This window comes from Kogia breviceps, chromosome 18, assembly GCF_026419965.1.
Source record: "Kogia breviceps isolate mKogBre1 chromosome 18, mKogBre1 haplotype 1, whole genome shotgun sequence".
NCBI lineage: Eukaryota > Metazoa > Chordata > Mammalia > Artiodactyla > Physeteridae > Kogia > Kogia breviceps.
In genome coordinates this window covers 2,081,122-2,326,805 of record NC_081327.1, presented here as the reverse complement: position 1 = coordinate 2,326,805, position 245,684 = coordinate 2,081,122, and the positions used below count along the sequence as shown (strand labels likewise).

The 245,684-nt window shown below is 42.7% G+C and overlaps 6 protein-coding genes, 1 long non-coding RNA gene, 2 other non-coding genes and 1 pseudogene across 47 annotated transcripts; 5 read left to right on the top strand and 5 right to left on the bottom strand.

Annotated features, from left to right (window-relative positions):
• Positions 1 to 14,006: 14,006 nt before the first annotated feature.
• Positions 14,007 to 14,113, bottom strand: LOC131745677 (U6 spliceosomal RNA). The gene has a single exon (XR_009332410.1). It is a non-coding gene; the product is annotated as a U6 spliceosomal RNA (small nuclear RNA).
• Positions 14,114 to 17,440: 3,327 nt separating this feature from the next.
• On the top strand, positions 17,441 to 20,442 carry ZSCAN5B (zinc finger and SCAN domain containing 5B). Its single transcript, XM_059045597.1, has 4 exons — positions 17,441 to 17,824; positions 18,131 to 18,337; positions 19,269 to 19,419; positions 19,796 to 20,442. Exons 1-4 carry the CDS (start codon positions 17,441 to 17,443, stop codon positions 20,440 to 20,442), a joined length of 1,389 nt encoding a protein of 462 aa, XP_058901580.1.
• A 10,420-nt stretch (positions 20,443 to 30,862) lies between these two features.
• On the top strand, positions 30,863 to 82,823 carry ZNF667 (zinc finger protein 667). Of its 20 annotated transcripts, none has more exons than XM_067020036.1 (7): positions 47,448 to 47,700; positions 53,950 to 54,113; positions 55,108 to 55,164; positions 59,099 to 59,190; positions 60,707 to 60,833; positions 62,115 to 62,207; positions 78,141 to 81,018. In XM_067020036.1, the coding sequence occupies exons 4-7, from the start codon at positions 59,158 to 59,160 to the stop codon at positions 79,718 to 79,720; spliced, it is 1,833 nt and encodes a 610-aa protein (XP_066876137.1). In that variant the 5' UTR covers positions 47,448 to 47,700; positions 53,950 to 54,113; positions 55,108 to 55,164; positions 59,099 to 59,157; the 3' UTR covers positions 79,721 to 81,018. The 20 variants fall into 20 exon arrangements, with proteins under 20 accessions (XP_066876129.1, XP_066876128.1, XP_066876137.1 ...); XM_067020039.1 differs by having other exon boundaries at positions 47,450 to 47,692; XM_067020035.1 differs by having other exon boundaries at positions 47,451 to 47,692; positions 53,953 to 54,113.
• On the bottom strand, positions 57,312 to 238,674 carry LOC131744802 (endothelial zinc finger protein induced by tumor necrosis factor alpha-like). Of its 10 annotated transcripts, none has more exons than XM_067020049.1 (8): positions 238,654 to 238,671; positions 232,739 to 232,807; positions 218,367 to 219,831; positions 203,031 to 203,113; positions 133,533 to 133,674; positions 131,331 to 132,100; positions 129,357 to 129,449; positions 57,312 to 57,534 (listed from the first exon to the last, which is right to left on the bottom strand). In XM_067020049.1, the coding sequence occupies exon 3, from the start codon at positions 219,821 to 219,823 to the stop codon at positions 218,396 to 218,398; it is 1,428 nt and encodes a 475-aa protein (XP_066876150.1). In that variant the 5' UTR covers positions 219,824 to 219,831; positions 232,739 to 232,807; positions 238,654 to 238,671; the 3' UTR covers positions 57,312 to 57,534; positions 129,357 to 129,449; positions 131,331 to 132,100; positions 133,533 to 133,674; positions 203,031 to 203,113; positions 218,367 to 218,395. The 10 variants fall into 10 exon arrangements, with proteins under 10 accessions (XP_066876150.1, XP_066876145.1, XP_066876149.1 ...); XM_067020044.1 differs by lacking the exon at positions 238,654 to 238,671 and adding an exon at positions 226,904 to 227,030 and having other exon boundaries at positions 232,739 to 232,805; XM_067020048.1 differs by lacking the exon at positions 238,654 to 238,671 and adding an exon at positions 226,904 to 227,027 and having other exon boundaries at positions 232,739 to 232,802.
• On the bottom strand, positions 74,920 to 75,026 carry LOC131745662 (U6 spliceosomal RNA). Its single transcript, XR_009332396.1, has one exon. It is a non-coding gene; the product is annotated as a U6 spliceosomal RNA (small nuclear RNA).
• Positions 90,170 to 102,127, top strand: LOC131744843 (uncharacterized). Its single transcript, XR_010837895.1, has 5 exons — positions 90,170 to 90,425; positions 93,319 to 93,465; positions 96,565 to 96,660; positions 97,966 to 98,052; positions 101,623 to 102,127. It is a non-coding gene; the product is annotated as an uncharacterized lncRNA (long non-coding RNA).
• ZNF583 (zinc finger protein 583) lies at positions 98,445 to 129,446 on the bottom strand. Of its 5 annotated transcripts, none has more exons than XM_067020053.1 (4): positions 129,357 to 129,446; positions 107,080 to 107,206; positions 106,691 to 106,789; positions 98,445 to 100,522 (listed from the first exon to the last, which is right to left on the bottom strand). In XM_067020053.1, the coding sequence occupies exons 1-4, from the start codon at positions 129,363 to 129,365 to the stop codon at positions 99,045 to 99,047; spliced, it is 1,713 nt and encodes a 570-aa protein (XP_066876154.1). In that variant the 5' UTR covers positions 129,366 to 129,446; the 3' UTR covers positions 98,445 to 99,044. The 5 variants fall into 5 exon arrangements, with proteins under 5 accessions (XP_066876154.1, XP_058900679.1, XP_058900677.2 ...); XM_059044696.2 differs by having other exon boundaries at positions 106,691 to 106,786; XM_059044694.2 differs by lacking the exon at positions 129,357 to 129,446 and having other exon boundaries at positions 106,691 to 106,786; positions 107,080 to 107,224.
• On the top strand, positions 143,626 to 171,436 carry ZNF582 (zinc finger protein 582). Of its 4 annotated transcripts, none has more exons than XM_067020058.1 (6): positions 143,647 to 143,981; positions 145,273 to 145,361; positions 147,464 to 147,590; positions 147,845 to 147,940; positions 167,546 to 168,343; positions 171,096 to 171,436. In XM_067020058.1, the coding sequence occupies exons 2-6, from the start codon at positions 145,353 to 145,355 to the stop codon at positions 171,263 to 171,265; spliced, it is 1,200 nt and encodes a 399-aa protein (XP_066876159.1). In that variant the 5' UTR covers positions 143,647 to 143,981; positions 145,273 to 145,352; the 3' UTR covers positions 171,266 to 171,436. The 4 variants fall into 4 exon arrangements, with proteins under 4 accessions (XP_058900704.1, XP_066876159.1, XP_066876158.1 ...); XM_067020057.1 differs by lacking the exon at positions 171,096 to 171,436 and adding an exon at positions 156,127 to 157,088 and having other exon boundaries at positions 167,546 to 170,251; XM_059044721.2 differs by lacking the exons at positions 167,546 to 168,343; positions 171,096 to 171,436 and adding an exon at positions 156,127 to 159,238 and having other exon boundaries at positions 143,626 to 143,981.
• LOC131744828 (solute carrier family 25 member 36 pseudogene) lies at positions 154,586 to 155,939 on the bottom strand (annotated as a pseudogene).
• Positions 174,377 to 189,980, top strand: ZNF471 (zinc finger protein 471). 4 transcript variants are annotated; one of them, XM_067020023.1, is made up of 5 exons: positions 174,377 to 174,406; positions 176,354 to 176,445; positions 180,519 to 180,645; positions 182,946 to 183,041; positions 185,958 to 189,980. In XM_067020023.1, the coding sequence occupies exons 2-5, from the start codon at positions 176,413 to 176,415 to the stop codon at positions 187,976 to 187,978; spliced, it is 2,277 nt and encodes a 758-aa protein (XP_066876124.1). In that variant the 5' UTR covers positions 174,377 to 174,406; positions 176,354 to 176,412; the 3' UTR covers positions 187,979 to 189,980. The 4 variants fall into 4 exon arrangements, with proteins under 4 accessions (XP_066876124.1, XP_058900606.1, XP_066876126.1 ...); XM_059044623.2 differs by lacking the exon at positions 174,377 to 174,406 and adding an exon at positions 175,244 to 175,707; XM_059044624.2 differs by lacking the exons at positions 174,377 to 174,406; positions 176,354 to 176,445 and adding an exon at positions 180,759 to 180,832 and having other exon boundaries at positions 180,570 to 180,645; positions 185,958 to 189,974.
• Positions 238,675 to 245,684: the final 7,010 nt, after the last annotated feature.

Sequence of the window (245,684 nt, the reverse complement as noted above, 5' to 3'; positions counted from 1 at the left end):
TCCAGGTTCTGGGGCGTGTCAGCATCACCCGTGGTGGACTCACGCCCCGGCCCCCACCCCACCCCGATCAACTCCCGCGCTCGGCCACACACAGGAGCGCGTGTGTAGCCCTGTGCGTCGCGAGGCTGTGCGGACGTCCACCCTGGGGGAGGGGGAGGTGCACGCACACGTCACGAAAAGCTGTCCAAAACCCGGAAATAGGGCGAGCATTCAGCTGTGCAACCTTATAAAATCACGCCAGAGGCTTAAAACGACAACAACAAAACCCCAGTCTCCTGTAACGCCTTGCGAATGAGACCGTGTCGGGCTAACAGTTGTTTGGAGGGGGGCCGGTTCACCACTCCTGCCAAGTCAGGGGTCCACCCGAACACAGCGATGCGGGTGCGGGGACCAGGTTTGCTCTGTCTGGCAGACACAGCAGCCGGGCGTGGAGGGTGACCGTCTGGTGCGCACGAGCCAGTTTTAAGCAGCAGCCCTGCCTCGGCATCCCTCCCCACCAACCGCCCAGGCCCGGTTCCTCCAGTCCTAATCCGACAAGCTCCGCTTCCTGCTGGTCTGTCGTAAAGAAGCCCGATGAATCATCAACCCAGCCCTGGTATCTATGTGTAGGAGATTTTTTTGATCAATAATTATGACTGTACTGAATGCTCCCCGAAGCTGGAGGCAATGAACTCGCAGTATTCACAGCAGCGTGACCTTCTCTCCTCGAAACGCTCCGGGCGGCGACAGCAGGGAGAGGGAAAGAAAGAAAGAAAGAAAATCAGATCTATAGCACCACCCCCACCCCACTCACAAAATGACACAACAGATTTTAAGAGAGTCCGTAAACGTTGGAAAAAATCCAAGATACAATCGGTTCCCCAGGTCCCCAGTGAGGAGATGCAGGTCCACAGACCCGCAGAGAATCTACCACAATCCCACGGTCGGCCGGTGGGATGCAGGGATGCCTCCTCACGGCCCCTCTCTTGAGTCAGGGCAACGACTGAAGCTTGACTCCCCAAATCCCTTCTTTGGGGGGCGTGAAGTGGTGAAAACAGGAGTGGGGAAGTGGGGGGCTTTGGCACGACACTGACCTCTGAGTTAGTTACGGGCAGGAGAGGGAGAGGGGTCTTAATCCTGATCCAGGTCCCCAACCCCAACAATAACACACCCGTGTGCTTTAGAGGGTTAATTGTAATCCCTCGAGTTTGGTCCAAGATGAGGAGGAACCGATTGAGGGAGATGCAGGAATATTCAGCACAATGGACAGAGGTGCTTGCGCGAAGCTGAGCCATGGGAAAGAAGGATTGCCTGTCTCCCGACGCCAAGGAAATCTCTCTTTACCTCCTTTCTCAGGCAGGAAAGAGAAATAAAGCTTTCATGCGATGGTTTTCAAACTGCACAAGGACTTCCTGTTTGTTGCTTCGTTGTGTGTATGTGAGGGGAATTCTCCGATAAGACTGAAAAGACAAATATGGCTCTCCAACTTTAAATCTGAGCAGAGTTTTACAAATGCCAAGTGGCTGGACCACACATCACGTGGGCAGGGGTTTTTAGAACCTGCCTAACTCAAAAGAGGTAAAATTCGAAATCATTCACGTGTCTGTTTGGAGAGAAACCCCCTTTCGCATCAAAACGTTTAACAGCCCTCCTCAAACCATCATGGTAACCGGAGTTGTTAACAGGAAGTACACAGCCTGCCATGGTCATGACAATGTCTGGCTCCATCCTTTTATTATGATCTTTTAGCTCATTTTATTTTACTATTAAAGACAATTTTTTTTTTCACTGTACAGTTTTGCAGACTCTGAAGGCACAGAGTCACTTGTGCCATATCTGGCAGGAGCATTTCCGGCAGAGCCAGTAGCAGAATGCTCTCTCCTTTCCCACGCTTCTCAAGATTCTACCCCCTTTTCCATTCCACAAATAGTATCTGTGCACCTACAAGGGAGGCCAAAGCTGGAGAGGTGCAGCCACCCCCACAAAGGAGCCATCTCCCACACAAGCATCTCTGTACCATGTCCCATTCTCCCTCTGACTCAACATTGAGAGGTTGCCTTGTGTTCTTCTTTCTTTTAAAACTTTTCACAACTTAACGACAAAAAACCAAACCACCCAATCAAAAAATGGTCAGAAGACCTAAATAAACATTTCTCCGAAGAAGGGATACAGATGGTAAATAGGCACATAAAAGAGCTCAACATCGCTAATTATTAGAGTGACGCAAAACAAAACTGCAACGAGGTATCACCTCGCATGAGTCAGAATGGCCATTATCAAAAAGTCTACAAATAATAAATGCTGGAAATGGTGTGAAGAAAAGGGAACCCTCCTACACTGTTGGTGGGAATGTATGTAGGTGCAGCTGCTGTGGAAAACAGTGTGGAGGTTCCTCAGAATACTAAAAATAGAACTACCATATGATCCAGAAATCCTACTCCTGGGCATATATCCAGACAAAGCTATAATTCAAAAAGATACATGCACCCTTATGTTCATAGCAGCAGTATTCACTATAGCCAAGCCATGAAAACAACCTAAATGTCCATCGACAGATGAATGGATGAAGAAGCTGTGTATACACACACACACACACACACACACACACACACACACACAAACTGGAATATTACTCAGCAATAAAAAAGAATGAAATTATGCCACTTGCAGCAACATGGATGCAACTAGACATTACCAAACTAAGTGAAGTAAGTCAGAAAGAGAAAGACAAATACCACATGATATCACTTATATGTGGAATCTAAAATATGACACAGATGAATCTATGTATGAAATAGAAACAGAATCATGGACACAGAGAACAGCCTGGTGGTTGCCAAGGGGGAGGGGGTTGGGGGAGGGACGGAGTGGGAGTTTGGGGTCAGCAGATGTAGCTTTTATATATAGAATGGATAAACAACAAGGTCCTACTGTATAGCACAGGGAACTATATTCAAAATCCTGTGATAGGAGAACTTCCCTGGTGGCGCAGTGGATAAGACTCCGTGCCCCAGTACAGGGGGCCCAGGTTCTATCCTGCTCAGGGAACTAGATCCCACATGCATGCCGCAACTAAGAGTTCGCGTGCCACAACTAAGGAGCCTGCCTGCCACAACTAAGACCCGGCACAACCAAATAAATAAATAAATACCCCCCCCAAAAAAAAGAAATCCTGTGATAAAGCATAAAGAATAGTCAGAAGAATCGATACATATATATATATATATATATATATATATATATCTGAATCACTTTGCTATACAGGAGAAATCAACACATTGTAAATCAACTATACTTTCATTAAAAAACTAAAATAAAAAATGTCCACATCTGGCTGCCCACTCTCCTTTTAAAGGCTAAGCCATACTATTCCATTGACTTCCCATCATGGATGTCGTCATCTTCCGAACTCCAGGAAGCTCTCCCACCTTTGCGAGCTCCAGCATGAATCGGCGCGCTCCTCGCCGCATCACTCCACTTGAGTCCCCGGCGGGAACGCACCATCAGCACCAGCGATGCTCTCCACACGCTGTCCTCAATATTCTTACGCCTCCTTGGCTCCACTCCAAGCTGGTTCGCCAGCTTCACACAGAAATGTTCTTCCGAGGGTCAACCCTGAAATTTCTCTTCCTGACCACGGGCTCCTATCCTGTCACCTCTTGGATATCTTGACCCTTCTGATATCAAGATTTGCAGCCTCACCCACCCATCCCTCTTTAAAAAATCTAAGAATTCTCTCCCTTCTGGTTCAGTAATTCAATTAGCTCTTTCTTCTGCACCAACAATGCTTGAGTCCTTCCCAATGCCTCTCTCTAACCTTCCCTCAAAATTGTAACCTTCCCAGGTGCAATGGGGATCCGTCTGTAGTGCTGGTGGAACTGCAAACTGGCACCCTATTGTTGAAAGACATTTTGTAAATATATATGAAGAACCTCTGGGCTTCCCTGGTGGCGTGGTGGTTAAGAATCCGCCTGCCAATGCAGGGGACACAGGTTCGAACCCTGGTCCGGGAAGATCCCACATGCCGCGGAGCAACTGAGCCCGTGCGCCACAAGTACTGAGCCTGCGCTCTAGAGCCTGTGAGCCACAACTACTGAGCCCTCGTGCCTCAACTACTGAAGCCCACGTGCCTAGAGCCCGTGCTCCGCAACGAGAGAAGCCACCGCAACGAGAAGCCCGTGCACCGCAACGAAGAGTAGCCCCCGCTCGCCGCAACTAGAGAAAGCCCACACGTAACGGCGAAGACCCAACGCAGCCAACAATAAATAAATAAAATAAATAAATTAAAAACAAAAAGAACCTCAGAATATGTATAACTTTTGACCGAGTTACCTTTCTTCTAGGATTTGCGAGTAAAGAATTCATCAGAAATTCATAGGGATGTTGATGTACTGAGATGCTCATTGCCTCATGTGACTGACAGTGTAACCCAAGACGCAGCTCAATGTACTGGCTGGGAGTGCTGGCCAAAGAGCAACTGAGCTGTGGCTGAATCTCGTCTCTGACCCCTGGGAGAGTGACATTATTCCAACTCTAGAACCTGCACTTCCCCTCTGTAAAATGAGATTATAATAGTACCCATTTTGTGGGGCTATTTTCAGATTAAACGAGATAGCCTAAATAAAGACGTTAGCACAGTGCGTGGCATAGAGTAGAAGTCAAACACAGAAGCTCTCCTTTTACCATTCACTTAGCGTTGCTCTGGAAATATTTGTTCTGTTCCCTTGACTCTGAAGCAGCATGAATCTTAGGTGCAGATATTCTCTCGGACTCTCTGTGTCCTTTTCTCTCTCTTTTTGTCTGTTTTTTCCTTCCATCCATCCATGCAGATGTCCAGCTGTGTAGCTACCTAGCCATATCTCCTATTTTTGAGTACTCCCTAAGTAGCAGGCACTGTTCTAAATGCTTTAAACGTTAAGTCATTCAATCTTCACAAAAGTCTGTGAAGCGGTTTGAATTAAGGTCTCGTATTATTGTTTAGCTGTGTAGCTTTCGATTATCTTTCATTTATACCTATCTATCATTTATCGTCTCTCTCAGGTACATATCATCTATCAATATCTATCAATCTATTATCTATCCATCATCTCTCTCTATATCTTTCAAGTGTATAGCAACTATCAATTATCTGTCTATAATCTATCAATCATCCACCTACCTACCTACCTATCTCTATCCACCCCATCTCTACTTCCCTATTTTTTTCTCAGGATTCTATAGGAGGAGACAGCGGGCAGAAAACCCAGTTTCTTCTGCTTCCTGCTCCAAGTTTCTGCTCTTTCAATTTACAACCTTCATCCTAAGGTAGACGCTTAAATGTAGTATTTGTTGGGAGGAGGCTAAAGCCTCCCACCTCCTTTCTTCAAGTACTAGATAGTAAATAAATGCAGTGGATAATCAGTCCCTTTGCATGTTAATGAGCGTTCCCAGCAGAAGTAGAACGTGTTTGTGGAGAGAGGGGGGTGGGTGAGGAAGTCTCTCCTTGCATTTGCTGTTCGTGTCAGGTGCTCGCTGCCCAGAGATATCAGATGCGAATACGGCAGATTTTGAGACGGTATATTCTTCCACCCTTCGGATGAGTGCACTGAGGGCCAGTCGCTGTTGATACCTTGGCCTTAAAAGCCCTCCGGCCCGCCCCATGAAAATGTAGGTGCAACAGTGGGGGTGGGAGGTGTAATCTCTCAGGAAGCCTTCAGGGCAAGTTACAAAAATCTGTCACCTAGCCGAACTCAGGGTATTTCCCGACTTTCCTCTCCATCTCTTCTTTGATCCCTTGGTTCTTAGGAATGTGCTGTTTAATTTCCACGTGTTTGTGAACTTTCCAACTTTACTGTGTTGCTGATTTCTCGTTTCACTCTGTTGTGGCCAGGAAGGGTACTCAGTTATGCTAGACGAACATGTTCCAGAGAGCTGCATGACCACGGACTGGACACCTCAAGATTCTTCCAGAGGAAAGATCTCATGAGAAGTGGTTTTTTAAATTAATAAAAATTAATTGATTATAGTTGATAGTTTCTGCTGTTCGGCAAAGTGAATCAGTTATACATTGACATATATCCACTCTTTTTTTCTGCGGTACACGGGCCTCTCACTGTTGTGGCCTCTCCCGTTGCGGAGCACAGGCTCCGGACGCGCAGGCTCAGCGGCCACGGCTGACGGGCCCAGCCGCTCCGCGGCACGTGGGATCTTCCCGGACCGGGGCGCGAACCCGCGTCCCCTGCATCGGCAGGCGGACTCTCAACCACTGCGCCACCAGGGAAGCCCTATATCCACTCTTTTTTAGATTCTTTTCCCATACAGGGCATTACAGAGTATTGAGTAGAGTTCCCTGTGCTCTACAGTAGGTCCTTATTAGTTATCTATTTTATATATAGTAGTGTTTATATGTCAATCCCAATCTCCCAATTTATCCTCACCCTCTTCCGCCACCCCCATAACCATTAGTTTGTTTTCTACATCTATGTCTCTATTTCTGTTTTGTAAATAGATTCATTTGTAACATTAAAAAAATTCCACATATAATGCCAGTGTTCTTAACACACACACACACACACACAATAACAAAGGAACACAAGGAAACTCTGGGTGTTGGATCGTCCTAGGTTTGGCTCCCCCTCATGGTGACAGGGTGATATAACAACTCCTAGGGCGTTGGGCTTTTTAAGGAAGAGAGATATATGTATATGCATAGCCATACATGTAGAGAGAGATGCTTCCAAAAACTCTCTCAAAAGAGCAAGGAGGGGCTTCCCTGGTGGCGCAGTGGTTGGGAGTCCGCCTGCCGATGCAGGGGACGCGGGTTCGTGCCCCGGTCCGGGAGGATCCCACGTGCCGTGGAGCGGCTGGGCCCGTGAGCCATGGCCGCTGGGCCTGCGCGTCCGGAGCCTGTGCTCCGCAAAGGGAGAGGCCACAGCAGTGAGAGGCCCGCGTACCGCAAAAAAAAAAAAAAAAAAAAAAAGAGCAAGGAACTTTGTGATAATCTATATGAGAAAAGAATCTGAAAAAGAATGAATACATGTATACATATAACTGTTTCACTTTGCTGTACACCCGAAACTAACACAACATTGTAGATTAACAATGCTCCAATAAAATTTTTTTTTAAATAGAGAGAGAGAGGGAGAGCAAGGAAGCACACTCACATACTCACCAACTATCTTCCCACAAGGCACTTAATAATCACAAAGGGACAAAAGGCACTTTGCAGTGGAGACACCTGATGGGCACCATCGTAGCTAGGCAATTAAAGTTAGCATCACCTGGAGCGGGTGAATTGACCTCCCAGGCTCCCACGATAGGATGTGCCCAGAAGGAGATAATTCCTACAACAACACAACAGTAATTTCTGTGGGTTTCCTGCCAAACGTGCGTACCCAGAATCTAATCACGAGATGCCAGACACACCCACATTGAAAATCGTCCCACAAAACAAGTCACTGGTGCACCCCAAAATGTCAAGGACCATGTCAAGGTCAAGAAAGACAAGGAAGGTAGAGGAAGGCTTCCAGTTTAGGGGACTAGAGAGGTATGGTGTGGAGGTGGGGTTTGTTTGCTTTTGCTATAAATGGAGTTACTACGACAACTGGTGAAATTTTAGTAAGGTCTGTAGCTTTGATATCAGCACGGTATCAATGTTAATTTTGCAATTTTGACAATTTTACTGTGGTTATAAGAGACCGTCCGTGTTTTTAGGAAAAAATGGAAGAATTTAGAGGTGAAGGGGCATCATGTTTGCGCCTTACTCTCACAGTTCAGAATATCTCTATGCACCTATATGGAGAGGAGAGAGGCAGAGGGGTGGGTGTCCAGGAAAATCAAATGTGGTAAAACGGAAACATGTAGAGATTCTGACTATCTGGAAATTATTTGGACAACTTTTCTGTACATCTAAAATTACTTCAGGGACTTCCCCGGTGGTGCAGTGGTTAAGAATCCAACTGCCAATGCAGGGGACACAGGTTCGAGCCCTGGTCCGGGAAGATGCCACATGCCGCGGAGCAACTAAGCCCGTGCGCCGCAACTACTGAGCCTGCGCTCTAGAGTCCGCGAGGCACAACTCCTGAGCCCTCGTGCCACAACCACTGAAGCCTGCGCGCCTAGAGCCCGTGCTCAGCCACTAGAGAAGCCACCGCAATGAGAAGCCCGCGCACCACACGAAGAGTAGCCCCTGCTCGCCGCAACTAGAGAAAGCCCGCGTGCACAGCAACGAAGACCCAACGCAGACAAAAAAAAAAAAAAAAAAAAAGAAGTAGGATAACACCCCGATAAGATGGTTATTTGGAGACTTCAGTCTGCCAGCTTTCTGAATAAAGTCGTATTCCCCGCCTCAACACCTTGTCTCCGATTTATTGGCCTGTCGTGCGGCCAGCAGAGCGAGCTTGGACTCCAGCAGGGCTGGGGTGAGGAGCTGGAACGGAGGCCCACATAATACAGGCAAGGCTCTCAGAGGCTGAGCTGCGACCCTTCATCACAGAGATGAGGAAAACCATGTCCCGCGAGGACCAGGACGTCAGGAAGCACGGGGCAAAGCCAGGAGTACATGCCTCTGGAACATGGATGCTGTCCAGAGCCAAGAGGCAGAGAAACAGATAAACCAAGAAACAGAAACGGAGAGGGAGGGAGGCAAACATGCACACACACACATGCACTTCATTTGTTCATCCAGCAAGTATGTATTGAGTTCTGGGTACCGTTTAGAGGCTGCTGCAGGGTTTCCCATCCTTGGTACTATTGACGTTTGGGCCTGGATCGTTCTTTGCTGGGGGGCTGTCCTCCGCCCTGGAGGAGGTCACGCAGCACCCCTGGCCTCTGCCCACTAGATGCCAGAAGCACCCTCCCGAGTCGCTACAAGCCAAAGAGCCAGCTACAGGTCAAGAGAAATCAAGGCCATGGATAGAGCTAAGAATACCAAGCTCCGCACGCACCCACCCCTGCTGCCCCCTGCCCACAAATACAGACACAGCACAGGGGAGCTCCTTGGGCACATGCAGAGCGAACACCTCGGGCTGGAGGGCCTGTGGGGGAAACTGAGGCAGAGGAACGTTTCCTACTGAGAAACATCCTTGTAGTGACCTCACAGAGCAGCTAGGAGAAGCCTCCCCTGCGGGTGAGCGCTCAGCTCTCTCCACTCCGTCCTCCACACTCTCTCTCCCTCTTGCCTTCTAGTTCGCTGAGCGCCACCTCCCCTGCTTTCCCTCCTCAGGCATAAAAGCTGGAGTCTCGGGAGCTGGGCCCCAAGGCCAGACCGGAGAGAGCTGGGGAGAGCTGCCAACGCCAGTGAGGTGAGAGCAGGGAGGTGGTGACAGTCCTGGGAGGATGCGGGGAGGTAGGAAAGGACGAGGAGAAGGGGAGAAATGGGGGCAGAGGGGACGGGGCACAGGTGAGGGCAGGTACAAGGACAGGAGGTCTGGGAAGGGGGTGGAGGAAGGAGTGAGGATGAGGCATTTCGGGGCTTGGTGATGGGCCAAAGGGAATGGGTAGGGGGTGGGTGGTGAGGTCTCTGTGGTTCTTAAACTTGGGTCACTCACGCATGGTGGGGTTTGGTGGGGCATGTTTAATGTATCGAATACCCTCTTCCTTCCTTCCTTTGGCATTCTCCCTTGTTTTACTTACATAAAACTTAAGTCAAACAACTCTCTTGTTTTACTTAAATAAATGTGCTCCACAAAAACTTCACAAAATTCGGAAATGTTCGTTTTAACTTTCTATTATATATTTAAGACAAAAAGACGTAGGGATGAAACTTCGGTTACCAATAGGGTATTCTGCACTTTATAATATGTTAAAAGTCAGACAGAGAAAGACAAATACTGTATGATCTCACTTTTTTTTTTTTTTTTTTTTTGGCTGCATTGGGTCTTCGTTGCTGCGCACGGGCTTTCTCTAGCTGCGGCGAGCGGGGTCCACTCTTCGTCGCGGTGCGAAGACTTCTCATTGCGGTGGCTTCTCTTGTTGCGGAGCACGGGCTCTAGGCACGCGGGCTTCCGTAGTTGTGGCTCACGGGCTCTAGCACGCAGGTTCAGTAGTTGTGGCGCACGGGCTTAGTTGCTCCGCGGCATGTGGGATCTTCCTGGGCCGGGGCTCGAACCCAGCTCCCCTGCATTGGCAGGCGGATTCTCAACCACTGCGCCACCAGGGAAGTTCCTGTATGATGTCACTTTTATGTGGCATCTTAAAAAAACACAAAACAAACCCATAAACCCCATAGAAAAATACATTGGATTGGTGGTTACCAAAGGCCGGGGTTGGCCTTTGGTATTTAGAGTATTTTTTTGTATTTTTTGGTATTTAGAGTATTTTGGTACTTAGAGTATTTCCATTACTCTAGGAGGAATTGGATGAAGGTGGTCAAAAGGTGCAAACGTTCAGTTAGTTACAAGATAAATAAATACTGGGGATGTAAAGTAGACCAAGGTGACAATCATTACCAATACCACCGTATTATATGTTTGAAAGTTGCTGAAAGAATAAATCCTAAAAGTTCTCATCACAGGGAAAAATTTTTTTTTGCAATCACATGAGGTGATGGATGTTCACTAAACTTATTGTAATAACTTCACAATATATACCTAAGTCAAGCCCCACTATACACCTTAATCTGTGCGTGTGTGTGTAACAGTAGTATTACATTTGTATAAAGTTCAAAAACAAGCTAAGCTAATTTACAAGGTTCAAAATCAGTTTAACCCTGAAAGGAATAGTAATAGTGATTGCAAGGGAAATTCTGTGGTGGGGTTAATGTTCTACTTCTTTTTCCTTTTTTCTTTTTAAAATTTTATTGGAGTATAGTTGATTTGCAGTGTTCTGTTCGTTTCAGGTTGTACACCTGAATCTGTTTTTTAAAAAACTGATTTTTAACTTTTTATCAAAGTAATCACTCCGAAAAATTATACAAAGTTTTACAAGTCCAATATACTGCAAGGTTTATAACAAAAGCAGCCCTCCTCTGCCTACTCCATCCCATCTGAGTCCCATACCTGAAAAGTGTGCCTTTGAGCTGTTCCTCTTCCCCTTCCCCTTGTATTCTACTTTTTTTTTAAATTTTTATTTAATTTATTTTTTTATACAGCAGGTCCTTATTAGTCATCAATTTTACACACATCAGTGTATACATGTCAGTCCCAATCGCCCAATTCAGCACACCACCCTCCCCACCCCCCTGCCACTTTCCCCCCTTGGTGTCCATACGTTTGTTCTCTACATCTGTCTCAATTTCTGCCCTGCAAACCGGTTCATCTGTACCATTTTTCTAGGTTCCACATATATGCGTTAATATACGATATTTGTTTTTCTCTCTCTGACTTACTTCACTCTGTATGACACTCTCTAGATCCATCCACATCTCAACAAATGACCTAATTTCGTTCCTTTTTATGGCTGCGTAATATTCCATTGTATATATGTACCACATCTTCTTTATCCATTCGTCTGTCGATGGGCATTTAGGTTGCTTCCATGAGCTGGCTATTGTAAATAGTTCTGCAGTGAACATTGGGGTGCATGTGTCTTTTTTTTTTTTGTGGTAGGCGGGCCTCTCACTGTTGTGGCCTCTCCCTTTGCGGAGCACAGGCTCCGGACGCGCAGGCTCAGCAGCCGTGGCTCACGGGCCCAGCCGCTCCGCGGCATGTGGGATCTTCCCGGACCGGGGCACGAACCCGTGTCCCCTGCATCGGCAGGCGGATTCTCAACCACTGCGCCACCAGGGAAGCCCAACATGTGTCTTTTTGAATTATGGTTTTCTCTGGGTATATGCCCAGTAGTGGGATTGCTGGATCACATGGTAATTCTATTTTTAGCTTTTTAAGGAACCTCCATACTGTTCTCCATAGTGGCTGTATCAATTTACATTCCCACCAATAGTGCAGGAGGGTTCCCTTTTCTCCACACCCTCTCCAGCATTTGTTGTTTGTAGATTTTCTGATGATGCCCATTCTAACTGGTGTGAGGTGATACCTCATTGTAGTTTTGATTTGCATTTCTCTAATAATTAGTGATGTTGAGCAGCTTTTCATGTGCTTCTTGGCCATCTGTATGTCTTCTTTGGAGAAATGTCTATTTAGGTCTTCTGCCCATTTTTGGATTGGGTTGTTTGTTTTTTTAATATTGAGCTGCATGAGCTGTTTATATATTTTGGAGATTAATCCTTTGTCTGTTGATTCCTTTGCAAATATTTTCTCCCATTCTGAGGGTTGTCTTTTTGTCTTGTTTATGGTTTCGTTTGCTGTGCAAAAGCTTTGAAGTTTCATTAGGTGCCATTTGTTTATTTTTGTTTTTATTTCCATTACTCTAGGAGGTGGATCAAAAAGGATCTTGCTGTGATTTATGTCAAAGAGTGTTCTTCCTATGTTTTCCTCTAAGAGCTTTATAGTGTTCGGTCTTATATTTAGGTCTCTAATCCATTTTGAGTTTATTTTTGTGTATGGTGTTAAGGAGTGTTCAAATTTCATTCTTTTACATGTAGCTGTCTAGTTTTCCCAGCACCACTTATTGAAGAGGCTGTCTTTTCTCCATTGTATATCCTTTCCTCCTTTGTCATAGATTAGTTGTCTATATGTGCATGGGTTTATCTGTGGGCTTTCTATCTTGTTCCATTGATCTATGTTTCTGTTTTTGTGCCAGTACCATATTGTCTTGATTACTGTAGGTTTGTAGTATAGTCTGAAGTCAGGGAGTTTTATTCCTCCAGCTCCATTTTTTCCCCTAAAGACTGCTCTGGCTATTCGGGGTCTTTTGTGTCTCCATACAAATTTTAAGATTTTTTGTTCTAGTTCCGTAAAAAATGTCATTGGTAATTTGATAGGGATTGCATTGAATCTCTAGATTGCTTTGGGTAGGATAGTCATTTTCACAGTATTGATTCTTCCAATCCAAGAACATGGTATATCTCTCCATCTGTTGGTATCATCTTTAATTTCTTTCATCAGTGTCTTATAGTTTTCTGCATACAGTTCTTTTGTCTTCCTAGGTAGGTTTATTCCTAGGTATTTTATTCTTTTTATTGCAGTGGTAAATGGGAGTGTTTCCTTAATTTCTCTTCCAGGTTTTTCATCATTAGTGTATAAGAATGCAAGAGATTTCTGTGCATTAATTTTGTATCCTGCAATTTTACCAAATTCATTGATTAGTTCTAGTAATTTTCTGGTGGCATCTTTAGGATTCTCTATGTATAGTATCATGTCATCTGCAAACAGTGACAGTTTACACCTTAATCTAATACAGTGTTGCATGTCAATTACTTCTCAGTTAAACCGGAAGGAAAAAAAATACATTAAGGGGATAGATCTTACGTGACAAAATAAACAAAAAAACTAAAAAAAAAAAAAAAACAACCCACGGAAATTTTTGAAGGTGGTGTATGTGTCTATTGCCTTGATGGCATCACAGGTGAACGCATATGTCCAAACTTACAAAGAGGTACACTTTAAATGTCTGTAATTTTTTGCTTATCAATGATACCTCAGCAAAGGTACAGAATAACTAAACAAACTCACTACCCTTTCTCTGCAGCTCTCTGCAGCCCTAAGCGCCCATCCCTCCGGCCCTCAGATGGCTCTGTCTGCTCCGACGAGCAGTGCTCTGGGTCTGCTGGATTCTGTGTGTTCTCCTTAACGACCACCCGGTCGTGCCCCCGCCCCCAATCCCCGGCCAGGACTGATGGAGGCCAGAAGGAGAAGTTAGCCCTCGGGATCCTAGACCTGCGGAAGGCCACTGGTGAGTGAACGGGCAATTAGACTGCCCTGCCCTCCACCCCCAGCTCTCTACTCCGCCTCCCTGTTGCTGGTTTTGGAAACTGTTTTGTTTTGTTTTTCCAACCGTAAAATAAATTTACTGCTGATAACTTTATAGAATTTACTCCCTGTTTGTTTGTTTTTTTTTAACATCTTTATTGGAGTATAATTGCTTTACAATGGTGTGTTAGTTTCTGCTGTACAACAAAGTGAATCAGCTCTACATATACATATATCCCCATATCTCTTCCCTCTTGCGTCTCCCTCCCTCCCACCCTCCCTATCCCACCGCTCTAGGTGAAAAATATGGAACGCTTCACGAATTTGCGTATCATCCGTGAGCAGGGGCCATGCGAATCTTCTCTGTATCGTTCCAATTTTAGTACATGTGCAGCCGAAGCGAGCACATACTCCCAGTTTTTGATGTTACAAACTTTAGGGTCCTTGAGATATGCAGGATCCTTGTATGTAACTGGTGTAAACCCCATTATTTGAGCTCTCTCTCTCTTTTTCTTTTTTTCCTTTTGGCTGCGTTGGGTCTTTGTTGCTGCGCGCCGGATTTCTCTAGCTGGCGAGCGGGGGCTACTCTTCGTTGCGGTGCGCGGGCTTCTCTTTGCGGTGGCTTCTCTTGTTGCGGAGCACGGGCTCTAAGTGCACGGGTTTCAGTAGTTGTGGCACTCGAGCTCTAGAGTGCAGGCTCAGTAGTTGTGGCGCAAGGGCTTAGTTGCTCCGCGGCCTGTGGGATCTTCCTGGACCAGGGCTCGAACCCATGTCCGCTGCACTGGCAGGCGGATTCTTAACCACTGCACCACCAGGGAAGCCCAAGCGTATGTTTTTTAAAACAAAGTTTTTGCTTCGTGTTCTTCTTTCAACAATGCATGTCTTGGGCTTCCCTGGTGGCACGGTGGTTGAGAGTCCGCCTGCCGATGCAGGGGACACGGGTTCGAGCCCCGGTCCGGGAAGATCCCACATGCCGTGGAGCAACTAGGCCCGTGAGCCACAACTACTGAGCCTGCGTGTCTGGAGCCTGTGCTCTGCAACACGAGAGCCCGCGATAGTGAGAGGCCCACGCATCACGATGAAGAGTGGCCCCCCGCTCGCTGCAACTAGAGAAAGCCCTCGCACAGAAACGAAGACCCAACACGGCCAAAAATAAATAAATTTTTAAAAATGCATGTCTTATTGGTTTTCAGTTCTTCAGCGTGAAACTGAAGCTGCTGCTGATTTTCTTCCTGTTAGGCGTGATTTCATTGTAAGATAGGATGCTCCTGGCACAGCAGCCAGGTAAAATATAGGAAAACCAGTGAAATTTAAACTTCACATAAACAAACACATTTTTGTCAAAGAGTGTTCTGTGTGTTTCCTCTTCTAAGTCTTGTTTTACATTGAGTAGATGATAGCTGTGGTTTTGCCTACCTGGCCTTTATTATGTTGAGATATGTTCCCTCTATACTTGTTGAGATGAAGGCTTCCTATTTGGATAGGATGTCATTCTTTTTCCCCATTGGTGTACACCCTCTGGCTTTCTAAATGCCTAGTCAGAAATAGGTTCTTCTCCTTGGATGGATCTAGAGAGTGTCATACGGAGTGAAGTAAGTCAGAAAGTGAAAAACAAAAGTCGTATATTAACGCATATATGTGGAACCTAGAAAAATGGTACAGATGAACCAGTTTGCAGGGCAGAAATAGAGACACAGATGTAGAGGACGAACCAAGGGGGGAAAGTGGCGGGAGGTTGGTGGTGCGATGAACTGAGAGATTGGGATTGACATGTATACACTAATATGTATAAAATAGGTAAAAAATAAGAACCTGCTGTATAAAAAAATAAATAAAATAGGGCTTCCCTAGTGGCGCAGTGGTTAAGAATCTGCCTGCCAATGCAGGGGACACGGGTTTGAGCCCTGGTCCGGGAAGAGCCCACATTCCGCGGAGCAACTAAGCCCGTGGGCCACAACTACTGGGCCTGCGCTCTAGAGCCCACGAGCCACAACTACTGAAGCCCGCGTGCCTAGAGCCCGTGCTCTGCAACAAGAGAAGCCACCGCAATGAGAAGCCCGCGCACGGCAACAAAGATTAGCCCCCGCTCGCACCAACTAGAGAAAGCCTGCATGCAGCAACAAAGACCCAACATAGCCCAAAATAAATAAATAAAAATAACTTCTAAAAAATAATAAATAAAAAAAATAAAATTTAAAAAAATAGGTTCTTCGCACACTTCAGCTCATTGGCTGCTTTTTTTTTTTTTTTTTTTTTTTTTTTTTTGCGGTATGTGGGCCTCTCACTGTTGCGGCCTCTCCCGTTGCGGAGCACAGGCTCCGGACGCGCAGGCGCAGCGGCCACGGCTCACGGGCCCAGCCGCTCCGCGGCACGTGGGATCCTCCCGGACCGGGGCACGAACCCGCGTCCCCTGCATCGGCAGGCGGACTCTCAACCACTGCGCCACCAGGGAAGCCCTGCCTGTGAGTTGTTTTTGCGGTACGCGGGCCTCTCACCGCCGTGGCCTCTCCTGTTGCGGAGCACAGGCTCCGGACGCGCAGGCTCAGCGGCCATGGCTCACGGGCCCAGCCGCTCCGCGGCACGTGGGATCCTCCCGGACCGGGGCACGAACCCGTACCCCCGCATCGGCAGAAGGACTCTCAGCCACTGCGCCACCAGGGAAGCCCTCATTGGCTGCTTTTAAACAAAAGGCTTTTACAACTTATTTCATGAGAAAGAAAAAAGATTAGGTAAACCTATTTGGTTACAACCATCAGATCTCAATTCTCTAACTCCCTCGAACTCTCCAGGCAGTGAGAGTAAATTCACTAGATCAGGAAAACCAATCTGTTTCTCCCCAAAATGCAAACCATAAAGTCTAACATAAATAAAATACGATAAAGAAAATCGACCAAAAAACCAACATGGAGTCCTCTTTAACAAATCATGGTTTCTCCTGGTGGAGTTTCCATGGGACATTGAATCTACCCAGATTATCTAAAATGGTTCCGTCCAAGACCTTTATCCAATCACTGGGATGATGAGGTTATAGGAAGGGAGCCCTGGAATTTCCCCTGGCTCTTCTATAAATAGAGACACTTCAGCTCCAGACACACTTTGAGAGCCAGTCCCGGACCTGAGGAGGCTGAAGGCAAGAGGGCTCCAAGAGGTAAGTGACATGTGGGAATGTCTAAAGAGAATGCTTAGAAATCAGGAGGGATGGAGGTGGGTTTCAGAAATGTTTGGCTTCCTATTCACCTTGCATTAGCTCGGAGACCTTGGGAAAGCAGCAGATCTCCCTCAGACCCCACATTAACTATAGTTGATTGTTGAGCTCTCCTGAGATGAGAAGAATGTTTCCACACTCCGTGGTGTGGTGTGCTGTGGTTCATTTTTTCAACTAGGGTTTCTGAACCGTGGCGTTATGGATATTTTGACCAGACATGTTTTTGTTTTCCTCTAAAGGTGGATGTCAGAATTATAATAGAATGGATTATTGTCTGCGGTATGAAATATTGAACCAGTGGGGTAGTGGTGGCCAGTATTTGGATGTGGGATGTATGGGAGAGGGAAGGGTGGAATAAAATGAAACTCATCTCGTTCATTCTTTTCCTTTTCTTTTTTTTACCCCCAGCCTTCTGAACAGTGACTCTATTGCTGAGAAGAAGCCGAGGGAATCCCTTTCCACGGAGTTCACTTGGCACCAGCTCTACAAGTGTTTGCCCAGTGTCCTATTGGAAAATTCCTCCGTCAACATGGCCGAGGACCAGATATTTTTCTGGGGTCGAGGAAAGCTCCCCGGCGGCCCTGGATCAGAGTCACCAGTGTCTGTGCCACACCAAGATACACTTGTGGCAAAGCCAGACTGTGACGAGGAAACGTGGCATGTTCACTTCAGAACATTTATCAGCTCAGAGGAATCCGACCCCGTCCAGGATCTGAGGAGACTCCGTGAGCTCTGCCATCTGTGGCTGAGGCCAGATCTTCACACCAAGGAACAGATCATGGACAAGCTAGTGCTGGAGCAGTTTATGATCTGCATGTCGCTGGAGTGCCAGGTCTTAGTCAAGGAAACGGGGGTGCAGAGTTGCAAAGCCTTGGAGGACATGCTAAGAAATAAGCAGAAACCCAAGAAGTGTGTGAGTAGGAACCTTGGGATTGGTATGGGAAAGGGAGAGATGGGACAGGACCTGCAAACTGGGGGTTGAACAAGATATAGGACCTGAGTGGTTGACTCTATCTAAATCGCTGATTTTCAAATGGGTGAGAGGTTTCTTTGGGCATCGTTGAGAGTTATTTTTGGCTGTCCCAACTTGAGGGATGTAGATCATTTAAACAAACAAACAAAAAAGTGTGCTTGTATGGTACAATGCCATTGGATGCCTTGAGAACTGCTTTCCAGGTCATATAGGAGACTGATTTTGATTGAGTTTTTTTCTTCACAGACCGTAGTCCGCATACAAGGACAGGAATTTCTTGTGCGAAACTCAGAAGTTGAGATGGTTGGATCTGAGGCCGGTGACGTGAACGATGAGAGAGACCAATGCAGGGAGCCCCGATCCCCTGTGAGTGAGATACCTCCAGAGAACGGCCCGCAGAAAAGACGAGAGCTGCATATTCTGGCAGGAGCCAAGGACCTGTCAAGGAGGCAGGTGAGTGTGTGATGCCCTGGTCTCTGGAGAGAGTCCAGGAGAACTTAGAAGAGGTTCAGGTGGACATTGCTGCTAGAGTAATTGGGAGTTTTGGCAAAGGACAGGGATGGACCCATTGGCTTCAGGGATTTTCATGGATGCCTTCAGTTCCTAGACATTTTCCAGCTTGTGTGAGAATGAAGACTCATCCATCTTTCTCCCTTTGCCATGAGTACGTGTAGTTTTAAGAGTGGGGAGAAAGGAATCCTGCCTCAGTGGAATGGTGCTAGGTCAGTTTGCCGCGGGTAAATGCACTGACAGTTGATTTCCACATGGTTGCTTTCCTCAGAGGCACTTCATAGTTCAGAATATGGTCAACCCTTGGAGTTGAAGGAGTGGTTCCCACTTCGACTCATTTTTCCTCCTAGAGGACACTGGAGAATGTCTGGAGACAGCTGATTTGTCCAAATTGGGTTGGGTGTTGGGGAGGGGATGCTATTGATTTCTAGTGAGTAGAGACCAGGGATGCTGCTCATCATCTTACCACGCACTGCATAACCACCATCAGAAGGACAAATTCAAACAAAGTAGGAAAAGGTGATGAACTTGGGAGAATGTACCCAGGGTCCTTTGCTTCCAGAGTCAGGGGCAGGGAGTACTGAGATGACACAGAGAGATGTATGCATGGAGAATTCAGAGTGCCAACTGTGGTATCCAGACTTGACTGCAAGATGTGGCCAGTAGAGATCAGGGACAGACTTAGGAATCAGGAGATGATTATCAATTGGGGTGATGGGGTGGCCCAGAAGAAGTTAGGGCATATCCCCCAAACTGATATTCAGAAAGTTGGAGTCTTAGATCATGATATGACAGGGATGGGGAAAGATGCAACAGAGCTTTCCATGGACTAAGATAGATGGGTTATTGACTCTGCTTGGTTGCTCATTGTCAGGACCAGAAAGGTCTCCTGCCAGAGACCTTTTCTGAAACAGGTGGAATGGAGGGTCTGACACCCAAGGAGAGCTTGGAGAAAGGCCTGGTGGAAGACCCAGAAGAGACAAGAACCCATCAATCTCAAGAGCCTGAACATCTGAAAGGTCCTGGTGAGTCTGGAAACTTGGAATTCAGAGGAGTTAGTGACTCCCTCCCTACGGTGACTTGGGGCTGGGTACCCAGCATTACCATCTCTTGGGCGGGGATGGGAGGTGAGTTGGTTCTCCAAACCAACCTTCTCCATCATCCCCTTTCCAGAGTGTGTCATAATGTAGACTCTTAGGTAGTTTAGTTGATGGGAAGTTCTCTGCCACGTCAGCGCTGGGTTTCGATGAGGCTGCCGTCACGGAAAATGCTCCTTGTTAAGTGCTGTGTGCTGAATCTCTTTTTTCAGAGCATTCTGAGAGGGCAGAGGGTGGGAAGAATCCCCAAGAAGGAATTCATATTTCAAATGTGGATGCTGAACGTTTTCCTCTTGTGTTCCAGAGGGAGAAGTTTCTACTAACTGTGGATACAGAAAAGGTTCTCTGAGGGGTCTAGGAGGTTTCAAAAGGAAACAGGCCCACAGTCCCAGTTTCCAAGAAGTACATCAAGAAGAAGCCACATCTTTGGACAAAGGAGAATTCTCAGGACAACTTGAGTCCCCTTCCGTTGGTTCACCTAGCACGGTGGGACCCAACATTCTTCCCGAGGGGAAAGAAGCCCGGGCATGGGCACCCTATGTGTGTAGGGAATGCAACAAGAGGTTTCCTTATCCATCTCAGCTTACCCTCCACCAGAGGACACACACAGGAGAGAGACCTTTTCGATGCACCACGTGTGCCAAAGGGTTCATGCAGCCTTCGGACCTGCGAGCTCACGAGCGGATCCACACAGGCAAGAAGCCATACTGCTGTGATCTCTGCCCCAAGAAGTTCACCCACGACTCCACGCTACGTGTTCACAAGAGGACCCACACCAAGGAGAAGCCTTTCCGATGTGAGCACTGCGACAAAGCCTTCAGCCACAGAGGGAACCTCAATGTTCACCGACGCACCCACTCTGGGCTCAAACCCTACGTGTGTCCCGAGTGTCACAGCGCCTTCTGCCAGCTGGGGACTTTCAAACGCCACCAGAAAAGACATTCCAAATGACTCGCCCCAGTCCCTGCCCTCAGATGCCAGTGCATTCTGATCCAAGAAGGAAATTCAGGATAATTTGTTACTTAGGTAATATCAAGAAAGGATGACATTTGAAGAATTTAGGATTATACTGGAACCTAATGGGGTTCCATTCACGTGAATTTGGAGGATCCTTGAGTGATAACTTATAGTTCCCTTTGGATTTTGTTTTCTACTTTAGTGTAGTCTATGCTTTTCTGATAAGCCTTTGCTTTGTGTCCTTCTTCCAAAGAAGTCATGTTTCATTGGTTTTCAGTACTTCATCATGAAACTGAGGCTGCTGTTGATTGCCTTCCTGTTGGGCGTGATTTCATTGTAAATAGGATGCTCCATGTAGGTGGCCAGATTAAATACAGGATAACCAGTGAAATTTAAATTTCAGATAAACAAACACGTTTCTTTCAAAGAGTGTTCTGTGTATTTCCTCCTCCAAGGCTTCTACGTGGAGTAGATAATAGCTGTGTTCTTGTCTATGTGGCCTTTATTATGTTGAAATATGTTCCCTCTATACTTGTTCAGATATTGCTTCCTTAGGTGTTTAGAAAATGGAAGGCTCCCTAAATTGATAGACATCATTCTTTTTCCCTACTGGTGTTCAATCTCTGGTTTTCTAAATGCCTACTCAGAAATAGGTTATTATAGTTGAGCTCATCAGCTGATATTACAAAAAAAGTCTTTAAAGTTTTTTAAAAAAACTTTTTATTAATTGTATTTATTTTGGCTGTATTGGGCCTTTGTTGCTGCATGTGGGCTTCTTCTCATTGTGGTGGGCGGGGGCTACTCTTCATTGTGGTGCGAGGGCTTCTCATGGCGGTGGCTTCTCGTGTTGTGGAGCACAGTCTCTAGGCACGCGGGCTTCAGTAGTGGTGGCTTCCTGGCTCTAGAGCGCAGGCTCTGTCATTGTGGCTCATGGGCTTAGTTGCTCCGCAACATGTGGGATCTCCCTGGACTAGGGATCGAACCCCTGTGCCCTGCCTTGGCAGGAGGATTCTTAACCTTTGTGCCACAAGGGAAGTCCTAGAAAAAAGTCTTCTAAGCCTTATATACATGAGAAAAAATAGGTAACCCACCAACTATCAGATCTCTATTCTCTTTCTCCCTGGAACACTTCAGGCAAATTAGAAAAAAAATTCACTAAACCAGGAACACCAATCCATTTCCCACCCCACCCCCCAAAAAAGCAATCCATAAAAGTCTAGAATAAATAAAGTACAGTAAAGAAGTCTACCACAAAACCAATATGGAAGCCTCTTGAATAAATCATGGTTTCTCCTGGTGAAGTTTCCATGGAAAATTGAATCCACCTGGATTATCCAAAATGGTTCGATCCACAACATTAACCCAATCACTCTGCTTACTGGGTAACAGTCAGGGACCCCTGGAATTTCCGCCAGCTCCATATAAATAGAGACATTTCATCTCCTGGCACAGTTTGAGAGCAAGTCCGTGACTTGAGGACACTGAGGTCAAGAGGGCTCTGTGGGGTAAGTCCCAAGTGGGAATGTCTAAAGAGAATACTTAGAAGTCAGGACAGATAGAAGTGGATTTCAGAAAGGTTTGGCTTTCTATTCAACTTTCTATTCCCGAGCTAACTCGGAGTACGTGGGAAAACAACTGACCTCCCTGGATCCTCATATGAACTATGGTTGATTGTTGAAGTCTTCTGTGAGATGAGAAGAACTTGTCACCCAAGTGAACCCCAAAACCCCCAAACACTAATTCAGAAATATACATGCACCCTAATGCTCATAGCAACATTATTTACAATAGCCAAGACATGGATGCAACCCATGTCCATCAACAGACGAATGGATAAAGAAGATGTGGTATGTATATACAATGGAATATTACTCAGCCATAAAAAGGATGAAATAATGCCATTTGTAGCAACATGGATGGACCTAGAGATTGTCATACTGAGTGAAGTAAGTCAGACGGAGAAAGACAAATATCATATGATGTCACTTATATGTGGAATCTAAAAAATACAACAAAGCAGTATAACAAAAAGGAAGCAGGCTCACAGATATAGAGAACAAACTAGTGGTGACCAGTCGGGAGAGGGCAGGGATGGCAATATATGGGTGGGGGAGTAGGAGGTACAAACTTTTGGGTGGAAATTAGGCTGCAAGGATGTAGTGTACAACACTGGGACTATAGCATATATATATATTTATTTATTTGTTATTTTTTTAAAGATAGGGAATATTTAGCCATTGTCATTAATGTAACAATGAATAAGTGACAATTAACTCTTCTTAGCAAGTTTGGACATTTCTCTGATTTCGATAATTGTAAATTGTTGGGTCAAGACACATGCACATTCATACAACATTTAGTATATGTTACCAGATGACAATACCTGCCGGGAAACTAACACTTCCCAGTCCAGCCAGCAGAGAGCGGGGTCATCATTTTCGTACATTCTTGCCAAACTGGATGTTGTGGTTTTTGCCTCCAGAGGCACAAATAGAAGGCCATCATTTTGAAGTGTACCTCTTTGCTGGTTAGAATCTTTTAACTATCTATCTATATCTATATCTATATCTATCTATCTATCTATCTATCTATATCTCTCACATCTTCTTTATCTGTTCATCTGTTGATGGGCACTTAAGTTGCTTCCGTGTCTTGCCGATTCTAAGTAGTGCTGCTATGAATACTGAGGTGCCTGTATCTTTTTTTTTTTTTTTCTTTTTAGGTACCTGCATCTTTTTGAATTAGTGTTTTCATTGTCTATGTATACGGACCCAGGAGTGGGATTGCTGGATCATACGGTAGTTCTATTTTTAGCTTTTAAAGGAACTTCCATACTGTTTTCCACAGTGGCTGCACCAACTTACAATCCCACCAACAGTGTAGGAGGGTTTCCTTTTCACCAACATTTGTCATTTGTAGACTTTTTCTTTTTTAATAAATAAATAAATTTATTTATTTATTTGGCTGCGTTGGGTCTTCGTTGCTGCGCGTGGGCCCTCTCCAGTTGCCGCGAGCGAGGGCTACTCCTCATTGCGGGGCGCGGGCTTCTCATTGCGGTGGCTTCTCTTGCTGCGAAGCGTGGGCTCTAGGTACATAGGCTTCAGTAGTTGTGGCACGCGGGCTCGGTAGTCGTGGTTCGCAGGCTCTAGAGCACAGGGGCAGTAGTTGGGCGCATGGGCTTAGTTGCTTCACAGACTGTGGGATCCTCCCAGACCAGGGCTCGAACCTGTGTCCCCTGCAATGGCAGGCGGACTCTTAACCACTGCGCCACCAGGGAAGCCCTATTTGTAGACTTTTTGATGATGGTCATTCTGACTGGTGTAACCAATGATGTCTCATTGGTTTTGATTTGCATTTCTCTAATGATTAGCTATGCTGAGCATATTTTCATTTGCCTGTTGGCCATCTCTAAGTCTTCTTTGGAAAAAATGTGTATTCAGGTCTTCTGCTCATTTTTATATTGGGTAGTTGGGTTGTTTCCACCTTTTCTATATTGTGAATAATGCGGATATGAACATGGGTATACAAATATCTGTTTGAGTCCCTGCTTTCAATTCTTTGGGGTATATACCAGATGTGGAATTGCTGTATTATAGGGTAATTCTGTTTCCATACTGTTTTCTGCTCTTTCACATCATTTTGTGCTGGGAGTGCCCAAGGGTTCCAACTGTTTTATCCTAGGACCCCATTGTTGTGTTGATTTGCATTTCCCTAATGATTAACGCTGTTGAGTATCTTCTCATGCACTTGTTGTCCATTTGCATATCTTCTTTGGAGAAATGTCTAGTCAAGGCCTTTGCCCAGTTTTTAATTGGGTCATTAGTTTCTTATTGTTGTTGTTGAGTGCTGAGTTCTTCATATATTCTGGATATTAACTCCCTTATCGGATATATGACTTGCAAATATATTTTCCCATTCCATAGGTTGTCTTTTCACACTGTTGATTGTGTCTCTTTCATGCAAAAAAAGGTGACTTTAAAACTATTTTTTACAATTTCATTTAGGTATAATTGAATTACAATAAACTGCACATATTATCAATTTATGATTTCTTGCAGTTTGATGTCTGTGTAGACCTGTGACACCATGATCACAATCAAGATCATTTCTATCCTCTCCAAAATTTTCCACATGAGCCTATGTGGCCTGTTTCTCCTGCCTGCCCAGGTGACCACTGACTGGTATGCTTTCCATCATCATAGATGAGTGTGCATTTTTTAGAATTTTCAGTAAAGAGTATCATACAGTCGGCATGTACTCCTTGGGTGTGGTTTCTTTCACTGGGAATTTGGATTTAGAGATTCACCTTATTTACCCCCTGTTTCAATCATTCATTCATTTTGTTGTTGACTATTATTCTGTTGTATAGACATAACATTCTTCACTTATCTGTCAATGAACATTTGTGTTGTAAAACTTGACTTTTTCTCATGCACAAAAGTCTCCTGTATACAGGGGTGTGTTTTTAGAGTCTCCATTCTCTACTATTGATCTATTTATTTATGTAGCCCTGCTCGAATAATGCACTTTAAAAAATTATTTATTTATTTTTGGCAACATTGGGTCTTCGTTGCTGCGCTTGGGCTTTCTCTAGTTGCAGCGAGTGGGGGCTACTCTTCGTTGTGGTGCGCGGGCTTCTCATTGTGGTGGCTTCTCTTGTTGTGGAGCTTGGGCTCTAGGGCCGCCGGCTTCAGTAGTTGTGGCTTGCGAGCTCTAGAGCGCAGGCTCAGTAGTTGTGGCGCACGGGCTTAGCTGCTCTACGGCATGTGGGATCCTCCCAGACCAGGGCTCGAGCCCGTGTCCTCTGAATTGGCAGGCGGATTCTTAACCACTGCGCCACCAGGGAAACCTCCAAGCAGTCTTTTTAAAAAAATTTACATTATTGACGTATAGTTGATCTAGAATGTTGTGTTAATTTCTGTTGTACAGCACAGTGATTCAGTTATATATATATATATATATATACACATTCTTTTTCATATTCTTTTCCATTATGGTTTATCACAGGATATTGAATATAGTTCCCCATGGTATACAGTAGGACCTTGTTGTTTATCCATCCTATATGTAATAATAGTTTGCATCTGCCAACTCCAAATTCCCAATCCATCCATCCCCGACCCTCCCTCCCCACTTGGAAGCCATAAATCCATTCTCTATGTCTGTGAATCTGTTTCTGTTTTGTAAATAAGTTCATTTATATCATTTTTTACGTTCCACACATAAGTGATATATGATATTTGTCTTTCTCTGTCTGACTTACTTCACTTAGTGTGATAATCTCTAGGTCCATCCATGTTGCTGAAAATGGCATTATTTCATTCTTTGTATGGCTGAATAGTATTCCATTGTGTGTGTGTGTGTGTATATATATAATCACATCTTCTTTATCCATTCATTGAGACAAGCAGTCTTAATATTAAGTGTGTCTTTCTGATATTTTTCCTGTATGTGTATATATATATTACATAAATATGCTTATATACATAGTATATACATTATATATGTATGTATATACAAATACATATATACTCAGACACACACATTACACACATATATTTAAAATGCAGAACAACTGGGGGGGTAGTGAAGAAAAACACAGGAGTGACATGATCAGAATTTCCTTTAAAAAAAAAATCAGTCTAGAGTTTCTCTGGTGGCACAGTGGTTGAGAATCTGCCTGCTAATGCAGGGGACATGGGTTCGTGCCCGTGCCATAATTAGTAAAAGCAAGCCATTGACATTTTGTCTTATATTGATGCTTGCAGCCCAAAGAGCTGCCCTCATTCATCCTTTTGTCTGGGGAAGAGAGGCTCAGTGGGTGAATAGAGAGCTCATCATATGGTAACATGGTGTTTAACCGTGTTATCAGGAAGAAAGAATGGTTGGAATATTTTCACTAGAGCTATATTCTGACCTGACCCACACTCAGTCTAGCTGCTGCTTCTCAAACGTTATGGTCTCAGGCCCCTGAACGCTCTTTAAAATTATTGAGGACCCCAAAGAACTTTTTGTAAAAATGTGGGTTATCTCCATTGATATTTACCTTATTAGAAATTTAAATTTTTTTAAATATAAAAATATTTATTTATACAACTGGTCGATGCATACATAAAAAGATGCTCAACATTACTAGCCATCAGAGAAATAAGAATCAAAACCACAATGAGATACCAGTTCACACCCACTAGGATGGCTATAAACAAAAAGAAATATGATGAAAAGTGTTGGCCATAATGTGGAGAATTAGAACCCCCATATAATGTTCAGCTGCTTTGGAAACAGTCTGGTAGTTCCTCAAAATGTTAAACACCGTGTTACCATATGATGCAGCAATTCCACTTGCATCCAAGAGAATTGAAAACATATGTCCACACAAAAACTTGTATACGAGTGCTCATAGCAACATTATTCATACTAGTCAAAAAGTGGAAACAACCCAAATGTCCATCAACTGACAAATGGATAAACAAAATGTGGTCTATCCACACAATGGAATATTATTCAGCCATAAAAAGAAATGAAGTCCTGGTACACGGTACAACATGGATAAACCTTGAGAACATTATGCTAAGTGAACGATGCCAGTGACAAAGAACCACATGTCATCTTGTTCCATTTATATGAAACATCCAGAATAGCAAATCCATAGAGACAGAATATAGATTAGTGGTTGCCAGGGGATGTGGGATGGGGGTGGGGGATAGGGGGATGATGGCTAAGGAGTCTAGCATTTCTTTTGGAGGATGATGAAATGTCCTAAAATTAATGTGGTGATGGTTGCCCAACTCTGTGACATATTAAAAACTATTGAAATGGCTGAATTATATGGTATATGAATTATATCTCCATAAAGCTGTTTTTAAAATATTTATTCCTTCATTTTAAAAATAATTAAAATATCACATTACACATTTGCATAAATAAAATATTTTATGAAACAACTACTTTTTTCCAAACCAAAAAAGTTTAGTGAGGAAAGACGTATTATTTTTCATTTTTGCAAACCTCTCCAATGTCTGCTTAATAGAAAACAGCTGGATTCTCATTTCTGCTCCTGCGTTCAATTTGTTGTGATATGTCGTTTTGTTGAAGCAAATGATGAAAATCCAATCTCATAGAGAAAGGGATTTGCAAAAATGGAGGAGCGCACAGATCCCCTGCTAGGGTCTCAGGGACACCCAGCAGTCCTTGGACGATGCTTTGAGAGCTGTCATACGGAAGGAGAAAGAATCTCTCTCTCTCTCTCTCTCTCTCTCTTTCTCCGCCTAACAATACATCTTGATCACTCCATGTCAGTCTATAAAGAGGACCCTGCATATGATTTTCAATGGCTGCATAATATTTCTTATATAGACGTCTATAATTTATTCAACCAGATACTCGTTGATAGGCATTCAAATTGTTTCCAGTAGTTGGCTCTTTTAAACAATGCTTCATAAAACCCCCAGTCTTACATAATAGCACACATGATATATATAACAGTATATATATATATATATATATATATATATATATATAGTTTTAGAAATGAATTCTACAGATCTATATTACATAGGTACAATTATTATATCAATATATAATTAATAATAATTATATAATGTGTAATTAATATATCATACAAATTCACTATATCAATAAAATTATATATAATTTTACATGTGTGTTATATATATCATATATATCATTGATCTGTAGGATTCATTTATAAAACTGTAATGTTAAAGAAGGGTTCTCAACATCCTTGCCAATAGTGTTGCTATCAAGCTGTTTGATCTTTGTCTAATTATATGTGACAAACTACATAAAAATGGTCTCTCATGAAACCCCTCCCCACGTAACAACAGGCAAGTAAATGAAGGAATAAAGAAATGCATGTGGAAATTATCACATGCATGATAGGTAGAGAAGTTACTGGTAGCCCAACTTTCTTTCTTGCTTTTATCTTCCATGTTGATTCCCTGACTCCTGGTTCTGTTGTCCTTTCCAGTCAAATGTAAGTCCCATTTCCTTCTCCCTATATAACTAGAGAGCCCTTCAACCAGAAAAGGAAGGGGCAAAGAGGAGAGGGGAAAGGGCTGTCCGTCATCTTCAACCTGGGCAGCTTGGAGGATTCTCTGAGTCTCAGCACGGCTCAAACCCAGAATCTGCTAGTCCCTAGGGGTAACCGGATGGACTTTGGGAAGGTCAGCCAACCTCTATAACCTTGTGTAAAGCTGGGTGTGAGAGAGAGAATCTGTGTGGTTTTCTGGGACTATGGACTTCATAGCACTGATCAGTAGGACCTTGTTCTCTAAAATGTACAACTGGATTGGATTGAATTGTGTGTATTCATTAGTGGTTTTTAGTGGGTTTCAGATGAGAAAAATAGGATGCAGAGTGGACAGCCTCCCTTTTTCTGAGTATTAACTATCCTGGTCTCTGACAATTTGTTGTTACGGAGACCCTCCTCTGCCAACCTCCAGAGACTCAGGTGTAGTGGGGAGGATTTGGATGCCCCAGACATTGGTATCCCTGGGGTTTCTTGACTTCCGGGATAAACATGTGTCTAAAGAAGGCTATGGCTCTTAGAATGAGTCACAGCTTCTCATTCTGGTGCCCCTTCCTGTCTTGGGACCCAGAAGATGCAAAGGGTTATAAAGGATGACTTAATTCATTTCACATTCTCTCTGAAACTTTATGGGAAAATCATCCCCACAGGCCACCATTGGTCCTCTCCTTCCTGCAGTTTCCATGTCAACAGCGCTGAAAGGTAATACTCTTGTTCCATCTCTCTCCTTCTTGATTCTGATTGCCATTGGCTGACAGGGACAATTTCTGCTAACCTTTAATGGGTCTTTCTTCTTCTGACTGTCCACACCCCAGCTTCTGGTCTAGAGACATAAAAAGTCAAGACTGGGATATCTTGATGAAAACAAAATACTGCACCCCACCTTCCCCCCGTAAAAACCAGTTGCTCAGAAATTGAGCACATTGTCGTAGTTCACCTGTGACTAAAGGAAAACCATTCAGTAAGAGCTAATGGTTCTTAGCTAAGATTCAGGTCTACCTGAGATCTGATATTTGGAGAGACACATTGATTTCCATCTCTGCTTTCTGAGGTCAGGTAGAAAAAGTTACCATCAACACTACCTATTCAGTAATTCCTATAGATGGTGCCTTAGTCAGTTTGGGCTGCTATAACAAAATATATAGACTGGATAGCTTAAACAACAGGCATTTATTTCTCACAGTTTTGGAGGCTGGAAGTCTAAGATCAAGGTGCCAGCAATTCAGTTTGTGGTGAGGACCCAGGTTTGTAGACAGCGACCTTCTCACTGGGTCCTTGCATGGTGGAGAGAGAGAGCTCTGGTCTTTCCTTCTTTTTATATGGACACTAATCCCATCATGTTGGGGGGGTGGGGGTCCCATCCTCATGACCTCAACTAAGCCTAATTACCTTCCAAAGGCCCCCCACCTCAAACACCATCACACTAAGGCTTCAACATGTGAATTTGGGGTGGACACGGTCAATCCATAACAGATTTCCGGAAATGGAAAGTCTGGGTTTCCAACCAAATTGGGAGAAAAAACCAATAAATAAACAAAAACAAGCGAGTGAATCCAGCGAAGTCTCTTAGCACTTACTAGAAAGCAGGCACGATCGTTTATTAGTGATTATTTCAATAATAAAGCTTCCCCGACCCCAGGTGGACAGCTCACAAGCGGCCCCGCCCCCACCGGGCTCCTCCCAGGACCCGCCCCATCACCGCCCTCCCCAGGCGCACGAGCTCCATGCCTCATCACAGGGCCCGGCGCGTGGCGTCACCGCGCAAGGGGCGGGGAGCGAGCATGCGGTGTTACCATGGTTACCGCAATAGGCTCAGAAACTTCCACAAGTGATGGTCGAGCCCCTCGGACATCTGACCCCGAGGCCAGCGAACGGGACAGGCCACCTGGCAGGAAGGACCTGGCAAGCAGGGCCAGGGATAGAAAACGGGAACGCTGGGTGAGGGACATTTCTCACTCCCATCGGCGGCCCGACTGCTCGGCGGCCACTTCCGGATCCCGGTGCTATTTTTCCCCAGAAAATAACAGTTTGAGAACCGTTTACAAGCGTTCTCTATCCACGAAGTCATCCTTGAATACAGCCATTGTTATCACAGTCTCCTTTTTACGAACAAGTGCGCCTCCCGTTTCTCTGCCCCTTTGAGACTACAATATCCAGAAGTCTCCGGGCCGCTCTTCCCCAAGCCCTCAGTCGGAAGGTTGCCTTGGAGACAGCGAGACGCCGAAAGCCAGAAGAATGAGGCGGGGCCAGGTTGGATAAAGGATTCTGATTGGCGGAGCGGCCACGTCACCGGCTTTGAAGGACAGGTCAGGGGTGCGCGTGCGCACTGCGTTGACCCCCACGGGCATTCTCGGTTCTTGGAGTCCGGGGGTCCGCAAACCTCCGGCTACTGGGTGGGGTCGCAGGTCGCGTTGGGGCATGGCCAAATTTGCGCACGCGAGGCACTCCGGGCTGCGTTCCCGGGACCAGAACTGCGGGCTCCATAGCAGTGACCGGGGAGGTGAGTGAGATCCCCGGATACCCTACCCGGGTTTCCCACTGGGATTCCCAGTCTCCGTGGTAACAGCCCCTCCTAGTTCGCTTGTGACGTCCTAGCTCCCCCTGGGAGGAGAAGGAGCAAATTTGAAGGGGGTGCGGGTTCTGAGCCTCGCCCGCTCCCTCCTCTGGGCTGATATAAGGCCTCCTGGTTAGGAGTTTGCACTCTGCATCCTGACCTGGGTCTGAATCTTGGCTCTGTAGCTACCCAGCAATGGGGCTGGTGGCCAGGGTTTCATGTTCTCATGTTAAAATGGTGGACGGCATCTTCTCCTGAGAGACGTGTTACGAGAGTTAAACACTAGGCTACCACACCCACAGCTCTTAAGAATGCTTTCTTACAAGAGTTCCGTAATCATTTATGATTGTTTTAGAGTTATTTTTTAATGATGATAAATGCAAAATGGCTGGCACAAAATCGCTTTCGAAAAATGATAGACATTACAGGTTTAATAGAATTCGTATCAGCTCATGCCAGCTGCCACCTATCAAATACTCATCGTGTGCCAAAGCGTTATAAAATGTTTCTATTACTCAACCTTCACTGCAATCCCATCACTTGAACAGGGACACAGAGCAAGTAACTAGACCCAGCACATCTGCTTCATGTCAAAAGATCTGCCCTTAGCCACAAGTTTTGCCACCTCTGATATTATAGCGATTTCATAGCAATATCCAAGGGTGGCTTATAATAAGAAACATATATTTGGTCTTTGTTCCCATTGTTTAGGGCATAGAGCTCCTAAAATCCTTGGAATTTCATCAGTAATGAGAGTTGATAAAGGTGCTTTTGATACGTTAGTGAGATGGCTTTTGGCAAGCACGTAGGGACTCTGGGCCGGTCGCCAGGGGCACCAGCCTGGCGACTGGCGATTGTCAGTGGTCAGGGATTTAATCAAGCGTGCTTTATAAAAGCCCAGGAGGATGGGGTTCTGAGAGCTTCCAGGTGGGTGGACACATGGAGATTTGCGAGAGCGGAGCACCGCAGAGGGCATGGAAACTCCAAGCCCTTTCTTCACACCTTCCCCTATGCATCTGGTCCATCTGGCTGTTCCTGAGTTACATTCTTTTATCATAAACTGGTCATGTGGGAATTCCCTGGTGGTCAAGTGGTTAGAACTCCACGCTTCCACTGCAGGGGACCCAGGTTCAATCCCCGGTCGGGGAACTAAGATCCTGTATGCCATGCGGTGCATCCAAAAATAAATAAATAAAATAAAATAAAAAACTGGTCATCTAATAAGGAAGATGTTTCTCTGAGTTCTGTGAGCCACTCTCACCAGTTAATTGAAACCCCCCCCCAAGGAGGGGGTCGTTGGAGCCTCAAATCCATAGCCAGTGGGTCAGGAGCACAGGTGACAACCTGGATGTGTTTTTGGTGCCTGACATGGAGGGGACAGGGCAGTCTTGTGGGACGGAGCCCTTAACCTGTAGGATCTGATGCTGTCTCTGGGTAGATATTGTCAGAATTGAGTTGAATTGTTGGACCCCCGGCTGGTGTCAGAGAATTGCTTGGTGGTGTGTGAAAAAAACACACGTTGTAACTGGTGTCAGAACTGGAACGTGTAACCCTTTTCTGGATTCCTCGGTCCTCTGTGCCCCTAGGAAAGGCCCCCCCCCCTTTCTTTTTGACTCTGAGCAGGACAGCCCTTGCACCTCCGAGGGATCCTCCGAGCCTTAGAGGAGTCTGGTGGTGATACAGGGCCTGCCTCACCCGCCTTTTCAATGCCTTTCCACGCCTCCATCGTGGTGCCCACGGGGCACCCACAGGGCAGGGGAAGTGTCGGATGCAACTACCTCCCATGGATGAGAGCCAGCCTGAGTACGAGCTGATTACTCTTTCATGAAAATTAAAATCTAAAAAGTCCTCAGGCTGGGACTTCCCTGGTGGTCCAGTGGTTAGGACTCAGCGCTTTCAATGCCGAGGGCGAGGGTACCATCCCTGGTCCGGGATCTAAGATCCTGCAAGCCGTGTAGCACGGCCAAAAAAAAAAAAAAAAAAGAAGTACTCAGGTTAATGGTTCTCAAATTGCGGGTCCCTTGACCAGCAACACTTGCACCTTCTGGGAGATTGTTAGAAATGCAAATTCCTTGGGGCCCGCTCCAGACCCACGGAACCAGAAACACAGGGAGTGTGGCCAGCACTCTGTGGTTTTGTTTTTTGTTTTTTTTTTTTTGCTGTACGCGGGCCTCTCACTGCTGTGGCTTCTCCCGTTGCGGAGCACAGGCTCCGGACGCGCAGGCGCAGCGGCCACGGCTCACGGGCCCAGCCGCTCCGCGGCACGTGGGATCCTCCCGGACCGGGGCACGAACCCGCGTCCCCTGCATCGGCAGGCGGATTCTCAACCACTGCGCCACCAGGGAAACCCAGCACTCCGTGTTTTAACTGGCCTTCAGGTGGTTCAGATGTGCTCGAGTTTGAAACTGATGTGGAGAAGGGATAAAATGAGGATGATTAGGAGACCCCGCTGATACACGGTCATCCTGTTTTGGGGGTGATTGGAAGAGGGAAGCACTCCAAGGCTCGTCTTTGTGGCTTCTTGTTATCGAATCACTCGTGCTGCTTTGCCGCTTACCGAATCAATACTCGCGAATGTTGGCGGAATGGAAAGCTGCCTTTTATCAGGAGGCCAGCAGTCTGGGGAGATGGTGGACTCAGCGTCCCCCGAAAACCACCTCTGAAGATTCTGCTCCGTCATGAAAGCTTTTAAAGGGAAACAGGGAAGTCATCCCGGTTAATAACTGAGATGGCGGGTCAGAGTCGTCACCATCCCCCACTGTGTGCAGTCTTGTTGACGTCTTGTGATTTTCCTCTAGATGCTATCTGTTCACACAATTTGTTTGAGAGATTACTGAAGGGGAAGCTAGGGAAGAGATCTGGTCATTAGTTAATTACTTATTCTTCATTTCTACGTCTTCCATCTACGGAAAAACCAAGAGGTTAGGCAAAGTGTTGTGTGATCAAAAGATTGGAAAGGTGTGTTAGGGCTGGAGATATGTAGAGCATGGGGGCACCTAGTTTAAGATTAGTGACAAGACAAAGGGATGCCTTCTGAAGAGAGCTCTTTCCTGCAAAGAGCTTTTTCCTGCCCAAAGCTGCTTATATTCTGACCACTTGAAGGGTCAGTTAAGGAGCGCTAGGCTCCTTACAGACACGCGAGAAAGTTAAGATTCTTACTCAGTGCTTTAAGGGTCATAGAAACCTGGTAACCGCTAAATTATGGCAAGGTCTGGTCCTTTGTAGTTGCAAAGCTTCACAGCAACCTATAGCATTTACTTAATAATCTCTTGGCCCTTGGAATCACCATGGCGGGGCCTCATCGCAGACACTGGGCTTCAGTTGGCTCCAGGTGGTGCTGGGATGGTTTTTTTAAAGAAATGGTAATTATGTCATAGGATGGACGCGTTAGCTAATGCTATGGTGGTAATCATATTGCAGTACATAAATGTATCAAATCAATACATTTTATATCTTAAGCGTACACAGTGTTATATGTCTGTTATAGCTCAATGAAGCTGGGGCAAAAAAAAAAAAAAAAAAGCTCCACAGGAGGCGCAGCCCAGGTTGAGAGCCTGGCATTTTAGTCCAGAAGTATGTCCTCATTCGTTCCTGACGCTCAGAGCGCCTGCCCTGCCACGAGGCTGTCAGCTGCACCTTGCAGACACTTTTGGGATGGGGTGGTGTTGGCAGGGGTCGGGAAGACAAATGAATAGGTAACCAAAAGAACGTGAAAAGTGCTACGAGGAGGAAAAGTACAGGCTCCCAGGGAGCTCACGAGCAAGTAAGTACTTCGTTCACCCAAGCTGGGGGAGGGGTGGCGGGACAGGGGGTACCCCAGGGACGATTTCTGGGAAGAAGCTCAGGGAAATGTAAAGGAGAGATGAGGTGAAGGCGGGTGAGGAGGGTACACCACGTATGCCACGTCCCATGGCCCAGAACACCGGCTGCAAGGGAGGCCGAGAAGTGTAGCCTCGATCAGGCTGCCCTCGGACCAGCTGAAAGTCAGGGTTCCACCCCGGAGCTGGAGAGACCCTGACTGCGCAGCAGAAATTCTGCCAACAACTTGACACACCATCTCATGGAAGACTTGCTGCAATGCCTGTCTTATAAATGGAGACACTGAGTCACAGCCACTGTCTCCGAGCCTCCGCTGCCACGTAGGAAGCATGACTCCCTCTGTGCACGTGTGAGGATTGATTTAAGAAACACGTGAGGCTGCCGGTACATAGTAGGGCCTCTGGTAGGTGTGAGATGCTCTTCTGAGAGCCTCTGGCCCGTGGGAATGACTCGCGCGCCCCCTGGTGGTTAAACAGCACGCAGCCGTGGTGCCACCTGGTGGCCGCATCCCGCAATTGCTCCGCGGAACCCGGGGTGCTATTTCTACCGGGGATCTCAATCTCGGCTCCCTAGGGGGAGCCAGGCCAACGGGGCAAGTGAGGGAAGCTGTCTGGGTGTGAGACGCAGGGGGCGATGGGGATTGTTGCATACTGCTAAGCCATCCCAAATCTCCAGCAAAGCGTCGCCACGTGGAATGCAGACCTAGAATTAATTCTCTTAAATTGTGATTCCCACCCCTCCCGCAAGAAATTCCAATGCGTGTGGAAAGCATCTCCATTTGCAGAGATGGGAACTAATCAAACTTTTTTTGCAAACACTGTATTGGCCAAACACACGTGGAGGCTGGCTATAGCCCGTGGCTCACCACTTTGTGATGTCTTATAGTATGGTCTTATGGTATTTTCAAAATAAATCTTCCCTCACCTTCTTTTTTGGGGACTGTGATGGTTAATTTTATGTGCCAAGCTGACTGGCTCACAGGGCGCCCAGATGTTTATTTCTGGGTGTGTCTGTGAGGGTGTTTCTGGAAGAGTTAGTGTCTGAGCTGCTAGACTGAGTGAAGCAGATGGTCCTCTCCAGTGTGGGTGGGGGTCACCCAAGCCAGAACAGAAGGGTGGAAGGGAGGGCGAATTTCTCTCTCTGCCTGACTGTTGAGCTGGGACATTGGTCTTCTCTTGTCCTTGGACTGGAACCACTGGTGTTCCTGGTTCTCCCCGATTGTGGGACTTCTCTGCCAATGATGAACCAATTATTAGAAGACAATTTTTCATAATAAATATACAGTATATATCTGTATCGATATATCTCCTACTGGTTCTGTTTCTCTGGAGAACCTTGACTAATACAGTGACTTTTTATTAAATGTCTCTTACATGCTCATGCTTTACCTGCATTATTCTCATGTCATTGTCCCTGAAACTTAAAGGGTAGTTTCTTATTATTCAATTTTAAAATCATTAATAATAGTACTGGCTAACTTTTGTCAAGCTCTAGTCTCCTGCTAGATGTTTTGCTAAATGCAGTATGCAAATGACTTCATTGGGTTTCTACACCAAGCCTTTGAAGTGGATTCTGCTGTCCTCCTCATTTTGCATATGAGGAGACAGGCACAGAGAAGCTGAGCGCCCTCCCCAAAGTCACACAGCTTTTTCTTTTCTAATTTTTTGAAGTAAAGTTGATTTATAATGTTGTGTTAATTTCTGCTGTATACAAAGTGACTCAGTTATATACATATATATATTCTTTTTCAAATTCTTTTCCATTATGGTTTTTCAAAGGATATTGACTATAGTTCCCTGTGCTATATAGTAGGACCTTGTTGTTTATCCATCCTATATAAACTAGTTTGGTTCTGCTAATCCCAAATTCCCAATGCTTACCCCCCCCACCTCCCTCCCCTTGGCAACCACCAGTCTGTTCTCTCCAAGTCTGTTTCTTTTTTGTAGGTATGTTTATTTGTGTTGTATATTATATTCCACATGTAAGTGATATCATGTGATATTTGTCTTTCTCTGTCTGAATTACTTCACTTAGTATGACCATCTCCAGGTCCATCCATGTTGCTGCAAGTGGCACTATTTCATCCCTTTTTATGGCTGAGTAGTATTCCATTGTATATATGTACAACATCTTCTTTATCCATTCATCTGTTGATGGACATTTAGGTTGCTTCCATGTCTTGGCTATTGTAAATAGTGCTGCAATTGAACACTGGAGTGCAAGTATCCTTTCGGATTATGGTTTTCTCTGGATATATGCCCAGGAATGGGATTGCTGGATCAGATGGTAGTTCTATTTTTACTTTTGTGAGGAACCTCCATACTGTTTTCCATAGTGGCTGCACCAATTTACATTCCCACCAACAGCGTAAGAGGGTTCCCTTAAAAAAAAAAAAAAAGAGGGCTCCCTTTTCTCCACACCCTCTTCAGCATTTATTGTTTGTAGATTTTTTGATGATGGCCTTTCTGACTGATGTGAGATGATACCTCATTGTAGTTTTGATTTGCATTTCTGTAATAATTAGTGATCTTTTCATGTGCCTGTTGGCCATCTGTATGTCTTCTTTGGAGAAATGTCTATTTAGGTCTCTGCTCGTTTTTTTATTGGGTTGTTTGGGGGTTTTTTTTGTTATTGAGTTGTATGAGCTGTTTGTATATTGTGGAGTTTAAGCCCTTGTCAGTCGCATCGTTTGCAAATATTTTCTCCCAAGTGGTAGGTTGTCTTGGTCACACAGCTTTGGACGGTCTTTTTTTTTTTGCAGTACGCGGGCCTCTCCCGTTGCGGAGCACAGGCTCCGGACGCACAGGCTCAGCGGCCACGGCTCACGGGCCCAGCCGCTCCGCGGCACGTGGGATCTTCCCGGACCGGGGCACGAACCCACGTCCCCTGCATCGGCAGGCGGACTCCCAACCAGTGCGCCACCAGGGAAGCCCTTGTTAACATCTTTATTGGAGTATAATTGCTTTACATTGTTGTGTTAGTTGTTGCTTTATAACAAAGTGAATCAGCTGTATGTATACATATATCCCCATATCCCATCCCTCTTGTGTCTCCCTGCCACCCTCCCTATCCCACCCCTGTGCTATGTGGCTGCTTCCCGCTGGCTATCTGTTTTACATTTGGTAGCGTATATATGTCCCTGCCACTCTCTCACTTTGTCCCACCTTACCCTGCCCCCTCCCCGTGTCCTCAAGTCCATTCTCTACGTCTGCGTCTTTATTCCTTGGACCGCGTCTTAGCTGCGGCATGTAGGATCTTCTCTGTGGCATGCATGTGGGATCTAGTTCTCTGACCAGGGATCGAACCTGGGCCCCCTGTATCGGGAGCGTGGAGTCTTAGCCACTGGACCACCCAGGAAGTCCCTATGCTGATAACACTGAATTCCTCCAGTGATGTGACAACACCTGTGATGAAATCCAATTCATATTTTATGTCAAGACAAGAAGATTTAAATGAATTTTCTCTGCCTGTTTGGGCCTCCTCCCGACCCTTTAATGTGCATTGTGCACCTGCCTTAACCAGACCTCCTCAGGAGATAAACTTCTTTCTTAATCTCGTCAGGGGCGACAGTGACCCATGACCCACTGTCACCCAAAAACTGGATGCCCCTCTTGGTGGGCATTGAACCAAAAGACACGACCAAGCCAAAGATCGGGATTAAGACGGGTGTATTACTTGCAGCAAGGAAGGAGAACACCAGGGATTTTCCCCAAACAGCAAAACTGGGCAAGTTCTAAGCTAAGGGAGGAGAAGTCAGCATAGAATTGGGGCCAAGGTTGAGTCCAAGTGTTAGTTGATTGAAGTCAAGAGGGTCAGAAAAGGTCAACATTGGGCTTCGCTGGTGGCGCAGTGGTTGAAAGCCCTCCTGCCGATGCAGGGGACGCGGGTTCGCGCCCCGGTCCGGGAGGATCCCACATACTGCAGAGTGGCTGGGCCCGTGAGCCGTGGCCGCTGAGCCTGCGCGTCCGGAGCCTGCGCTCCGCAACGGGAGAGGCCACAGCAGTGAGAGGCCCGCGTACCGCAAAAAAAACAACAAAAAGAGAAGGTCAACATCATCCAGTTCCTCTGGCGGTTGGGCCCTTGAGGAGCGTTTAAATTCCGCAAAACGGCTCAAGGATGTGCTTCAGGCTAATGTGAAACAGAACTGGGAGTCTTTACAACTGATTTATTATCTTTGCTGTTGTCACTTCTCTAGCCTGGTAACAGTCCCTTGTTCCAGCAGTCTTCTGTCCCCTCTAGATCACTCATTAGTGAGACCTGTTCAAGGATAAGCGCTGCATGCAGGCTCAGATCACAGAGTGGCTCAGGTCCAAAATGGCTTCTCTGTGTCAAGAAAGCCATGCCTGGTTCCCTTTCCCTTTCTAAGCGGTGATATTCAAGGGTGGAGAGTTAAAAATAAAAGGAAAGGGACTTCCTTGTCGGTCCAGTGGGTGAGACTTTGCCTTCCAATGCAGGGGGTGTGGGTTCGATCCCTGGCTGGGGATCTAAGATCCCACATGCCTCGTGGCCAGAAAAGCGAAACATAAAACAGAAGCAATATTGTAACAAATTCAATAAAGACTTTAAAACAAATGGTCCACATCTAAAAATAAAATAAATAAAATCAAAAGAAAGGAAAGAGAAGGCATGATTTGGGAGTAGCAATCGATCACAAGTACACCATATCTACCTGCATGACCCAGGGTAAGAGCAGCATTGGAGAAAAGAACCTCCACTGTCTGAAAGAAATGTGTTGCTGGTTAAATGAGGTATACGTGAAATATCCTAACACAAAGCCTGGCATATGAGAAATTACTTCATGTAGGTTAGCTGTTATATTACTGTTGTGGTTGCCTTCTGTGATTATTCAAGCCTCACGATATAAACAGATTGCCAACTGGAGACTCAAATATACTACCAAACCAGTGGCCGTCGGACTCTGGACAAGAAAATTTTAACCGCTCGCTTATATTGCCTGCAATTTCCAGTTCAGTGTTCGTGACAGATTGGCAGTGGTGACAGGTACAGAAGACGCTCAAGTGAGGTCTTGAGACCTTATTTATAAACCTGATCTGGATTTATTGTTTTGTATATTTGACAGGAATCATTGGGGACTGGAAAAGTCACTTTACAGTGGCCCAGAGTGAAGCCTTTGGTGAAATTGACCAGGAGAAGGTGGCTGGGCTCGCTCAAGACCTATTCCCCTGGGAATAATGGCCTTATATTTCTGGATCAGATATAAATGCTGAATTTCCTGACGTTCTTGTGTTCGAGCACGCTCATACGAAGCAAATTTTAATCCTGCAGTTCAATTGTGTGCTTCATTGAAAATAACCATGTTCTAAGAATACTATTTCATAATAGGTGGAAGTCATATAAAATTTAACTTTCAGTGCCATAAATAAAAGTTTTAATGGAACACACATACATGCACACACACACACACACACACACACACACACAAAAGAATCATGTTCCTTATTAACTGTAAGCCATGCCAGCTTCAGAAAGTTATATAATATTTCAAGCACACAGAATAAGAAAGAAAACAATATTTTAAACCTCCTATGAATTCTAACCTGTTCAAAAATAAAAGCTAATACTTCCCCATATTTGTGAGTATATGAAAGTCCACCACAGAACATTACATATACTTACCTCTTCTTCTGTAGCCATTCCCCAAACATATTTTCCCTCGGTATCTTTGGCATCTCACAGCTAATAACTACTCAGAATTGAGTGTGTACGTTTCTGTAGGGGATGCCTTGTTCAGATCACTGCACCAATGCACTTATGCTCCAGCCGCTGTGAGGGAGCCTGCTGAGGGCTTGCAGGTGCCCTCTTATCTGCGACATGGCTTTGAGCAAAACGAGAGACATCTTTCCTGGAAGATTAGGCTTCCGGAAAAACAGACAGCACCCAGCAAATGACTTGCAGAGATAAATACTAAAGACTAACACCTTGCCTAGGAAAGGAGCGATGCGTGGTGTGCTCTGTTGTCAAGGTCTCTGGGGAATGAGAACAAACCATATCTGTGTTGGGCCTCTTCCCCAAGACCCACCACTCACCCCGGCCGTGTTGTGCTGGCCTCACTCCTTTACAGGGCACACTCGTTCGTTGGATCATTTATACCAAAGCAGCCATTTCAAGCTCTGTTTCTAAGAAACCCAACTCAAGAAACTTAAGCCCAGAAGGCGTCCTAGGAAGAAATTAAACTGTGAGGATGGGATTCTGGAATTGATCACTTACCAGCCAGACAACAGTGAGGGCCCCAAGGCTAGCAGAGGGGAACATACGCACAGACCCTGGCGTATTACCCCAGGGCAAACCCGAAGGGCTTTTTGTTTGTTTGTGTTTTTTGGCGCACCAGGCGGCATGCAGGATCTTACTTCCCTGACCAGGGATCGAACCTGTGCCCCCTGCCGTGGAAGCGCGGCGTCCTAACCACTGGATCGCCAGGGAAGTCCCCTGCTAAGGTCTTCACTACTGTGTTGGGATTCATGTGGAAAGGGCTGACCTGTCATATGCAGTATCTCTGGAAGGTGATTGTTACAGGGGGTACAGGGACTCTTGGGACTGTGGAATTAGGTGCCTTTTGAAAAGTGCCACCAGCAAAAAGCAGTGGAGACGATGACCTCAGATGGATTCATCAGGGTTGTAAATGTCACCAAGAACCTGGCCTCTGTTCACTGGTGCCGAATTAGAAGCACGGAGACAGAAGCTGGAGGAGTAGAAAAGAGTAGCTGGATTACTTTGCCAGGCAAAGGGGGCCACAGCAGGCTAACGCCCACGAAACTGTGCCTCGATTCCTGGGCAATAGGAAGGGGTCTTATAGTTTCAGGGTGGAAAACAGGGCTGTAGATAAGGACGTAGATGTAGTCTTCATTCTTCTTTCCTCCTGGAGGCATTGGGGTTACTAGGGCTGGCGTCAGATGGTTCCGGAATGGGTTCTGGTGGCCCTCAAGGTCAATGTTCCATGACGTTCTTTCTGGAATGAAGAATGCTCACAAAGGAAAGGAGTGCCAGGAAGTACTGTCTTGGAGGAGCAAACATCAGGTGCACAGTACAACTTTAACTAGAGGGCAGTCACTATCAGAGTGCAGTCAAGCAAGAAAGAGAAGGGAAAACTAAAAAAATCGTCTACAGGGGCTTCCCTGGCTGGACATGGAGCCCCGGTCCGGGAAGAAGATCCCACACGCCGTGGAGCAACTAAGCCCGTGCGCCACAACTACTGAACCCTGCGTGCCTAGAGCCCGTGCTCTGCAACAAGAGAAGCCACCGCAGCGAGAAGCCCGAGCGCCACAACCACTGAGCCTGCGCTCTAGAGCCCACGTGCCACAACGACTGAAGCCTGCGACCCTAGAGCCCATGCTCTACAATGAGAAGCCACCGCAGTGAGAAGCCCGCGCGCCGCAACGAAGAGCAGCCCCCCACCCCGTTCCTACTCGCCACAGCTGGAGGAAGCCCGCGCACAGCAACGAAGACCTGATGCAGCCTAAAATATAAAAATAAATAAATGTATTTATTTAGAAAGAAAAGTCTACAGGAGACCAGTTGGATGGGTGGCAAGGATAAGGGCTGAATTAGGGCTGACATAATGGGGGTGCCTCAACTAGCTTCTGCTGCAGCATAGAGGACAGTGTGGGAGTGATGTCAGCAAGATGGTGAAAGAGGAGGCCCTGTCCCCAGATGATAATAATGTGAGGGCTCTGGAAGCCAGCAGAGTAGTTCTAGTCCGCACACGGACCACGGAATCCAAGTTCAGCCACGTTGGACAGGATGAGAACAGCCTCACCCTGCCCACACCACCCCTTCCATAGCTGCCACATCTCAGTGCTGAGCCCCCTACCCCCAGCCCTTCTCACACAGTGGGGAAAGAGAAAGCAAAGTGAGGGGCTGGCTTCTCCAGGCTTTGAGACCCGCTGCCCGACAGACCTGCTTCTGTCTCCTCACACACGGAATGTGAGGAGACCCACGTGGCTGTGGCCTGGAGAGCGCTAAGATCAAAGAAATGGGGTAAGGATGGCAGCCACCCGCTCGAGGGTCTCAAGGATCACCTCGGTGCCCCCACGGATGGCACAGGCCTCACGGACTGGCTTGACCCTGCAGAACCGAGGGAGACACCCGGTCCCGAGGCTGCTCCGTCAGGAGAAGGGAAAGAGGTGAAGCTGGTACCCATCGCCCCAGCACTGTGGGGCAGTGCCCCGGGGAAAGGCTGGCCAGTGTTCCACACCTGGCACAGCCCTGTTGAGGCAGGAGATAGACGGGGCCCAGGCTGAACAGCTGGAGTTTGTCCCCTGCGGACAGATACTCCAAGATGAAGAGGAGGAGGAGCGGAGCCCTGCCCAGATAAGACACCACATATTTCTCATTCTCGAGGTCAAGGAGACCTTCCCGACTACACATGCGCAGAAAGGCTCTTTGGAGATCAAAAAGGGAGTGATGTCAGCCTCCCCACAGGCCTCTTCGCAAGAATCCACCTTGGCTTAGAGATGCACATGCACACATGGGAGGACCCTGAGATAAACCAAGTACGGACTCAGAACCAGGCAAAGCAAGATGACTGGCCAGAGGAAACCCGGAAGAAATGCCCCATGTAAGTGATTCAAACTACCACGAGGGCGTGACTCTCTCTGTGAGCCCACCCATGTGTGCCTAATGTATATGTACTCTTTTTCCTCCTAATAAACACTTGACTTGTTTCACTACTTTCCGTTTCTTTGTGGAAATTCATTTTCTCCAAAGCCATATGGGCCAGAGCCTTGTCACTGGCCACTGGTCTAGTGACTAGGATTCAGTGCTCTCTCTGCCGTGGCCTGACTTCAGCCTCTGGCCAGGAACCGAAATCCTGCTTGAAGCTGCTGCAGGCTGAGGCCACCCGAGATCACTGTGGCATAGAGGGAAGACACACAATCCTAGACATCCCCTCCAGGAGGGACCCCCAGAATCTCCAGCCGGGCTGTCTGCTGGAGGTCCTCCCCTCCTGAAGCCAGTCCATAAAGACCGGAAGAGGCGACTGCTTCTCAAAGTGCAGACATCAACGCAAGGCTACAAAGATCACGAGGAATCAGGGAAACAGGACATCATGGAATGAAGGAAATAAGCCTTAGTGACTGATCCCAGAGAAATGGAGATCTACCAACAGCCTGCTGGAGAATTCAAAGTCATCGTCTTAAAGAAGCTCCGTGAGCTACAGGAGAACAGAGAGAGGCAACAAAACGGAATCAGGAAAACAGATTATTTTTTCCTTTACAATTTTGTTTATTGAAGATTAATTTTCTATTCAACTTTAAGGTCCACAATTATAAAGCTTAACTTGAAAAAACAGAGATTCGTTTTGACATTTAAAATTAGTACAAAAACGATCTGTTACAACCATAAGGTGAACAATATAGAAACAATTGCATCTCAAAAGCATGTTAGGAAAACAGCAGATTTTTGAAAATGAAAAGTTTGGATTGACATCAGCAAGAAGGGAACAATCTATCATCAACTGGGATCAGTCACCATAGACAGGAAATAAATCTAGGCAAGGACAAGTAAAGAATGAGAAATAAACATGTTTCTAAACCTCCCCTCCCCATTCAACTCTTTCCCAAGTCATTCTTCAATTCCAAGGCCAAGGTGAGCTAATAATGCAAGGTCAGTTTGGATCACGTCTCTGGTTGTGCTCTGTTTGTGGGACAGATTAACACTTGATTCAAAGTGAGCACATCAGAAAACATTGTTCAGAGTGGCATGTTTGTATATTAGATAATTTCCTTGGTATTGCTCCAGAGAACACTTTGTCTTCCTTAGCTAAGTAATAAATCTCTGTTGCCCCCTAGTGTAAAGTGCCCAACATTGAGTTGCCCACATGGAAAGCAGCTCAGTTACAAATCGTCACTTACAATTCAGAGGCAATGTGGGTTTGGTGTTTACATGTGAAACCCAGTGGGGACTCCTCTAATCATGACATCTATGTAGGGCATGTCTTTCCCAATCAACTGCTCCACAGTCCTGTGATGCATAATTTCAGGAGCTCCAAAGGAAGGTTCTAACTTTGAATATCCCTAGAGATATAAATGTGAATCTGTACCCTTCTTATAGTTTAAATCATGTGATACAAAACACATTATCTAAATTGCACGAAACTCTATCAACCCATCTTTTGTGAGGTAGTGGTTGAATGATCAGAATATTCTTATATCACAGTGTGTTATATTTTATGAATGTTGTACTGTATTTCTATTTGCTTGTTTACTCTAAGGGTCATTTATTTGACTGTGACCTCCATGACTCTGGAGACTGGGGCTGGGGGAGGGAGGGAAATTTCTCCCCTCCCCCTCTTGAGTTCTTGTGGCTGGACTAATACAATTGACTCAAGACAGAGTAACAGGAGAAAAAGAAACTAACTTTAATTCAAAGAAATGTGACCTAAGAAGTGGCCAAAGCAGGCAGCTTTTATACTCTTTAGACAAAGAAACAATAAATTTGTGAGGAAATGACAGGACAAAGCATTTTAGGTTTTGGGTGCTCAGTTAGTGAAGAATCTAAACAGAATTAGCTTTAGCTGGTAAATTAAAGAAGTAGTAAGGTTTGCTTATACAGGTCTCTTGGCCCTAAATTCCATCTCTGGTGATAAGGATGTCTCGCTACCTTCTGGTACAGGAAAAGCGCCTTTCACACAGGAGATTTCCCGCTTTCAGGGAAACAGGTGGGTCAAAGCATCCCTCTTTCACCAGCTATTTCTTATGTAACTTTCCTTCAAAATAATCAATATGCCATTGTGAATGAAAAATGCTGCTTGCCATATCCGTCTGCCAAATAAACCATAATTCTCAACTTTTAGGTTTTTTCAGATGACAGTACACTTTTGACCAAGGACAGCAATCAGTTAAGTGCTAACTGCTCGTAGTAGTGGTGGTGGTAGAAATAGTAAAAGTCCTAATAATAGTATGGTTAGCTGCTATTTTGATGATCACTACCTAGTCACAGAATTGGGAAACCAAATCTAGTTCTTCACACATTCACTCGATACCTACTCCCAGAAACTCACACACTCACAGACAGGGCCATACACACAACCACAAGCCCTGGGCTCCCCCTACACACACCCTGATATTCTGATTTATAATAGGAAATACGTTCATCACCAGTTCCTGACACAGAGCTCCCCAAACTCGTGGAATTTCCTTTGTGAGGAGCCAGATCAAGGTGTCTTTTGTTATGTTAATTAATGCCTAGCAGGGGGTTGGTTGCCACGGGAACCAACCTAATTACTCAGCAGTTAGAACTTTCAGTTCCACCCCTAGACCCCCAGGGAGGGAAGAGGGGCTGGAGACTGAGTTCAATCACTAACGGCCAATGATTTAAGCAATCATGCCTAAGTAATGAAACCTCCACAAAAACTCAAAAGGGCGGAGTTCAGAGAGCTTCCGGGTTGGGGAACACAGGGACACACGGGTAGAGTGGTAAGCATGGAAGCTCCGTGCCCCTTCGCACACATATCTTGCCCTATGTATCTCTTCCATCTTTCCATTCCCGAGTTATATCCTTTTATAAAAATTGGTGGGTGATCTAGTAAGTAAAGTAAGTGAACATTTCTCTGAGTTCTGTGAGCTGCTCTAGCAAACTAATCAAACACAAGGGGGGGGCAGTCATTGGACCCTCCGATCTACAGAGGGTCAGTCAGAGCACAGGTGATAACTGGACTTGTGACTGACACCTGTGGAGGGTGGGGGCAACTTGGGGACCCAGCCTTTAATTAACCTGTGGGAATCTGCCTCTGTCACCAGCTAGACAGTGTCAGAGTTGAGTTGAATTGTTAGGACTCCCAGCTGCTTTCAGAAAATTGCTTGATGGTGGGGGGAAAAAAATCCACACACCGGAATTGAAATCACAATTATACATACACACACACCTCTAAAAACACAAAACTGGATCACTACACACACACACACACACACACACACACACACACACTGGTTTCCCATACGCTCATATACAACCACAAAAAGTGGGCCACACGCATACTTGTACAAACGCACACTTCCAGAAATGGTGGCTTCTACACACATTCACTATCTGCGGGTCCACAGACAACTACACAACCACAAAAAACAGGATCTACAGAGTCGGTATTTTAAGCTTTGTGGGCCATTTTCTTTGGCAACTGCTCAGCTCTGCACTGCGCAGAAACAGCCATACGTGACACATCGAGGTGCACGCGCACACACATTCAAAATGAATTTACACACGCGTACACAACCACAAAAACTGGGTTTCTCACACGCAAAACACAAGGGTACACAACCACAAAAATCCGGTCACACGCGTTCACAAAGATTCATCCTCACACATACACACAATAACACAACCTGGGCCTCACACACATAAATGCACAATGACCACCCCGGACCCTGCACGCCCAGACGTCAGGGGCGCGCTCACACCTCCCGTCTTCTCTCACAGACTCACTGTCACCTCACGCACCTCCACAGGAGGTCGCTCGCGTCCCCGCCCGGCCGACGCGCAGCCGCGTCACTACACGAGGCGGAAACGGGTCGCAGGGGCTCCTGGGAGATGTAGTCTGGAGCCTGGAAAGGCGCCGCGCAAAGGACTCTGGGGCTGTTCGTTCGGAGAAGGCGCAAGCGATATCCCACCCTTGTACTGGAGCAACATCCCTTCGCCCCTCTCCTGGGTCCATTCGTGTCCGGGCCGGACAGATCGGAGCCAGCGCGGGCCGGGATCCCTCAACCTCACGATCCGGGAGTGGCCGTCCTGAACGGCGCCACGTCCCGGAGGCTTCTGGGAAGTGCAGCCTGAGCTCGCAGTGTGCATGCGCGAGCGCGTGCGTTAAGGTCCGCGGGTGAGCCTGGCTCCAAACCCCTCTGAGTTCCAGGGGCAAAGGGGAGGGTGTTGGGGTTAGAAGCCCCCGGACGGGAACGTGTAGGAGTGGATGATGGGGAGGCTAGTTTGGTTGAAGGGCTCAAGGAAGGGCCTCAGCACCTGAAAACATCGACGTGATTTTATAAGGACAGCAACAAGTGGGGCCCTGAAAAGCGCTAGGCGGCCCTTGCGCGTGCGCGCGGCGCAGCGTGTCCCGAGGGCCGGTGCAGGGGCGGGGCCTCGGACAGGCACGCGAGCGGCGATGCCCCCAAGAGCGGCTCCGAGTGCGCGAGCGCGCCTGCGTACGCCGGCGTGTGAGGGGGCGGGGCCTCAAGTCTGTGCCTGTGGAAAGGTGCCGGGAGAGGTGAGTAAGCGCCTGCGCACCAAGTGGCTTTTATTTAGGGGCGGGGCCTCGCGGTCTCGTGGACGCCTGGGGGCGGGGCCGCGGCTCTCCGAAGTGTCTCGCGCGTGAGGGGGCGGGGCCAGCCAGTGCGCACTGTGGGCCGTGGAGGAGAGCGCGCAGTGCCTGGGCCGCTGCCGGGGTGGGCGCCGCCGGGACGCGACCCTGGAGGACCGGGTGAGTGTGGCTGTGGGTGTGGGCCCACGGCTGCCTGGAATTTTCCACCCGTGACCGCCTGTGGGGTTTTGTCTGGTTGTGTGGTGACGGAGTGTGAGGTGAGGAACTGTGAAGCGTGTGGTGGCGTCGCTGTGTTGTGAGAGGAGAGCGGGTTGTGGCGTTTCTGCGTGTGTCTGTGACGGAACCAGTCGTGTGGTGACGGGGACGTGCCTCAGGACCATGTTCGTATTTCACAGCAAGGTCTGTGGTTATGTGAGGAAGAGGTGACTGTGCCCGTGGGAGGGGGGCCGGGAGTGGGTACGTGAGTGTGGCTGTGAGAATGTGTGTTGTTGAAGCGCGTTCGTCTGTGTGTGTGTTTGCGTGTGACCGACTCATGTAGGTGGCCGTTTATCACCGTCTGGAGTGGCTGCGTGATTTGCGGTTGTGGGTGTGTGGCAGTGTGCGACTGCGCCGTCGGGGTGTATCTCTCCCTGTAAGCGTGGAAGGAGGATCCCTGTGGGGAGGATTCCGAGCGGCTTTACGGGCGTACAGGCTCCTGGCAAGGAAGTATGTGTGCGGTTGTGGGAGGCTTTCCTTCTCGGTAAAATAGGATAATAATACCCGCGTCCGTTTTGGGAAAATTATATAAATGGGGTAACGTAGTGAAATACCCCGTGCCGAGCTTGGCCCTCGCCAAGCCCTGTGTAGGTGCTGGGTGTTTGTTGGGGTGCTGGTCGTCGTTTTTCGTTGTCCTCGTGCAGAGAGGTAGGAGCGCGGTGGTGAACGCTGGAGAAATTTGCATCTCTGAACCTGAGCCTGAGCAGTCCTTCTCAGAGCTGGGGATCTGACCTCTTCTGGCTGAGAAGCGGTGCCCCAGTAGCCCAGCTGCTCCTTGTTGTCTGTTACTGCATTAGTGCATTTGAAGGGAGGGCAATGTCTGCCCTGGTCTCTGGGACCTGAGGCTGCGTACGGTTGTGTGTCTGCTTCCTAACCAGTGTAGCTTGGGGGACGCTGGGACTTCTGGTTCCATCACTCAGTAGTTGTGTGACTTTGGGAGAGGTCACTTAAATTGCTGACCCTCAGTTTCACTTGCAAAATGGGGATAATAATAGTACCAATCTTAGGCCTGTGCTGAGCGTTAAGTAGAACAGTGCCTGACACTAGTAAGCAACGAATAAATGTTAATTGCTTTATTATTAACCTAATAACCCCAAGGATTCCACACCCAGAGAATAAAATCCGCAGGAAGAAAAGCAAGAAGTGGAGCCTCAGAGAAAAAGTTGCAGGTTAAGAGATAAAGTAATCCTAAAGGCTAAATTGAGCTTTGGTTCAGAATTTTCTAGTCCGGGTCCTAGGAGGGCACGAACAGAGGGTCTTCTTAAATGGAGATATTCCTAGGGAGCCTGTGGGGTCAAGACCCAAGCACTCAGAGTTAATTTCTTTGATTCTGAGAAGCCCACTGGTCAAGACCCAGTGGCAGGGACTGAGGAGGAGTATCTCCTGATAACACAGCGGTCTGGAGACATCTCCGTGTCTAGACCAGGGTTTCTCAGCCTTGGCACTTTGTTTTTTTTAAAAAAATAAATTTATTATTTATTTATTATTTTTGGCTGCGTTGGGTCTTCGTTGCTGTGCGTGGACTTTCTCTAGTTGCGGCGAGATGGGGCTTCTCATTGCAGTGGCTTCTCCTGTTGCGGAGCACGGGCTCCAGGTGCGCGGGCTTCAGTAGTTGTGGCTCACGGGCTTCAGTAGTTGTGGCTTGTGGGCTCTAGAGCACAGGCTCAGTAGTTGTGGCACACAGGCTTAGTTGCTCCGCGGCGTGTGGGACTTTCCCGGATCAGGGCTTGAACCCGTGTCCCCTGCATTGGCAAGCGGATTCTTAACCACTGTGCCACCAGGGAAGCTCCAGCCTTGGCACTTTGGATGCTTTGGGGCAGATAATTGAGAGACGGGGGAGAGCTGTCCTATATATTGTCGGATGTTTAGAATTATTCCTGTTCTCTACCCCGCAGATGCCAGTAGCATACCCCTGCTGCCCCAATTTTAACAAGCAGAAGTGTCTCCAGACACAGCCTGGTATCCCCTGGAGAAAAAAATCAACCCAGTTGAGAACCACTTGTGTACAGGACCATGATGAGGGCACACCATGAACATTTTCAGGGCGTGAGGTTGGGGAGGAGAGCAAGGGGACTGGATGAGAGAGGTGATAAAGGGATAATGTTTCTGAGATGAGAAGAAAGGGTGTCCAAAGCCTGCAACCTGGGTAGGCTCTGAGAGGCACTCATTCATTCAGCAGTCAGATGCCTGCCGTGGGCCAAGTACCTTGCTAGTCAGGATGGACTAGGTTTCTACTCATTGGAGCTTGCGTTTAGTAGAGAGATGAAATTAAATTTATAACAGGTGGCAGTAATTAATTTGAAAAGGAAAGCAGGGTGAAGGGATTACAGGGTGATGGTGCTGTTTTCGGTGTCGACACCCAGGCTTCCCATGGGCATCTCAGTCAACTCCAAAGCCAAGAATGGCCACCATCAATGACTCCTTTGAATCCTTTGATCAGGGAATTGAAGGGTTTGGCTTTGAGCTTATCAAAGACTTTTCTCCTCCCCAGTGCTGAGGTCTGGACTCTTAACAGGGAGAGGTCAGATCTCCAGCCCGCGACTAGGGCAGTAGTTCTAAACTATGGCCTTGCATATAATTTAGAAATCTTAAAAGATAAAAATAAGACATGCCTGGACTCCATCCCCGGAGATTGTGACTTAATGGTTCTAGCATGGGGCCCAGCCATCAGTATTTATTAAAAAGCTCCCAAGAGATTCCTGTGTACAAACAGGGTTGAGAGCTACAGCTGTGAGAGTTTGTGGGCCTCTCTGGGGCTTCTCAGGATGAAAGAAATTAATTCTGAGTGCTTTCAGTATCTTATCAAAGGCAGTCCCGACAGCTGCACTTCCCTGCAATAGGGACATTCCTAGCCCCATCCTACAAGTGAGGAAATCAGATCTGTTCCTGTGCCAGCAGAGAAAGGGCAGGTCTGACATTCAGATGCAAAGCCTATGTTTTCTGCTATAGCTGGGCTTGGGTCTTCGGAGAAAGTACCTTTCTATATCCCCGGCCTCTGGGGCTGGCAGGTTCAGGATAGAGGTGATCTTAAAATACTAGGTAGGTGGTATAGCAAAAACAAACTGGCTGAACGGAAGCAATGTGTGGGTGCATTAATGGCTGGCTTTCAGGTATGTCAGGACCCACCCCCAACTCAACACCCAGTACAGGCCCCCAGGATCACAGGGGTGCTCTACCCTGAGGGGAGGCATGGCCACTGTCCAGTAACTTTTTAAATTTTATTTATTATTATTTTTTGGCTGCATTGGGTCATCGTTAGTGCACGCGGGCTTTCTCTGGCTGTGGCGATCGGGGGCCACTCTTCCTTGTGGTGCACAGGCCCCTCACGCTGTGGCCTCTCCTGTTGCGGAGCACCGGACTCCAGGCGTGAGGAGCTCAGCAGCTGCAGCAGCAGGCTCTAGAGCACAGGATCAGCAGTTGTGGCGCACGGGTCCAGTTGCTCCACGGCATGTGGGATCCTCCTGGACCAGGGCTTGAACCCATGTCCCCTGCACTGGCAGGCAGATTCCTAACCATTGTGCCACCAGGGAAGTCCCTCCAGTAACTCTTTAAGCTTGTTCTCATCCAGGTTCTAGCCATCTTTACCTTAGGATCAGGAATTTAGCTTTGTGCTAAATTGCAAAGCCCCTTCCCACCCGGAAGAGAGGCCAGGTTTACAGCACTGCCCTGAGGTGGTGTTGGATCCAGCCTCTTTATTTGTGGTGGTGATGGTGTTTTGAAAAGGTAATTATATATATGATACAGAACGCCAAAGCGTAGATAGATAGGGAAAAGTGAGTTTTGAGTTTCCAAGCCTAGTGACCCAGTTCCCTTCTTCAGGGACAATCGCTGCTACCAACTTCTTTATTTCCCTTCCAGAACTTGTCTGTTCCTTTTCAAACTCATGTATTCGTATCCTGTATTTTGTTTTTTCTAAACATTTTCTCTGTACTTTTATTCTCCTCATTACACCATATCTTGGAGATCATTTCACACCGTACATGTAGAGCAGATTTCTCAACCTCAGCACAGTTGACATTTTGGGCCAGATTGTCCTTTGCTCTGGGTGCTGTCCTGTGCATTATAGGATGGTTAGAAGTATCCCCGGCCTCCACCCATTAGATCCCAGGAGCACCCCCACCCGCAAGTTGGGATAACCACAGATGTCCCAGACATTGCAAGTGTCCCCCGGGGGCAAAATTGCCCCCAATAAAGAACCTCTGAGGTAGTGCTGCCTTGTTCCTTTTAAGGACTACATGGTGTCCCACATGTGCGTGTAACACTCACTGATTTTCTTGTTGATGGGCAGTTGTTTCCAATCTCTTGATAGGAGTAGTAATTGTAATAAGGAAGAACCTCTGTATTCTTTCTTTATTTTTTTTGGCTGCACTGTGAGGCATGTGGGATCTTAGTTCCCCCAACCAGGGGTCGAACCTGTGCCCCTTGCAGTGGAAGTGCAGAGTCCTAACCACTGGAGTGCCAGGGAAGTCCCAGAACCTTTGTATTGTATTGCAAGTTAATCACTAAAGGGATGTTGCCTATAAGCTTGAATTACACATAATGGGGTTCTCTGGGAAACCCTGCCTCCCAGGTAATGAGCATTAAGCTAAAATATCTTGTTTAGCCCATAGGAAACATCCTGACCAAACCCACCTGTGAATGACTGCAGGAAGGAAGAAATTAACACATCCCCTCTGAAATGTTTGACTTTTTTCCCTCCCTTTCAGTATAAAAAAATCTTGGAATTGTAACTCAGGAAAGATGATTCTTTGGGACGTGAATCATCATCGTCTCCGTCTGCTGGCTTTCTGAATAAAGTCACTGTTCCTTGCCCCAACAACTCGTCTCTCGATTTACTGGCCTGTCATAGGGCGAGCACTATGAGATGGGACTCAGTCACATAATGATAATAAAAAAACTAACATTTGTTTAGCACTGGCACTGCTCTAAATGTGTTACATGTTTTCATTCATTTAATTTTCACAACAGCCTTGTGGAGTCATCATTGTTATTTGCCTCATTTGACTGTTGAGGAGGCTCAGGCCCAAAGAGGACAGGGAACATGTCTGAGGTCACACAGGTAGGGGGTGGCAGAGTTGGAAGCTGAACCCAGACAGCCTGGCTCCAGATGGGTGCCCTTCACTGTAGGGCTGTACTGCCTCTTCCTACAAACCCTGTCGTTTCACACACATACGAGGATGTCTGAAGACAGATACCAGAAATGAGGTTACTGGGTTAAGGGTATGTGCACCTTCAGTGTTAAAGATATTGTTAATTTCTCTCCAACCAGCACTGTGTGAAAATTCTTACTTGGGCCCTCTTAGTGTCAGGCTTCCTTGGTGATGTGTGGTGTATACTGAATTAAAAAGGAAAAGGAAGGCAAGAAATAACCATGTGCCTGTCGCTGAAGATATCTCATGTGAACTCTTAACAGCTAAGGGTGAAGCAGGTTTTGTTTACCCCATTGCACAGGTGAGCAAACAGGCTTTGTGTAGCACTCCCACAGCCAATAATTGGCAGAAGCAAGCTTTGAATCCAGAATTATCTAATATCAAACTGCTGTTCTTTCCTCCCCAGCAGTGCTGAGTTCCTTGGAGAATATTATTTTGTGGACAAGAATCGTGCTCCTTCGACTTGGGGTGTGTGCCACGGGCAAACAGCCATGAGAACCCACAGGACGGATGCGTTGCCACTTCCCGGAGCAATCCATTTTACTTGAGGAATCAGAAGTGAAGAATCTGGTAAATGATTTAAAACATGATTTTATATTAACACAGACTCAGATTTATCATGATGTAGGATGCAAAAGTTATATGGATGTTTCAGAACAAAACAGAAGATTTCAAGAGTTTTATGATATGGGGCAGCTGCATTGGGGTGTTCTCAGGCCACAGAGCTAGCCATTAACCCTCCTCTACTGTGCAGGGACATTAGTCAAAAGTTCTCAGAGGCCACGTGTCAGTGAAGTGCTGGAGCTGGCTTGCCCCGCCTCACATGAACCCGTTGTGCACACCTCTCCCCAGTTCCATGTTGAGTGACATCAGTTTGCTATATTACAGTGGGCCCTGGTGGGAGTATGTACACCATGGAAATTGGCAGACGCTACAAATTACCCAGCACATCACTGTCCCAAGGTTGAATACAGAGAGAATTCAGGCATCCAGGATTCTTTGTCACCATTTTCTACACAAGGGAAGCCTTGCTCAGCACAGTCAGAGAATTGACAGCCAGGCCACTCGGTTTGTCACTGAGCCACAACGCCTCAACCTTAATGTGGTCTGCTCCAAAGCTCCCCAAGTGCTCTGGCACTCTAATATAACAAAGGCGAATATCTCGTAACTGTGGTGCCACATTGACACCTCCCGAGCCCTGCCAGAGAAGACAGTGGGAGTATTTGCCGTGTAGACCCTTATCCTGCTCCAAGAGGGCAGACTGTGCTGCATGTGGATGGGGCTTAAACCCAGGCTTCATCACTTAAAGCTCTGAGACATTGGGCAGGTCTTCTTCCCTCTTTCATCCTCAAAATGGAAACTGGAACCCGTATGGTCAGTTTGCTCTAAAAGTGAAATCATATAATGCATATAAATATCCAGTACAGCTCTCGGTCTCATACTTACTATTTTTCTTAATTTTTAAATTTTTATTGGGGTATAGTTGATTTACAATGTTGTGATAGTTTCAGGTGTACGGCAAAGTGAATCAGTTATACATATACATATCTCCACTCTTTTTCAGATTCTTTTCCCATATAGGTCATCACAGAGTATTGAGTAGAGTTCCCAGTGCTCTACAGTAAGTCTTTATTATCTCATACTTATTATTAACTGGGAGGCATTGTTGTCACAGGGCTTGAGCACATTTAACATGCACACACCTGAGGGCTTCCCCAGAGCACGTGAACAGAAGACTCACAGCCCACAGCACTGGCCACATGCCACACTAATAACAACAATAATGATAAATACAGCTACCATGATAATTGTCTTGTCTGCTCCTCACAGCAGCAGCCCTTCACCTTCCTTTTGCAGACATCAAGGATCAAGGTAAAGACCCAGTAAGGCTCAGTGTCTTGCCCAAGGTCACACAGCTACACACAGGAATGTCGGTCAACTCACAGCGTGCAGTGGAGAACAGGAGGTGAAGGCAAAGGCGGATGTAGTAACAATAAGTTTCCCACGTAATGAAGTGGCACCTACCCCAGCTAAGGGGGCCAGGGAGGGCTCTTTGAAGAAGTGATGGTAAAGAAAGTACTACTGGGCCATTTAGTCATTTAGGTAGTGAATAGTTAGCCAGCCCCTTCCATGTGCCAGGTCCTGGTCCAGGGCACATGGAGCTTATGCTCAAGTGGTTGGGACAGACTGTAAGCACCAGAAGCAGATCACATAGTGTGTTAGCGAGGAGAACTGTGGAGAAAAGAGAAGTCAGAGGTGGGAAAGGGAGAGGTGGGGGGTGATGGATAGGAGGGTCAGAGGTAGGTTGCAGTAATAAATAGAATGGTTAGGGTGAGCCTCACAAAGAAGGTGAGGTTAGAACAAAGATTGAAGGGAATGAGGAACTGAGACAGGGGAAAGAGCATTGCAGGCGGGGTCCTGAGGCAGGCCTGTGGCAGCTCGTTCCAGGATTGGCAAGGAGGCCAGTGTGAGGAAGGGGAGAATTGTAAGACCAGAATTCATAGCTCATGGGAGGGAAAATAAGGCCAGATATTACATGTAGACTCTTACCTAATCCTCACAACAACTCCAGAAGTAGTTCTGTGTTGTCCCCGTTTAACAAGGGAGGAAACTGGCACAGAGAGACTAAGTAATTTGCCCAAGGTAACACAGCTAATAAAAATAGTCATCAAGGGCTTCCCTGGTGGTGCAGTGGTTGAGAGTCCGCCTGCCGATGCAGGGGACACGGGTTCGTGCCCCTGTCTGGGAAGATCCCACATGCCACAGAGTGGCTGGGACCGTGAGCCATGGCTGCTGAGCCTGCACGTCTGGAGCCTGTGCTCCGCAACGGGAGCGGCCACAACAGTGAGAGGCCTGCGTACTACAAAAAAAAAAAAAAAAAAGTCATCAAGCCCAGGTGGTCCAACTTCAGAGTGAGGTGTTTAACATACACCAGGCCACCCAGCCCTTCCCTGTAACCCAGGGCAAGACAGGACAGGGCTCCAAGCTCCTTCTGGACCTGTGAGTCTGAGTTAGGCAGGGCTGGTGTCTCACAGCTCCTTTCTGCCCTGTTGGAGTGACCTCATAGGCTAACCTCAGTGATCTCCAACCAGCCCCTTTCATCTGGCCTTAGCGCATCCCTGAGATTCCTCTGAATTATGCATTTTTTTAAGCACCAGGTCATTGACAGAAGAGAAGAAAAGCCCACTTATAGGGCACATGAATGGGAAGGAACAAATGAAGGGTCTCTGTATTTGTTTCCCATTGCTTTGGTGACAAATTACCACCAACTTAGTGGCTTCCAACAACACATCTTCATTCTCCTACGGTTCTGAAGGTCAGATGTCTAAAATGGTCTAGGCAGGGCCATGTTCCTTCTGGAGGCTCTGGGGAGAATGTGTGACCTTTGCCCTTTACAGCTTCTAGATGCCACCTGCATTCCCTTCCTGCATCTTCAAAACTGGTGGCACAGTGTATCCAGACCTTTTTCTCCCTGACTGCTTCCATCATCTTCTCTGTCTCTGACCTCCTGCCTCCCTCTCATAAGGGCCTTGTGACCACATTGAGCCCACCTGGATAATCCCGGCTCATCTCCCCACCTCAGCATCCTTCATTTCATCATATCTGCGAAGTCCCCATTTTGGCCTTTTTGAGACCCTGCCCTTTTCCAAAGACAAGAGGGCTTGGAATGACTGCTTTTAGAACTGTTCTCTGTGCTGTGGTTTCAACATAAAATGGTTGCACTCCACCCCACTTTCAGCATGCCAGGAAGCATTCTGGACTGGTTACTAAGTCAGTCAGTAATTTTTATTGAGCACCGCTCCGCACAGAGCATGGTCTCAGACACGGGAGGAGAGAGTGAACAAAACAGTTAAGGTGTCTGCTCTCGTGGATGCCAAGTCACATGGGGGAGATGGTACCTGCATAAGCCATTTTCAGGAAGCCGGGGGGTACTGCACAGAAAATGGAGCAGTAGAATGGCGTAGACTCTATAGTATGAAGCAGTGCTGTCCTGTAGAAACAAGACAAGGCAGATTTTAAATTTTCCAGAAGCCATATAGAAAAAAGTAAACAAATTAATTATTAAAATTAATTTTAATAATACATTTTGTTTAACTCAATACCTTATATCTGAAATATTACCATTTTAATTTGTAATCAATATAAACAATTACCAGTGAGATTTTTTTATTCTTTTTTTCTTTTTTAACTGAGTCTTTAAAGTCAGGTGTGTCTTCTACATGTATAGTGCACTTCAATCCAGACACTTAATTGATCTGTATTTAAATTTCATAAAATTTGCCATTGGAAAGGTAGATTCACACACCCAAGTTGTTGCAAACATACTTAAAAGTTTTACAGTAACTGAATTAAGGATCAGTTCTTAATTTTAGATTAATAATACATTTTAATTAAGTGATTTTAGTATTTATCATTTATTATGGTTTTAATAATAAACAAATTGAAATAAAATTAAACAGTTTCTTATTTCCAGAACTCCATGTCTCATGTGGCTGCTGGCATGTGTTGGGCAGCACAGCTATAGAGTGACTCAGGGTGATAGAGGGCCTCCTGTGGAGGTGATACTTGACATCTCACCTCTTCCTCTCCCACTAATGCACACCATTGAGATTACCCTTCTAGATTTCTGCATACCTATCTAATGAGTCCTTCGCCAGCTATTGCTTCCCCCTCGCCCCTCCCCCACCACACACACCCAGTTTATTGGCCACATAGCCACCGAGAAACAGTTTGTTAAATGTTAGGTCAGCCACATCTTCCTCTGCTCAGCCATCAACCCCCATGATGCCTTATCACGCTTAGGATGAATTCCAAACTGCTCCTCACTCCTTCATGATCTGGTCCCTCCTGACTTCAGACACCTCCTAGGCCACCACTCCCCGTCTCGCTCACTCTGCTTCAGCTCACCCGCCTTCTCACTTCCCTTCACATGCCAAGCATGTGCCTGCCGCAGGGCACTTGCACCTGTTGTACCTCTACCCAGAATGCCCTTCTCCCAGTGCCCAGGTGGCTCACACAGCATTCACACCTTGGCTCCATGTTGCCTCCTCTGAGAGGCCTTTCCCTGCCACCCTGTCACTCCATCCCCTGCTTGGGTCCTTTTTTTTTTCCTGCATAGCAGTGATCTCGGCTAACATTGTGTTCTTTTTTTTTTTTTTTAAAAACACTGTGTTCTATATAGACTTGTCTTCCCTGCTGGAATGTAAGGTACTTGGAAGCCAGTACCTCTCTGCTCTAACTCTGCTCTCTCCCCAGCACCAGGGACAGTGCCTGGCACCTCGTGAGCACTCCACAATTCCTTGTCAAATGGAAGGACAGGTGTCTGCCTGTCTCATTTGCCGCCTGATCTGGAGCCTCCTGTGATCTTAAGAACAAATAGTGTTGGCTGTGGTCCCTCCCTGATCCTGAGAAGGAGCAGGAATGCTTCAGAAGATGTTCTGACCTCCCGCAGTGTGCATGTCTGTGCATGTGTGTGGGGCCAGGGGATTCTTATCCTAGAGACCCCGGGACCACCCAGAAGGCCCAGTCGACTCATGACTTCTCTTCTCTCCCAGCCCCACCTTCTCAGCACTCCTCCCTTCTCCAAATTGAAACCCTCAAGGGAGAGGAAAGGATGCCTGCTGCACGCAGGAAATCCAAGTCCAAGGTAAGTAGTGGTTCCTTGTCCTTTGGGAAAGTTCCATCTTGTAAGAAACCATTTTCTTTCCTTCCATGGGAACATCCTACCCCACAGAGACCCAACCAAGACATAGTCCCTGGTTTCCTTCCATCACCACCACCGGGCGTGGGAGCGTGAGAAGGGCTCCAGTGACCCAGGTGGCCACTCAACGGACCCCCTCTCCTTTTTTGTCAGTGTGCACATGACCGTTCACCTGTTCATTCAGCATCTCCAGGGTCTCTGCCTGTGCTGGGAGGGATACTCTCCCCAGAGAGAAGACCAGAGCCACCATGATTTCTCGAGGTGGACATGAGTGCCCAGGTGGGACCTGCTGGGGCAGAGGAAGATTGGATGCTGTGCTCCAGAGTTAATCTCTTGATGTTGCTTTGTTTTTACATGTACACCCCATTTTTACAAGGAGGACATCTCTCTTAAGAGACTCCTCATAACCCTGCATTCAGGTTGAGTTAGTTGGAGCCAGGCCAGTGAGTCAGCCTCCTGAAATAAGCATGTTTCAAGACTTTAGATGATCAAGTGATTTTCTACAATAAGCCTCTTCAGTGCAGTTTCTCATAATAGACACTTTTGCTCTCTAAGTTATGTGTATTCATTCCCTATTGCCACAAACTTGGCCATTCAAAACAGCACACATTTATTATCACAGTTTGTGGGCTGGAGTTCATACACAGCTTGGCTTAGCTGGATCCTCTGCTTTGGGTCTCACAAGGGTGAAATCAAGGTGTCAGCAGCTGTGGTCTCATCTGAAGCTCAGGGTCCTCTTCTGAACTCATCGGTTATTGGCAAAATTAGTTCCCCCTCCTGCTTTTCATGTGGCTCCCTTCATCCCATCTTCAAACCAGCAACAACAGGTCACATCCCATTCATCCTTCACATCTCCCAGACTTCCCTGTCTGGTCTCCTCTTCCACCAGCTGGAGAAAATCTTCGCTCTTAGGGGCTCCTGTGATGACATTGGGTCCACCTGGATAATCCAGGCTACTCTCCCTATTTTAAGGTCAACTGATTAGTAACCTTGATTACATCTGCAAATAAACTTTTGCCATGTATGACACAGTCACATGTGGTTAGGGACATGAATCAGAAGCCAGACGGCCCAAATTGAACCCCAGCTTCTTTATTTAAAAGCTATTACATCTTCAGTAAGTCACCTCACATCTCTGGGCCTCAGTTTCCTCATCTGTAACGTTGCTGTGGTCCCCAGTCACTGGTTAACATGAGCCAGTACATGCAGAGTACTTAGAAAAATGCCTTGTCTTTGTCAGTGCCTCGTAAATCCAAGTTGATATGCTTTTTATGCAACAAAATCTTTATCATGTTGCATTGTGTTTTGTTTAATACACCTGCCGCTTTTGATCTCAGAACCGCAAATATTTCCTTAATAGAATCCTGGCACCATGTATCTCCCGTGTTTGGAAGTCCACCGTTTTCTCAGCCATGTGAAAGCACAAGCCCACAGTGAAAGGACATGTGATTTTCCATTTCAGGCACCAGTCACATTTGGGGATTTGGCCATCTACTTCTCCCAGGAGGAGTGGGAATGGCTGAGCCCCATTCAGAAGGATCTGTATGAAGATGTCATGTTGGAAAACTACCAGAACTTGGTTTCTCTCGGTAAGGCTCTCCTGCTCCCATAATCCACAGCTGGCCCATTGTGGGACATGAATCAATCAGTCTAGTCAAGAAAACAGCAGCCACTCCAGTTTTTTGTTGTTGTTTTAATGGCTTTGTTTAGATATAATTTACATATTATACAATTTACCCATATGCAGCATGCAATTCAGTGATTTTTTTAATGTATTTACAGAGTTGTGCATCCATTACCCTAGTCAATTTTAGAACATTTGCATTATCCCCAAAGGAAAGCCTATACTCATCATCAATCACTTTTTATTTCCCCTGCCCACTAATCCCCCCAGATTAGGCAAACACTAATCCACTTTCTGTCTCCATGAATTTGCCTATTCTTGGCATTCCATAAACATGAAATCAAATATGTTGTCCTTTGTGTCTGGCTTCGTTCACTTAAGGTAATATTTTTGACGTTCATCTACATGGTAGCGTGTATCAATACCTCATTCCTTTTTATGGCAAAATAATATTCCACATTTTGTTTATCCATTCACCAGTTGGTGGGCATTTGGCTTGTTTCCACTGTATGGCTGTTACGAATCTGCTGCTGTGAATGTTCACATACAAATTTTTGTGTGGATGCATATTTTCATTTCTCTTGGGTATATACCTAGGAGTGGTATATGCTGGTCATATGGTAACTATATAACTTTTTGAGGACACCTGGGTTTTTAAGAGAAAAAATTTAAAGTATTGACTTAACAGGTACTACTAAAAGGTGAATATTAGACACAGATGGTAACTGCAGGACACAGCCACCATCCTGGGGCTGGGAGGACAGAGGGAAGAGTTTAGAGTTTTTAGGACTTTGAGGAAGGGACTCAGACTTCTGAAGGAGAGGGGTGCACTGCCGGGTTTATCCTCCTGAGTGGGCAAGATGAGGCTAGTTCTGGAAGTGCAGGGAAAAAAAGAAAAGCATAAATTGAAACAACCAGTACCCCTATTGGTGGATGCTGACACGGAGCAACTGGCATGGAAGTGTGGATTACAGCAGATCAGAGAACGGTGGGCTTGGGAGCAGAAAGGCAGTAGCTGAATAACCAGCCTCAGGAGTTTCTGGTCCAACTTTTCATGAAAGTAGTTGGCTTTGTGGACTTAGAAATGAATAACTCTGCTGGCTGTGACTGAACTTTCATCCTTCTTATTCTCCACCTATCCTTTACATCCTCTGTGCTCCTCTTGCACTAATAAACCCCATTTTTGTAGACACAAAGCTTGTGGTACCCACATCATGCTCAGTTCCAATGTTTTTCCTGTGTGCAGGACTTTCCTTTCGGAGGCCAAATGTGATCACCTTATTGGAAAAAGGGAAAGCACCCTGGATGGTGGAGCCAGTGAAAAGACGCCGGGGCTTGGGTGAGTGACAGAGAACCAAGGCTTGGAAGCTGGCGTTCTGTGTAAGGGTGCTCTCCATCATGAGAGGGCAACATCTTTAAGATAATAGTCGAGAGCCACTTTCTCCACCTCAGAGGCCCCAGGCTTATGCAGAAAATGCAAGTCTCTTCAGTGTGAGCCCCAAGAGGGAGAATAACCAACATTTAACAAGCTCCTTATTAGGTACTCTTTTAAGTACAGGTTCCTCCTAACAACCCTATAAGGTGGGTACTATTATTATTCCTATATTATAGATGAGGAAACTGAGGGCCAGAGAGGTTCGGTGACTTGCCCAAGGTCACCCAGCTAGGAAGTGGCAGCAAAGTTGGAGTTTGAACCCCAGCTTCCGGTCCCAGAAGCTCAGCTTTTAACAGCCTCATCCCCACCTATCCAGTCCCCTGCCTCGGCTTTCATATTTCCCTTCAGAGAAAAGTGTGTTCTGATTTCTCTAATGATAGCACTTCAAATGATCAAACTTGCATCATTTTCTTCAATCCTTCAAAAAAAATTAAAAATCTTTTCCATAACTATTTTGACTGCTTTTCAAGAACTCATTCCCTTTTCTCATAGATTCCTCTTTGGTTGGTCAAGTTATGGGTTTTTAAATTTTTTTTGTGTTTTGTTTGTTTGTTTGTTTTTACAGGCTTATGAGTTTATTTCTTGTGGTGAAAAGCACATAACATTAAATTTACCATCTTAGCCATTTTTAAATGTACTGTTAAGTATATTCACATTGTTGACCAAGAGTTACCTAGAACTTTAATTTGCACTGAGACTCTGTACCCACTAAATACTAGTTCTTCCCACCTCTCCATTCAGCCTTGGTATGATTTTTGACTACTATGGATACTTCATATGAATGGAATCATGCAGTATTTGACTTTTTGTGACTGGCTTTTTTCTGCTTAGCATAATGTCATCTAGGTTTCATCCATGTTGTACTATGTGACAGGATTTTCTTCTTTTTTAAGGCTATATAATATTCCGTTGTATGTATATACCACATTTTCTTTATCCATTCATCTGTCAATAGACATTTGGGTTGCTTCCCCTCTTAGCTGTTGTGAATCATGCTGCAGTGAACATGGGAATACAGATATCTCTTTGAGATCCTGATTTCAATTCCTTTGGGTATGTACCCAGAGGTGGGATTGCTGGATCATATGGTAGTTATGTTTTTAATTTCCCGAGTAACCTCCATACCATTTTCCACAGCGGCTGCACGATTTTTCATTTCCACCAACAGTACACAAGGATTCCAACTTCTGCTCATGCTCACTAGCACTTGTTATTATTATTATTTTTTTAAATATTTACTTATTTGGCTGCGCCGGGTCTTAGTTGTGGCACATGGGATCTTCGTTGCCATTTGTGGGATGCAGCACATGGGTCTTATTGTGGCATGTGGGTTCTTTTTACTTGCGGCATGTGTCTTTAGTTGAGGCATGCAGGCTCTTTTAGTGTGGCATGCAGGCTCTTAGTTAAGGCATGTGGGATCTAGTTCCCTGACCAGGGATTGAATCAGGCCCCCCTGCATTGGGAGCATGGTGTCTTAACCACTGGACTACCAGGGAAGTCCTCTGGGTTTTTTTGATAGTGGCCATCCTTATGGTGTGAGGTGATAATTGTGGGTTCAGTTTGCATTTCCCTAATGATTAGTGATGTTGAGGATCTTTCTATGTGTTTATTGGCTATTTGTCTGTCTCGGAGAAATGTCTGTTCAAGTCCTTTGCCCATTTTTTTAACAGGGTTATTTGTCCTTTGTTTTTAAGTTGTAGGAGTTCTTTATATATTTTGCATGTTAATCCCTTATCAGATATATGATTTACAATACCCATAGGTTGCCTTTTCCCTGTTGTTTTCTTTGACATGCAAAAGTTAAGTTTGATGTAGTCTCATTTGTGTATTTTTTCATTTTGTAGCGTGTGCTTTTGATGCCATATCTAAGAAGTCAGTGCCAAATCCAATGTCCTGAAGCTTTTCCCCTATGTTTTCTTCTAGGAGTTTAATAGTTTTAGGTCTTACACTTAGGTCTTTAATCTATTTTGAGTTAATTTTTGTATATGGTATATGGTAGGGGTCCAAGTTCATTTCTTTTGCATGTAGATACCCAGTTTTCTCAACACCATTTGTGGAAGAAACTGTTCTTTCCCCATTGTATAGTCTTGGCACCCTTGTTGAAAATCATTTGACCAGATTTGCAAGAGTTTATTTCTGGGCTCTCTGTTCTCTTCCATTGGTCTACATAGCTATCTTTATGCTACTACCACACCATCTTAATTATCAGTCTGAGCCCTCCTACTTCATTCCTCTCTTGCAAGATTGTTTTGGCTTTTCAGAGTCCCTTGAGATTCCACATGAACTTTAGGACTTTTTTCTATTTCTGCAAAAAAATGTTATTGAGATTTTGATAGGGATTGCATTGAATCTGTAGATAACTTTGAGTGGTATGGACAGTTTTACAATACTAAGTCTTCCAATCCCCAAGCACAGGATGTCTTTCCATTTATTTGTATCTTTTGATTTCTTTTAGCAATGTTTGTAGCTTTCAGTGTACAAGTCTTTCATCTCTTTAGTTAAACTTGTTCCTAAATATTTTATCCTTTTTGATGCTATAATAAATAGGATTGTTTTCTCAGTTTCCTTTACGGAGTGGTCATGGTTAGTGTATAGAAACACAACTGATTTTCGGGTGTTGATTTTATATCCTGCCACTTTACTGAATTCACTGATTGGTTCAAACAGTTTTTGGTGTGGAATTGAGGTAGTTCCTTCTATTCCTATTTTTTTGAGTGTTTTTATCATGTTAAATTTTGTCAAAAGCTTTTTCTGCATCAGTTGAGATGATCATATGGTTTTTGTCCTTTAATTTGTTGATTTGATAGACTACATTTATTTTCCCATATTGAACGATCCTTGCATTCCGGGTATAAATCCCACTGGCTCATGTGTATGATCCTTTTAATGTGCTGTTGAATCTTGTTTGCTAGTATTGTGTTTAGGATTTTTGCATCAGTATTTATCCAGGAATATTGGTCTGTAGTTTTACTTTGTTGTGATGTCTCTGGTTTTGGCGTTAAGGTAATGATGGCCTTATACAATGAGTTAGTAAGTATTCCCTCTGCTTCTGTCCTCTGAAAGAGATTATGGAGAATTGGAATGATTTCTTCCTTAAATGTTTGGGTAGTATTCACTAGTGAACACATAATGGGCCTGGTTCTGTTTTTGAAGTTTATTAATTACTGATTCCATTTTTTAAATAGATATATGCCTATTCACATCATCTTTTTCTTGTGTGAGTTTTGGCAAATTATGTCTTTTAAGGAGTTGATCAATTTCATCTAGATTATCAGATTTGTGGGCATAGAATTGTTCAATTTTCTTTTATTATACTTTTAATTTCCATGAAATATGTAGTGATGTCCCCTCTTTGATTTCTGATATGAATTTGTGTCTTCTCTCTCTCTCTTAGTCAGTCTAGCTAGAGACTTACCAATTTTACTGATTTTCAAAGAACCATCTTTTTATTTCATTGTATTTCTCTGTTGATTTCCTGTTTTCATTTTCAGTGATTTGCTCTAATTCTTTTTTTTCTGCTTACTTTGGATTTAATTTGCTCTTTTTCTAGTTTCCTGAGGGGGAAACTTACATTTTTGACTTTAGGTTTTTGTTCTGTTCTATTATATGCATCCAGTGCTATAAATTTCCCTCTAAGCACTACTTTCAGTGCATCCCACACATTTTGATAAGTTGTGTTTCCATTTTCATTTAGTTCAAAGTATTTTAAAATTTCTCTTGAGATTTCTTCTTTGACCCATGTGTATAATCTCCACATATTTGGGGATTTTCGAGTCATCTTTTTGTTAGTGATTTCCAGTTTAATTCCATTGTGGTTTGAGAGCAGACACTATGATTTCTATTCTTTTAAACTTGTTAAGGTGCGTTTTATGGCCCAGAATATGGCCTGTCTTGGTGCATGTTCCATGTGAGCTTGAGAATAATGTTAATTCTGCTGTTGGATGAAATACTCTATAGGTGTCAATTATATCCAATTGAATGATGGTGTGGTTGAGTACTGATTTTCTGCCTGCTGGATATGTCCATTTATAAGAGAAGGGTGTTGAAGTCTCCAACTATGATAGTGGATTCATCTATTTCTCCTTGTGGTTCTATTAGTTTTTGTCTCATGTAGTTTGATGCTCTGTTGTTAGGTACACACATGTTAAGAATTGTTATGTCTTCCTGAAGAATTGACCCCTTTATCATTATGTAATACCCCTCTTTATCCATGATAACTTTCCATGTTTTTAAGCCTGCTCTATCTAGAATTAATATAGCTACTTCTGTTGTCTTTTGGTAAGTGTCAGCATGGTCTACTTTTCTCCATTCATTTACTTTTTCTTAACATCTTTACTAGAGTATAATTGCTTTACAATGGTGTGTTAGTTTCTGCTTTACAACAAAGTGAATCAGTTAAACATATACATATGTTCCCATATCACTTCCCTCTTGCGTCTCCCTCCCTCCCACCCACCCTCCCTATCTCATCCCTCTAGGTCATCACAAACCACCTAGCTGATCTCCCTGTGCCATGTGGCTGCTTCCCACTAGCTATCCACCCTACGTTTGGTAGTGTATATATGTCCATGTCACTCTCTCACTTCATCACTGCTTACCCTTCCCCCTCCCCGTATCCTCAAGTCCATGCTCTACTAGGTCTGTGTTTTATTCCCGTCCTACCCCTAGGCTCTTCATGACTTTTTTTTTTCTTAGATTCCATATATATGTGTTAGCATATGGTATTTGTTTTTCTCATTCTGACTTACTTCACTCTGTATGACAGACTCCAAGTCCATCCACCTCACTACAGATAGCTCAATTTTGTTTCTTTTTATGGCTGAGTAACATTCCATTGTATATGTGTGCCACATCTTCTTTATCCATTCATCTGTTGATGGACACGAAGGTTGCTTCCAGGTCTTGGCTATTGTAAATAGAGCTGCAATGACCATTTTGGTACATGACTCTTTTTTTTTGAAGTATTTATTTTTTATTTTATTTTATTTTTTTTTAATTTTTTTAAATTTTTTTATTTTTTAACGTCTTTATTTGAGTATAACTGTTTTACAATAGTGTGTTAGTTTCTCTTTTACAACAAAGTGAATCAGTTATACATATACATATGTTCCCATAACTCTTCCCTCTTTTGTCACCCTCCCTCCCACCCTCCCTATCCCACCCCTCTAGGTGGTCACTAAGTACAGAGGTGCACTCCCTGTGCTATGCTGTAGCTTCCCACTAGCTATCTAATTTACATTTGGTAGTGTGTATATGTCCCTGCCACTCTCTCACATCGTCACAGCTTACCCTTCCCCCTCCCCATATCCTCAAGTCCATGCTCTAGTAGGTCTGTGTTTTATTCCCATCCTACCACTAATCTCTTCATGACTTTTTTTTTTTTTTTTTTTTTTTAGATTCCATATATATGTGTTAGCATACGGTATTTGTTTTTATCCTTCTGACTTACTTCACTCTGTATGACAGATTCCAGGTCTATCCACCTCATTACAAATAACTCAGTTTCATTTCTTTTTATGGCTGAGTAATATTCCATTGTATATATGTGCCACATCTTCCTTATCCATTCATCTGTTGATGGACACTTAGGTTGCTTCCATGTCCTGGCTATCGTAAATAGAGCTGCAATAAACATTTTGGTACACGACTCTTTTTGAATTATGGTTTTCTCAGGGTATATGCCCAGTAGTGGGATCGCTGGGTCATATGGTAGTTCTATTTGTAGTTTTTTAAGGAACCTCCATACTGTTCTCCATAGTGGCTGTATCATTTTACATTCCCACCAGCAGTGCAAGAGGGTTCCCTTTTCTCCACACCCTCTCCAGCATTTATTGTTTCTAGAGTTTTTGATGATGGCCAATCTGGCTGGTGTGAGATGATATCTCATTGTAGTTTTGATTTGCATTTCTCTAATGATTAATGATGTTGAGCATTCTTTCATGTGTTTGTTGGCTATCTGTATATCTTCTTTGGAGAAATGTCTATTTAGTTCTTCTGCCCATTTTTGGATTGGGCTGTTTGTTTTTTTGTTATTGAGCTGCATGAGTTGCTTATAAATTTTGGAGATTAATCCTTTGTCAGTTGCTTCATTTGCAAATATTTTCTCCCATTCTGAGGGTTGTCTTTTGGTCTTGTTTATGGTATCCTTTGCTGTGCAAAAGCTTTTAAGTTTCATTAGATCCCATTTGTTTATTTTTGTTTTTATTTCCATTTCTCTAGGAGATGGGTCAAAAAGGATCTTGCTGTGATTTATGTCATAGAGTGTTCTGCCTATGTTTTCCTCTAAGAGTTTGATAGTGTCTGGCCTTACATTTAGGTCTTTAACCCATTTTGAGTTTATTTTTGTGTATGGTGTTAGGGAGTGTTCTAATTTCATACTTCTACAGGTAGCTGTCCAGTTTTCCCAGCACCACTTATTGAAGAGGCTGTCTTTTCTCCAATGTATATTCTTGCCTCCTTTATCAAAGATAAGGTGACCATATGTGTGTGGGTTTATCTCTGGGCTTTCTATCCTGTTCCATTAATCTATATTTCTGTTTTTGTGCCAGTACCATACTGTCTTGATTACTGTAGCCTTGTAGTAGAGTCTGAAGTCAGGGAGCCTGATTCCTCCAGCTCCATTTTTCGTTCTCAAGATTGCTTTGGCTATTCGGGGTCTTTTGTGTTTCCATACAAATTGTGAAATTCTTTTTTCTAGTTCTGTAAAAAATGCCAGTGGTAATTTGATAGGGATTGCACTGAATCTGTAGATTGCTTTGGGTAATACAGTCATTTTCACTATGTTGATTCTTCCAATCCAAGAACATGGTATATTTCTCCACCTATTTGTATCATCTTTAATTTCTTTCATCAGTGTCTTATAGTTTTCTGCATACAAGTCTTTTGTCTCCTTAGGTAGGTTTATTCCTAGATATTTTATTCTTTTTGTTGCAATGGTAAATGGGAGTGTTTTCTTAATTTCATTCTCAGATTTTTCATCATTAGTGTATAAGAATGCCAGAGATTTCTGTGCATTAACTTTGTATCCTGCTACTTTACCAAATTCATTGATTAGTTCTAGTAGTTTTCTGGTAGCATCCTTAGGATTCTCTATGTATAGTATCATGTCATCTGCAAACAGTGACAGCTTTACTTCTTCTTTTCCTATTTGGATTCCTTTTATTTCTTTATTTTCTCTGATTGCTGTGGCTAGAACTTCCAAAACTAGGTTGAATAAGAGTGGTGAGAGTGGGCAACCTTGTCTTGTTCCTGATCTTAGTGGAAATGGTGTCAGTTTTTCACCATTGAGAACAATGCTGGCTGTGGGTTTGTCATATATTGCCTTTATTATATTGAGGAAAGTTCCCTCTATGCCTACTTTCTGCAGGGTTTTTATCATAAATGGGTGTTGAATTTTGTCAAAAGCTTTCTCTGCATCTATTGAGATGATCATATGGTTTTTCTCCTTCAGTTTGTTGATATGGTGTATCACGTTGATTGATTTGCGTATATTGAAGAATCCTTGCATTCCTGGAATAAACCCCACTTGATCATGGTGTATGATCCTTTTAATGTGCTGTTGGATTCTGTTTGCTAGTATTTTGTTGAGGATTTTTGCATCTATGTTCATCAGTGATATTGGCCTATAGTTTTCTTTCTTTGTGACGTCTTTGTCTGGTTTTGGTATCAGGGTGATGGTGGCCTCGTAGAATGAGTTTGGGAGTGTTCCTCCCTCTGCTATCTTTTGGAAGAGTTTGAGAAGGATAGGAGTTAGCTCTTCTCTAAATGTTTGATAGAATTCGCCTGTGAAGCCATCTGGTCCTGGGCTTTTGTTTGTTGGAAGATTTTTAATCACAGTTTCAATTTCAGTGCTTGTGATTGGTCTGTTCATGTTTTCTATTTCTTCCTGGTTCAGTCTCGGCAGGTTGTGCATTTCTAAGAATTTGTCAATTTCTTCCAGGTTGTCCATTTTATTGCCATAGAGTTGCTTGTAGTAATCTCTAATAATCTTTTGTATTTCTGCAGTGTCAGTTGTTACATCTCCTTTTTCATTTCTAATTCTATTGATTTGAGTCTTCTCCCTTTTTTTCTTGATGAGTCTGGCTAATGGTTTATCAATTTTATTTATCTTCTCAAAGAACCAGCTTTTACTTGTATTGATCTTTGCTATTGTTTCCTTCATTTCTTTTTCATTAATTTCTGATCTGATCTTTATGATTTCTTTCCTTCTGCTAAATTTGGGGTTTTTTTGTTCTTCCTTCTCTAATTGCTTTAGGTGCAAAGTTAAGTTGTTTATTCGAGATGCTTCCTGTTTCTTAAGGTATGATTGTATTGCTATAAACTTCCCTCTTAGAACTGCTTTTGCTGTATCCCATAGGTTTTGGGTCGTCGTGTCTCCATTGTCATTTGTTTCTAAGTACTTTTTGATTTCCTCTTTGATTTCTTCAGTGATCACTTCGTTATTAAGTAGTGTATTGTTTAGCCTCCATGTGTTTGTATTTTTTACAGATCTTTTCCTGTAATTGATATCTAGTCACATAGCGTTGTGGTCAGAAAAGATACTTGATACGATCTCAATTTTCTTAAATTTGCCAAGGCTAGATTTGTGACCCAAGATATGATCTATCCTGGAGAATGTTCCATGGGCACTTGAGAAAAATGTGTATTCTGTTGTTTTTGGATGGAATGTCCTATAAATATCAAGTAAATCCATCTTGTATAATGTTTCATTTAAAGCTTGTGTTTCCTTATTTATTTTCATTTTGGATGATCTGTCCATTGGTGATAGGGGGGTGTTAAAGTCCCCTACTATGATTGTGTTACTGTCGATTTCCCCTTTTATGGCTGTTAGTATTTGCCTTATGTATTGAGGTGCGCCTATGTTGGGTGCATAAATATTTACAATTGTTATATCTTCTTCATGGATCGATCCCTTGATCATTATATAGTGTCCTTCTTTGTCTCTTGTAATAGACTTTATTTTAAAGTCTATTTTGTCTGATATGAGAATTGCTACTCCAGCTTTCTTCTGATTTCCATTTGCATGGAATATCTTTTTCCATCCCCTCACTTTCAGCCTGTAAGTGTCCCTAGGTCTGAAGTGGGTCTCTTGTAGACAGCATATATATGGGTCCTGTTTTTGTATCCATTCAGCCAGTCTGTGTCTTTTGGTGGGAGCATTTAATCCATTTACATTTAAGGTAATTATTGATATGTGCGTTCCTATTACCATTTACTTAATTGTTTCAGGTTGTTCTTGTAGGTCTTTTCCTTCTCTTATGTTTCTTGCTTAGAGAAGTTCCTTTAGCATTTGTTGTAAAGCTGGTTTGGTGGTGCTGTACTCTCTCAGCTTTTGCTTGTCTGTAAAGGTTTTAATTTCTCCATCAAATCTGAATGAGATCCTTGCTGGGTAGAGTAGTCTTGGTTGTAGGTTTTTTTCCTTCATCACTTTAAATACGTCCTGCCACTCCCTTCTGGCTTGTAGAGTTTCTGCTGAAAGATCAGATGTTAGCCTTATGGGGATTCCCTTGTGTGTTATTTTTCCCTTGCTGCTTTTAATATGTTTTGTTGTTTTTCCCTTGCTGCTTTTAATATGTTTTCTTTGTATTTAATTTTTGACAGTTTGATTATTATGTGTCTCGGTGTGTTTATCCTTGGGTTTATCCTGTATGGGACTCTCTGTGCTTCCTGGACTTGATTGACTATTTCCTTTCCTATATCAGGGAAGTTTTCAACTATAATCTCTTCAAATATTTTCTCAGTCCCTTTCTTTTTCTCTTCTTCTTCTGGGACCCCTATGATTCGAATGTTGGTGCGTTTAATGTTGTCCCAGAGATCTCTGAGACTGTCCTCAGTTCTTTTCATTCTTTTTTCTTTCTTCTGCTCTGCAGTAGTTATTTCCACTATTTTATCTTCCAGGTCACTTATCCGTCCTTCTGCCTCAGTTATTCTGCTTCTGATCCTGTCTAGAGTATTTTTCATTTCATTTATTGTGTTGCTCATCGTTACTTGCTTCCTCTTTATTTCTTCTAGGTCCTTGTTAACTTTCTTGCAATTTGTCTATTCTATTTCCAAGATTTTGCATCATCTTCACCATCATTATTCTAAATTCTCTTTCAGGTAGATTGGCTATTACCTCTTCATCTGTTAGGTCTGGTGTGTTTTTATCTTGTTCCTTCATCTGCTGTGTGTTTTTCTGTCTTCTTATTTTGCTTATCTTACTGTGTTTGGGGTTTCCCTTTTGCAGGCTGCAGGTTCGTATTTCTATCTATTTTTGGTGGCTGTCCCCAGTGGCTGAGGTTGGTTCAGTGAGTTGAGCAAGTTTCCTGGTTGGGGGGACCAGTTCCCCTGTTCTGGTGGATGAGGCTGGATCCCGTCTCCCTGGTGGGTAGGTCCACATCTGGGGGCGTGTATGGGGATGTCGGTAGCCTTACTGTGATTCTAGGCAGCCTCTCTGCTAATGGATGGGTCTGTAGACCTGTCTCGCTCTTTGTTGGGTATAGGGTGTCCAGCACTGTTCATTGCTGGTCCTTGAGTGAATCTGGGTCTTGGTGTTGAGATGGAGATCTCTGGGAGATTTTCGCCGTTTGATATTACGTGGAGCTGAGAGGTCTCTTGTGGACCAGTGTCCTGAGGTTAGTTCTCCCACCTCAGAGACACAGCCTTGACACCTGGCTGGAGTGCCAAGGGCCTTTAATCCACACGGCTCAAAACAAAAGGGAGAAAAAAGTAGAAAGTCAAGAAAGGAGGAAGGGAGGGAAGGAAGGAAGAAAGGAAGGGAGGGAGGAAGAAAGGAAGGGAGGAAGGAAGGAGGGAATAAAGAAAGGAAGGGAGGGAGGAAGAAAGGAAGGGAGGAAGGAAGGAGGGAATAAAAGGAAGGAAGGGAGGAAGGAAGGAGGGAATAAAGAAAGGAAGGGAGGGAGGAAGAAAGGAAGGGAGGAAGGAAGGAGGGAATAAAGAAAGGAAGGGAGGGAGGAAGAAAGGAAGGGAAGAAGGAAGGAAGAAAGGGGAGAAGACAAAATAAAGTAGGGTAAAATACAGTTATTAAAATTTCAAAATAATTATTAAGAAGAAAAATTTCTATTAAAGAAAAAAAAAAAAAAAAGACCAAAAAAAAAAAATGGTCGGTCTAACCCCACGACAAATGGTGAAAACAAAGCTACACAGACAAAATCTCATACAGCAGCACCCACATACACGCTCACAAAAAGAAAAAAGGGGAAAATAATAGTGTATCTTGCTCCCAAAGTCCACTTCCTCAACCTGGGATATTTCGCTGTCTATTCAGGTTTTCCACAGATGCAGGGCACTTCAAGCTGACTGTGGAGCTTTAACCCGCTGTTTCTGAGGCTGCTGGGAGGGACCACCCCCTCTCTTTGTTCGCACAGCTCCTGGGGCTCAGCCCTGGACCTGGCCCCGCCTCTGCGCGCAGGTCGTCCGAGGGCGTCTGCCCTTCGCTCAGAGAGGGCGGGGTCAAAGGAGCAGCGTTAACGGGGCAGCTGATTCGTGGTCTCTGGCTTACTCAGGCAGTGGGTGGGGGGGCACGGATGTGGGGCGAGTCCGCGGCGGCAGAGGCCGGCGTGACGCTGCACCGGCCCGAGGCGCGCCGCGCGTTTTCCCGGGGAAGCAGTCCCAGGATCCCGGGACCCCGGCACTGGCGGGCTGCACAGGCTCCCCGGAGGGGCGGTGTGGAGAGTGACCTGCGCTCGCACACAGGCCTCTTGGTGGCGGCAGTAGCAACCCTAGCGTCCCACACCTGTCTCTGTTGTCCGTGCCGACAGCCGCAGCTCGCGCCCGTTTCTGGAGCTCCTTTATGTGGTGCCCTTAATTACCTTTCCTCGTGCCCCAGGAAGCGAAGAGGCAAGAAAAAGTCTCTTGTCTCTTCGGCAGCTCCGCGCCCGTTTCTGGAGCTCCTTTAAGTGGCGCGCTTAAACCCCTCTCCTCGCGCAGCAGGAGGTAAAGAGGGAAGAAAAGGTCTCTTGCCTCTTCGGCAGCTCCAAACTTCTCCCGAACTCCCTCCCGGCCAGCCGTGGTGCGCTAACCGCTTCAGGCTGTTTTCGCTCTGCCAACTCCAGACCTTTCCCTGGGATCCGCCCGAGGCTCAGTTCCCAGCCCCGCCCGCCGCGGCAGGTGGGCAGACAAGCCTCTCGGGCTGGTGAGTGCTGATCGGCACCGATCCTCCGTGCGGGAATCTCTCCGCTTTGCCCTCCGCACCCTGTTGGCTGAGGTCTCCTCCGCGGCTCTGAAGCTTCCCCCTCCGCCACCCGCAGTCTCCGCCCGCGAAGGGGCTTCTAGTGTGTGGGAACCTTTCCTCCCTCTCGGCTCCCTCCCACTGGTGCAGGTCCCGTCTCTATTCTTTTGTCTCTGTTTATTCTTTTCTCTTTTGCCCTGCCCAGGTACGTGGGGGGGTTTCTTGTCTGAGGTCTGAGGTCTTCTGCCAGCGTTCGGTGGGTGTTCTATAGGAGAAGTTCCACGTGTAGATGTATTTCTGATGTATCTGTGAGGAGGAAGAGTGATCCCCGCGTCTTAACTCTTCCGCCATCTTCTCGCTCCCTCGGTACATGACTCTTTTTGAATTATGGTTTTATCAGGGTATATGCCCAGTAGTGGGATTGCTGTGTCGTATGGTAGTTCTTTTAAAAATATGGAACGCTTCACAAATTTGCGTGTCATCCTTGTGCAGGGGCCATGCTAATCTGCTCTGTATCATTCCAATTTTAGTATATGTGCTGCTGAAGCAAGCACCATTCATTTACTCTTAATCCATATGTGTCTTCATATCTAAAGTGTGTTTCTTATAGACAGCATACAGGTGAGTCATGTTTTTTATGCACTCTGAAAAATCTCTCTTAATTGATGCATTTAGACCATTGCCATTTCAAGTGATTATTGATGTAGTTGAATTTATATCTACCATTTTGTTACTGTTTTCTATTTGTTACCTTTATTTTTTGTTCCTGTTTTTGTCTTCCACTCTTTTCTGCCTTTTGTGATTTTAAATGAACATTTCATATGGTTCCATTTTCTATCCTTAGCATACTTTCTTTTTTATACTTTTTTTTTTTTTTTTTTTACTTTTTAAACTCTTTTTAGTGGTTGCCTAGCGCTTACAATACACATTTACAGTTAATCCATGTCCACTTTTAAATAACACTGTACCACTTTGTGGATAGCATGAGTACCTTATAATAAAATAATGCTAACTCCTTCCTCCCATCCCCTGTATCATTGCTGTCATTTACTACACATATATAAGTATACGTTAGCATACACACACACACATAAGATAAATACATAAGCATACGTAATCAAATACATTGTTGCTATTATTTTGAATAAACTGTTATCTGTTAGACTAATCAAAAATAATAAAAGAGGTTTTTTTGCCTTCGTTTATTCCTTCTTCAGTGCTCTTGCTTTCTCTATGTAAATCCGAGTTTCTGACTTACATTATTTTTCTTCTCTCCGAAGGACCTCTTTAACATTTCTTGCAAGGCACGTATACTGGCAATAATTTCTCACAATATGTGTTTATATGAGAAAGTCTTTCTCTTTCACTTTTGCAGGAAATTTTCACAAGGTACAGAATAATAGATTGGTGGGGATTTTTCCTCAGTAATTTAAATATTTCATGCCACTCTCTTCTTGCTTGCATGGTTGCTAAGTTGAATGTAAATCTAATCTTTGTTTCTCTATAGGTGGTATCTTTTTTCCCTCTGGCTTCTTTCAGGATTTTTTCTTTGATACTCTGTGGTTTAAAAATGATATGCCTAGGTATAGGTTTCTTAACATTTATCCTGTTTCATGTTCTTTGAGCAACTTAGATATGTAATTTAGTGTCTGACATTAATTTGAGGAAGTTTTCAGTCATTATTCTTTTTTCTCTTTCTTCTACTCTGGTATTTCTATTACAGATATGTTATTTCTTTTGTAATTGTTCCAGTCTTTGGATATTTTGTTCTGTTGTTTCAGTCTTTGTTCTCTTTGCTTTCCAGGTTTTGAGGATTTTATTGATAAATTCTTTAACTCGCAGAATCTTTCCTCAGCTGCGTTAAATCTACCAAAAAGCCCATCAAAGGCATTCTTCATTTCTGCTACAGTGTTTTTGATCTCTTAACATTTCATTTTGTTTCTTCCTTAGGATTTCCATCTTTCTGCTTACATTGCCCATCTCTTCTAATATGCTGTATACGTTATCCACTAGAGCCCTTAGCATATTAAACTTACTTATTTAAAATTTCTGACCTGATATGTCAAACATCCCTGCCATATTTGAATCTGGTTTTGATGCTTGCTTTGTCTCTTCAAGTTGTGTTTTTTGCCTTTTGGTATGTCTTCTAATTTTTTCTTCATAGCCAGCCATGATATACCATTTAAAAGGAACTGCTCTAAATAGGCCTTTAGTGATGTGATGGTGAGGTGGGGGAGGGGAGAAGTCTTTAGTCCTGTGATTAGGTTGTCAGTCTTTTAGTGAGACTTCTCTGGATTGTGAACATCACAAGTGATTCTGTTTTTCCCTCCCACATTAGTGGGACAAGCTGGCTAGAGCCAGGTGGAGTTGAATATTTTCCTTCCCCAGGTCAATTAAGCTCTGATAATACCTAAGCCTGGTAGGCTCTGGTTACCTACCTAGTGTCCCCTGAGGGCAGGCCTTGTTAAGAGGAACAGACTGATCTGGCATATTTCAAAATGATTCCTTTTCCCCACCCCCTGGAGGCAGCCCAAGAGAATTTTTCTCCTATATTTAAGGTGAGAATCTGATCAAACTCCTAAAGGTAAATCTTGCCATATTGTGTGGGCTGCTTTGACTAGGTCCTCCTGGAGTTTTTAACTCTAAGAGTTGTTGGCACTGAGCCTCCAACAATTCATTAATTATAGTTCAGGTTTTCCTGCCCCAGCACAGGTTCCCGTGGTGGTTGTGCTTGTGAGTCTCTGCTCCAGTAAGCTTTGGTTTGTCTCTCCAGTCTTGGAGGAAGTGGTTTGCCCTGTGCCCTCCCCTCTATAATGTATCTAAGAAGAGTTGTAGGACAAAATGGTGACTTCCAAACTTTTACATGAGCAGCCAGAAACCAGAAGTCCAGTTTGGTTTTTGTTTATTTTTTTTGGCGGTACGCGGGCCTCTCACTGCTGTAGCCTCTCCTGCCACGGAGCACAGGCTCTGGACGTGCAGGCTCAGCGGCCATGGCTCACGGGCCCAGCCGCGCCGCAGCATGCGGGGTCCTCCCGGACCGGGACATGAACCTGTGTCCCCTGCACCGGCAGGCGGACTCCCAACCACTGCGCCACTAGGGAAGCCCTGTTTTTTTTAAAGATTCAATTTTAAGAATACATTTTTTAAATTTACAACTTTATTGAGCCACATAATGTAAAATTCATCCATATTAAGTGTATAATTCAGTAGTTTTTGCTGAATTTACCAAGTTGTGCCGCCATCGCCATAAACCAGTTTTAGAACAGTTTTGTCACCTCAGTAAGGTCCCTCATGCCCATTTACAGATAATCCCCATTCCCACCTTCAGCCACAGGCAACCAGTAATTTACCTTCTGTCTGTATTTTACCTTCTGCCATTTCTGGACATTTCCTATAATAAAACTACATTCATCTACTGAACAGTTTATGGAGTTTAATGTGGTATATGGTATACATTTATTCTCTAAATAAAACCTTTATTTATTCATTTCCAATTGCGCTTCCCTGAATTTCAGTTATTAAATGTTTTTCTAAAGTCCTTACTGTGTTAAAACCATAATAAGACACTAAAAAGTTATTCTGATTATCACCGTTATTATGTTAATGATTGCAAATAGCTTTATTTTTCTAGCACAGGAAAACAAATTGAATTTCTTGATGTCTTTCAGACTTAGGGTCTAAATGTGAGACCAAGAAGTTATCTCCATATCAGTGCAACAAATCTGGGCAAAGCATCTATCAGAAAGCAGTTTCTGCACCACAAAAAGTTCCCACAGGAAAGAGAGACTGCAAGAAAAATTCAGTCCTAATAAAACCCAAGAAAGTGCATTCAAAGAAGAAATCTCTAAAATGTAATGACTGTGGGAAGTTCTTTAGTCAAAGCTTATCTCTTAAACTTCATCAGAACTCTCATACTGGAGAGAAGCCTTATGAATGCAGTAATTGTAGAAAAGCTTTCAGACAGATCTCATCCCTTATTCTTCATCAGAAAATTCACAATGGAAGGAAAAGCTATGAATGTGATAAATGTGGGGAAAGCTTCATTCAAAGAACAACCCTTATTTTACATGGGAGAAGTCATGATGAAAAGGAAATCTTTGACTGTGGGAACGCCTTGAGTCAATGCCAGTCTCTCAGTATACATCAGAAAATCCACCTTGTCCAAAATGTCTACCAGTGCAGAAAATGTGAGAAAGCCTTCATTCGAATGTCATCTTTTTTACTTCATAAGAAAATTCACAATGGAAGGAAAATACATAAATGCAATAAATGTGGGAGAGGCTTCAGTAAGAAATCAGTCCTTGTTATACATAAAAGAATTCATACTGGAGAGAAAACTCATGAAAATGAGAAGACCATAAGTCAGAGTTTACAGCAGAGAAGTCACCATATAGAGAATCCTTATAAATGCAGAAAATGTGGGAAATCCTTTAATAGGATTTCATCCATTATGCTTCATCAGAGAATTCATGCTTCAAAGAAACCCTACAAGTGTGATAAATGTGAGAAGATCTTCATGCGGCTTTCAACCCTTACTCTACATCTAAGAATTCATAATAGAGAGAAACTATACAGATGTAATAAATGTGAGAAGGTCTGCAACCGGCATTCATCCCTTATTCAACATCAGAAAGTTCATACAAAGAAAAAGAAACTGTTTGAATGTAAGGAATGTGGGAAGATGTTTTCTGGAATTGCCAACCTTAAAATACATCAAAACATTCATTCTGAAGAGAAACCTTTCAAATGCAATAAATGTAGTAAAGTTTTTGGCCGCCAATCATTTCTTATTGAACATCAGAGAATCCATACTGGAGAAAAACCCTATCAGTGTGAAGAATGTGGGAAAGCCTTCAGTCACCGAATATCTCTTACTCGACATAAGAGAATTCATACTGAAGATAGACCCTATGAATGTGATCAGTGTGGGAAGGCCTTCAGTCAGAGTGCACACCTCGCCCAACATGAAAGAATTCACACTGGAGAGAAACCATATACATGCAAAACGTGTGGGAAGGCCTTTAGCCAACGCACATCCCTTATTTTACATGAAAGAAGTCATACTGGAGAGAAACCCTATGAATGTAACGAATGTGGGAAGGCATTTAGCAGTGGCTCAGATCTTATTCGGCATCAGAGAAGTCATTCTTCAGAGAAACCCTATGAGTGTAGTAAATGTGGAAAGGCGTATAGTCGGAGCTCATCCTTGATTCGACATCAGAATACACATTCTGAGGAAAAGGCTTAAGATTGTTTTAAATATGTAAAAGCTAAGAGGGAGGCTAGCAAAGTAGTAGAGACAGGCATGGGAAAATGCATTTGTCTATAACATAAATTGTGTAAAAATGGGACAGTTTGATGATGTGTCCCACTTTGAAAGCCAAAGAGCAAAAGTCATTGGTGATTTTGACCTGAGGATTTGAAATCAACTAAGGCAGTGACTTTATCATAGGTGTTTGTTTCAAAATAGCAAGCTCAGATGATTGGATCACTCATTTTTAATGAAGAGCATTCTTCATTTGATAAAAATAACTGGTACTTTATTTCTAGTGTAACTTTATAGTTATTTCATTGGTTATATACAACAAAGTGAATTGTAAATCCATTTTTCTGGATGGAGCTGTGAGCCTGATTTAAGGTCACATGAAGAAAGAGTTTGAGTTTGTCCCTTAGAACTAGAAGTATTACACAGAAGGGATTTCCTCACAAACCAGGGTGCCATTTTCAGTTGACAGAAACTTCTGGTTGAGAATAAAGAAGATTGAGTAAAGATAGCACTCATAATTGTGTGGAGCAATAGAGTCATTACCATACTGTCTCTATGGATATGAAGACGTATGATCTTAATGGTGTGAAAAATCTAACAAGCCTGGGACAAGCTAATGAGGGGGGAAAAAAAACTAGGATGTACTGAAGAATGAGGAACTTCAGAACAAGGAGAAATCATTTGTTACTGTTTTGTTTGAGAATAAATTTATATTTATATGAATAAATATTGGTATTTTCATGTGAAAACACTGGTGTGCAACAAGTGATCAGTGGAGAATGGGATGTCATGGACTGAATATGTCCTCCCAAAATTCGTTTGTTCAAACCCTAACCCCCAATGTGATTGTACTTGGAATTGAGGCCTTTGGGAGATAATAAGGATTAGATGAGGTCATGAGGGTGGGGCCCTCATAATAGAATTAGTGTTTTTAAAGAAGAGACACCAGAGACCTCTGCCATGTGAGGACACAGCAAGAAGGTGGTTATCTGCAAGCTGAGAAACTAGCCCTCACCAGTATCCAACCTTGTGGCATCCTGATCTCAGACTTTCAGCCTCCAAAACTGTGAGAAATTAATTTTGTTTACATCACCCAGTCTATGGCATTTTGTTATGGCAACCTAAACTGACTAATACATGGGAAAAACCCTGCATTTATGTGCCAGGCTCTTTCATGTCAGCTGTTTACCATATATATAATAGTTTTCAGTGCTTCTTTCCAATTTGTGCAAAATGTGTAAGAAATAAAATCAGAATTCTTTTTTGGAATTGGGTTATATACAGTTGGACTCTTCTGTATGCGTTTTTCTATTGCAAAAGCTACTTTTGAAAGCACCTATATCTAAGACAACTTTGTGAAATGTTTGACCACATGGATTAGGTCCCTCTGACTTTGACCACAGCTAAGAAGACAACAACTGGATTTGTGAAGGGAGCAGGCATGTAGGATAATAGAACAATTTTCCATTTAAACTTGTCATATCAGTCTGCAAGATCAGCATAAAAAATCAACACTTCAAGCAAATGGATGAGCAAACAGCATAGAGAAGGCTCATGGAGGGGCATGTCTTTTCTCCCTATCCTTCTATACACACACCCGTCTACTTTGTTAAGTCCTCTGTCAATCTGCCATAGAGGTCAGTTCCGAATCAATGGTCACAAACCTAATATGTACTAATAAGACACTGTTCTTATCTGCAGGCATTTACAGTTTCGGGAATACAGGATATTTAAATATGGACGCATATAAGGTACACAGGTTAATATAGAGGATGATGAACTCCATGGTGATGGATCACTTTTGGAGACAGCGATAGTATTAAGGGGAGAATATTTACTAGGTACACAAAAGTTGGGAGGCTATTGAAGGCAAGAGAAAGTACAGAGGTACAAACTAAAGGCAGAGGGTTGTGGAGTATTAGGGGAGTTACAAGTTCCAGCATTTAGTACAGTGACTGGCACATAGGAAATGGTAAGCACTCAATAATATTGAATGAACGAATGAAATATTAGTTTAGCTGGCCTGTCTCTAAGGCATACTCCAAAGAGAACACTGAAATTTGAAGGTCACACAGACATTGAGATTAACCCATGGAAAACATGCCCTCACTCTAAGGAATCACTAGTGAATTTTGAAGGCTGTGATGAACTTAGGGTAACCACAGCAAGGAGCAACCTGAAACCTAGTCCAGTTTTTAACTATATTAATGAAAACCTCCTACATGAAAGGCATAACAGAAGAAATGACATGACCGTTTCTAGGGCTTAAATCTGTTTACCTCTGTTTCTACTGTCCTACACAAGATACCTGGGTTTGGGCCAAAAAATAAATAAAAATTTACAAGACATATAAAAATGCAAGAAAAATCACCACCCACCAAAAGACAAAGCAGTCAAGAACTAGACCCGGACTACCTCACACAGAATTTTAAATATGTTAAAGGTTGTAATGAAAAAAGTGTACAACAGGCAAATTAGATGGGTCATTTGATCAGAGATGGAACTATTAGAATCAAATGGAAATACTGAAATGAACACAGTGAAGAGATGGGAACAATACCTTCAACAGGCTCATAGGTATACCTGACATAGCCAAGGAAAGAATAAGTGAACTTGAAGGTAAGTCGATAAGAATGGCCACACTGAAACACAGAGGAGGGCAGGGGTGACAAAAAAGAACAGATCGTTCAACAGCTGTGGGAAAAGATCTATTGGTCCAACACATGCAGAATTGGATTCCTGGAAGGAATAGAGAAATTGGGTGAGAAGAAATATTTAAATAAACAATGGATAATGACACCAGAACAAAAATCTAAAAGCTCAAAGAATACAAGAATACAAGGAAAGATTTTTTTAAAGATGTTACATAGGAACAAAAAGGGGAAAAACTTTTTATGAAATTTTTCATGAAAATGTCTTTCAGAATTGATAGAGAAATGAAGACTTTCTCAGAGAAGAAAAAAAGATACATTGCCAGAAGACCCTACTCTAAAAGAACTGCTAAATGAAGTTCTTTGAACAGAAGGAGATGCACAAAGAAATAAAGAGATCTGGAAATGGAATAAATGAAGGTAAGATAGTTTTTTTTTAAACTTATCTAAATACCTAAAAGCTGTCTAAAACAGTATGCTATAGCATATATCAGTGTAAATAGATGACAGAAGCACAAAGGATGTGAGGGAGAAATTAAGAAATATATTGTGTAATATCTTTACTTGTTAATGTTACATGAATATATATTCTGGTTAGTTAACATATTGTAATCTTACAGTAACCTCTAAAACATTTTAAAGAGATGTAAGCAGTTAATAGAATAAAATGGAATAATTGAAAATCCTCAGTTAACCCAATAGAAGGCAGAAAGAGAACAAAAACCAAAAAATAGGCAGAGCAGTTAGAAAATAGTTAAGAGGAAGGATGGGTTTTAATCCAAATATATAAAAAATTGCATCAAATATAAATGGTCAAAACACACCAGTTAAAAGACAGATTATAACATTGAATGAAAGGGCTTCCCTGGTGGTGCAGTGATAACAATCTGCCTGCCAGTGCAGGGGATACAGGTTCAAGCCCTGGTCTGGGAAGATCCCACATGCCACGGAGCAACTAAGCCCATGCACCACAACTACTGAGCCCATGTGCCACAGCTACTGAAGCCTGCGCTCCTAGAGCCCGTGCTCCGCGACAAGAGGATCCACTGCAATGAGAAGCCCACGCACTGCAACAAAGAGTAGCCCCTGCTCTCCACAACTAGAGAAAGCCCACACACAGCAATGAAGACCCAACACAGCCCAAAATAAATAAATTTATTTAAATAAAATGATTGAGAAAGCGGGACACAGCTATATGCTGTCTAGCAGAAAGTCACTTTAAAGGCATAGGTAAAAGTTAAGTAGTGGGGAAAGATAGGTCATTCAAGCATTGGTAAAAAGGAAGCTGAATTCACTTTTAATATCAGATGAAGTAGACTTCAGAGTAAGGAATATAATCAGGGAAAAAGACAAACACTACGTAACAATAAATTTTCCAGGTAAACATAACAATCCTAAATGTATATGCATCAAACTACAGAGGTGCAAATTTCACAAAGGAAAAAAGAAAGTGTAAATAGTCTACAATTATCATTAGAAACTTCACCACTTCTCTCTCAGTCATTGATAGAACAAGTAGAAAGTCTGTCAGAATATAGAACTGAACAATGTGATCAACCAAATTAATGAGTTGACATTTATGAAACATTCCACTCCACAAGAGTAGAATACACTTTCTTTCCAAGTACACATGGAACATTTCACCAAGAGAGACCGTAAAACAAATTTAATAAATTTTTAAAATTTAGTTATATAAGTATATTCCCTGTTCATACAGAACTAAACTAGCAATAAGCATGGTATCTGAAAATATTTGGAAGGTTTAAATTACAAATTCCACTTTTTTAATAGATACAGAATTAAATTTACTATTGGATAAGTGGACCTACGCAGTTCAGACCCAAGTGATTCAGGGTCAACTGTAATGAGTACGGAGGAATCACAGAAGTAACTGAAAATGCTGGGATTTAAGTCATGATGGAAAAGACCCATTATGTGATACTTTCTGTGCTGTTTTCTGATATGTCACACACTCCTGGAAATACATAAGAATTCAGAAATTGGCTAATAAGCATCAAATAATTTAATCTTCAAACGTGTGGGTTTTTCTTCAGCAGTTTCTTCTTTCTCAGATATATATGCAGAAATTCAGGCAATTCAGGCAGATGTAACAGGTTAGAAATGAGAAAGCCCCCAATTTCCCACCTGATTTTAAAGTCAAGAACTTGACATGTAATTTAACTTCTAAAAGTGCAGCCCCCTCCACTGCTCTGGCTGCATCTCGGGCCACTCCCCTTGGGCCCCACCACCTCAAGGAGCAAGCCCACCTTTTCCTCCACCGCTGGCACCACATGACACAGAACCTACATCCTGTGGGCATCTGCTCGATGACCTCGTGCTGAGTTCGCCTCGGTCATTTCTTACTGCCCCAGTATGTTTGATTCCCAGTACTCCTGCCACACTGCCGGAAAATGGAATGAACTTTGAGTCATTTAGAAGAGAACAAGGAGCTATTTGGAAAAAGCCAAGGTAGACTGTACACTCAATTGTATTTTTTTTAATTGACCAATCCTATATTTCCTCAAATTCGTTTTCAAGATACAAGTTTTTCAGTTTATGTTCTATGGTCGTTAATTCTGCTTTTGACACTTCTTGACTATGAATTTAATGATCTTCTTTTTGTTGACGAAAGCTCATCTACCTTGCCTGCTTTATTATTTAAGATCCCAAAAGGTGAGTTTCACTTTGTGTTTATTTCATGAAGGTTATAAAATTTGCTGTGGGAAACTGGGTCTGTTACTAATTGTGGCATATATATCAAGAAATCATTTATTCCTTTATAAAAAGCACTTGACAAAGGATAAACCAGGAATAAGTTGAAGAATTACCTATTTTTTCTTGAGTAAGGTTGGCAGTTTGGTTCTTTCAAGAAAATTTTTCCATTTTATCTAAGTGGTTAAATTTATTTACATAAAGTTCCTGATATTCCCTTATCCGTTTAATAACTTGAGTGATGTCATCTCTGCCATTCCAGATATTGGTAACTTGTATGTTATCTCTTTTTTTTCATATTGTCTGAGTGAAGATTTATTGGTTGTACTGACCTGCTTTTTTCTTTTCTGTTTCCTACTGATTTCTTTATTTCCATTCTTATGGTAACTTTGGGTTTCATTGCTTTTCATTTTCTAATTTGTTAAGGTGGAAATTGAAGTCATTGATTTGAGAGTTTTATTTCACAACTTAGACAGTAATATTATGTTTCCTTCTAAGTAATGTGTTAGCTGCATTCCACATATTTTGATATGCTGTGTTACAAGTTTCATTCAATTAAAAATACTTTCTGTTTTGCCTTTTGATTTATCTTTTAACCCATGGGTTACTAAAAATTGTGCTATTTAGATCCAAATATTTGGGGGATTTTCCAATTATCTTTCTATTATTGATTTCTAACTTAATACATTCTAGTTAGGAAATATTTTGTATGAATTGAATCCTTTTAAATTTATTGAGATGTGTTTTAAGGCCTGGAATAATGTCTATCTTGGTAAATGTTCTGGGTGCATTTAAAAAGAATGCATATTCTGCTGTTCTTGGGTGGAGTGGTTTTTAAATGTCAATTAGGTCAAGTTGGCTGATAGTGTTGTTCAAGTCTTCAGTGCCCTTACTGATTTTCAGTCAAATTGTTCTTTGGGAGATGCATGTCAAAATCTATTATAATTGTGGATTTGTCTATTTCTTTTTTTAAATTGAAGTATAGTTGATTTACAATGTTGTGTTAGTTTCGGATGTACAGTGGAGTGATTTAGTTTTATATATATATTTATATATGTGTGTGTTTTCAGATTCTTTTCCATTATAGGTTATTACAAGATACTGAGTATAGTTCCCTGTGCTATATGGTAGGTCATTGTTGTTTATCTGTTTTATATACAGTAGTGTGTATCTCTTAATCCCAAACTCCTAATTTATTCCCTCCCCCCATCTTTTTTTGTAACCATAGTTTGTTTTCTGTATCTGTGAGTCTATTGCTGTTTTGTAAATAAGTTCATTTGTATCATTTTTTTTTTAGAATCCACATATAAGTGATATGATATTTATCTTTCTCTGTCTTACTTCACTTAATATGATAATCTCTGGGTCCATCCATGTTGCTGCAAATGGCATCATTTTTTTTTATGGCTGAGTAGTATTCCATTGTACTTATATACCACATCTTTTTTTCCATTCATCTTTTGATGGACATTTAGGTTGTTTCCATGTCTTAGCTATTGTAAATAGTGCTGCAGTGAACATTGTGAACATGTATCATTTCAAATTATAGTTTTCTCTGGATATATGCCCAGGAGATGGATTGTAGGATCATATGGTAACTCTATGTTTAGTGTTTTAAGGAACCTCCTTACTGTTCTCCATAGTGGCTGTACCAATTTACATTCCCACCAACAGTGTAGGAGGGTTCCCTTTTTCCCACACCCTCTCCAGCATTTATTATTTGTGGACTTTTTGATGATGGCCATTCTGACTGGTGTGAGGTGACACCTCATTGTAGTTTTGATTTGCATTTCTCTACTGATTAGCAATGTGAAACATCTTTTCATGTGCCTGTTGGCTATCCATATGTCTTTTTTGGAGAAATGTCTGTTTAGGTCTTCTGTACTCTTTTTTTGAGGGAGAGGTTGTTTGTTCTTTGATTCTGAGCTGTATGAGCTGTTTGTATATTTTGGAAGTTAATCCCTGTGGTTGCATCATTTGCAAATATTTTCTCCCATTCCCTAGATTGTCTTTTTGTTCATGGTTTCTTTTGCCATTCAGAAACTTTTAAGCTTAATTAGGTCCCGTTTGTTTAATTTTGCTTTTATTTCCGTTACTTTAGGAGAAGGATACAAAAAAATACTGCTACGATTTATGTCAGAGTGTTCTGCTTACGTTTTCCTCTATGAGGTTTATAGTATCCAGTCTTACGTTTAGGTATTTAATCCACTTTGAGTTGATTTTTGTATATGGTGTTATAGAATGTTCTAATTTCATTCTTTTACATGTAGCTGTCCAGTTTTCCCAGCACTTATTATTGAAGATACTGTCTTTTCTCCATTTTACATTTTTTCTTTTTAAATTTTATTTATTTTTTGGATCTTTGTTGCTGCGCACGGGCTTTCTCTAGTCGTGACGAGCGGGGGGCCTACTCTTTGTTGTAGTAAGCAGGCTTCTCACTGTGGTGGCTTGTCCTGTTGTGGAGCAGGGCTCTAGGCACTCAGGCTTCAGTAGTTGTGGCACGTGGGCTCAGTAGTTGTGGCTCGTGGGCTCTAGAGCATAGGCTTAGTTGTGGCGCACAGGCTTAGTTGCTCCGCAGCATGTGGGATCTTCCCAGACCAGGGCTTGAACCCATGTCCCCTGCATTGGCAGGTGGATTCTTAACCACTGCACCACCAGGGAAGCCCTCCATTTTATATTCTTGCCTCCTTTGTCATAGATTAATTGACCATAAGTGTGTGGGTTTATTTCTGGGCTTTCTGTCCTGTTCCATTGATCTGTTTTTGTGCCAGTATTGTACTGTTTTGATTACTGTTGCTTTGTATTATAGTCTGAAGTCAGGGAGCATGATTCCTCCAGTTCCATTCTTTCTTAAGATTGCTTTTGCTACTAGGAGTCTTTTGTGTTTCCATACAAATTAAAAGTTTTTTTGTTCTAGTTCTGTGAAAAATGCCATTGGTAATTTGATAGGAATTGCAATGAATCTGCAGATTGCCTTCAGTAGTATAGTCATTTTAACAATATTGATTCTTCCAATCTAAGAACACTGTATATCTTTCCATCTGTTTGTATCTTCTTCAGTTTCTTTCATCAGTCTTATACAGGTCTTTTGCCCTCTTGGATAGGTTTATTCCTCAGAATTTATTTCTTTTTAATGCAATCGTAAATGGAATTGTTTCCTTAATTTTTCTTTTTGATATTTTGTAGTTAGTGTATAGAAATTCAACAGATTTCTGTATATTAATTTTATATCCTGTAACTTTACTGAATTTATTGATGAACTCTAGTATTCTGGTAGTGTCTTTATGATTTTCTATGTATGGTATCATGTCATCTGCAAACAGTGACAGTTGTACTTCTTCTTTTCCAATCTGGACTTCTTTTCTTGTTTTTCTTCTCGGATTGCTGTGGCTAGGACTTCCAAAAGTATGTTGAATTAAAGTGGCAAGAGTGAGCATCCTTGTCTTGTTCTTAGAGGAAATGCATTCAGCTTTTCACCATTAATTATGATGTTAGTTTTATCATATATGGTCGTCATTATGTTGAGGTAAGTTCCCTCTATGCCCACTTTCTGGAGAGTTTTTATAAATGGATGTTGAATATTATCGAAAGCTTTTTTGCATCTATGGTAATGATCGTATGGTTTTCATTTTCCAGTTTTCTAATGTTGTGTATCATCACATTGACTGATTTGTAGATATTGAAAAATCCTTGCCTCCCTGGGATAAATCCCACTTGATATTGGTTGTGTGATCCTTTTAATGTATTATTTGGTTTGCTAGTATTTTGTTGAGGACTTTTGCATCTATGTTCACCAGTGATATTGACCTGTAATTGTTCTTTTTTTGTGATATCTTTGTCTGAGTTTTTTGTTTGTTTTTGGCCACGCCACACGGCTTGTGGGGTCTTAGCTACCTGACCACAGATTGATCCTGGGCCCCCTGCAGTGGAAGCACGGAATCCTAACCACTAGACTACCAGGGAATTCTCTGTCAGATTTTGGTATCAGGGTGATGGTGGCTGCACAAAATGAGTTTGGAAGTGTTCCTTCCTCTGCAGTTTTTTGGATTCATTTCAGAAGGATAGTTGTTAACTTCTCTAAATGTTTGGTAGAATTCACCTGTGAAGCCATCTTGTCCTGGACTTTTGTTTGTTGGGAGTTTTAAAATTACTGATTCAATTTCAGTATTGGTAATTGGTCTGTTCATATTTTCTATTTCTTCCTGGCTCAGTCTTGGGTGATTCGTACCTTTGTAAGAACTTGTCCATTTCTTCTAGGTTGTGCATTTTATAGGCCTATAATTGCTCATAGTAGTCTCTTATGATCCTTTTTATTTCTGTGTTTTCAGTTGTAACTTCTTTTTCATTTCTGATTTATTGAAATGGGCCCTTTCCCTTTTTTTTTTTTGATGAATCTGGCTAAAGGTTTATCAATTTTATTTATCTCTTCAAAGAACCAGCTTTTAGTTCCATTGATCTTTTCTATTTTTTTTAGTCTCTATTTCATTTATTTCTGCTCTGAATCTTTATGATTTTTTCCTTCTACTAACTGTAGGTTTTGTTTGTTCTTCTTTCTCTAGTTCCTTTATGTGTAAGGTTAGGTTGTTTATTTGAACTCTTCCTTGTTTTCTGAGTCAAGATTGTATCACTGTAGACTTCCCTCTTAGAACTGCTTTTGTGGTGTCCCATAGGTTTTGGATTGTCATGTTTTCATCTCTAGGTATTTTTTGATTTCTTCAGTGACCCATTTGTTGTTTAGTAGCATTTTATTCAGCCTACACGTGTCTGTTTTTTGCAGTTTTTCTCGTAGTTGACTTCTAGCCTTATAGCATTGTGGTCAGAAAAGATGATATGATTTCAATTTTTTTAAATTTACTGAGGCTTGGGCTTCCCTGGTGGCGCAGTGGTTGAGAGTCCGCCTGCCGATGCAGGGGACACGGGTTCGTGCCCCGGTCCGGGAAGATCCCACATGCCGCGGAGCGGCTGGGCCCGTGAGCCATGGCCACGGAGCCTGTGCTCCGCAACGGGAGAGGCCACTACAGTGAGAGGCCCGTATACCGCAAAAAAAAAAGAAAAAAAAAAAAATTTACTGAGGCTTGTTTTGCCACCTAGCATGTGATCTGTCCTGGAGAATGTTCCATGTACACTTGAAAAGAATGTGTATTCTGCTACTTTTGGATAGTATGCTCTATAGCAGGGGTCTCCAGACGGTCCATGGCCTGTTAGGAACCAGGCTGCATGGCAGGAGGCGAGCGGCAGGCAAGTGAGTGAAGCTTCATCTGTATTTACAGCCACTCCCCATCGCTCGCATTACCACCTGAGCTCCGCCTCCTGTCAGCATTATGGTGAGTTGTGTAATTATTTCATTATATATTACAATGTAATAATAATAGAAGTAAAGTGCACAACAAATGAAATGTGCTTGAATCATCCCTAAACCATCCGCCCCGCCAACCCCAGTCCATGGAAAAATTGTCTTCCACGAAACCAGTCCCTGGTGCCAAAAAGGTTGGGGACTGCTGCTCTATAGGTGTCAGTTAAGTCCATTTTCCCTACTGTGTTATTTAAGTGTGTGTTATATATATCCATTGATGTAAGTGAAGTGTTAAAAGTCCCCTACTATTATTGTATTACTGTGGATTTCTCCTTTTATATCTGTTAATACTTGCCTTATATATTGAGGTGCTCCTACGTTGGGTATGTATGTATTTACAATTGTTATATCTTCTTGGATTGATCCCTTGATCGTTATGTAGTGTCCTTCTTTGTTTCTTGTAACAGTCTTTAAAGATTTAGATTTGTCTATTTCTTTTTGTAGTTCTATCAGTTTTTTTCCCCAGCTTCAGGTAATTTCTTCACATGCATGTTCTGCTGAGTATTCAGGTAAAATTCAGCTAACAATTCTGCACACGTCTAGGGTTTTTTCCTCTAAGGGCTTTCAGGCACTTCATCCTGTGAACTCCAATCACATCAGTCTCCGTGACTTTTAGCTTCATTTCCTCAACATTGGGAGGCCACAGCCTGGAAACTTTCCATGCAGTTATCTGGGGAAATCATAGTACTCATCTCATTTGTTTCCCATTTTTCAGGGATCTCTGTTTCATTGCCTGTTATCCAATGTCTTGAATGCCAAGGTTTCATGTTTGGTCCAGTGTTTTATTGTTTCAGATGGGAGGGTAAACAATTCTTTATAATTCCATCTTCACCAGCTGTGCAGATCTCAAATAAGCATTTAGTTAGGGTAAGCCTCACTGTGGAGCTAGGATTTATTTTTGAAAACAGGGTTGCAATTAACAGTCTTCCACATATGCTTTTGAAATTCTTTACCAATATTTTTGGAGAATTAAATTGCTGGATCAAAAGATAGGCATATTTTGATAGATACTGCTAACTTGCCTTTCCTATTCAAACTAGTATTTATCTAGAATGAAGATTACTTAGAGAAATGTTATGTACCTTTGTCCAGTGCTGCCTACATCTTGCCCATCTTGAGATATATTAGTAAAGTTTTTCAGAATTTCTTCTGCTTACTTTTTCTCCATTATGCCACTTGACCAGAGGGCAGACAGTGCCAAAGATATTGGCATGTTCTTTTAATGTGGCTCTGTTAATTCTGTATTCTATTTTTCATAGTGTGTGATATAAGGTGGTATCAGTTTCCTCTTTCAATGATGCTAGTATATTGGGGTTCCCTCACTTTGTTCAGTTTTAGTAAGAGGAATTTCTAAATCTGAGTCTACTATCATTCCATAGGGTCTCTGAAAGACTAGACTACATTTTTGAATGAGTAGAGCTCTTCCTGGTCTGGCTATTTATCAAAGGCCTGTATTCTAGACTAGTATGAAATTTGTTTTAGCCTAGTGATTCTCATTTATTACTGTGTATTCAGATCACCTGGGCATCTTGTAAGATTCAGATTTTGAATTGCTAGCTCTGGATTAAGGCCCAAGATTCTGGAATCCTAAGAAATTACGAGGTGAGGCTGATGCTGCTAGTCCATGCCCCACATGTTGAGTAGCAAGGATTTAGCATTTACCTTGCAGTCCTGCACATCATTTGCAGCTTCCCTCTCCTCTGTCAGATGATAAATCACCTCTTCAAAACCCTTGAACACTCCAGCTCCTCACCTCTGCCACTCTTTTGCAATTGTAAACAGAATTTACGGCGACTTCTAAAGCCAGACTTTTCAGAGTAACACTGTGGCTTCATTTGAGGTGCCTTTTCTTTTGCCCTTCCAGATACGCCACTGCTTTGGAGGTATTTTGTGCTCATCAATGCATCATCTCCTGGGAGAGGAAACTCTCCCAGGATTCTCACCACATTTTAGCAGCATTTCCTTGTGGATTTTGAGACTCAGAATTATAGATGTTTCTTTACTTCATCGAAGGTGGAGTTTCTTTCTGTTTCTTATTCTTCTTGTTGCTTTCACTTGGTTTCAGAAAGGAGAAATGGACAGAGATATCTTGGTCCCACCACTTTAAATTCAAAGTTAGTATTTTTAAAAGCTCCTCATACATACATTTGAATTTGCCTCCTTATGGGAATGCACCAGTCTGCTCCTCTTCCATAGAGACCATAGAGGGGGAAAATGGAGTTTTTCTAAACTGGAAGGCAATCCCCTTTGTAGAGCAGATCTGCTGTCCTTTATGTAAACAGCTTCACTTCTTGTTGGCTGTCTCTTGACATCCTCTGTGCAGAAAGCCTTCTTTGGAGGTCTTTAAAGGGAGCTCCCCAGATGTCTCCTGGCATAAATGGTGCAGGTGAGGCTCAACCAGTTGCCACCCAAGCCCTAGTCTCTTGCTGTTGGAGTTACCTTGTCCAATGTGCAGCCATCTCAGGAGTCTGGCAAGATAGCTTAATTACTAGCAAGTGTGTACTGAGTCCAGCTGACCCCTGGAAATTTAACTTACCCTTGCTACAGGGGCTGAGGCAGCTTCCTGTAATTACACACAGTATTCCTGCAGCAAAAGATAGGTGTATCTACACACTTAGTGAATCAGTGATGCCTTTATATGTCAGTTCAGGTCTTTTGTTTTCTTTATGGGAACTGATTCTCAACTGCCCTCCACCCTACCCCCATCCCATGGGAATTTTTTTTAAACTTGCCATCCAATGATCCAAATCTCCTGGCATGTGAACTTGACCCAGCTTGGCCAGAGTACCCCCTACCCTGGATCTGGTGATTGGTCCAGAGTGGGCACATAGCATAAACTGGAACAAATTATATTTTCCTCCCAGGGATTGACATGGAGGCTCAGAAAGAGAAGATCACCTTGCTTTTGAGATTAAAAGCTCTAAGGATTTTTTGAGTGTAATATCAGATGCCATTTTCTTCCTACCAAGTGACAGAACCTGCCAGAGAATGAAACAACTCAACACAGAGCTGTGAGTTACTAATCTCTGATGAGTCTGAACACTTACATGCAGCCTACCTGAGACTGTAACATACATGCTCTACATCTTTGAGTTATGGGAATAAATACCTTTTTCCTAAGCTGATTTGAATTGGGTTTCTGTCATAATCCTGATTAGTTGTAATTTTATTTGTAAATTTATCAACTTTATACACTGAGTCTTTCTTATGAAAGGTAAGGATTTAATTCGTCCCACTAAGTGAGTTATATTAGTTCCTCTGATGTGTTTTAACTTGAAATACAGCTAACCTACATTTCTTATTCTATCGCCTTTAGACATCTCTTGAATCCCCTCTATATACAGTGAGCATATTTCCCCTTATCCTTGCCTCAAGCTTTTATTTCCTTGTCAGTATCCCACCATCCAGTCTACATCAGCTATATTTTGCCTTTACATTATTAACTAGATATTAGCTATGTAGATAAATATATATACACATAGAGACTTCAGTGATTTGTCTATTTTAAAGTTGGAAATAAAATAGCATTAGATCATTATTACCACGTAAATATTATTCTCTAAAGAGTCAGAGCCAAGCAACGTGTGACGGTTACATTTTCTGCTCTACAAGTCCAATGTCAGGATCCCAGTACCCACACTTAAAGTAATCTCTTCCTTGTATCAGTCATATGGATTTTTTTTCAAGGAATCTATTCCTTGTATCAGTCATATGCATTTTTTTTTCATATTCTAGTTATTTTCCAAAGTCATGTCACATTTTATGGGGGCTTGCTTTATATTAGGACCATAATATTTGGTATGGCTTCTCCTTTTTATTTTTCCAGAGCCAGTAATTGTTTTTCTTTCCTTCTGATGAACTTTTGTCTTCACCATATTACTAAAATCCTTAAACTTTGTATTAATTCTATTTAATGTAACCCACCCCTTTCATTCTTCCTTAAGTTCCTCTTCACTGCCTCCCTGGATATCTAGCCTACCAGTAATTTGGTCTGATTCTTGCAGGGTGATCCTGTTCATCCTCAACACCACTTTACTAGGTTAGATCCACTGTTTAAAGCCTTTCCTGTTTTTTTCCTTTCCATCCAAATTTTGCTGAAGCTAATCATTCAATACCCTATTAAAAGACAGTGGGAGTAAACTGGTAATACAAAATATCAGTACTTGGCCTCATGTTTAATTACTGTTTGGGTATAAAGTTCTAGATTCAAAGTAGTTTTAACTCATAAGTTGGGAGGTGCTGTTCTGTATTCTACAATCTAATATTGCTCATCAGAGGGAAGGCTAATGCTATCTTGATCAGTATTCCTTATCAGGAGAAATCTCCATTTTTTGAAAGCTTTTAGGATGGCCTCATCTTTAGTATTATGAAATTCACAAGCGTATTTCTGGGTGTCTTTTTTTTCTATTGTAATTTTGCTTTTTGCCACTTCAGCCTGCGCAACATTGAGTGAGCTATTCCTAGCTGAGTGTTCATAATTTTCTTCAGTTTAGAAAGATTCTTAATCATTTATTTGATACATTCCTATTATATTTTCTCTATTAATTTTTTTTCTGGAACTCATTAATTAGATGTTGGACCTTCTAAACTTCCAGGTCCCTTTTGTTTCTCAGTTTTCAATTTATGAACTTGAAGAGTTTCCACTATTTTCTTTCAAACCTTCTATTATTACAGCAATAATGTTTTTTCATTCTTAGGAGTTCTGTCTTATTCCTGTTTTTGGTAGCTTCCCATGTTTGCTTTAAAAGTGCAACATCTAGTCAAATCTTAGACTAACAAATTTTTATTTTCTTCTCATTATATAACTTTCCCTACTCTGGTTAGGTTCTCTCTTGGTCCTTATTATGCTGATACTTTTCTTCATCTGTGATGATCCTTAGCTGTCTGTTCACATTTAAGAATGATATGGTTTGATTATCTTAGGTAGGTAGCAGGAGGTTCTTTGGTTATTCTCATTGTAGATCTGTTTCCCTGAATGAAAAGGTTTACTGGGATCTCTGCCTGCATGGGAAGGACTGGTGAGTTGATGAGAAATTCTCCAAATTCCAAAAAAGGTTTCAACTTAGGCTGCCAACTCTCACTCTAGCTGCTCTAGTTCTCCGTGAGTTTGTTGAATTTTTTCATAGTTTGTTTTTTAAATTTTAACATTCTTATTTAAAACTTCAAACATTACAGATAATGGTAAATCTACCCTCTTGACCAGAATGTCCAATTCTAGTTCCCTCCTCCAAAGAAACACTTATCGGTTGGATGTGTCTGTTCAGGACTTTTTCTAAGTATTTGCGTACTTATATAAATGTATTAGAAATATATTTTAAATATATAGTACTCTATTATTCTGAAAAATTTTCATTTTCAATCAGTGTCTTTTAGTCAGATCCATACCATTACCAGTCCATTTTTTTAAACTGGTGCTAGTATTTCTAGGCATGCCTCTATTGATGGAAATTTAGATTGTTTCCAGTTTCATGTACTGTGCTGCCCTCCAAAGGGGTTATAGTGAGCATTTTTAAAACTTCAGTGCCTCCAAATTAGCACTTATGAGAGTATTTATTTCTCTACACAACTGCCAAGGTTTTTTTTATTATTGTAGATTACTTAAATTTGCATCTCTCAATACTAGCAAGGTTAAGCAGGGACTTATATTTATGGTCCATCTGTATTTCTTCTGACTTGTGCATTCATATCCTTTGTTCATTTTTATTCTTGGTTGGTTGTCCTTTACCTATTTATAGGTACTCTTACATCTTTCCCTTTGTATTATATTACAGTTTTTTTCTCATTCTGTTTATCTTTGTCTTTTTAAAAGCATTCTAACTTTTGATATAGTCAACTTCATTATGGCTTTCATTTTTGTCTAATTTAGGAAGATATGTCCAACAGCAAAGTCATAAGCATATGGTACTATACTTTCTTCTAATACTTTACTATTTTAGCATTTAGGATTTTATTCAACTGGAACTAGTTTTTGTGAATGGTGTGAAGGAAGGATCCATTTCAGTTTACTTATAGAAGAGAGGGTGGAGTGGGAAAGCTGTTGGCAGGGGTACTAACATAACTCACATAAAAAATCATTAACTGTCTTGTCATCGTGTCTCCTTATTACCCAGCCTCTACACAAGCCAACTCAAAGCATGAACTTTTCTAGGGACCCTTTGGACAGACTGACTCCCATTACTGAAATCCCTGTCATGCCAACATTTCAGGTAACAGCCTTTTCTGCAACATTTCATGAATAAGCACTCTTTTCCCTTTTGTCTTTTATAAAATTTGATTCTTTCATCCACTGATGACTTCTGCTCTCTTTTGATACCTTTTAAATTGTTTTATCTGTTTAACAGGATATGGAGGAAAGATAAACTTGTGTTTAACTGCAAAAGAAAACCTTGATTTTCCCAATGAAAATTTTGATGCTGACAAGTTACCTTTCAGAAATACTGTACAAATTCATATACCCTTATATCAGTACATAGAAGTATCTCCTCTCCTATGGTTTTGCAATGCAAATTTTATCAATCTGATATTGAAAGATGGTAGTTCATTTGTTTAACTTGTGTTCTGATCCTTGTGAGATTCAGTACTTACCACTTTCATCAGTCACCTGTTGCCTCTTTATACCCTTTTGCCCGTGAGGGGAGGAGGTGTCATTTTTCTAAATGACTTGTAGGAGCACTTTTATGTTAAGGATACGAACTTCATAAGTTAAACATATTTTAATGATTTTTTCCAATTCTAATGTTTAAAAACCTTTCGTTTGTACTGTCTTTGACTATATAAAAGCTTATTAAAGTCCTTATATAGTCAAACCTAGAATCATTGTGTGTGTGGCTTCTGGATCTCATGTCGTATTTAGGAAGACTGTTCCCCATGATTATAAAGTATGTTATGGTGTCTTCTAATGACTCTGTTTTGCATCTGGATAAAAGAATGAGGTGATTGTTTTGTACAGAAATAATTTTTTTGAGCAGAATCTCATTTACCAATACTGTTAAGCCACTGACATGAAATATCACCTTTATTATATATTTCCTTTATGTGTGTATGTTGTGAATGTGTATGTGTGTATGTTGACAAACACAATGTTTCAAGCCTTAAGAAAGTCTTATTTTGTCAGGTACAAAGAATCTGTAGATTAATTTGCGGCCTACTAACAAATCTACAGATTAATTTGGGGCCTACTAACATCTGTAGAATACTGAGTCTTCCCCTACAGAAGGATAAAATGTCTATTCTTTTAATCCTCCATTAAACTTTAGTCATTTTGTTTGTACTTATGTTCACAAGAGAACTGGTTACTGCATTGATTGCATGCTCAAAGCCTTCAGGAGTCAGGAAGTAATATAAAGTGTAAAACAAGTCAGATGTAAGGGAACAGGTAGTGGTTTGAACTGTGGAGAACTGGAAAACACATGCCCATCTAAAGGTATTCATATTCATTTGAAACTTGATGCATATCAAATCAAACATGTTGATGAGTTTTGACCTATAGTTTTGGTTTCTTTTCCCTGTAGTTTTGGAATTACAGCTTAGAAGCTTAACAACTTTTCTATCTAACTGACATGAGTTTAATGCAATTCATCTACCTGGAATTAGGAGAGGTGAGTTAAATTTTACTTTCTGTTCTTCTTTGGTTATTGATCTTTTAAAGTTTCCTGTCTTTTAAAAACTATTGCCTTTGTTTAAATGCAAATGATGAATACATCTCAGTAAATTTTACTTATTACAAGTGGTTTTTAACACCTGGCTTCTTAAAACTGTTGACTATATAATGAAGTTAGTTTTTCTTATCAACAAAATCATCTTTCTGTGTATTCATGTTGAAACAGAAGCCCCCATCTTACTCTGTCATCATGGACTCCAATATTAACTCTCCTGTGCTCGATACCCCTATCACCCACCTTTAGAACAATGACTGCTGTTCCTAATCAAAAACCTTTACAGTACTTTGGGTTGCTTTGTTATTTCGCAGATAATCATTGCTGAGATGATCTTTTTATCATAGTAGGTTTTTATTTTACATTAGTGTTTACTGAGTGATTACTTTATGCTAGGCACTCTGCTGAGCAGTTCACATGCATTATCTCATTTAATCCTTCCATTAACTTGAGGTAGTACCATTATTATTTCCATAATATAAATAAAAAGACTGAAGCTTACAAGGGACAAAAGGTTTCTCCAAAACTAGAGGGCCAAAAAATGGAAGAGTAAGAATTGGAACCCAGATCTGTTTGATGCTGCACTATAAATTCTTAATGTTGATAAGTAGCCAAAGAATGAGATGGATATTGACATGAGATGGGACTCTGAAATGTAGACTGGAACAAGGTATTGGGGGTTGGGGGTCTTTTAGGCTATTTTGAGGAAAGTGTGCCTTGACCTAAGACCTATAGGATGCCAATGAAGGATTTTAATGAAGGAGAAGTGATACGATTAAACTTTTTAAACACAAGTTTGACTGCAATATGCACTACTAGCAGGAAATGGTACACAGGGAGATTAATTAGAAAGTTATTTCCATAGTCCATGTCAAATAGATTGTGTACTGGACAAAGATGACAGAATGGAAATTAGAGTCAGATTCAAGGCATATTTAGGAGATAGAACCTACAGGTCTTGGCAACTGACTGGACGCGGAGGGTGAGGGAGAGGAAAGAGTCAAGAATGACTCCATTGTATGAATTCTCTCATGATGAGCAAGGTGTGCTCGCTGCCTGAAAGATTTCCTGCAATCCTTACATTCATAGGGTCTTTCCCCAGTATGAATTCTTTGATGTAGAGTAAGAGATCCACTATAGCTAAAGGCTTTCCCACAAATGTTACATTCGTAAGGTTTCTCTCCAGTGTGAATTCGCTGATGTTGAGCAAGGCCTGCATTCTGGCTAAACGTTTTCCTGCATTCCTTACACATGTAAGGTTTCTCTCCAGTATGACTTCTCTGATGTTGTGCAAGTGATGAGCTATTGCTAAAGGCCTTCCCACATTCGATACATTCATAGGGCTTCTCTCCAGTATGAACCCTCTGATGTTGATCAAGGTATGCAATCTGGCTGAAGGCTTTCCTACATACTTTACACTCATAAGGTTTCTCTCCAGTATGAACTCTCTGATGTTGAGCCAGGTGTGCATACTGGCTGAAGGTTTTCCTACATTCCTTACATTCATAGGGTCTCTCTCCGGTATGAATTCTCTGATGTACAATTAGGTATCCCCGATGGCTGAAGGCTTTCCCACACACGTTACATACATAAGGCTTCTCTCCTGTGTGAATTCTCTGATGCTGAGCAAGAAATGAGCCATTACTAAAGGCCTTTCCACATTCAGTACATTCAAAAGGTCTTTCCCCAGTATGAACCCTCTGATGTTGAGTCAGGTGTGCAATCTGGCTGAAGGCTTTTTTACATTCTTTACACTGATAAGGTTTCTCTCCGGTATGAACTCTCTGATGTTGAGCAAGATGGGCATTCTGGCTGAAGGCTTTCCTACATTCTTTACATTCATAGGGTTTCTCTCCAGTATGTATTCTCTTATGTTGAGCTAGGTTTGCACTCTGGCTGAAGGTTTTCCCACATTCAACACATGCATAGGGTTTCTCTCCAGTGTGAATTCTCTGGTGAAGAGTAAGAGATGAGCTCTGGTTGAAAACCTTCTCACATTCATTACATTTCAAAAGTTTCTTCTCTACATAGACTTTCTTACGTTTCATTTCAACAGATTTTTTCTGGTAGCTTCTCTTTCGTGGCTCATGCTTATGTATTCTTTCTTTGGTGGGAAAACTCTGCTTTATATCAAAGATTGCATCCTGATGGAAAGTTTGCCAAGATTTAGTATATTCATTACTTTGATCTTTAGTCAGGATTTCTTTATGAGTAATGATCAATTGCCTAGAATGTATCTTCTGACTTCCAAAGTGGTTCTTAAACCAGTCCTCATTTTTAGAGTCTTCTCTCAAACTGGAGCAGTCAAGGTTATAACTAAGATGGCTTCTTCCCATTGTCCTTACTTTGGATGATTCCTCATAAATAACTTGCTTTGATGAAAATTCATTGTTTTTAAATGCATACTTCCAATCTAAAAGATACCAAGAAAACAAATGTCTTTTGTATTTATGCATTAGAAAAGAAGAACTTCTAAAGCACAAATTGGTGAATGAACTACATAAGAAGTTCAAGGATTTAACAGCTGTTAAATGCAGTCTAATAATGAGATTATAGAGAATGAGAATAAAGGAAAATTATTAAGAAAATAAATCATGCATAACTATATGATAATCTTTTTATATACATTAATATAACAGTCTGCAAACACTCTTCCTCTCTTGCTGCTAGTTATCCTGCATTCAAGCTAAGTTCATTACCTTTAAAAAACCAATTTCATGTCAGTGTGGCTAAAAAAACTCCTGGTACCATTAACTGCCATAGGCTATACATAAAATTCTATGGTTAAACATTTCTTGGTTTTATTAACCTGCCATTGGCCTTAATTTGCCTTACCCTTTTCATTCCCAAATCAAATCACCTATTATTCTGTTCAAGACTTTCCAATGGTTTTTCTCTGTAAACCTTTGAGAAAAGAGTTTAGAAGGAAAACCTCTGAAAGCCAAACAGGTGAGGCTTGTTTGTTTTTCCCTACAATGGCTTACCCCTTCCTCACTCAGCTAACTAGGCTGCTGTCTCTTCACCACCAACAGCTATTCCCTTGTTGCAACAATCGATCACACTTGGCTTAGAATTGCCAAGTAAAACCAACATTCCTATTATGATTTACAAAAGCAATGTAGCACATGAACATAAATGTAAAACCTATATAAAATTATGGTAAATAAAATCCAGGAAAATATGAAAGCATAATCATAACCAAGTAGAGTTTGTCCCACGAATGCAAGGTTGGTTTAAGATATGAAAATTAATGTAGTTCACCACATTAACAGATAAAAAAAGGAAAATCCATATCATTTCAATAGATATAAAAGTATTTTACTAAATTCAACACCTGTTTATTATAAAAATTCTCAGCAAACCAGGAACAGAAAGGAAATTTCTCAAGCTGATAAAGAGCATCTATGAAAAATCTGTAACTACCATCAACTTAACAGTGAAAGAGTGAATACATTTCTCCTTACAACAATGCAAGTATATATGCTCTTACCAATTCTATTCAACATTTTACAGGAGGTCCTACCTATTACAATAAGTCAAGAAAAAGAAGACATAGAAAGATCAAAAAGGAAGAAATAAAACTGTATTTGCAGAAAAAATGACTGTTCATGCAGAAAATCCTCAGGAACTTACAAAACAACTACTAGAACAACTGCTAAATCAATCCAGCAAGGTCAAAAGATGTAAAGTTAATATAAAAATGTAACAACATTGTAAATGAACTACACTTCAATTAAAAAATCAATTTAAAAAATCAATTTACATTTTTACATACTAGCAGCAAACAATTGGAAAATGGTCTTTTTAATATAAGAGCACCAAAAAAACCATAAAAGACTCAGGAAAAGAATTTTTAGATATAAGTATATATTTTATATATATATAGCTATATAAATATAATACCTATAAATATAAGACCACTTATAATACTTATAAATATAAGACCACTACACTGGATATGACACAACAATACTAAGAGAAATTAAGACTGTAAAAAATGGCTAAATAAACAATACTCAGGAATTGAAAAAAATGATATTAGGATGTCAGTTCTCTCCAAACTGATACATAGATTCAACACAATCCCAAACAAAACCCCAGCAGGATTTTTTGGGTAGAAATTCTCAACTTCATCCTAGAATTTATATGGAAATACAAATGATCTATTAAAATAGTCAAAGTGGTTTTACAAATTGATATCAAAATGTACTATAAAACTATAGTAATCAAGACTGGTACTGGTGAAATGACAGAGTTTAAAACTTAATGCATGCATATATGGTCAAATGATTTTCAATGAAGGTACCAAGACAATATAATGGGGAAGGGAAAGTCTTTAAAAGAAAGGGTACTGGAGAAACTATATCCAGATTGGGAAAAAAAAGAACTTCAACCTTTACCTCACACAAGACACAAAAATTAGCTCAATGGAACATATACCAAAATATAAAGCCAAAATGATAAAATTCCTAGGCAAAAACACAGAAGAAAGAAAATGTCTATGACCTGCGGGTAGCAAGACTTTCTTAGATATGACACAAAAAGGACAAACCAAGGCAATAATTTGGACTTCACAAATACTGAAAACTTTGGATGTTCAAAAGACAGTAGCAGGAAAATAAAAATACAAGTCACAATTGGTACGTATATCTCAATACACATAAATGACAATTTGTATCAGGACTATACAGGCATACCTCAGAGGTATCACGGGTTCAGTTCGAGACCACCCCAATAAAATGAACGTTGCAATAAAGCTAGTCACACAAATTGTTTTGGTTTCCCAGTACATATAAGAGTTATGTTTACACTATACTGTAGTCTATTAAGTGTGCAATAGCATTAAGTCTAAAAAAAATCAATTTACATACCTTAATTAAAAAGCACTTTATTGCTAAAAAATACTAACCATCATCTGACAACGCAGGGTCACCACAAACCTTCAGTTTGTAAAAAGTGCAATATCTGCGAAGTACAATAAAGTGAAGCACAATAAAATGAAGTATGCCAGTATTAAGAACTTTTACAATAATAATAAAACAATCTAATAAAACATGGGCAAAAGATTTGAACAAATACTTCACAATAGATATATGAATGGCCAATAAGCACATGAAAAGATCCTCAACATCCTTAGTCATCAGATAAATGCATACTAAAACTACGAGATACCATAACACAATTATTAGAATGGATAAAACTAAAAATAGCTCACCAAAAAGGGACCCCTCCTACATTGTTGGTGGGAATGTAAATTGATGCAGCCTCTATGGAAAACAGTATGGAGGTTCCTCAAAACACTAGACTTGCCATATGATCCAGAAATCCCACTCCTGGGCATATATCCAGACATAACTATAATTCAAAAAGATACATGCACCACTGTGTTCATAGCAGCACTATGTACAATAGCCAAGACACGGAAACAACCTAAATGTCCATCAACAGGTGAATGGATAAAGGAGATATGGTACATATGTGTGTGTATGTATGTGTATATATGTATATGTATATATATATATACATATGCACACACATATATATACATACATACACAATGGAGTATTACTCAGCTATAAAAAAGAAATAATGCCATCTGCAGCACATGGATGGACCTAGAGATCATCATACTAAGCCAAGTAAGTCAGAAAGAGAAAGACAAATAACATATGATATCACTTATATGTGGAATCTAAAATACAATACAAATGAATATATTTGCAAAACAGAAAGAGACTCATCTAGAGAACAGACTTGTGTTTGCCAAGGGGGAGGAGGGGTGGGGGAGAGAAGGATTGGGATTTTGGGATTAGCAGATGCAAACTATTATATCAATATATAGTATGGATAAATAACAAGTTCCTACTGTGTAGTACAGGAAACTATGTTCAATATCCTGTGATAAACCATAATGGAATATATATATGTAAGCGAATCACTTTGCTGCACAGCAAAAATTAACACAACATTGTAAATCAACTATACTTCAATAAAATTATTAAAAAAAGAAAAAACCTCACCAACATATGGTGGGGATGTAGAGCAACTGGAACTCTTCTACAGTGCTGGTGGGAATGAAAAATGATAGTCTCTTTGGAAAACTATCTGGCAGTTTCTTAAAAAGTTAAACATATTCCTGTAATATGACTCATGTTTTCCACTTTTAGATATTTACCTAAGAGAAATGAAAACGTATGTCCACACAAAGTCCTGTAGGTGACCACTTCATATAGCCCAAAACTGCAAACAACCCAAATGTGCATCAACAGGTGAATGGAAAAAGCATGGAACCATCTATACAATAGACTGCTACTCAGAAACAAAAGGAGTAAATTATACATGAAACAATATGATTTTCAAAATAATTTTGATGACAGAATAAGCCACACATAACAGTATGATTCCATTTAGTTTAAATGCAAAGTAATCTAAAATGACAAATATCAGATTAGTGTTTGGAGCCAGGAGTGAAGAAGAATGAACTGCAAAGAGGTACAAGCTATCTTTCGGGGTGATGGAAACGTTTTATATCTCGATTGTGGTGATGGTTTCACGGACGTATATAACTGTCGGAACTCATCACGTGTAATTTATATGAATGCAATTTACTGTATATAAATAATTAAAGTTATTAAGAAAAAAATTATAGGGACTTCCCCAGTGGTCCAGTGGTAAAGAATCTGCCTTCTTAGTTCCTGGTTGGGGAAATAAGATCCCACATGCCCCGGGGCTACTGAGCCTGTGTGCCACAACTGCAGAGCCCATGCACTCTGGAGCCTGCATGCCACAACTAGAGAGAAACCCAAGCACCACAATAAAGAGCCTGTGTGCAATAACAAAAGATCCCACGTGCCACAACTAAGACCCGATGCAGCCAAAAATAAATAAGAAATAAGAAAGAAAAAATTATAGATGGAATCAAGAAAGATTAAGTAAAGACAGACTTTAGTAACATAATAAAAAAAGTAAAACTCATGTAATAAGCTCTTTACACTGAAAATAGAGACTATACCTTGGAACCTATGGAACCATTAAAAAAAACTAATGCTACATTAGAACATGTAAAATCCTCAAATTGTTAGTAGAATTAGTACTAATTACTATCCTGATCAAATATGATAAAACAATTTGATCAAGATACAATAAAACCAGAAAACTTTCCTTCATACAACTCTTGTGTAAAAGGGAATTAAAAAAAAATAGGTTGTCTAGGAAATGGAAATAAGAAAAACAACTACATATCAGAATCTGTGGAAGTCACCTAAAGCTATATTCAGAGGAAAATTAAAACTCCTAATAATTTCATTAGTGAATGAGAAAATGAAATTAATAGTTTGTTTTTTTCAGCAAAATGGAAAACAAAATAAACCTAAGGAAAATAGAAGGAAGGAATTAGTAAAGAGAAAAGCAGAAAATAGAGAATTAGAAAAGAGAAGAATGATGACACTATATTTTATATTTAACAGATATGTCCAAAAGTTGGATGTTAAAAATAAATAAAAATTAACAAAATTGATTAATGAGTAGCAAACAATTTTTTAAAAAAGAACAGCTATGTAAAATAAAAATTGGAAATTACTAGATATAAAAGAAAAACAATTATAAGCAATTATTATGCTCAGGTTCATAGAAATCTGTAACCTAAATGAAAAGGGTAAGTAGAAAAATTAAAATTTATTAATTTAAATTAATTTAACTTTAATTTAATTTAAATTTAATTAATAAAATTATTAATTTAACCCAAGGAAGAAACTATAAGGAGGTTATTTACCAGAGAGGACATTGAGAAAGTTGTCAAAGGTCCACTTTCCCAAAAAGGCCCCAGTACCAGGATTTTTCTCTCAAACTCTAAGACTATGACCTCATTCCTTCACACTAACATCTCTAAATCAGACTTTTTTTTTCTTAGCCTCCATCTCCCTCCAATCATATGTTGTATATCTTCCCTTGGAAATCTCCCTATCTCTTAAAAATAAGTCTCTTATTGTCCCAAGCCAAATTCATCCTTTCCTCTACCAACCTGTTCTTTCTCCTGACTTGTTTCTATTAAATGCTATCACTTTCCAGTTACCCAGACTTGAAAATACAACTGGAAATGCTTTATTTTTTCTTTGATGATTTATAAACCTCTGAATAATCCTAAAAATTCAGCAGAATGATTTTGTGAAAGTAGAAATTCAGTGAATCAAGATTAAGTGCATAAGTAAATGAATCAATCCTTCAATCTGAAAGGAATGAGTGACCAAAAAGGAAAAAATATGCATTGCTATGTCTGGATTTTTAAACATAGTATGGAGTAACATGTGTAAAATTAAAAAGCAAGGAAAAGGAGATAACTGTGACATCTGCATCCAAAAAATAAGAAAAGGTTATCAGAGAAGACAGTTAAGTGTGAGAGAAAATATACACAAATAATGTGTGAGGAGAGTTAGGTTGGGGAACTCACGCTAGACACACCTCAGTGTTTCTTCCCAGGCCTTTTCAGGCTACCCAGGAAACATCAATTATGAGCTGGAACTTTCCAGAGTAGCTGAACTTTTCCTTGCAATAGCCTCTGCCTCCCTAGTTCTCTCTCACTCACCAGGGCATGCTCCTCTTGTCCCCTCCTTCTTCACCATCCAGGGCTCTTTTCCTTGCTCCAATAATGAGATCACATCTGGCTTAGAAACTGAAACTCCTGCTTACAAGAAATAAAAGGGGAATTAGCCAGGCCCATAAATCAGATCAAGTTGGTTGGTCATCAGGAAGGTGATGCCACTATAGAAGGGAGCTGAAGAAGAGGTGAAGTATTCTGAATAATGGGGAAGATGAAGTTGCATGGACAGTCTAATGAAGCTGCTAATTCTACAAAACTAAATTTGGGGGAGCACAAAAATCAGAAATTTAGCAAACTATATCAGAGGTTTCCCAAACATTACATTGGAAAGCAGCCCTACGTGCAGATTCTGAATTACAGGGAGACCTCCTTACCCAGTGATACCAGGCTCCTATAGTTCTGCAACATCACTTTCCTGTACAAATTCCTCTGAGCAGGGTTCAGCCATTCCCACTCCTCTTGAGAGAAATCTACAGCCACATCCCCAAATGTCACCAAATCCTGAAATGACATAAACATATTCTTGCTCAACTAGTGTTCTTACCCTCACATGAGCACAGTTTTAAAAGTTAAATTGTCTATACTTCTGGAGAGAAACACTACAGGTAGTGAAATTTTCTGTCAGTATCTTGAGTTCTGAGCAACACATGTCAAGTAATTGCTAGACAACTTCTCTGTGCTTAGTGTTGATATTCTGTCATGGAAAGTATACAGTTTCATTTCAGAGTCTCTACTGATGGAGAAAAGACACACACGAAAACTGGTAATAACAGAACACTGTAAACAATCAAGTGTAAAATGTTATTCATACTAAATGCTAGAGCATTTCTCAATATGGAAAATAAGGATAGACTGGGGCAGTGAGAAAGGCTTCAAAGAGGAGGCAGAAACATGAGTTATGCCTTACAGGACGTACATGGTCTAAACCAGCATTTTCCCAAATTCTACAATGGAATGGTCAATGTTCCAGCTATATCAATAAGGTATATATTAAAATATATTTGATGCTTATAACTGGTTTTCTAAAATTAAATACAAACATAATAAAAACAGTAAAGTTTTATGGTGATTTTGCAAAAATATAACTTAAACAATACATGCCATTACGGAGAACAATCAGGGACAACAAAAGATTACATAACAGCTCTGACACCATCACTAAGTTTCACAGACAGCTGGTAACCTATCATGCTACCTAAAAGACAAAATAATAGTAATTTTAAGCACCACTAATTAAGTTAAAGAGTGAACACTTCAAATGTGATAATGAAGTGCGTCAAAAAATACATACAACTCTCACTAGAGGAACATACCCAATTGTGCACATCTGATGAGCAAGAGTTTTTTAAATGTTAAAACATAGCTGTTAAGTACCACTGTATGTTACATTAAGGATCTTTATAGCATGGAAGATGACCTAGTCTGCTCCCTAGAAATTGAAAATGGGCATTCTTCCTAATGTGGTAAATCTGCTTCAGACTTATCAAGGCTTGCTGTCTGATTTGGTATATGCATCACAGGTTTGGCATGTCACAGAGCAAAATCTACTCTTAAGCTGAGCTGATATGTAGATGCCCTAAACAGCTGAACTGACTTGTCAAATATTGAAATCCTTCCACAATGGTTGGTAAATAGCAGAGGAACCACTCCCAGTTAAAAGACCAAGAGCATTCCCCTGAAAGAACAAACAGTTAAACAGACCTCTTCATTCTAATAGACACTGATTTCAAAAAGGAGATAATGAAAATACTGGAGGAGTAAGAAAAGCTATCGACAGAAATGCAGAGTACTATAAAAGGGAACTAGAAACTATAAAGAGGAACCACGAAAAATTAGAAAACTCATCTGCGGAGATGAAAGCTAAGGGCAATGAATAGCAGAATGAATGATGCAGAAGAATGAATAAGTGACCTGGAACATAGAATAATGGAAATCACCCAATAAGGACAGCAGACAGAAAGCCAAATGAAAAAAAAAATGAAAGCAGTATAAAAGACCTACGAGATAATATAAACCATGCCAATCTACACAAAATGGGGGTTCCAGAAGGGGAAGAAAGAGAAAAGGGGATCAAAAATGTATTTGAAAAAAATATGTCTGAAAAACCCCCAAATGTAAAGAAGGAAACACATATCCAGGTACAGGAAGCACAGAGGGTTCCAAACAAGATAAACCGAAACAGACCTACACCAAGACATATTACAATAAAAACAGCAAAATTTAAAGACAGAATTCTAAAGGCAGCAAGAGAAAAACAAAGAGTTCATTACAAGGAAACCCCCATAAGGCTATCTATCACGTGATTTCTCTACAGAAATGCTGCACACCAGAAGGGAGTGGCAAGATATATTCAAAGTCCTGAAAGGGAAAAATATGCAACCTAGGATACTCTACCTAGCAAGATTATTATTTAGAATAGAAAGAGAGATAAGGAATTTCTCAGACACGCAAAAACTAAAATACTAAATCTATCCTAAAGGAAATATTGAAAGGTCTTCTCTAAATAGAAGAGAAGTAAGAATCTATAGGAAATTTTTTAAAATCACAATTGGAAAGTAAATTACTTAAATTTAAAGCCAGGACACAGACTAAAGAAAAAAATCCAAAAATTTGTGTGAAAATGATGGTAACCAAAATGAACAGCAAAAGGATGAACAAAATGTAATGTAAGCAGAAACTCTACAAGCCAGAAGGGAGTGGCAGGACATATTTAAAGTGATGAAGGAAAAAAAACCTACAACCAAGATTACTCTACCCAGCAAGGATCTCATTCAGATTTGATGGAGAAATTAAAACCTTTACAGACAAGCAAAAGCTGAGAGAGTTCAGCACCACCAAACCAGCTCTACAACAAATCCTAAAGGAACTTCTCTAGGCAAGAAACACAAGAGAAGGAAAAGACCTACAAGAACAACCCGAAACAATTAAGTAAATGGTAATAGGAACATACATATCGATAATTACCTTAAATGTAAATGGATTAAATGCTCCCACCAAAAGACACAGACTGGCTGAATGGATACAAAAACAAGACCCATATATATGCTGTCTACAAGAGACCCACTTCAAACCTAGGGACACATACAGACTGAAAGTAAGGGGATGGAAAAAGATATTCCATGCAAATGGAAATCAGAAGAAAGCTGGAGTAGCCATTCTCATATCAGACAAAATAGACTTTAAAATAAAGTCTATTACAAGAGACAAAGAAGGACACTACATAATGATCAAGGGATCGATCCATGAAGAAGATATAACAATTGTAAATATTTATGCACCCAACATAGGCGCACCTCAATACATAAGGCAAATACTAACAGCCATAAAAGGGGAAATCGACAGTAACACAATCATAGTAGGGGACTTTAACACCCCACTGTCACCAATGGACAGATCATCCAAAATGAAAATAAATAAGGAAACACAAGCTTTAAATGAAATATTATACAAGATGGATTTACTTGATATTTATAGGACATTCCATCCAAAAACAACAGAATACACATTTTTCTCAAGTGCTCATGGAACATTCTCCAGGATCGATCATATCTTGGGTCACAAATCTAGCCTTGGCAAATTTAAGAAAATTGAAATCGTATCAAGTATCTTTTCTGACCACAACGCTATGAGACTAGATATCAATTACAGGAAAAGATCTGTAAAAAATACAAACACATGGAGGCTAAACAATACACTACTTAATAACGAAGTGATCACTGAAGAAATCAAAGAGGAAATCAAAAAGTACTTAGAAACAAATGACAATGGAGACACGACGACCCAAAACCTATGGGATACAGCAAAAGCAGTTCTAAGAGGGAAGTTTATAGCAATACAATCATACCTTAAGAAACAGGAAGCATCTCGAATAAACAACTTAACTTTGCACCTAAAGCAATTAGAGAAGGAAGAACAAAAAAACCCCAAATTTAGCAGAAGGAAAGAAATCATAAAGATCAGATCAGAAATTAATGAAAAAGAAATGAAGGAAACAATAGCAAAGATCAATACAAGTAAAAGCTGGTTCTTTGAGAAGATAAATAAAATTGATAAACCATTAGCCAGACTCATCAAGAAAAAAGGGGAGAAGACTCAAATCAATAGAATTAGAAATGAAAAAGGAGATGTAACAACTGACTCTGCAGAAATACAAAAGATTATTAGAGATTACTACAAGCAACTCTATGGCAATAAAATGGACAACCTGGAAGAAATGGACAAATTCTTAGAAATGCACAACCTGCCAAGACTGAACCAGGAAGAAATAGAAAACATGAACAGACCAATCACAAGCACTGAAATTGAAACTGTGATTAAAAATCTTCCAACAAACAAAAGCCCAGGACCAGATGGCTTCACAGGCGAATTCTATCAAACATTTAGAGAAGAGCTAACACCTATCCTTCTCAAACTCTTCCAAAAGATAGCAGAGGGAGGAACACTCCCAAACTCATTCTACGAGGCCACCATCACCCTGATACCAAAACCAGACAAAGACGTCACAAAGAAAGAAAACTACAGGCCAATATCACTGATGAACATAGATGCAAAAATCCTCAACAAAATATTAGCAAACAGAATCCAACAGCACATTAAAAGGATCATACACCATGATCAAGTGGGGTTTATTCCAGGAATGCAAGGGTTCTTCAATATACGCAAATCAATCAACGTGATACACCATATCAACAAACTGAAGGAGAAAAACCATATGATCATCTCAATAGATGCAGAGAAAGCTTTTGACAAAATTCAACACCCATTTATGATAAAAACCCTGCAGAAAGTAGGCATAGAGGGAACTTTCCTCAATATAATAAAGGCAATATGTGACAAACCCACAGCTAACATCGTTCTCAATGGTGAAAAACTGACACCATTTCCACTAAGATCAGGAACAAGACAAGGTTGCCCACTCTCACCACTCTTATTCAACCTAGTTTTGGAAGTTCTAGCCACAGCAATTAGAGAAAATAAAGAAATAAAAGGAATCCAAATAGGAAAAGAAGAAGTAAAGCTGTCACTGTTTGCAGATGACATGATACTATACATAGAGAATCCTAAGGATGCTACCAGAAAACTACTAGAACTAATCAATGAATTTGGTAAAGTAGCAGGATACAAAGTTAATGCACAGAAATCTCTGGCATTCTTATACACTAATGATGAAAAATCTGAGAATGAAATTAAGAAAACACTCCCATTTACCATTGCAACAAAAAGAATAAAATATCTAGGAATAAACCTACCTAAGGAGACAAAAGACTTGTATGCAGAAAACTATAAGACACTGATGAAAGAAATTAAAGATGATACAAATAGGTGGAGAAATATACCATGTTCTTGGATTGGAAGAATCAACATAGTGAAAATGACTGTATTACCCAAAGCAATCTACAGATTCAATGCAATCCCTATCAAATTACCACTGGCATTTTTTACAGAACTAGAACAAAAAATTTCACAATTTGTATGGAAACACAAAAGACCCCGAATAGCCAAAGCAATCTTGAGAACGAAAAATGGAGCTGGAGGAATCAGGCTCCCTGACTTCAGACTCTACTACAAGGCTACAGTAATCAAGACAGTATGGTACTGGCACAAAAACAGAAATATAGATTAATGGAACAGGATAGAAAGCCCAGAGATAAACCCACACACATATGGTCACCTTATCTTTGATAAAGGAGGCAAGAATATACATTGGAGAAAAGACAGCCTCTTCAATAAGTGGTGCTGGGAAAACTGGACAGCTACCTGTAGAAGTATGAAATTAGAACACTCCCTAACACCATACACAAAAATAAACTCAAAATGGGTTAAAGACCTAAATGTAAGGCCAGACACTATCAAACTCTTAGAGGAAAACATAGGCAGAACACTCTATGACATAAATCACAGCAAGATCCTTTTTGACCCATCTCCTAGAGAAATGGAAATAAAAACAAAAACAAACAAATGGGATCTAATGAAACTTAAAAGCTTTTGCACAGCAAAGGATACCATAAACAAGACCAAAAGACAACCCTCAGAATGGGAGAAAATATTTGCAAATGAAGCAACTGACAAAGGATTAATCTCCAAAATTTATAAGCAACTCATGCAGCTCAATAACAAAAAAACAAACAGCCCAATCCAAAAATGGGCAGAAGAACTAAATAGACATTTCTCCAAAGAAGATATACAGATAGCCAACAAACACATGGAAGAATGCTCAACATCATTAATCATTAGAGAAATGCAAATCAAAACTACAATGAGATATCATCTCACACCAGCCAGATTGGCCATCATCAAAAACTCTAGAAACAATAAATGCTGGAGGGGGTGTGGAGAAAAGGGAACACTCTTGCACTGCTGGTGGGAATGTAAATTGATACAGCCACTATGGAGAACAGTATGGAGGTTCCTTAAAAAACTACAAATAGAACTACCATATGACCCTGCGATCCCACTACTGGGCATATACCCTGAGAAAACCATAATTCAAAAAGAGTCGTGTACCAAAATGTTTATTGCAGCTCTATTTACGATAGCCAGGACATGGAAGCAACCTAAGTGTCCATCAACAGATGAATGGATAAGGAAGATGTGGCACATATATACGATGGAATATTACTCAGCCATAAAAAGAAATGAAACTGAGTTATTTGTAATGAGGTGGATAGACCTGGAATCTGTCATACAGAGTGAAGTAAGTCAGAAGGATAAAAACAAATACCGTATGCTAACACATATATATGGAATCTAAAAAAAAAAAAAATGTCATGAAGAGATTAGTGGTAGGATGGGAATAAAACACAGACCTACTAGAGCATGGACTTGAGGATATGGGGAGGGGGAAGGGTAAGCTGTGACGATGTGAGAGAGTGGCAGGGACATATACACACTACCAAATGTAAATTAGATAGCTAGTGGGAAGCTATAGCATAGCACAGGGAGTTCACCTCTGTACTTAGTGACCACCTAGAGGGGTGGGATAGGGAGGGTGGGAGGGAGGGTGACAAAAGAGGGAAGAGTTATGGGAACATATGTATATATATAATTGATTCACTTTGTTGTAAAAGAGAAACTAACACACTATTGTAAAACAGTTATACTCAAATAAAGATGTTAAAAAAAAAATTTAAAAAAAAAAAGTTAAATTGTCTATACTTCTGGAGAGAAACACTACAGGTAGTGAAATTTTCTGTCAGTATCTTGAGTTCTGAGCAACACATGTCAAGTAATTGCTAGACAACTTCTCTGTGCTTAGTGTTGATATTCTGTCATGGAAAGTATACAGTTTCATTTCAGAGTCTCTACTGATGGAGAAAAGACACACACGAAAACTGGTAATAACAGAACACTGTAAACAATCAAGTGTAAAATGTTATTCATACTAAATGCTAGAGCATTTCTCAATATGGAAAATAAGGATAGACTGGGGCAGTGAGAAAGGCTTCAAAGAGGAGGCAGAAACATGAGTTATGCCTTACAGGACGTACATGGTCTAAACCAGCATTTTCCCAAATTCTACAATGGAATGGTCAATGTTCCAGCTATATCAATAAGGTATATATTAAAATATATTTGATGCTTATAACTGGTTTTCTAAAATTAAATACAAACATAATAAAAACAGTAAAGTTTTATGGTGATTTTGCAAAAATATAACTTAAACAATACATGCCATTACGGAGAACAATCAGGGACAACAAAAGATTACATAACAGCTCTGACACCATCACTAAGTTTCACAGACAGCTGGTAACCTATCATGCTACCTAAAAGACAAAATAATAGTAATTTTAAGCACCACTAATTAAGTTAAAGAGTGAACACTTCAAATGTGATAATGAAGTGCGTCAAAAAATACATACAACTCTCACTAGAGGAACATACCCAATTGTGCACATCTGATGAGCAAGAGTTTTTTAAATGTTAAAACATAGCTGTTAAGTACCACTGTATGTTACATTAAGGATCTTTATAGCATGGAAGATGACCTAGTCTGCTCCCTAGAAATTGAAAATGGGCATTCTTCCTAATGTGGTAAATCTGCTTCAGACTTATCAAGGCTTGCTGTCTGATTTGGTATATGCATCACAGGTTTGGCATGTCACAGAGCAAAATCTACTCTTAAGCTGAGCTGATATGTAGATGCCCTAAACAGCTGAACTGACTTGTCAAATATTGAAATCCTTCCACAATGGTTGGTAAATAGCAGAGGAACCACTCCCAGTTAAAAGACCAAGAGCATTCCCCTGAAAGAACAAACAGTTAAACAGACCTCTTCATTCTAATAGACACTGATTTCAAAAAGGAGATAATGAAAATACTGGAGGAGTAAGAAAAGCTATCGACAGAAATGCAGAGTACTATAAAAGGGAACTAGAAACTATAAAGAGGAACCACGAAAAATTAGAAAACTCATCTGCGGAGATGAAAGCTAAGGGCAATGAATAGCAGAATGAATGATGCAGAAGAATGAATAAGTGACCTGGAACATAGAATAATGGAAATCACCCAATAAGGACAGCAGACAGAAAGCCAAATGAAAAAAAAAATGAAAGCAGTATAAAAGACCTACGAGATAATATAAACCATGCCAATCTACACAAAATGGGGGTTCCAGAAGGGGAAGAAAGAGAAAAGGGGATCAAAAATGTATTTGAAAAAAATATGTCTGAAAAACCCCCAAATGTAAAGAAGGAAACACATATCCAGGTACAGGAAGCACAGAGGGTTCCAAACAAGATAAACCGAAACAGACCTACACCAAGACATATTACAATAAAAACAGCAAAATTTAAAGACAGAATTCTAAAGGCAGCAAGAGAAAAACAAAGAGTTCATTACAAGGAAACCCCCATAAGGCTATCTATCACGTGATTTCTCTACAGAAATGCTGCACACCAGAAGGGAGTGGCAAGATATATTCAAAGTCCTGAAAGGGAAAAATATGCAACCTAGGATACTCTACCTAGCAAGATTATTATTTAGAATAGAAAGAGAGATAAGGAATTTCTCAGACACGCAAAAACTAAAATACTAAATCTATCCTAAAGGAAATATTGAAAGGTCTTCTCTAAATAGAAGAGAAGTAAGAATCTATAGGAAATTTTTTAAAATCACAATTGGAAAGTAAATTACTTAAATTTAAAGCCAGGACACAGACTAAAGAAAAAAATCCAAAAATTTGTGTGAAAATGATGGTAACCAAAATGAACAGCAAAAGGATGAACAAAATGTAATGTAAGCAGAAACTCTACAAGCCAGAAGGGAGTGGCAGGACATATTTAAAGTGATGAAGGAAAAAAAACCTACAACCAAGATTACTCTACCCAGCAAGGATCTCATTCAGATTTGATGGAGAAATTAAAACCTTTACAGACAAGCAAAAGCTGAGAGAGTTCAGCACCACCAAACCAGCTCTACAACAAATCCTAAAGGAACTTCTCTAGGCAAGAAACACAAGAGAAGGAAAAGACCTACAAGAACAACCCGAAACAATTAAGTAAATGGTAATAGGAACATACATATCGATAATTACCTTAAATGTAAATGGATTAAATGCTCCCACCAAAAGACACAGACTGGCTGAATGGATACAAAAACAAGACCCATATATATGCTGTCTACAAGAGACCCACTTCAAACCTAGGGACACATACAGACTGAAAGTAAGGGGATGGAAAAAGATATTCCATGCAAATGGAAATCAGAAGAAAGCTGGAGTAGCCATTCTCATATCAGACAAAATAGACTTTAAAATAAAGTCTATTACAAGAGACAAAGAAGGACACTACATAATGATCAAGGGATCGATCCATGAAGAAGATATAACAATTGTAAATATTTATGCACCCAACATAGGCGCACCTCAATACATAAGGCAAATACTAACAGCCATAAAAGGGGAAATCGACAGTAACACAATCATAGTAGGGGACTTTAACACCCCACTGTCACCAATGGACAGATCATCCAAAATGAAAATAAATAAGGAAACACAAGCTTTAAATGAAATATTATACAAGATGGATTTACTTGATATTTATAGGACATTCCATCCAAAAACAACAGAATACACATTTTTCTCAAGTGCTCATGGAACATTCTCCAGGATCGATCATATCTTGGGTCACAAATCTAGCCTTGGCAAATTTAAGAAAATTGAAATCGTATCAAGTATCTTTTCTGACCACAACGCTATGAGACTAGATATCAATTACAGGAAAAGATCTGTAAAAAATACAAACACATGGAGGCTAAACAATACACTACTTAATAACGAAGTGATCACTGAAGAAATCAAAGAGGAAATCAAAAAGTACTTAGAAACAAATGACAATGGAGACACGACGACCCAAAACCTATGGGATACAGCAAAAGCAGTTCTAAGAGGGAAGTTTATAGCAATACAATCATACCTTAAGAAACAGGAAGCATCTCGAATAAACAACTTAACTTTGCACCTAAAGCAATTAGAGAAGGAAGAACAAAAAAACCCCAAATTTAGCAGAAGGAAAGAAATCATAAAGATCAGATCAGAAATTAATGAAAAAGAAATGAAGGAAACAATAGCAAAGATCAATACAAGTAAAAGCTGGTTCTTTGAGAAGATAAATAAAATTGATAAACCATTAGCCAGACTCATCAAGAAAAAAGGGGAGAAGACTCAAATCAATAGAATTAGAAATGAAAAAGGAGATGTAACAACTGACTCTGCAGAAATACAAAAGATTATTAGAGATTACTACAAGCAACTCTATGGCAATAAAATGGACAACCTGGAAGAAATGGACAAATTCTTAGAAATGCACAACCTGCCAAGACTGAACCAGGAAGAAATAGAAAACATGAACAGACCAATCACAAGCACTGAAATTGAAACTGTGATTAAAAATCTTCCAACAAACAAAAGCCCAGGACCAGATGGCTTCACAGGCGAATTCTATCAAACATTTAGAGAAGAGCTAACACCTATCCTTCTCAAACTCTTCCAAAAGATAGCAGAGGGAGGAACACTCCCAAACTCATTCTACGAGGCCACCATCACCCTGATACCAAAACCAGACAAAGACGTCACAAAGAAAGAAAACTACAGGCCAATATCACTGATGAACATAGATGCAAAAATCCTCAACAAAATATTAGCAAACAGAATCCAACAGCACATTAAAAGGATCATACACCATGATCAAGTGGGGTTTATTCCAGGAATGCAAGGATTCTTCAATATACGCAAATCAATCAATGTGATACACCATATCAACAAACTGAAGGAGAAAAACCATATGATCATCTCAATAGATGCAGAGAAAGCTTTTGACAAAATTCAACACCCATTTATGATAAAAACCCTGCAGAAAGTAGGCATAGAGGGAACTTTCCTCAATATAATAAAGGCAATATATGACAAACCCACAGCCAGCATTGTTCTCAATGGTGAAAAACTGAAACCATTTCCACTAAGATCAGGAACAAGACAAGGTTGCCCACTCTCACCACTCTTATTCAACCTAGTTTTGGAAGTTCTAGCCACAGCAATTAGAGAAAATAAAGAAATAAAAGGAATCCAAATAGGAAAAGAAGAAGTAAAGCTGTCACTGTTTGCAGATGACATGATACTATACATAGAGAATCCTAAGGATGCTACCAGAAAACTACTAGAGCTAATCAATGAATTTGGTAAAGTAGCAGGACACAAAGTTAATGCACAGAAATCTCTGGCATTCTTATACACTAATGATGAAAAATCTGAGAGTGAAATTAAGAAAACACTCCCATTTACCACTGCAACAAAAAGAATAAAATATCTAGGAATAAACCTACCTAAGGAGACAAAAGACTTGTATGCAGAAAACTATAAGACACTGATGAAAGAAATTAAAGATGATACAAATAGGTGGAGAAATATACCATGTTCTTGGATTGGAAGAATCAACATTGTGAAAATGACTCTACTACCCAAAGCAATCTACAGATTCAATGCTATCCCTATCAAATTACCACTGGCATTTTTTACAGAACTAGAAAAAAGAATTTCACAATTTGTATGGAAACACAAAAGACCCCGAATAGCCAAAGCAATCTTGAGAACGAAAAATGGAGCTGGAGGAATCAGGCTCCCTGACTTCAGACTCTACTACAAGGCCACAGTAATCAAGACAGTATAGTACTGGCACAAAAACAGAAATATAGATCAATGGAACAGGATAGAAAGCCCAGAGATAAACCCACACACATATGGTCACCTTATCTTTGATAAAGGAGGGAAGGATATACAGTGGAGAAAAGACAGCCTCTTCAATAAGTGGTGCTGGGAAAACTGGACAGCTACATGTAAAAGTATGAAATTAGAACAATCCCTAACACGACACACAAAAATAAACTCAAAATGGGTTAAAGACCTAAATGTAAGGCCAGACACTATCAAACTCTCAGAGGAAAACATAGGCAGAACACTCTACGACATAAATCACAGCAAGATCCTTTTTGACCCATCTCCTAGAGAAATGGAAATCAAAACAAAAATAAACAAATGGGACCTAATAAAAGCTTTTGCACAGCAAAAGATACTATAAACAAGACCAAAAGACAACCCTCAGAATGGGAGAAAATATTTGCAAATGAAGCAACTGACACAGGAGTAATATCCAAAATTTATAAGCAACTCATGCAGCTCAATAACAAAAAAACAAACAACCCAATCCAAAAATGGGCAGAAGAACTAAATAGACATTTCTCCAAAGAAGATATACAGATTGCTAACAAACACATGAAAGAATGCTCAACATCATTAACCATTAGAGAAATGCAAATCAAAACTACAATGAGATATCATCTCACACCGGTCAGATTGGCCATCATCAAAAACTCTAGAAACAATAAATGCTGGAGAGGGTGTGGAGAAAAGGGAACCCTCTTGCACTGCTGGTGGGAATGTAAGTTGATACAGCCACTATGGAGAACAGTATGGAGGTTCCTTAAAAAACTACAAATAGAACTACCATACGACCCAGCAATCCCACTACTGGGCATATACCCTGAGAAAACCATAATTCAAAAAGACTCATGTACCAAAATGTTCATTGCAGCTCTATTTACAATAGCCAGGACATGGAAGCAACCTAAGTGTCCATCAACAGATGAATGGATAAAGAAGATGTTGCACATATATACGATGGAATATTACTCAGCCATAAAAAGAAATGAAACTGAGTTATTTATAATGAGGTGGATGGACCTGGAGTCTGTCATACAGAGTGAAGTAAGTCAGAAGGAGAAAAACAAATACCGTATGCTAACACATATATATGGACTCTAAGGGAAAAAAATGTCATGAAGAGATTAGTGATAGGACAGGAATAAAACACAGACTTACTAGAGCATGGACTTGAGGATATGGGGAGGGGGAAGGGTGGGCTGTGATGAAGTGGGAGAGTGGCAGGGACGTATATACACTACCAAATGTAAATTAGATAGCTAGTGGGAAGCTGCCACATAGCACAGGGAGATCACCTCTGTGCTTTGTGACCACCTAGAGGGGTGGGATAGGGAGGGTGGGAGAGAGGGTGATGCAAGAGGGAAGAGATAATGGGAACATATGTATATGTATAACTGATTCACTTTGTTGTAAAGGAAAAACTAACACACTATTGTAAAACAGTTTTACTCCAATAAAGATGTTTAAAAAAAAATGTAATGTAAAACAGGACATCAAAATCATAAAATGTGGGGGAGAAGAGTAAAAAAGTGTAGATTCTTTTTCTTTCCTAGAATGAATGTGTTTCAGCCTATATAACTACCAGTCTAAGGCAAGTAGATATAGGAAGGGGTTAACATTCTTGAAAAATAGGGTAACCATAAATCAAAAACATACAGTAGATTCACAAAAACCAAAAAGAAGAGAACATAAGTATAATACCAAAGAAAATCTTGAAACCACAAAAGGAAAAATAAGGGACAAAGAAAAAATATAAAATCAACAGGAAAACAAAGTTTAAAATGGCAATAAATATGTATCTGTCAGTAATTGCCTTAATTGTCAGTGGACTAAATCCTCCAATCAAAAGACACAGAGTGGCAGATTGGAAAAAAAAAACAAGAGCCTACAATATGCTGCCTACAAGAGACCCACTTTAGGGCAGAGGACACATAGAGATTGAAAGTGAGGGGATGGAAAAAGATATTTCATGCAAAAGGAAATGACAAGAAAGTGAGGTTGCAATACTCATATCAGACAAAAGAGACTTTAAGACAAAAGCCATAAAGAAAGATAAAGAAGGATACTACATAATGGAAAAAAGGATCAATACAAGAGGATTTTACGTCAACATATATGCACCTAATATAGGAACACCCATGTACGTAAAACAAATACTAACAGAAATACAGGGAGAGGGACTTCCCTGATGGTGCAGTGGTTAAGAATCCACCTGCCAATGCAGGGGACATGGGTTTGAGCCCTAGTCCAGGAAGATCCCACATACCATGGAGCAACTAAGCCCATGCACCTCAACTACTGAGCATGCACTCTAGAACCTGAGAGCCATGACTACTGAGCCCATGCACCACAACTACTGAAGCCTGCGTGCCTACAGCCCATGCTCCACAACAAAGAGTAGCTCCTGTTCCTACTCACTGCAACTAGAGAAAGCCCATGTGCAGCAACGAAGACACAAAGCAGCTAATAATAAATAAATTTATAAAAAATAAATAAGGGCAGAAATTGACAAGACGACAATAACAATAGATTTTAACACCGCGCTCACATCAATGGACAGATCTTCCAGACAGAGAATCAATAAGACAACAGAGATACTAAATGATACAACAGAACAGTTAGACTTAATTGATATTTTCAGTACATTACATCCAAAAAAACCAGAATACACATTCTTTTCAAGTGCACATGGAACATTCTCTAGAACTGACCACATACTAGGGCATAAAACAAGCCTCAACAAATTTAAGAGTATAGAAATTATCTCAAGCATCTTTTCTGACCACAATGGCATGAAACCAGAAATTAACCACAGAAAAATGAGGAAAAAAAGATTACATGGAGACTAAACAACATGGTACTAAAAATCCAATGGGTCAATGAGGAAATCAAAGAGATTTAAAAATACCTTGAGACAAATGACAGTGAAAACACAACCATACAAAATCTACGGAATGCAACAAAAGCAGTTCTTAGAAGTTCATACCAATACAGGCTTTCCTCAAAAAACAAAAATCTCAAACAACCTAACCTACCACAAAGAATTAGAAAAAGAAGAACAAACAAAACCTAAAGTCAGCAGAAGGAATGAAATAATAAAGATCAGAAAATAAATAAAAGACATTTAAAAAAATAGAAAAATATCAATAAAACTAAGAGCTGGTTCTCTGAGAGGATAAACAACATTGACAAACCTCTTGCCAAGCTTTTCAAGGAGGAAGAGAGAACTTATTTCATTAAACAAAATAAGAAATGAAAAAGGAAACATAAAAACTGACACCACAGAAATATAAAAAACCATAAGGGAATACTATGAACAATTATAAAAGAAAAGCCAAAACCCACATGATCTTCTGAATAGATGCAGAAAAGGCATTTGACAAATTCAACATCCATTCATGATAAAAACTCTTACCAAAATGGGTATAGAGGGAACATACCTCAAGATAATAAAAGCTATGACAAATCCACAACCAATACAATACTCAACAGTGAAAAGCTGAAAGCATTCCTGCTAAAATCTGGAACAAGATAAGGATGCTCACTCTCACCTCTTCTATTCAACACAGTATTGGAAGTCCTAGCTGCAGCAATCAGATAAGGAAAAGAGATGAAAGATACCCAGATTAGGGCTCCCCTGGTGGCACAGTGGTTAAGAATCCGCCTGCCAATGCAGGGGACATGGGTTCAAGCCCTGGTCTGGGAAGATCCCACATGCTGCAGAGCAGTTAAGCCTGTGCACCACAACTACTGAGCTTGCACTCGAGCCCTCCAGCCATGACTACTGAGCCTGCATGCTACAAACACTGAAGCCTGTGTTCCACAACAAGAGAAGCCCCCACAATGGGAAGCCCGCGCACCACAACGAAGCCCCCACTCGCCGCAACTAGAGAAAGCCTGCACGCAACAACGAAGACCCAGTGCAGCCAAAAGTAAAAATTAATAAAATTAAAAGAAAAAAGATATCCAGATTGGTAGGGAAGAGGTAAAATTGTCATTATATGCAGATGATATGATATTACATATAGAAAACCCTAAACAGTCCACACATAAACTACTAGAACAGATAAACGAATTCGGCAAGGTAGCGGGATACAACGTACAGAAATCGGTTGCGTTTATTTTACACCAACAATGAAATATGAAAAAGGCAATGTAAAAAAAATCTTTTAAAATTGCAACCCAAAACATAAATTACTTTGGAATAAACCTCACCAAGCAGATGAAAGATTTATACGCTGAGAACTATAAAACACTGATAAAGGAAACTGAGATGATTCAAAGAAATGGAAAGATATTCCATGCTTTTGGATTGGAAGAATTAATGTTGTTAAAATGGTCATACTACCCAAAGCAATCTACAGATTTAATGTGATCCCTATCAAATTACCCATGACATTTTCCACAGAACTAGAAAAAATAACCCTAAAATTCATGTGGAATCATAAAAGACCCAGAATTGCCAAAGCAATCCTGAAGAAAAAGAACAAAGTAGAAGGCATAACCCTCCCAGAGTTCAGACAATATTAGAAAGCTAGAGTAATGAAAACTGTGGTACTGGCACTAAAACAGACATATGGATGAATGGAATGGAAGAGAGCCCAGAAATAAACCCACACACCTATGGTCAATTAATCTTTGTCAGAGGAGGCAAGAATATACAATGGGAAAAAGACATTCTCTTCAAGAAGTGGTGTTGGGAAATCTGGACAGCTGCATGTAAATCAATGAAGTTAGAACACACCCCCCCATCACACACAAAAATAAACTCAAAATGGTTTAAAGACTTAAACATAAGACATGACACCATAAAACTCTTAGAACACAGGCAAAACAATCTCTGATGTAAATTGTACCAATGTTTTCTTAGGTCAGTGTCCCATGGCAATAGAAATAAAAACAAAAATAAACAAATGGGATCTAATCAAACCTACGTGCTTTTACACAGCAAAGGAAACCATAAACTAAACGGAAAGACAACCTACAGAATGGGAGAAAACATTTGCAAATGATGTGACCAACAAGGGCTTGATTTCCAAATTATACAAACAGCTCATACAATACAAAGAAACAACCCAACAGAAAAATGGGCAGAAGACCTAGACATTTCTCCAAAGAAGAAATACACATGGCTAATAGGCACATGAAAAGATGCTTAACACCGCTAATTATTAGAGAAATGCAAATCAAAACTACAATGAGGTACCACCTCACATCAGTCAGAATGGCCTTCATTAAAATGTCTACAAAACAAATGCTGGAGAGGGTGTGGAAAAAAGGGAACCCTCCTACACTGTTGGTGGGAATGTAAGTTGGTGCAGTCACTATGGAGAACAGTATGGAGGTTCCTCAGAAAACTAAAAATAGAATTACCATATGATCCAGCAGTCCCACTACTGAGCATATATCTGGACAAAACTATTATTCAAGAAGATACATGCACCCCTATGTTCACAGCAGCAGTATTCACAATAGCCAAGACATGGAAACAACCTAAATGTCCATCGACAGATGAATGGATAAAGATGTGGTAGATATATACACTGAAATACTACTCAGCCATAAAAAAGAATGAAATAATGCCATTTGCAGCAACATGGATGCAAGCAGAAATGATCATACTAAGTAACTCAGAAAGAAAAAGACAAATACCATATGATATCACTTATATGTGGAATCTAAAATATGACACAAATGAAACAGAATCACAGACATAGAGAACAGACTGAGGGTTGCCAAGGGGGAGGGATGGAGTGGGAGGTTGGGGTTAGCAGATGTAAGCTTTTATATATAGAATGGATAAACAACAAAGTCTTACTGTATAGCACAGAGAACTATATTCAATATCCTATGATAAACCATAATGGAAAAGAAGATTAAAAAAGAATGTATAGGGCTTCCCTGGTGGCGCAGTGGTTGGGAGTCCGCCTGCCGATGCAGGGGACACGGGTTCGTGCCCCGGTCCAGGAGGATCCCACGTGCCGCGGAGCAGCTGGGCCCGTGAGCCATGGCCGCTGCGCCTGCGCGTCCGGAGCCTGTGCCCCGCAACAGGAGAGGCCACAATGGTGAGAGGCCCACGTACCACAAAAAAACAAAAACAAAAACAAAAACAAAAACAACAAAAAAGAATGTATATATAACTAATCACTCTGCTGTACAGCAGTAATTAACACAACATTGTAAATCAATGTCAATTAAAAAAATGTCAATTTTTATGTCAATAAAAATAATAATAAATAAAATTTATAAAATACGGTGATGGCTTGAAAGAACAAAAACAAAAACGTCTGGTATTTCTACCCTCAGTGAATTTTTTTCCCTTTCTAAGGTAAAAAACTGGAAGTCCTCAACCCTCAGCACCTACCTACCATGGCACTCGACCTAGAAGCAATCAAAATTTAGTTAGTATATATTTGTTCAAATGTTTCCTTATACAGACATCTCTATGATTATCTATACATATTCATTTTCTTATAAGATCACTTGTTAGATGGATATTACATGATGTAAATATGCCATATCTTATTTACTATCCCCTTGCTTATTTTCAGTTATATGAATCTTAATTTCTCATTATGATGCTACAAAGGTCTCTGATTATTTTCTTAAAATATACTCCTAAAAGATTTTCTCTCCAATGAGACTAGGATTTCCCAAACTTACTTAACATCAGAAAACAGTTTAAATTACACTATTTTGACCCAGTCAGAATAGGACCTAACGAAAAAATAATTCAGGCTGGGAGTAAAGTGTTGACCGGTAGTCAAATAAATACTAATAAAGGTTTCTCACACAGAAACAAAATGGAAGGAAATGGAAATAAAAGGAAAATGGAAGCATCAAAACACAGGAAGAAATTAAGAGCCCCCAAACTAACTATAAACTGAATAAGGTAAGTTCCCCATAGTGTGTTTAGTTCCAAGATATTATTATATCTACTAATAATAGGGGACTTACCTTATTCAGAAAGTGGCAAGAATACCAGTTATTTAGAAGGAAGATTACAGAAAGAAGAGCATTACATAAGACGCAATGGTACATATCCTAGAGTGGCCACTAAAAGAATAATAAAAATAATGTATAATTAACAAGATAACTAGGAAAAAACCTGATTTATCCAAAAGAAGGCAAAAAAAGGAGAAATAAAGGAAGAAAGAACAGATGGGATAAGTAGAAAAGAAATTGCAGCATGGTATACTTAAACACAAATATATTAATAATGCATTAAATGAAAGCATACTAAACACTTATTTTAAAAGACCAAGATTATCAGACTGGATTTTTAAAAACCAGCCACCCTTTTTTGGGGGGAGGCACAAGGGATCACGAGAGGCATTGGGGATTGGTTGGCACACTGGGCCGAGTGCCTGGCTGTGAGCACAGGGGAGAAACAAAAAGACTATATACTGTATATAAGAAGCATACTTTAAATATAATCTTTACAGCACCACAAGGGACTGTGATTCAGGAAGTCTAGGGTGGCATTCCAGAAAGAGCATTTGGGCTGATGGGCTTTGTCTGTTGTACACATCATATCCTCTGCCTTCTCCTTCTTCCATTACCAATTCAGTGGCAGGAAAGAAGAGGTTGCCTGCTGGCTCTTGCTGCCCTGGTCTCACAAATTCATTCCTTTGTTGATTCATATATTAATTTAGCAAATATTTACTGAATGCCTACTACCTATTTTGTTCTAAGAGTTGGGAATACAAAGGTGAACAGAATATAGCCCCTCCCTTTGTGGAGTTAATATTCTAACAGAGGAGAAAGACACTAAACATAAGGTCATACACATATATACACTAATATGTATAAAATGGATAACTAATGAGAACCTGCTGTATAGCTCAGGGAACTCTACTCAATGCTCTGTGGTGACCTAAATGGGAAGGAAATCCCAAAAAGAGGGGATATATGTATACGTATAGCTGATTCACTTTGCTGTATAGGAGAAACTAACACAACATTGTAAAGCAACTATACCCCAATTAAAAAAAACAAACCCATATGGTCATACAGTGTCATGTACTGTTAAATACTATGACAAAAAACAAGGTAAGGTAACTGAAAGTGACAGGAGCATTTGTGTAAGATAAAGTAATGTAGGGCTTCCCTGGTGGCGCAGTGGTTAAGAATCCGCCTGCCAATGCAGGGAACACGGGTTCGAGCCCTGGTTCAGGAAGATCCCACATGCCGTGGAGCAACTCAGCCCGTGTGCCACAACTACTCAGCCTGCACTCTAGAGCCCGCACGCCACAACTACTGAGCCCGCATGCTACAACTACTGAAGCCCACGCGCCTAGAGCCCATGCTCCACAACAAGAGAAGCCACCACAATGAGAAGCCCGCGCACCACAAAGAAGAGTAGCCCCCGCTTGCCACAACTAGAGAAAGCCCGCACGCAGCAATGAAGACCCAACACAGCAAAAAATAAATAAATAAAAATAAATTTTTTTTAAAGTAATGTAAACCTTAACAAAGAGGTGATTTTTGAATAAAAATCTATCAATACATAAAGTGGGAGAGCCAGCCATGTCATCATCTAGGGGAGAATTACAGAAGAGGGAGGAGCAAATGCAAAGGTTCAGAAATAGAAAGTAGCTTGGAACATTTGAGGAACAGCAAGTTCACCAGTGTGACTGGAACACAGAGCAGTAAAGACTTGTAGAAAATGAGGTCTGGGGTAGCCAGGAGCTGGATCATGTAGGACCTTATATAGGGCCAGGTAAGGAAACTGGATTTCATTCCAAGTAAAATGGGAAGCGAACAAAGTTTCTGGGCAAAGGAGTGAAATTATGTGCTCCATCACACTGAGCACACTGCTCCCTAGAGTTCTTCATTGTTTTCTACCACCCTCTTTAAATCTCTCACCGTCATCTGTGTTACTGACCCTCAATATATATAGTACAACTTCCTACATCTGACAGTCACTAACTAGTGATGTGTATACACCACTTTTCCTTCCTTGGCTTTTTCCTCATTTGTAAAACAAGTGTCTTAGACAAGATCACCCATAATTTTCTTCCTGGCTTTATCATTTTATGAACCTACATCTTTGCTGTCTAATACACTAGCTACCAGCCACATGTGGTTATTTAAATCTAAATCAATTAACATTTAAAAATTCAGTTCTTCACACTAGTACATACAAGTGCTCCACAGCCACATGTGGCTAGTTGCTACTGTACTGGGCAGTGCAAACATAGAGCACTTTTATCATCAATTATCACAGTGCTTCTCTAGTTGATTTCTGCTTCTGAGTGAGTCATCTTCTTAAGATGTAAGAAAATAAAAAGATGTAGCAGTTTGTATGGTTTTATTTTTTATGTTTAACCTACAAAATCTATTTAACCTCAAAGTATGAAGAAGAAAATATTTTTCTAAATGAATACTCCAGCCCTTCTCCACTGATTTAAAATAACATCATTACATTATTATGTAATAATAAACAAACTAGTAAACATTAAATTCCATGAAGACAAGGCAGTATTTTTTTCACCACAGTATTGCCAGCACTTAATATACAGTAAGTCTTCAATAACTATATGTTCAGTGAATGAATAAATATTTTCTATTCTTATTTATATTTGCATTTGTTTCTGGACATTATATGCTGATTTTTTTCACTTATTTCTTCTGGCTCTCATTCTATACTATTTACTATTTTTGTTATTTACTATTTATGATTTGTTATTACAGATGTATATAGCCATTTTTTAATGTAGATTCAATACTCCTATTATTCTTTTTCAAAAAATTCCTTATTTTTCCATATTAACTCCTCTAATCTTTACTGCATGATCTAGAATATTCTAGCTGTAACCATCTACTAACTCAGGATATCACTAGAACAGGATCTCATTACCCCCATGGAATCCTACTCTTCAGTGCCCGCAGAATGCCTGAAAAACACTCCTGCCCTAGCTGACCCACACTTTAATACTCAAGACTCAACAAATCCCACTCCTCAAAATCACCTTGAGTAAGCGACCCTGTCATGTATCAATACTACAACTAAGACTTCCCCAAGTAGTCCTTGTCTACTTTTCAAACCCAGGTCTGTAGAAAAGCTCTAAACTGTTGGTCACATCTGAACACCCCACCTTGACCTCAGTGAATCACTTCACTTCCCTACAGGGAAGACTTTCAGATTCCACCAAGGAGTGTATTTTTGCCTCTTGAGACCTTCCAACAGAACACCTAACCCACAGGAAGTGCTAAACTGTTTCTTGAATGAAGATGAAAATTCTGGCTGAGAAAAAAAAAAAGGAAGCTCAGTGGGCTTTGGGGGACCTCCTTTTACTAGACTGGAGAACATGAGGACCAGGTCACTGAATGAATGGAATTTTAGAATGGGAAATTTCAGAAGAAAAGCAAAATGTTCATATAAAATCTGAAAAACAAGGCATTTCAGAGAAGAGAGAAGAAAAGCTTCCTTACCTCGGACATGGCTTTAAGAATTTAGGACAGCCCTTCTGCCCTCCTCCTTCCGGCTTCTCTTTGGGAGAAGGGCAGTGTCCAGAGAAGACAGAGCTGGAGAGGGAGAAAGAAAACGTGAAATGCTGGGCCTGCCCTCAGCTCCCAATATCACCAGCCTAGATACTCTCCTTTCCTTCTCTGTGCCCTTCTCCCCAACCACAGAAGTAGATACGAGGTGTCACTGCATTGGTCATTCCTATCTAAACTTATAATTCTTTCACCTATGTGCTTTATTTTTTTGAAGTATAGTTGATTTATAGTGTTATATTAGCTTCAGGTGTTCAACATAGTGATTCAATATTTTTATAGATTATACTCCACTTAAATCTCCCACGTGCTTTATATCTCAATATGCAACATAAACTTTCTGTGCGTAAGATACCTCGTTTATATTTATAAGAAGTAACAGTATTTATCCTTCAGAATGGCACTGCCAAATAAGGATAATTTCCCCCTTCACACATGAAAGCTATTCATCAGTGAAATCATCCAATGCCTCATGGTAATTAAGTAATTGAGCCCAACTGGAATCCAGGTCTGACTCGTTAGTCTTTCCACCAGATGATGACGTTGAAAGGAAATGTGTCCCCACCCTTTCTACAAAGATGAGAGAGAAAACTACACAGTGAATGCCTCAGAGAAAGCATCTTTACACAGAGTAGGCATCAGAGGGATCATGTGGTCTGGAGGACACTGGACCAAAAAGGACATCCTGCTTCTGGTCCTGGCTTATAATAAAATGCACCTGAAAACCAATCTCTCAACTTTCCTAAGAAATTTCCTCAGAAGGGGCTGGGGGGAGGGATATGCAGAAACAGCCACTGCAAACCCTTAATCATTAACTATTTTCCACTAAACTTCACTGCCTTGGAGAGTAAAGAAATTATCTCAGAAGCAACATAACTTAGTGGTAAGAACAACTAGGTTTGTGGATCAGAGTGCTCAAACATCTGATCCACCACTCAACTGGCTCTGCAGCCTCTATTCCAAACCTCAATTTCCTCATCAGCAGAGTGGTACCTACTCTCTATCAACGGTTGGGAGGGTCATGAGATGATCCACATCAAGCATTTAGCACAGTACCTGGACATCCTTTATGTGCAATAAATATCATTCAATCATTTATTTTCATAAGTAGCACACAGTAGGTCTCCCCGTCCTTTTTTCTCTTCGATTCCTCACCAGGAGAGGGACAGAAAGACCTTCTATGCCAGAGAGGACTAAGGTCCAGCAGCTCAGTCTTCTGCTCTCCAGGCCCAAGGCTTATCTCCTCCTCTGCAGCTCTCTTCCCCTCTCCGTAAACTCCATCTCTTCCCCTTCATCTCAATCTCGGTCTTCCCGCTACAACAGTCTCCCAAATCCTGGAGCACACTGGCCTCCCAAACATCCACACAGCCTCCCAGCCACCACACAAACCACACAATCCCTCATGCTGGCAGCTCCCCTGGCAGACTGTGGACATGCTCCCGAGCTGTAGCTTGCTCACCCCTCGCAGTGAGTCACACAGTCACTGACATGATGACACATGGTGCCATATACTGTCACTCCTAGGGTCACACAATCCCAAGCAGTCTCACGTGAACACAGTTTGCACGTTCACTGTTACAGAAATTGTCACACACATTCTCAAATTCTGTTCACACACCGTCCCACAGAGCCCCATACACAAGGTCACACACAGTGACACTGTAACACACGGTCCCATACACGGTCACACTGTTCACACACAGTGACACGGTTTCACTGTCACAATCTCAGACCCTGTCACACATTCCCCCTCGGTCCCACACAGCCTCACACTGTCACACGGTTTCACTCTGTTCAAACACGGTCACACACACCGGACCCAGGCTCCCACCGTCACAGGCCCCCTCACACGCCCGCTCCCGCCCGACAGGCCTGCCCAGGCGCACGCACCCACCCCGGGCTCCTCACCGCCTTCTCCCCGAGAGTCGGCACTTCGTTCTGCACCGTTCGCGGAGGCAGGTAGCCAAGCGCTCTGCGGCCGGGGCGTGGACTCGATCTCGGGGCCGAAGGGCGGATTCACAAAGGGGCCAAAGCGCTCGGGCAGGCTGTCGGCGCCAGCCGCAGTGGCTGCTGGGAAATGGAGTCCGGGGCCAGGGGCGGTGCGGAGCGGAGCATCCTGGGACTGCTAGCCGCGGGGGCCGGGCCGACAGCTGCTTCTTGTCTCGTCCTTTCGCGTCGTAACCCCCCGACCTTGCGACCCAGAACTCGCACCCGCCCAGCCCTCTCAGGCCGTGCGACCCACCGCCCCCGCCACCGAATCCAGCCCGCACCTGGATCGGCCGGCTCGAACTGCGCAGGTGCAACTTGCTCGCGTCGCGGAGGCGTGCAGACTCGGTGCACGCGTCGGCCGCGAGTAGCGGCCGTGACGCGCATGCGCGGTGGTTGGGCCCGCGCTCGGGCGCAGCAGGTGGGGCTCCTGGCCTGGTGCTGGAAAAACGCAGAAGGCGAGGCTGGGTGTGAGGGCTGGGGCCCGCCGGAGCGGGGGATCCCGGAAGGATGCGGGCGTAGTTAAGAGATAAGGTGCTCGGGATTTTTCTTTGCTTTCTTTTTCTGTTCTTCCGTCCTCCCTATCCTTTCATTCGCCACTTACTGAGCGCCTACTGTATGCCAAGCACTGTTGTAGATGCTGGGGACGCAACTGTGAACGTGCAAAAATCCCCACCCGTGGAGCTGACATTCTATATGGGAGAAATTTAATAGGAAAAAAAAAGGTACTAATATATACCGTGAATTGATACGCGTTATAAAGAAAAGCAAAACAGAGTATGAACATCATTCTTTCCGTTCTTAGTTCTTTGTTACACCCTCTGGTTCCTATTCAACCTATGTCTGAAAATACTTCATAAACTCCTATCTCTAGTCCTAACTGACATTCATGCCTCACCTCTCTAGAAATTGGTTATAAGATGCAGAGCTTCAATGTAACTTGTCTCACCAAAGTAACCAAAGACAAAAAGCATTAAATAAGCTGGTAATTTTTATATTGAGGCAATGTAAAAATGCAAATGTTATATTCACAAAGCGACTGAAACATTGTACATGGTAATAAAATGTTGACTATAAACAACATGGCTAAAAATAGAGAAATAAGTAACTACATCTGTTTGAAACTATACAACAAAAATAATCGTGTGATGATGAAGGAACCTGTAGAAATATTTCTTAGGTTAAGTTTTGTTTTGAGGAGGAACAGAGCTGTTACAATTACACTAAGATTGCAAAATTGGAAAACTGTTCCTATGTATAAAAAAGTAAAAGGAACACAATCCACAAAAAACTAGATGGTTTTGTGTTTTAGTGTTGAAATTATGACTGATACCTTACCTCTTGCTTTCTGAAACCACGCAAACATTATGCAAGTTAAGACATATCAGTAAACGTCCAGGTTTTTGCAGCCTTTTCCACATTTCACAAATGTATGAAGAAATTGGGCATCTTTAGCCTGAAGATAGGTGATAACATTTTTCATTTTCAACCATTACCTTTTAAGCTCCTTCTGTTGACAGAACCCTTTACAAAGCTTGTATCAAACTCTACTGTGACTTGCATAAAAAAACACATTTATCATTTTCAAGTCGATTAGCAAGCAGATGTCTGCCTAACATATCTAAATTTAATGTAATAATCTAAGTACATAATCTTGAGTATTAGAGATAGAATATGGAATCCGAGACAGAAGGAACCATTTATTTTTCCCTCACTGTCACAATGAAGATACATTTATTTTTTCATGGGTTAGTACTGGAGCAAATTTAAGTCTGTACTTTAAGGTTTGTAAGAGGTGTGAGGTCAAAGTTCTCTCTTTTTTCTTATGTGGCTATGGATGTCTAATGGCTCCAGCGTTATTTGTTGAAAATGCTGTTCTTCCTCCATTAAATTGCTTTTGCAGCTTTATCAAAAATTCAGTTCTGACAAGGACTTGTATCCAGAATAGTAAAGAATACTTAACAATTAACTAATAAAAATACAATTAACACAATTTAAAAATGGGCAAAGGATTTGAATAGACATTTCTCCAAAGAAGATAAACAGAAGGTCCAAAAGCACATAGAAAGATGCTCAGCATCATCAGTCCTTGGGGAAATGCAAATCGAAACCAAAATGACTTACCACTTCACACCCATTAAGATGGCTAGAATCAAAACGTCAGATAACAAGTGTTGGTGAGGATGTGGAGAAATGGAACCCCTCATACATTGTTAATGGGAATTTAAAATGAAGCAGCTGCCTTGGAAAAACATTCCAGAAGTTCCTTAAAAAGATAAAGATATAGAGTTACTATATGAACCAGCAATTTCAGTCCTAGGTGTATACCTAAGAAAAATGAAAACATACATGCATGCAAAAAATAGTACACAAATTGTTCATAGCAGCACTATTCATAATAGCCAGAGTGGAAACAACCCAAATGCCCATATTATTAAGCCATCGAAAGTAATAAAAGTAATGAAGTACGGATACACACACTACATGGATGAACCTTGAACATCACACTATGTGAAAGAAGTCAGACGTCACAAAAGACTACATATTGTATGAGTCTATTTATCTGAAATATCCAGACTAGGCAAATTTCAGAAAGTAAATTAGTGGTTGCTTTAGGCTGCTGGGAGGAGACGAAGAATGAGCACTAATAGATAGAGGGTTTCATTTTGTGGTGATGAAAATGTTTTAAATTTAATTGTGATAGTTACATAACCCTGTGAATATACTGAAATACCATTGAATTGTATACTTTGAATAGGTGAACTTCATGGTATGTGAATTATAAGTTCAATAAAATTGTTAAAATAAGTTCAGCATACAGTGAGGGTTTACTTCTGGTTTCTCTCTTCTGTTCCATTGACCTATGTGTGTATTGATTACTGTAGCAATACAGTTAAGCACTGATATTGGGTTGAGTTCTCCCACTATTCTTCATCGATTGTTTAGCTATTTTAGAGCCTGTGCCTTTCCATGTAAGTTTTAGGAAAAGTTTATCTTATATCTACAAAAAAAAAAAAAACCCTTTTATTTCTTTCTTTCTGCTTGGTTTGGGTTTATTTTTGCCCTTCTAGTTTCTTGATGTAGGAACTTAGAATATTAATTAAGACCTTTACTTATTTCTAATGTTAAGCATTTAGTGCTCTAAATTTCCCTCTTAGCCCTGCTTTAAATACATCTTACATGTTTTGTTAGGTTGTTGAAAAGAAAACCTACACTCCTATGTGTCTCCTTTCTTCTCACAAAGGACACTTCACTACACTTCTGACAATAGATGTGTGAGGGTGCCCCCCCCCCCCACACACACCAAGCAATTCTGCAACACCAGCTGGGTGTCCTAGAAACTTATCTCAATTCTGACACTATCCACCTGGAGATAGCATCAAACCCCAGAGATTAAGGGTTCAGTCCCATGAGACTGCCAATCACAAACCCCAGTTGTCACCTGTGTTTCTGACCAATCAGCTATAAATTGGAGGTTCCATGACTCTCCTCCTCAAGTTTGATTAATTTCCTACAGTGGCTCACAGAACTCAGGAAAACAGTTTACTTACCGTTTACCCATTTATTATAAAAGGGTATGATAAAGGGTACAGATGAACATCCAGCTGGAAGAGACTCATTGGGTAGGTGGTAAGGGCCAGCTTCCTGGTTCATAGACGGCCATCTTCTCACAGTAACCTCACATGATGGAAAGGGTGGGGGAGCTTTAGGGGCCTCCTTTTTAAGGGCACTAATCGCATTCATGAGGGTTCCACCCTCGTTACCTAATCACCTCCCAAAGGCCCCACCTCCAAATACCTTAACATTGAGGACTAGCTTTCAACTTATAAATTTGGGCAGGGGTAGGGGGGGCATTCAATTTATAGGACTGAGCAAATAAAATCTACTCACTAGGAAAAAAAAAAAAACACTATCTAGAAGGTAGACTCAGTAGGCTTTGGCATCTGATTGGATGAAGGGAAGGTAATGAGAGGTAAGAGTCAAGGATACCACCTAGGTTTCTAGTATAAGTGGACAGAGGTGCCAGGTGGTTTAGTTGCACAATTCCATAAGTCTGGTTTAAACACAAACACAGTCCTCTGAAATTTGTTCATATAATCATAGAATGAATAGACATATGTAAAGATAACAGAAGCTATGAAGACAATAGCCAAAGATGAAAAGAGATCTAGATAAAATATTTGACAATTTGAGGGAAATTAAAGACCTTCTCAAATAATTAGAGGACTCAAATTTGTATTACCTATAAAACTTTCTTTACAAATAAATATATATTTAACATATTAAAATACTGAAACTATGTTTGAATTTTCTACCAGCGAGAGAGATGCAATCTGAGAACCATATATAGTGTTGTCAGTAATAACAGCAAAACACAGGGTTAATTCTGAATAACTGCTATTAATGAAAAAGGAAAACACAACAAAAGTATACAAACCAAAAACCCCACAGAGTTTCGTTTCCTTCTTTATAGTGATTGTATGTCAGAAAAGTTATGGGAGGTGTCCATGGTCATGGTCATACAGGGAGGGAGTAGCTAAGATAGGGTTAGAATCCACTCTGTTGTTTCTTCCATTCCTTGTTCCAGAAACATTCCCTGCAAGACATGGCCTCCCCACAGCTGATTTCATTCATGTGATAATGGCAGGTCCCATCATGGAGAGAAAGAATATAGCAAAACCATGAATGTAGCTGAGGGTTTATAGAAGAGGAGAGCTAGAGTTACTATGCATGTATTTTGGAACAAGGTGATCTCTTGGGAAGTGGTTGACAAGGCAGCTGTGGATCTGATAGAATGGAGAGGCATCAAGACATTCATGTACTCTTGTGTGAACAAAAAAGGAACAAAGAGTATCGCTCATCATCTAGTTATACAAGGGTTAAGTCTCAACCCATTGCAGTCACCCACCAACAGTGCGCCCCAAGGAGAAATGAGGATGGAAAACCAGTGTGAGACAGTGCTCTGGCAAAACAGGCCCTTAAGGCAGTGAAGATGCGTATCTCAGGAAGCATTTCAACGACCCCAGACTCTTGCATCTTCCCATACATAGAAAAGCACTGAAATCATTTACGTGAGCTATCAGTTCTTGGGATTAGCAGTAATCTTTTACCAGGATGTATGCTTGACTGCACGTATATCCTAGCCCCTCAAAATCATACATATACCGGGGCTCCTCCTCTACACCACTTGGGAGCTCTGAGTTCACTCAGAGCTACTGAGTGTCTCTCGGGCTATCCAGTTAAGACTGAATAAAACTTAAACTCACAACTCTCATGTTGTACATTTTTAGGTCAACACTTGAAAGAAACTGTGGTAGGCAGCCTCCCAAATGGCCCTCAATGATACGTGCCTCCTAGTATTGATACCCTTGCGTAGTCTCTGCCCATACTGACTCAGTCAGAACTGGTCTACGTGACCAACAATGTATGGTGGTGTGTGACTTCCGATGAAATAAAAATTCATGTTTTACGGCAAGCCAAGAAAAATTTAAAAACAAAATTTTTCTTTGCCCATTTGGGCTTCCTCCCTCCCCCTTATGGTGAATTGTGCATCTGCATGAACCAGACCTCCTTAGGAGATAACCTTCCTTATCTCATAAAGGGTCACAACTCCTTAGGAGAGAGCCTTCCTTCTCGATCTTATAAGGGGCATGATGACCCGTGACTGATGACTTGCTTTGTACGTGTAGATCTGGATTGTGTAAGCAGTCATTGTCATCTGATATAATGACATGTATAATACATATAACCTTTTGTCTCAAAAAATTTACGTAACTGTGCTTCGACCTCTAACGGGTGGAACAGTCCTCAGAGCTTTCTGAAAGAGTGTCTCCCCAGTTATAATCCTCACGTTGGCTTGAATAAAATTTTCCATTTCTTTCTTATATCAACTGTTAATTTTTTTATCAACACTTGGTCATAAAAGTCATTGCCGCTCCTGGATCACTCATTCTAGGGGTGATCTAGCCACCATGTCATAAAGACACTTAGCGCTATGGAGAGACCCACATGGAGTAGAACTGGGGCCTTTTTTTTTTTGTGTGTGTGTGTGTGTGTGTGTGTGATATGCGGGCCTCTCACTGTTGTGGCCTCTCCCGTTGCGGAGCACAGGCTCCGGACGCGCAGGCTCAGCGGCCATGGCTCACGGGCCCAGCCTCTCTGCGGCATGTAGGATCTTCCCGGACCGGGGCACGAACCCGTGTCCCCTGCATCGGCAGGCGGATTCTCAACCACTGCGCCACCAGGGAAGCCCCTGGGGCCTTTTTTTTTTTACAAGGGATTGAACCTGCATCCTTGGCAGTGAAAGTGTGAAGTTCTAATCACTGGACTGCCAGCCAATTCCCAGAACTAGGGCCTTTTGCCCAAAGCCAGCACCAAGTTACCAGCCACATGAGTGAGACACCTGGAAGCAGATATTCTGGTCCCAGTTCAGCCTTTAGTTGACTGAAGCCCTAAATGACATCTTGACTACAGCCAGCTAAGCTGCTCCCAAATTCCTGACTCACAGACACTGTGGGAGATTATAAATGTTGACTGTTGTTTAAGCCATTAAGTTCTGGGGTAATTTGCTATACAACAACAGGTAACTAATACAGAAATCAAATAAATTAAAACTATGAAAGACCACATCAGAGAATAAAAAAATAAATTCAAATGACCCAAAATATAACAGGAGTATTAAAATTAAGAAAAAGAGATGAAAAAGAACTATAAGAAAAATTTTAGTCATCCTTTTAAAATAACCATGTAATATTTACAATTAATCGTTGATAATCAGTCCTGAAGAAAACTTTAATAAATTTTCAAAGTACAGATTTTACAGATAGCATTTGATTCATCACACTTTACAGCATAACAAATTCCAAACAGATGGAAATAAATGCATTGTAAATATTCCCATCAAGTTCTACAGAAAAACAAAGATGGACATTTATAATTTAGGAGTAGGAAAACAACTTTTGAGCAAAATAAAAGGTAGAAAGGGAAAAACTGATATGCCTCAGTATGTAACAGAATACAAAATAGCTACCCGATAAAAATATTTCTCAATTTAAGATTTCAGTCCAGACATCTCCCCTGAAGTCATGGTCAATATTTCTACTTATACACCTAACAGACATTTCAAACTATCACATTGCAAACCAAACGCCCAATCTTACCTCCACAGAGGTTAAGACTCTGGTCTGTTATACTGGCTGGCCACAAACAACCTGTCCCCACTTGGGTGCCTGTGGCTCCTCACCTTCAGCCTTGTTATGACTCTGTGGTTCCATTCAAATTTGTTCCCAGTTGGGTCATCCAGCTGCCTGACACTCACAGCCTCAGGAATCCCACCTGACCTACCCTACAGCCCTGACCAGAAACCTATCCTTTGTGGTTATTTCTTGGAATAACCAGCACAAGGCTGAATGGCCCAGTGACTTTCTCTTCTGGGCACCCTCACACTCTGTCTCTCTCAGGTCCCAGCCCAGAGTCCAGGGCTCCAGTCTCTTTGGTTCTGTTTCCAAGAGGCCTCATGGCTTTTGTGACATCATGAAGCAAATGTCTTCTGTCTCTGAAGATGCTTTCTCCAAGGTTCCACCAAACTGGCTCACTCATCACTCAGAAGGCAGAGGCAGCATCTCCTCCACCCACAGGTGTTAAGGTCTGGTTTGGTGGAAATACCAACTCCTCCACTCCACCAGCTCTGTGTCCTTTAGCAAGTCATTGAACCTTTGTCCATCTCCATTTACTTCATAGTCAAAATGAGGAAAACAGTATCTGTTTTACACTGTCAGTATATGTGAAGCACAAAGCGCAGCTTTTAGAATGATTAATTTGGGACTGTTGGAATCAGACAGCTTTTCAAAGGCCAAGGAGTCTTTCAAAGAGGTGAGAAGAAAACAACTTTTTTCGAAGAACAGAAGGGACAGGAACCTGAGAATAGGGTAAGAGTTTAGATGCCGCAGCGCATCTGTTCTTCCATTCTTCCCTTCCTCACACCCCCCCACAAAACATGCTTAAGCCAAGGCCACAACTAGAGTGAGGTGAGTGAAGCACTCCTTCAAGCACAGCGTTTAATGGGGCACGAAAAAAAAAAACCCAAAAATAAAAAAACATGATAGATCAATGAAATATTTTTTAAAATAAAGATCAATGTATAAAGTTCATGATAAACAAAAACAACATCTTAGAGACAAGATCTGGTTACTATATTAAATCAAGAAGTGACTGAGCACAGCAAGTTTGAATTTCACACCTCGAGAACCTACAGTCCAGAAGACAGTTGCAAATTCAAATCATCTGATTACCTGTGATCACGCTAAAGTATTTTTGTTGTTGTAGCAAGTTATCTGTGGGGAGATAATCTGAGACTACAAAGATATCCTGTTCATCATCAATCTTTTTTTAAAAATTTTTTTAAATTTATTTATTTATTTATTTAGGCTGTGTTGGGTCTTCGTTTCTGTGCGAGGGCTTTCTCTAGTTGCGGCGAGCAGGGGCCACTCTTCATCGCGGTGCGCGGGCCTCTCACTGTCGCGGCCTCTCTTGTTGTGGAGCACAAGCTCCAGACGCACAGGTTCAGTAGTTGTGGCTCACGGGCCTAGTTGCTCCGCGGTATGTGGGATCTTCCCAGACCAGGGCTCGAACCCGTGTCCCCTGCATTGGCAGGCAGATTCTCAACCACTGCGCCACCAGGGAAGCCCCCATCATCAATCTTTAGCAACAGATTTATAAATCAATGAGATTTCTGCCTGAATCAATTACTACCATGATGGTTGAAAGATATTTTCTAACTCTATCATTCCTTCTACATTTACTAGTTGGAATTCTGTAAGTTCTTTCTCATCTCATTAATTCATCATTTATTTTAGTATGGACATATAAAATATTTTGAGTAATACTGCTACTCTAATTATATTGATGCTTAAATTGTCCCGGTTTTGCCCACAGAAGCCCCCTTTAAGCTGCATCCTGAAGAATATACTTCAAAGAGCGTTGACAAACGTATACATCCATGCAATCATCTCCTCAATAAAGATATGGAAGGTTTCCATCATCCCCCAAATTCCCCTGCTATTCCTTTTCTGACTTCCCCTGGACCCCTGGAGCAAAGCAACCACTGATCTACTTTCTGTCCCTACAGTTTTGCATGTTCTCGAATTTCACTTTAAACAGATCTATGCGCAGCTTAGCTTTCAGCCAAAAACTCAGGGAGACTCCTATGCGTATTTCTGGAGCTCTTTCTCAGAGTATCTCCCTCCTTCCTCTTCCTTCCTCTTCCACACTCAGCTCGGCAAATTCCAGTTACTTCAGTTTCCCCAAGTTCTGTTGTTTGTCTCACTTTAGCAAATCTGTTGAGCTCTGCTTGCGTTCCTCCTTCCTGCATTGTCTGGAATATGCCTCCAGGGAGAAAGCCATTGCAGCTGTAGGAACTCATTTATTCTGCCCTCTCTTGGAGATCAAAGTCTTGCACTACCAGTTGTCCAATATCTGAAAAGACTTGTTTCCTACATGTTACCTAGTTTAGTACTATCACACCATCACAGTTGTGAGCAGGGAATCCTCTGATATTTTTTGAGCATCTCCTTACTTTTTGGCACAAGAAGATATTCCATACTCATCTTGTACTTTCCCTGCCATCGTCCTGGAATCAGACATTACCCCAAGAAGCTTTGGTTCCTTTTATTAGAGAATTGTATTTAAAGACCAAGGTCTGCTTATTGCTACTGAGGCATCACTGCTTCCAGGCCCATTCACCAAATAGAAAATACATAAGCACATAAATACTTTTTTTTAAACTAATGGTAAGACTAATTAATTTAAATAAACTTTATTTTCGAAGTTTTTGATTTACAGAAAAACTTCAAAGATAGTACAGAGGATTCCCACATACTCTGCACCCAGTTTCCCCTATCATTATTAGTCTGTTTTTTTGTTTAACAACGAACCAACATTGATACATTATTATTAACTAAAGTCCACACTTTATTTTTTCTTAGTTTTTAATCTAATGTCCATTTTCTGTTCCAGGATCTCATTCAGGATACATTATTTTTAATGTAGTTGTGTCCCCTTAGGCTTCTTTTAGTTGTGATGGTTTCTCAGACTTTCCTCGTTTTCAATGACCTTCATAGTTTTGAGGAGTTTGGGTCAGGTATTTTGTCTAATGTCCCTGAACTGGCATTTGTCTGATGTTCTGTCACCAAACTGGGATTATGCGTTTTGGGGAGGAAGACCATAGAGGTAAACTGTCATTTCCATCAGATCTTAGCAAAAGTAAATGATATCAGCATGCCCTCACTATGGGTGTTAACACTGATCTGGGTGAGGTACACAGACACACTTTTAATCATGAGTTCACACCAACCCAACATCACAGGGTTCTTCCTTACCTTCCATTATCCTTTATTTATATCGCTCTTTTCCCACAGTAAAACACTGGCTCCCAACAAATCTATATATTTATTCATTTGCTCAATCCCATGATGCACACAACACAGTTTCGAAATCACTACACCAAAGCTATTAGGAAAAACAATCTACTAAGTTGATTTCAGAGATTGCTTGCATTTTCTGGCTTTTTGTCTTTATATATTAGGAATATTAGCTCCTTATCTGAGATTTATAAAGTTGTAAAGATTTTGCCATCTGTCTTTTGCCTTTGTTCGTTGTGTATTTGCCTTACATAAGTGCTTTAGTTTTATGCTTCAAGTGCAGCAGTCTTTTATTAAGTCTGGATTTTTAAGTCGAAATTAGAAAGTTTTTCCACACATCCAGGTTATAATAGAATTCACCTCTGTACATGTCTGCTATTTGCATGGTTTAATTTAGAACTCTGATCAATTTGGAGTTTATTCTTTTGCATGATGTGAGGTATGTATAAAATTGTATAGTAATTATATAATAATTATACAATAATACAATCATTATATGTTATAAATATAATTATAATAATTGATTATTATAATAGTATAAAATACAATTCTATCTTTTTCCAAGTGACTATCCAATTATTCCACAAGGTTATTTATTAAAAAGTTCATTATTATCCCAATGATTTGCCACCTTTACTACAGAGTAATTTCCCTCTGTATTTGGTATTTCTGGACTTTCTAGTCTCTTCCACCTGACAATTCATGAGCCAATACCACACAGCAAGTATAATTATAGAAGTTTTTAGAATGCTTTAATATCTGATCAGGTTAGCATACACCATAGCTTTCTTTTCTCAGAGTATTCTTAGCTATTTTTGTATGTTTATTTTTTCATTTGAACTTTAGCATCAACTTGTCTATTTCCCATGGAGAAACAGTACTGGTATTCTTACTGGGTTTAAATTACATTTCTAAATTAATTTAGAGAAAAAGACATCCTCCAGACATGCAGCAACATGGATGTGCACAGATCTCAAAAAAATGTTTCAAAAAGTGAGACACAAGGGTACACGTTCTAAGAGAAATCAAGAGACAAGGTCTCTGGACTGTGGGCCTGGGTCAAGAACAAATGTACCACCTTGGAGGGATGCTTTCCTCATTCACAGACCACGTATAACCGGCAACCAGGACATTGGACTTCCGACCATACTGGAACACGCTGTCCCGGGATGGGTGAAGTTCAGAGCTTCTCATGCTTTCACAAACCAAAGTTGTAGCACTAGAGGCCTTAGCCGAAAAATGTCATCTCAAAACAGGAAACTCCTTGACAACGCCTTTAAAACATTTTTGCTGATTCTGCATTCTCCTTCATAATCTACAAGTATTTCGACATAATGTTTTAAAATTAGTTACCAAATGAACTCTCGGGCGTTTTCCTCCCTCCAAATCTTTCAATAAAATGGCTGCTCCACGGTAAAGGTGATTTAACAATAGACGAGAAAAATTGTCATACACCACTTTTACACAGCCACACGCAAACGTGTACCTGGCGTTTAACGGTCCCAGTCACACACTCAACGACCGGGTGAGAACCGAACACGGCGCGCCCAGTCACAGTCACACACACTCACCTGCAATCAGCGAGACAGTCACACGGAGACAACGTGCCCAACGGACCCACTCTCACCCTGCGACTCAAGGGAGCCCAACACGCTCTTCCGTTACCCCGACGGTCTCCCACGCACGCAAGCACTCCGCCCACCCGAAGCATCGCGAGACGCGGCCTTGCGGTTTGGTTCCGGCCTTTAGGCCTGGAGACTACGTTTCCCAGAAGAGACTGCGGCGCTGGTCCAATCACGACACACCAGCCGAGGGGCTTTGTGCGTCTGCGCCGTCTTCCGGCTCCCGAGTCCGCCGGTACGGAGGGGGAAGCGCACCTCGGGCTGCGCGGGGCGCGACCACGGGGACAACTGCACCCGAAGAAGCGGCAGGTGAGGGGCTTCGGAGCCTGCCAATCGCTCCGGAGTCCACGCAGGACTGGGCGCCGCGGCCGGGCGGGTCGCGGGCCTGGGAAGAACCCGAACGTCTCGCTTCATCGTCGGTCTGCGGCTTTCCCGGCTCTGGACTACACTTCCCATCGTCCCCCGCGGCGCGTGCCCTGCTTGCGCCCCCTGTCGGCGTCAGGGCTCATAGCCCGGGTCCATGGACCTCTTAGGTGGGTGTGTCTGTTGGGGGGAGTCCCCACCTCCAGAAAATACTTAGGGATGTTTTGCGTTTATTCTTACGCGTGCTTTTTAAAAGATCTGGGGCGAAGTCTTGTTTCATGAGACTGTCAACGAGTTGCAGGACCCCAGAAAATTTGGAACCACTAGTTTAGAAAGAGCAACTTGGAGACAATTTAGAGGATCTTGTTGAAAATTTGCCCAACCGTGGGGAAATAGTCGAGTAAATCACGGGCCACGGCTATAATAGACTATTTATAGATAATACAAATAATGCTTTAAAAAAGTGGTCATAAGGAAAAAGTCCTACTACATGATATTAAGGAACACTTATCATTATTTCATTTACACATTACTTAGAATTAAATATTTGTAACATGCCAGGCACTGTCCTAAGCTCTTTTATAAAATACTGCGGTTTTACTGATGAATTCAGGAAGTGGTTAAATGGCATCGTTGTTAACACTTGGTTGTTTTCCATTCCAGTTTTGGGTGTTTTTTTGGGGGGGTGGTTAGCCTGTGTGTCAGTAGGTGGGTGGGTTTGACTTCTTTTGCTGAATGTTCTCATGTTGTACAGAGGGTCCAGTTGTGAATATATTTGTCAGTTGATGTTGTTCCACATCATTTTTGATAGTTGCTTGGCATCCATCATACGTCTGTGCCAAAAATGATTCAGCCACTTGGCTACTTGTGAACTGTTAGGTACTAATCTTTGATTCTTTTTTGTTTCAGCAAATGTTGTGCACACAGTTTTGCTCACTGTTATATCTCTGTGCAGGGGCACGTTTATGATAATGGAGTACGGGGCCTACTCCATCTAATTTGCCCACTGCAAACATTTGTTAACTCAGGCAAAGTCCACAAAATGGTGTCTGCCAGGCCTTACGTATGGCTGTAAGGTTCTTTGTGAGTTAGGAAGTTAGGGTAAGAGCCAGGGAGACTTCCAAAGGTGTTACATTGTGGGAATGAGACAGTTAAATGCTTTGGTTCTGGGAAGGTTTCACTGTGGGCTGGGCTGATACAGATCAGGCAGGCTTTGCTCCCTGGCCTAAGGACAGCCTTCCTTGTCCTTGGGACACCATCCTTAGTCACTGGACCAGGTCTGAGCATCCCCACCTCAGATTTGCATCAGTAGCAGGGTGGAGCTGGGTAAAGGCCACAGTTTGTCCCAGCTCCCTCTAATTTTGGGGGGTGGGGAGTAAAGGAGGTGGGTATTTGTCACCGTGGCATTCTGGGAGCTGTGAAGCAAGCCTAGCCTCTCATGTTTGTTCTTTCCTCCCTCAGCTCTGCCATCTCAGGACTCTGCCCTTCCCTAAGAGAGAAACCAGGAGGAGGACCCATCAACCCATGAAAATTTGACAGTCATGTCCCTTGTGAGTTTTAAAATCATATAAATATTTGCTTTCCTTATCCTGAAGCTTTCCACCTGGGTTCCATCCAAGAATCTGGTTCTCAGAGGTTCCCATTTTAGGGAATAAAAAGACCAGGCAGGGCTTTCCTGGTGGCACAGTGGTTAAGAATCCGCCTGCCAGGCTTCCCTGGTGGCACAGTGGTTGAGAGTCCGCCTGCCGATGCAGGGGACACGGTTTGTGCCCCGGTTCAGGAAGATCCCACATGCCGCGGAGAGGCTGGGCCCATGAGCCATGGCCGCTGAGCCTGTGCGTCTGGAAGCTGTGCTCTGCAATGGGAGAGGCCACAACAGTGAGAGGCCTGTGTACTGTGCAAAAAAAAAAAAAAAGAATCCGCCTGCCAGTGCAGGGGAACGGGTTCAAGCCCTGGTCTCTGGAAAGATCCCACATGCCATGGAGCAGTTAAGCCTGTGTGCCACAACTACTGAGCCTGCGCTCTACAGCCCGCTAGCCACAACTACTGAGCCCACATGCCACAACTACTGAAGCCCACGCACCTAGAGCCTGTGCTCCTCAACCAGAGATGCCACTGCAATGAGAAGCCCGCGCACCACAATGAAGAGTAGCCCCGACTCGCCACAACTAGAGAAAGCCTGCGTGCAGCAACAAAGACCCAACACAGACAAAATTTTTAAAGAAATAAAAATTAGTGGGCTTCCCTGGTGGCGCAATGGTTGAGAATCCGCCTGCCGATGCAGGGAACACGGGTTCGTACCCAGTTTGGGAGGATCCCACGTGCCGCGGAGCGGCTGGGCCCGTGAGCCATGGCCGCTGAGCCTGCGCGTCTGGAGCCTGTGCTCCGCAACGGGAGAGGTCACAACAGTGAGAGGTCTGCGTACCACAAAAAAAAAAAAAAATTAAATAATAATTTAAAAAAAGACCAGGCAGCTAGTACCCTCTCCCATGGCCCCATCCACTCTGATCACTGCCCACATGGATTCATTCTATATAGTATTCCACATCTTCTGTTGGCTTGGTATTTTGCTGGGAGGCCAGAGGGAGAAATCCATTTCCTTACACAAAATGAGAGCATCCCTTATAGGAACTGAGGTTTGATGAAATGGTGATGGCTACTGATGAGGGATCACACACAAAAAAGCAGGGAAGCTGGTATTGGTTGGTCTCAATTTCAGTGGTGGGGGGTGACATCTCCTGTATTGACAACTGGGTGTGTAACTGAAGTTTAGCTGGGAATCTAGGTGAGATTAAGATGCCAGAATTCAGGTCCAGTTTGGAGTTGAACAGAGCATTGGAATCTTGGTCATTCTCTATCAGCTTCCTGAGTTTAAAAGCAAGCAAAGTGCAGAGCTGAGGACTGAAAGATAGATAGATGGATAGATAGATGTTCAGATAGATCTATCCATATATCCATCAGATAGATGGATAAATTGTTCAGAATCTGGATAGTTTTGGAACAGCCTTAAGAGATCTGACCTTGGAGACGTCTGCATCCAAAGGAAGAGAATGGTTGAGTCAGTTATTTCACTTGATAGAAAATTGTACAGCTAATAAAGTAATCTTCATTGAAGATTTTTCTCATAAGGAAAAATGTTTGTGATACGCTTTCACATAATGACGAGCCTACATCTTGAAGCTATTCTTGACTTAAATGAAAGTTCTGTTTTCTAAGATAGAAAATATTTTTTAATAAAACATTTTGGGGAAAGTCTACCAAAACTTGATGGGTTTTGTTGTTGTTACTCCATAAAAGTACAAATGATAGGTTTCACATTGAGAATTTATTATATACCAAGGACAGAGTAGGCAGTGTGCTTGATTATATTGGCACAACTGAGAAACTCCATTTGGCTGGATTTTAATTTTCATCCCAGAACTGAGTACAAAAGCTTTGGTTTGTAGTAAAAAGGGAAGTTCAAGAATATTTGAACATCTCTGTTACCTGTGCTCATCTTCTCCTGTCACTTGTTCACATCTAAGGCCTCCAGCCCCAGCCTTCTTTTTCACCAGAATACCCCATTCTTGCAGAGACCTCCTCCGTCTCCTCTCATCCCAGTGAAAACCAGTTCCTTGAAATGCACATATAACGTACCTGCCTGTTGTTCCAGGGTTCAGACTTGTTCAGGGATGTGGCCGTAGTCTTCTCCCAAGAAGAATGGGAACAGCTGGCGCCGGCTCAGAGGGATCTGTACAGAGAGGTGATGCTGGAGATCTATAGCCACCTGGTCTCACTGGGTAAGGCGATGGGGTCCGTTTGGAGGTTACCCCTGGGCACATCTGTTCCTTCTTATCAACTTTGGGGTGTCTTTTGATTATTAGTTAAAGGGTAGCTCTATGGCCTGAAGCTATATCTTCCCCAGTCTTCAGGTGACTCACATATTCCCCTGGCCCGTCCTGCAACTGCCTCTCCTGCTCAGTAACCAGGCCCTGGGTCTGAATTCTGGGGCCCCGCACCGTAACTGCATGGCATGTTATTTTCTCACATCCAGGTTTTGCCATTTCCAAACCTGATGTGATCTCCTCCCTGGAACAAGGCAGAGAGCCCTGGATGGTGGAGAAAGTAGCGACAGGAGGCCACTGTCCAGGTGAGTGAGGCATATGTAGGGAGGGAGAACCCACTGCAGATAACTGTCCAGCTGGCTGGCAAGGAGGCAGTCCTTTGGCCTCTCCCGTTGCGGAGCACAGGCTCCGGACGCGCAGGCTCAGAGGCCACGGCTCACGGGCCCAGCCGCTCCGCGGCATGTAGGATCTTCCCGGACCGGGGCACGAACCCGTGTCCCCTGCATCGGCAGGCGGACACTCAACCACTGCGCTACAGGGAAGCCTGAGGCAGTCCTTTTGAGTTAGAAAATTTTCCTTCCAAGTTGCCAAACTCAGAGGTCTGGTCTCAGTCATCATCTTCCTTGGCTTATCAGCAGCATTTGACAAAAGAGGTTGTTTCTTCCTTCCTGAAACATTCACGTATATCTGGGTCATCACTACCTCTTGTTGTCACCTACCTCATTAACCATCCTCAACCTCCTCTGGTGGATCTTCTCATCTTCTGTAAAAGCTGGAGCACCCCAGGGCTCAGACTTGGGCCTCTTCTGTTTATTTCCATTCCCCAGGACCTTCTCCATGACCATGCTATACCTACCACTCACACCTGTGCTGTCTAATATGGAGCCACTGGGCACATGTGGCCATTGGAAATTTAAGTTCATTACAATTAAATACTTTTGGGGTGGGGGGCATGGCACGTGGCTTGTGGGATCTTAGTTCCTGGACCAGGGATCAAACCTGGGCCCTTGGCAGTGAAAGCATGGAGTCCTAAGTACTGGACCGCCAGGGAATTCCCTACATTAAATACACTTTAGAATTCAGTACCTCAGTTGCACTTGCCACATTTCAAATGTTCCGTAGCTATTTTGTGGCTTGTGGCTACAGTATTGGACAATGCAGATACAGAATATTTCCATCACTGGAGAAAGTTCTTTTGGACAACACAAATTATTACCTTCACGTTCAGCTTCTCCCTTAAAACTCCAGATACCCATATCCTACAGCCTTCTTATCAACTCCACTTGGATGTTCACCAGACGCTCTGAGCTTAAGTCCAAAATGGAGTCCTTGATCCTTCCTAACAAATATACTCTTCCCCCTTTCTTCTGCACTTCAGTAACAGGGGACTCTATTCTAATTGCTCAAGTCAAAAACTGCTGAAGCACCCTTGACTTTTCTGTCTCATACATGTATTCGGTCTGTCAGGAAATCCTGTTCACTCTGCCTTGAAATATATCCAGGATTTAAGCACTTCTCACCAACAAACAACACTGCTACCACCCACATCCCCAGCGTCACTTGGACTGCTGCGGTAGCCTCCTCCCCGTGCCTCTGCTGCACTGTTGCCCACTGCAGTGCATTCTCCACACAGCAGCCGGACCGTCTCAAAACTTCAGTGAGGGTGCATCACATTTCTGCTCAAAACCTGCCCACAACTTCCCATCACTCAAGAGGAAACCCCAAACCCATACCATGGCCTAGAAGGCTCTGTGTCTGTACTGTAACCACCAGCCACACATGCTATTTAAATTTTAATTTTAACTAAAATGAAACGTAGAATTCCATTTCACAGTCGCCCTAGCCATAGTGCCAACGCTGAGTAGCCATGTGTAGCTAGTGGCTGCCATACTGGACAGTGCAGAATAGGACGTTTTCAGTATCACAGAGACTTGTGTTGGACTAAGTTGCTCTACAAAATCTGCCCTGCAGCCTCCCCTCTGATTTCATTTCCTACCACCTTCCATGTTGCTGACTTGGTTACAGCCACACAAGCCTCTCTGCTGTTACATTAACATAGAGGTTGGCAAATGTCTTGTTTAAAGGTCCAGACAGTAAGTATTTCAGGCTTTGGCCGCTCTGTGGTCTCTGTCGCAAGTACTCAGCTCTGCCATGGGAGCACGAAAGCGGACAATACAAGTATATGCATCCTGGCTTTGAGACATCAAGCGTATTCCTGTTTCGAGGCTTCTTCCCTTGCTGTCCCTTCTGCCTGGGGTGCTCCTGTTCTGGATGGGGGATTTCTCAACCTCAGTGGTGTTGACATTTTGAGTGGGATAATTCTTTGTTGGGGCCAGGGTGGAGGGGGTGTCATTCTATGCATTCATTGCAGGACGTTCAGCAGCTTCCCTGGCCTCCCTTTACTTGTGAAGCCAAAAATGTCTCCAGACATTGCCAAGTGTCCCCTGAGGGGGCCAAAATCTTCCCTGATTAGACCCAAAGTTACAGTGTGACACAAGACCAAAATCACGCCCATAAACAGTTTCTGCAGCATTCAAGAGAATTTCAAATGGGAAGCTAAGAACTAAGCATTACTGATGTGGTAGATTCATCCACGTTGAAGTGGCAGTTGACCCCTTGGAGTGAGATCAGGGGTGGCGTGAACACGGGGAGAGAAGCTGTGTGCTGCCGTGGAACCTGACACATCCGTGGTTCCGAGAATTAGGACATGGGCATCTCTGGGAGGCCATCATTCTGCCTACCACACCTGAAATGTCACACAACAGATTTTTTTGCTTTTGTCGTTTGCATTTTGACAGCAGGTGTTTGTTTGAGGTGCTCAATTTGTTTACTCCTTTGACATGTGGGTTTGTGTCATATTTAAAGGGAACTTCACCCTCTGAGGTTATGAGTCTCCTGTGATATTTTTCTAGCTTATTTATGGTGAAATTTATGACCCATATGGAATTTTTCCCAGGGTAAGATGTGATTTCATGTTATTTTCCAGATTATTATCCACTTATTGAAACAGCATTTATCTCTTCACCACTAATGTATAAAGCCACCTTGGTCATCTGCTTTATCACCTCTGTATTTGGATCTGTTTTTGGACTTTCTGTTCTAGCCCATTAATCTAACCATGTGTCTATACCATTATGGTTTTAATTTATTAAGAGTTTAAATGTTTTAAATATCTGGTAGAATTAGTCCCTCTTCATTCATATTTTTCAGAGTTTTCCTGGCTAGTCTCATTTACTTTTCTATCCAGACCCTAGAATCAGAATATTTGCTTTCAAAAAAAATAAAATCATGTAATTTTTCTTACTGCGATCACTGTAAATTTATAGATTTAGAAAACTGGTTTTATTGTGAGGAGTCTTCTATTGAAGAACATGACAGGCTTTTCCTTTCATTTATGTCCATCCCTGATTAAGGTTTTAACATTTTCTTTATATAGATCTTGTACGTGTCTTATTACATTTATTCCTAGGTAGTTTATATTTATTGCTGTTACTGGCATAATCTATAATATAGACGAATATGGCATTCATCCATTTTATACTCCAACTGGCTATTTTTTTATATATGACAGAAGCCATTCACATCTTCAGATGAATTTTATAGCTAACCCAACTTACTGAATTTTCTCATTGTTTATGGGTTTTTTATGTAACTCTCTTGAGCTTTCCAAGTATTCGATTATATCATCTGCAAATGGTGATAATGTTTTTACATTTTTATACCTTGCAGGTTGTTTTCTCTTGCCTGATTAGGATGCTGATTATGTAGTACCCGCAGAACACTAAGAGGGGGTTTTACCTACTAATCTTTTTTAAAATTTTTATTTTTATTATTTTTTTTTACGTACTAATCTTGTTCTTGACCTTAATAGGAATATTTTCAGTGTCTTTCATTAAGCATAATATCAGCCATAGGAATGAGATAGGGATATTTTCTTAGGTTAAAGAAGATCCACCTTTTCATATTTTATTTATTTATTTTTTCCATCTACAAAATCTGCATTATATGAATAAGTTTCCTAATACTGAACTCCTGATACTGAATACTGAATCTAACATTCAAGTGTTGCATTTCTTGAGCCAGTTGTGGTCATTTATAGTTTTTATGGAAAATGTTTTTTAATTTTTTTAAGTTATGGTAAAATATACATAACAAAATTCACCTTATTAAAGTGTATAGTTCATTGGCATTTAGTACATTCCCCATTATCTAGTTTCAGAATATTTTTATCACCCTGTGATATTGTGATTTATAATAAGAAATATATATTTGTTCTTCATCCCTGTTCTGGCACACAAGTCTTAAAACCCTTGGAATCTCCGAAGTCATAAGTGTCTTCTTATATGCTAATTAGATGACTGGTGGCTGGGGTCTCCTGGATAGCTTCAGGATGGGGGCTGGTTGAGAGGGGAACCAATTATGTGATTAAAGGGTTGGAACTCTCAGCTCCACCCCCAACCCCAGGGAAGGGGGTGCTGGAGTCATTGAGTTAATCACTGATGGCCAATGAGTTGATCAATCATGCCTACATAGTGAGGTTTCCATAAAAGTCCCTGAAGTATGGGGTTCAGAGAGCTTCCAGTTTGCCGAACACATGGAGGTGCTGGGAGGGTGGTGTGCCCAGAGGTGGTATGGAAGCTCCACAGCCTTTCCTCACATCTTGCCTGATGCATCTCTTCTGTCTGGCTGGTCGTAAGTTATATCCTTTGTAATAAACTGGTAATACAGTAAGTAAACTGTTTCCCTAAATTCTGCAAGCCATTCTAGCAAATGATTAAAACCCATGGAGGGGGTTGTGGGAACTTCCATTTATGGGGGGGTGGGGCGCTGGTAGAGGAAGTCTTGTGAGACTGAGCCCTTAATCTGTGAGATCTGCAGAAAGATAGTGTCAGAATTGAATTTGTAGGTTGCCCAATCAGTGTCTACCAGAGACATGGAGGGCTGCTTGGTGTAAGTGAAAAACCCACACACATTTGGTGACCAGAAGTGTCAGAAGTGAAGTATGGAGAGTAGAATGGTGTTGAGAAGTGTGTTTTTCCTAGACACACCCCAGAAGGAAACCCATACCCATTAAGCACTCATTCCTCATTCCCCCTTACCCCCAGTGCTTGGCAACCACTAATCTGCTTTCTGTCTCTATGGATTTGCTTATTGTGGATATTTCGCATAAATCATACAATATGTGGCCTTCTGTGTCTGGTTTCTTTCACTTGGTGTGATGTCCTTAAGGTTCACCCATAATGTAGCATGTGACAGGATTTCCTTCCATTTTAAGGCTGTATGTATATGCCATAATTTTTTAATCCATTCATCTGTCAATGGACATTTGGGTTGCTTCTACCTCTTGGTTATTGTGAATAAAGTTGCAGTGAACATGGGTGTGCAGGTATCTCTTTCAGATTCTGCTTTCAATTCTTTTGGATATATATCCAAAAGTAGAATTTCTGGATCATATGATAATTGTTTTTAACTTTTTTTTGTGGTACGCGGGCCTCTCACTGTTGTGGCCTCTCCCGTTGCGGAGCACAGGCTCCGGACGCACAGGCCCAGCAGCCGTGGGTCACGGGCTCAGCCGCTCCGTGGCATGTGTGGTCCTCCCGGACCGGGGCACGAACCTGTGCCCCCTGTATCAGCAGGCAGGCTCTCAACCACCGCGCCACCAGGGAAGCCCTGTTTTTAACTTTTTTAAGAGCCACTATACTATTTTCCATAGTGACAGCACCATTTTCCATTCCCACCAACAGTGCACAAGGGCTCCAATTTCTCCACACCCTATCAACACTTTTTTTTTTTAATAGTGGCCATCCTAATGGTTGTGAGGCAGTATCTCATTATAGTATCGTCTATTAACCTCTTACCAGTTATATGGTTTGCAGATATTTTCTCCCATCCTGTAGGTTGCCTTTTCATTGTGTTGATTTTTTTCCTTTGATGCACAGAGTTTTTAAGTTTGATATAGTCCCATTTGTCTATTTTTGCTCTTGGTACCTGTGCTTTTGGTACCATATCCAAGAAACCATTGCCAGAGACAGTGTCATGAAGCTTTTCCCCTATGTCTTCTTCTAGTTTATAGTTTTAGGTCTTAGGTTTAGCTCTTTAATCCATTTTGAGTTATTTTTTAAAATGTGGTATAAAGTAAGGGTCCTGCTTCTTTCTCTTGCATGTGGATATCCAATTTCCTCAGCCTCATTTGTTGAAGAGCCTGTCCTTTCCTCATTGTGTGGTCTTGGCATCCTTGTTGAAGATCATTTGACAATATGTATATGGGTTTACTTCTGCGCTCTTTATTCTGTGCCACTGGTCTTTATATTTTCCTTTATGCCAGTACCACACTGTTTTGATTACTGGAGCTCTTTAAAATGCTTTGAAATCAAGAAGTGAGAGAGGCTTCCAACTTTCAAGATTGTTTTGGCCATTTGGGACCCTTTGAGTTTCCATATGAGGAAACCAAAACATTTTAAATGCTAAGACTATACATAAGATTTTTAGACATTATTTCATTTGTTGTTAAAAACAGTAACTACTAATACTAAATAATCAACTTCTAAAAACTGCACCAGATCCTATCAGGAAAATATAAAAATAATACAGAGGACCTCATTATTATTGTTGCTATTATGCAACTTTACAAGAAGTAGAAGCCAGAAATTAGAAAATTAGTACTATCTTTGTATAGTTATAGCACAATATATTGTTAGAGATGGTTTAATTCAGATGAGTGCAAAGTGCTCATGGAATAAACACTGTACTCTGACCGCCATAAATCAGCAAAACTCAACTGTGTCTGATGTCTGTGACAGAAAAATATGGCAGTTTGGAGAGCGGAGTGCTTTTAATGGCATGTCCTTAGAGGCAGCAGTTTTTTTCACATTGCCAAAAAGACCGAGTAATGTGTTATCACTTTAGTTCCTAAAACCAGATTTCCATTAGGGCATAGTTACATTCCCAAACTAATTTTCTTCTGTCCACCAGGCTGGCTTTAATATTCCATGGTCCACTGCAATCTTTTGGTCCCTTCTTTATAGGATGGCAGCCAGATATTGCTAACCATTGAGCAGATGGACCACCAGGTCATAGGTGGCCATTATAATGGATGTGTTTGGAATCTGTCTTAGCACAGTTGTTAGAGCACAGTAAAGAGACCTATAAAGAGAGCTTCCCTCTTCAACAACCAAACATGGTGTCTGAAAAAATACCTCTGCTTTTTGCTCTTTTCACTCTTTTGTTCTTACAACTTCACGTGGTGCAAATTTTTGAGCTGACAGCAGCATCATTCCCAGAAAATTGATACTTCTTTCACAGACTTTTCATCATCTTGCATTGTCACAGTAATCTTTTATTCCAGTAGTTTTTGCTTAATAATTTCACAAAAAGACCAATAGTGGTCTCTGATATGCTACCAGAGGAAGCAGACGTGCCCCTATAAAGTCCCCTTTGGCCTTCTGTCTATAACTTATGAACACATTCAAAAGCACCCATTCACTTTTCCCCATAGTTCCTTGCACGAAGCTGCAACCAATTCTTTATTAACCAAATGGGACTGATTTCTGTGACTGCAGTAAAACGGGCCACTGTACAGAAATCATGTACCAGGTAGAATCAAGATCAAATACACCATTCAGCCTTTCCTTGCAGTTTGAATAACCAGCAAAGAATATTGCTCTGGAAGAGGCCACCCCCATTAAATTTGGGCCTAACCTTCTAAACAAGAAACAAGGCCCTCCTTTTTCCAAAGTTACTTTTAGGCAGTGGAAAAGTCCAGGAGAGACTGGTCCAGCTGACATTAGCTCTAGCCACAGTGTTCAGCTAAACTTCAGAGACAGAAAGCATCACAGCAGAAGATCACAGCTGTGTTATTACACCTTCCAGTGGACATGTGAAAATAGCCCTCCTGTACTACCACATCCCCTGTCAAGCGGATGTACCATCATGTTCCTCTGGCCAGAGAAGTATCCAGTCACCCCTCTCCATAATTTTTAAAAATCTACTTTATTGAGGTATAATTTATATTAAATTAAATGCATGCATCTTAAGTACAATATTTTAATGGCTACTGACAAATGTATACACTTAACATGACCACCACCACAGACAAGATAGAGAACATATTTATCACCCTGAAAAGTTCCCTTATGCTCTTTCCCACATAATTGCTCATACCCCCCAGCCCCAGCAACAAATGATTTGCTTTCTGTTACTCATGTGTCTTTTCTAGGGTTTCATAGAAACATTCTTTTTTTAAAACCATGGTTCAGTGGTGATTCTGATCCACACTAACATTTTAGAACTACTCATAATCTCTCTGATTACCTCATTCATCTTAATTTATGGTATTTCCTCTTTCTCTGTTCTACTCCATTTTCTAATTTCTTAGTCACATTCAAGAGCTTACAGATATTATCCTAAGTCTGAACTTTCCAGTTTTTACTATAGAAGTTACTTTTTCTGGAAAAGGAAAAAACAGATACATACTTGTTTTGTTCTTTTTCAGTATTGGAGTCCAGGTATGGTACTAAGGTATTATCTCCAAAGCAGCACAGTTATGAAGTACAGTCATCCCGGTGGCAGATAATGGAAAGCCTTACAAGTTATGGTTTTGAGTACTCAAGTTTCCAAGATGATTGGGAATGCAGAAGTCAGTTTGACAGGAAAGAGGGAAATCCAGATGGACATTTGAGTCAAATGATAATCGATAATGAAGAAATGTCCACTTTTGACCAGCAAGCATCTCTTACTTTTTATCAGAAAATTCATATTGGAGAAAAATCCTATGGATATAATGAATGTAGAAAAGACTTCTGGCAAGAGAACTTCCTTATTAATCATCAAGGGATTCATACTAATGAGAAACCCTACAAATGTAAGGAATGTGGGAAGGCCTTTAAATATGGCTCACGACTAATTCAACACGAGAATATTCATTCTGGCAAGAAACCGTATGAATGTAAGGAATGTGGAAAGGCCTTCAATTCTGGTTCAAATTTTATACAACATCAGCGAGTTCATACTGGTGAGAAACCTTATGAATGTAAGGATTGTGCAAAGGCCTTTAGTCGAAGCTCACAGTTGATTGAACATCAACGAATTCATACTGGTGAGAAACCCTATCAGTGTAAGGAATGTGGCAAGGCCTTCAATCGGATCTCACATCTTAAAGTACATTACAGAATTCATACTGGTGAAAAACCCTATGCATGCAAGGAATGTGGGAAGACCTTTAGTCATCGTTCTCAGTTGATTCAACATCACACCATTCACACTGGCAAGAAACTCTATGAATGTAAAGAATGTGGGAAGGCCTTTAATCAAGGCTCAACTCTTATTCGACATCAGAGAATTCACACTGGTGAAAAACCCTATGAATGTAAGGCATGTGGGAAGGCCTTTAGGGTGAACTCACAACTTAAGCAACATCAGAGGATTCACACAGGAGAGAAACCCTACCAATGTAAGGTATGTGGTAGGGCTTTCAAACGGGTCTCACATCTTACTGTACATTATAGAATTCATACGGGTGAGAAACCATATGAATGTAAGGAATGTGGGAAAGCCTTCAGCCATTGCTCACAGCTGATTCAACATCAGGTAATTCATACTGAGGAAAAGCCCTATGAATATAAGGAATGTGGGAGGACTTTAAATCATGACTCAACTACCATTCAACATCAGAAAATGCATAATAGAGAAACACAAGTGAATTTAATAAATATAGAAAAACCTTCCATCAGCACTTATCCCTTATTAATCATCAGAGAATTTATGTTAGCAAGCAACCATGTGAATGGAAATAATGGGAAGAGTCCATTAGCTTAGGCTAATCACAACTTACTCTTTATATCTTGGAGAAAGACTTGAAGAATAATGCAAGTGAGAATTCTTTTATTCAGAGTTGTCCTTTATCCTGAGTAATAAAATTCATATTGAAGAAAAATTATATGGATGCAAATATTTTAGACCATGATTGTCAAAGACGAAAAAGTTGGAAAAAATTTTGTCTCTAACACACACCAGAATCACGTTTTCTCACCACAGTGTAATAATTTTAACAATAGCCAAGTGAATTTTATTGGAAATTAAAAAGAAAAAAAACAAACAGCCAAATTACTCTTGGGTTAACAAGAAACTAAGTCATGTAGTTACCATCAGTGGTAATGAACAGAATGACAATGAGAGTTTTTACATATCAAGAAATGTGTGATGTGGCTGAAGTTACTCAGAGGAACTTTTGAGGCCTTTAAGTATATGCAAAACATGAAAACCTGAAAGATAGTACTCAAATATACTAAATGTACTATTTAAGAAGCCAGAAAAGAGAATACCAAACACCCTAATGATGAATAAATTAACAGAAAACAAAAACAGAAAATGATGAAATAGAAAGTGGTTATCCTACAATAATCTCATTTTTTATTTCTTTCTGATCCAGGAGTGAACCAAATTTAGGAGACTGTTTCTTAGTTTCCAGGTTGTTTTAGATTATCTTTTATAACTTATCACAGACAGAAGGGGGTTGGTTGCCTACCTAGCAGCCATACCCAATTCCCATTCCTATTGGCAGCTGTTTCTTGTCTTAGAAGCTGCAGATGTCACATGCTAATTTTCAGCCCGCTTTGCAGCTTAAGATGGCCTAGATGTTCCAGTGTATGGCCAGTATGTTCTAGGGATCTACAGGGCCTTCTGGGAAAGATCTTCCTCATTCAGAAGAGACAGATACATTAGGAAGACTCCCTCTTCTTTCATTTCTTGCTTTTAAACATTTTCCACTGAGAACTTGATGCGTGGAGCTGCTGCAGCCATCTTGGAACCAAAAGCAGAAAAGAGGACCTCAAAGAAGGTGACCCAGCACCCTAACACTGAGCTACAAGGCCAATTTGGAACTGTCTCTTAGATGCCTTGTTATCTAAGAAAAATAAACCTTTACTGCTGAAGTTACTTTTAGTTGGATATTTTGTAAACTTACAGCTGAAAGCATCCTAAATGATGTAACTTCAAATTTTATTTTTATTATGATTGGTAAATTTGGCCTGAAAGTATCTACTTTTTTTGTATTTAACATTTTTCTTTGTGGCTAAGTACAGGATTGATTTTTGTATATGTTCCATAACATTGAAAAATAATGTATATTCTTTTTTGGATACAAGATTCTATTTACGCAGTAGATTATAATGATAAAATTCTCCACATTCTTATATAATTTGGTATACTGGATCAGAATTTCCTAAAATTGACTTTTTTAACCACAATCTTGAATATCCAGAGATTTTTTACTTTATGTTATTTGACCTATAAAGACATATAACTTAACCCCTATTTAAGAATCATACTTTTATCACTAAACAATATCCTACTCTGCCAAGTGTAGGGGTCAACAAACCAAATCTGGCCTGCTGCCTGTTTTATAAATAAAGTTTTATCGGAACACATTCATGTTCATTTATTTACATATTGCCTACAACTGTAGAGCTGAGTGGTTGCAACAAGGACTATAGCCACAATGCCTATTTATTTCCTATCTGGCCCTCTAGATAAGAAGTTTGCCAACCTTGGCCTAGTATCCTTTTGGTATTTTATTTCCATACTGTGTAACACTAATAATAATGATTTATCCTTGTTTACTTGGTATGTTTCTGCCCATCCATTTATTTTCAACCCCTGTCATTTTAGTTATCTTATAAAAAACATATAGCTAATTTTTAATAACTCAAAATACAAATTTCTTTTTCTGTAGGGAAATTTAGATTTTTATTTAGTGTAATAACTCCACATTATTCCTTTCATTTTACTTTGTACTGTTTATGTTTTCTTGGTCTTTTCCTTTCCTTATGTTCCTTTTCTCTTGCTAAATTGGAACTTCCCACTGTGCTTAGGGTAGTGGTTATCTCCCCATTCTTAATCATTATTGGGCAGAATGAGAGCACTATTATACTTTCTAACCCATCATTAGTTTTCTTTGCTACTGTCCTCTGAGAAGAGACCATCCTTGCTTTCTTTTTCCCTTCCTTCACAGCCTGTTCTTTAACATTTCCTCCATTTTACTAACCTAATGAAGACTCATAGTCCAAAGCTTTTAGTTTTACTCTTATTTACAGTAAGTCCCCTACATACGAACGAGTCCTGTTTCGAGAGCATGTTCGTAAGTCCAATTTGTTCATAAGTCCAACACAAAGTTAGCCTAGGTGCCCAGCTAACACAATCGGCTATATAGTACCTACTGTAATAGGTTTATAATACTTTTCACACAAATAATACATGAAAAACAAACACAAAAATAAAACAGTTTTAATATTCCAGTTCAGTACCTTTATTGTAGTACAGTACAACAGCTGGCGCTTACCAGTTTTATCACCGCTGCTTTTACGCTTGCTTCCAGACGTCCTGGGCTTAAAATAAAGATACTGTACTACTGTACTCTACACAGTACTGCATAGTAAAGTACACAAAAGCACAACCACTTGGAGAGGATGCATACACATGACAATGTACGCCAGACACATGAACTAACGTGACTGGATATGCAAATGCATGTTTGCATCTTTGAATGTTTGCAACTTGAAGGTTCGTACGTAGGGGACTTATTGCTTTTTTTTTTTTTTTTTTTGTGGTATGCGGGCCTCTCACTGTTGTGGCCTCTCCCGTTGCGGAGCACAGGTTCTGGACGCGCAGGCTCAGCGGCCATGGCTCACGGGCCCAGCCGCTCCGCGGCACGTAGGATCTTCCCGGACCGGGACACGAACCCGTGTCTCCTGCATCGGCAGGCGGACTCTCAACCACTGCGCCACCAGGGAAGCCCCCGTAGGGGACTTACTGTACTTGATGCTTATATTACTTACTGCCAGACCCATTCATGATTTCCATTTAAACTTAAATATTCAGAGTAACATTAATTGCTGGCCACTGTTTCTTTACTGTTTTCCCCTGTCTTGAGGTAACAGATTTATTTCAAATGCAATTTGGTTAGACTATTTTATTGAGTATTTATATTTATCTCAATAAATGTTATATAGTTGGTATTCTCTGAATCCTTATATGTCCAAAAGAGTTTCTTGGACCTTCACAAATTATATTTTTGGTTAGTGGAATGTTCTTGGATTATAGTTTCTTTCTCAGTAATCCAGAGATGTCACTTCACTGAATTCTGGCTTCTGATCTTCTAGAAGAGGAACCCAATGCTAGTCTGTTTCTCTTAGCTTATAGGGATGTATTCATTTCCTGTCGCTGCTGTAACAAATTATCAAAACTTAGCAACTTAAAACAACACACATTTATTATCTGGAGGTCAGAGTCTGAAACAGGTCTCAATGGGCCAAAATCAAGGTCTTGACAGGGCTGTGTTCTCTTCTAGAGGCTCTATGGGAGAATCTATTTCCTAGCCTTTTCAGCTTCTGGAGGCTACCCACCTTCCTTGGTGTGGCCCCTTTCCATCTTCAAAGCCAGCAGTATCCGCTGAGTCTTTCACACATTGCGTCATTCTGACACTGACTCTTCTGCCTCCTCCTTTCACCTTTAAGGACCCTTGTGATTACATTGGGCTCACCTGGACAACCCAGGATAATCTTGTCCTAAGGTCAGCTGATTAACAACCTTAATTCTATTTGCAACTTAATTCCCTCTTGCCATGTAAAAACATACCCACAGGTTCCTGGGATTAGGATGTCGACATCTTTGGAGGGCCATAATTCTGCCTACCACAGTAACTGCTTCCATCCCAGCATTTGGCAAGAGTTTCTTTCTATCCTTAGAATCAGGAACTTAGCAGGATATGTTTAGCTATCTCATGTCTTTTTTTTTAGCCCAAGATAATTTTCTTCTAAATATTGTTTATTACTTCTCGATTGTTCTATTTTATTTCTGCTTAAAAATCTTTAATATTTTGAATAAGCAGTATATCCTCATGATTCAAAAACTTGAAGATGTAAAAGGGATGCAGTAACAACTAAAGTGTGAGATTCAACCTCTTTATGCTAGCATCACTTTTAATGTCAGTAATCGTAATTCCTCAAAATAACCTTGCAGTCAGATTTTCTTTGTAGGAGAAAAAATAAGACAGATGTAGAAAACTGACTTGCTGAAAACCACAAACTACAAGTGACTTGTAGATGTGAGTGGTTGAGTTGGTATTTACAGTCAGATCTCTGACTCTAAAATTTCCTTCCATGAAATACAAGGCCTACAGGGAAATGTCCCTCTATTTATTCCAGCCCCATATGGGTGGAATCAAGGTGGTAAACTCCTTAGAGAAAGCAATATCAGAGATAGCAGACATTTGCTTCATGACATCACAGAAGCCATGAGGCCAGATGAAAACAAAACTATATTAAGGGATAGAAACTCTGAGTTCTGGGTCTGGCTCAGGGAGAAACTGCTGCCTTGGGCAAGCATCGAGACTTTCTGAGGGAAAGCGTCCTTCCTCAGAGAGTGGGCAGACCAGGCCATGCATATTCTAGATGAGCGCTTCAAGATGGGTAACGCTAATTCTGCAGTCCAAGGCTTTCTGAATTTCTACGGGTACATTCCAATCAGCAAAAGGAAATGACTAACTGTGGTGTTTGGGGTAGAGCCAAAACAGGCCGTACCATACTATTGATAAGAAATTGTTTTGAAACCCATCTTCATGTTTTAATATTTTAGGCTGATTTTGAATTTTTCTCTATAATAATTTTGAGTTCATTTAATGTAAAAGTCATGTTTTTATCATGTTTTATGTTGTTTGTGCTTTGCTGCAGAACTTAAGGGTAATAAGAAATTTGGAGTTATTACCCTATTTGTAAATGGGGAAAGCAAACCTGGAAGCAGTTATCACAATCCCACAGGCAACCAAACAGAAACCCACATTCATGTTATCTTAAACCTACACAGTTTCTGAACTCCGGTCATACTGATAGACTGAAGGAAGGTTGAGTCACACCAACTTTTCACACATAACCGAGGCCACACATTCTAAGACCTGCGGTCACACACAAAGACACGTCACATCCAAAGCCCTCCTCGCACGGTCACGTTCCACGTCGCAGAATCCCATCCGCCACCCACGCAGAGGTAGGTGTATCCACTCACCTGCCTCTCCCCACCCTCAGTCACTGGCACCGTCTTGGGCCAAACCGGCTCACATCACAGACCCACAGCCTCCCCTCTGTCACACGCAGGCTGCCCCACAGCTCATACCCGGTGCAGTATGCAGGACAGGTCATGGCCCACAGGCAGAACTCAGGCAGAAAGATTCGGTTCCGGGCGGTCAGACGAGGCCAAGGTTTAGGAGATGGAAGACCGGGCTCCAGCTTGACCAGAGCGACACGCCGAACTACACTCCCAAAAGCCAACTGCAGCCGGGGCCCAATCACGGTCCGGGTTTGTCTTCCCAGCATTCTTCGGGCGACCGGCCCTCCGGACTACATTTCCCAGAAGGCACTGCGGTGGGGTCGCTCTCGGATGCCTCCGTGTTGTCCAGCTGAGGAGCCCAAGCTCCCTGGAGTTTAGAAGCGGCTTCGTCCACGGAGCCTTCACGCGTTTTACTTCGGGGCGATTGTCTCCGCGTTAGAGCGGGTCGACGTTCCGATCCGCCCGGGTCCGGGTCCGAGCTCTTTATGGGTGGCGGGGAAGGTATTTGGGGGTTCGGGGGTGGTGATGGGATGACCAAGTTCTGGCTATCCTGCCTCCCTCTGGACTACGTTTCTCAGAGACCATGGCGGCAGGGAATGTGTCTAGCCTCAAATGGATCCCAGCGTCTTTTCCTTCTTAAAGATACTTAATCTGGGATTGGTAGACCTCATAAACCACTTAAGGTTTTGGGCAGTTTTGCTTTGCGTTTCTCTTAGGAAGAGGACTATAGTTGTATGGATTCCCAAAGTTACGAGCCTTCCCCAGTATATTGTCAAAAAATACTATAGCGGGACAGAATCGAAAGCTTCTCAAGGCAAACTTTATTCAGGAATTATTGCCATAGGGCCAGAGACCTTTGTCCATAACTGGGCTCCATTCCAAATACCAGAACAAGTGGGGATTTATAGTGAAGGGGGGCGGTGTCACTGGATATACGGTTACTAAAAAAGAACCATCAAGGGTAAGAGGGAGAATCTGGCTAAAAGGACTTAACAGGATTCTTGCTGAGGGCTGGCGAGAGTGATGAGATGCTAAGGATGGGGGCGGGTGGTGGTGTTCTTGATAAACGACTTAATAGGATTCTTGCAGAGGGCTGGAGAGAGTGATGAGTTGTTAAGGATGGGGGCGGGTGGTGGTGTTCTTGATAAACTGACCTAGGGGAATTTTTCCTAAAACTGGACTAAATGGGTGAAGGACAGCCCAAGACTGGGGCCTAGAGGACCCTGACTAGAGTTAGTTCAGGGAGAGAGAGAGAGAGAGAGAGAGCGAGTGTGTGTGTGTGTGTGTGTGTAGAGAAAGAGACTGACTGATTGATATCCACTGATAAATATATCTGATACATGTCGATATAGATATCTCTCTATATATACAGATGGTCCCCAAGTTATGATGGTTCAGTTTAGGATTATTTCACTTAGCAATGGCGTGAAAGCGATATGCATTCAGTAGAAACTCTACCTTGAATTTTTAATTTTGACCCTTTTCTGGGCTAGTGCTACGCTCTGTGATGCTCTCATGATGCCGGGCAGCAGCAGGTTGCAGCTCCCAGGCAGCCAGGGGGTTCTGAGGGTAAACAATGGATACACTTACAACCAGTCTATTTTTCACTTTCAGTACAGTAGTCAGTAAGTTACCTGAGATGTTCAACCCTTTATTATGAGATAGGCTTTGTGTTAGACGATTTTGCCCAACTGTAGGCTCATATAAGTGGTCTGAGCACGTGTAAGGTAGGCGAGGCTAAGCTAAGATGTTCAGTAGGTGTATTAATTGCATTTTTGATTTAGAATATTTTCAACTTACTATGGGGTTATCAGGCTATAACCCCATAGTAAATTGAGGAAGATCTGTAGGTATAGATGTGTGTATATATACATAGATTTATATATACACATATACATATTTGCTAATCACTATGTAGCAAGCACTATAATATAGTAAGCATATAAGTCAATCCTCACAGCAACACTTTGAGGTACATAATGTCACCTATCCCATTTAAAGATTCGAGAACTGAGGCATGGAGAAGTTAAGGATACTGGTGCAGCTGCCCTTCCAACCCCAGCAGTCTCACCCTGTTTAGACTCAATATATGTATACCACCTCTCAGAAATTTGGAACCACTAGTCTAGAAGCAGATTCTGGGAAAGACCTTAAGGTCTTATCTAAAAGGAGTGCCCTACAATCAAGAATGACTGGGCAAGTCATAGACTTACACGTGAGTCTCATGTCCATTCATGTGGTGGATTACTCTACAGTTAGTAAAAATTATGTTTGAAGAATTTTTCAGAACAACGGAAAATGTCTGTGGTAATGTTAAACATTCACAATGATATGTGTTCTCAAAAAATAATTGTATTTAAATTGCACTGTCAGAAAGAAATTTGCCGATTACACTCAAATACTTTTTTAAATGAGTAAATCCATGGGTGTTAGGTAATTTATTTAACTAGTATTGGACTCAATACTATTAAGGCTATCTGAGAAATTTTTTTTATAATGCCCTCTTTCCCTTTCCGAGGCAAATTTGCCCCCCCCCCTTCAGGGTCATGTGGTCACTCAGCTCTCAAAGTTTAAAAATGTTAGTTTTTCTTATCAGGATAACCACAAAGATGTGGCCATCAACTCCACTTGAGCAGAGTGAGTGTGGGTGGCTAATTCCCTCCCTCTCCTTCCACACATAGCCACCCAGAGGGATGTGTACAAACTGGAGAACGACAGGAGTCTCAGCTGTTGGTTAAGACCGTCCTCTCATAATTCACTATCACCTGAGCATCATGATTTGACCCTCCAGGGAAGTGCTAAAGTGTTTGACTGCATTTTGGAAACAAGAGTTTGAGATTTGTAAAGCTGGAAATAGGTCTGAGTTACTTCTGAAACTTCACCTTCCTGATTTTTCAAGCCATTCTCTTTACTTTGCTGTATCCATGTCCCCTCAAGGGATTGGGCATTTGGATGGCAATAGCATGACCAGGTCCCACTCATTTTCCTACATGGAAAGTTGAGCAATTCTAAGCCAAGTGTGATCGATTGTTGGAACAAGGGAATAGCTGTTGGTGGTGAAAAGACAGCAGCCTAGTAGCTGAGTGAGGAAGGGGTAAGCCATTGTAGGGAAAAACAAACAAGCCTCCCCTGTTTGGCTTTCAGAGGATTTCCTTCTAAACTCTTTTCTCAAAGGTTTACAGAGAAAATGAGGCTCCTTTCACATGCGATCTTAAACTGACTTTACTTTTGTCTTAGGGCTCAAGCTAAGCTGCAAACTTAGCTTGACTCCAAAAGATGGTGGCTCAACATAAGAATTTATTTTCTAGACACTGAGTGCCAGCACCTTGAGCTCATTATTCCCAGCTTCCAGAACTGTGAGAAAAAATTTTCTGTTGTTTATAACTTACCCAGTCTGTGGTATTTTGTTACAGCAGCCCAAATGGACTAAGACACCTGACATGGGTTTGGGCGTACACACACACACACACACACACACACACACACACACACACACACACACTCACTCACTCACTCACTCACTCACCTGAACTAAAATTAGGATTGGTACTCAGGGCAAACCAGCTTCAGTACTCTTTGAGCTGGTAGCTCAAGTTTCCTTAGATTTTTGCCTGGTAATTCCAGGCTATTTTTTTCAGATCTTTGATAAAGATTTTTTGGTGTAAGTTTTCTTTTTTTAATGTGTTTTTAGTGGAAGGGTTGCTCTGGCTTATCTTCTCCTGAAATCCTGATTTGTTTTTTTTTCCTAATTTCTTAAGATCAATATTAAGACTGTGTATGTGTGTGTCTTTTTTTAATTAGGAAGGTATTTAAAGATATAAAATATGGGAAATGGGTGCTTAAAAACGGTTAGAAGGGTTACAGGAGCTGGCTCTCCAGAAATGCCTTCCAGAACGTGGCAACACTGAATCTTCGGAAGATGTGCTACCTCAGCCACAGCCAAGATGTAGAGACGCAGGAGCTGCCACTAGGACCACCACCTTCAAGTGCACACTGCCTTAGCTATGATCTGGGATCAGCAAGTAAGGCGATGAAACCACCACTACTACTGCCACATGTACTTCAAAACTGGAGTGAAGAGGCCGGCAACCACCTTTTGATAGCCAAAGCAGCAGAAAATGTTGCTTCTATCATCTGAATTTCACACAAGTGCACCTAAAGGATGGAAACTTAGTTCCCTTCAGAGTCCTCAGTGCCAGGAGCTGGAAAATTACTTTCCCAGCCTAAGTAGAGGAAGGCCAACTAGGAGGTGGGAATGGATACTGAATGACAGTTGACAAAACTAACTAGTCACTGTACTTTCAATTGCTAGAATTTCTATTTCGTTCTTTGTCAGTGTCCTTTGCTTGGTTTGTTTTCCTTTCAGCAGTTAAGATTTTTTGTTTCTTCCTTGATCTCTTGATGCATTTTAAGCCATACTTATGTTCTCTCTCAGTATATGCTGTTATCTTGTTCCTGCTCCCGGTTTGGGCTTGTGCACTGCTCCTTGGCCAAGGGCACCCAACCTCATCCTGCGTGGTGCTCTGATGAGGTTGTGTCTGGTCCTTGCAGCCAGGGGGGCAGCTCTTGCAGGTCAGAGCCCATCTAGTATCCCATCAATGTTTCAGGCATACATTGCTGGTTGGCTGGATCCTTCTTGCTAAAGCAAGAACTATGGGGATTTTGGAGAACAGGAACTGCTTAGTCACATTTGGGAGCTGTATGGAACACTTACTTTTTCATAAGCATTATTTTCAGTTTAAAACTATTTCTACTAAAGAAGCTTTAACTGACACCAGGGACTAAAGCATTTCTGCTTTTTCATTATTTTTCAGATCAGGTATCCCAATGGGAGGAAATGGAAAAATTTATAAACAAAGATCCTGAGAACCCCCGTTTCCAAGATGACTGGGAATGTGAAGGCACATTTGAAACATATCACAGAAATGAGGAAGGAAGTTCCAGTCAAGTCATAATCACTCATGAAGAAATACCTGCTTTGAGACAGCAAACATCCCATAACCTGCTTCATAACGTTCCACCTGGAAGTAGACCCTATGTGTGTAATGAATGTAGAAAAGGTTTTTGGCAGAAGAAATGTCTTCTTAGTCATCAGAAAATTCATACTGGTGAGAAATCTTATGAATGTCAGCAATGTGGGAAGGCTTTCCATCGCCGTTCCTATCTTCCTCAACATCAGAGAACTCATAGTGGGGAAAGACCCTATGAATGTACAGAATGTGGAAAGGCCTTTGGTTCTGTCTCACTCTTTACCAGACATCAGAGAATTCATACTGGTGAGAAACCCTATGAATGTAAGGACTGTGGAAAAACCTTTGTTCGGCTCTCACAACTTAACGTACATCACAGAACTCATACTGGTGAAAAACCCTATCAATGTACCGAATGTGGAAAAGCTTTCAGTTACTTATCACTGATTATTAAACATCAGAGAATTCATACTGGAGAAAAGCCCTATGTCTGTAAGGAATGTGGAAAGGCCTTTAGAGGTATCACACAACTTAATGAACATCAAAGAATCCATACTGGTGAGAAGCCATATAAATGTAATGAATGTGGAAAGGCCTTTGGCCATCGTTCATATCTTCCTCAACATCAGAGGATCCATACTGGTAAGAAACCTTACAAATGTAAGGTTTGTGGGAGAGCCTTTAGGCAGGGCTCACAGCTTAACCACCACCAAAGAATTCATACTGGTGAGAAACCCTATAAGTGTAATGAATGTGGGAAGGCCTTTAGGCAGGGCTCACAGCTTAAACAACACCGGATAATTCACACTGGTGAGAAGCCTTATGAATGCACGGAATGTGGGAAAGCCTTTAGTCAGTGCTCACAACTTACTCGACATAAGAAAATTCATTCCTAATGTATGTAAGAAATGTGGGAAGGCCTTCGGGCACTCTCATCTTCCTCAACTTTAAGGAATTCATGCTATGGAAAATCCCTATAAATAAGTGAAGCAAAGAATTCACTGGTCTCATCCCTCAAGGAACATCAGGTAATTATGTACAACCTTGTGAAATGTGGAAACGCTTTTTGGTTCAACTCATGTTACATTCATCAGCAGATTCATCACCATCACGTTCAACATTAAAGACCATATTAATGTGATAATGTAGCAAAGCTTCCCAACACTACCTATCAATCATTAGTAATTGGAAAATTCATGCTGGCTAGCAACCATCAAAGTAGAGAAATTTTGGAAACCCTTTAGTTTAAGCTAATTCTAACTTACATAAAAGAAAGCAAAAGAGAAAGTAATCCTGTGAATGTCAGGTATGTGGGAAGTTCTTTAGCCATAAGTCTCTTTTAATCAGAAAACTCATATTTGAAGAATGTAAGTTTTAAAAAAAAATCCCCATTCATCATTTATTGTGCATCAGAAAATACACAGTGAATAAAACACCACACATTTAAAAACAACAGTTATGGGCTTCCCTGGTGATGCAGTGGTTGAGAGTCCGCCTGCCGATGCAGGGGACACGGGTTCATGCCCCCGTCCAGGAAGATCCCACATGCCACAGAGCGGCTGGGCCTGTGTGCCATGGCAGCCGAGCCTGCTCATCTGGCGCCTGTGCTCCACAACAGGAAAGGCCACAACAGCGAGAGGCCCAAGTACCACACACAGACACACACAAAAAAACCCAGTTAAACATTTAACTATCAAGTTGAGGAAGGTGTGGAGAAGTTTGTAATCATATAGGTCTACAGCTCAGGTAAAAATGTAATAAGTTAGATATTAACAAAATATTTATGTTACATACTACCTAACATTTTCTCCTTCAGTGAAACAATGAGAGCACGATGAAGTGAATAAGCAGTATAAAACAAAACCCGTGGGATGTGACCATATCTATACTCAAAGTTACTACTTTAAATGCATTTATAGATAAGAAAACTACAAACAATGTAAATAATAAGTGAACCAGAGACCTTGAGAAGGTAGAAAATGAACATAACTCACCAACAGACAATTAAGAAAAAAAATTAATTGAAATTTAAACAGAGAAGTAGGTTTTATTAACCTTGAAGCCTTTCTTTAAAAAGAAAATATAAACACTTATAAATTTCGTAAAAGTATGCTACAGTATTGTTAAAAACGAGGATGTAATAACACACATAAAGAGTATTCAGGGCTTCCCTGGTGGCGCAGTTGTTTAGAGTCCACCTGCCGATGCAGGGGACACGGGTTCGTGTCCCGGTGTGGGAGGATCCCAAATGCCGCAAAGCGGCTGGGCCGGTGAGACATGGCTGCTGAGCCTGTGCCTCTGGAGCCTGTGCTCCGCAACGGGAGAGGCCACAGCAGTGAGAGGAGTATTAAAAAATAAGGTTGAATGCTTTACATTTTTGATACCAATAAATTTCAAATTTAGATATACATCACTTCCTATAAAGAAAAAACTAAGTTTTCCAGAGTTGACAACTAGTATGACCTATTTCTCCCTGTCTTAGCCAACTGCTGTGATTTTTAAAGTATGTAAAAATTACAACAAAGTCCTGTATAGCACAGGGAACTATATTCAATATCCTATAATAAACCATAATGTAAAAGAATATGAAAAAGAATACTTGTATACATTATATATATATATATATATCTGAATAACTTTGCTGTACACCAGAAACTAATACAACATTGTAAATCAACTATACTCAAAAAAAAAATTTTTTTAAGTAAAGTATGTAACAATTACTAATAAAATCAGTTGCCCTTTCTTCTCTCTCCTGTTTGGGTAGAAAGTACGCCGTTGCTCCTCTAGATTCTTAGTGTTTTGTGAGGCCTGGTCCTTAGAGTGTTGTCTAAGGTAGGCTGATGGCTTTTCATTTGGTCTGTTCTGCTACCTGACCTTTATTCTCCCTTTTTGAGGTTGTCATCGGTCTGGAGAGCTGCCACCATCAGCAGATACCATCAGCCTTCTTCTTGGCCGAAATATGAACAAATCGGGCCCAGGAGTTTCAGAGGAACTTTTGTGACAAAAGGCCCCTAGAGCTAGTGCGTCTTTAGGAGGCAGAGATAGGGATAGAATTTCCCAGAAAGGGTGGCTGTCACCCCTTTGTGTAAACTGAGATGAGGCCAGGGCCGGGTCGGCTACACTCCTGAATATATTATGTTCATTTGGCCAGCGAAGCTGGTGGGGTCCCTTGCTTGCTAATCGTTCGTCGACTTGCTTAGGCATGCGGATGTCAGGGGGAGGCCTCCAAGAGAAATCTCAGCTTCCAGGACACAGAGCCGTTGCACCTGGGGCCTCTGTCCGGAAGGTGGCGCTGCCGTACTGCGAAACAGACAGCATTTCCCACGGTGATTTTTTTTTTTTTTTTAACTGATGCGTTTTTTTTTTTTTTTCCTTTTTTCTTTTCTTCTAGAATGTCATACCGTTTTCATTAGGAACCTCTGTCTCCCAACTGCCAAGGCTCACTTTGATGACGTCAACAACGTGGATATTCTAAATTCTGAGTCCACCAAACGCAGTGTTGGGTGGAAAAATCCTACTTTCGCCTGTGTATCTCATCACCGGTTTCCTTCTCTAAGATAATCATAGTTCTACCAGAGTTCTCCTAAGGGCCCCACACCCAAAGTATTATATTAAAGAACTGCAATGCCTTTTATGTTTCTGCCTGTTTTCCCAACAACCTGCCCAATCCTAGATCCAGGAGTCTTATGCATCTCTGATGACAGTGAAATCCAAACTTGGCTGTAAATCTGAATCACCTGACCAGAGGGTTAGTTTAATTTTGATATGTTCTTACTCAATAATTTTAATTTTCTAGTGATTCAAATAAAACAAGAACATATTACTTTATGAAAGAGCAAATATATATATATAGAGATCAGTGTCTCTCAAACTGTTTATCAGTATTGTCCTCCCAAGAAACCTTTTTCAGACGTTTCTTTTTCTAATCATTCCCACCTCCATGAAATTTTAATACCACAGAAGTACTGTATATGTTTATGTATATGTTTATGTATGTCTGTTTCTTTTAAAGAATAATGTTTTTCCCCCACCAAGAATCAATTTTTTTAAATCAATTTTTGCCCCCTTGGGGATGATATCGCCCCAGTGGAGAACTATAATATGCTATATAATAATATACTAATATACAATAAATGGAGCAAATTTTCCCTTGTATAAGTCTTTACCATTTGAAGATTCTTCTCAAGAAGTAACTGAAAATAACTTTGGTCTGAATGATTCCAGACACTTTTGTAAATATTATCACATACATACATATATGTACTCATAAAAACCCAACAGGGATGGCATCGAACAAGAAAACTATAGACCAATATTATTTATCAATATAGATGCAGAACTTCCAAATGCAGTGTTAACAAATTTAATCCAGCAACTTCACTGAAGAGTAACCCACCATAACTAAAAAAGGCACATCCCAGGAATAAATGATTGCTCACATTATTAACACAGCTCAGAAAATGGATAGGTTAAAGAGGAAATGATCGCCTCCGTAGGTTCCAACAAATAAATTTCATCCAAACCAGAGAAAACTGTCTGCAATTTCAAAATGGAATAAAATCTCTTAGTTTGATTCAAAAGCCTAACAATATTATTTTTAATGGTAAATATTGATAATATTTCTGGTCAAGACAGGAACGATACAAAGAAACCCATAATTACCATGACAATTAAGTATTATATCAGAGAAACTTGCCAACACACTAAATCTAGAAATAAGAGGTAAATGTTGGATAGAAAAAGAAAAAATATTGTTATATGGTTGTACAGCTTAGACATTCAAGAGATTCAACCAACAAAATAATGGAACTGACAAGCAGATTAAAAATCCGGTCTGATCTAGAACAGAGGAAGAAGCAATCTTACCCAAGCAACCAGTTAAAAATGTAATCAGAAGAAAAAAAAAAAAAAAAACCTTCCCAATGGTGATGAAGCCAATATAACCCTTAGGAATAGATTTAGTATGAAAAAAATACTAGACTGGAATGAAATATATACCTGTAAAATATTAATAAAGGAGAATGAAAACAACATGGTAAATGGAATGTTATATTCCTGAAAGGAAAAATTCTTAATTTCAAAGATGTCTGTTCCCCCACCAATTAATCTATAAATTCACTAAAATCCCAATCCACGTACCAATAGTATTTATTAGGAGATTTTCCAAGACAATTTTAAAATCCACACAAAGGAGGAATCCACGAGAATAAATACCACAACTTTGCAAATGGTGAACGCTTACGTAGGAAATGTGGTACCCACTATCAAACACAGAAGTATAAAGTTCCCACTATTAAAACAGTGTGATAGTTGTTCCGTAGAGGAGAGAGGGTTGTGAGGGATGAAACAGATACCGAGTCCAGAAATAGATGGATTGGATTCACGTATAGAGATTTAGTATACAACAGAATTGAACATTTCAAATCAGCAGGAAAATAAGACTATTTATTCTGTAAATGGTCTTAGAATATTTTGGATATCCACGGAAGAATTGGTGGAGGGTAATACTTAAGGCGTCTCTGAGTTCAAATAGAAAAATGAGAAAATGCAAACCGAAAGACTACATAGAAGTGTTACCAGAAACAAAGTGAATACGAAACGGTAGAATATAACAGTAGATTCAACGTGAAGAATCTCCCGCCGCCCCCTTCCCCAAATGAGCCGATGTTGAAGTTCAGGATGAAAGTTTGAAAGATGGTTAACGGTTGCAGTACCCTGACTACTCATTTTTTGACAATAAATATTCTAATTTCCTCTACTGTCTATTCCTCTTCCCTGTTTTCTCCACAGCCTTTTCAACATTCGATGTACTATTTATTTTACTCATTCTTTGGTGGTCTTTTTCCATTCACTTGAAAGTAAGATCTGAGAGGTCGGGGGATTTTGTGGGGGTCTTTTCCTCTGCTATAGCCCCCTGAATGGCTTTTCCTTATTTACTTTAACTTCCAAGGCAGCTACAAATTTACAGTTTTCTTAGTCTCCCATACCACGGACCATTTACACTCTGGTCAGGGGCAGAATGGGGTTCAATCCCAGTGATCTGGTCCAAAGACGTGCGTCTCATTCACTGCTTCTGAACAGTGATAATAACGACATTCCCATTTTGCAGGTGAGAAGTGTACTAATTTGCTGTTATCACAGAGGTGATAGAGCCCATTCGGGGTTCCCTCGCTGATCTTGCTGCCATAAAACTTAGCACAGAAAGAAAATCACGTTCCCACAGACAGGCTCAGAGGGCCGCACTCGGAGCGACACGGCGGTCACACGGACACAGACAGCGTCAAATCACAGGTACACGCAGGAGCTCACCAGGGGCTCCGCCGCCCCTCGCTTAGGCCCCGTAACTAGGGACGCTTCTGGTCTCCAGGCGCGGGCGGGGCGAGTGCACATTCTACGGGCCTGCGCACACTCGCACCCAGCCACGCCACGCCCCTGAAACCCTGGGCCGCGATCCCCGATAGTAGTCTCTCCGCTGAAACCCTGGGCCAAGTCCCTCGAGCTTAGTCACATACCTGCGCAGGAATTCCCGCTCTGACGCTAAGGTTCCGCCTCCCATTCTCAACAGGCTAAGAAAACGCCCCTCTCCGTTAAACCACGCCACTCCCACGCCCCTCGAGTCTAACCCTTCCCCTTATTCCGCCCACCCGGGAGATTCGGCGCCTGCGCACTCGGTTCGCGGGCGTCGGCTCCTAAGTTCTTCGGGTGAGTGCGGCTGGCTTCCGGGGGGAGGCCTGTGGGTTGTTTTGGGTGGTCGGGTGTCCAAGCCCGAGGGCAGAGCGGGGCAGGGCAGGCGAGGCAGGCGGCTCGGACCCGGCCGTGAAGCTGGGCGCCGCTGCGCCGTCGCTCACGGACCGACTACATTTCCCACAGGCCCGCGCGGGTGCGCTGAGGCCGCGGCCCGAACCGGGTTCGGGGCTGTGGGGCGGCTGGAGCGGCGCGTGTGTAAGAGACAAGACTGGACTGTGAAAAGTCCAGAGAGAGTGCGAGCGGGGTGTGTTGGCGTGAGTGTGAGAGAGACGGGTGTGCCTGTGTGTAAGAGGTCAGCAGGTGTGGGGCCCCGGGAGAGACTGAGAGGGAGAGATCGTGAGGGCGGGTGTGTCTGTGTGTGAGAGACCTGACTGTGGGTGGGAGATACCGAGAGCATGTTGGTGTGTGTGAGGGAAACGGGTGTGCCCGAGTGTGAGAGGTCAGCAAGTGTGTGGGGCCCCGGGAGAGGCTGAGAGGGAGAGATCGTGGGGGCGGGTGTGTGTGTGAGAGAGACCGAGAGCATGTTGGTGTGAGCGTGTGAGCCTGGAGTATGTGTGTCCGGCGTGTGACGTTGTATGACAGTCCGTGTGTGTCCGAGTGTGAGGGAGACCCCAGTGTGTACTGTGTGTGTGTGAGAGAGGTAGCAGTTGCAGTGTTTGTGTATCTATGTGTGTGAGAAATCCATGTGTCTCTGAAACAGAGACCATTAAGAATGTGTGTGAGAGAGAGAGAGAGAGGAAAACTAGTGATGTGTGTGACACCAAAGTGAGTAGGAGAGAGACTGTGAACCACGGATTGTCACCACGAGGCTTGCAAATATAGCTTCTGTGAGGTTGCGGAGAGTGTGGGTGTGAGTGAGACAGAGATGCGGGGCAGTGAGCCATGGGTGTGTGAGAGAGAATAACATTGGGGGTATGTGTGTGATGTTTGTGTATCGTCATGTGTGTTTGTACCCATGGCCTCTCTGACACTGTCATATATGTGACTGCATATGATGTGCCTTCCGTTGGGGGCTTGTGATTGTGTCCTCTGTGTGATCAGGAGGTATGTGAGGTCTTGTGTCAGCGTCTGTGTGTTAGCCTGTACGGTTGTAACTGGCCCTGTGTGGCTGTGGTGTGTGTGGGGAGACTGCTTGGAAGCTTGACAGCTTTGGCTTCTTTGTGTGTGTTGCTTTATGGAATTGTGTGTTGCCAGGAGAAGGATCCTGGACTAGAATTCCCTGCTCCCAGTCCAAGAGTTCCAGTGAGAAGCAAGAGGTGGGGTGACTGGAGCTCCTGACCGAAGCAGGAGACACCCTCGGTTCTGGGTGACAAAAAGGAGGGGAAACCGAGGGGCTGAAGACAGAGATGAGAGTGAAGGTGGCCGAATTGGGTGCTAAAAGGATCCAGTGTCCCAGAGTGAGAGGAAAGCAAAGCCCCTGGGGGTTTGGCAGGAGAAGGTGGATAACCTTGGCCTCTGGTGGCATTTAGGAGTCAGATTTTCAAACTGAAGACTGTATCAAAGCATGAAGCAGGGACGCAGGAAGGCAAAGAGTCCACCTTCACCTACAAAATAGAAAATAGAGGAAACAGCTATTTCATGGGGTCACTTTTAAAATAAAGTGAGAGAAGATCATCTATGCAGAGTAGACCTAGTACATCTCATTATTTTTCTTCATAATAAGACCAAAGATTGGGAAAGCAACTTTTAGAAAAAAGATTAAATTTAGGACCTTGAGCATAAGAGAAACAGAGTTATAAGTTATACCCCTCAACTGCCATCGGTTGCCCATAATCTCCCAGTTAACGTGGGCAGTGGAAGCAAAGAAGGCTGGAAGGGAGAAGGAGAAGATAAGAGTTTTTAGGCTGGTGATTCTGGGAGTGCAAAGGCCTCATCTTTTCACTCTCCTTTTCCTCCCTCCAGCCTTACCCTTCCAGGACAGTGCTGTTCTCCAAGAGAAAAGCCAGGAAAAGAAGGCGAAAATGACAGCTGAACTAGTGAAAGCCATACCTCAGGTTAGTTATTTCATTTCTCCTTCTTGAAAGGCAGTCTTACTGTTTAGGAGTTTGTAAAGCTGCTTTCGTTTTGAAAATTCCCTGATTAACAGTCTTATCTAAGGGCCCGGTTCCCACTTCTCCCAGAGAGCACTGTCCTTAACTCAGACTGCCTAATGGGTAAATAAAGCTGAGTGTGATGAGGCACAGAGCCCCCTCTTCTTCCCACTTCATTTTATTTATTTAATTTTTAAATTTTATTTTTTAAATTAATTTAGTTTTGGCTGCGTTGGGTCTTCGTTGCTGCGTTCAGGCTTTCTCTAGTTGAGGCGAGCAGGGGCTACTCTTTGGTGCAGTGCGTGGGCTTCTCATTGCGGTGGCTTCTCTTGTTGCAGAGCATGGGCTCTAGGTGTGCAGGCTTCAGTGGTTGTGGCACGTGGGTTTAGTAGTTGTGGCTTGCGGGCTTTAGAGCGCAGGCTCAGTAGTTGTGGCACACGGGCTTAGTTGCTCCGCGGCATGTGGGATCTTCCCGGACCAGGGCTCAAACCCGTGTCCCCTGCATTGGCAGGCGGATTCTTAACCATTGCACCACCAGGGAAGCCCCCCACTTCATTTTAAATTCACTGTTGACACTTGTGAAAAGATTTGGTTTCTGTTATATGGAATAAAGGTGTCTCAGTATTAGTGAGTTGGGTTCCAAATTAAATGTGCATCAGATAGCCCTCTCCTGTCCTTAGAATGCATCAGGAATCATCCCTCTAGCTGAATTTTGTCCAAATTTCTGATTATATCCTTATATTCTTAAACATTTTCCTTTATTTTTTATGTACGAATTCCCAGCCTCATTTGTTCACCTAAAAAATCCTATCCTATTTAATTTTTGCAAATTAAAAAAAAATTTAGGTCTTCCCTGGTGGCGCAGTGGTTGAGAGTCCGCCTGCCGATGCAGAGGACACGGGTTCGTGCCCCGGTCTGGGAGGATCCCACATGCCGCGGAGCGGCTGGGCCCGTGAGCCGTGGCCGCTGAGCCTACGCGTCAGGAGCCTGTGCTTCGCAAAGGGAGAGGCCACAATAGTGAGAGGCCCGCATAACGCAAAAAAAAAAAAAAAAGAAAAAAAATTTTAACTGGTGATATATGTACATAGTACAAAATTCAAGATGTAAAACCTCTCTCTTGCCTCCCAGTTCTTCTCTTAAGAGACAGTAACTGTGAATTCCCTGGCGGTCCAGTGGTTAGGACTCAGTGATTTCACTGCAGGGGCCCGGGTTCCATCCCTGGTCGGGGAACTAAGATCCCCGGGCGGGGGGTGGGGGTGGGAGACAATAACTATTCTCAGCTTCTGTTATTTCATTCAGGGATATTCTGTTCCTATGCATACATAGACACTTTTTTTCCCATTATAGCTAGTGCTTTGTGTATCCTGTGTAGGAGATCTTTATCTACTCCTAGGACATATAGATATTCTCCTCTTTTTCTTCTAAAAGATTTGTTTTACCCTTCACAGTTAAGATTCTGATAAGTTTAGACTTGATTTTTATGATTTTTCTACAAAGGTAAGGCTCAAATTAAACTTTTACATTAAATTGTTTCATTAAATGTTTAACCTATCATGAAAAGTGAGGCAGAGGTTCATGTTTTTTCCCAGTTGCCTGTCCAGTTGACCCATTTATTGAATAATTCATCTCTTTCACATTGATTTGGAATGCCACCTTTATCTCACACTAAATTCCTGTATATATTTGATTCTGTTGCTAGACTACATTCAATTTTATTTGTTTTTTTAAAATTTAATTAATTAATTTATTTTTGGCTGCGTTGGGTCTTTGTTGCTGTGCGCGGGCTTTCTCTAGTTGCTGCGAGCGGGGGCTGCTCTTCTTTGCGGTGCTCAGGCTTCTCATTGCGGTGGCTTCTCTTGTTGCGGAGCACGGGCTCTAGGTGCGCGGGCTTCAGTAGTTGTGGCTCACGGGCTCTAAAGCGCAGGCTCAGTAGTTGTGGCGCACGGGCTTAGTTGCTTCACGGCGTGTGGGATCTTCCCAGACCAGGGCTCGAACCCGTGTCCCCTGAATTGGCAGGCAGACTCTTAACCACTGTGCCACCAGGGAAGTCCCTCTGTGAGTTTTTATTTTCTGATTTTTTTCCTCTTGATTTTGTCTTATGTGCCTCATTATTTTGAGTTAAGTGCTGGACTTTGTATATTTAAAAATCTTAGAGATAATTTAAAGCTTTGATGTCTTCCTTTTGATAGGGTTTACTTTATTTTTGGCAGCGCTGTGTGGCTTGCAGTATCTCAGTTCCTCGACCAGCGATTGAACCCAGGCCATGCAGTGAAAGCCTGGAATCCTAACCATTTAGTAGTTCTATCTTCTAGGTAGTTTGGTCTCCTTGTCTGTGACAGTTTCTCATACCTTCCTTCTTTTTGATGACCTTGTCAGTTTTGAGAGGTTCTCTGGTATTTTGCAGAACATCTCTCAAACCTGATGTTTTTCTCCTGGTTAGACTGGAGTAATGTGTTTTTAGAAGGAAGATCACAGAGTTCCATTTTCATCATATATCAAGTGTTCATACTATCAACATGACTTATTACTATACCTTGATTACCTGGTTGAGGTAGTATTTGTCAGGTTTCTGCAATGTAAGGTTACTCTTTTTTGTTCCACTTTTCCATACTGTACTCCCCTCTTCTCTGGCAACTACCAGTTTGCTCTCTGTATCTACACAAAGTCTGTTTCTGTTTTGTTTTTTAGATTCCACATATAAGTGAGATCATACAGTATTTGTCTTTCTTTGTCTGACTTATTTCACTTAGCATAATACCCTCTAGTTCCATCCATGTTGCTGCAAATGACAACACTGAGCATTACAAAGATTTTTATTTTCAGTGGAAATAAATGTGAAGATGAAAATGCCTGTGATACTTAAAAAAATTTGTCACAATCCTTACAGACGTAGAGAACAAACTAGTGGTTACTGGGAGGAGGGGCAAGATAGGGGTGTGGAATTAAGAGATACAAACTACTATGTATAAAATAAATAAGCCACAAGGATATATTGTACAACACAGGGAAATATAGCCAGTATTTTATAATAACTACAAATGGAGTAAACCTTTAAAAATTGTCAATCAAGGGGCTTCCCTGGTGGCGCAGTGGTTGAGAATCCGCCTGCCGATGCAGGAGACACGGGTTCGTGCCCTGGTCCGGGAAGATCCCACATGCCGCGGAGCAACTAAGCCCGTGAGCCATGGCCGCTAGGCCTGCGCGTCCGGAGCCTGTGCTCCGCAACGGGAGAGGCCACAACAGTGAGAGGCCCGCATACCGCAAAAAAAAAAAAAAAAAAAAAAAAAAAAAAATTGTCAATCACTATGTTATACACCTGAAACTTATAACTATACCTCAATTTTTTAAAAAAAGAAAAAAATTTGCTCCAACCTGATGGTGATGGTAACTGGACATTAAGTCTTTATGGAACTAAAAATTATTTCATTTTGATATTGTCTAAGTATATGTTGGTTTGTTATACTCAAATTCAGCACACAAGTTGGATGTGTTGTAGTCTTATGCTGGGTGATTTCTCATATTACTATCCAGGTCACTGTGGTATGGCCTGGCATGCTAATTAATGCTTAATGGTACAGCACAAAAAAATTGCATTCTAAATATATTTTTTATTATGTAAGAAACAAACCACAGCCATGTCAGTTCAGTGCCTCTTTCCCCTGAAACACTAGGAACCCATAGAGTACCATTTATAAAATATCAACTTAGATATTCTTTTTTTGCTGTTTTTGAAGGTTCAACCACAGGTATACGTCCTTACTTGAAGCCCTTGTATATTGCCCTGTGGCCACCTGTCCATATTTCCCCATGCTGAGAAATGGATTAGCACCATCATATACAATGCAGTTTAGCATTTTAGGTTAGCATTTTAGTTCAATAAGTACTGTTTTAGGTTAGCGTTTAATATTATATGTTTAAGGTTTTTTTTTCTCTAAGGGCTATTTCTCACATAAAGCAGGGACAGCTTAACACTTCAACTCGAAGTCATGTGTGGACATGAGCATTGGTTGATCAAGAATGTCTTTGTGTCATTTCAGGACTTGGTGACATTCAAGGATGTAGCAATAGACTTTTCCCAGGAGGAATGGGAATGGCTGAACACTGCTCAGAGGAGTTTATACAGGAGTATGATGTTGGAGAACTATCAGAGCCTGGTATCAGTGGGTGAGGATTTTTTTCCCCTCTCATAGTTCAGAATTACCCTTAGGGACTCTTTACTTTTTTTTTTTTAAATTATTAAAGCTTTTTCTTTTTTTTTTTTTTTTTACTGTGTGTAGGTCAGAATTGAATCTGGGAAATAAAGACGATATTCAGGAACTGATGAAAATTTCAGATTTAATAAGTGAATTTGGTGTGTATCAGATATTTCATGAGTGTGCCCTTTAGTCAGTTGGGAACAGGATGTGATGTGACTCTTACTGGTCTCCTGTGCTGCCTTGTTTCCTCTGTCCTATGGTATTGTTACCACCGTAACAAAGTTCACAAAGAGTATAGCTGGATTGTTAAAAATTCAGAATATTGCTTTAAAATCTGTATGTTTTTATTAACTTGCAATAAATGAACTAGCGAGGCACAAACTATGAAAATTGCTTCAGATGTTCTTAGGGAAACTACAATGGACCCTTCTCAGCCCTGGGGCCCACCATTGGCTGGATTAGCTTTCTGTTGTCTAGAGGCCCCCTCCCCCCTTTTTTTCCTCATTTTCCCCTAGGAGGGTGTTTTATCTTTAGTTTTTATTATATTACTATTTTTTTGGCTGTGCTGCATGGCATGAGGGATCCTAGTTCCCCAAGCGGGGATTGAACCCACACCCGCTGCATTGCAAGGGTGGAGTCTTAACCACTGGACCACCAGCAAAGTTCCTAGAGGCCCCCTTTTTAAAAACATTTATTTATTTATTTGTTTGTTTATCTTTGGCAGCATTGGATCTTTGTTGCTGTGCTTGGGCTTTATCTAGCTGCGGCAAGCAGGGGCTACTCTTCGTTGCGGTGCCTGGTCTTCTCTCTCCGGCAGCTTCTCTTGTTGCAGAGCATGGGCTCTAGGTGCGCGGGCTTCAGCTTAGAGGCCCCTTTTAACCTGCTTGTGGTTCACTGAACTTCTTGAAACTAAATATGTCTTTCACCAAATTTGAGAAATTTTTGGCCATTATTTCTTCAACTAATTTTTTCTATTGATTTATTAGATAATTTCTGTTGTTGTGTCTTCAAGTTCACTGATTCCTTCCATGTCTTCTTCAATGTCTTGTTAAGCCCATCTAGATAAGTTATGTATTTCAGATACTGTATTTTTCAATTCTAGACTTTTTACTTGGTTCTTTTGCAGAATTTCTATTTCGCTGCTGAGAAATTACAAGCATATTTTCCTTTACATTCTTGAATATAGATATTTTAACTGTTTTAAAATCCTAGTCTACTGATTCTGTGTTATCAGTCCTGTGTTATCACAGGTTAGGTCTCCACTAATTGTCTTTTTTTCTGAGTCTGATTCATTTTTTCTTCCTTTTATGTAGTAATTTTGGATTTTATCCTGGACACTGTAAATAATGCATTGTAGAAACTCTGGATTCTGTTATATTCTTCTGAAGAATATTGGTTTTTTTTTTTAATCAGTTAACCTGACTCAAACTCCAAACTGTCTCTAGGGGCCCCCTTTTTTTAAGCAAAAAGATTTATTATTTGTTTATTTTATTTATTTTTGGCTGCATCAGGTCTTACTTGTGGCATGTGGGATCTTCATTGAGGCGTATGGGCTCTTCATTGTGGCGCATGAGCTTCGCTCTAGTGGCGTGCGGGTTTCCTCTCTCTAGTTGTGGCACACAGGCTCCAGGGTGTGTGGGCTCTGTAGTTGTGGCGTGTGGGTTCCAGAGCGCATGGGCATGCAGCCTCTCTAGTTGAGGTGCACGAGCTCAGTAGTTGTGGTGAGCAGGCTTAGTTGCCCCACAGCATGTGGGATCTTAGTTCCCTGACCAGGGGTCGACCCCCCTGTCCTCTAGGGGTCCTTTGTATTACCTCACTTACTGCTGTCTGATGATCCTCTGAAAATTCTGGGCTGAATTTCTGCCCTGGCCCCTTAGAAAATGGTTTAACTGGGCTTCCCTGGTGGTGCAGTGGTTGAGAATCTGCCTGCCGATGCAGGGGACATGGGTTCGTGCCCCGGTCCGGGAAGATCCCACATGTCGCGGGGCGGCTGGGCCTGTAAGCCATGGCTGCTGAGCCTGCATGTCCGGAGCCTATGCTCCGCAACGGGAGAGGCCACAACAGTGAGAGGCCCGTGTACCACAAAAAAAAAAAAAGTTTTAACTTTTATAGAATTGACTGTTGGCAGTCCCACTAAACTATGCCAAAAGCTTTATATAGTCTGTCACCCTTGATCTATTCATTCCTGTAATGTCATTCCATCAGAATTAAGGAACCAGCTGAAATGCCCAAAACATGGCCAATTTTCATATCGACTTTTGTACGCAGGACTTTGTATCTCTAAGCCATATGTCATCTCCTTATTGGAGCAAGGAAAAGAGCCTTGGGAGATGAAGAGTGAGATGAGAAGAACCCCATTCCCAGGTGAGTGTGGAAGAACCAGATAGGGGAATTCTTTCTAGGTAATGGCTCAGCCATTTTCCAAGGTGATACTTCCTGCTTTCTTATGCTCTTAGAAACTTCTCAAGCCTTGAGTCATGCCTTGACTGAAGCCTGGGAGAAAACTGAAACTTGACCACTTAGCATGGGCTCCCCAAATATTTTCTCTTCTACTTGACTCTCTTCTAATAACTCATTTTGCAAAAATTTTTATCCATCTCCTTCCCATCCTCTTTTCTTTTGCCATACAGACTTATATAAGCTTCTCTCCTTCTTACATCTTTGCTTAACTCTAAAATTAGATGCTATCTAAAATCATAACATACCCTGCTGCTTAAATCTTTTTTTGCTTTCCTGTTGCAAATAGGAAAAATCCAAACCCTACCAGCCCCTATGTAACCAGCTCCTTCCAACTTCTCCAGCCCTATCTTCTATCACTTTTTAGTTTTTTCACTATACTTTAGCCCAGAGTTTTCTGAACTATGCAAGGTATACAGGTATGTTCCAAGTTTGTTACAGGTATGCCAAGATCCTGAGTCTCTAAGCCTTGGAAGACCACATGGGGCTAGCAGCAGTCTGAGTTCCAAGTCTGGTTGCCTCTGGATCATAAGCAGTGCCATGTGTCTTACAAATGTCATTATCAATGAATGCCTGACATACAGTTGAAAAGCACTGCTATAGCCCACTGGTCACCTTTTCTGAACTCACCAAGCTCTTTACTGACTCAGGCTTTTGAATTCCCTATTCTCTCTGCCTAGAAGACTCCTCTGTCCACTCTGTCAATGCTTGGCTATCAGGCCAGAGCCCAAAAATCATCTCACTGGAGGCCATCCCTAACCACATTGTATACTGAACTTTTCCCTTTTCCAACCCAATTACTCTCTACTAAGCCACTGTTTATTTTCTTTGTAACACTTAGGAGAGCCTATAATTAACTTTTTTCTGGTGTACATGCTTATTTTCTGCCTCCCCAAATGAACTGAAAGTTCACAAACACAAGGAAATATTGGGATCACACGTGATCATTATGTCTTTATGAAATTCTCCTTTCACTTCTATAACAGTATTTGATCTTTACATTTGGAGATGAATTGGACCCTAGACTTCCAGGATCCTCCAAATACCCAAATATTAGGAGGGAAATAAGCTGTGCTTAGACACAGTTTATACTTTGGTTATGTAGGAAGCTACCATCTGCCTTAAATAGGAAAAGAGAAAGAGGAACTTTCCTGATAAGAGGTAATAATTGGCCATGTGAAGAATAGATGGAGGATGAGGGAAAGGGAATAAAGAAGCCTGTAAATCTGCTGGGACATTGAGTCACAGTACAGTTGTAAGTATAATTCAGTGACTAAGATATCTCAGCATCTGTCCTGAGAAAAGCCAAAAAGATAAGGGACAACCACGACTCTCAATGGGAGGCTGGAGATGAAGGCAGCCTTCATAGATAAGAAAGAATTTGAGGGAGGTGTAGATGATGCCATCAGGTTTCTGTTTTTCTCTTTCTAGTATTGCTCCCCTCAGCCCATCTATGTAAGAAAAACTGTAGGTGATTAGTTCACTGAACTCTTATGGCCTCAGTTCTAGAATTCTTGAAGCTTGGGTGTTCCTGATACCACAGATGACCTGGAGTAGGAAGCCTGTTAACACCTCAGAGTCTTGCTTAACTTCTCTGGTAGATTTGATCCCTCCCATCTCTGAACTTTTATACCAATTTTACTTTTTTACCACATGGGTTCACATTTGATATTCCATATTTTCTTCTTCTCAGATTACTTCCTTTGTTGGCCTTGTCTTCCTAATAACTATCTGTACTTCTCAGGAACAACCGTCTAATTACTCTAGTGTTCCTAATGGTTGACATGTAATAGAAAACTATTTAGTGAGCATTGGATTAGTCCATAATTTGCTATGGACAAGATGGAAAAGGAAAGCACTTTCTCCCACTTTCTCCTTTGCCCTTTCTTGATATCACCTCTCCCCTAAAGTCTTCTCTTAGTGTCACCTCTTCAATACAAATTTCTTCAGTATAGATTTATCGAGAATTTCTTATATATGCCTGAGTTTCTGTGATGCATGTTAAGTGACTTAGTAGTAGTGCATAAGGCTCATCTAGTCCTTCCCCAAAGCTTATATTCTAGCTCACAAGGAAAGACAGGTACTTATGTGGCAGGAAATAAGAACGTGATTAATAATAGTGATACCAACCCACATATCACTGTAAGACTAGTTTCTACAAAAAGACACATGGCAAAACCCTATTAAGATGTGACACTTTTCCTTCTTTCCACTTTTCCTGGTGAAAGTGAGAAGGTGAATGGAAAAATCCCTTAATATGCAGCCTGAAGTTCAGGGATCTATGAGAAATGAAGAGAGTTTACTGTACTAAGACACATGGAAATGGTTCATAGGGACACTATTTTCTGATTATGAAGAGATGACTCTAGGATTTTACCTAAATCCCAAGGGAAGTCACAAAGCACAAGGTATTTGTGATTTCTGGGAATCTACAGAGATTTTTGAGTGGCAGTAGTTATGTGATGATATTGGTTTTTAAACAAAGTTAGCCTAGCTATATATGCAAATCTCCCAGAAGTGGGAAAGAATAGAGGAAGAGTTTCATTTATAGTCTGTTATGTTAATATAGGCATAACATATTATTACCATTGCATTACTACTTCAGGACTTTGGTATCCTATATTTAATTTTCTAAATCACCTTTTCCATATTCCTCTATGAGGTCTCATTCTATAGGGTCTGCTTGCGTATTTGTTCAGTTGACACGCCTGTGTATCATACATTTTGTGGGATTCATTATTTTCATTTCACCTTTTCCGTGTTAAATGTTTCCTTTGTTATAGCCCATGATAAAGGAAATATTTGCTTTTTTGAATCTTTCAGATTGGAAATCTGTATATGAGACACAAGAATTACCTCTGAAGCAGTTTGTGTGTGATGATGTATTAATGGAGAGAATTATAAGCTATGGACTTGAGTGTCCCACTTTTGGAGAAGATTGGAAATATGAAGATCTTATTGAGAGGCAGTCGTTAAGCCAAGAGACATTTATCAGGCAAGAAACAATCACTCATAAAGAAACCCTTACAGTGGAAATAGACCACAAATATAACAAATCTGGGAAATTTGTCCCACTAGACAATATAGAAGAGAATATTTATAATCACAAGTCAGATAAAAAAAGCTTTTCCAAAAATTCCATGGTAATAAAACACAAGAAAGTCTATGCAGGAAAGAAACTTTTTAAATGTAATGAATGTGAGAAGACCTTCACCCAGAGCTCATCCCTTACTGTTCATCAGAGAATTCATACTGGAGAGAAACCGTATGAGTGTAAGGAATGTGGGAAAGCCTTCAACCAGAGTCAACACCTTGCCCAGCACCACAGAATACATACTGGAGAGAAACTGTTCGAATGTAAGGAATGTAGGAAAGCCTTCAGCCAAAATATTCACCTTATTCAACATCAAAGAATTCATACTGGAGAAAAACCATATAAATGTAAGGAGTGTAGAAAAGCCTTCAGCCAGCCTGCACACCTTGCTCAGCATCAGAGAATTCATACTGGAGAAAAGCCCTATAAATGTATGGAATGTGGAAAGGCCTTCAGTGATGGCTCATCCTTTGCACGACATCAGAGATGTCACACTGGCAAAAGACCCTATGTATGCATTGAATGTGGGAAAGCCTTTAGGCAGAACACATCCCTTATCCGTCACTGGAGGTATTATCACACTGGGGAGAAACCCTTTGACTGCATCGACTGTGGGAAAGCCTTCAGTGATCACATAGGACTTATTCAGCATAGGAGAATTCATACTGGAGAGAAACCCTACAGATGTAATGTGTGTGGAAAAACCTTCAGCTATGGCTCATCCCTGACTGTCCATCAGAGAATTCACACAGGAGAGAAACCGTACGAATGTGATAGCTGTGGGAAAGCCTTTAGCCATCATGCCTCACTCACTCAGCACCAAAGAGTGCATTCTGGAGAGAAGCCTTATGAATGCAGGGAATGTGGGAAAGCCTTTAGGCAGAGCATACACCTTGCTAGTCACCTGAGGATTCATACTGGCGAAAAACCCTATGAATGTAAAGAATGTGGAAAAGCTTTTAGCATCAGTTCACAGCTGGCTACTCATCAGAGAATTCATACTGGAGAAAAACCTTATGAATGTAAGGAATGTGGCAAAGCTTTCAACCAGAGAGCACACCTTGCACAGCATCATAAAATTCATACTGGAGAGAAACCTTATGGATGTACTGAATGTGGGAAAGCCTTCAGCCAGACTACCCGCCTTATTCAACATCAGAGAGTTCACACGGGAGAGAAACCCTATAAATGTACTGAATGTGGGAAGGCCTTTAGTGATAGCTCATCCCGCTCTCAGCATTGGAGACTTCACACTGGCCAAAGGCCCTACAAATGTGTTGAGTGTGAGAAGGCATACAGAACAAAATCGTCGCTCATTTGTCATCAAAGATGTCATACGGGGGAGAAACCTTATGAATGTAGCATGTGCGGTAAAGCCTTTAGCCATTGGCAATCCCTTACCATTCATCAGAGAATTCACTCTGGAGAAAAACCGTATTGGTGTAAGGAATGTAGGAAAACCTTCAGCCAGATTGGACACCTTAATCTACATAGAAGAATCCACACTGGAGAGAGATCTTACGAATGTAAGGAATGCAAAAAGGTCTTCAGACAAAGTGTACACCTTGCTCATCATCAGAAAATTCATGCTGTAGAGTTATCTCAGGCCCCCAGCTCTTCCTCACCCTCTGTGTCACCAAGTCCTGTTGATATGCCTGCCGAGTATTTTTGGAATTCATCCATGTCTTTCCATTCTCATTGCCCTAGTCCAAAACACTGTCCTTTCACCTGGACTATTCCAATTGTCTAATAACTGGTCTTCTTGCATCCTCTTTTGTCCCCTTCAAGTTCATTCTTCACATTACTGCCACAGTGGTCTTTTCAAAATGTAAATGTAATTTTATGACTCCCTTAAAACCCTTGCTATGAAATTTTGAACTACGTGATGCATGCAAAGTGCTCAGCACAGTGCTTGACCCAGACTAAGTGCTCCATAATGTTAGCTCAGTATCCTTCAGAGTCTGCTTGAAAGTTATTTTTAAACAGTGAACTCTGGAAGGCAGTATATGTACTTGGAGATCATAACAATTTTAGAACTGAAACAATGTGGATGATAAGGATTAGCATGAGTAGTATGTTTAAAGCTTGAGATCACCACAAAATAAGGCTGTGTTCCTTTGTTGGTGAGGAAATTCAGTGTGATCTGATACGTAGAATATGTTTTAGGAAATGTCTAGAACTCTGGATAAGACTGGAACAAAAGAACTAGAATTTACTGGGAAGAATGTAAGACTATATTTATTCAAGGCAGAAAGTAAAAATTCCTCATATTTAAAATGGAAGAAACAGAGAACTTGAATAGTGTAGCCCTCTTCTAAGACACCTGGGTTAACAGATTAATTCTAAACCTTCAAGGAATCATAATTAAGCTGTTCTAGAGTGTAGAAAAAATAATTGAAATGGATTATTTTGCAGTATTTGGAATACTTTCATGAGGCTAATTCAACCCTAATATCAAACCCAGAAGAAAAAAAAATTATAGATGAATTTACTCATGGTTTTATATATAGGAAGGAAATTATTAACCTCTGTTAAGGAGAATAGAGGTTCTGAATAAATGGAGATCTGTGTTTCTAGATGGAAGTTTCAATATTGTAAACATGTTTGTACAGTCAATTCTGGTCACAATCCCTATAGGATATCTTTACATTGACAGTTTTGTTCTGAAAATCATGTAGAATGGTAAATAGGAAAGCATCACAAGGAAATTTTTGAAAAAGATCGTATACCCATGAATTTAGTTTATTGCAAAAGTAATTATTTTTGATGTGTCAGTGCGAGAGATGGATTACTTAAATGGTGCTTGACAATTATCCAACTGGAAATAAGGTCAGATCCACATTTCACCCCTTACAGAGAAGTTCATTCAATATGATTAAAGATGTAACAGGAAACAATATTAAGATTCTAGAAGAGAATGTAGAATATTTCTATCCCTTTGAGTTCAGGAAGGCTTTGGTAAGCAGGACACAGAGTCCAGAAGTCATGAAGACAGACAGAGTGATAGGACCATGTAAAAAATTTAAACTTTTCCATGGTATAAGACACTGTAATAAAAGTGAAAAGGCATATGACAGACTGAGATATATTTTAACCATATATTACGAAGCATATAGCCCTTTAAAAAGGGCTGTTGGAAAGCAGCAAGGATAAGGTAAGATACACAGTCTGACAAAGTCTGATAAATGAGATACACAGTATAACAGCAACTCTTAAATGAAGAAATTAAAACAGTCAAAGGAGGATCTTAATTGCACTAATGATCAGATAAATGGAAATTTTAAGAGTCCTCACCACCAACACTAACCAGCACACATTTTATGGATAATATCCAGTAGTGTTGCAGATGTGAGAAACCATATTTTCATATTACATTGGGAAGGCAAATAGGTGGAAAGCCATTTTAGAAGGCAATATGGTGTGACCTGTCAGTATTTAAAATGTAATTAATCACTGCTGCAATTCTACATCTAGGAATTTATCTTCTTCAAAAGCACAGGTGCAGAAATATAGATGCATAAGCACATTCATTACAGAATTGTAAAAAACTTGGAATGGTTTAAATGTCCAGCAGTAGTAAATTGGTTACTTAATTGTGGGAAATCAGTTCAGTAGATTATTAAGCAGTCACTGGAAAGAATGAGGTGGATCTCTAGGCTCACAAAACAATGCTTTGTAGTTTGTTGATAATGTAATTTTCATAACTATGTAATATGATGGCATAGTTATAAACACATAAACTTTTTAAAGTTAAAATTATGAAATGTGTTGTTTTTGTCTACAATACAAATAGAAACCATGCATACACAAATACAGACTCCTTCCCCCAGCTGTGTTGGTTGGGCAGTTCTGATGTCATTTGCTGAGGTTTTGTTTGCATTGCCACCTGTACACAGTTCACTTTAATCCAATCATATACTCTCTCCTTGGGACTCAGGAGGAAGCTGAATATGAGTCATCCTTTGGCCACAATTTTAAGATGGCTCCTGAGTTCCTGCTGCTCTGCTTGCTAGAGCTGACCTATTTCATGTTCTTTCTAGGTTGTTTCCCACCAGCATTTTGTTTTCATTTTAATTAATTAATTTAATTTAATTTTGGCTATGTTGGGTCTTTGTTTCTGTGCATGGACTTTCTCTAGTTGCGGCGAGCGGGGGCTACTCTTTGTTGCGGTGCGCGGGCTTCTCGTTGTGGTGGCTTCTCTTGTTGCAGAGCAAAGGCTCTAGGCACAAGGGCTTCAGTAGTGGCGGTGCATGGGCTCCGTAGTTGTGGTGCATGGATCAAACCCATGTCCCCTGCATTGGCAGGCGGATTCTTAAGCACCGTGCCACCAGGGAAGTCCCTTGTTTTCATTTTAAAATTAGATTAAGTTATTTTGCTGTCAAACAAGGAAACCTACCAGTATAGAAATTGGTAAGCCTTGAGTGGGTTTAGGCAAAAGATCCTTAGAAAATGTGGAATTATTATTAAAGTATGGGTATTGGATGAAATTGAGCAAAGCAGTGTAAGGCTCCTAATCATATTTTGTGCCATGGAAGTAATATGCCTTCATAGCAACTGTAAAACAGCTAATCAGCTGCAGTCTAGATGGCTTTTGCTTTGGACGAATTCAAAGAGGACAAGAAGTGCCAGTCCAAGAAATATGTATGATGCTTGTTCATAGTGGAACTGAATAGTATAAAACAAGAAGAAAAGGCTTATTTCTTAAAATTTTTGCTTTAAGGCATGGAGTTAGAACACAAGCCATTTTTGTAACATAGTTGAAAGACTTGCTTGTAGCTATCAGGCTGTGCTTGCTAAATATCAAAGAATGAGCTACAGTGCCAGGTTAATTCACAATTTTGGCAGGTCTCTTAAGTAGAATGTTTGATATTAATTAGGAAGAGCTGGTATCCTGGTTATTGGAATGAGGACTTGTGGGAGAATTTTGACATTTTGAAACTCTAAACTGCTAAGAAACCTTAAAACAAAAAACATACCAACTAATTCACATTTGCCTGAGATAGCCATGGATGAAGGTTAACCAACTTCCCTTTTAGCTTACCAATATTATGGCTTCACTGATTTAAAAACAAGAAAGGAAGAAGGGGGGGAGGAAGGAAGGGAAGAAAGAAAAGACAGAAAGAAAGGTCTGATTCTGAAGTGGTCTAGAGGTTGATATAAGAAAAGAGATTAGAAAATTGATGAAGGACTCCCCGAAGTATTTATCAACATTCATATCAGAATCTAGAAAATGGCCTCAGGAATGGGTTTTAATAGTGCTTGGCCTCAGAAGTTGGAATAAAATTTTGAGCTGGGTTGAATTTATTTATAGGTATACACATGAGGAATTACATATTCAATGTGCTAATTTGTGCAGCTTATTGCTTTTCCAATAGTTTTCTGGGTAGACAAATGCAATCTATTAAGTCCTAACTGATGACTAAATGACATTGAACGACCAGAAATGATCGCCTGATACACAGGAAGGACCTGGAAAAACTTGGGGATGCTGAATTTGCTTTCTATTACTGTTTCTCTCTTACTCTATCATTAGGCTCCGTGAGACAGGGCCAAATGCCTTTCCTTGAATCCGTGCCATGGGGAAAGCATCATATGGCCATTCCTTTTTTTTTTTTTTTTTTAAGTATTTTTTAAAATTTTATTTTATTTATTTATTTTTGGCTGTGTTGGGTCTTCGTTGCTGTGCGTGGGCTTACTCTAGTTGTGGTGAGCGGGGCCTACTCTTTGTTGTGGTGCACTGGCTCCTCATTGCAGTGGCTTCTCTTGTTGCGGAGCACAGGCTCTAGGCACACGGGCTTCAGTAGTTGTGGCTCGCGGGCTGTATAGCGCAGGCTCAGCAGTTGTGGTGCACAGGCTTAGTTGCTCCGTGGCATGTGGTACCTTCCAGGACCAGGGCTCGAACCCATGTCCCCTGCATTGGCAGGTGGATTCTTAACCACTGCACCACCAGGGAAGCCCTATGGCCATTCTTAAGATGCTGGGCTTACGGGGGTGGGGGCTGCTTCTGACCTCCTATAAATGAAGGAGCCCAGGAAAGCTGAGCTCCAGATAGCAGCAGCTTGCCAGGTTCAAGAAGTCAATTCAGGGGCCATCATTTTAAAGTTTACAAATAACAAATGCTGGAGAGGGTGTGGAGAGAAAGGAACCCTCTACACTGTTGGTGGGAATGTAAACTGGTGCAGCCATTAAGGAGAACAGTATGGAGGTTCCTCAAAAAACTAAAAAGAGTTACCATATGATCCAGCAACCCACTCCTGAGCACATATCCAGAAAAAAATTATAATTCAAAAGGATACATGCACCCCAATGTTCATAGCAGCACTATTCACAATAGCCAAGACATGGAAGCAACCTAAATGTCCATCAACAGAGGAAAGAAGGCATGGTACTATATACAATGCAATATTACTCAGCCATAAAAAAGAAATGAAATAATGCTATTTGCAGCAACATGGATGGACCTAGAGATTTCTCTGGTCCCATATGGCCTGATCTTCTCTATTTTTTTTTTTTTTTTTGGAAGGGGTCCACCTACAGGAAGGAGGCTGAGTCCATGCAGAAAGCTCAGCTGGGTCAGGACCCACTGCCCACCCCTGCCGGGCCCCAGCCTGTGCTCCATCAATGCTGGTTGAATGAACCATGATGGAGTGAATGAGTGAATGAATGAATGATGTCACAGAGGTCTCTGGGCACCTCCCCCACCCAGCTTCATCTTAAAGGGAGGGAAACCATACTAACTACTTCACAGGGCTCATGAATTAATAATGAGAGCTAGTGAGTGTTGAGTTAATAACAAGAACCACCCAAGACATGCAAGCAACCTAAATGTCCATCGACAGAGGAATGGATAAAGAAGCTGTGGTACATATACACAATGGAATATTACTCAGCCATAAAAAAGAATGAAATAATGCCATTTGCAGCAACATGGATAGACCTGGAGATGATCATACTAAGTGAAGTAAGTCAGACAGAGAAAGATAAATATCATACGATATCGCTTTTATGTGGAATCTTAAGAAATGGTGCAAATAAACTTATTTGCAAAACAGAAATAGAGTCACAGATGTAGAAAACAAACTTACGGTTACCAAAGGGGAAAAGGGAGGGGAGGGATAAATTAGGAGTTGGGGATTAACATACACACTATACTGTATACAAAATAGATAACTAATAAAGACCTACTGTCTAGCACAGGGAACTCAATATTCTGTAATAACATATGGGAAAAGAATCTAAAAAAGAATGAAAATATGTACATGTATAACTGATTCACTCTGCTGTACACCTGAAACTAACACAACATTGTAAATCAACTCTACTCCAATAAAAAATTCTTTTATAAAAAGGTAAAATAAAATAACAAGAACCACTTAGAATCATGTCAGTCCCATAATACATGCGACATCAGTGCATGTCTTACCTGGATCACTTCCAAGCAGCTGGAGGTTCCTGACTGGTTCCTACTCCTCTGCCTCTCCCTCTGCCTCATTCAATCTCCCTTCCTTCCACAGAGGCCAACAGAATGATTTCTGTAGATCCCCAAATCCCCAGAGGCTCCTCACTGCCTACAAGATACACCCAGGGACTTCCCTGGCAGTCCAGTGGTTAAGACTCTGCGCTTCCACTGCAGGGGGTGAGGGTTCCATCCCTGGTTGGGGAACTAAGATCCCACATGCTGCGTGGCCAAATAAATAAAAATAAAAACCCTTGTTTAAAATTTAAAAAAAAAATACACCCAACCTCCTTGGCGTGGAACTCAGCAGCAAGAGGGGCCTGTGAAACATAAGCTGGAACCTTCTCTGCCCTACAGTAGCCACCCAACTCAGAGTGAAAGCCAACATTTTAGCATGGTTGACAATACCCTACATCATACACCCCCATCACCACCATTGTCCGCTCCCCCCAGCAAGCCCTGTCCCGTGGGACTCCTGCTCCACCATCTTCCCCATCAGTCTCTGCAGGCTTCATTGGCAACTTGACCCCTTCCTCACCCTCACATCCAATTGATCAATCCCTGAGTCCACCTCCTCTGTCCCTTCTCTGCTTCTACCCCCTGTGGTCCACTCCACACCTGACCCCCCACCCCGATCCTGTCCCCTAACCCCAATCCCCAGTCTACCCCCCCCCCCCAGCTTCATCCTCCACAAGACTTTCGCTGGTTAAGACTCTTCCAAGGCACCCCATGCAGGGCAGAAGCCAGCTTCCTTTCTGGGTCTCTAACCCTCCACCACCACAGTCCCTGCAGTCGCCCATTATCAGGTCAGCCCAGGAGGCAGGTTTAACACACCCAGGACTACAGAACACTGAATCCCAGGGAGAAAATTCCCCCTCTTCAGCACCCTTCTAAATTTCTTTTTTTAAAAGTTGAGTGAGTAGGGACTTCCCTGGTGGTCCAGTGGTTAAGACTTTGCCTTCCAATGCAGGGGTTGTGGGTTTGATCCCTGGTCGGGGAGCTAAGATCCCACATGGCTTGGGGCGAAAAAATCCAAACATAAAACAGAGCAATATTGTAATAAATTCAATAGAGACTTTAAAAGTGGGCCACGTCAAAAAATCTTTTTAAAAAATGAGTAGGGAATTCCCTGCCAGCTCAGTAGTTAAGACGCTGCACTTGCACTTCAGGGGGCACGGGTTCAATCTTTGGTCAGTGAACTAACATCCCACATGCCATACGGCCAAAAAAAAAAAAAAAAAGTAAAATACACATAACAAGAAATTTTACCATCTTAACCATTTTAAAGTGTACACGGGTTCGAGCCCTGGGCCAGGAAAATCCCACATGCTGCGGAGCAACTAAGGCTGTGCACCACAACTACTGAGCCCGTGTGCCACAACTACTGAAGCCCGCGCACCTACAGCCCGTGCTCTGCAACAAGAAAAGCCACCGCAATGAGAAGCCCGTGCACGGCAACAAAGACCCAACGCAGCCAAAATTAAATAAATAAATACATAAATTTATTTTAAATAAAATAAAATAAAATAAAACGAGGGTGGTTATGATAACAGCAAGTTCCTCCTAGAGTCGTTGTGAGCTTTCATACAGAGTGAGTACCTAATGAATGAAGGAACAAAAAGGTTTTTTCCTCTTCCTGGCTCGTCCTTGCCCTTCTGTGTGGGCTTCTAGACATCCTGCCCATACTCCAAAGCTGAGCTGACACATCACCCCCACCCCCGGAGACCCCGTGAATATTTGCCACCCATAAAGTGCTCGAATGGAAATGACTTTTTTCAAACCATTTGTCAGCCGGAACTTTGTGCCAGGCCTGTGCTGAGCATTGAGAATCTGAAGATCAGTTGAGCAAGGTCACAGTCTCCTGGAGGAGAAAGACGACTGAGCAGAGAGGATTAAACAGAGCGGCCAGTATTGCTTTGAAGGTAAAAAGTAAGTAACGCATATACACTGCTTAATAGATATTACCTGCTATTATTATTGTTTATTTACCTTTACAATGCAATGACCACCGCCTCTCCTGGAGGCTACATCAAAATTTTAAACTTTTTTTTTTTGGCTGTGTTGGGTCTTTGTTGCCGCGCACAGGCTTTCTCTAGTTGTGGCGAGCGGGGGCTCCTCTTCGTTGCGGTGCACGGGCTCCTCATTGTCGTGGCTTCTCTTGTTGCGGAGTACGGGCTCTAGGCATGTGGGCTCAGTAGTTGTGGCTCGCGGGCTGTAGAGCGCAGGCTCAGTAGTTGTGGTGCACAGGCTTAGCTGCTCCACAGCATGTGGGATCTTCCCGGACCAAGGCTCAAACCCGTGTCCTCTGCATTGGCAGGCGGATGCTTAACCACTGTGCCACCAAGGAAGCCCCCAAATTTTAAACTTTTGACAAAGCCATAGATGGGGGGGAAAGAGTCTCCCTTTAGAGTCTTATTTCATTTCCTAGGGAGACGGAGGAAATGTGCATGTCTGTTGGCCAGATTTATCTTCCCTTCTGTGAATTGCCCATTTGTACCCTCCCTGCATTATTCTATTTGTTTCTTTTTCTATCTTTTACTTATCGACTTACAGGAATTCTTTATTCTGGATATTGACCCTTTGCCTGTTACTCTGTCTGTGGCAGATATTTTCTCCTGGCCTGTCCCTTTTCTCTTCACTTTGCTTACACAGTGCCTGAAGTCTTGGATTTTGATAAAGTCCAAGAAATCAATTTTTAAATGCTTTTCCTCACCTTACTCTCATAAACACACTTTCCTGTAAGATCTCACACTTTACAGTCTTGTTTTAGATGTTTAGTTGCTTGAACCTTCTGAAATTTTTTTGAATGACGTGAGGTAAGGATTTAACTTTGTTTTCCCAATGGAGAGACAACTGAATAATCCTGGTTACTCAGATAAACAGCCCAAATAACTAATTTATCCAACAGATAGGATGAGCAAATGCATCATATGTAAATTATCTTATTAATTCCAGCAGCTCCAAGTGGTAGGTATTATTAGCCTCGTGTTTTTTTTTTTTTTTTCCAGAGAAGGGAACTAGGCGTAAAGGAATTACATGATTTGTCGAGAGGATACATGACAAGACTATGAAAGAACTGAGGTTGGTTATCTTACGAGTATCCATCTATATCACATAATTGGTTTTCTTACAAGTATCCATCTATGTCACATAATTGGGAGGGGAAACTTCCCTTGTTTAGCGTTTAGGAGGTGGGTTTCCAGACATTCCAAGGATAGGTCAGTGTGAAGAGGGGAGAGACAGATTTTAGGGTGAGACTCTTAATTCACCCCTCACTACTTCCTTGTTTGTTTGTTTGTTTGCCGCACCGAGTGGCTTACAGCATTTTAGTTCCCAGACCAGGGATCAAACCCGTGGCAGTGAGAGAGCCAAGTCCTAACCATTGGACCACCATGGAGTTCCCGACCCCTCACTACTTCCTATAATAACCAGTCATTTAGAGCAGGAGACCAGGTTGGGGAGCCTTCAGGGGGTTGAGAGCTCGGCCTCCTGACCCAGATCTACCACAAACCAGCCGTGCAACTTTAGGAAGTGAATTAACTCGGTCTCCATTTCCTTATCTGTAAAATGGGGACAATGACCTTCCTACCTCACAGGCTATGGTGAACATCAAGTGAATAATACCCATGCTTCACATATACTGACTGCTCAAGAAATGTCATTACGTTATCACTATTACTGAGCACCAGGTTCTCAACATGTGGAAAATTCCACAAGTAGTCCTGGTAGTTCAGATAATTAAAGGTTGTTCTTAAAATAGACTCAAGTTTGAGGAGGTCCCTCAAGGCCCTGGGGAGCTGGGGAAGGCTGCTGAATGACTTCTTGGGTGAAGATTTCTTCCCGAAAGAGAAGAAGGCAGTGAGGAGACAACGCCAGGGCATGGAGAAGTAGACTCTGATTATCGTGAGGCTGTCGTAAAGGGTAAAGATGTATTATTTCCATGAGCCTTGTCCCTTTGCTGATTGTGCTTTGTATCCTTTCACTGGAATAAACCACAGCCATGATGAGTTCAGTGAGTTCTCCTAGTGAATCACCAAACTTGGGGGTCATCTTGGGGACTGGCAACACAGCTCTCAAACCTTGGGCCAGCACAGATGACCACCGTTCTACCAGAGGTTGAGTGCTGTTGAAATCTCTTTGGGGCTCCATGAGTAGCTGACAATTCATTCATTCATTCATTCATTCATCAAGGACTTATGAAACAGCTGCTACGTGGCAGATGCTGTCTTGGATGACTAGGACAATCAAGATATATGACTTGATGAAGTTTACCTGCTAATGATGCAAACAGACAACGGACAAATAAACCCCAAAATATAAAATAAAATATAGTCTGTGCTAGTTCTATGAGGTACATGACGTAGAACTATGTGCTAGTAATGGTGAGGCCACTTTAGATGGGAGGTGGTCTTTTTGAAGAGGTGGCATTTTGAGCTAAATCCTGAAAGGTGGAAAGGAGCCAGTTATGCAAGAATCTGTGGCAGGGAGAACAGCATGTGCAAAGGTCCAGGGGGACAACAAGGAGGCCAGTGTGGCCAGAGTGGTCAGGCAAAGGAAACAGTGATGGGGGAAAGCATCAGAGAGGCATCCAGGGTCTTCAAAGCCACAGTAACATCATTTTTTTTTTTTTTTTGGCCATGCCGCATGGCATGTGGGATCTTAGTTCCCCAACCAGGGATTGAACCCATTGCCCCTGCAGTGGAAGCGTGGAATCTTAACCACTGGACCACAAGGGAAGTCCCCCACAGTAACATCTTTGAATGTTATTGTAGGTGTGTTGGGAAGCGATGGAAGGGTAGAAGAAAAGTGTGATATAATCTGATTTAGATTTTCAAGGCATCGCTGAGACTATTATGTAAGGAATGATACAGAAGGGGCTATAGGTACAGAGGATCAGTTAGGAGGTTGTTGTACACCAGGTGAAAAACAATGGCATTTGGTGGTGGCAGTGCGTGTGGAAAGCAGTGGACAGATTCAGGGAATACTTTGGAGGTGGAGCCGAGAACCCTCACGGATGGTCGGAATGGGAAGAGTGAGAGGAAGGGAGGAATCGAGGACGACTTTTGGGCTATGAACCTGACCAGCTGAGTGTCCTGCAGTGCGTTAAGTAGGGTCACGTTTTTGTGTGTGTGGAGAAAATCCAAAATTCCCTTTGGGGCACGTTAAGTGTTCGACGCCCGAGTTTCTGAGGTCAGCACCAGGAGAGCCTGGATTACTCAGGTATCAGGATTCGAAGACTCTGGGGGTGAGGTTGGGAGTGGGCTCAGAGATCTGCTCAAAGAGCACATGCATCTAGCAGAGGCAGTGGCCAAAGTAGGCTCCCGGTACTGTCCGCGGTTCTGAAACCCTTCAGGCGGAGCTGTCCGTGGTGCTGAACCGGTCGCTCCTGAGCTGTCCGTGGTACTAAACCTCTAGGAACAAGAGCTGGAGACTCTCTCTCCCTCCCTCCCTCCCTGCTTCCCTCCGTCTCTCTCTGTCACTGTTTCAAAGTACCCACCCTCCTGGGAAAGGCCCCGCTGTTGTCTGGGAACAAAGCTCTCTGGAATGAAAGCAAATGAGGGGAAAATAATCTGCAGTCATTTTTAAGAGGCAGCTTTGGCTCTTAGGACTGCAGGACCTGGCTACATCTTACTGGAATTATTAACACCAAGTTTCCAAAACATCTCTGAATATAGGAAAACAAGGGAAAGACGTGCCAGAACTCAGGCTGTTGGTTACGTTGGATAGGGGGAGGCAGGGAAATGAGATGGGGAGTGATGAGCCCTTCGTTTCTATGTTGTGATGTGGAGGCTACAAGAAGGTTATTATTGTAGATTTATATAAATACATCACGGCTATATTTCATGCCAACATGAATTGCAAACATTTGAAATCATGAGCTTTGGGTGGCACTTTTTGAAATGACAAGAAGCCTTGTGATTTAAAAATGCCTCGGGACTTCCCTGATGGTGCAGTGGTTAAGACTCCATGCCCCCAATGCAGGGGGTCCCGGGCTCGATCCCTGGGGAAACTAGATCTCACATGCATGCCGCAACTAAGAGTTCGCAAACTGCACTAAGGAGCCTGCCTGCCGCAACTAAGACCCAGTGCAACCAGATAATACATAAATAAATATATATATATACATATATATAACATATATTTTTAAAATTTAGAAAAAAACTTAAAAAAAATTCCTCAAAAATCCATACTTGCGAATATGATCAATTGTGTAAACTGTGTTTGTTATTTTCGTATGACCTTAGCTGGTGAATAAACATGCCAGCCATCTTTTGTTAGGATTAGTCTTGAATTATGTAGGTTTTGAATTGTGCAAGATCTTAAAAAATGAGTCCCTGCATGGAAGCAACCTAAGTGTCCATCAACAGATGAATGGATAAGGAAGATGTGGCACATATATACAATGGAATATTACTCAGCCATAAAAAGAAATGAAACTGAGTTATTTGTAATGAGGTGGATAGACCTGGAATCTGTCATACAGAGTGAAGTAAGTCAGAAGGATAAAAACAAATACCGTATGCTAACACATATATATGGAATCTAAAAAAAAAAAAATGTCATGAAGAGATTAGTGGTAGGATGGGAATATAACACAGACCTACTAGAGCATGGACTTGAGGATATGGGGAGGGGGAAGGGTAAGCTGTGACGATGTGAGAGAGTGGCAGGGACATATACACACTACCAAATGTAAAATAGATAGCTAGTGGGAAGCTATAGCATAGCACAGGGAGTTCACCTCTGTACTTAGTGACCACCTAGAGGGGTGGGATAGGGAGGGTGGGAGGGAGGGTGACAAAAGAGGGAAGAGTTATGGGAACATATGTATATGTATAATTGATTCACTTTGTTGTAAAAGAGAAACTAACACACTATTGTAAAACAGTTATACTCAAATAAAGATGTTAAAAAAAAAAAAAAAAGAGTCCCTGGAGTAAAATCCAACCATTCTGAGATAGATGAATGAATGAATGAATGAACACGTTTGTCATTCCCAAAGATCTAGCCACCAGGGAAGCCACAACTTTTCCCACAACTATGAAGAGACAGACATTCACAAAGCACCCACTGTGTGATGGATTTTGCACGGGACACCCAGGATGCCTGAGGCATTTCCCCTTTTCCTAAGTGGATGATTTCCACACCTCTTCAAGGGGGAGGAAGATTTGCGGCTTTGATCTGAGCTTGTTGATCAGGTAGAGACACTGAAATCTGGCTCTTACATACTCTTCTGTCCTCTCATGGCATTGTCAGTCCAGTGGGTTTTGATATTCCAAATTCTCTAAAGAAGCTGTAGCTCATTACATTATATCTTTTTCTTGCCTACTGTCTGTCTCAACTTCTAGAATTTAGGCTCCATGATGGTAGGGACTATCTGTTTCTATTTCATCCCCAAGCCACCAGCATCTAGAACACTTCTTCTAGATGGTCTATGAATTTTTCAAAGGGTTAAATGAATGAAAGGTGATGTTTGTAAACACAAGATATCCCAATATCTTAAAGTTGGTAACTCACTAAATTAAAAAGAAAATGAGTGAACTGAACTAAGCACATCAGTTGGCTGGATGCAGCCCAAGATTTGCCCGGTTAAGTCCTCCAAGGCCAAGGAATCCCTACTGAGCAAGACTCTGCCATGGGACGTCATGGCCAGGCGAAGTGATGTTCCCTCCTCCAGCCCGTCAGTGGTGGCCCAGAAGGCAGGGTTTTGTGTCACCAAGCATGGAATCTGGTCAGCAAGGATCACCCCACAAGGATAAGAACTTACTTTACCCCTTTTAACAATTTCAGGGAAAATTAATCACATTGTGTGTTTGCATCTATTTACCGTGGCCCTTTCCCCAACTAGCAGACACTTAGGCTATTTCCAAACAGTAATCATTTGGAAGCCTCAGACCCCTTGAGAGAGACCCAAATTCAACTTGTAAACCACACAGCCATGATTTAACCCAGGGCAATCTGTTGCCAAAGACCTTCGTGTTTCACGACTACTAAAGATTCTTCAGTTTACTCTGCAGGCAAAAAGTATAATGATTGATGTGAGAAAAACTCACCTACTTGCCAAAAACCTTAAAGCATCCAGTCACTTGGGGTGTCTAGGGTGAAATATAAAATGACAAGAGAGTTGCCACGTCTGCTTAGAGAAATACGTGCCCACAGAGCTTTTCTGTGGTCTGACTGATGGGGTTCACATTCTAAAGACAGAATCTTTATAAATCAAGTAACATTGATTGATAGCTTATCGTGTCCTCAACAAGATGTTATCCATAGGGTGATGTTATTATCCTCATTTTACAGAACAAAATAGATCTTTGTGGACTGATATGGAAAGGTCTCAAGGACACATCACTGTATGGGAAAAAAGCACGTTGCAAAGCCACAGATGGAGTCTGACCTCCCTTGTATGAAAAAACCAACAACACGTAAAACAATGTCAGATATTTTCTATGGATGCATAGATGTGTATGTAAAGGCTTGCCAAATTTAAAACACAAAACGTATTTAAAAGAAAAAGCTCACAAGACATTACCGAGTTTATCAAGGTTGCACTTGTTTGTTCATGATGAAAACCCACTAATTTATTTTTTTGTTTTTGCCGCACTGTACATCTTGCGGAATCTTAGTTTCCTAACCAGGAATTGGATCCGGGCCCCCGGGAGTGAAAGCGCCGAGTCCTTTCACTGAAGGACTCGAGTCGCTGAACTGCCAGTGAATTTCCCCCCAGAAAACACTAATTTTGTTAAACGATTATCACAGTCAGAAAGTTCATGACAGACCCTCAAATGTCAGCGTGGCAAAACTCAGGGATAAAGTTGATTTTGCTTAAACTCCAGGTTTACAGGAAGTTTCTTGTTTTGGGGGGATCAGGACTAAATAGGATGACCCTGTTATATTTGGTTAACCTCAGGGTGTAAACTAATTTTTCTTCCTGGACTATGGCACGCCGTGAATGTGAAAGTTTTGTTTCCACGTGTAATGCTTACCAAATAAGAAGTTAAAAATCCTAAAATCCAAACATTGACCGTTGTATTTCAATGTCAGAGATGTTAGCAATAAAAAAGGTAAAAGTGCACATTAACATCAATGAAATATGACATATCGATTTAATCATGACAACTTAGTCAATAGCGACAGTGTGTATATCATAGTAAGAGGCTGATATGCATTTGGCATTGTTATTATGGGATGGGTAATATTAGCCAAGATAAGGAAAGTCAGGCCAGTATCAATGCATTCGCAGATATGCACACACAAACTCCATTTCCTTCTGTAGGCACAGAGATGTATGTAAATGAAAAGTAAAAGCACACTTCCAGTGCACCCCAAATCCACAGCAGTCACTCACCTCTAGAGCAGAGACTGGGGTTGTTGAAGTGAGATCAGCAGGAAATCTTGATCTTTGACAGAGAAAATGTGCGCACTTGTTGACTGTCAAGAAAGAAAAATAAAATAATAAGTTTAAAACAGAGATTTGGAGAAGGTAAGTCCCTCTCTGAGAGGTGAACAATGAATGGTCTTGCTCACCCCTAATTCCCACTGTCTAGCACACAGCAGCCACCCTTCTGATCCCTATTAAACCAGATCACCTGGCTCATACAGCCAGTAAGTAGCAGAGTTGTGATTCAGACCTGAAACTCACAGGCTCTAAAACCTACTCCGCCCCACAGACAGCCTACTTCAGAAGGCTTTTCAACACCACAAGAGACAGCCCTCCCCTTCCCAGCCTCACCCCAAAACAGGGTTTGTAAATTCCCCAGGGAGAGGGCTGGGGGATGGCGGTCAGTTCTCCACAAGAGTCCTCTCCTCCCAGAGCGGATCCTGGATACATCCTTGAGCAGCCAACCTGTTTTTCTTTCCATCCCTGGGAGACGGTTGATTGCCATGGAAACCCACATCCTCCTCCCAAAGATCCAGACCACCAGCGATGGGAAAGACAGTCCTACCTTTTGATTCCCTGGTTTGTTGAGCCTGATAGGATAAGATGAGGGCTGTGTGTGTGCATGTGTGTGTACAGCATCTCTTGAAGGTTTCTAAAGAAACTGATAATTGTGGTCACCAGAAGAAGAGAATCCGGTGTTGGAAGGTGAGGAGAACGTTGTTTTTTGTCTTATATTCTCTGTCCCTTTTGAATGTTGTATCAAATAAGCTCTTAAATAAATAATAAAGGCATAAGGTGGAAAAATATGTATGTTTTTAAAACATTAGGATAAAATGAATAAAGTATTGGGATACAATGTTGACATGAGATATACAGTGATTTAAAACTTCTTTCTGGGACTTCCCTGGTGGCACAGTGGTTAAGAATCCGCCTGCCAATGCAGGGGACACGGGTTCTAGCCCTGGTCTGGGAAGATCCCACATGTCGCGGAGCAACTAAGCCCGTGCGCCACAACTACCGAACCTGCACTCTAGAGCCCATGAACCACAACTACTGAGCCCGTGAGCCACAACTACTGAGCCTGCGTGCCACAACTACTGAAGCCTGTGTGCCTAGAGCCCATGCTTCACAAGAGAAGCCACTGCAATGAGAAGCCCACGCACCACAACGAAGAGTAGCCCCTGCTCGCCGCAACTAGAGAAAAGCCGATGCACAGCAACGAGACCCAATGCAGCCAAAAATAAATGAATAAATAAAATATTAAATTACTGGGTTTCCCTGTTGGCGCAGTGGTTGAGAATCCGCCTGCCAATGCAGGGGACACGGGTTCGTGACCCGGTCCGGGAAGATCCCACATGCCGTGGAGCAGCTAGGCCCGTGAGCCATGGCTGCTGAGCCTGCGCATCTGGAGCCTGTGCTCTGCAACGGGAGAGGCCACAATAGTGAGAGGTCCACGTATCACACACACAAAAAAAATTAAATTACTTAAAAAAAAACTTCTTTCTGAAATCAAAGTCATGTACCCACATACTTAAAAAAAATAAAATAGTTCTGAATGGCAGGTACATGAGAGGTAATGGGGGAGGGATGGAGTGGGGGTTTGAGGTCCGCAGATGCAAACTATTATATAGAGAATGGATAGACAACAAGGTCCTCCTGTAGAGCACAGGGAACTATATTCAATATCCTGTGATAAAGCAAAATGGAAAAGATAATAAAAAGAATGCATACATATGTACATCTGAATCACTTTGCTGTACAGCAGAAACTAACGAAACACTGTGAATCAACTATATGTCTATAAAAAAATACATGGGAGATAAGTTGACTTATTCTCTATACTGTCCCATAGGCTTGTAGGATTTCATCATTACTTTTTTTTTTTTTTTTTTTTTTTTTTTTTTTTTTTTTTTTGCGGTATGCGGGCCTCTCACTGTTGTGGCCTCTCCCGCTGCGGAGCACAGGCTCCGGACGCACAGGCCCAGCGGCCATGGCCCATGGGCTCAGTCGCTCCGCAGCATGTGGGATCCTCCCGGACCAGGGCACGAACCCGTGTCTCCTGCATCGGCAGGCGGACTCCCAACCACTGCGCCACCAGGGAAGCCCTCATCATTACTTTTTGAAGGGCAACAGGAGGGTTCCAGTTTCAGGTGAGGTACAGTAAGTAACAGTCTGCCCTGTCTCTCACTAAGGCGTTTCAATAAATTAGCAACCTGTAAAGAAGTGGGAGTCAGTCTGAGAATTTTAATCACCAGCAGCTGGCACCCTTTGGGTGATATGTAGGACAGGATAAGGCAACAGGGTCAGAGGCCTTCAGTCAGCAGCTATTTACCAACTTTCAGAGAAGCATCTCAATATATTAACAACCTGTACAGAAGTAGTAGCGTTTCTTCTATCGATACTTCTCTCTCTGTCTCTGTCTCTCTCTCGATATATATAAGGCTGTATAGTTATATATTTATATAGACATAAGTACATATACTTTATATATAGTTACATAGTTACGTATGTACAGTATATATATAGTGTATATATATACTTTTTAAAAACATAAATGAGAATACACAAGATACACTGTGGTCAATTGTTCATTTGTTTTTTCATTTAATACTGTAACCAGAGTTCCTTCCACATCAGTCTGTTCAAGTCTTCCTCACCATTTCTTACCCAGACGAATCCTAAGCTACTTAGCCAACTTTCTAAGGACAGATTCTCGGCTGCTGCCCATTTTTCCTGTCTTCTGAGCAAGGTTCCAGTGAACCTCGGGGTGAGAGGAGGCTATCCTTCCTCCAGATATGCGTACAGCGGTCTTTGTTAACTGGGGCTCTGCTCAGGTATCCCCTCCTTGGAGACGCCTCCCCGACTGCCCAAGCTGAAGTAGCCTTCCCCTTCACCCTCCATCTAATTACCTCTGATCATGCTCAGAAATTAGCGCTCGTGGCTCCATATGACAAAGGGCTTTGGTTTGCTCACTGCTGGATCCCCAGCCCCTAGAACAGTGCCTGGCACAGAGGAGCTGCTCAGATATTCGCTGAATGAATGACTCTCCATTCACCCTGAAGCCTCTTGTCTCTTGAGATTCCTGATTATCAGAAGATGCAGAAATTCTACATATTCGCATACTTAAAACCACCTCTCCTCCACCACTAAGGGGGAAAGAAAGGAAAAAAACCTCAGGCTCCTTGACCTAATTCTCTCCTTCCCACACACGTCCACTCACACCAACCTCCCTGTGATACATTGAATTCAGCAGTGAAAAATGGCAACTTCACACCTGCCTCTCTTGAAAGCAGGTGGTCACTTATAAATAAACACCCACATTCCCTGTAGGCAGCTCTTTAAAGAAACCTGGGCAAAAGGAAAATTCCCTCTGTGAATTTTCATGCATTGGAGAATATTGTTTGGGTAAATGAGTATCTATGATGAAGGAAATGGAAAATCTATGGAGCCTCCTAGGGTGATGAAGCTGGTGGAGGTCAGTGGGTGGGGAGATGGATGGATTTAATTCCCTCCTAATATTTCTCCCTGGTCGTGGGAGACCAATAAACCCCAGGGAAATTTGTTCTGATAACAGGATGGAGCATGGTTGCACTTGAACCTCACATCAACCTTAGGAAGTGATAATAAAATTATTATAATGATAATTATGACACATAATAGAACGCTTTTGTGCCAAGAACTGTTCTAATTGCTTCACTGTGTTACTTCATTTGCTCTTCATTACAACACTATAAGGTAGATACTATCCTTATCCCCATTGTACAGATGAGGCAACTGAGGTGCAGAGAAATGAAGTCACTTTCCCAACGTTCCTTAACAGGGGAACAAAGCCAGAATCTGAATGCAGCAGTCCACCCCGGAAGCTATAACCTGATGCTGTCATTTGCACCTCGTTGGTCAGAACCTAGTTACCTGGCCACATCCAGCTACAAGCGAGACAGGGAAATGCAGCTAAAACTTAGGGGTTCTGGCACAATAGAAGCAGAGACAAGTTCTGTGGGACAGTGAGCAGTCTCTACCCGCTCACCCCCAACCCTGGCTTTCTTCCATGCAGTTAAGATCCAAAAGCTCAGGAACGCACAGCCCAGCCACCCCACATAATAGACCAGGCAGTAATTAAGACAGACATTCTTATACATTGGCAGGGGGGAGTGCCAGTAGGGAAATCATTCTGGGAAGGTGTATTGGTATCGCTAACTGATGCTATCTCCAGGTAGATAATGTCTCCAACTCCCAGCTGGTGTCAGAGAACTGCTTGGTGGTTTTGGGAAAAACACACACACATTGGAACTGGTGTCAAAATCAGAAGGTCTAACCTCCAAAATCCTACAGCATCACTTCTGCCATGTCGTATTGGTCAAAGCAACCCACAAAGACAGCACACGTTCAGGGAATGGGAAAACAGGGTCCAGCTCCTAAGAGCAGAAGCTGCAAAAAATCATGGCCATTTTTAATATCGAAACTGAGAATATATTTATTTATTTATATATTTGTATGTTTGTGTTTTGGCTGCACCACCTGGCTTGTGGGATCTTAGTTCCTGGTCTTAGTTCCCTGACCAGGGATCGAACCCAGGACCCTGGCAGTGGAAGCGCAGAATCCTAACCACTGGACTGCCAGGGGATTCCCAGAGAAAAATTTTAATGGAAAAAGGAAATGGGGTGGAAAGAGGAGCAATTTTTTAAAAAAAGCTTATGGGAAGAGGGAGCATTAGGGCCCCAGTCCTAGGGCCACACACATGCCCTGGGACTGTGGTCGCAGCTTCTGCTCTGCCTGCTCCATCGCTGCAAGCTTCAGGATCTTCCAGCGCAGATCCAAATAGAGACAAAACGCAACGACGTGCTACTCTCCTCTTGCTGACCCCGTCCTGTGGCCTTTCCCAAATATATTATACCTAAGCCTCTCCTCCTGCAGTTAAATGACATGACATGTGTGTCAAGAGTCTCGGGGGGGCGGAGGGCAGAGTACACACTCAAATGATAATAGTAGTAAGACTTGTTATACCCAGCGAGAGGCAACGTCTCATGACTATGAGAAGATTCAAATGGTTAATCCACGTCAAGTCCTTAGGACAATCCCTGGCACTTAAAAAGACCCCCAAAGTGCTGTTGCTATTGTGGTTGCTGTGGGTATTTTAAGAGGCCCCATCAAACCGTTATAAAACACAAGAGAAGCTTAGTATATGTCACGAAAACAGCTAAGGCTTTAGAACTACAACGTCTAACGCAGTAGCCAGTAGCCATAGCAACTACGAAAACTTTAATTTATCAAATTAAGTACAACTAAGAATTCAGTTCCACGGCCACACTAGCCACATGCCAAGTGCTCAAGAGCCACTCGTGGTCAGTGGCCACCATACTGAACATCGCGGACACAGAACTTCTGCCTCTGTGCCTAAAGTTGGGTCGGACAGCACTGTTTTGCGGGCCCGAGTTCCTTTTGAAATAACTTTATGCCAATTAACTCACGTCATCCACACAACAACCCCATCTATAGTGCAGGTTTCGTGACTGCAACCTCTTTACAGACGAGGAAACCGAGGCTCAGAATATTAGGACACGGGTCCAAAGACACAGCTGGGATTTGAACCGGGCAGACCTGTCTCCCAACCAGTCCTAATCAATTCTTGTTGTTTTTTTAGTATTGTTGAAGCAATTCCTTTCTTCCCTTCTTCATTCCTGCATCTTGCTCTCCTTCCCAACCCCCTCCCTTCCTTCTTCTCTTCCCTCGCCTTCCTTTCCCCCCTCCCCTCCCTCTTCTCTCAAGCCCCTCCCCTCCTGCCCCTCTTTTGGTCTTCCCCCCGCCCCATTTCTCCCTCCTGTTCCCCCTCCCCTTCTCCCAGCAGGAGTACCACTCTCCTGCCCGCCCCTCTCCATCTCCCCCGCCACGCTCCACCCTTCCCCTAACTCCTCCTCCCTCCTTCCTTTCCCCCTCCCCTCCCACTCTCTCGAAGTCCTCTCTATCTCCCTCCTCCCCACTAATACCTGTTCTCCTTCCACCTCTCAGTCCCCGCCCACCCCGGTCGGCGCGCGGAGGAGTCTGGGAGCGCGGGGTGGGTGTGGCCTCGCGTGGCGCGGGGGCGGGGCGGCGCGGGGGCGGGGCGGGAGCAGCAGAGTCGCGCAGGCGCAGACCGCGCTCTAGCTGACCATAGCGCGGTCAGAACCCCGCAGCGGTCCCGCGGCCGCCGGTGATTCAGCGCAGCCCGCCCCGCCGGGTTCACTGGTCCGCCGGGGTTTCGTGGGAGGGACCATAGGGAAGGGGGAGGACCATGCACCCTGGATCGCGGGAGGGACCCCAGAGGGGGCTCTGAATCCCTGCCCCGCCCCTGCGTGCCTCAGTTTCCCCGCCTGGACTGTGGGTGCGAGGACCGCACCTGTAGCCGAGGTGCTCCGCGGGGCTCCATCCGCCGGATCTGCTCCGTTCTCGCTACTGTTTAGGTAACACTAACGGCCCCGCCGCCGCTGGCAGTCACGGAGCGTTGATTTCCTCAGTGCCGGGCGTTGAGCTGAGTGCTCAGTGCTTAGTCAGCTAAGATGAGAGCTTAGCTGAATACTCACTCCGCGCCCCGCAGAGGGTGCCCCGCTCCAGCAGTGCCAGCGTCTTCCCGCCCGGAGGTCGTCAGAGATGCAGATCCTCGGACCCCCTCTCCCGGGAAGGCCGACCCAGATTCCCTGGGTGTGTCCCCCGGGGCCGTGGCCTCCTAAGCTCTCCCCGTGATGCTGATGCTGTTGAAGTGAGAGACGCCCTTTCAGCTCGTTAAACCCTTGCAGTAGCCTGATCTGGTACGCACTGTGACTTCCCCATAACTGAGGCACCGAAAAGAAAAGATTCTCCACCCCCACCCCGCACCATCACCACCGGAGGGTTATTAAGTGCGACTTAATAACCCCACTTAGGAAGCTCCGTGTCGGGCACCATCCTAGGGGGCTTCATCTGTATTGACTCACTTAATTCTCACAGCCCTATAAAGTAGGGATATTATGTCTCTCACCTTACAGAGGAGGAAACAGAGGTTAAGTGACCTGCCCAGGAACACACAACTAGGATGTGGCAGAGCCGAGATTGGAACCCAGGCAGTCTGGATCCAGAGTCTGGTCTCTGTCAGAACAGTGCTCTCCAGGGTGGGGCATCTGCCAGGCCATGCAGTGGGGTGCAGCCAGAGAATGTTAGAGCTTGTGTTCCTGGGTCGTTTCAGTCCGAACATATAGTGATTCAACTTTACTCCTTAATTCGAAGATCCGGTTTTTTTCATAGTTTAATATCTCCGAAATTAGGATGTGTCTTACCACTGACGGTATGTTGTGGTTTAATTGGCAGATTCTTTTTTTTCCTTAGTGAGATAAAATCATGTTTTCTTTCAACCTATGGTCTCTTGGAGTAAATGAAATACAGTTTTTACTAGAGTACATATATATATATACGGTATTTGGTGTAGTTACGTGTATTAATGTAATTATGGTATTTCATGGGAGCATGTAATAGACCTTATTATATACATGTATGTACAGCATTTAGTATATCTTTATATATACACCTTATTTACAAGGGAATATGGTATTTAGAGTTTATTTACCTTATATATATGTATGTATGGTATTTGTTCTGTGTAAATAGTTTATATGCCCCTGTACATGGTATTCAGAACTGTAGTATATATATAATCAGTTTACATATATCTTACACACGTGCCTATGTAGTATTTAGTGTGCATGATTACACATTACACATTTATACAGGTATAAATGGTATTTATTACCATAGCACACAGATATAAGATCACATATATCTTATATACATATATATGTGGCATTTAGTGTGTGATTGAATCACATATACATGTATATGTGACATTTTGTGCACATATCTTATACAAATGTCATGTATATCAGTTTCTATATATCTTATATGCATGTACATATGGTATTTAGTGTGTGGTTACATCTCATATGCACATAGATACGGTATTTAGAATGTGTTTGCACCTTATGTACTCAAATATAGATATATCTCGTTTTATTGTGTTTCGCAGATACTGCGTTTTTTTTACAAATTGAAGGCTTGTGGCAACCCTGCATTGATCAAGTCTATCGGTGCCATTTTTCCAACAGCATTTTCTGACTTCTTGTCTCTGTGTCACATTTTGGCAATTCTGGAAATACTTCAAACTTTTAAAAATTATTTGTTACGGTGATCTGTGATCAGTGATCTTTGATGTTACTATTGCAGAAAAACTACCACTCACTGAGGCTTAGATGGTGGTCAGCATTATTTAGCAATAAAGGATTTTTAAATTAAGATATGTACTTTTTTTTAGACATCATGTTACTGCACACTTAACAGATTACAGGATAATACAGACATAACTTTATATGCCCTGGGAAACCAAAAAGTTTGTGTGACTCTCCTTATTGCGATATTTGCCTTATTGTGGTGGTTGGAAACCAAACCCACAATATCTTCAAGGTAAGTTTGCACCTGACCACGCACGCTCATGGCAGCATTCCAACAGCCAAAATGTGGAACCAACCCTAACGTCCATTAGCAGAGGAATGGATAACAAAACGTGCTATGTTCACACAACGGAATATTATTCAGCCATGAAAAGGAATAAGGCCCTGATACATGCTACCACATGGGTGAACCTCAAATACACCCAGCTCAGTGAAACAAGCCCGACACAAAGGGCCACATAGTGTAGGATTCCACGTGTATGAAATGTCCATAACAGGCAAATCCATGGAAACAGAAAGCAGATTGGCGGTTGCCAGGGCCTGTGGTGAGGAGGGAATGGGGAGGGACTGCTCCATGGGTGCGAGGTTTCCTTTTGGGGGTGATGAAAATGTTTTGGAACTAGATAGCGGTAATGGTTACACAACATTATGAATGTGCTAAATGCCACTGAATTGTACACTTTAAAATAGGTTAAATGGGGCTTCCCTGGTGGCGCAGTGGTTGAGAGGCTGCCTGCCGATGCAGGGGACACGGGTTCGTGCCCCGGTCCTGGAAGATCCCACATGCCACGGAGTGGCAGGGTCCGTGAGCCATGGCCGCTGAGCCTGCGCGTCCGGAGCCTGTGCTCCGCAACGGGAGAGGCCACAGCAGTGAGAGGCCTGCGTACCACACACACACAAAAAGGTAAAATGTTAAATTTTCTGTCTATTTGAGCATAATAAAAAAGGAGGGGGTGGGGGGCGGCTAGCTGTGGGCCAAATCCTTTGCAGGGTACTGGAATAAAAGATAATAAAGGGAAACCCAGTTTAGGAGGAAGAATGTTGAGTATATAGATGGTGATAATAAAATAACAACAACAATAAAGCATATATCCCTTACCATATGGCAAGCACTGTTCATAGCGAGTTACTTACACTAACTTGCTGAAACATCATAATGACCCCATGAGACGGGGACCTTATGCCCATTTTCTAGATGAGGAAACTGAGGCACAGAGAGGTTGAGTAACCTGCCCAAAGCTACACAGCAGGTAAGTGGCAGAGCCAGAATTGAAACCCAGGTATCTGGCTCCTGCAACCTCACAGTTCACCAGCCCAGGCAACAAGTGTCAAAGGAGAGTGGCAGGCAAGGCCTGGGTCAGCGCCTAGGTGAGAGGCCCTGGTTCTCTCCAGAGCCCCACGAGCTGGGTCAGGGATGGTGGCCAGAGGAAGCTGATGCAGTACGGAGCAGTCAAGGGTGTGATGAACACTCCGCAGCTGGGACTGATTTCTCTGTCCCCTGGGCCTTCGTTCCCGGGGGCTTTTTCATCTGGCAGCAGAGCTGGACCCCAAGTGTACGCCGGGGCCTGGGGCAGTGGTGGGGGCTCAGCTGCTTGGCCCTAAGGGTGGATCTCAGGTCCAGGTCCTGATGGGGGTGTCTAGGCAGAGTGGCCCTGGGTCTGATCCCACCTGGGAGAGACATCCCCACCCCCCACTTCCCCAGCCACCACACTGTGGCGGTGTCTGGGCAGCGTGAGCCCATGGTGGGGGGGGGTGCTGTGTCTCTGTGTTTCTCTGGATGAGAAGAGGGGTGTGTGTGTGTGTGTGTGTGGTGTGTGTGTGTGTGGGGGGGGGGTGAGGCCTCTCACTGTCCCCCGCTCTTTCTCTCCCTCCTCCACCACAGTTCCATCAGCCCCCAGACCCCACCACCCATGCCCTGGTCACTGTGGGCAGTGGAGGGACGGCTGCCCAGCTGCCGGCTGACAAGGCCCTGGTGAGTAGTGTCAGCTCCTTGTCCTCCTCCTTGTGGGTGGCTCAGGCTGGACAGCCAGAGCTGCCGGCGAGGAGCCGTTCACGTGCGCCGAGGGCGGCAAGGCCTTCTGCCAGCTTCTTGCCAGCAGAAGGCAAGGCCTTCTGCACCTCACGGTGCACCGGCACATCCACATGGGCGAGCGGCCCTACCGGTGTGCCGGGTGCGGCCGCGCCTTCGTGCAGAACACGCAGCTGCTCGGGCACCGGCGCACACACACCGGCGAGCGGCCCTACAAGTGCGGCGAGTGCGGCAAGGCCTTCGCCCTCATCACCACCGGCGCATCCACGCCAGGGAGAAGCCGTTCGTGTGTGACCTGTGCGGAAAGCGCTTCACCAAGCGCTCCTCCCTCCTCGGGCACCAGTGGGCCCCCAGAGGCGAGAGGCCCCACCCGTGCAGGGTGTGCGGGAAGGCCTTCCGCAAGAAATCCCAGCTGGTCAACCACCGCGCACGCACACAGGCGAGCGGCCGTTCAAGCGCTACGAGTGCGGCAAGGTCATCGCGGCGAGCACGACCTTGGTGGAGCACCGGATGACACACACCGGGGAGAAGGCCTACCAGTGCGGCCAGTGCTTCGCCAAGTCCTCCGCGCTGATCCTGCACGAGAGGCTCCACAACGGCGAGCGGCCCTTGCGCTGCAACGAGTGCGGCAAGGCCTTCAGCCAGAAGGCGGAGCCACACGGGCGAGAAGCCTTTCCATGGCGGCGCCTGCGGGAGATCCTACAACCAGAAGCGCTACCTCTCCGTGCACCAGCAGACCCACACCAGAGAGAAACCCTTTGAGTGCACGGAGTGCGGCAAGACCTTCAGCCAGAAGGCGCAGCTCTCCATTCACCTGCAGATTCGCGTGGGTGAGAAGTCATTGGATTAGGGCCCACTCATATGACCTCACAGAACCTTAATTATCCCTTTAAAGGCCCTATCTCCAAATGCAGTCACATTTTGAAGTTACTGGGTGTTAGAATTTCAACATATGAATTTGGGGAGAACACATGCAATCTATAACATCCTTAAATGGCTAGAAACTTAGCCTTCTGCAACTGTAGCTGCTGTCTACATGTGACTGGAAAGCATGAACACACCCACCTTGCATTCTGGGCGGCAGGCGGAGACAGCAATCCCCACTCCTCACTTTCCTTCCTTCCTGGTGCAGAGTTAGTCCTGGGACGCAGCTGTCCTGCCAGAGGCCGCATTTCCCACTTGCATCCAGGAGGGGGCAGGGACCACTCCTCCCTGTGGAAGGTGAGGAGAGGGATGTGTCCAGAAAAGGCTGGGCCTTTGCCACCTGCCCTTCCCCCATCCGCCCCCTGGATGCCGACCCCAGGGTGTTTCCAGAAGCGGTGAGCTGAAGGTGGTAGAGGGAGTTTGGACCCCCGAGTCACCCTATGGAGATCCTCCTACGATCGGCTGCAAGGAATAAGGGCCCCAGGTCTTTGGGGTTTGTTGCTGCATTTCGTCCATGCTGACCCAGCTCTGTGACCTCACCATCACCTCCACCCTGTGTGGGAGGGTCAGGCATCACCTCCACTGAACAGACAAGGAGGCACTGAGCAAGCTCGGGTTCACCACTGGGTGAGTGCCAGTACCAGCTTGAGTCCAGGATCCCCTGACCCCTGAGCCCACTTGATCATTCCGCCACGCCGCAGGGGCTGCAGACCAGGGGTCCAATCTGTTTCCTGCCCCAGATGTCGTTGGTGTGGCCTGCTTGGGCCTGGCCCAAGGAGCACTTCTTAAATATGGGAATTTGGTGCTGTTTAGGAAATGGAAACATTGCACATGAAAGCTTTCAGCTCCAAGATCTTGCGCAAAGCATTAGTACTCTGAGCCTCAGTTTCCTCAGCTGAAAAACCAGGATAATAACAGCATTCTAGATAGTACTTATTAATATTTTATTTGACTGTTGATAATAGAGCACTGTATTATTTACTGTTCATTAATGATAATGATAGAGCACTATTATCAATAGTAAAATAATAAGATATATTTAAGGCTGTGGATGAGGCATATATTAGACAATAAGTCTGCCTGACTCAAAGCACTTTATGTTCACAAGCATCCCATTCAGTATGTCGGGGGGTCATAAATCTACGATTTGGGAGAGGATGGTTTGCACCTCTCCTGAAATTCCAAAACTTCCAGGAGATTCCTGGCCATCACCAGTCTGGATCTGTGTGCAGGCCCCCAGTGAATAATGCTGGACAGTGACCACGGGCCTCTGATAACTCCCCAGGGCTTGTCTCTGTCCAAGGTCTCAGTTACCCGCATCCCGTCCTGACCTACCAGGGACCGGGTGGTGCTGAGAGAAGAGGGTGCTCTCACGCCCCTCCTCCCCGTCCTTTCCCATTTTATGAGAGGACTGGGCCGGGTGTGGAAAGGTCTAGCAGGGAGAGGCTGAGTGTCCCATCTCATGAGTAGGAGGTGATGGGAGGGAAGCACAGGAGGAGGGTGGCAACGTGGCTGCTAGGCCAAACCATCAGAGACCCCGACCCTTAGCTCCTACTGGGGGGCCTAGGAGGTCGCCAAGTTCCATGTGCTCGTTTTATTGAAAGACCATGTCTCATGCCCCTGCCTGACTGCACGATCTGCCTGGACAGGTCCTCAGGGTGCAGCCTGAGGGCTGGCTGTCTCCACTCCGTCCTGGAAACACCCCTGGACGACACCTCCCAGCCTCCATGTAGGTCTGAGGGGAGGCAGCTGTCAAAGGTGTGGCAGACGGTGAGAGACACTGGGCCACTTCCGGTCCGGTGCTAAGATGTTGGTCAGACTTACCTCCTCCAGGCTGCCTCCCCTGACCTGCCGCTGGAACGCCCATGGTAGCTGGCAGCCAGCTCTGACCAGCCCTGCGTCCTCAGGGGTGGACGGGATGTAGGTCCTAAGTGACCACAAGGAGTGGGACTGGGTGGATGTTTTGGTCTGAGACTGAGAGAGAAGCGAGGGAGCAGGAGAGAGACAGAGAGGCTGGGGGCTCTGCTGTCTGAGGCTCTGTGTTGCCAGGACCTGCAGCTTAGCCTGTCCCCCACTATCCTATCAATCGACTTCGGCGATGCCCTCTACCCCCTTTTTAAAGCAGAGGGAACCGCAGCACAGAGCGTTAGAAGGAACTCACTCGCTCACAGCTGGGGCTCACCTTCGATCCATCCAAGGCTCACACTTGCCCTGTGGGTCACAGTCACTCACTCGGCCACCCCTGCCCCCCACCAAGTAGGAAACCTGGTCACCTGACATCTGTTCTTGCCGACGGGAATGGGGGCATGGCGACGAAAGCTGGTGCAAACAGATGTGACCCAGAGCCTCTCAGTGTCTCTGGGCCCTGCCCCCATCCCGTGGTCAAGAGAGCACAGAGGACGGCCAGGACCGGGGGCTGTCGTGGTGACCGAGGCAATGAGAAGGCTCCCCAAAGAAAATGTCACGCGCAGCAGGACCTCACTGTCACAACAAAAGCCAGAGAGGCCATCGGATGACGCTGGGGCCGGCTTCTCCGTGTCATCCCGCTTCTCCCTGACTGTGACCTGGGCGGAACGGACCCCACGCCCACGTCAGGGGTGGACAGTGGTTTCAGGCCGATCTGGGCAGTCACTCCCATTCATTCCCCTTCCACAGCTACTATTTCAAGGATGAGGGCGAGACCCGTATCTAAGCCAATCAGCACACGGCATTTCTCTAGTCAGAACAATCAGTCCCTGGTGAGTCCAGCGGAATGAAGCGTAGGGCTTTTTCGCCAATGACTGGAAGAGGTCTGTCCCCATCTGGACGAGACTAAGTGTGTCAAGAGGAGCTGCTGGAAACCACCATGAAACCACAAGGGAAGCCAGCCTGAGGAAGAAGCCAGCGCGTGAAGGGAGAGCCAGCGGACCACGGGGAGGCAGAGCTGTGGTTCTGACGCGCCGTGTGTCTGGATCAAGCCCACCCTGATGCCTGCAGCCTGACGGACATTCAAAAACTGTCCATGTTTCTACATGGCTGTTTTTTCTACCTGCAACACGAAATGTGCTTACTGATATAAGCGGTTGCTTAAAATGAATTATTTATTCTTTGTGAACCCCGGCGTCAGGAAGTGTGAGACATTCAGACACGCCAGGACATTTGCGACCAGTAGCACAGAACATTAAAATAAAAAGGTGGTGGAAGAGGTCCCGGAGAGGGGAGACTGGGGGAACTCTATGTGAACACAAAGCTTCAGGTCAGCCTTAGGAGGCTCCTTCAAGTTTAAGTGCAAAAAATAACTACGTAAAGAGACTCAGATGCGCAACTTATTGAATCCGGTTAAGTATTTAAACCTGAATATCAAGCCTGTTGTTACTCGCTCCCCTGCCCTCTCCCACAAGCACTGAAACCGACCTTGACAGCACACCTGGTACCTGTATCTTTCTCACCTGATGACTGTTTAAGATGACATTGGTCTCCCTTCACGAAAAGTTTTATTAAAAGAACAATTTAACAGACCACTATGAGAAACTTTGGCATCCAAAGTGGTTACTGTTATTGCTAACTCTGAAAAACACATTTTTTCCTCTCACGAACTTGCCAACTTCTACCGCTTATCAGCCTGGGGGTAGGGGGCTTCCAGTACGGTTTAGGGAGACTGCAGGGGGGCTGGGATGTGGAAGGACGACGAAGGGCCCCCCTCTAGCTCTTCCCAAAGAGGAAACTCACAGACAACCTACGTCTGGACTAGACCGAGGGCGTGTGTGACAAGGGGAGAAACGTCCCCACGCTCTTACCAAGTCCTGTACGCCTCTCCCCAACTTTACTATCTGAACGGAGACCGACCGGGGGCTCCATCTCAGCGCTTAAAATTTACTTTGTGCTTTTGGTCTCGAACCCTGACGCGCTCCGTTCCTGGAACTCCCGTGAGTTCCCAGCCACAGCCAACCTTGCAACGTTCCCAAGTACACTGGGCACGGAGGAACTTGCCCTCCGGCTCGGAGGTGTGGACGCCCGGCCGGGAAGGAGCGCGTGGGAACCAAGATCCCCACAATTCCTAAGAGCCGCGGGGCTGCGCCACCCTGGGCCCCCACTTGAGAACTCCCGGAGCCGACGGCCCGTGCTAAGGACCCCGCCCACCTGGTGTAGCCTGGGGCGCGCCAAGCTCCCTAGGTGTGGATCCTCAGGTGCCGCGTGAGGTTGGTGTTCCGGCTGAAGGTCTTCCCGCACTCGCCGCACCGGTAGGGCTTCTCCCCGGTGTGGATCCTCTGGTGCACCGTGAGCGAGGAGTTCTTGATGAAGGCCTTGCCGCACTGCGCGCACCGGTACGGCTTCTCGCCCGTGTGGATGCGCTGGTGCTCGATGAGGTAGGCGCTCTGGCTGAAGGCCTTCCCGCACTCGCCGCACGCGTACGGCTTCTCGCCGGTGTGGCCCATCTGGTGCACCGCCAGAGACGAGCGGCCCGTGAAGTGCTTCCTGCAGATGTAGCAGGCGTACGGCTTCTCGCCGGTGTGGATGCGCTGGTGCTGCGTCAGCGCGGAGTTCTTGCTAAAGGCCTTGCCGCACTGGCCGCACTCGAAAGGCTTCACCCCGATGTGCAGCCTCTGGTGCTGGATCAGGTAGGCGCTCTGGCTGAAGGCCTTGCCGCACTCGCCGCACGCGTACGGCTTCTCGCCCGTGTGGTTGCGCCGGTGCAGCGTCAGCGACGAGCTCTTGTTGAAGGCGCGGCCGCAGTCCCCGCACGCGTACGGCTTCTCGCCCGTGTGCGTGCGCTGGTGCTCCGTCAGGTGCATGTTCTGGCGGAAGGCGCGCCCGCACTCACCGCACACGTACGGCTTCTCGCCCGTGTGCGTGCGCTGGTGCACGATCAGGTGCATGTTCTGGCGGAAGGCCTTGCCGCACTCGCCGCACGCGTACGGCTTCTCGCCCGTGTGGACCCGCTCGTGCTGGGCGAGGGAGGAGGTCTTCCGGAAGGCTTTCCCGCACTCGCCGCACGCGTACGGCTTCTCGCCGGTGTGCGTGCGCTGGTGCACGATGAGGTTCATGCTCTGGCTGAAGGCGCGGCCGCAGTCCGCGCACGCGTACGGCTTCTCGCCGGTGTGCGTGCGCTGGTGGATGGTCAGCGACGACCGTTCCAGAAAGTGCTTCCCACACACGTCGCACTGGAAGGGCTTCTCCCCGGTGTGGATGCGCTGGTGTTTGACCAGCGACGAGCTGCGACCAAAAGCCTTGCCACACTCGCTGCAGTCGTAGGATTTCTTCTCCACGTCCGCTCTGGAGAGTTTACCAAGGTCCGAGTTACCTGCGAGGTTCTTGCCCCGCATGGCAAACGGGTGGATCCCTGCTTCTCTCGGACCCCCCGACCAGGGTGGCGCCGGGGTGGGGCTCTGGTTAACGAACGCCTGCAACTCACGACATTCGGGGGCCGACTCCCGGGAGATTTCCAGCCGCCTCGGGCAGGTCCTAGCGCTTTCCCGCCGCGACTCCACCCTGTCACCCTGCGTCCGCGCTCCATCCACGGCTGTACCCCAGGCCCCGGATGGTCTGTCTTCCGAAGTCTCCTCCTTTAGGTCCGGTTCTTTCATTTCAGGTCTCATTTCCAAGTCTGGCGGGAGAGGAGGAGGAGGAGGAGAAGAAATGTACGCAGTTAATGCAGGGTGGAAGTAATTTCCCAAGCGGGGGTGGGTAAACGACAGGGCACCGATGGAGAAGCGGAGAGCAAAGCAATGCGCTGACCACCCACGTGGTTTAAGAAGGCAGAACCAACCTAGGAGGTGAGCAGAGAACAAGAAATGTCCCTTTCGGAGCTCCGAGGAGACACACAAGTTGGGCTGGGAGGGGGGCGGGTCAGAAAGGCTCTCGCAAACCTGACTGAGGAGTTTCTGCAATGGATTCCTCCCCTCCAGGGTCCATCCTGAATATCCCCAACCAGTCATGCATCTCAGAGCATCCATTTTGTATTAGAAATGATACAAATACGGCTGACGTTTCTGGCGTGTGCAGGTTAACCCGTCTTCCCGGGCCCCAGCCCAGCTCTATCCCGCCCTCCCCTGCCCCGTAGGCCTCACTCCCCTCCTCCACTGCCCAGTGGTGGAGCGCAGGTATCCCCGCGGGGCTGGCTCCAGACCTCTCCTCTTTGCACATCCATCCCTTCCTGGTCATCAGGTGGAGCCTCCAATCCCCTCCCACGTGTATCCTGTTCATTTCTATTTCCAGTCTGAGCTCCAGACTCTGTATCGTGGACCTAATGGCTTCATTCCCAACACTGAAAAGTTGTGAGATCTTACACAAAAATGTCATGCAAAGTGGTTCCCGACCCCTCACTTAAACCCCACCTGGCCCCACCAACATTTGAGTTTGAGACCCCCCTCCCCGAAGTCATGTCATGCCTTCATGGCCCCACCAAGGGAGTCTGGACTTCAGTATCTTCTATATAGTGATGCCTCCCAAATGTATGCCCCCCACCCAGACCTGCTGAGTTCTGCTGAGGACTCTACAGAAGCCTCCTGTGTCCCTCTTGGGTACGGCAAGCCCGTTTAACAGGAAACTGGCGATTCTGGAATCCTCAGCCCCACCCCAAATGATAAAAAAAGAAAGAAAGGCTCATCAAAGAGATGTAGCAACATAGACACAGAAGGACACTTGTATGAGGTCCCCAGAGGAGTCAAATCTACAGAGACAGAAAGTAGACGGTGGGTCCCAGGGGCTGGGGGAGGAGGGAACGGGGAGTGTTTACTGGGGACCAGGTTGGGGAAGATGAAAAGGGCTCTGGAGATGCATGGTGGTGATGGTTGCACAATAATATGAATGTACTCAATACCACTGAACTGTACACCTAAAAAAGGGCTAAAATGGTAAATTTTGTTATATGTATTTTACCATAATTTTAAAAAGTGTTTTAAAAATAAAAAATATTTAGCAGTCATTTTTGATTCGCCCCTTCCCTCCCATCATCCAGGCGGTTGAGTGCCACTGGATGGGCAAAGCAGCTTGAGCCAGACCAAATCTCTGCACCAACACAGCCAACCATCGAGTCAGGCACCGCAGGTTTCCTGCCTACACCCTCTGCCCTCTACAAGGCGCTGTCCACTCAGTGGTAGGGATCTTCTCAGGCAGGCCAAGCCCTCCAGCATCTCGCCAGTGCACTGAGAATCAGGGCCAAGACCTTCCCTCCTGGGCCCTTGGGCAGACAGAGCCAGCCTGGATCCTGCCGTCCACTCTGGACTGACTCACCTTCCTTTTCTCCAGGCACACTTGCCCTGCGGTTCCCTTTTACCCCCTTGTCTGTGCTGAGCCGTTCCTGCCCTGGGCCTCTGCACCTGCTGGCTCCTTGATACTCCGTCCTCCATCCTCCGGTAGAAAGGAAGATCTCTCTTGCTATGGTCTTGCCTGCTTCCTAGCGATTGTTCGTTATGGCCCGTGGCAACATGTTTTTGTCCCTTGATCTGTTTACTACCAGCCGCTGCCCCCCAGTGGGAAGTGAGCTCCAGGAAGGCAAGACCCTGGCCTGTGCCTGGTTAGTTACAGTACCTGGCACACAGAAGGTAGCAGGTAAACATGCACCGCACACCTGCAATGTGCCCAGTTCGGAGCTGAGCCATCGGCACAGATCATTCCGTGTGGTCCCTATGACCATGTAGTTATGTTTGAGGTCATACCCATTTTACAGACAAGGAAACTGAAGCTCTGAGAATGAAGTCACATACTCAAGGTCACACACACAGCATACTAGAGGCAGAGCTGAGATTGAAGCCTATGACCACAGAGCCACGGGTCAGTCACTGTTTTGCTGTGTTTTTATGCTTTCCCATGCCAGAGCAAAGGATTTGAGAAATACTTGAGAATGATCCTGGCTTAGTGACCCTGGGGTGTGACGTGATGCCCAGATGTTAGGGCAGATGGAGGCGTGGGGCATGAAGGCCCCGTGGCATGGGTGGGGGTAACTTCTCAGTAGGAAGAGGAAAGGAAGGCTGACGGTGGGTCTGGTTTGGGGTGCATGGGGTCTGAGACGTGCTGGGGATATACACTGGCCTGAGCCTGCGGAGATGGGAGGCAGCGGCGTCTTGGTTGTGAATACAGTTGGAAGTCTTCTGGAATAAATATGAGAGCTGGAGGGAGCATGCCAGCAAAATCCCATAGTTACGGGGCGGTAAAAAGGGGGCGGCCTCCCTTTCAGGGATTAAAACCCTTCAGGAGATATGGCAACATGGATGGACCTAGAGAATATAATATTTAGTGAAGTAAGACAGAGAAAGACAAATATTATATGAAATCACTTATATATGGAATCTAAAAAATAATACAAATGAATCTGTATAAAACAGACAGACACAGAAAACAAACATATGGTTGCCAAAGGGGAAAGGGGGGGAGGATAAATTAGGAGATTGGGATCAACAGATACACACTACTATACATAAGCTAGATAAGCAACAAGGATATATAGCACAGGGAACTACATTCAATACCTTGTAATAACCTATAATAGAAAATAATCTAAAAATATATACATGTGTATATAACTGAATCACTTTGCTGTACACCTGAAACTAACACACTATTGTAAATCAACTCTACTTCAATTTAAAAAAACCACAAACACCCTTCAGGAGAGATGATTTGCAAGAAAGCAAACATCAGCTCTTACTCGTGAAAAGCTATGCAAACACAGCTCAACATCAGCCAAATTAAAAGGACCCTGCCATATGGCTTTTCACCAATCAGACTGGCAGGAGCAAAGCATTTGATGATGTGTGGCTGGTGACAGTGTGTGGACGCGGGCCTTCGTGCCCACAGTCAAGGGAAATGTTAACAGGACAATGTCTGCAGAGGCCATTTCGGCAACAAGCTACAAACATCCAAAATGTTATTCATTCCTTTTGGTCTAAATGTGGATTTTTTTTCATGGTACTAGATTTCTTGTCGTTTATAGTTTCTTTTCCCATATTATGTATTTCCACAATTGCTTCTGATCACAAAGTAATTCACACTTGTTAATTCAAACATCAAACATCAGGGCTTCCCTGGTGGCGCAGTGGTTGAGAATCCGCCTGCCGATGCAGGGGACACGGGTTCGTGCCCCGGTCTGGGAAGATCCCACATGCTGCGGAGCGGCTGGGCCCATGAGTCATGGCCGCTGAGCCTGCGCGTCCGGAGCCTGTGCTCCGCAATGGGAGAGGCCCACGTACCACAAAAAAAAAAAAAAAAAAAAACCAAACATCAAACATCAAAAAATAACATAAAATGGAAGTCTCCTGCAATCTCACCATCTAACAGTTTGATGCATCTTTTTAGAATTTTTTTCCCAGTGCATACTTTAAAAAAATACACACAACACACCCCGTTATGCACACACACATATGAACACACACTGTTGTTGTTGTTTTTCTAAAATGTGGCCAAGATAGAGTAACAAAGATAAGATTTCCCTCCAGCCTACAGCCTAAAGCAATGGGAGGAAGAGAGGACAAAATATATAAAGCAAAGGTTTTCAAGACACTGGAGGAAGAGAGGACAAAATATATAAAGCAAAGGTTTTCAAGACACTGGACATCAGGCAACAAAGTGCAGTGATTCCTGAGACATAGGACTCAAAAGAGGCAGGCCCTACGACCACCTAGCTTACTCACAGGAAAGTTCCCAGGCCACAGCACAGGAGGGGAAACTGAGGCAAAGCCCGGCAGACTCCCTGAGTTGAGGAGATGGAACTGAGAGATGGAGGCAGGTGGAGTTCACAGGACAGAGTACTGGACAGGAAAGTGTGTGGAGAGCGGGCTCTGGAGACAGGCAAGGTCCTCCCTCCAGGACTTGGGTTACTGATTAGAACACTCATACACAGAAACGACCCAAGGCTGGAGAAAAACCACCCAAAAGGAATTGAAAACAGTACCCAGAGCCGACACAGGGCTGGGAACAGTGCCTCCTCACACCAGCCGTGTAACTCGCACCATATAATGCATGGGGCGTTGCACAGAACACTCAGAAGGGTCTTGTGGAGATTAAGTCGTCCTAGACTGAACGCAAGCCACAAAGGCAAAAATGAAAGCAGGCCACATGATGTGGTGCTGGTGTCAAGACAAATAGATGGATGAAACAGACAGAGTCCAGAATTAGACCCGCACGTACATGGGCAGCTGATTTCTGACAAAAATGCAAAGGCAATTCAGTGGAGAAAACTCTTCAGTGGAAAAATTCAGTCTTTTCAACACATGGCGGAACAACAGGACATCTATTTGACAAAAAAAGTGAACTCGAATTAACATTTTGCGTCATTAGAAGAATTAACTCTAAGGGGATCACAGAACAAAATATGAAACCTAAAACTATACAACATACAGAAGAAAACCTTTGTGGCCTTGAGATAGGCGAAGATTTCTAAAATCTGACACCAAAAGCATGATCCCTAAGGAAAATAATTTATCAATTTGACTTCAGATTTTAAAATTCTCTTTAGGGCTTCCCTGGTGGCGCAGTGGTTGGGAGTCCGCCCGCCGGTGCAGGGGACGCGGGTTCGTGCCCCGGTCCGGGAGGATCCCACGTGCCGCGGAGCGGCTGGGCCCGTGAGCCATGGCCGCTGCGCCTGCGCGTCCGGAGCCTGTGCTCCGCAACGGGAGAGGCCACGGCAGTGAGAGGCCCGCGTACCGCAAAAAAACAAAACAAAACAAAACTTTTCTTCAAACAAATGATGCTGGGGAACCTGGATAGCGACGTTCAAAGGAGTGACATTAGACCCCTCTTTAACATCATTCACAAAAATTAACTCAAGGTGAACCAAAGATGTACATGAAGAGCTACAACTGTTAAACTCTAAGAAGAAAACACAGGAGTAAATTTTCATGGCCTTGGTTGGGCAATGGTTTCTGAGATACGAAACCAAAAGCACAAGCAACAACAACAAAATAAATAAATTGAACACATCAAAATTAAAAATGTTTGTGTTTCAAATGATGCCATCAAAAAAGAGAAAAGTCTACCCACGGAATGGACAAAATGTTTGCAAAGCATCTACCCAATAAAGGACTTATGTCAATAATAATAATAATAAACATATAAAGAACTCTCAAAACTCAATAATAAGGAAACGAACAACCCAACTAAATAAACAGGCAAAAGACTTGAGCAGATATTTCACTGAAGAGAATATACATGTGGCAAATAAGCACATGGAAAGATTCTCAATATCAAATGAAAACTTCGATATGACAAGACTACACGCCAACGAGAATGGCCGAAAGGAAAGAGTGAGCATACCGAGATTCGGCCGGCACGCGGGGCAGCTGAAACTCCCACACACTGCTGGTGGAAATGTCAACTGTTACAACTGCTTTGGAAAAAAGTTTGGAGTTTCTTAAAAAGTTAGATACACACCTCATATCTGACCCAACCATTCTACTCACCGGTGTTTACTCAAGAGAAAGATATGCCTACAGAAAAACTTGTACACGCACGTTCACAGCAGCTTTATTTGTAACAGTCCAGAACTGGAAATAACCCAAATGTTCATCAACAAGTGAATGGATAAACAAATTGTGGTCTATCCATAGGCAGAATGGTACTCAGCAATAAAAAGATGTGAACTATTGATACATACAACAACATGGGTGAACCTCAAAATCATCATGCTCAGTGAAAGAAGTCAGACCAAAAAGAGACTACATGCTGTATGATTCCATGTATATAAAATTCTAGAATATGCAAATTAAACCACAGTGACATAAGGCAGACCAGTGGTTGCCTGCGGATGGAGGGTGGGTACGGGGAGGGGAGGGAGATATTACCAAGGGGCATGAGAAACTCTTTGGGGTAATGGATATGTTCATTATCTGGATCATGGTGATGGTTTCCTGGATGTGTACAGATGTTGAAATACATTGAATTATTCTTTAAAAATGTGCAGTTAATTATAGGTCAGTTATACTTCCACAAAAGCTGTTGAAGAAATGGGACCATACTCTAGTTCTGAAAGTTAGTGTTTCAACAACACATCAAGGGACATCATTCCATGTCAATGCCTACAAAAGAGTGCTCATCTTTGAAAAGCATGGTTTCCATCATATGGCTACACCTTGATATGTTAGTCAGTCTTGTACAGGTGGGCATTTAGGTCATTTCTATTTTTCTTCCTATGGAAAACTTTGTACATAGAAAGATTTCTAAAGGACAGATCCCTAAAAATGGAATTGTTCAAAATTTGGCTGATAATGCCAAACTGTCCTCCAAAAGAGTTGTCCCAACATTATACTCCTAAAAGGACACAGTCCCTTTCCCGATACCTTCATAATACAGGCTATTATTCTTTTTCATTTCTGTGTACCTCATGAGCAAAAACTGTGTTTCTTTGACTCAGTTTGTATTTCTTTGACTATTAGTAAGATTTTAAAATCTTTTATAAAGCATAATTCCATGTATTTCCACATTTATGAACTGCCAGCTATAAGGCTGGCCATCATTCAGTCTTTTTCTTATTTATTCCTAGGAGCTCTTTACATAATTATAATCCTTTGACTGTTATCCATGTGGTAAATATTATTCCCCATTTCATCATCTGTTAACTTTATTTTTAGCTTTGAGTGATTTAAACTTTCTACGTAGTCAAGTCTGTCAATCTTTTTTCTTATCTCTCTGTAGTCCTCACGTGACAGGCTGATGGTAAGTAACTCAGCGAAGCTGCCCCTTACCCAGTGAGACCAGGTTCTGGAGGTTCTCTAGCATCACATCTCTGTACAGGTCCTTCTGGGCAGGTTCCAGCTGCTGCCACTCCTCCTGAGTGAAGTCCACAGTCACATCCCTGAACGTCACTGACTCCTGTAAGAGGAAACCCACAACCACTCACCGCAGGGCCCTCCTTACAGGGGTCTGGAAGAATGGCCAGAAAAGCCAAGAGGATTTAGGGAAGGCACACAGGATGTATCTCAAGTGATTTCAACAAGGACCAGCCACTCAGTTATCTTGGTGCCTCATTGTTTGGGGATGGTCCTCTGACAGAGAAATAAAACAAATATGACGCTGTTTAGAGCAGAAAGTCACAGATTTGAGAGACAGAGAAGGAATCAAAGGCAAAATGATCATAATCCAGTGAATCAACACATTCATTAGAAGCCCAGCAAAGGCAGAAACCTAGATGGAACCCAGGAGTTCACCAAAGATTCCTGAGCCCCTACAAAGCTGCAGGCACTGAGCAAGGTGCTGGGACACAGATACAGACGGTTTAAGAACACGTTCCTCAAAGGAGGGGCAGACAAAAACACCTGTAACTGACCCACAATCTGGTCAATACTGTCATGAAGGTATGAACAAAATTCTCCAGGCGCCTGAGCAATGGCAGCCTTAGGGGGCGTCTGGGAAGACTTCAGCAAGGTGACACTGAGTTTAGGCTGGGGGGAGGATCAGTGGTCAGGTCCTTGGGGGAGATTCCAGAGGGAGGAAGAGCTTGGATCAAGATATGAGGCTTAAAAGGCAGATTAGACCATTGAGGAATCATGAGAAGTTCATGTGGTGGAAGCATAAGAGCCTTTCCAGCTGATGCCGTAAGCCCTGGGGATGAAATGAATGTGGCTGAGCAGGGAGAGATGATGATGATGATGATGATGGTGATGGTGGTGGTGATGGTGATAAATGATGACAGTGATGACGGTGGTGATGGTGATGGTGGTGCTGGTGGTGGTGGAGATAGTGGTGGTGGTGACAATGGTTGTGGTAATGATGATGGTGATGACAATGATGTTCTGAACTGTAGGTCACAACACCTATCACTTCATAGGCAGTTGCTATGTACCAGGTACTATTCTAAGGATTTGTTATAGGTTGAATTATGCTTCCTCTCCTCCAAATCCATGTGTTGAAGTCCTACTCCCAGCACCTCAGAATGGGACATTATTTGGAAATAGGGCCACTGGTTAAGATGAGGTCATACTGGAGTAGTGGGCCCTAATCCAATATGACTGGTGTCCTTACTAAACAGAAGAAACTTGCACACAGAGACACGCACACATGGAAAATACCATGTGAAAACAAGCCAAGAACTACTGGGAGCTGAGAGAGAGGCCTGAAATTGATTATTCTCTAGACTCCTCAGAAGGAACATGGCCCAGCCAACACCTTGATTTTTGACTTCCAGCCTCCAGAACTGTGAGAAAATATATTTCTGTTGTTTAAGCCTGTCTCTGGTACTTTGTTATGGCAGCCCTAGCAAACCAATACATCCGTCTTGCTCTCTACTATTTCCCCAGTGTTTAGTACAATGCCTGGCATATAGTAGGCACTCAATGAATAGTTCCTGAATGAATACATGGGTCAGTGAGTAAGGATGGTGTGAGGATTAAATGAGTTAATCCATGTTTGACACTCAGAACAGTGCACAGCATACAGTAGGTGCTTAATTACCATCAGCTACTGTTACTGCCACCCACATCCACAGGTCCTTGGCTCTCCCCAGTGCTCTGAGCCCCTGACATGAGAACCGTGAAAGCTGGCTCACCCTCCCTGAGAGGAGGCCTCACCTCCTGGCCAGTCCTATCATGGTCCCCATGTGCCCACCCAGAGGCTTTGGGCTCATGCTGGCCTCCTCTGCCTCGTGGGTCACTACTGTTTGATGAGGAAGCAGTACAAGGCAGTGGTTGAGAGTGTGGGCTCAGGAGCCTGGAAGCCTGCAATGAAATCCTGGCTCTACCTCAATGGCTGTCTTTTCCTTGAGCAAGTGCCTTAACCTCTCTGAACTTCATTTGTTCATACTAACAATGTCCCCCTCTGTAGTTGTCATGGGGGTTGAATGGGGTAATGTATATATGGTTCCAGCACAGCGTCTGGTATGGCTGGAGTAAGTTCTCGATGAATGTCAACTATTACATTTGATTGATATTGACATTTCATATGCATCTTGTATATATACTTATTATTAGTAGTAGTTATTATTATTATTATTTAATATTTATTTATTTATTTATTTTGGCCAGGCTGGGTCCTAGTCATGCCATGCAGGATCTTCGTTGCAATATGTTTAGTTGTGGCATGCGGACTCTTAGTTGCGGTATGCATGTGGGACCTAGTTCCCCAGTAGTAGTTATTATTATTATATGATATTATTATTTGATTCTCTGGCCCATACATCCTTTGGCCAGTCCTGCTAATAATTCCTTTTTTTAAAAAAAAGCCACTTTATTGAGGTATGATTGACATATAAAAGCTGTACATATTTAATTAATACAACTTGATTAAGTTTGGAAAGTATGCACCCATGAAACATTATCACAATCGAGGCCATAAGCTATCCATCACCTCCAAAAGTTTCCAGTTGCCCCGTCTATATTTTTATGTATTTTAACTTTTAAAAATATAATAGTTCCTTCAGAGAGCCTTCTCTAAGTATGCCCCACACCGTTGAACTCCCTCCATAAATAACATATTTACTGAGTAGGCTCCATGCACTGCTCTGGGGCTGGGCTGGGAGGGGTGCACTGAAAACAAAACGGACAGTCCTGGAAGTCTCAGAGCTGACACCTTACAGCAAAGGACGCTGAAGGGCAGACAGCAGGGGCCACCCTCCTCTGGAGGGTTGGGGAGACTTCCCCAGAAGTATGGTTTAGCCCCAAATGCACCGAACCTGAGTGCTTTGTGTGTGCATGTCTGAGGCCACTCATTCTCGTGCTTCATCTGTTTTGGTTTCCTGTCTAACGGCACAAACCAATTCGCCACAAGGAAAACCTCCCCAAATTCCAAAGAGCTGAAATTAGATAGGCTCTATTTTTTGCAAATCAGAATATATTTGCGCTAGATGTAATTAAGAAGAAAGCACTTAAATAAAAAATCCCAACCATACCAAAATAAAAATAATCAACAAGTCCTTCTAAATTAAGTAGGAAAAAGAAGAAATCAAGACGATAATCACAGACAAGTTAAAAATGAAGACATCATGATACAGTTGATTTGGAAAATAGTCTGACAGTTCCTTAGACAGTTAAACAGAGTTATATTAGGACCCGCCCGGCAATTCCACTCCTAAGTATACACCCAAGAGAACTGAGAACACAAGTTCAAACTAATGTTTGAACTGCAGCATTCCTAATAACCAAAAAGTGGAAACAGCCCAAATGTCCATCAACCAATGAATGGATAAATGAGGTGTGGTCTACCCACACAAGGGAATATTATTCAGTCATGAAAAGGAACGAAGTACTGACACATGCTAAAACATGGATGAATCTCAGAAAAATTCTGCTAAAAGAACCCAGACACAAGAGACCATATATCATAGGATTTCATTTATATGAAATGTCCAGAATAGGCAAATCCGGAGACAAAAAGTAAATGAGTGGTTGCCAGCGGTTGGGGGTCAAGAGAGGAAATGGGAGTGAGTGCCACTGGGTACACACTTCCATTTGGGATGATGAAAATGTTCTAAAATTGACTGTGGTGATGGTTGCACAACTCTGAATATACCATAAGCCAATGAATTGTACACTCTGTGGTATGTGAGGTATATCTTAATACAGGTGTTAAATAAATAAAGGCATGACAAACCAAAACTCACAGGTAAGTGAAATGACACATTTAGACATCAAAATAAATTCTAGGTGGATTCAGAAGTTCACTGTTAACATCCAAACGATAAATGGAAAAAAAGGAAGAAAAACAGATGATGTGTGACCTGTGCACGGAGAAACCCTTTTATAGTTTAAAGACAATGGAAGACACCAGAGGAGGAGAGACAGACTCGATTTTAAAAATATGAAATGCGTTTGGACTTAAATATAAAATAAGAAACGAAAAGTAAAGCTGGGAAGTATATTTGCCACAAATATTTCTATACACACACACTTCTTTAAAATCTTCAAGAATACTAAGATTCCTGGAGACTGGTAAAGTACAAGATAGATCATTTAACCCCCTACAGAAAAGGCTAATAAACATTTTCTAAAAATCACTAAACCTCTAAACCTCACTAATATACATACAGTGCTACTCGGAAAAGATTTTGTGACACCATTTGTCACCTATCATGCTCAAAGTTTATACCATTTGTCACATATCCAATTATCATTTATATCCAACTTGCACAATAAATACCCAACAGTCATAAATAACTAGGACAAATAAATATCAAACAATAGGGGAACCATTAAGTAAGCCAGGTATGGCCGGCCCCCAAATAAAATTTCTATGGAGTCATTAAAATGGATGTTACCAACGAGTTTTTAACAATGCAGAGAAATGCTCAGGATGAAATCTTCGATGAAAAAGCAGGATATAAAAATTGCTCAACTGGGGTGATTCTTATTTTTGCAAAAAACATGTATCCAGGGAGAGAAGGACACACAACATTCGAGGGTGGTTTTTTGTTGTTGTTGTTGTTGTTTTTTGCGGTACGTGGGCCCCTCACCGCTGCAGCCTCTCCCACTGCGGAGCACAGGCTCCAGACGCACAGGCTCAGCGGCCACGGCTCACGGGCCCGGCCGCTCCGCGGCATGTGGGATCTCCCCGGACCGGGGCACGAACCCATGTCCCCTGTATCGGCAGGCGGACTCTGAACCACTGCACCACCAAGGAAGCCCCGAGGGTGGTTATTTCTAGGATGAGATCAAGGGTCCTTCTGATCCTCTTCACTACGCTCTTCTGGATTTTCTAAGCTTTTTGTAATGATCATGGCATTTCCTTATTTATCAGGAATTTTCTTTTACTTTTACAATAGATTATTTACAACACTGAAAAATGATTTTTTAAAAAGTCAAACTCACTAATACCAGATGGACATTTAGGTACACTGATTATGCAGCCAAAACAAGAGATGTCTGTAGTTTTCAAAGGCTGGGGAAATCCTAACGATTAAAGTGGGATGGAAAAAAAAAATCTTTCAAGAGCCAATACTGGGTCAATTTTTAAAAATAAGCATCAGAGAAGGAAGCCAATAAATGAATACACAATCCACACGGTTATCTCTGGGTAGAGGCACTATGGGTGAATTATACTGTCTTACCTCCAGGTTACTGGATTTTCCCTAATTTCTATAAAGAACATTTATATATTTATTACTATGAAATATTTCTGGCATAAAAGCAAGCTTAGAGAAGAATTCAATACACAGCTATATACGTACCACCCGTTAAAACATCGTAACACATTACAGTGAGAGCCGGGGACGCCAGCCATGTGCCCTCCCCATGGGCGCCCTCCCTCCCCCGAGGTAACTGCTGTCTGAAATGTGTGGGCCTTGTTCCAGCGAGTCTTGTGCACATTTAAACCATCACTTTCTGGGTGCTCTCCTGAGGGCCCCCAGGGCAGAACCAGTCACTCCCCAGCTGCCCTGTCCTCCTTGGTCGACCAAAGCCAATGTCAGGGACAGGCAAGAGAGAGGCTCCTGGGCCTGGAGGGGGCAGAGTGGACAGGAGCATCACCCCTGAGCACTGCTGTCCTTCCTCAGGGTGGACAGAACCCCCAGGAGGTGGGGACATGGGCCCTGGACGGGGCTGGGGGTCAGAGGGTCATCCTTCTGGAAAGGAGAGGGAGGCAACATGACTCACCAGGGCCTCATCAGCCAGCAGCTGGGCGGCCATCCCTCCACTGCCCACGGCGACCGGGAATGGAGGGCTCTGGTCAGGGGGGAAAAAGAGGGAGGCACGGTGAGAGACCAGGCCGTGGCCCACCTCAAAATGCACACAGAACAGACACACACATGACCACACAGGGGCAGAGAACAGGGACACGCACACATGTTAACATCGAACATTCAAGGTGCTTACCGCCTGCAAAGCACTAGACCAACGCCTCTCACTTAATCCTCCTAACAGACTCCTGCAAGGTGGGCACTATTTCCACCGACCCCATTTCACCATATAGTTTCTCTTATATGTGGAATCTAAAATACGACACAAATGAGCTTATCTATGAAACAGAAACAGACTCACAGACATAAAGAACAGACTTGTGGTTGCCAAGGGGGAAGGAAGGATTGGGAGTTTGGGGTTAGCAGATAAAAACTATTATATATAGAATGGATAAACAACAAGGTCCTCCTGTATAGCACAGGGAACTATATTCAACAGCCTGTCATAAACCACAAGAGAAAAGAATATGAAAAAGAATACATATATGTATAAGTAAATTGCTTGCTGTACAGCAGAAATTAATACAACATTGTAAATCAACTATACTTCAATTAAAAAAAGAATATTGTCAAAAGACTTGTATGCAGAAAACTATAAGACATTGATGAAAGAAATTAAAGATGATACAAATAGGTGGAGAAATATACCATGTTCTTGGATTGGAAGAATCAACATGGTGAAAATGACTATACTACCCAAAGCAATCTACCGATTCAATGCAATCCCTATCAAATTACCACTGGCATTTTTTACAGAACTAGAACAAAAAATTTCACAATTTGTATGGAAACACAAAAGACCCCGAATAGCCAAAGCAATCTTGAGAACAAGAAATGGAGCTGGAGGAATTAGGCTCCCTGACTTCAGACTCTACTACAAGGCTACAGTAATCAAGACAATATGGTACTGGCACAAAAACAGAAATATAGATCAATGGAACAGGATAGAGAGCCCAGAGATAAACCCACACACATATGGTCACCTTATCTTTGATAAAGGAGGGAAGGATATACAGTGGAGAAAAGACAGCCTCTTCAATAAGTGGTGCTGGGAAAACTGGACAGCTACATGTAAAAGTATGAAATTAGAACAATCCCTAACACCACACACAAAAATAAACTCAAAATGGGTTAAAGACCTAAATGTAAGGCCAGACACTATCAAACTCTTAGAGGAAAACATAGGCAGAACACTCTATGACATCAATCACAGCAAGATCCTTTTTGACCCATCTCCTAGAGAAATGGAAATAAAAACACAAATAAACAAATGGGACCTAATGAAACTTAAAAGCTTTTGCACAGCAAAGGATACCATAAACAAGACCAAAAGACAACCCTCAGAATGGGAGAAAATATTTGCAAATGAAGCAACTGACAAAGGATTAATTTCCAAAATTTATAAGCAACTCATGCAGCTCAATAACAAAAAAACAAACAACCCAATCCAAAACTGGGCAGAAGAACTAAATAGACATTTCTCCAAAGAAGATATACAGATTGCTAACAAACACATGAAAGAATGCTCAACCTCATTAATCATTAGAGAAATGCAAATCAAAACTACAATGAGATATCATCTCACACCGGTCAGATTGGCCATCATCAAAAACTCTAGAAACAATAAATGCTGGAGAGGGTGTGGAGAAAAGGGAACCCTCTTGCACTGCTGGTGGGAATGTAAATTGATACAGCCGCTATGGAGAACAGTATGGAGGTTCCTTAAAAAACTACAAATAGAACTACCATACGACCCAGCAATCCCACTACTGGGAATATACCCTGAGAAAACTATAATTCAGAAAGACTCATGTACCAAAATGTTCATTGCAGCTCTATTTACAATAGCCAGGACATGGAAGCAACCTAAGTGTCCATCAACAGATGAATGGATAAAGAAGATGTGGCACATATATACAATGGAATATTACTCAGCCATAAAAAGAAATGAAACTGAGTTATTTATAATGAGGTGGATGGACCTGGAGTCTGTCATACAGAGTGAAGTAAGTCAGAAGGAGAAAAACAAATACCGTATGCTAACACATATATATGGACTCTAAGGGAAAAAAATGTCATGAAGAGGTTAGTGGTAGGACGGGAATAAAACACAGACTTACTCGAGCATGGACTTGAGGATATGGGGAGGGGGAGGGGGGGGCTGTCACGAAGTGGGGGAGTGGCAGGGACATATACACACTATCAAATGTAAATTAGATAGCTGGTGGGAAGCTGCTGCATAGCACAGGGAGATCACCTCTGTGCTTTGTGACCGCCTGGGGGGGTGGGATAGGGAGGGTGGGAGAGAGGGTGATGCAAGAGGGAGGAGACGTGGGAGCATGTGTGTATGTATAACTGATTTAGTTTGTTGTAGAGGGAAAACTAACACACTATTGTAAAACAATTATACTCCAATAAAGATGTTAAAAAATAAAAATAAAAAAAAAAATAAAAAAAGAATATTGTCAAATTAAATGTTGGTCCCTATAAACTTTAAACAGTGAAATTTCAAATTAAAAAGCAATATAATTATTTAAAAAAAGAAGCCCCGGGCTTCCCTGGTGGCACAGTGGTTGGGAGTCCGCCTGCCGATGCAGGGGACACAGGTTCGTTCCCTGGTCCGGGAAGATCCCACATTCCGCGGAGCGGCTGGGCCCGTGAGCCATGGCCACTGAGCCTGCGCGTCCGAAAAAAAGAAGGCCCGCTGTACATCACAAAGGATCACAAAGGTATGGGCTTGTGTCCCCACCACTTCACATCTGCAAATGCCACAGCAGAGTGCCTGGCCCGCAGCAAGCCCTCAGCAAAAACATCCTCCAGCTTAAAACTCTCCGGTGGCTTCCCACAGCCTTACAAATCAGCCACAGTCTTCCCCGCTGCCCACCTGGCCCTTATAGTCTGCCCCAAGGGTCTTCCCCCTCCCACTCCACTCCCCTCTCAAACACTTGGCCCCAGGTACACGTGCCTTCGAATCTGCCGCTTCCTCTGACAGGAATGCTCTTCCCCTGGCTGGCTCCTTCTCACTGTCAGCTCAAATGCCACCTCCATGGAGAAGTCTCCCACTCCCAGGGCCCTCAAGTAGAAACCAACGCCCACCCCTGCCATCTTCTTATAGCCCATATCATTGTTGACAACTGTCTCTTTAAAAAGTTTTCAAGTTCATCATCTGTCTTCCCTTCACAAGAATGCAGCCCCCGGGGAGCAGAGATGATCATTTTTGGATTGTGTTTCCAGCATCTAGGATAACAGCCAGAGGTACCCAAACATAGAGCTGAGTGAATGAATAAGCCAACTTCTATCACTGGCAAAGATGCAAAGAAATGGGCCTCCCACACACAGCTGAAGGAACGGGAGTCACTCAACATTTCTGGAGAGTGAGCTGGCAAAACACGAACCCCATAACCCAGCAGCCTGGTTCCCGGGACTCTGCCCATAGCAACAAAACCTCCAGGTAAAGGGTTATAGATGGAAAAAAGATGTTTATTATAGCACTGTTCCTAGAATCCAACCAAACCAACAAACACAAAAAAAAACAGAAACAAAATATAAGTATCCATCAGCAAAGGAATGTTGAATAAATGGCAGGGCATCCATTGTGTGAAATATCAGGTCTCCTTAGAAAACAGGAGTGGGTTCTGCATCTGCTGACATATATATTTGTGATGTCATAATGAGAAAAGCAAGTTACTTGGTTTTATACCTAACTTTAACCCCTCTGTATAAAAATGAACCAGCACGTGTGGGTGTGTTTCTGTAGGTGTTTCTGAGCCTGGGAAAGGCCTGCGGAAGGCCATGGAATGCTGGACACCAGATGGTGCCTCGAGGGGTTGGACGGGGAATGGGAAGGGGGAGCTACTAATTGTTTTTCTTTATATTCCTTTGTTTCCCCGGGTGAGTGACTTCATTTTAATGTCATAATTTTTTAAACAGAATTTAATTTTTTTAAAGAGTGTTCTTTCTGGACTGGCAATCTCCATCTCACTTCCATCCCTACACTGTGAGGTCAACAACACTGGCTTTGGCTGGACGTGGACATGACCAGAGCTGACTTACCCAGGAGGCACAGCGAGCCCAAAGCCCCTGATACCTGTAGGGGCCCACAAGAATGTCTTAATTTAAGATCATTAAAAAAACCAAACAAACATGACTAATCTGGCCTGGATTATATTTGCCTTCGTATCAATGTAATCACAAACTATAATTTTTTTTTTCATGAAAAAAGGAGCCCATGAAGGCGACGAAGGCACAGAGGCCCTGGAAGTGACATGCTCTGGGCTGGTGACTGTTGAACCCATGTGGCCTGAGATCTATGTGGCTACAAAGCTGGTAGCTACTTCCCTCCTCTCCTTCCTGAGTCTTCTGGCATTTCCTTCCTTCCATTGTTTCTAAGGGTAAGATTCCCATGGGGGAAAAAATCCTGCAACTCTGTGTCAGATGAGCCAAAAGGAAGAAAGGATTTCCCATTTGTCTGGGGGTTAAGTGTGGGGTCTCTGGAACCCAGATGCCTGGGTATAGAGTTGGGTCATTCACTTAAGTCTCTGAGCCTCGGTTTCCCCATGTATAAAATGGGGATGATAAGGTCCCTACCTTGGAATTACTGGGAGGCTTGTAAATGAAGTAGTCCCAGCAAAGTGCCCAGAACAGCACTTTGAGGGCCCAATACACATCCTCTGAACAAATCAACCCCGGGTCAGGAGGGGGTAGGGGACTCTGACCCTCCTTTAAGAAGGTCCTGTGGAAGGCAAGAGAAGAAGCCTTAGCCCCACATCCTGTCACCCACACACTTCCTGCCCCCCCAACCCTCCAGAGCCTTCTATGAGCAGGACAAGGCTCTGAGGGGCAGGAAGGAGCTGGGGAATCTGGGGGCCCCAGGCCAGGAGACCTGCAGGACAAGAAGGGAGGTAGCTCTGCTAGGCCTGCCTGTCCAAGCGTTCAGTCTTTCCACACATGCTTTTAGGAGGGTCGCACCCAGATGCACTAGCATACAAACACCCAGAAAGGCCCAGAGACAGAGACACACAGGTCACACACACACACACACACACACACACACACACACACACAGAGGTAGAGACACTGACGGGGCGGACTTCGGGAGAGACACACCCCATGCTCACAGACACACTCACACTCGGGGACACAGCTACAGAGTGAAAGACGAGACACAGGTGGACACCTGCATGACACCCTCACACAGAGACACCGTGGGCAGAAATAAAGGCAGACCCACACACAACCAAGGATGTGGACATGGCGGTCACCCAGAGATACACTGCCCCCACCCCAACAGGGAAGGCAAAGACTAGACATAGAAGACACCCACAGAGACCAAGACCAGTAGGCGCACGAGCGCGTGCGCACCCCCCGCATTCTCCCCCTCCCCCCACCGACTTACACTGATGCAAACACACACACATTCGCCTCCTTGCCCATTGCATCACATTAGGTCAGTACTAGCCTCCTCCCTCCACTCCTCTCCCCAGCCCTCTCTGAGCCGGCTCTCCCCTCACCTGGGCCCTCACACCTTCTCCCTTCAGGGCCCACCTTCCCCTCAGACCACACGCCCTCTCCCGGCGCGCACACCCTCCCCTCCTCCCTCACGCCCCTCGCCTGGGCCCGCACACCCTCTCCCTTCAGTCCTCACACCTTCCCCTCGGTCCGTACACCCTCTTGCTGCCCGCACACCCTCCCCTCCGCCCTCATGCCCCTCACCTGGGCCCGTACACCATCCTCTCAGCCCTCAGGCCCCTCGCCTGTGACCTCACGACCCCTCTCCTCAGTCAGAATGCCCCCTCCCGAGCCCGCCCCCGCCCTGCCTGTGGCCGGACTCACCAGCGCGGGTCGGTCTGTACAATGACGGGAGCCCTACGCCCTCCAGGCCGCACTGCGCCTGCGCAGAAGGGCGGACTACACTTCCCAGAAGCCCGCGCGCCTCCGCCTCCGCTCAGGCCTTCCCTCCCGCGGAGCCGAATGGAGCCGAGCGGAACCGAATGGAGCCGAGCGGACCCGAACCTACCCGAGACCCGACCGCGCCCCTCCAGCTCCCAGAGGTCCCCGCGGTACCGGAACCGCGGCCGCAGGGGATGGGGGTGCGGGGGGTGTGGTATTGAGGGATGGGAGGGGAGGAGGAAGAGTGGAGGGAGAGAGGAGATGGGGGGAAAGAGAAGGGGGAGAAGAGAGCGATGGGGGAGAGGTAGGAGGGGAGGGGGTGTTGCTTAGGGAGGAAGGTGGGTGGGGGAGGAGGGAGAATTCCAGACAGGGAGGGGGCGTGGGTGGAGGTGGAGAAAGGAGGCTGTGGCCCACCTTCTGCAGACTTCTGGGCTGGACTGAGGGAGAATCCTGGGCAATTTTGTTGAGCGTGATAATCATGCTGAATTGTAGAAAATTTGTAAAGCATAGAGATACAAACCAGAAAATAATAAGAAAAAAAAGTATTCACTCTTCTTATTTTGAGTTTCCTACGTGCCAGCTCCTGTTTGGGGCGTTTTATGACTTAGGAACGTATCTAATCCTCACAACCATGCTACTTTCCAGATGAGGACAGTGGTGCCGACAAAAGAGGTGGCACAAGGGGACAGTGGGGGAGCTGGGGTAGGAACCAGGGCTCCTGGCTGGGTCTGTTACACCATAAACCACAAAGCCAAGTCCGAAATCATTTGCTGAATGTCTCAGTGGCCACAGAAATGCAAACAGCAGCTAGTCTTTTTTTTTTTTTTAATTACAGTATAGTTGATTTACAATGTTGTGTTAGTTTCAGGTGTACAGCAAAGTGAATCAGTTATACATATACCTATATCCACTCTTCATTTAGATTCTTTTCCCATACAGGTTATTACAGAGTATTGAGTAGAGTTCCCCGTGCTCTACAGTAGGTCCTTGCTAGTTATATATATAGTAGTGAAACAGAGGCTAGTCTTAAGGGGTGATTAATGACTTTAAATATGTTGAGACAGATGTAGGTTCGCCTGTAGTTGTAAAAAATACAGAAACCACCGAGAGAGATCCAGTGTACCCTTTATCTGGTTCCCCCAAGGGTGAGTGAAGTCTTGTGTTACCAAACCAGGTTCATTTGCCCAAGGCACAGCAAAAAGTCAAGGTTTGCAACAAAGCAAAGGTTTATTCAGAGGCAGCCCAGCGAGGAGATGGGAAAACATCTCAGATCCACCTCCCTGAGGCGAGGGGGGTGAGATATTTATGGGTTAAGAAGCAAGGTGATTTTAGGCATAGGAAAAGGTATTGGCGGTAGAGAAAAGCTGAGGTAATCTGTGTTCTGTGCAGGCAAATCTGAGTTACGTGCTTTCTCATGGGATGCATGTCCCAAAATGGAGGCACTTAGTATGATCTGAGGGAGGAGTTTTTGGCCCTCTGATGTCAAAAGTTTGTTCATCAGACACATCAGGCCTTTGTAAAGGCCCAGGTGTAGGGTCAGTGGTCCCAAACAGTCTTAACTGGCTTGAGCTTGAACTGGACACAGCTCAGTCCAAGTTCCTGTAAAACGACTTGGGCAAACGTGTTACTGTATAGGTTACATGTGGCTTGGAGCACATGCAAACCTTCTGTAGCAAAAATTAAAGTGAGCTTGATCAGTGAAGGCTGGTTACAAGTGGAGGTGGTTTTAACGAGCTGTAAGACAAGGTCAAGAATTTCTGTTAGGGGCTTCCTTGGTGGCGCAGTGGTTGAGAATCCGCCTGCCAGTGCAGGGGACACGGGTTTGATCCCTGGCCCGGGAAGATCCCACATGCCACAGAGCAACAAGCCTGTGTGCTACAGCTACTGAACCTCTACTCTAAAGCCCGTGAGCCACAACTACTGAGCTCACATGCCATAACTACTGAAGCCCACGCGCCTAGAGCCCGTGCTCCGCAACAAGAGAAGCCACGGCAATGAGAAGCCCCGCGTGCCGTAACTAGTTAAAGCCCATGTGCAGCAACAAAGACACAACGCAGCCAAAAATAAATAAATAAAATAAATTTATTTTAAAAAAGAAGAATTTCTGTTAGTCACCAGTTTCTGTTAACCCTATAGGGCACGGTTTCACTTGCAAAGTCACAAGTAGGATACAGACATGAATATTGTCAAGATACAGAACGTTTCCGTCACCACTAGGATCCCTCAGGTTGCCCTTTTATAGCCACACCCACTTTCCTCCATACCCCATCCTTCCTTAACCCTTGACTATCGCTAATTTTTTCATCACAATTTTGTCATTTCAAAAATGTTATACCAATAGGCATTTTTTTTTCATTCAGCGTAATTCTCTGGAGATTTATCTAAGTTGTTAATTTGTATCAATAGTTCATTACTACTGAGTGGTAATCCATGGTCGGGATTTACCAGTTTGGCTACCACATCTGGGACGTTTCCAGTTTGGGGCTACTCCAGTTACAATTTTCATTTCGGTAGGAACACAACATAAGATCTACGCTCATAACAAAATTTTAAGTGTATAATACAGTATTGTTAACTACAGGCACGCTGTACAGAACACTAGAACTTAATCACCTTGCCTAAGTGAAACTTTATACCTGTTGACCAGTAACTCCCCATTTCCCCTTCCCTCAAGACCCTGGCAACCACCATTATACTCTCTGCTTCCATGTGTTTGACTATTTTAGATGCCTCATCTAAACGCAGTATTTGTCCTTCTGCATCTGGCTTATCTCAGCACAATGTCCTCAAGCTTCACCCATGTTGTGGCATATGGCATAATTTCCTTCTTTTTTAAGGTTAAAGGATATTACATTTTATGTGTATACCATTTTCTTTATCCATTGATTCACTGATGGACATTTAGATTGCTTCCACATCTCAGCTATTGTGAATAATGCTGCAGTGAACAATGGAGTGCAAATCATCTATTTGAGATCCTGACTTTCGAATACCCAGAAGCGAGAAGTGAGATCATTAGGTATTTCTAATTTTTTTTGGAGGAAACTCCATACTGTTTTCCATAGTGGCTGCACCATTTTATATTCCCATCAGTAGGGTACAAAAGTTCTGATTTCTCCACACCCTCTTCAATTTTTTTAAAAAAATATTATTCATTCTAATAGGTGTGTGGTGATATCTCAATGTGGTTTAGATTTGCATCTCCCTGATGATTAGTGATGCTCTTTACCTTTTCATGTACCTGCTGGCCATTTGTATGTCTTTTTGGAGAAATGTCTATTCTATTCAAGTCCTTTGCCCATTTTAAATTATTTTATCTTTTGCTATTGAGTTGCAGGGGTTCCTTACATATTTTGGATATTAACCCCTTATCAGATATTTGGTTTGCAAATATTTTCTCCCATTTCACAGGTTGCCCTCCTACTATTAATTGTTCCTTATTACAGGGTTTCGTGTGAACCTAAATCTTCATTTCTCTGGGATAAATGCCCAGGAGTATTTATGACCTAGTATTTCTAGGTCATATGGTATTGCATTTTTAGTTTAGTTTTTTTTTTTTAAGCAAACTGCCAAACTTTTTCAGAGTGGCCGTACCATTTATATTCCTACCAGCAATTTATGCGATATCCAGTTTCTCCAAATCCTTGCCGATATTGGATGTTGCCATTATACATATACATATTTTATTTTAGCCATTCTGATAAGCGTGTAGTGATATCTCATTATGGGTTTCTTGTTTTGTTTTGGTTTTGTTTTTACTAATGACTTTACTTTTTACAACAGTTTTAGGTTTACAGAAAAATTGAGCAGATTGTACAGAGTTCTGATACACCCACCTCCCTGCACCCAATTTCCCCTACTAGTAAATGCTTGCATTAATGTGGAACATTTGTTACAATTAATGAACTGATATTGACACATTATTACTAACAAAACCCCATAGCTTACATTAAGGTTGCTTTTGTGTTGTACACTCTGTGGGTTTTGGCAAATGCATAATATGTATCCACCATTACAGTAGCATATATTTCAGTGCCCTAAAAATGTCCTGTGCTGCACCTGTTTGTCCTCCTCCACCTTCATGAACCCGGTATTTTTTCTATCTGCATAGTTTTGTCTTTTCCAGAATGTCACAGAGTTGGAATCAGACAATATATAGCCTTTTTCAAATGGCTTCTTTCACTTAGCATTTAATATGAACTTAAAGTTCTCCATTTATTTAGCTCATTTCTTTTTAAAAAAAATTAATTTATTTTTATTTTAGGCTGCATAGGGTCTTCGTTGCTACACGCGGGTTTTCTCTAGTTGCAATGAGCCGGGGCAACTCTTCTTTGCGGTGCGCGGGCCTCTCATTGTGGTGGCTTCTCTTGTTGTGGAGCATTAGCTCCAGGCACACAGGCTTCAGTAGTTGTGGCATGTGGGCTTCAGTAGTTGTGGCTCACGGGCTCTAGAGCAGAGGCTCGGTAGTTGTGGCGCACGGGCTTAGTTTAGATGCTCTGCGGCATGTGGGATCTTCCGGGACCAGGGCTCGAACCCATGTCCACTGCATTGGCAGGCGGATTCTTAACCACTGCACCACCAGGGAAGCCCCTGGCTCATTTCTTTTTATCACTAAATAATCATCTATTGGTTGTGCTGCAGTACGTTTATCCATTTGCCTACTGAAGGACATCTCATCCACTTTCATAAAACTGCTGTAAGCACCCACATGCAGCTTTCTGTGTTTTCAATTCATTTGAGCTAATACCTAGAAGTATGGTTGCTGGGTAGTGTTTAGCCTTGTAAGAAGCTGCCAAACTGTCTCCCAAAGAGCCTTGGTCTCCAGACCCTTGTTCTTCTTGTTAGACTTATTGAGGGGACATTTTCAGGATATCTAAATTTTAGTTCCCCAAAGAAGGAAATACTCAACAGATTAAAAAAAGTTTCAATGGGTAAGTTTACATAATTGATTAATTTTTATGGACCCCCCCCAAAAGCCCTACATCTGTATTATGCATTTTCAAAACAAGATGTGCTTTCTAAATTATTCCGACTCTTTGATGTTCACATTCGTTTTAAGCCACTTATGCCTACTTAACTTGTCGAGTCACATCTTCTCCCTTTTGATCACCTTCCCTTTAAAATTATTCAGAATTTGATTAAAGTCTCTCACTTCCTCTGAAAACACTGTATCTTAAAATGACAACACTGTTTTAGAATCTCAGGAATACTGGCTAGAAGAAATCCTCAGCGGTGCTAGTACCAATCAATTTGAGTTACTCTGGATCGTCTATAAATCAGACTGTCTCCTTTTGGGAACTGTATTCAAAATGTTTAGTAACAACAACTGTGGCCCACAGATGACCACTCACTGGCCTTATGAGGAATGTTCCAGAATGATCCATGAGGTACATGCACTCTGAGTTCTAGGCTCCTTGGATACAAGGAGCACAAACACTTCCTGTGAGGCCATATCTGGAGCGAGCAGTGGGAATTTTTCCTGCTGTAATCTAGAAATGTTGATTCCCTCAACTTACCATATGGCTCCTTGTCATCTCCAGACCAACTTCCTATAAAGGTCAAGGTCAGTTCTTCTGAGGCTAAATTGCCAGAAACTTTTCTCAATTGTCGCTGTAACTTCTCTCTAGTACCTCTGATGTCTCTCCCTCTTCTTATAAGGCTACCAATTCTATCAGGTTAGGGCCCCACCCTTATCACTTCATTTAACCGTAATTCCCTCCCCCAAGGCTGTCTCTCTCCATATACAGTCACATTGGTGTTTAGGGCTTCAATATGTGAATTTGGGGGTGGGAGGGATACAATTCAGACCTTACAACCACTCTACAACAAAATACAGGATTTAACCAGCATCCCACCTTAGCAACCCATAAAATGAGTCTCTCAATTTGGTTTTAAGCAATCTTAGCCCTATGACTTCAAACAGTATAAGACATCTTTCAACAATATCATACAAAGACCCTTAGTTGCTAGTAGTTCAGAAAATTCAAGATTTGAGTTTTAAATTACCCAAAACAGTTAGCTACCGGCATCATAGACACTCTTTGGACTTGGCATTCCTCTTCCTCTTGAAACTGTCATTATTCAGGACTCTAGACCTCTATTCACCTCAGGCGACTACAACTAATAATAATTCACTTGGGTGTTTGCCCAGTGCACACCATGAGTTGTTACTTTCCTAGGCTAGGAAAGAAACAGGAGTCTCACCTGCCCCATCTCACCCAAACACCAATCCCTAACACCTCCAATATTCCAAAGATTCTATTGCCTATTACATAATCTTCATACCAAACTCTGACTTGGTTAAGTTCTTTAATTGCAAGCAAACAAGCAGAAAATGAAGTAATGAGAGAATGGTAAGTCGTTTAAGGAATTGCAGCCTTGGAAAGCACAAAAACTAGGGTGGCTCCAAAGATCACAACAAGGGCACCAGCATCATCCCTTTAGGGAACAGATCCTTCTCCCTTTCAAGCTCCAGAGAGAATCTGATTGACTAGGTCCCTCAGAATTGTAAGACAGGGTATGGCCAGTTACTCAAAGGAAAATAGAGAGTGTAGTCAAAAGGAGGCAAGGATTTCTCTGGTGGCACAGTTGGTTAAGAATCCACCTGACGGACTTCCCTGGTGGATCAGCGGCTGAGAGTCGCCTGCCGATGCAGGGGACACGGGTTCGTGCCCTGGTCCAGGAAGATCCCACATGCCGCAGAGCAACTAAGCCCGTGCACCACAACTACTGAGCCTGCGCTCTAGAGCCTATGAGCCACAACTACTGAGCTTGCATGCTATAACTACTGAAGCTCGCGCACCGAGAGCCCGTGCTCTGCAACAAGAGAAGCCACCGCAATGAGAAGCCCACGCACTACAATGAGTTGCCCCCACTTGCCTCAAGTAGAGAAAGCCCAAGCGCAGCAACTAAGACCCAACGCAGCCAGAAATAAATAAAATTTTTTTAAAAAAGAATAAGAAGGCATGGAAATC

Excerpts from the sequence above, each read along its gene's own strand:
- ZSCAN5B (XM_059045597.1), top strand. The coding sequence starts at position 17,441 with ATGGCCGAGGACCAGATATTTTTCTGGGGTCGAGGAAAGCTCCCCGGC. Across the intron at positions 17,825-18,130 it reads AGCAGAAACCCAAGAAGTGT|ACCGTAGTCCGCATACAAGG; the intron begins GTGAGTAGGAAC and ends TTTTCTTCACAG. Across the intron at positions 19,420-19,795 it reads TGAACATCTGAAAGGTCCTG|AGGGAGAAGTTTCTACTAAC; the intron begins GTGAGTCTGGAA and ends CTTGTGTTCCAG.
- ZNF582 (XM_059044721.2), top strand. Across the intron at positions 147,591-147,844 it reads TAGCCACCTGGTCTCACTGG|GTTTTGCCATTTCCAAACCT; the intron begins GTAAGGCGATGG and ends TCTCACATCCAG. Across the intron at positions 147,941-156,126 it reads GACAGGAGGCCACTGTCCAG|TATTGGAGTCCAGGTATGGT; the intron begins GTGAGTGAGGCA and ends GTTCTTTTTCAG.
- ZNF471 (XM_067020023.1), top strand. The coding sequence starts at position 176,413 with ATGACAGCTGAACTAGTGAAAGCCATACCTCAG. Across the intron at positions 180,646-182,945 it reads TCAGAGCCTGGTATCAGTGG|GACTTTGTATCTCTAAGCCA; the intron begins GTGAGGATTTTT and ends TTTTGTACGCAG. Across the intron at positions 183,042-185,957 it reads GAGAAGAACCCCATTCCCAG|ATTGGAAATCTGTATATGAG; the intron begins GTGAGTGTGGAA and ends TGAATCTTTCAG.
- ZNF667 (XM_067020028.1), top strand. The coding sequence starts at position 59,158 with ATGCCTGCTGCACGCAGGAAATCCAAGTCCAAG. Across the intron at positions 59,191-60,706 it reads GCAGGAAATCCAAGTCCAAG|GCACCAGTCACATTTGGGGA; the intron begins GTAAGTAGTGGT and ends TTTCCATTTCAG. Across the intron at positions 62,208-78,140 it reads GAAAAGACGCCGGGGCTTGG|ACTTAGGGTCTAAATGTGAG; the intron begins GTGAGTGACAGA and ends GATGTCTTTCAG.
- ZNF583 (XM_059044694.2), bottom strand. The coding sequence starts at position 107,224 with ATGTTTATGTCATTTCAGGATTTGGTGACATTTGGGGATGTGGCTGTA. Across the intron at positions 106,787-107,079 it reads TAGGAGCCTGGTATCACTGG|GAGTTTCAGTTTCTAAGCCA; the intron begins GTAAGGAGGTCT and ends TCTTGTAAGCAG. Across the intron at positions 100,523-106,690 it reads GACAAGAGGAGCATGCCCTG|ATTGGAAGTATGCATTTAAA; the intron begins GTGAGTGAGAGA and ends GGTATCTTTTAG.
- LOC131744802 (XM_067020043.1), bottom strand. The coding sequence starts at position 232,771 with ATGGCCGCCCAGCTGCTGGCTGATGAGGCCCTG. Across the intron at positions 227,031-232,738 it reads TGCTGGCTGATGAGGCCCTG|GAGTCAGTGACGTTCAGGGA; the intron begins GTGAGTCATGTT and ends TTCCTCTTACAG. Across the intron at positions 219,994-226,903 it reads CCAGAACCTGGTCTCACTGG|GTTGGTTCTGCCTTCTTAAA; the intron begins GTAAGGGGCAGC and ends CTCACCTCCTAG.